A 208,412-nucleotide genomic window follows, 5' to 3' on the forward strand; every position below is an offset into this window, starting at 1 on the left:
ACATCACTTAACTTCAAAAGTCTCATAAGTGATTTCATTCCCAGCATAAGTTCCCTGAAGACATCAAAACTGGAGTTTCTGTAAATCCATTTTATGTTAATCCATGATAATAACAAAAAGGAATTAAACACAAATGTACATGTATTTACTGTATATGTATTCAGTTGGCAGAAGCTTTTATCCAAACCAACTTAAGTTACAACATAAGTCATTAGTCCTGCAAGGCATCAACGATGTTAGAAGTGCAGCAAGAAGGCTTAAAAGTTTGCCAGAATGGTACCAAGGATTATGTTGGTTAACAGATAAAAAGCTTACGGAAGAGCTGTGTCATCATGCATTTCTTAAAAGAGAAACAGTTATCTTGGAATATAAACTCATATGTTTCATTCTGATCAAATGACATTTAGAATTAAATCAACCTCGACATGAAAAAAAAAAACCTCCCTACTTTAGATCTTATTATGAACTAGTGTACATGGTGTTAATGTCTTTTTGGGCTGTTTAGTTTTACAAGATCCTCTAAACTAGCAAACGTATGCCATACATGCAGTATGCATATGAATTGGAAAAAAAAAAGCTCCACTGTCTGAGAATCTGTTGTAAGGTTAAGTCATGTGAAAGTGTGCAGTGCTTTTGATGCAACCTCTCATCTTCACCTCTCACCTTTATTCAGATCTCTGGGGAAAACTAGATCATATCGGTTAAAATGTGGGTCAGAAGACATGCATGTGCAACATGCAATACTAATAAATAACAGAAGACATTTTATTACTAATAAAAACATACAATTTTCATCTACTCCTGCAAGAAAAAAATAACTAGTATATCTAATAAATATCGATGCAAAACATGTTTCAGAATTTCTATGCAGATGAGTAGTACAGCTCTTGCTCACATGTGGCTTTGCATTGTGATTGTATCTCTGTTTCTAGAAATGCTCCGTGCAGTTTCCTGTATGATCAAAATTCTGTCGGATTTGCTCTTTGTATCATAACCAGACACAACTCATGATTTCAATTTAAGATAAGGTTAAAGAAATTTAAAAATGAGATGAGATCCCAATCAACGATGGTCACTGTTGCCAAAAAGCAATTTCTATTTTTATTTATTTAATTTTTTTTGGCTGATTCCTTTTGATTTTCCCATGATGTCAATCAAAGAGGCACTGAGTTTGAAGGTAGGCCTTAAAATACATCCACAAGTATACCTCCAGTTGACGCCAATTAGCCTATCAGAAGCTAATTGTCTAATTGCCTAAAGGCTTGACATCATTTTCTGGAATTTTCCAAGCTGCTTAAAGGCACAGTTAACTTAGTGAATGTAAACTTCTGACCCACTGGAATTGTGATATAGTCAATTAAAAGTGAAACAATCTGTCTGTAAACAATTGTTGGACAAATTACCCGTGTCATGCACAAAGTAGATGTGCTAAACGACTTGCCAAAACTATAGTTTGCTAATATGAAATCTGTGTAGTGGTTAAAGAAATCGTTTTAATGACATCAGCCTAAGTGTATGTAAACTTGTGACTTCAACTGTATATCACATGTATAAACTTATGTGCTGATTTAGGATCTGTCTGTCATTTTGTACCTTATACATCTGTCCAATAAAGGAGACAAGATTGTTGCTTCCCAATCCATAGCACATTGTTAAAGTGTATAATATACATTATTTAGATGCTTAAAAATGTATGAATGTCATTGCAGATAACAAAATATCAAAGCATTTTATTAAAGACAGACACAAACACACTTTTCAAGCAAAACAAAGTTCACAAAAATATGTTTGTTTGAAATTATAATAAGAATACAAAAAGTTTAAACAACGACAAAAGGTATTTGGACAATTTCTGGTCCTCAAACTTAGTGGAATATGTCCACAGTTAATGTGTTAAACTACTAATTACTCTGTTAAGACACCTGTGTGAAATTGAGGACAACTGACTTCATACGTACATACATTCAAATGACATCGGCACCAGTTGGTTATAAGCACTTAGTTAAATTCTCTAAGAAAAGTTAATGACGCTCATACATTTAAAAGTGTCCAGTACTTTTAAGTCAAATACATATGATAAACTGGGGATAAATTGGCAGTTAGTTTTCTTGACTACACAGTGCTCTCTGGTGGAACCCTCGAGGTGGTGCTGTGCTCATTGTAGCTTCAGTTAGCCTAGTGCTTGAGGTACATCAATGCCTGGAAATGCTGTCAGACTGTGCTGCAATTGGCTAAACTGCTATAAGCACAAATACCTGACTGGTTCATCTAAGTAGCCTACTCGAGCAAAAACCTTCTAGCAAGAGACCTTATGAACAGCCGTTGGATCTAAATCCTCCCATCTAAATTCACTGAACTACTACATTTGCCAAAATATGTAGTATAAAACAGAGCACACTACACAGGCTACTATTTCCCTCAATGTGATGTGCTCGATCTGACCTTCCATTTCCAGTGTGACGAGTGAACCACAACTAATACCAGCCACGAAAAATAACAATTCTATTTGGACTTATTTGATCTGACTGAATTTAAATTTGCAATTGAATTTAATAATTTAAGCTCTGAAGGTGTTTTTAAAGATTTCCTGTTTCAGTGGCATGCTCAAAATTAAAGGCTTATGACTCTACAAAAAACCAAAGAGGGTCAATTGTTTGGTATATAAAAATAAATAAATAAATAAATAAATAAATAAATAAATAAAATAGATTGATAAATTCTGAGACTCTCAGCCTAAGAAACTGCTGAAAATGTAAAAACAATTACTTTTTTTCTGATTTTTCTGATTTGACGTATCACGGTGTAAATTAGGTAGCTCCTAAGAAATGCTTTTGTTTTGTTCCCAGTCATGCCAACTGTAACTGAGGAAAACATTTTGTCGAAACTTCACATCAATCAAAAGTTATAGCATTACAAAAAATAATTTATCCTTGTGTCAAAAAACGTCTCCAAACAAATAAAACTTAATAATTGAACATAAGAACTAATTACACGTGCAAATACAACAATGACTAAAGGTATGCTCTCTCTCCAAAGCATGCAGGCATGAGTGATGAGATCTCATTCAGTTCCATTCTGTGTCATTTGAGTCTGTCATGTACTCGGTACCATCTCCTGTTGGCCATATATAATTAATGAATGATCCTCTCTGCCTATATTTGGATGACTTGCACCTCTGATTGCAGCAATCTGAATCCTAAGATGATTGGTTTAGCGTTCCATGACACTGGACAACGTACTACATAATTTCCGATAAAAATGTTTTTAGCCAGATAGCACATTATGTGCTGTGTTCACATTGTGCTTAATGTGGATTATCTTGTGATCTATGCATCCGATTACGTTGTGTGTGGGCTCGTTTTAAAGATAGAGGAGGGGGCTAAGTAATGATATGTAATATTTGATGTTCTGTTTATTTTTCATGAAGTCACAGCTTATAAGCAACACCTGTTAACATGTAACATGGATGTCAAAGATATGTACTTAGCTATCACTCACTACATTTTTGTTTGTGAGTAAAACAAATGGGCTGGATGTATTCTATTCTTTGAGAACTTTCCAATGACATTTGACACATGGCTATTTCATCAGTTTGATGTTTTTACCGATTACAATAATATGTACAGTGAAAATATTTTATCAAAACGGAACACTTCTAATTTGTCTGCAAATTTAAAAGCACTTGTTCAGTTTTGGTCATATATTCCTACATGTATTGTAAAGTAGAGCTTCTAAGCTTTAAAACAATGCCTATTTTGTGTTGGTCAAGACTGTAGTTATTAATATTTTGATAATTATTTTTTCTCTATGGGCTTGGCGGAGGGGGTTAAAAGGCAAAAATAACCATATGTGTTTCCAAGATAACAACTGAATGCCACTCACATGCAACATGACATTGTACTTAATACTAAAGTATAGTAGTAGGCAGTATGAAGTCTATCAGAAAGTAGTAAGGTAGTATTCCATTCTGAACATTGCCAAAGTTCTCTCCCGACCTCTGCAGTATGGGAGAGAGTGACACCAAAGTGTCTTTCAAGGCAAGTCAGTCCACTCAGTGCCCATCTTGGGAATGCTCCTGGGCAGCAACAGTATTTTCTATGGATGCAAGCAGCATGAAAGTACAGCTCCTATCTACTTGAATGGGAAATGGTTGGTCAATTTACAATCAAAGAACATATTTCAAATCAGCAGTAAAATCTGACAACAATGCTATCATAAATTGTGCTTTTTAAAGGTCAGATGATGCTAAAAAAAAAATTTTTTTTTGCAAGCTGATCCAGCAAATGTACATGTACATTCTCGAGTTGACTGACAGGCAATTTCAGTATCTAAAAGGTGACATGTAAGGCAGGACTTCCTTTTCTACATCCACCATATTCAGCCTTCTACTTTGTCCCATCTCGGGCTAAATAAATAGTCTATGGTGGCACCTGGTAGAACCAACACAATGAGGTAATTTTCCAGAACTCATTCTAGGTGGTGAAAAATGACCTTTTAAACTCCACCTGATTAATGTCATCAGTCACAAATTACATAAGACTAGATCATAACCGTCTACAAATACATACTCATTCCTGAAATGGAAAATTACTTTCCATCTTTTTGAAACGTTGTATTTCAGCACTTTTAACATTATTATCTCAATTGAAACGACTAATTAAATTGCTTGTGTTGTACTATTCCTCACTTGTAACTCATTTTGATTGAAGGCTTCTAATGAAAGGGAAAATGTATTATTTTTTTGCATTTCCAAAAGCTAATGCCGTCAGTGCCAAGGTTCAAACATAATTTAAATTTATGTCTAACAATAAGCTGATGCGTGCAATTTTTGATGTTAAAATACTTTCTCCTATCCCAGTTTAATAGCAGAGACAATTATAAGTTGATTATAGGTTGGTTTCCAAGAAGTCTAAACACTATGGCTCTGTGGCACAACCAAAACATTTTTTCTGTTTGTTTGAGCATCCCAACCAGACCAACATTGGCTCAACTAATGGTGTGAGTTTGGAGCAGGACTTTATGCTTGTCTGACAAGTGGCAAAACAAACAGAACTGTTTCAGTTGGCCTACTTTTAAGATTTAGGATTTTAGAAGATTACAGTATAATTTTGCACAGTTTTAAAAATAGCATGGGAGAGGTTCCTTAACATTTCTATGTTCTGAAATACGTAAGATTCACTGTCTTAAACAACTAAAATGAGAACAATATGTTTGCTGATCTGTCAGGGCTTCAAGGGGCTTTTGTTAATCTCTGGCGTTATAGTTTTTTATAAGTTTATTTTTCACAAATAATAATACTAACAATTATGTTAATTATAAAAAATAAAAAAAAAACATGTAAAAAGGACCGAGTATGCTGGAATGTCCATGGTTTTTATACAATGTCATGGCCTTGAACCGCAGCTATCATCTTTATAGGTATTTCATATTTTAACAGCTATCACCTGGTGGGCGTTTTTGTGTGCCAAAGGAGAGCAGGCACACCAAATAAAGACTACCAAAAGACTGTAAATTAGAAAAGTAAAGATTTTAAATTTTCACGAGTGATTTTAGTTTTCGTGTAAAGGGCCTCTCATGGTAAGCTGTTTTTCTCCCTGGTGTGACAACCCCAATGCAGAGGAGCGCAGTGGTTGAAATTTCCTCCATTTCACATATCAACACACCATCTCTGTATTGCATGCAGAAATATGTACCCCCCTCCCATTCAGAAACAACCACATACTACAGCAACTGGGGAGAATCACGCTTACACTGCCCGCAAAGTCTACATGTAAACTGGAGAAAATGCAGCTGGGGATTTTCATCTGGCATGGATGAGTGCAGTTATTCCTTTTTAAATGGAAGGATGAAATGGCATGGATTTCAAAGACAAAATGACCAAATTACTATAAAAAAGTGTCATAAAGGTCACTGACTTCATCGAATCTCCATGACGGATATGGATGCTTAATGGTTTCGACAAAATCATACACGTGTGAGATTAATGCACTGAATGATGTTAGCCTGACAAAAAAATCAAGTAACACACTATAACTGTGAGTGTCCTATAAGTCGCATTGGTGAGGAAGCATCTGCCAAGCACAAACATGTAAATCCTTACATTCTATTGCAGCATCATATGTATGGACATAAAATTCAAAGCCATAAAAAAACATAGGGTAAATTCCACCGTATAGAGACTGTGGGCTGATAACAGTTATACCTCTTTTTTTAAATTGATGGTGTCAAGACAAGATGTGATAGAAATGTAGAGTCATCGCACTGATCACATGAAATGAGTCAGTGCTCTTTCCTTTTTTCATTTGAGGCACATGAATGTGCAGCTTTGCAACATAAACAAAAATATGCCCGTTTATGTGACATTTTTATCTTAAAACATAAATGTGTATTAAGCAAGTCCCTATTAAACAACTATTTAAGTCATAATGTACAGTCAGCCAGTCATATAAATTTTAACTTAAATTCTTGATGCTTATAAAAAAAAAAAAAAAAAAAAAAAGTCCATGGAACCAAACATGTGTCAAATAGGTGACCTGCAAATGCGTTTCATTTATTTTAGCTGCTGCTCCACTTCTTACACAAAGATTTTTTTGAAAACTTTTTATAATTTCTATTATATTGTCTTTTACAATGCAAATCACTCAAACAACAGGTACAAATAAACAAAAAAGTAAGCATGACTGAAATACTTATTTTTATCACAAAATCTGAGCTATTTTTGAATACTCTCTTCCTCACTTTGCACTTTGTATCTAATAAAGCATAATATTGCAACATACAGTATTTACCGTGTTGATCTGTAGTTTGCCTGTGCACATAAAATAATTATTAATATTCAGAATATATATTTTTGTTACTTCCAACACCTACCCAAGCCATCATTGTAACAGTTCATCAAAATTCCACAGAACAATTGTCATAAATATAAAATAAACAAATATATTATATATATATATATATATATATATATATATATATATATATATATATATATATAATTACATGGCTCTCTGGAATACTCTATTCTGATTGGTCAATGGCACCATCTAGAGGTCTGATATGTCTGAGTAACTATCGCACATCCGGGGATTAAGACATATCACACCGGTTATCCGGGTATTGCGAGTCTTCTTTCCAACTTCTCGGGCCACTCTGCAATTTCTACAAGTCAGCTAATAAAATCATTTCAACTCAAATAAATCTTTCATGTCCATTTATTTATTTATTTCGCAAGTAGTCTTGTAATAAACTGGATAATGAGCAGTTATTTATCAAATAAACACCACCAGAACTCCAATGCAAACCAGAGGTGGAATTCAGCTGTTCAGCAATTACTTTCTTCTCCCATAATAACATAATTTCAACATAAATCAATATTTCATGTCCATTTATTTATTTATTTATTTGGTTAGTAGCCATGTAATAAGCTGGTTCACGTACAGTTAGCCGCTTGTTATCGCAAAATAAACCTTCAGGGTGATACAAGTTGGGGTTTATTTTACGATAACAACTGGCTGACTGTACATTATCCTTTACATATTATCTAATTTAATATAATCTATATATACATAAATCTATTTATTGATTGATTACACTATACACATTCATAAAGAAAAATATGTTTCAAAGGTCAATGATTACACTGTGAGTCATTAATTGAAGGTTCTAAATTTGCATGTGATCATAAATGGCCATTGTTGACATGTCTTGTGAGGGTGGGGCCTGAGTTAATTATTATTACTATATCATCAGTGGATTTCCCTCAGTGGGGATATACTGTAATAGCATACAAGCCTGCCTCTTCCTGATGAGCTATTTTTGAGATGCAGTGTGAAAACACAGAGCTGCTGATAGTTCCTCAAATACACAAGTACATTATTTAGTGTTTCTAGTAGGGATTAATTGGATTCCTTGCCTGCATACAGTACTAAACAAACAGAATCATTGTCAACAGTAGAGCCAGCCAAAGTGAAGCTGAATGTTTTAGGTCAAGATCAGATTAAAATCTGGAAATAAGAGGGTACCCACAAATGATTATATTACAGACTAAGATGATAATTTTCTACCACTGTAAAAAGAAAATAATTCTCAAGGGACCTTTAGGGGTTCCTCCGACACCACATTGGTTAACCTCTCTAGAGACCCTCTAGGCACGATTTCAGTTTCCTGAGAAACTTACTATTAGTTCTTGCATAAACTCTAAAGACTTTCAATGGTTTCTTCAGTAACCCAATCATAAAAGGCTTTGAGGCACTTTAAATATATCTTACATTTCCTTCAGTACATAAACAGGATATTTGAGGCTCCTTTAAAGGGTGTAGGTTCTGCCAGTTTAGCATCTGAGATACCCCAATGGTGTTTCAAGTATCTTTTACATTTTTACAATTAATCATATTAAAGAATTCTCATGACAGTCAACCCTTTGGTGTCCTGTCCCCTATGACCTTTTAAATAATAACATATTATAAAAGATGTCAATATGTCAGTACTACAAAGAAAATGTACAAAAACCACATGAGATGTCTGTTTAGTGAGATAAAATCCCACAAGAATTGTAGAGCCTGCTGATATCCATCGCTTGCTGATAAGCTACAGTTAATAGTGTGATCACAACTTCCATCTGCTGCATATTGTTCAGGGGCATTTTCTACAAGGAGACAAAATATATGAATGAGAAAATGATTGACAGTTCTGAAATAAAGTAAAACAGTTACAAAATATGAGACCAAATAGTTTGTAATACTATTGTAACACTGTCCAACAGCAATGCCGGTGCATAAAGTTAGAGACAGTCTCTTTTGCCTCCCTTGAGCTCATTATGTTGGGTTTGTCAAAGCAAATCTACTGATATTGTACATGGGTTAGGGTTTTTTTTCTAAATCCCTGTCAATCTGTTTGTCCGTCTGTCTGTCAACCACACAGCAATGCCCTAGCAGTAACCCAGAACACAGTAGATAGGCCTGGCACCAGCTCCAAGATCTAAGGTATGCCATAGGTTTGCATTATCAAAAATAACCATGGTAATGCCATGGTATTCTTTAAAGCATCTTGGAGTTCTGTGTAAATATCAAGATACATGAATCATTCAGTAGCTTGACATATACATTTCCAAGTTGGCAACAATATATGTTTGTAAAAGAAAGAAACAATAAAACCTAAATAGTCAAAACAGTCTCTCTATTACTGCTGTTTTGTCCATTATTTACACCAGGGCCTACGAATGGCCCAGAGACACAGTTAAAGCATTGGGGTCTGAGTGATCTTCTACCAAAATATTAAAAGATTTCATTAGAGTTTATCAATCGAATGTACTTTGATATGAATATTAAATGAATATTAACTGTTGGTTTTGAAGCTAAGTCCAGTACTTAGTTTGAATGCATTTAAAGACATTATTCAGACACGTATGTGGGGCAAAGGAGGCCTTGTGGCTGAGGAAAGATATTGTATGGGGCATTCCATTCCCCAAACAAAAATTAGAAAATGTGAATCCGAATGAACCATGTGTTGGATCTACCAACAACAAACAAAATACCAGTTTCACCAAAACAGTACTGCTTGCTATAGTTAAATGGGCTGACTATCAAATAATGAAAATATTTGTTCTCATTATTTATATTTATTTGTGGATTTTTCCCCTTTTTTTCTCCCAATTTGGAATGCCCAATTCCCAATGTGCTTTTAAGCCCTCATGGTCATGTAAAGATTCACCTCAGTCCGGGTGGCAGAGGACGAATCCCAGTTGCCTCCACATCTGAGACCGCCAACCCGCGCTTGTTGAGCGCGTTGCCACGGAGACATAGCGCACATGGAGGCTTCACGCCATCCACCGCAGCATCCATGCTCAACTCACCATGCGCCCCACTGAGAACAAACCACATTATAGTGATCATGAGGAGGTTACCCCACATGACTCTACCCTCCCTAGCAACCGGGCCAATTTGGTTGCTTAGGAGACCTGGCTGGAGTCACTCAGCACGCCCTGGGAATCGAACTAGCGAGCTAGTGAACTCCAGGAGTGGTAGCCAGTGTATTTTACCACTGAGCTACCCAGGCCCCATTTGTTCTCATTATTAACAGCTGACAACTAAAAATGAATATTCCAGGTTCAATACAAGATAATCTCAATTGACAGCATTTGTGGCATAATATTGATACTTATGGAAGTGAATGGGGCCAATTTTTGGAGGGTTTAAAAGGCAGAAATGTATAATTTTATAAAAGCATTTACATTAATTCCTCCATTTAAACTCATGTATTATTTGAGCTGTTGTTTAAATCGTAATTTTTACAGTCATTTTAGGATTTGTTGGCATAATCTTCATGGCAGTGAAATTGTAAAATTGGCTAAAACTTTCCAAAGAAAAGGTAAGTGATTTTATCACACTAAAATCATGTTAACATGCATATTATTTATGTCTTGGGGCCATACTTTTGAAACAGTGAGTATTTTAACATTTACGGATTGGCCCCATTAACTTTCATTGTAAGTGCCTCACTATTACCTCGATTTTTGCTTCTTTTTTTTTTAAGGAGGGGCAAGTCAAACTTAATTAATGGTAATCAATATTATGACACAAATTCATTTGATTGAGTTTAACTTGTATTGAACCCTTTCCTTTAATAACAACAAAAATAATTAAGTGTTTGTTGTCTTTCCATGTCATGCTAGAGATGATGTCATCTGTGAATTAATTTCACAAAATCTAATTAACTTTCCTTTTGTTTATTATAAAAGTATGAGGACATGCTGCCTAACAATGCCAAATTTGCAAGAGAAAAAAACAGAATTATATTAGTCTAAGGTAGCTCTAGCACAACGTTAACTTGTCTTTTCACAAACCTTGTTTTCCTGGCACAGCTGAGTCAGACTGGCAGTCAGACACGTGCAGATAGTTTCACTTTGCTTCACTCTTATTCTCTACAGTGTGTTTTAGCGAAAGATGCCAGTATGCATCTTGCTGTATGTCTCTGCTATGGTCTGTCATTAAAATAACTGCGTCGGCAACTCCCTATTCACATTTAAGGAAGAGAGGCGACTGTAGGGCAGTGAGCAAGAAAGCACAGAAAATTGGGTTCAGTACAAAAGAAAAAAATATTTAAGGGTGTAGAGCCGGGCCTGGGTAGAACCTTCAAGCCAACATCCAAAGTTTTGGCAAAGGGTTGATGAACTTGCCCTTTCTAGTTGCGTTATTGAGTCTTGTGAATATGAGGGGAGAAATACAGATGAAGTCACATGGGACAAGGCAGTGCCTGTTTTGCACTATGGTTGACTGTGGATGGACTACTTACAGAGTTAACAACTCTACTGGAATCCCCACCTTCAGTCACGTCTAATTGAATGGAAATTAACTAAGAGTCACAAAACCTGCTATTTCAGCACAGCTCAGTTTCACCACAATTTTGAAACACAGAGAAAAGTGGGCGTGGTAAGCAGCAGAGTAGGGGAAGGGGGGAAATATCACACCAATGAATTATATATATATATAAAATTAATTCTGAAGTTTAATTTGCTGAAGTTTAAAATCTCAAAACAATTATTTTCACTGGCTGCCGTTCGTTCTCTATTGCACACACACTGGGTTTCTGTATTTCTTGGTAGACCCATGAAATACAGCACCCTGAGATTTTCACCAAACTCCACATTAAAACACCAGATTTAGAAATGAATCATCACATGTTATGCACAGTGGTGTGTGGTGAACTCCAGCAATGAGGTTTGGGTTTGCATGTTCCAGTTTTATCAGATGTTAACAAATTACCCTTACACTATCAACAAGCAACCAATATTATAATGTTTTTTTTATGTTTGTCAAGTCAAGCCATTTTTGTTTGTATATCACTTTTCCCAACACATATCATTTCAAAGCAGCTTTACAGAAAATCATACATTAACAGAAAATGAAACTGTAATATATATATATATATATATATATATATATATATATATATATATATATATACACACACACACACACACACAGTATATATATCCACCAATATATATACACTGTGAAAATCTCAGGAGATCAGCAGTTACAGAAATACTCAAACCAGCCCGTCTGGCACCAACACTCATCCATGCGACTATCTAATTAGCCATTCGTGTGAGAGCAGTGCATAAAATCATGTGGATGCAGGTCAAGAGCTTCAGTTAATGTTCACATCAACTATCAGAATGGGGAAAAAATGTGGACCGTGGCATGATTGTTGGTGCCAGATGGGCCGGTTTGAGTATTTCTGTAATATCCTGGGTTTTCACACACAACAGTCTCTAGAATTTACTCAGAATGGCTTAAAAAACAAAAAACTTCCAGTGAGCGGCAGTTCTCTGGATGGAAACGCCTTGCTGATGAGAGAGGTCAACAGAGAATGGCCAGACTGGTTCGAACTGACAAAGTCTGCGGTAACTCAAATAACCGCTCTGTACAACTGTCATAAGAATAGCATCTCAGAATGCTATTCTGAGATGTGGGTTGGCGCTGTCTTGGCGGCACGAGGGGGGCCTACACAATATTAGGGAGGTGGTTTTAATATTGTGGCTGATCGGTATATATATATAAAATAATGCATTGGCAATGTACACTTAAGTTTATCTTGCCAATGATGCTTGATATGAATTGAATCTGCCCTTTTGATCCTATTATTAAAAAAGTCCAACTAGAAAATGCTAAAAGATTTTACTTTAAATTTAGAACTTTAAATTACAGCATGTCAGCTGATTTTATGGCATCTATAGCCTACATATACTTCTACAAAAGATTTACTACCTGTACAAATATCTATATACTGTAACTGCTTATAATGTTTATGTTAAAATAATTGATGACTAACCAAGTTCTTTGAGACAAAGTATAAAATAAATATATTTTTGATTATATGTAACAATGTATCATGATTAATCATAATTAATCACAGAAAACTGTGCGATTAATTAGTTCGAATTTTTTTTATCGATTCACAGCCCTAATATACACTCACTGAACACTTTATTAGGAACACTATGTGTAACAATTCTCAGTGGAAGGAGGAGGTGAGAAGCAGATTTCCTGGTTCAGGTAGGCGTTTTATTCTCCTTACTGCAGAAAAATGCACTCGCTCAGGGCTCTTACACTGTTCAATGACTAACTCTAAAAATATACAAACTCCTTTTGGCAGTTGATGTACTAATTGCTCCAGTACCACCTGGTCGATGATCCCATCGACGCCGCGGTCCCCCGCTAGCAACCATCTTCGGCAGGCGTCACGGAGCCGTTGGGCGAAGGCAAACGGGCAGTCGGAGTTCTCCAGCTTCAGGCTCCGGAAGAGCTGACAACTTTCTTCCGGACTCCGACCAACCCGTTGCAGGATAGCTTTCTTTAAGTCTCCGTAGGCCAGGAGGCTCGTCGCTGGTAGTTGTTGAGCCGCGAGCTGGGCTTCCCCGGACAGCAGCGGTATGAGTCGGGCCGCCCACTGGCCGAGCGGCCAGCCCCAGATCTCGGCGATACGCTCGAAGAGATCCAGGAACGCTTCTGGGTCATCCGCCGCCCCCATCTTCTGTAACGCAGGCGGGGGTAACGGCGTGTGGGTGTCCGGGGTCACGGCTGGGGATGCCTCCTGGCTGAGGAGGCTCTGGATCACCTGTCGGTCCTCTGCTTGAGCGCACATGAGCTCCACAAACCGGTGGTCTTGATCTTGCTGGAGCTCAAGCAGGGATTGCTGGTGGCTCTGATGCAAGCCAGCGAGGGCTTGGAGGATCTCAGCCAACTGGGAGGACTCTACGGGGCGACTTCCGTCCATCTTCGAACTTTTTCCCGGGTTTCGGCACCAGTGTAACACTTCTCAGTGGAAGGAGGCGGCGAGAAGTAGATTTCCTGGTTCAGGTAAGCATTTTATTCTCCTTACTGCAGCAAATGCACTCGCTCAGGGCTCTTACACTGTTCAATGACTAACTCTAAAAATATACAAACTACTTCACAAAAATAAACTCTTGGCTTCACAATTGGCTCTCTGATGCCCAGGCACTCTCTCCCGTCTACCTGCTGTGTGGCTCTATTTATGCCGCTCTCCCCGTGCTCACTGAAATTAGAGACAGGTGTTAGACATAATTTAACTCAGGTGTAAGCGCCCTTACCGCTTTCTCTCTCTCTGGAGAGATGCTTGACCACGCCCCCGCTGCCACACTATGGTTCTTATAAAGTGCCCGATGTGGTCTTCTGCTGTTGTAGCCCATCTGTCTCGAGGTTCGATGTGTTGTGCATTCTGAGATGCTATTCTGCTCACTACAATTGTACAGAGTGGTTATCTGAGTTACAGTAGCCTTTCTGTCAGCTCGAACCAGTCTGGTCATTCCCCGTTGACCTCTCTCATCAACAAAGAGCTTCCGTCTGCAGAACTGACGCTCACTGGATGTTTTTTGTTTTTGGCACCATTCTGAGGAGACTCTAGAGACTGTTGTGCGTGAAAATCACAGGAGATCAACAGTTACAGAAATACTCAAACCAGCCCTTCCCCATTCTGATGGTTGATGTGAACATTCAGGTCTCCGGTCTGATCTGTTATGTTTTTCCTCTCTCCTCCTAGTTGTCTGTGTGTTCCCTTGCCCTTGTGTGTTTTTATTTTGATTCTCAGATGTTACGCTATCTCCCTGGTGATTTGCTCTGTCTTAACTATCGTGGCCGCTCATTTGTCTCCACAAATTTATTTAATTTGTTTGCTCTCTATTTAGTCTCCTTGTGTTCTGTCCTGTGCCAGATTGTCTTGTGTTTATCCCTCAGTTCAGTCTAGCCTATTTCGAGTCTGACTGTTACCATTGTTCTCTGTCTGTCTGTCTGTCCAGTTCAGAGCTTCGGTGTTTTGCCCATCACATCTACAGTTTATCTGTCTCACAAGCTGTCCTCACCTGGCCCTCTGCCTATCTGGTTTCAATCCCTGCCTGTGTTTACAGACTATGATTTCTGTCTCACCCCTTCTGGAGTGGTTACCTATCTGCCCTACACTCTCGCTGCCCGACCTCACTCGGGCACCACCTCTACTCTTCTCTGGATTCCCTTCAGCACTCCAGCATCTGCTCTCTATTTCATAGACTACTGGATTATTGAACTTTCAATAAATAACAGTTTTTTTATTTTATTTTTTTTCTAACCTGCATTTCGGTCCTTTTTCAGTAATCCTGACAGCCTTAGTAAGCATAAACTGGATAAGCTAATTATAACAATTGCCAACATTTAGTTTTATGTTTGTATTTGCATACTATATGTTATAACAGCTTTAATGTCAATGATAACTGCTCTTCTTTTAATTTCAATTTGCATTTCATCTTATTGTCTTAATATCTTGACTGTCTCCAGCTTTAGAAAACAATTATTCAAACAGAAGAAGGGCATTAACAGGACAGCATGAAAATAAAACTTGGGCATCTTTACAATTAACGAGGTAATAATGCATGTTTCCCACACAATTCAGGTATGTTTCTTTCCTCGTGGGAGGCAACATGCTTAACAAAACCCCAATATTTTCCCCTTTAAACAACATTTTAAGTGAAACTTACATCATGGTGAGACTGTGTGAATGTGGTAAAAGCTTCCTGCTTAAAGACCTATATAAAGTCTAGAGTGCAAAATGAGATCATTATCTCTAGAAAGCATCCCTCTGAAAATCAACATGAGAGTCTTAATTTTTCTCGTCACGCTGCTAACTCCAAGTGCTGCAGATGGGAACATCTTCAATGAAATTTTACCAAATCTTCAAGATTACAATCCACATAATCTTACTGTAGGTACATTTGCACAAAATGTTATATTTATTATACTTTCTTTAGTCTTTAAAGATAGTTAAACATCAAACCTAAAGGGAAGAATGTTTGTAGTTTTCAACTTAAGGGAAAATATACATGAATTGGATTAGTATCATTTCTTTTTGGTGGTGTTTCCACACATTCACTGATATCAATTGATTTTGTATCAATTTGTAGACATCCAGTCATCATCTAGAATTTCAGTCAGCAACTCGAACGATGGTGACCCATCCAGTGAGTATTTTGTGCTATTCCCTCCATTGAAACAATTAATTAAAACTGAATAATAATTTGATTAAATGTTTTCTTTTTGACAATGTTTCAACCACAGTGTGAGTGTGAGGTGACATTTGTAAAATGCCTGAAAGAAGCTCTAAAGACAGTTAGCAAGGCATCCGACAATTCCAATTTGAACAACATTCTGGACATTTTGGACGATCTTAAACTGCCTAACAATACGGTAAGACCTTTGCCTCCAAATATTATACTTACATTTATAATATTATACAAATATTATATTAGACTTTTTTTTTTAAGCATATCATTCCTTTAAGTGATTTAGACAAACTTGGGATTTTTAATGTTTAATCCCAAATCGCATTTTAAAGAGTTTAGGACAATTAAAAGGCCTAAAGACACACTTCTCTGTGAATTAAAGAAAAATTCTGGGCCTGAAACAATGCATTGCAGACTACAGTTTAGAAAAATGGGCCAAGCAGTGCTTTATAATTAGGTTGGTTTTACTTTCAATAACGCATATGAATTTTTTCTTTTTACGTTTCTAGAATGAGCCCAAAAGCAAATGTATTTTGAAATCTCATAATACAAAAAGAATCAACATAAAACACAAAATCAGCCAGACCTTGATTCAGCCCAGCATTGATTTCATCAGAGCATGGAACAGAAAGAACTGCAAAAAGAGTAGCCAAATTAAAATGCATGATGCATAGTGATGCAATGGTCATCTTCTTATGGAGATGTTATGTGAATGGCATGTATTTATTTAAATGAGATAACAGTTGTTTTGTACTTTATTTATATATTTATTTTACATGACCAGTGTGTGTTGGCTGTTGTGTTGTTTGCCATGCTCTCTATTCCTGCACTTATTTGTGCAATGTAACGGAAGCGAGCATGTACTAAGTTAATGTTATTATCATCACTGGAAGAAACATTATCAATGCTACTTTATTTTAAAGGTTTTGACTTGTATTGTAACAGTACAAACACCATGTTACATTTTATATGGTCCATAGTTTTTGTACGCTAAATTTGAATGTGAATAAATAATGTATTTTGAAGACAATGTTTTATCTGCTTCATTTTGACTTGCTTGGCATCTGATTCTGGCTAAATGGAGTTCATACCATTCCGTGCATGGCAGTTATACGTAAAACACACATACCGCAAAAATAACCAAAAACTCACCTGTACCTGACACAGCTGTGTGTTATTGCTTATCTTCACTTGGTTGTACTGATGAGGTGTGGTGCATCTTGAAGGAGGTTGTGTATACAATATAAATTAAGTCTGATGAATAGAAACAGACAGACTCCCAGCTGTTGGCAGTGTCCTGATGAGATGGAACACTCCTAACAACACAAGAACAGAATATTCAGCCGTCAGGAAAGCAGACAATGACTTTGAACATCAAGTCTCCAAAAGTGTGCTGCAAGAGCACTATGGCACAGATTGTGCTTCCTCAGTCTTATAAAATATTAAATTTATGAAATACCATTCATAAATTGAATAACTTATAATTAGGAGAGACAGGGGCTAGTTGTCACAGGGACTATATCTCTGTTGTCAAAAGTCCAATTACACAAATGTGAGTTTTCTCTAGCAATGGTTTTGTAACTTGGTTTCAAACATCTTGTTGTCTTAAATTAGAATAATTTTATTAATTCTATCCTCCAAACTAAACTTTCAATATGATCATATACACCGATCAGCCACAACATTAAAGTCACCTGCCTAATATTGTGTAGGTCCCCGCTCGTGTGCCAACTCGCATCTCAGAAAAGCATTTTGAGATGTTATACTTCTCACCACATTTGTACAGAGCGGTTATCTGAGTTGCTGTAGACTTTGTCAGTTCGAACCAGTCTGGCCATTCTCTGTTGACCTCTCTCATCAACAAGGCATTTCCGTCCACAGAACTGCCTCACTGGATGTTTTTTGTTTTTGGCACCATTTGGAGTAAATTCTAGAGGCTGTGTGCGTGAGATTAGCAGTTACAGAAATACCCAAACCAGCCATCTGGCACCAACAAACATGCCACGGTTCAAATCACTGAGATCACATTTTTCCCCATTCTGATGGTTGATGGGAACATTAACTGAAGCTCCTGACCTGTATCTGCATGATTTTATGCACTGCTGCCACACGACTGAAAGATGGTGCCGGTGTCTGTGGCATGCCGTCTGCGGTCCTCCCTGTTTACAACTACCAAGCGCAAATAAATACTTTGTAACTAAAAAGATTTGACTATCTTACACAAGCAACAAAATTGGCCAAAAAAGTTATTGATATTTAGCTAAAAATGTACATAGTATTGCTAACTAATGTTTATTTAGCAAGTTTCACAGAAATCTGCTTAAAAATAGAGGCAAGCTGCCTGTCCGATGAACGCCGATGGTCACGTCATTTTTTCCAGAAATAACTAGCGTTACTCCTACAAATAAATGCTTCGTAACTAAAACGTTTTGACTTTCAATAGACAATACTGAAAACACATGTTAAATAACTTGTCTTACCTCTACAGATTGCCTCAGTTTTCAATTTGAAGCAGTAAGTCCAACACTGGAGGTAATCTCCTGTCGTATACCCTCTGGCTCCGCTCAGGCAAATGAAGGATGATGCTTATGACGATACATTTATTATTAACGCCCAGTAACCCCTTAACCAATCATATGTGCTTTTAGCTTATATTGTCATGAGTATCTGGCAGTTTTCAGAAATAAAATCGGTGATTGGACGGCGAAGATACTGAGACAGGAACCATGGGAATAATTGTTCCCAAATTTGAACGCTCCGGCTGGTAAGGGTTAAACAACATTTTATGTGAAACTTACATCATGGTGAGACTGTGTGAATGTGGTAAAAGCTTCCTGCTTAAAGACCTATATAAAGTCTAGAGTGCAAAATGAGATCATTATCTCTTGAAAGCATCCCTCTGAAAATCAACATGAGAGTCTTAATTTTTCTCGTCACGCTGCTAACTCCAAGTGCTGCAGATGGGAACATCTTCAATGAAATTTTACCAAATCTTCAAGATTACAATCCACATAATCTTACTGTAGGTACATTTGCACAAAATGTTATATTTATTATACTTTCTTTAGTCTTTAAAGATAGTTAAACATCAAACCTAAAGGGAAGAATGTTTGTAGTTTTCAACTTAAGGGAAAATATACATGAATTGGATTAGTATCATTTCTTTTTGGTGGTGTTTCCACACATTCACTGATATCAATTGATTTTGAATCAATTTGTAGACATCCAGTCATCATCTAGAATTTCAGTCAGCAACTCGAACGATGGTGACCCATCCAGTGAGTATTTTGTGCTATTCCCTCCATTGAAACAATTAATTAAAACTGAATAATAATTTGATTAAATGTTTTCTTTTTGACAATGTTTCAACCACAGTGTGAGTGTGAGGTGACATTTGTAAAATGCCTGAAAGAAGCTCTAAAGACAGTTAGCAAGGCATCCGACAATTCCAATTTGAACAACATTCTGGACATTTTGGACGATCTTAAACTGCCTAACAATACGGTAAGACCTTTGCCTCCAAATATTATACTTACATTTATAATATTATACAAATATTATATTAGACTTTTTTTTTTTAAGCATATCATTCCTTTAAGTGATTTAGACAAACTTGGGATTTTTAATGTTTAATCCCAAATCGCATTTTAAAGAGTTTAGGACAATTAAAAGGCCTAAAGACACACTTCTCTGTGAATTAAAGAAAAATTCTGGGCCTGAAACAATGCATTGCAGACTACAGTTTAGAAAAATGGGCCAAGCAGTGCTTTATAATTAGGTTGGTTTTACTTTCAATAACGCATATGAATTTTTTTCTTTTTACGTTTCTAGAATGAGCCCAAAAGCAAATGTATTTTGAAATCTCATAATACAAAAAGAATCAACATAAAACACAAAATCAGCCAGACCTTGATTCAGCCCAGCATTGATTTCATCAGAGCATGGAACAGAAAGAACTGCAAAAAGAGTAGCCAAATTAAAATGCATGATGCATAGTGATGCAATGGTCATCTTATTATGGAGATGTTATGTGAATGGCATGTATTTATTTAAATGAGATAACAGTTGTTTTGTACTTTATTTATATATTTATATATTTATTTTACATGACCAGTGTGTGTTGGCTGTTGTGTTGTTTGCCATGCTCTCTATTCCTGCACTTATTTGTGCAATGTAACGGAAGCGAGCATGTACTAAGTTAATGTTATTATCATCACTGGAAGAAAAATTATCAATGCTACTTTATTTTAAAGGTTTTGACTTGTATTGTAACAATACAAACATGTTACATTTTATATGGTCCATAGTTTTTGTACGCTAAATTTGAATGTGAATAAATAATATATTTTGAAGATGTTTTATCTGCTTCATTTTGACTTGCTTGGCATCTGATTCTGGCTAAATGGAGTTCATACCATTCCGTGCATGGCAGTTATACGTAAAACACACATACCGCAAAAATAACCAAAAACTCACCTGTACCTGACACAGCTGTGTGTTATTGCTTATCTTCACTTGGTTGTACTGATGAGGAGTGGTGCATCTCAAAGGAGGTTGTGTATACAATATAAATTAAGTCTGATGAATAGAAACAGACAGACTCCCAGCTGTTGGCAGTGTCCTGATGAGATGGAACACTCCTAACAACACAAGAACAGAATATTCAGCCGTCAGGAAAGCAGACAATGACTTTGAACATCAAGTCTCCAAAAGTATGCTGCAAGAGCACTATGGCACAGATTGTGCTTCCTCAGTCTTATAAAATATTAAATTTATGAAATACCGTTCATAAATTGAATACCTTATAATTAGGAGAGACAGGGGCTAGTTGTCACAGGGACTATATCTCTGTTGTCAAAAGTCCAATTACACAAATGTGTTTTCTCTAGCAATGGTTTTGTAACTTGGTTTCAAACATCTTGTTGTCTTAAATTAGAATAATTTTATTAATTCTATCCTCCAAACTAAACTTTCAATATGATCATATACACCGATCAGCCACAACATTAAAGTCACCTGCCTAATATTGTGTAGGTCCCCCCTCATGTGCCAACTCGCATCTCAGAAAAACATTTTGAGATGTTATACTTCTCACCACATTTGTACAGAGCGGTCATCTGAGTTGCTGTAGACTTTGTCAGTTCGAACCAGTCTGGCCATTCTCTGTTGACCTCTCTCATCAACAAGGCATTTCCGTCCACAGAACTGCCTCACTGGATGTTTTTTGTTTTTGGCACCATTTGGAGTAAATTCTAGAGGCTGTGTGCGTGAGATTAGCAGTTACAGAAATACCCAAACCAGCCATCTGGCACCAACAAACATGCCACGGTTCAAATCACTGAGATCACATTTTTTCCCCATTCTGATGGTTGATGTGAACATTAACTGAAGCTCCTGACCCGTATCTGCATGATTTTATGCACTGCTGCCACACGACTGAAAGATGGTGCCGGTGTCTGTGGCATGCCGTCTGCGGTCCTCCCTGTTTCTGCCTTTGGCATTTGCTATGTTTTTTTTATTGTCTTTCTAAACCTCAAATTGCAACTCTACATTGGTTTACGACTGCCTAACACTACTCAACATTCGTAGTGTGGTCGTTTCCCTGCCCAGGCATGATGTTTGCGGACCGTGTTTTTGCTCTCCACCATTTTCCTCTTATCCCCCTGCATACCTGTGTTGGCCTCCCGTGGATGTGTCTCGGCAAAGATGCCAGAGGAGGCGCAGAAAGCGTGGGGGTATTGCTGTGTGGCTCAGATCGGCTTTGATGCAGGACTGTGGCGCGCAGCTTCCTTCCTTCTCGCATGGATCTGGGTTCGTCCATTGACTCAGTGCTGGTCGGCATCCTCGGGATGGTTTACATCGATGGCTGCGCCCTATTATACCTGGATTCTTTTCTGCACTTCCATGTTGGATTTCTCCACGTCCTCGCCGTGGAGGAGTGAATTTTCATTACCTTCATCCAGTGTGTCATCAAACACAGTCTGTGAAAATTTCATCGCAGTTGAAGATGGCTCTTATTAATGCCTGGTCTCTGGTTAAAAAAACGTTTATTACAAATTACTTTTTTACCTCACATGCGCTGGATTTTTTATGTGTTACTGAAACTTGGATTAAGCAGGTGAGCTATCCTTTTTTGGAATTGGTGCCTCATGGCTGTAATTTCTTATACTCCCCATGTTTGTCTGGATGTGGAGGGGGTCTTGTGACTGTTTTTAAAGACACTTTTCATTGTCGACCTGTCCTACAGGCACATATCACAGTTTTGAGGTGCAAATCTTCCAATTAGTCTTAGCAAACCCCATTGTAACCCTTCTAATATATCGTCCACCTCACCAAAGCAGGGACTTTCTAAGCGAGTTTGCTGTATTTATAGGGGATTTAGTTATATTGCTGTTGGTTGATTTCAACATTCATGTATGTTGTGCCTCCAAACCATAGTCTACTGACTTTCTTAATCTAATTGAGTCATTTGACTTTGCTCAATGGGTATCTGGTCCCACACACTCACAAGGTCACACATTAGATTTAATTTTAACCCATTGTTTTTCAATCTCTGAAACAGAAATCAGCTGTGAAACATTCTCTGACCACAGGCCTGTACTTTTCTCTGTTCCCCTTGCTGGCCGGACCCCAAAAAATCCATCACTGGCACGTCTATCACGCTCTCTCACTCCACGCTCCAGAGAGGAGTTTTCAACTACATATCAGGAAGTATGCAAATCTCTGGAAATGGACTCTACTCTGCATAATATGGATACAGATGAATATTTTAATCTATTTAATTCCACCTGTGCCGATATCATGAACTCCATTGCGCCTTTAAGGTTTAAAAATCATAAGTCTGTGCCAGTGCCCTGGCATAATGATACTACATGCTCGCTCAGACAGGACTGCAGACGTGCTGTACATAAATGGAAAAAGGACAGGCTGCAGGTTTCATATGAAATCTTGAGTAACTCCTACATTATGTTTCAGAAAGCTGCAAAGGCTGCTAAATGTATATATTTTTCTGAACATATCACAAACAATTGCCATAGACCAAAAATTATTTTCTCTACCATTAACCATCCTTTTGTGCATCCTTTTCTGAGCCTTCTGTCTTTCTCTCTATGAAAAGTTTGGAAAGTTTTTTTTATAGAGAAGATTACAACTTTATGATCTCAGATGTCTCACTCGGATTATACTTTGCCCGATGTTTCACTATGCTCTGTCACTTGGTCTGAGTTTAAGACTATTGACTTGGGGTTATGTAGGGAAATTGTAGGTCACATAAAGCCAACAATATGTCCCCAGGATGTTATTCTGCCTACTTTCCTTAAACAGATTATTGACACTGTTGGTCCTGCCCTGTTGCTGGTCATTAACAAATGTCTAGCTACTGGTTCTTTCCCAAACTGCCTTAAATATGCTGTGGTGTCACCATATCTAAAAAAAAAACAAACCTTGATCCCTCCACTTTGTCTAATTTCCACCCAATTTCTAATCTACCTTTTATCTCGAAAATTCTAGAGAAAGTGCTATTGATTCAATTACAATCATATGTGACTGTTAACTCTATACATGAAATCTTTCAGTCCGGTTTTAAACCCTTACACAGTACCGAACTGGCTCTTTTAAGAGTTCAAATGATATTTTCACCGAGACTGATTCAGGGAAATCCATGGCTTTAGTCTTGTTAGACCTGAGTGCTGCGTTCGATCTGGTTGACCATGAGATCTTGTTGACTCACTTGGAGATTGCAGTGGGCATTTGTGGTACTGTACTACAGTGGTTCCGCTCCTATTTGACAAATAGGTGGTTCAGTGTTCGCATTGGCCATCACTCCTCCTCTAACATACCTCTCAAATGTGGAGTTCCTCAGGGATCAATCCTTGGTCCGGTGTTGTTCTCGCTGTATATGCTCCCTCTCGCTTTTATTTTTAATAAATACAGAGTTGCTTTTCATTTATATGCTGACAACACTCGGATCTATCTTCCACTAAAACATAACGATAAATCAGCCTTAAAACCCTTGTTGGACTGTCTACAAGAGTTTAAGTTATGGCATGCAAATAACTTCCTGAACCTAAATGAAGATAAAACAGAAATTATTTTATTTGGGCCTAAGGAAAATTGTGGTGCTGACCTCAACTTAGGTTCTCTTGCCCCATATAAAACACAATGCACCAGAAACCTGGGTGTACAATTTGATAAAATTTAAAATTCAATAAACAAATTAGTACGGTTGTAAAGTCAGGCTTTTTTCATCTTTGCCTTCTCACCAAAGTAAAACCTTTTTTATCCATGTGCAACTTTCAAACTGTCATTCATGCTTTGGTAACATCTCATTTAGATTATTGTAATTCACTTTACTATGGTATCTCTCAGTCTTCCCTCTCTCGTCTACAGCTGGTACAAAATGCAGCTGCCAGACTTATCATGGGGACACGCAAGTATGAGTCAGTTACACCAATTCTGTTTGCTTTGCACTGGCTTCCTGTCAAGCACAGAATTTACTATAAAATTGTACTGTTTGTTTACAAAGCACTACATAATTTGGCCCCTAAATATCTGTCAGACTTGCTTGAGCCATATACTCTGTCTAGAACTCTGAGATCTTCAGATTTTGGTTTACTCTCTCTGCCTAGTTCTAGACTAAAAAAACGTGGTGATCAAGCATTTGTAGTCGCTGGACCGAAACTATGGAATAGTCTACCTCTACATATTAGATTAGCTCCCTCAATTTCAACCTTCCAAGTCTGCTCTAAAGACATATTTATTCTCTTTGGCTTTCAATACTCTTTAATTATTGTGACCTGTTTTATCTTCTTATTATTGTATTTTTATCTACTTTGTTTTATTTTTCCTGCAATAACTATTTTACCTTGTTCAGCACTTTGGTCAACCATGGTTGTTTTTAAATGTGCTTTATAAATAAATATTGATTGATTGATTGACTAGCTGATTAGATAATTGCATGCATGGCTGTTGGTGCTAGATGGGCTGGTTTGAGTATTTCTGTAACTGCTGATCTCCTGGGATTTTCACACACAACAGTCTCTAGAATTTACACAGAATGGTGCCAGAAACAAAAAATATCCACTGAGCAGCAGTACTGTGGATAGAAACACCTTGTTGATGAGAGAGGTCAACAGAGAATGGCCAGACTGGTTTGAACTGACAAAGTCTACAGTAACTCAGATAACCACTCTGTACAATTGTGGTGAGACGAATAACATCTCAGAATGCAATTCTGAGATGCGAGTTGGCACACGAGGGGGGACCTACACAATATTAGGCAGGTGGTTTCAATGTTGTGGCAGATCAGTGTATTTGTTATAGCTGCTGAATAAAAAAAGTGAACACAATAAAACCACAATAACATAAGGCAAGTCTCAACTAAATAATGAAGGTAGATTTTAACTGAAACATTGAGCTGTGTTCTCAGGCCAAGGGCATTTTCATAAATGTCAGGTCAGGGCAAGATGTCGCTTTTTTAAGGGTTAAAAAATTACAGCATAATTTTCATAAAAATGTCATACAAATGTATACATTTTATAATGGTTATTTCCTGGCAGGCTCAATTGTGACACCTTACCCCATAGCTGATCACATGCCCAGTATATCAACAACATGTGTTCACTGAACTGTATCTTTCTTAGTTGTGGGAATTTCAATAGCTTTTTTTTTGTAGCCAGGGAATGCTTATATAGAAATTGACTTTCAAAAACAAACCTCCCATGAAAAATTTATTTTTATATAAAGTTTTATATGTATAGGCTAATTCTAGGTCGAGTTAAAAATACAATCACCTTACCTGGACCCATTCCTTTGCCACAGGTGGAGCCATCATCTGAACTGCAATTATTTTATTTATAATCTCCATCTGGTTAGTACTGGGATATTTTAAACAAAATGTGTTTTATTTTTTTTATATTGTTTAAACTAGTGATCAGTGTATAGGTTTTTCTCTGTATCCTCAATATCACTTTGAATCCTGTTAGTCTTCTGCAATATCCCTTTAACTAACAAAAGCCAGTGCCATAATTAGTGGTTGACCAACACATCACCGAGGCCCATAAATCAGCCGATATTTTGAATTTTTTAATTATCGATAAAATTAATTATTTTATATTAATTATTGATACATTTTACCGTTTGGCTGATTTTTTTCTTAAGGGCGCCGAAAATCCCCTGCTTGCATTGAGGTGTCTGAGACATGTAAATGACCAGTCACGGTTTGCTTTGTTGTTACATGCTGTAATGACTTGAGAACGACTGTTACAAACTTTACGGCAGTTTTTACGGAGTAACTTTTGCAGTACTTCAACACAGCATCAAACATACATCGGCTGCGTCTCGTTTGGAAGGCTGCATGCTAGGTAGGATGCATCGTTTGAAGGCTGCAGTATACCGAGCGTCCTCCTTTAAACATGCCTCATTTAAACGAGACAGTCTTCGCAGGACAAATGGAAATGGAACGTAACATGATTGCTATGACAGCATGCCACTCTTTAACAAGCGCGAGCGCTTCGAGTGAGAAGGGAACAAAGTCCCTTTAGAAGGGAATGTATGATGTACATTTTAGGAGAGTTATAATGATGTAAAGAGAAAAGTAAATAGATTTTACAGGTGTACTTTTAGTCTAATACTTTATTTAATTATATATTCATATAATTATACATATTATATACTCTGCACCCATCTACTGAAGTACTTCAACTTGGGAATTAACATTCCTTGCGTTTGAACATCATATTTTTACGGGCAAATTGGCGTCTTTTTTTTTTAGACATTTCAGCTGAAGCAAAGAAATGTGGGTTGTGAGTGCCCACGAAGGATACACCTCATGCATCCTCCGAATTCCCGTGAAAGAAGGTCGCATTTGAAGGCTGCGATTGAACAGGATCTCCACCCCTAAAACTGCGTATCTTAGTTTGGTGGACGTGATGATGTTTCTGCTTCTATTGTTGTTCCTTGACCTTACGTGTCATGTCAGGATGTATGAAATCCAAGGTACATCTCATTTTATGTCCAAGTGGCATCTCAGCTGGAGATAATCCCGTAGTAGTCTGTAGCTGAATAAAACTCGAGCCACTTTAGTTGTTATTGTGCCTTCCGCACACTTTTTCATCATTCCTATGAATGTTTGTACTGCTTGTTCTGCTAACCCATTACTGGAAGTGTGGTATTGTGCAGATATCACATGCTGTACTCCATTCTTACTCAGGAACTCAAATTCAGAACTGACAAAACAAGTACCATTATTTGACACAATCAGTTGAAACCATGATTACTAAAAATGGTGCAAAGACACTCAATGGTTTAAGTGAAAGTTGCAGAATTTACTGGGTACACATCCATCCATTTTGAATGAGCATCAGTTATATTGAGAAACATTTTCCCCATGAACGGTCCAGCATTATCTACATGTAATCTCTGCCGTGGTTTTGTAGGCCAATCCCAAGGATGAAGTGGTGCTACTGGAGGAGCATTTCTATTCTCTTGACAGGTTTGACAAGATTTAACCACATTTCTACATCCTGATCCAACTTAGGCCACCATACATAACTTCTGGCCAACCCTTTCATTCGAGACACCCCTGGATAATTTTGATGTAGTTGTTTCAATACTGCTTGTCTACCGGGCAGAGTTGGGTAGTCAAACTGTACTCAAGTAAAAGTACAATTACTTTAAAAAAAATAATTGCTCAAGTAGAAGTAAAATTACTAACACAAATAATTACTTTCTTACTCTTACTCAAGTATCCAATTAAAAGAGTACTCAAGTAGTGAGTAACTCGTTACTTTCACAAATGACATAATAGACGTTGACTCCCCTATATTCCATTACATAATACACATTTAACATGTATTACAGAATTATTATTAATGGAATTCTGTCATCATTCACCATCATGTTGTTCCAAACCCGTATGACTTTCTTCCATGCAACACAATAAGGAGATATTAGACAGAATGTTTGCCTGAGACACTATTTACTTTCAGTGATTGTTTTTATTCTCCATATTTTGAAAGTGAGTGGTGTCCGAGACTGTCAGTCCCTAACATTCTGTCTAACATACTGTGTTCCACATAATACAAAGGGTCATACGGGTTTGGAACAACATGAGGGTAGGGAAATGATTAAAATTAAAATTCTCTCATCATTTACTCACCCTCATGCCATCCCAGATATGGATGACTACCTTTCTTCAGCAGAACACAAATTATGATTTTTAAAAAATATTTCAGCTCAGTAGGTCCATACAATGCAAGTGAATGGGTGCCAAAATTTTGATGCTTCAAAAAGCACATAAAGGCAGCATAAAAGTAATCCATATGACTCCAGAAGTTAAATCCATATCTTCAGAAGTGATATGAGAGGTGAGGGTGAGAAACAGATCAATATTTGTCATTTTTTGCTAGACATTCTTCTCCCTGCCTAGCAGGGGGCGATATGCAAATCACCAAATGTGAATCACCAAAAACACAAGAAGAATGTGAAAGTGATCTGTTTTTTTGTTTCTCAATCGTTACTTGTTTAAAATAACATAATAACATAAAGAGAAGCAAAACATACAGATTTTAAAATGTACTCTTTATTTGATAAAATATGTTTACTCTTTAAAGTAGCACACAGTATATATTAAAAATGACAAACAGAATGAAGATTTATTGCATTAATACATTATTTAATAAGAATAACAAGTAAGGCCCAGGTATTGTAAAAGTTCATAGGTGACGTTGTTTCTGCGACAGCCCCAGAGCTCCGACACTCGGTGTATACGTCAGTGTCCGAATTCACTCACTCATTTCGTTTACTCACTGCTGAGATATAGTTCACTAACTGCCATTCACTAAATAGAAATTAGTGAATGAGTGAACGATTTCGGACACAGCCACTCTCTTCGCAATACGTTCGCCTCGCGTCTGCACATCTCTCACACTCATGCCTGCCACCCCTCACTGTGCACACGCAGAAATGCTGTCTGTTCGCGCTCCAGTTGTCAATCATGCAAATGGCAGAGCAAAAGGAATTTACACTTAACTTGGATGTTTACATGGATTTCTACAGTTAATCCGCCCGAAGTAGCTGCAATAGTTTCCAGTAAATGCGTAAATACTGCGTAAGTCATGACATGCGGGACGTGGGACAAAGTGCACTGATATATTGCTTCACTGATTTAAAAATGTACACTTAAAAACAGATGTCATAAGAGCCCAGTTAAATTATCACCCTGAAAATTACCATCACATTACACAGAAAAGCCCACATTAGCATTAGAGCCAAAACTTACCTTGATATGCTGCCTTAAGTTTAAGCTGCAATTTTAATCTTAAAATATTAGCTTGAATTAGTGTTAAATGAAGGCATTGCATGACGAAACTATTCTTTTTTTCACTGTGCAGAGCAAAGAAAGTGTTTCACTTTGAAGAGTTTGATGCTGCAGCAGATATAGCAGAGAACTTCCGCTCTCGTAAAAGTCCCTTTCAATAATCTCTCAATAAATTACACATTAACTACAATTAAACCCAGTATTGTCACGACAGGAACGCCGGCCATTGTAAAGTGAGAGTAAAAAGTACCCAAAGTAATTTTTTTTCCAAAAAGTTACTCAAGTAAATGTAATGAAGTAAATGTAGCCAGTTGAGAGCCCAGTTCTATCCACCTCTGCTACTGGGCCTGGGAACTATAACTCTTGCTCCCCAAAGCACACAGCTATTCAGAATACTCAATTAATATTTTCTAAATGTAAATGGTACAAACTCTGCTCCAATTAATTCCTTAGACTATCCTCTCTGCACCATCTCTCTCACTCTAGAGAGTACACGATCTTTTTGAGTCCACGCTCTCACCTGTTCTGCTGTGACCAGAGTTACATCAGCATTCTCCAACATCAGCACATCAGCTTTTTTTTGCTGACAATGGTAAATGACTCAGGACATCAGTATTCCCATTATATTTTCCTTCTTTGTGGATGATGTTGTGCTCATATGCTCGAAGTGTCACAGCCCTTCGTTGAATTCTAGGAGAGGATATTTGTGGAACAGCTTCAATTTAATTAAACAAGGACAATAATGGTTTATGATCTGTTGCAATAGTGAAATTTCGTCCATACAGGTTGCACTCCAAACATTACTACCAGCCCCTCCTTGTCTAATTAAGAGTAATTTCTTACTGTGGAACACAGTGTACGGGACATGACCCAATGGGTCTTTCACTGCCATCTAACATCTTGTGTGACAACACTGCCCCTAACCCGTATGGTGAGGCATCGCACGATAAAATCAAATCCTTCTGGGGATCATAATGGACTAACACTTTGGCAGATTGAATAATCTCTTTAGACTGTTCAAATGCAGCTTCTTGATCAACTTCCTATTTCCAGTTAGTCTCTTTCCACACTAGCTTATGCATAGGATCCAGTACCGTGGACAAATTTGGCAGGAACTTATTATAATAATTCAAAAGCCCTAAATGGGCCTTTAATTCTGTAACACTGGAAGGAGTAGGTGCGTTCTGAATTGCTTTTACCTTCTCACGCAATGGATGTACACCCTCTGCATCAACTTTATATCCTAAATACATGACATCTGTTTTCATTAATGTACACATCGTTTCAGTCATAGCCCTGCCTTCTGCAGTCATTGTGCAGCAACTAGAGTCTGGAGGTGCTCCTGATCATTGCAACCAGTTACCAAAATATCATCCAGGAAAATCACCACATGTGGGATGCCTTGGAGAACCCCCTACATTGTTCTCTGCAAAATCGCAGGACTTGAAGAGACTCCAAAAAGTCAAATGCAATAAGTGAAAAGTCCCTTATGAGTGTTCACAGTCACTTATCTTTTTGACTCCTCATCTAAGGCAATCTGATGATAAGCATGACTCGTGTCCAATTTTGTGAACTTTTTCCCTTCTGTAAGGCTCGCAAACAGATCCTCTATTTGTGGAATAGGGTATTGCTCTAGCTTGGACACTTTATTAACTGTCAGCTTGTAGTCACCACAAAGTCTCACAGAGTTAAAACAGGCACTATGGGTGCTGCCCATTCTGAATGTTTTACTGGTTTAATGATCTTCTTACTCAACAGCCGTTCAAGCTCAGCCTCCACTTTGGCCATCATTGCATATGGCACTGGTCTGGGCTTAAAGAATCTTGGCACTGCTTCCTTATCTACATATATTTTTGCAGGTGGGTCATTCAGTCTGCCTAACTCTTCTTTAAACAGTTCCTCATACTGGCTTAATACAGCAGGTAAGGTAACACTCCCAAACCCCTGAATTTGATTAGCTGCCCCCCAATGTATTCCTAATTCTTTTATCCAGCCCCGACCTAGCAAATTTGGTCCTGATCCTGGCACAACCACAGCTGGTAAGGTTTTCACTTTTACCTGAGCTGATCCTACCACTGCTAATTCTTGGCCAGTGTAGGTTTTCAATTTCAATGAACAGGGTTCTAATACAGGAACTTTATCTTTGTCCCATAACTTAGAATAATTACATCTATTCATTACAGTAACACCACAGCCTGTGTCAACTTCAAACTGGGTCTCTGAGTCATTAATAGACAATGTTATAGACATAGGAGCTAATTTTGGGATCACAGTTTCTTCTAAACTATGTATAGTGAACATCAATTTATCTATATCAGAGTCATGTTTTTCTTCTGCACTCACGTGGTGCGCTCTTCGCACTTTTTTCTGCATCTCCCCCTTTAACCCTTGCAGTTTCCCTAGTTGAACTCTGTACTCTACATTCCTTTCTGATATGTCCTTTCTTCCCACACTTATGACAATTTTCATCAATAAACCTACACTCATTTGCCAAATGCTGAAAATTACCACATCTGTAACATGCTCTGTTGTACTTCCCACCTTGCTTTTGACTACCTGCCTGCCATACTGGCATTTTGTGCATCCTCACTGAACTTGAGACCTCAATACGCTTATCTTGCAAATCTCTCACATCTTTGTTAGCTGTCTCCATTGCTTGAGCCACTTTGAGAGCCTTTTCAAAAGTTAATTCGGTTTCTGCCAATAATCTGCGTTGAATGCGATCATCGTTTACTCCATAGACCAACCTGTCTCTGAGCATTTCTGTTCATTTTTCTCCATAATTGCAGTCTTGTGCTAATTTCCTGAGCATGCCGGGGGCTCACCGGCCTGAAAGAACGAGGGAGGAATGTGGCAGGGTGGAGGGCGGGGCCGGGTCGTGATTCCGCACATCCGGCCCCCAATAAGGCTGATTAAGCCCAAGAGGGATAAGGCCGACCAGAGACGGCAGTGCATCAGAGAGAGAGAGTTACAGACAGCTGTCCGACACCTGTGTGTGTTTGTCTTTTTGGTTGAGTTCATTATTAAAACATTATTTATATCATCAAGCCGGTTCTCAACTCCTCCTTTCCATTGAACTGTGTTACAGAGGTAAATGCAGAATTTGAGAAAAATCAGGCGTTTGAGCTCATGCAGAATGTTAAAGTGCTCACCTGTTTCATTCTCTCTCTCTCTCCACAACAGTTCCCTGTAACATTTAACTGTCTTGTCTAATGATAAAAAGGCAAATATCAATAAAACTAATATCATAAACGTCTGCAAATATGCACATATCTCAGTTAAACAGATGTAATAAACCAACCTCACAACTTGAGCAGATCCAGCATTCTGTGGAACTCTCAAAAATCTTCCTCTGAAGCACGCAAGTACGCAAATGCAGACGCGAGCACTTGGCCAACACATGGCCAACGCGTGGTCCTGTTGTACATACATTACGTGTGCTCTTGCATTGCTCTGGTGGTTACAAAACTCAGACCACAAGAGGGCAATAGATTTTTAGGCATGACCATGAAACTGGTGCTGCGTCCAAAACCAATATTTTATAGATCCATGTCGAAACCAGGAAAATGCTGCCTTCGGAGGCAGGATGAAAATAAGGTGCTTTTCAAGACCAGTTCCTTAGAGTTCCATTCATTCAAAACAGCTGTCAGTTAAGCCATTAACTGATTAGGCAGCAAGTCAGCTGCCTACATTTTCGGATGCAGCCCAGATGTGGTAGATCAGTCAATAGTTGAGGAGTGGGTAGAGACACAAAGAAAAAACAAGATCGTTTGAATTGACTGGGGACAAAAAGTTGTATATATTTTTCGAAAAGTTTCAACTCAAATTGCTGCCCGAGTCTGCCATGACAGTTGTTGATTGAAAGAAGAAAATCCGTTCTAGCACCCCTTGTGGCAACACTGAGAATGCAGCGCGTACTTGCGTTGTGTTATGAATTGAGCGCTGACACATTTCACAACGCAACGACGCGTGAAATCGAGCTTGCGTAGCAAGATGCATCTGCGTTCACGTAATTGTGTAGAGTATGTGTGGGCCTTAACTGTCTCTCCTCATCAGTTCCCTGTAAATTTTCTAATGATAAAAGTCAATGGCAAATATCAATAAAACTTCTATTATATACCATCTGCAAATATGCAGATATCTTGTTTAAAAAGATGTCATTCACGAACCTCACAAAAATCCAGTGTTTTCTTCCCGTTGAGCGCTCATCTAATATCTTTCTCATAAGTGCGTATTCCATCAGCCAGAATCAAAACTTCAGAATCAGGACCAAAAGTTCCTCTCATTCACAAATCATGACAGTCCATCCGTGACAATCCAAGTAGGCGATCCAGGCCGTTTAAACTGTCAGGAGATGGACCCGCATGAGCGCATGAGTGCAACATCAAGGCTGCGTCCGAAACCAGGAAAAAGCTGCCTCCGGAGGCTGTAAACGGAGGTACAATGAAAATAAGGTGCTTTTCAAACTGTTCGGAGACCAATTTCCTTAAGAGTTCCATTCATTCAAAACAGATGTCAGTTCAGCCATTAACTGATTAGGCAGCAAGGTAGCAAGTCAGCTGCCTACGTTTTATGTCTTATTCACTATGCACTGTATGTACAATTGGTTTGATTCGATCTATTTTGAGTAAATGCAATTGCTAACGTGGACATGCCATCCATGGTTCCTCGACTACTGTGTGTACTGTTATTTCCTTCTTCCTAATATAATAACAATTTTTTAATGTGCAAATAAATTACTAAAATTTTATGACTAAACAGAAATCTGAAGAAACTGCTATCTTCCATTTAAAATACAATATTATTTTTTTGTTTTGTGTGAAATTGAGTAAATATAAATTAAATAAAGTTACACTAAAGTTACACATTTCAAAAGGTACTGCATAACAGTCAGGAACGAACCAATACTGTACTTTCAAATGTGCTTGAAATAAACTTTAAGGCACAAATGGCCAGATACTGGCATTTTGAAAGAAATTGTCCAAAAATAAAAGGGTGGCTGCAGATTGGTTGTGTAAGCTCTTATCTGAGGCTTTAGTCTTTTTTGAAGCTATGATTTATGTTCTGCTGGTGTCCACACCTAAACTCACCGATCGCTGTTTCTGATAATTTTAAAGGTGCCCACATGCATTACTTCAGCCTAAGAAATCGGTAGCCATGTCTGCATTGATCTGGCTCAGATCTCAAAACAAACTGACTGACCTTAATCAGAAAAGGACCATAGAAGGAAATGATACAATTTAGAAAGCCTTATATGGTCAGTAGAAAACTCCTGAAAGGTCCATTTGCATAAGAGCAATCAGCATTTATATTCTGCATTCAGAAAGCAGATAATAAGATAAAATTAATTAAGACAATTCTCATTTGCTAGAAAAGTTTTCATTGGCTCACCTGATCATAGTCCTAAAGCATTCAATGATGGTGCAAACCATTTAACAACAAATGGATTTAATAGTTAAAGGGGCACTCAGTAATTTTTCCCTCATTAAAAAGTTTAACTCCTAAAGACATGAATTGTAATTTTGCAATATATGTAGGAAATCATGACCACTCACATTAAAATAAAGGCTCCAGTCATATCAGTAACATTATAAAAGCTGTTTTATTCTACATGGAGAGGGTCCGCAATGTTAGAATAATACGACCTGCTGAATCCTACTTGCTTAATCTCAGTAACCATCCTGTTATCTGACACTTTCACTCATTGATTAAAGTAATCATGGCTGACTGTGAATACAATGGCATCTGAAACTGAAAACTATTGCTGCTAGGTGTCAGTGTAAGTCCAAGATGACACAAAGACAAAAGTTACTGAATGCAACTTTAAGGCTTAATAGTAAAATTGTTCATTAATGTGCATAAATGCTTATAAAACTTTCTCGACTCTCAACTGTGCACATACAATTAAAAAGTGCTGTTACTTTTTAAAGGAGAGAATGGGATATTTATTGAAATGTACTGATTTTTCAATGCATTGCTGGCTATCAAACTCACTTTCAAAGCACTGCAATATGCAAATTGTTGAATACTAAGAGATTAGACACTTTAGCCTATTCTAGCTCTAATAGATGTCTTTACTTTCAATGACTTTGAATAATCAAGCAATATTCATCTGTTATATAAGGTGTTGATGACTTCAGCAATCAGTTCAATCTAATGTTTGCTCATTTAAAACTGTGCTGCATCACACACACACCAAAACTAGTGGAGGGAATGACTTGCCCAATGTGTTGTCTTCATTATCCCCACAGTTTCACTAAATTACAGGTTTGAGCATTTCAAGAGGAGAGCTAATTCAAGGTTTTTTTTTTTTTTTTTTTTTATTTATCCTAAGGCTTCCATTGAGTACTTTCCACATAAAACATTTGACACAACTGGATATCAAATGAAGACTGTAAAAAAAAAAAAAAAAAAAAAAAAATTAAATATATATATATATATATATATATATATATATATATATATATATATATATATATATATATATATATATATATATATAAATTTTTTTTTTTACATTTCAGTATCAAGACTCCCCATTAGGTGGCCTCATCGACTTGATTTACAGTAGGCTAGTGTCTGACAATTCAAAATATGTGTGTTATTTGACATATCTCCTTCTTAAAATACATTATACTATACACTACGTGGTTACGTGTATATTGTTAGTGAGAATCCTACCTGCGTTCAGGTTAATGAATTGTGAATTTACATTGTAACCTAGCTACACTGAAGAGAAAGCAACATAGAATTAGCATGATGGCAATAATTCGGCAGATTATCACATTTAATCGTGTAATTAATAGCCTTACCATTCAAAATAAATCATGAAAAAACGGATCATTCAGATAGTTCAGTTTTGAGCACATCACGCACGTGCAATGATTGAGCACTCCAGACTGACCCCGAGTTGGTGTTTTTTTTTTTTTTTTTTTTTTTTTTTTTTTTACTTTTTTCTTTTTTTCCAGCATCGATTCTAAGATTGAATGACTCGCTGCTGGTGTAATTTTTCGCGAAAACCCCTCATATCTATTTGAGGTTTGTCATGTCACCTGGTGTGGATCTCTTCAAACTAGCCCCGCGCGCGCAGCCAGCAAACGATGCGCATTCGTCGCGTGGAGTTCTTGCTGCGATCATATCAACACTCGTGCATCCTGAAGGAATAACTCCGTATAACCGACAAGCCGAAGAAGATTCATTCACGTGCAAATAACCCGAGGAGGGCACTAAACAAAACTGTATATGGATTGATTCATTAAGTTTTTCTTTGTTCTTTTAATGAATCGTTTCGCGTTTTTTCCATGGGACGGGATGGCACAAATTTCCAATTGAGCAATATTTTTGTATTGCTAGTAGTATTTAGTATTTTTTGTAGTAGTTATATAGTAGTATCTAACATTTGTTAGGTGATGTCAACAACTGTTTATTTACAGTGTTCACAGCGAGGTAAAAACGTCTTTGTTATAGCAGTTCCGTGTATTTATTCTCTTAGCATTAGATTTGTCCCTTGTTTTTAAGACAAAAATGCAGAAACAGGTTTAGGGGTGCTTGAATCCACGACCCTCTTATTGCATAAGGACATCACCCGAAATTATAAGGGAATGCTAATTGGGTGAGTAAAAACTGTAGTTATGCAAAGTGACTGTAGTTATGCACTGACCTTATTTGTATTGTTTTGACAGATGCCAGGATCACTAACAATGTCATCATGACTATTTTTATGTTTCTATGATAGTATTATGTCTCAAACCTCGACCGGTAGCCAGTGTAACTGAACTGAACTAAAGGACTTTGATCCTTTATAAAACATGAATTGAGGGTATTTTGTTTTGCAATTGAACCACTAACTCGAAGCATGAAACCATGATCTACAGAGGTACCTGTGGTAAGAAGAAACCATGATCTACATGACCTGAGGTCTGACGGACTCTAGATTCACTAGATGGGGTGTTCAACCAGTGACAACACCTCCAAAGCATTTTTTCTTTCTTAGTGGACATCCATTTCTCATGACGCTCATTTGACCCACAAAATGGCAGTAGTGAATTTGAACTTGACAACCGTTATTGACAGTGGTTTGATAGAAAGTGACCAATCAACACGAGTTCTCACCGGTTGCTTTCTTTCCATCCTAATTCTGTCCACCTTACTGGGGAACACATTGGTTTGTGCAGCTGTCACAAAGTTCCGACACCTGCGCTCGAAAGTCACCAACTTTTTTGTCATCTCGCTGGCGGTGTCAGACCTGCTAGTGGCCATTCTGGTCATGCCCTGGAAGGCTGTGACAGAGGTAGCTGGCTTCTGGCCCTTTGGTTCATTCTGTGACATTTGGGTAGCTTTTGACATCATGTGCTCCACAGCTTCCATCCTGAACCTCTGCATTATCAGCGTGGACCGATACTGGGCCATTTCCAGCCCTTTTCGCTATGAGAGAAAAATGACTCCCAGGGTGGCCTTTGTGATGATTAGTGTGGCTTGGACATTGTCTGTGCTCATCTCCTTCATCCCAGTGCAGCTGAAATGGCACAAGGCTCAGCCAATGAGCTTCCCCGAGGTCAACACTTCACACGGCACCCTGCTGATGGATAACTGTGACTCTAGCCTCAACAGAACATATGCCATTTCCTCCTCTCTCATCAGCTTCTACATTCCCGTTGCCATCATGATTGTGACATACACTCAGATTTACAGAATCGCCCGCAAACAGATCAGAAGGATCTCAGCTCTGGAAAGAGCCGCAGAGAGTGCGAAGATTCGCCATGACAGCATGGGCAGCAGCTCCAACATGGATTCTGAGAGCTCCTTCAAACTGTCATTCAAAAGGGAAACGAAAGTTCTAAAAACTCTGTCTGTTATAATGGGGGTATTTGTTTGCTGCTGGTTGCCCTTTTTTATCCTGAACTGCATGGTGCCATTTTGTAAGCACAGTCTGGCCAATGGTGACACCCATCTCACCTGCATCAGTCCAAAAACATTTGATATTTTTGTCTGGTTTGGATGGGCAAATTCTTCTCTTAACCCAATCATATATGCATTTAATGCAGACTTTCGCAGAGCTTTTGCTATCCTACTGGGGTGCCAAAGACTCTGCCCAGGAAGCAATAGCATTGAGACACTTAGCCTAAACAAAAACTGAAGAACATTGTACTTCTCTACGTTAGATCAAACCTAAGCCTTAGGGAACTCTCAATGTGTGGACAGATTGGCTACAGTACGTGAGCCTGTGTCACACCAATCCTTTGCAAAGGAAGGCTGGTAGAAATCATGAGGAAAAAGATTTGGAATTAAGGTCTCTGGGAAGAAAGCCCTCTTGCTGTGCTGGAGAGCAAGGACAGCGGCTCTGATGTTCCTAAAGCAAGGCTAATCTCAATAAAAGCTATACTTCCCCAAAGAATGAGGCAGTGGTGACATGCATGTTCCCAGTGGCCTGCAGGCTTTCAGTTATTGAAGCCACAAGTGACTTGCATTAATTAGGCAAGCAATTATTTTATGTCCTTAGAAAAGAAATGTGAAGCAAAGAATGATTATTTAATATACAGATGTTTGAAGAAACTGTAAAATAATGATGTATGTGAAGCTGATCTTCTGGGCAAAACTGCAATTCAATGGAACAAATGTTGTCTGTTATTACTGTAAATGACAGAGTGGAGAATGTGTTTTTAGAGGAATATTCTGGGTTTAATACAAGTTAAGCTCAATTGACAGCATTTGTGTCATAATGTTGATTATCAGAAAAAATCATTCAGATAAAAAAAAAAATTAAAAAAAAGCAATTACAATAGAAGTAAATGGGTCAATTTTCTGGAGGGTTTAAAGGCAGAAATGTGAAGCTTATCATTTTATTAAAGCACATACATTAAATATTCTGTTAAAACTGTATTGTTTGAGCTGTAAAGTTGTTTAAATCTACATTTAGGGTTTACGGCGTTACGTTGTTGTAAAATTGAATATAACTTTACACAGAAAAGGTTAGTAAGCGATTTAATCACACTAAAATCATGTTAACATGCATATTTGTTTCGTCTTGTGGCTATAACTTTGTAACAGTGAGTATTTTACCGTTTACAGATTGGCCCCATTCACTTCCATTGTAAGTGCCTCACTGGAACACAGATTTGTGCTTTTTTTAAAGGAGGGACAAGTCGAAATTACTTAATCAACATTATGCCACAAATGCTGTCGATTGATGTCAACTTGTACTGAACCCTGAATATTCCTTTAATGTATTCTAATTCCATCAATATTTTAAATATTACTGAATTATGGACAATTTCAGCCATTTTCAGTCAAATTCAGTGTAATCAGAATCTAGTACACCACTGTTTAAAAAACATCTATCCTCATCCTCTCCACTCACATTACATTTCCTTTACATCTTGCCTTATTCATGAGACTTTGCTATTTATTAATTTTTTTTCCAAAACAGGAGGGCAGATGGTCAGTCATGAGATGGCCATCCCATTATTGGCATAGTGAACATGCATATTGTTTTCTGGTACTTATTCTCTTCAGAGCCTCTGATCCATTATTAAACTGTGAAAGCTAAACACTAAGACTAAGAGAACAGATGGTCATAGAATAAAAATGCAGATGTGGCAGTGAGCAATGAAGTCTCAGTTACAGTTAACGAGTAATAGTTCTGTTGTTGTTGAGATTGTAATTATGTTCTAAATCAGTCTGGGATCCTCAGCGGCAGTACAAATAACACTGGATTGATACTGTGTTAGTGGATGTGATGCAATGTGGTAATGTGGAAAATTATACATTGCACACAAGAGCAACATGGATGAGAACCGCAGAAAGTCTGCAGCAAATTGAATGTAATTAATTATGATGAGTCTGTAAAGTCTAATTATGTTATGATCAGTTTATGGTATTTCTTTGGCAGAGATTTGTCATGATTTCACAACACTACTTGGTGCAGTTGCTTGTATTTACACCGTACATACTGTTGTGGTGTTTAGAAAGACTAAATATGTGGTTTACCAATTCAGTGTTGAAGTAGAATTCATAATCATATCATAATCATATTTAAAGCTGAAGTGTGTAATTTTTTCAAGGTTAAAATGCTATACCAGCTTAATATGCAGAGAGCACTATAAACAAGTAATTTGCCCAAAAAGCATAAACACTGGCTCTGTGGTTCAACTTTGGTTCAAACAATGGTGCAAGTTTGGGGCGGGAGTATCTGTTTGACCAACAAATGGCAGATGGGACGAGTGTTCAGAAAACCTGTTAGAAAACTGTCATTATTTTTGCAATTCCATTTGGTGATTCAAGTGGCACAAAAATTACACATTCTCCTTTAACTAAAAATGTACATCTTATGAGAAAGTGAGTATGTGCAAACATCAGGATTCAAAGTGTTAAAGTTCATTCTATTGGCTTTTAGTGAATTAAAATGTGTGTTCATTTTCTCCTTGTGATCATTATATGTGTTTGGCTCTCAGCTTCAACCTACAGAAAGCGGGATTTCTCTATCAGTGTCAGAGCTTTCTGTCTTGACAATTCATACAAATATCTCTGGATTCATAATTCCCCGGGACTCATGCACATATTCTTCCAATGATAAAACTTGAAAAGGAAACAATAACGGGCAGGAGGAATTGCCTCTCAACCTCTTAAAGTTGTATTTGTTACCGTCAAGCTGTCTTGACACAGTACAAAGTTGGCATAAATAGAGATAATAAGCTCAAGCCCGGCTCAGAGCAACCGGGCAATCAAATTGTTTTTGTTTGACAGCCTCTACGAATGTGTAAGAGCCAACCTCTCTCAGCAGGGCCCTCAAAGCTGACATTATCACTCAGTGTCACACAGCCTCAAATTCCAAATTCTCAGATAAGACACAATAGGAAGCATATTGGATGAGTTATTAAACAGGAGACGCTGTGCTTAAGATCCAGAAACAGCAGTGCATGAGTCATCACTGTCATTTGATGCAATACTCTATGTTGTGTTCGGTCCATGTCAGCAGACAGGAAACAGTGGGGACACTGTGTAATTAGTCTAATGAAGAGCATTAATACATGCATGTGCAGATGTAATGGACAGATACCAGTGGAAATTAGATTTACCAAACCATCTCAAAATAATGTCAGATGTCAAACTATCAAAGCAAACTTTGTTTCTCTTCTACAACCATGTAATGTTCAGTTAAACTGTGGCCCCAAAAAGTACTTGGACAGAAAAATGTAATGTCATTGCATTGTGAACAAAATATCAAATCAAGTGGTATCTGCAAACAAATTATTCCAGATCTTTTGTCAGAACTAATTTTACTTTTCTAAGCCATATTTTAACCAAGTTGTACCAATTACATTTAAGGGGATGTATGAAGTCAGTTCTCCTCCAGTTCACATGTGTGTCCTAGCAGAGTAACCACAAGTGTAGTTCCTTAGATTGGCTATGGATATGTTCCACTAATGGTTGACAACCAGAAAATGTCTAAATACTTTTTGTCTTAATTTTGAACAGTATACATTTTGTTTTAGAATTGAAACCTAACAAAGTTATTTTTGTAAATTGTTTTGCTATCTTTAAAATAAAAGCCATTTGGTTTGATATTTTGTTATCTAAATGCCATGACATTCATAATTTTTTAAGTGTGGCTTAAGTGTCCAAATAATCATTTTGGACACTGTAGTAGTCTTTAAAGGGATAGTTCACCCAAAAAAGAAAATTCTCTCATCATTCACTCAACCTCATGCCATCCCAGATGTGTTTGACTTTGCAATATGATAGATGTGGGTGAGAAACAGCTCAATATTTAAGTCCTTTTTTACTATAAAACGCCACTTTCACATTCTTGTGAAATTCACATTCATTCACATTTTGAAAGTGAAAGTGGAGATTTATGGTAAAAAAGGACTTAAATATTAATCTGTTTCTTGCCCACACCTATCATATTGCTTCTAAAGATATGGATTTAACCACTGGAGCTGTATAGATTACTTTTATGTGGCCTTTATGTGAGTTTTGGTGCTTCAAATATCTGGTCACTTGCATTATAAGGACCAATAGAGCTGAAATATTCTTCTAAAAATCTTGGTTTGTGTTCTGCAAAAGAAAGAAAGCCATAGATGGCATGATGTTGCTCAAATGATGAGAGAAGTTTCATTTTTGGGTGAACTATCCCTTTAAAAGTAATTGGCTAATAGTGACCACAGAGAGACAGGAAGGGTCCCCTTTAAGAAAGACTTGCATAACTGATCTATTACAGCAATTTTACAATGTCGGTTTTGGGCAAAATGCAGCAGAGCCATATTTGTGCTTCACTATGCCATCGGGGACTGCCCCAGAGCTGGCATATACCATTGAAAAAAATTTAAGAAATTAGAATGTCCACATTCTCTGCTGCATGCAAAGCCCGGGCATGAAAGGAAAATGATGGAAGTGCAATCAACCCTTTTAGATTAATTCTTTTTCCTTCTCATTTAAAATGTATAGGCTAAATCTCAACTGAAATTGAAACGTATTTCCAGAACTAATGCATTTCTAATAGTTCGCATACAGCTGCTGTTATAGATTAGTAATAAAGGGTCAGGAACTGCGAGGGACGCAGTGGTTATGCATAACCAGATCCTCATGTCGACCGACAGCGCTGCACGTTCGATGTGATAGGGTACGGTGACTGCTGTACATGCCGATGTCTTAATGTTACTGCACGAGTGAGCGATGTCTTTCTTTTTGCATAGCCGTTTAACTTGTTTGTGATGCTGTCACTCAACCTTCAGAGAGTTCCCTCGGCTTTTTTACTGTACATGAGCTAGGGCTGCACAATTATGACAAAAAAAATCCTATTTGATGATAATTTCCCTTGATATTTTAATTGTGATTAATTTCAATTAATACAATTTATAATAAAATACTCATTTGAACTGCATGCCATATTCTTTATGTAGGCTACACATTCAAAATTACCAGAGAACTTTGTTCTTGAATTACAACATAGGTAGACCTACATAGATTGCTATAATTGACAATTTTCATTAGTTAATTCTGGCAGCTGCAATTGTAATCTCAATTGTAAAATTGAATATTTAATAGATTTAAGGAATAAAAACATCTCAGCTCTGTAGAACCATACAATGCAGGGGAATGGTGACCAGAACTTTGAAGCTCCATAAATCACATAAAGGCAGCATTAAAGTAATCCATATTACTCCAGTGGTTAAATCCATGTCTTCAGAAGTGATATGATAGGTTTGAGTGAGAAACAGATCACTTTTAAGTCCTTTTTTTTACTATTAATTCTCCTCCCTGCCCAGTAGGTGGCGATATGCATGAAGAATGTGAATCACCAAAAACAAAAGAAGAACTCTTAGGAGAGAACATTTATAGTAAAAAATGACTTTAATATTGATCTGTTTCGCACCCACACCTATCTTATCACTTCTGAACATATGGATTTAACCAGTGGAGTCATATGGACTATTTTTATGCTGCCTTTATGTTCTTTTTGGAGCTTCAAAGTTCTGGTCATCATTAACTTGTATTGAATGTACCAATAGTGCTGGGACATTTTTCTAAAAATCTTTGTTTGTGTTCAGTAGAAGAAAGAAAGTCATACACATCTGGGATGGCATGAGAGTGAGTAAATGGTGAGAGAATTTAATTTTTAGGTGAACTATCCCTTTATTTGTGAAGCCCTATAAGGAGTGTTGAATTTGTAAGTCGGAAAAAGGGATCTACCAGCGCCTGGCATTACCCAACCTTTTTTCAGCATAAAGATGGGTGGGTGCAGCATTTTGAGAGCAAAAACGCATTGTACCACTAAAATAAATCTCTTTCTATTAATCCATTCTAATCCTTGCAGTCCAATCACATGTCAGGCCCAAATGCTGCACCTACTTTGCCAAAAGAAGCCCGTTAGGGGTGGGGCTTTGTAGCGATGATCATTCTTCTCCAAAATAAAAACATGTTTGATTTGCGTTTGCAGGATTATGCAAAATCGATTGACAAAAGACAACAGATGTATAAACTGTAGTGACAATGATTGAAAAAGGGCCAGTGAGCCTAGAAAAAAAAAAAACTCCACTTCAGGGTACACATGCTGTCACAGGTCTGATTGTATTACATGGCTTATTAGTAACAGCTATCTTTCCACATAATGGTGGGGAATTTGATTTATAGTAATTTTTATTTCATTCACTGATTCGTTCAGTGACCATTTCTGGAGATTGCATATTTACACCAGTAGGTGGCAACAAAGGAGTGTCTTTTAGATCACAAGTGAGTCATTCAATCATTAACTCAACTAATTCGTTAAAGAAATAGAATCGTTCAATGGAAGTAAATGAAAATGATTTGTTCACTTCAAAGATTCACCACTAGTTTAAAACAGAGTATTGAAAGCAGTACAGAGATCAGTTATGTGTTAATTGTTGCTCGGCTAATGAAAATAATTCTAAATGAAGCCAAAGAAGGATCAACCGTTTTATGTTGCCAAGCATTTACACAGACAGACAGCTTTTCAGAAATGTCATGAACACAGACAAGCATAGTGATACAAACAGTGAAACATCCCAGTGCTGTTATATGATAAATCAGCACTCTTGAAATGCTGCTTATCTAACCAAAACTAATAGTAGATTTCTTAAATTAATTAACAGTATCCCTTGTTGAGCTGTGACCAATATGATACAGTTTCTGCCAGCAACATGTTAGAGAGAAATGTAAAATAAAGCCTTTCAAAAATAGGAATCGTGTTCCCATTGAAGGACAGAGTCAGGGGAAGCTGTGTCATGTTTGAATGGATGCAATGCTAATGCATTGCCCTGTAGGCCTGTTTTTGAAGTGAGGCCTGTCCAATCTGACTAATCTCATCACATCACTGCCATTCGCAGACAGATGCCCTCTATCAACAAAACAGGACACTCGGCTCGCACTGAGAGGATGAGAGACTGAAGGACTTAGGTAGATAAAAGTGAGGGAGAACATTTGTTTTCTTAGCATTCCCTCCTGAAAAACATGAATGCCTTGGCAAGAAATTGAAACTGAAGGTGCTAAATCCCAGATTGTAAAAGACAACATTACCTCTGGTGCCATTTGGATGGCATTCAAAAGAGGGGAGCACAATCAAGCATAACTGAGATACATGCTTTCTGCCAACATTTAGATTTCCAACAAGGGCATCCAGCTCTCAAATGATGATGAAGCACTTCCGTTGCATTGGGTTCACCTTAGCGGACACCTGAAATCCTGCTGCATGAGTCATACACACCACAAGACTGATTCAAATAACAAAGGAATACAAGAAAGCTGAAAACCATGGCAACTCAAGAAAAGATTTTACATGGTTATAGAGTTAAACGATCCCAAAGGACAGTAATATTAGCCACAGAAACAAGCTGTGCAAATATTTCAGCATCCAAAAACCCAGACTTGAATAATATTGTACTGGTGCCCTTGTGTAAGTACCTCTCTACATAACCCAGATTTACAATGGAAGCAGCAAATAGCAGGCTAAATATGGCCCTGTTGGGAAAATGCTTGTGTCAGATGGGTTCCTGGGAGCAAGCCGACCCCCTCTGAATAGTCAAATAAACCGCAGCTGTGTAGGGTCCAAGTTGCTCTTTTTGCATCCTGAATATTTCATATGCAATGTATTTCAGAAAATATGGCTGCAATGGCATCATGAACAAGAGCTTTTAATCTCTCAGTTTGGCAAACAGAACAGTTTGCCCTGAATGCCATGCCAGGGTTATTTGAGTAAACCTAGTCAATAAAAATGCACTATTTACACACTGAATGCATTTGTGACCTTCTCGGATGTGGTGTTGAATGTATGCTGTGGTACAGAATAATGAATGCAGGACTTTTTGTACTGTGCTAAGAAGCATTTTAAGAATTTACAGCATGAAATACTGCAAAAACAAAGTTTTAGGTTAAAATGTATATGAATCTATCAGGAAAAGTATATTTATTTACAGTAAATGTTCACCATTTCAACCAAATTTTTTAACCAATTTTAAATACCCTTTTTTTTTCAATTCGCATAGACAGTCCTACAGTGCTACAAACGAAGATATAAAAGTACATTTATTCTATAGTCTCTCAATTCATATGAGGTCTTAAACTAGATGTATTATACTGTAATTGTACAAGGATTATGGTGCGTTCAGTGTTCAGCGTTTAGTGCCATGATTCTTAAATTGACACACCCTCAACTCAGAAAGTCTGGGCTTAAAGAAAATCCAGAGTTTCCCACTCGTAATTATGACTTTGTAGTGGCGTTCACGTGCACTTAACTTGTAAATATGATCATTCCAACATGACTTGAACCAAGGGTGTAGATTTGGCTTGAACATTGGGGTTTGCAGCGTGAAGCATTTACCCATGTTTCCATTGGTATAAATATTAGCTTGCTTGTTTTGATTATACCCCCCCCAGAATCTATGCCCCTGATTTGAATGCACCATTAGAAACATGGTTTAAATGAGTTAAAGATTAAGTATAGCATGTCACACAATGTCAACTGACATTTGCTGATTATTTGGAGCATTACTTTATGCAAGTGCACTTAAAATTTAATTGGCAATAGCAATGTTATTCCAAAATTAACACTAACCTAAATTTTATCATCTTCTCTGTTCTGATATTATGTACAGAGGCCTAACCTTATTTAAAAGAGCTGTTGAAGCCATTAGGACTTGTAACATTGATGAAGTATTCTGCAAACTACTGCTTCCAACATTGTGGCCCTCAGAGACACTTTGGAACCATTTTGCAAGCTAAGAAACACAATTTTTGTGAAAGCCCGTGTTTGATGAATAGGATGGGGAGTTGCTGTCTCTTAACATGTCACATGTGCCCCACAGTTCAATGTAAAAATTGATGACTCTCTAAAAATAAGAAGCAACCACAACAGCTTCCAGAAAAAGAAAGAGGAAAAAATCTCTAAAAAGAAAACTGAAAATGGCTTCATGAATTCCCCCCACACCGAATGTGAGAGTAAAGCAACCTTTCAGGACATACAATTTAACCCTCACGCACTGTTCATCATTAAATCACGTTCCAGTAAAATAAAGAAAAATGTATTTAAAAAAATATAAACCAGATGAAATTACAAGTATAAACACTAAATGGGTGCAGAGAGCTACTTATTCATCCCTGGTTGAAAAGAAGATGATTTCTAGATTTTGCCACAATGTTTGCATGTAGATATATACATTTGCAATTGAAATTATTCAACCCCCCCCCCCCAAGACAGTAAGGATTTACAAAAGTAAGCTTTTCTAATGATCCAGAATTTTTTAACTTTACATCTATATCAGTTGAGTGACACATTCAAAGTCATAGTGTGAATATATAACCTAATATTTGTAAATAGCAGGATTTTTTAAAATACAGCCATGTCATAATTATTCAACCCCTATTGCATGGAGCTGTTTCTTAAATATGTATGGCTACACAAGTAATTGTTTTAAAACAAAATTAAGTCATCAATCTGCAGTGGCACTTATTTAAGTTTTAACATTTAAGTTTAGTGTTGTAAGAAAAATTTTATTTCTATGCAAAAAATACAATTAAGAATAAGATGTCTCAAAAGCTAATAGAGGAGATTATTTCATTACACAAGAAAGGTCATGGCTAAAAGTACATTTCCAAGGCACTTCAATTTCCAATAGACAAAGTTAACAGCACCATTCATGCATTTTTTAAATATGGTACAACAGCAACCTTCTTGGGGTGTGGAAGAAAGCAAAACTTCACCAAGGGAAATGTTGACTTGAATATTCAAGTAGTAATTAGAAAAGACCTGTGGTTTCCTGGAAGAAGGTTTTATAGATGTATGACACTAAACTGAAAATGAGTTTTAGCAGTACATCTGGAGTAAGATGACAAGGTGATGACAAGAACGACACCATCCCCACAGTCAAGCATGGAGGTGGGTCAGTCCTGTTATGGGGGTGTTTTGCGGCTGCCTGAAATGGCTATCCTGACTATGTGACTGACACCATGGATTCTTTCAGGTATCAGGCCATTTTGGCATGAAAAATTTGATAAATTGAAATTGTAAATTGAAGCTCGGTGATCACTAGACTTTCCAGCAAGACAATAACACCAAGGATACATCCAAGTTGTCCAAAATCTGGTTCGGGGATAGGTCGTGGAATGTCCTTAAATGGCCCTTTTTTATTTTTTAAATTTTTTTATTTTATTTAAATAGCAAGTTAGATTATTATGTTATAGCTTATTAACTTATTTTCAATAATTGAAGTAATCTTGAGACCACTTGGAAGTTTTCTGAGGCCCCCTAGTGGGCCCTGACCCCTGGTTGAGAACCACTGGGCTAATATACAGAAATATACTGAATGAATCTATTTGGTGAATGAATTCAAAAGACCCAGAATCTTGTGCCCCCCTCAACAGGAGTTGAAACCCCTGCTATAACACATTTTATTTGTTTTTAATGGTAGTGATTTAGAATAGCATTTACAGAAATGGCCACACGATTCTCCAAATATACATTTGATCAATCCCGTTTTATCCCACCAGAATTCAACCCTGATACACACATTCAAATCAAGGCGAGCAGAGGCTGTTCCCACAGTCATCATATTCAAAGTGCTGTACAAACACTGCCTCACAGAGAGGGGAAAAAAGCACTTTGTTATTCTGACCTTAAAACATACACAGCACACAGCCTTTGGGGCTGTATATTGTATACATTCCATCTCTTCTAAAAATAGTCCCAACCCAAAAGCTTTATCTCGAATTAAGGCAACAAAATGTTTCATTTATATAGATGACTTGCTCCTGGAGTGCTGAGGTATATTAAGGTACAACATTCACGGTTCACAGTCTAGGTTATTTCAAACTGTAATATTTTTAGTTCACTGACTTTTTTTCTTTTAGCACTTTTGCATTGCCAGTGAAATATTTATAATGGTCCCAACCTCCGAGCTAAGACCTTGCAACCTTGCACATACAAAGAAAGTCGCAGTACATGAGAATGCTTCCAGCCCAGAGATCAAAGTCAATGAAGCGCAAGCTCTCGTTCAGCACAACAATGTCCACACCATTGGTATCAGAAGACCATAACTGGGTTGTTCTACATCCTGTGATGGAGAATTGCAGGGATGCAGATATAACATTCTCAGACGGAAATAGCCATGGGGGAGAGCTGTTATCCAAAGTGTTGGACAGGGGGAGGTAGTCCTCACTCTATGTGATTGTCTTCAAATCTGCCTGACACATTTCTACCTAAGGGATACAAAAATCTTTCCCAACCTGAAGCATTTATATGAGTATTATTTAATGATCATTGCAATTGTGTTAAAATTGTTTAAAATGCAAATAGTCATTCCTTGCTTTTAACAAACATCAACATCACTTGTGTAACTAGACTGCTTTTAGACAAGCCTCATTCCCCAGCCGTTAAGAGCCTGAATAAAGTGACTGTTTCATAAAACACACCTGCTCAATGGCTTTGAAGGCAAGATAAAGGGACTTCCCATAATGACACCATCTGAAATAAAAACACTGAGTGTTTCATTCCAACCTCTGGAGTACTGGAGTCACCATCCGTTCAAACATGACTTCTTTTGTGTTGTGTTTCGACTGATACATGGATTACCTTGTTGTAAACATGACCTCCTCCACACACCTTTTTTTTTTTTTTCATCATATTGAGACAAACTGAACTGTGTGGTCTCTTTACATTGATGTAAATAAAGAGAGAAAACACCAGTACTGTAAATGAACTATAAATGTGCATATGCATTGTTCAAGAGACCTGGAGAATATAGAAACCTATTGCTGGAATATTGTCACTATATATCCTGTTCTTGTTCATTTATTAAGCTTAAAGGGCCTGAAAACATTTCATCATTCAATGTAACCCTCATCCAAATTCATACAGCCTCTCATTTTGAGCAAACATGTTTCTTCAAAGCTTAGTGAAGAGGAAAACACAAAGTCTGGAGTTTCTTTACATGCTCTACTAAGCAGAGAGATGCCTGAGCCACTGGTCATGTTGGCAGGTGTGTGGAGCTCAGCACAGGCATTAGTTGGCTTCTTTTGCTCCCCATCAGAGCCATTGTGCTCTTTGTCAATCATTTGCACACACCTTCGAACAATTACAGTGGTTTATTCCACCCCAGATGCACCTCACATATTCTCAGTAAACATCACAGGCAAACTGTTTGTTCCTCTGAAGATGGAAGTCGTATCTGTGTGTCAATAAATCAATGAGAGGTAGGAGAATTGTTCACAGACACAACCTTGAGGTATAAAAGCATTTTACAAGATTTAATTGCACGACATAAAATATACCCAGGAGTCGATCAGAAGTGGTACTATAGTATGTCTTTTCATTCATATTTCTTTAAGTGTCAGAAACAGTAATTACTTGTGCAAGTGGACAAAAGGGCTTTTTTCACTACCATAGTTAATGTTTTAAAAAGTTGCAAAAATATTTTACTGCAAGCTTACAAAAAATTATTTCATGTAGTTGGATTTTTTTGTTTTGTTATTTCATGTGCATTATAAATGTACTTCTGTCCCATTATTTTCTCAAAGAAAGTGCTACATCTAGTGGACATGGTAAAAACCAGAACTTGGCACCGCTGGATAATATCAGCATTATGTAGCCCTAAAATGTAATGTGCTTTTATGACACCAGATAGACAAAGACATATCTACCAATTAGATAAATAAAATAAATCTGTAAATGGCAGCAGTTACCCAGATAGCAACAAAGAGTGGGCCAAATCTGGCTTACTTTTGGTACTTCTGGTTTGGGTGGAATTGTAACACCTTTGTATGAAAAAACATTTGGCTGAAGTCTGCTGTGAGTCCCGGTCAACCAATAGAAACAAAGCAAAGGTAGGCATTTATTTGGCTAAACACTGGCTTGAGTCTGGTCAACCAAAATTGGCTGAGTCTGGTTTGCCCAATGAAGAAAAAGACAATGTTGGGAGATGATATTTGGAAGCCAGTTTCAAAGTTATTCAAATGCTGGACTTTGAAAAACAAGGACAAAATGTTACTTTATCACTATTTAGACACAGATTTTTTACTTGATATCAGCACAGTGTTTGTTGGTACCATGGCCTAAAATGGACTTCAAACCAGCTTTTTTTAGGAGCATCTGGGTACTTTTATTGTAAAACAAAATATCAAAGATGTTAGTAGTTTAAATAAATCGGCTGCATGTATGTTAAAAGAGTAATTGGGTCAGTTGGAGGCTTTTTTTTCACTAAATGGTTCCTTTTTTTAGCTGAAAATTTCCTTTGAGATTGGATCAGTTCTTTAAAAGTCTGGAGTGCCACATTTGGATTAATAAAAACAATAAAAAAATAATCAAACCACCTTCGTGGACCTCCCTGGTCGTCATCACTAAAGATCAAAGCCTTACACTAAGTGGACTTGAACAGTCAGAAAAGCCTGGCATGAAGATCTTTGAGTTTCAAAAAAAGTACATTTTCAAAAGTAAATGTTGTGCCACAGAAAGATCTGTTATCATACTAATGTTGCAGCTTGTTTTAAAAACAAAGCAAGAGAAATGGACTGTGAAATAACTGTTAATTGTAACATAGAGGAACCAGAAACAGCTAGTCGGTGCCAGTCAATGCCACAGTTAAGCGAGCAAAAGAAAGGGAATCCAATCATGTAATGTTTTTTGAGTTCTTAGCATACACCATTTCACACTGGAGAAGTTAGACTGGAAGGCTTAGGGCAATTATGAAAGGATCTGGTTGATGTAGAGCTCGGCATTCACAATCAGTTAGGGCACTGAGTCAAAATCACAACACAAAGGCAAGGATATTTTCATAAGGGTGGACCAAACAGAGTCAACTTTTCTGTTCATCGGTTTCATGAGACATGCTAAGACATGGCCATTGTCAAAGGAGAATAAGCACTTGTGTTCAATTCACTCTTGTGAAAGTGCTGTGAAAGTGCTAACATTTTTAAATAGCCCACTACATAATTAAAGTTATGAAAAATATAATTAGACCAATAGAAGATTATAAATTATTTAATGGAAAGCCAGCCATACAACAAAGGCAACAAATCCATTATGAATGATACATAAAGGAGATTAAAGTCATTGTAGAAATGTGATAGGTCAACACATTCCACTGTTGCAGCACACAGGGAGATTTACGAACTAAAATACCTACATGGCTGACCAAGTGTTTTAGCGTGCCATGTAATGACACCGTTTAATTAACTTTCCTGGGACCACCAGCATGAAGAAAGCTGCACAGGTCATTTCCACTGATTATAGGTGCTTAAAAGCCTCTTTTCAGCATCTCAATTTAAAAAGAATTAGCAATCCTGAGGCTTTAAGGATGGGTTGATCTGTTTCTGTAAAACAATCACACCTCACAAATCTGAGCAAAATGTTTTTAATCTTAATAATTTATACTTTGAAATTTGAAAGGATATTTAGGATATATATTGTTTTATATTTTTAAAATTACACTAATTTACATTAACAGAGGCAATGCATAATAGCTGTAAAACATATATTATGCTACATTTGTTTCAGATAAACATTTCAGTTTTGAACCACTATATAAATATATTTTATTCTAAGGTTATATGGGTAAAATAATAACCAATTTATTTAGATTGTTTTTCTTTTGTGGGAATCAAAAATAACACCCTAAATCACACTGAGCTCAACTGACTAGTTTAATACAAAATATTGATCAGCATTTTATGCTAATATGATTTGAATGTTTTACAAATTGCTAATACATTTAGTCTTACTGTAAAATCAGAAAACAAACTTCTAACCACTTATTCATGGTTTCTTCCAATGTATGTGGCTTTTGCATTTACAACATAAAAACTAAATTATTCTTAAGCTTATATAAAATCATGCATCATTACCACCTTTCAACATTTAAGCAATGTCAGCATCTCACACACATAAATCAGAGGTGCTTTCATGACAGAAGAATTAATGCTGATGCAATAGTTTAGATAAGATCCTCTAGACTGACTCTACAGAATATCTTTAGATAGAGGACACACATTGTAGCCCATTGGGGTTGAGTATATTCCAACAGGTGGAATGGGCAGCATATGTCTGTGGAAGGGAAAAGACTGTGCGCAGATTAGTGCTGCTGTCTGGGGTTGGGTACAGAGTGGAAATGACACAGCGAGGCCATGTAAAATAGGTTTGGTGGTAATTTTGAGCCTCTCCAGCTCTGCCTCCTGAAGTCGTTTGGCCTTCGCTCTCCGGTTCTGGAACCAGATCTTCACCTGTGTCTCAGTCAGGCTGAGAGAGCTGGAAAACTCAGCCCGTTCTGCGATAGACAGGTATTGTTTCTGTCTGAACTTTCGCTCGAGGGCCAAGAGCTGAGTAGTGGTAAAAGGGGTTCGAGGTTTACGGTTGGTCTTGTGTTTTCTGAGAGCGCATGTAGAGGGACTCTGTGGTCCTGTAAAATAAGGTCAGAAATGAGTTCTTTAACTAAACATTCAGTAATAAACGACTAGGAAAAATTACTTTAATTTGTTTTTACATAGTCCACTGTGAAAAATGTTTGTTCAGGTAACCAAAGAAATTTATTCATGTGGTTACATCTGAATTAGCAGGTTCAAAAAATATGAATTTGACTGAATTCAAATTTTAAGTGTCAGATGAGAGACAAATAGCTCTTTAACTGCACAGTTTAACTTTTTACAGCGTAGGACAGACTGATTAAATACATGCATGTATACTTCCTGGCACAGCAAAATACTCACTAGGTGCTAAATAGGGTTTATTCACCATATGATGGCTAATGGCTAACTTTAAAGCTTGTAATTAAATAATAAATATGCAATTATAAGTTGTTGTTTTTTTATGCATTTAAAATGGCATGATAAATGTAAAATACTTAAATAATAAGGAATAGGCTATATAAGGAGTAAAAAAGGAATATGCAATAATTTGGAAACTTACGTGGTAGTGTTGATGACCTGGGTTTATTGATTAAGGATGAAGAGTCTTTATTGACAGATAAACAATCTTTGGGGAAATCCATTGAATCTGGCGCTTCTGAATATCGGGCTAACACGGATCGATTATCCCGATTTATTATGCATGGCATCCGAATCGGCTCGGGGGAAGTTGATTCACTTTTTGTTCGGTTCTTTGACATGAGAGCCTCAACGCTGAATGAGAGAATTGGCGCCCGGACTGAACGCTCCGTCGGAGATGACCGTGATCCATCATCATCGTCGTCGAAGGAGACTTCACCTTTATGATGAGCTGAAATCATTCCCGGGGGAAAAAAAACAGCTATATTCCACATATAACATTAAAGATACCGGTGACTGGGAGAAGAGTCATTTAACTGGACGTGTGCGCGCGCTTCGCGGTTTAACTTTTACAGTGACTAACAATAACTTGCCTAAAAAGTTGCAAGACCATCTATAGTTCGAACCAATCAGTTTTCAGACAGAGGCTGTGTCTCGAAACCTAGTGGGCTGCCTACTTTGACTTATTTTTTTTAGCCTCGTGTGATAGTGCGAAAACTGGGCGTTATCAGGCACGTGTACAGTTTTTGGGCGCGTTCCGAGTCACCTGAGCTGGACTTAAGATGAAATGAATGAATCCCACAAATGCTATCTAGGTAGGCAGCTCACTAGGTTTTAAGACACAGCCAGAGTGTTTAGGGAGGTGAACGTGTGTTTGCCTCATTAAGAGATCTGCTGTTTGAGTTCCTGAGCTGTTAAATTATACTCTTAACGGATGAAGGATAAACGGAAATTATATTTAGACCATAATCGGCTCGTCCCTCCTTTTCTTTAAAAAAAGCAAGATGGAAATGTGAAGTTTATAATTTTGTAAAAGCGCTTACATTAATTCTTCTATTAAAACTCATGTATTATTTGAGCTGTAAAGTTGTTTAAATCGTCCGTTTAATAGTAATTTTAGGGTTTTAGGGTTTGTTGACATCGTCATGGCAACAAAGTTGTAAAATTGGCTATAACTTTGCACAGAAAAGGTTTATAAGAGATTTTATCACACTAAAATCATGTTAACACGCATATTGTTTATGTCTTGGGGTCTTACCTTTGAAACAGTGAGTATTTTAACATCTACAGATTGATCCCCATTCACTTTCATTGTAAGTGCCTCACTGTAACCTCGATTTTTGCTCTTTTATTTTTATTTATTTTTATTTTATTTTTTTAAGAAAAGGAGGGGAAAATCAAAATGAATCTTTGTGGTAATCAATATTATGCCGCAAAACAATGAATCCATAATATTCCTTTAAGTGTTTCTTCAAATTTGTACAATAGACTTCCAATTTCATACTTTCACTTCGATAATTTGTATTTTTTTAGAGTAGCCTACAGATTAATCTCAAAGTACAATTAATCTCAATTAAACAATTAAAAAATGTGATAGAATCCCAAAGATTAGCCTACCCTTTGTAATGATTTTGTAAAAAATAAATAAAAATAATTTATATATATATATATATATATATATATATATATATATATATATATATATATACATACATACATACATGCATATATATACATATATATTCTTCATTCAAATATTTTACTGGCTGAGAACAAACTGACTCACTAACGGTGCCTAGTAATCTTAATTTTTTTAAGTATAACAATTTATTACATAATTACCACAAAAAACATGTAATACTCTGTATGACTGATAAAGGTAGAGTGCATGATGTGCTCTTTACAAACTGAACATGACATAAACTTGGAAGGGAATGAAGGTTTCAGGCTAGCATGTAAATTACAGTAATTATATTGTTACTATTAACACCTTGTAATTAGGCCCTTGGAATCTGGTTCTTTTTACCAGGATTTAACTGTAATACTGGAAAATTGCTACCCTCTAAAGGTGTATGGCGCCCACTCATATCAGCCTGAGACTGTCAATTTAAAGGTTATGAACTCTGCTCTGTTTTGTCATGTCGGTTTCACAGTTCACAAGTTCTGACAGTTGCATGCTGTCAAGTGCAATGCCACAGAATGCATTGAAATGACAGTATAAGTAAAAATGATTTGTTACTCCTACTCCTGTAGGAGTTGAATGATGGAGAAGGTTTTTGGAACACTTTGTGAATAGGGATTGTTGATGCATAACTTGTCCACAAATGTTTTATGTTAAATGTTGTATATGAATTTACAGTATGAGGGGAAGTGTATATTAATGTACATACATTTGTAAATAAAAATGCATACATAGAAGGAGAATGTTGTTTTAAATAGTTTAAGATCACTCCACAGGACATGTTAACTCCCCAGAACTATTTAAAGTCAACTACCGACATTTAAAGTTAGGATCCTTGCACACTTGCAGGCTCTTCTGTTTATCAAAGAAATGTAAACAAATGCAATACAAAACAAACCTAACGTGCAACTCCCTTTTCCCTATTGCAGGATTTGCATCACACTGTGGTAATTGTTTGATTCCTAGAAAATGCAGCACTACAAGTCAGTCCTGTTAAAACTAACACTTAAGCGTCTCCACCAAGTCTGGGCTCCTGCACCATTATTACAGCTCTCAGGGAAGTCATGCTCTGTAATCGTGACAGGTTTAATTCTGTGGCAAAAGGCCTTGGCTTATTGAGCTTTATGAATCACTGTGTTTGCATCACTTGTATTTTTTGCTTAAATTATTGGCATCCACCTTTACATATTCCCCTCTGTAATAGCAGCGATTAGTGGGCAATCTTGGGGTTAAGAATCAGGGTAATTTATGTTCTGTGGCTTCTTTAAAGTTATTTAGACTGTTAAACAAGAGATTATAAGTGGATTTAAAAAAATGTCATTAAGACAAGAGAGTACAGCGCCTAGTGCTAATTAGTGGTCAAGAAGAAAATGCAGATTGGCACAATTCTCTTCAGAACAATCAATACTGTCACATAATATGCAACACAAACTATCTTCAGGATCAACGCTGGAAGGAAGTTTTACCAAATAATCTTGACATGGATGCTGTGGCCCATGGGCACTGTAGACAGTGGACAACTTTGCAACAGAGAGCATAAGAGAGTAGGCCAGGTGGATTGTTATAGAGTGTGCATGAGAATAATCTATTCAGATAATGGTGATTAGTCATGATTAAAGTGGCAGAATTGATTAGGCCAAGTCACGCTTTTTATGTAGAAAATAAATAGATCACAACAGGCAGTTAGAGCTTGGTAAGTCACGAATGTTTACATGAACTAGCCTTGCTACAGCTTTTTAATTTGAAAGTAATGCTCCCCAAAGCATCACACACCACACAATTTGCCCTTTTTAAATGTTGCATATAAACATGACATAAAGACCAAAGCATGACATAAACAAAGCCACAACTATGCCAAATTAAAATTTGCAGAAGTGAAGAGTAACAAAGCATAAGAGAATGCACAGGATAATGGAGCATACTATAAACATCTTACACATTACGTTGATTATTTGCATCAACAATGTGCAAGTGACACTGGGCCAGTAGTGGAGAGAAAGATACAATTTGAACTGTAATCATTTCATTTTACGTATGTTAAGTACTTGAGGTGGATTTTTAAAAGAAGCCTTCATGCTAATGCTACAATGAAGTTCTGACATTTTAAAATAATACATCTTTAAATGGTAAAAAAACACAAAATTAGCTCTTGTAGTCTGTAATTATTAAAGCAATTAAGTGTAAATTTGTACAATACTGCTTTATTAAAATGGTATGGGAACATAATTTTGTACATTAACAGTTATCGTTATTTGCATTTATTATTCAACCACCACAGTTTAAAACACAAATTCCTATAAATATATGTTAAAATTGATCAAATATTTACATTTATATTTTTGAATAATTTAATCATTGAATTCAATAGTTACAAATGTAACTCTTCTATTAAAGGAATATTCCGGGTTCAATACAAGTTAAGCTCTATCGACAGCATTTGTGGCATAATGTTGACTACTGCAAAAAATAACTGAATCGAATCGTCCATGCTTTTATTTAAATAAAGCAAAAATCAAAGTTACAGTAAGGCACTTACAATGTAAGTGAATGGGGCCGATTTTTAGGGAGTTTAAAGGCAGAATTGTGAAGCTTATAATTTTATAAAAGCAATAACATGAATTCATCTGTTAAACTTGTGTATTATTTGAGTAATCTCAGGAGATCAGCAGTTACAGAACTACTCAAACCAGCCCGTCTGGTACCAGCAATCATGCCGTGGTGCAAATCACTGAGATCAAATTTTTTTCCCCCCATTCTGATGGTTGATGTGAACATTAACTGAAGCTCCTGACCCATATCTGCATGATTTTATGCACTGCACTGCTGCCACACGTTTGGCTGATTAGACAATCGCATGTATGATTGTTGATGCCAGACGGGCTGGTTTGGGTATTTCTGTAACTGCTGATCTCCTGGGATTTTCACGCCCAACAGTCTCTAGAATTTACTGAGAATGGTGCCAAAAACAAAAAACATCCAGTGAGCGGCAGTTCTGCGGATGAAAACACCTTGTTTATGAGAGAGGTCAACAGAGAATGGCCAGACTGGTTTGAACTGACAAAGTCTACGGTAACTCAGATAAATGCTCTGTACAATTGTGATGAGAAGAATATAATCTCAGAATGCAATTCTGAGATGCGGGTTGGCTGTTTTGGCAGCACGAGGGGGACCTACACAATATTAGGGAGGTGGTTTTAATGTTGTGGCTGATCGGTGTATGTCACAAATGCTGTCGATTGAGCTTATCTTCTATTGAACACGGAATATTCCTTAAATTCTTCAAATAAACAGAATTAAATATTTGATTGTGATGCATATCTGCTAAATGAAATTTGAAGCTCATAACAATTTCACTCTCCAGTGCCCTAAAACAGTTCATTTCTCTTCGTTAAGCCACACTGAAATGTAAGCAGGCCATTATGTACAATCCAGGTCCCCAGTGATGGAGCATTTGATGCAACAGACAACCCCACTTTTAGGGTTGAATTGCACTTTGGGAACATTCTGCTCATAAAATGTAACACAGAATCAAATTTGACCCCATTTGTCTGATTATGGGAAAAACAACAGACCAACAGATGAGGCCCTTTCAAACAATATAACAGTCTTATTCTACACATGGCTACCAAGGATGACATTTAGAATTGCATGCTGACAGCATTTGCTTGATAGCTTTTTCGTTAGACTCCATATGGTGAAATACGCAGTGCCAGTCAGGAAGGGAGCCACTATACTGTGACTGAACTTGACTTGGAACTGTTGTTGTGACCATTTGAGTGTGAGTTCATAGACAATTAGAAAAGTGGGACAAGCCTAATGTTTCTGACACAGCTGGACTGCCTGTCTGTGTCCCTCCTGGCTATATGGATCCAGGTTCTTATTATACCCTCATCAGCTCTTGCACAATGCAAAGCGCTAGAAGGCTTCCCCTGATACCATTCCATTTCCACACAGCAATATGCAATTATCCCTGTATGCTGACAGTTAAGATGACAAAACCATTTCTGCGAAAAGTCAGGTGTGATGATGATGATGATGCTGATTTCCCGAAGATTCATTATGGTTTGGCTTCTGAGTGTCACATTTTGAGGAATGCTTGATAGATTCCTGGTATCGACCATCCTACTTTTTCTTCTCACATTTTACACAGGCAACTGCACCTTGGGTGCTTCAACCAAGGACTTTTTTTTTTTTTTTTTTTTTTTTTTACAATATGCTTTATAATTCAAGAGGTAGATACAATTTTATGGCTCTCTGTCACATGGTGAATTGAAGCCCATAAAGCATTGTTTGATTAAAATGCCATCAGCCAGAGTCAGTGGTTCACATCTATTAAATAAAGCCTTACTGTCTCAGTTCAGTCTTAACTTATAGTTGCATATCATTCACAATCAGGAACTTTATCATATTGGGCTTTTTTTTCTTAAGCTGAATGTCCTGCTTTTTTCCTGTGGCGCTTTCCATGAGTCCATGCAATGTATTTAAAGGCTCAATCTGTAACAGTTGCAGAAGGCCATTATTACATGTGGTATGCTGTTCTAGCAACAATTAAAAAGCGCCTAAATGCTTTCATAATAACTCCTCAGATGTGCCTCAAATATAAAGCTTTTTAGTCACAGGACTAACTCCAACTGTTCAAGGGCTGCTGTTTCATTGATTATGGATATTGTTGTTAAAAGGAAATAAGCTTTGCTGGAAAGAAGTTTGAGTTGCAGTGTAAAAGTGTTGTCATTGTCTTTCTGTTGCTCTGTGTGAATCCAACACTGCACAAAATCATTTTCTTGCGTATTTTTGTCTTGTTTTCAAGTCAAAATATCCAAATATTCTTAAAGCAAGATATATTTACTTATCAAGCAAAATGGCATAATGTATTATGTCTTGTTTTCAGAGGAATCTGACGAAATGTAATAAACTTTATGTTTAAAACAAGAAAAAAATCTGCCAATGGGGGTAAAACAATAAACTTGTTTTCCCTTTGAATTAAGTTTATTTTCATATCCCACTGGCAAAATTATTTTTCTTCTTATTCTAAGCATAAACCTTACTATAATAGGGAGTCATTGGTCCCTATCCCTAAAGCCCATCCCTAACTAATATGGTGTCTAGGGCTGCAACTAGCTATTATTTTGATAATTGACTAATCTAACGATTATTGGACTATTCATCGATTATTGCAACGATTAATCATTAGCTCTTAACCGACTATTCATCTTGTGCCTCGACTTAAAAGGTTGTATTAAATGTGAATACAACAATAAAGAGGACAAAATCATCTTTTAAAAATACCTCTAAATGACATTCACTGAATTACAAGGAAAAAAATACTTGGATTGTTATTCAATTTAATTAATAAAATCAATTCACTGCAAAAAATCCTATCGTTATCAAATGTTTTTGTCTTGTTTTCATTTAAAATGATCTAAAAATCATATAAGATGTTATAGAAGCATAAGATATTTAGACTTGCTTTCAGAGAATGTATCTTGAGCATAAGTGTATTTTTTCACTTGTTCATATTTCTGCCTGTGCAGTAAAGACAAAATATACTTGTATTCAATATATATTCTCTGAAAGCAAGTCTAAATATCTTATATGTTGCTTCTCAGTTAAATATATCTTGTTTTAAGGATTTTTTGATATTTTAAAATATTAAATATATATTAAATATTATATTCAACATTCTCTGACATTTTTTCTTCTTCTGCAGTATAGCTCCTAAAGTAAATAGGTAAGGAGTTTTAGATATTTATATGGAAAACAAACCAAAAAAGACAAATCAATAACCATAATACTGGTTTTAATGTTGTGACTGATCGGTGTAATATTGATCACCACAAAAATTTGTTTGAACTTGTCCTTCCCTTTTCTTTAAAAAAAAAAAGAATAATTTTTTTTTTTTTTTTTTGCATTGTATATGGGGCTAAGTCTACACTCTCTCACCTTTTTGTTCACTTCAATCCAGCTTTAACTCACAAAAAAAAAAAAAAAAAAAACTCTCTCTTCATAACAGAGCTGCATATTGTCGATTTTTGTTCACTATAAGATACACACTGTGACACATATATTATGATTCACTACATCGTGAGCCATCACGCTATAATCTAGCTGCAACAAACACGTACGAGTGTCTCCGCATGACAGGGTTTATCAGCCAGGAAAAGTTTGAAACTCTATCGCTCTGTTTTTCACACGACTCATATAAGTGGCTCTGACCACACAGAGAAATGCCAGTTTCGGAGTTTGTGATTATTTACACAACCTGCTTCCTTATTATTTTAACTTTAATAAAGGATGCATTAAACATATAACGCTGGGCTGTTTCATTTTTAGATGCTCAGACAGGCAAGATTTGCTCAAGCGGAATGCCAAATCTGGCTTTGATTTATTTCCCGTCAGGACGACACTTCATCTGTATTTACATATTTTGTATTTTTGTTGTATAATTCACTCATATTTTGCAATCTACATCACTGTATGCTGTTTGTAAAGTTTAGAGTGTCTGGACTGTGAGCTGTGTTTTCTTCCTCTCCATAACCATACCTGGGTGTCAGAAATCAGCAAGAGACTGGAACCCTCGGAAAAAAAAAACATGCTGACATCCTGCATGATCATGTTCTTTTAGTGACTACTCCCCTTACACTGCTCTCTTCCAAACTTACCCCTGCTTTATATACTCTTTGTAGCTTCAAAGAACTTAAATTCAATACAATGCAGCTTTTCAACAGAGGTTGGCTAAGTCTTCTGTTCTCATGCCTAGTCTGGCAGATAACCATAAATCTATTAATACGTTTTTTAACTTCTTTGACATTCAGATTCAATATTTTGTGTTTAATGACACATAACGTTATAATGAGCTCCAGTGGACAGATAAAATCTCTTTGCTTCTATGTCTTTGGCTCTTACCTTTGCACAGATTTGATGTGGTTCACTGCAAAAACACATTTTCTTAATGAATATTTTTGGCTTGTTTTCTAGTAATCTAAACATTCTTTAAACAAGATAAATTTACTTGACAAGAAAAAATCACATAAGATAGTTTTTCTTGTTTTCAGAGAAATCTAACTAAATTTAGTTTAGAGGGTGTAGAGGTGGGTTTAAGTGATAAGGACCAATCAGGTAGTGGGGAGTTAGAATCTGGCTGGGAGTCAGATTTGGCCCAAGACCAATACTCTAGGATCGGCCACATTATGCCGACTCACCAACATGCGCGATCACCTACCTACAATTTTGAATCAGCTCCAATGTGTTGGCATGACCAGAAGTATGTTGCAACAGCAGCATGGGAGACCTGGGTTTGAATCCCACGTTAATGGAGTAATCGAGTATGTATTATCAGTGATGAGCGCAATTTGGAGGTTGCATTTTTCTCTCTAACATTAATTTTTTACTCAACTGATGGTTAGTTTAGGTTTGGGTTGTGGGGTACAGTGTATAAAATATGCGTTCCTCTTCACTGTATTAGAGCTTGTGCAGCTGAAAACAGCTCGCTTCACAATTAGCTTTTGGCAACCCTCTGTGGACATTACACACACAAAATGGAGGTCACACGTGCCCATAAGCCCATCAACACTTACCGATTTGGCCACTGGGGGTAGTGTTTCGCATTTTGGTACTCACATAACGATTTTACGGAAAGAAAAGTAAATCTACTGTTTCCGATTTCACTGACTAAAAGTAGTGACGCTACTCACTTAACTAAATTGTTCAGTAACGCAACAGTAGTTAAGCTATTTTCACAGTAGTGTTGCTTTTCCAGTAACAAGCTAAATTTTTCAATAAGTAGCGATGTTGTGTCCCAAAATGCTACATTTGTCACATTGTATTGAGAACGCAGCAATGGATTTGACGACTCAGCAACGGTTATTTCAGACAGTTCATTGATTCACTTGAGCCCCACGCAGTGGACTTTGCTTTTGTGTATTGCTGCTGATTATTACTATATTTTGATCCAGTTATATAAAAAAGGGTGTTTTCTTGGTTATTAGTGCATATTAAGTATACATTTATGTTCAGGTAACAGTTGTCAGCCTTTATGTTTAAACCTACAAAAAATAACCATGGTTTTACCATTGTAATTGTAGTAACCATGACTGTAGTAACCATGTTTTTTGTTTTGCCGAAAACTGTGGTTTTATTATAGGAATACTGTAGTATCCATATACAGTAGTAATCATGGTTTTACTACAAATACCATGGTTACACAACAGTTACTGTTGTAAAACAATGGTTAATTTAAATTAATTACAACTATCAGGTGATATTATTGAATTTTGCCATTAGAAATAATTACAGAATTAAATAGCCTAATATCATCCGATTATTATATCTAAAAATGTTTTCTTCTATAAAAATCTTCAATGTTGTTAGTTTTTTTTTTTTTTTAATAGACTGCAGTGTAGCAAACTACTTTAAAAAAATAAAAAAGTTTTTTAAAAGGTGATAATAAATAATTTGGGTCATATTAGGACGGCTCATTAAAAAGACTGAAGTACAACTACAAAGTTCCAGCCATTTCCCTCATTCTGCTTAAAGGCCAAATTAATTAGATGTTCAAAGCTAAATTGATCTGCAAAATATTTGAATTTGTCCAATATGATTTCATGAGAATTTGTTTTTATTCTTACGTAAAGTGTGGTGTTGTCAAATATTACCATCATATTCCCTGAGAGACTTGTTTTCTCAATTTATTCACACACCATTATGAAAATAACATTAAGCAATGCCTGCTTGTGGCAAATGAGTCATAAGGCTGCTAAAGGAAAGGTGTGGTTCTACTTGCTTTGCATGTTTCAACAAATGAACATAAATGATTCTAGTGGTGAAAATAATTACAGCTTAATTCAGCGGTAGAATCCATATCAAATGTACATGGCCTCAATGTCACGCATTCACAGAGAACTGAAGTGCATTGTTCTGGGCTTGCTGCTTGAGTTTTGTTGAAGCTTTAAGGCTGTTAAGTTCACATTTAACATACTCCTGTCGATTAACTGGGTAATTTTGCATGACTATAGTCATGACAAGACTATATAATCTATTGTGAAATATGTTTAGCAGGTTGTTTTATCAGAGATCAAAACAACCCAGAGCAGCTGTGCCTATTTTAGTTATATCATTTGTCCTATCAACAACAAACATGTTGCATTTAACCTGCATTTAATCTGGGTGAGATCTACCCACTGACATTTAGCTGATGCACAAGGAAAACATAATCATCACAGGCGCCCAGGGTAGGGGCCTAAACTACAGTATAAGCATTATTGTCTGTAATCAAGCCTTGGGTTTATTGCTCCATTACAAAGACTTGACTTGACAACATGATTAATAAGTCTCATTTAAATGTCTGTGAGGTTATTTTCTTGACAATAACTTCTTTATTTGATTACTTTTACCACAAACCCACCACCAGCACAAGCAAGAAAACATTTTCTTCGTTAGATAGTAATGTAGTTTCATTTTGGGTAGAGTGACTGCCATTTTGAATGAATTTGCCTTAACTTTTATGTCATATTTTTGTAATCATGTTGACATAAATGTACAATATACTGGATTGCTTAACATTATAACTGAAAGGACTCGCAACAAAGACGACTAAGGGCAATCTACTCATGGACCGACTTGCTGTTTCAAGGAAAGCCCAAGACCACAAAACTAAGCTGTTTAAGAGTAGATAAAACTTCCTGATTATAAAAATTGGGAGACCATATGGGATTATTGCTGACTGATTCAAACAACCAAACAAACAAAACTGATAACAGACTTTGTAATGTCACTTTAACAAGCTGAGAAGGCATCAAAGTGAGAGGAGGAACAGCCTTTTGGTGATGACCTAAACAGTGATTTATAGTTAATTTAATAATGGTATGCAAAATTATTAACATGAATGAACAGCCTTTGCTCTCTATTTAAAAACTTAAAGTCATACAAAAAACATACATTTAGAGAAAGAAATATAATTAAACTTTAAAAATGAAAATATAATTGAAAAATAAAAATACAGTGGACGCTCCATTAATTTTTTTTTTTTTTTTTTTTAATAACAAATGAGCGTTCCTCAATATGTATCTGCTCTTAATTATGACAATATCACCATCTAGTGGTCATTTGTAACTCCCTGTATTCCAAAACTTTGTTTTACCCAGAAAGAGAGTATGACTTATATATGACCTTTTGACTTATAATGGGTATGGAACTCAATGATTAGCATATTATCAACTATTTATAAACAATCATATTGAATCATATGCATAAATGTAAGATCTGCCCAATGCCCTTAAGTCTATAACTGTGAAATACATTCGAAATTCCTATACCTTATGAATGACTTATGACATACCGCCTTAAATAGGACTATTCCATGTGAAGAGCATTTTGATTGTCTGCCTGTGGCACCACCTGAAATTAAAGTTGAAAAGTAAGGCAAAATGAAAATCAGTTTCCTTTGCTGAATACTATAACCTTTATTATGAACCTGGGACCATTTTACAGAAACATCTTAACTCTAGAACGTTATCTAATCTATTTAGTAACCATGGCAAAAATCCTAACTTGAATTTGTCAGATCTTAAATCAAGTTCCCTTTGCAGTAAACCCAGAAATTCTACCTCTCAACGGATCTTTTCAACCTCATCCTATTTCTTCTTTCTTTCCAACTAATCTACCCCTTTTCCCATCCCTTACCTATCCTAACCCCTCCCCTTCCTAATACCCTCACATCCTGCCAATAAACAGTAGCCCATATACCCTGGCTACAGCAGCACCACCTCCACGCCCAGCTTCATTAATTCATCGGCCCTCCCCCATTTCTTCATCCTTACGTCTGCAAATCCTATCAGGTAACTACACCGACCTAGCCCAACTTCTTCAGCCATCCTTCTTAAATATCAGCCAGCCCAGAGAGCTGCAAACAAGCCAAGCCCTAATGCAGCTCAGCCACACAATAAATTCCCGCTCTAAAGACCTCACCCCTACCGAATTCACTTTAGCCTTCTCGGTTCTCTGCGAAATAATTTGCTCTGTCTATCCAGATCGAAGGACCGATTACCTATCAATCATTCTAGACATGGCCGTACATTTTGGAGGGACAGGCTTCTACAACTACCATGCTCTTTTTGCCACTCAAGCAGCAGGTCGGTTACAGCAGTTCAGCCAAGGAATATACTGGGGCACCTTCGATGCTGAACTCTACTGCCACATTTTCGTAGCCCGTACTTCATTCTCCTGCAAGCTATGCGGATCCCCGTCACATCCAGCCTCAGTGTGCACTGTCATCACACCCTTTCACTCTCAACCCTCCTCCTCACGCAAAAACTCAGTACTCAACCGATTATCTACAACAGCCCCACCTCCTTCTATTATTCCAAAACCCCTCAACATACGCCCCACAGTCAACGTTCCCATACCCAAAAGCATCGACAAAAGAGGATGACCAATCCTCTACCAAGGAGGCAGAATGGTCTGCAACAACTTCAACCATCTCGGCTTCTCCCTTTCCAACTGCAGACTCCTTCACACCTGCTCCTTCTGCGGCAGTGCCCATGCAAGGAACTCTTGCCCCCACAACCCAACCACTCTACCAGACTGACTACTTGTCTCGGCACACCAGTTAAGGTAAAAGCCCTAGCCACCGCTTTACTAGATCACCCTGACAGAAAGTTCATCAACTTCCTTATCAATGGGTTCAAAAACGGTTTCCATCCAGGTATAGAAATAAATCCTGACACTTTTTGTATCCCCCATAACCTCCAGTCCGCCCTCTCTGAATCAGACACCGTTGACACACTAATAGCCAAAGAAGTCCAGCAAGGTTTCATGATAGGCCCATTCAAAGAGCCTCCATTTTCTCCATTCTGCATTAGCCCCATTGGCATTGCCACTAGGAAGTATTCCGGAACAAAGAGATTAATCATCGATCTCTCTTCCCCACATGGCACTAATGTTCCTAGCATCAATAGAATCATTCCAGCCCCCGACTTCTCTATGCAATACGCAACCATCGACCACACCATCACTCTCATCCACAAGGCTGGCCACAGAGCATGGCTCTCCAGAGCAGACATCACCAATGCTTTCAAAGTCATGCTCTTTCACCCAGAATTCTGGCATTTCTTTGGAATATTCTGGAAAGGAGCTTATTATTTCGCAGTGCGCCTCACCTTTGGCTGTAGAAGCAGTCCCATGATCTTCGACTCCCTCTCAGAGGCCTTATGCTGGATTCTCATCAATAACTACAAGCTTCCCTACATCCTCCACCTTCTCAATGACTTCCTCATCGTCACACCTCCATCCGCGCCTCCTCACTCAGGGCTTTCCACCCTCATCAAATCTTTTCCGAGCTAGGTGTTCCCGTTTCAAAAGAAAAAACCTCAGGGCCATTCACTTCTATCAAGTTTCTAGGTATCACCTTAGTCTCTGTCTCCTTCCAAGCATCTCTGCCTCCCACAAAAAAAAAAAAAATACACAGCATATCACTGCTCTTATCAAATTCTCTTCAAGCAGTCAGGCACACAAAGCAACAACTGTTAGCCCCCCTCGGTCACCTTAACTATGCAGAATAATCAGAATAATTCCCCAAGGAAAATCTTTCCTTTCCAACCTCCTATCAAAAGCAGCAACAATCCTCTCCCTCCATGACAAAGTCACTCTGGACGAAGCTTGTAAAATGGAAATGCACCTCTGGGAACAATTCCTGTCTTCATGGAACGGTATATCCTTCTTTTATAATGACTACATCACACAACCTGAAGACATTCAGCTGTACACAGATGCAGTGCCTTCTACTGGCTTCGGGGGATACTACAGCGGCCGTTGGTTCGCTTCCGAATGGCCGCCTGAGTTCAGCCACTTCATCCAACAATCAGACATTCCCTCATCCGCACTCTACGAAATGTATCCCGTCATCATAGCAGCTATCCTTTGGGGGCACGAATGGTCCAGACACTCCATACTCATTCACTCAGATAACTCAGCAGTAGTCGAAATCATAAATAAAGGCTGATCTCGTTCCCCAGCCATCATGCCATTCGTTCGCAGACTAACACTAATATGCACCCAACACAAGTATCTCATTCAAGCAGCTCACATTCTTGGCTACCACAATACCATAGCTTACTCTTTGTATCATTTTTCCTTCCAGAAGTTCAGAACCTGGGCTCCAGAATCAGACATCCACCCCATGCCAGTTCCACCGTTTTCAGCCTCCATCTTCAACTAAATCCACAGTTGGAAGATCTTTCAAATGCTTCATGAGAAGCTATCCTCGATGGCCTCGCCCAGAGTACCCTTTCCACTTACCTGACCAGTTGGAACTGTTTCAAGGCATACCACACCTTTTACCGACTCCCTTTTCCTCTAACAGACGTTTGTTCCATTTGCAACTTCATCGCTCATGTCCATTCCAATCAAAAAATCTGTGCGTCCTGCATTCAGACCAACCTATCCAGAATCAACTTTATCCACAAACTTGCTACCGGCAACCAATGACACTCCATTTCTCATTCTCACGAGTCAATGATCATTAAAGGTCTATGGAAACACGAACCAGTCCCCATCACTAAATGCTTGCCATTAACTTCCAACCATCTTAGCCAATGCATCCTCACGTTACGCTCAGGCTACTTGAGTCCTTTGGTCGACAAAACACTAGAGTCTATGTTCCTTCTCGCATTCTTTGGCTTCCTGAGGTGCTCGGAATTCGCCCCATCTACTCCCCCCCCCCCCCCCCCCACACACACACACAAACACTTTTCCTCCAATCTCTATACATCCCCCCTCTACTCCACAGTCTGCATCTGGAGGGGTTTTCAAGTCACCTGGCTTGCTACCTACTGAGACGAAGCCCCCACTCTGAGTCTCCCTGGCCAAGACTCCCCGATCAGCCGGATCGAGGACCTCAACATCCTTTCCCTCCCTATTTCATCCAAACCCGACCATTTCAATAAAATCCTTTATCTTCATTGTTGTGGCGTGGTCCTTGTTAGTGAAACATATGTATGTACTGCATTGAGTAGTTCAGCATATTTGATCGGAAAAACTCATATTCCATGGAATTGCTCACAACATTGTAGTACAAACTGAATTATGGATTACTAGTATTACTAGCTCAATCTGTGTGGTGGCGGCCCATTAAACTGATGAGTTAATGAGATTCCCATCATGCTCCATGGTCACTGCTGTCCCTGAGTATGACACTCCAGATGCTGTCCCAGCATTTGTAAATTGCTTTACACACATTGTGTTTCTCGAATAAAAAGGGCACATATATCTAATGTACATTTAGCTTTACATTTTCAGAGGATACACTGAAAAAAATTATTTTGTGGCAAAGTAAATAAAGTAGAAAAGATTAAGTACTTTCTACATTGAATAAGTTAAAGCGTGAACTTGAAAATATTAAGTAAATTCTACATTCAAACATCTAAAAATTAATACTCTAGCTTATAAGTAAATATTACTTATGATTGTTTCTTATTTCAATGTGTCATCATGTATTAATCCTAAAGTAGAAAATCTAGTCATATTTATTTGCTAATTTGAATAAATTTCACTGGTAAATAAAATAAGTAAAATTTGCTTAACTTTTAGAAGCTGGTGTTCCCAGCATGCACTGAGCTTGAATAATTAATGAGCTTGCATGGTTTCACTGTTTGCAAGTGTATTTACACCGATTTTATTGTTAATTTTGTTGTTACGTTTGGTAACTTCTAGTTTTTTCCAGTCTTCAGTTTATTTTCAACTACAAATATCAAAAACAAAACATCAAAACATATTTTTAAGTAAAAGTTACTGGATTTATAATGTTTAAGTGAAATTTACTCAAACACTTTAATCAATATTATGTCATAAAGTAGATTTTACTTAGTTTTTATTATTAAGATTTACTTTGGTAAAACTGCAAAAAGTTGCAAAAAGTAAATCTTACTAGTCATTTTTTTCAGTGTACAAACACGTTACAACAAACAAACAAACATATAAATTATATATTTTAAAACTTGCCTTATTTAAATGCTAAATTCATGGCAAATTTGGAAAATGTTTAATGCCATAAGTAAATGAGTCTTTAATTTAGATTATAACCGCGCACTACCGAGACAAAGAGGAACCGATTACATAGTATAAAATCAGTATCTCAAATTTATTTGAACTTTACAGAAACATGCACACTTGTACATTACATCAAGTGGAATTCGTATTTGCATTTGAAGTCAGAAGTTTACATACACTTAGGTTGAATCATTAAAACTCATTTTTTAACCACACTGATTTCTTAGCAAACTATAGTTTTGGCAAGTCGTTTAGGACATCTACTTTGTGCATGACATGAGCCATGTTTCCAATAATTGTTTACAGACAGATTGTTTCACTTTTAATTGACTATATCACAATTCCAGTCGGTCAGAAGTTTACATACACTAAGTTAACTGTGCCTTTAAGTAGCTTGGAAAATTCCAGAAAATGATGTCAAGCCTTTAGGCAATTAGCCAGTTAGCTTCTGATAGGCTAATTGGAGTCAATTGGAGATGTACCTGTGGATGTATTTTAAGGCCAACCTTCAAACTCAGTGCCTCTTTGCTTGATATCATGGGAAAATCAGCCAGTTCCTCCTTGGGAGCAATTTCCAAATATCTGAAGGTACCACGTTCATCTGTACAAACAATAGTACGCAAGCATAAACACCATGGGACCATGCAGCCATCATGCCACTCAGGATTAGACACATTCTGTCTCCTAGAGATGAACGCAGTTTTGTGCGAAAAGTGCAAATCAATCCCAAAACAATAGCAAAGGACTTTGTGAAGATGCTGGAGGAAACAGGTAGACAAGTATCTATATCCACAGTAAAATGAGTCCTATATTGACATAACCTGAAAGGCTGCTCAGCAAGGAAGAAGCCACTGCTCCGAAACCACCATAAAAAAGTCAGACTGCAGTTTGCAAGTGCACATGGGGACAAAGATCTTACTTTTTGAAGAAATGTCCTCTGGTCTGATGAAACAAAAATTGAACTGTTTGGCCATAATGACCATGGTTATGTTTGGAGGAAAAAGGGTAATGCTTGCAAGCCAAAGAACACCATCCAAACCGTGAAGCATGGGGGTGGCTGCATCATGTTGTGGGGGTGCTTTGCTGCAGGAGGGACTGGTGCACTCCACAAAATAGATGGCATCATGAGGAAGGAAAATTATGTGGATATATTGAAGCACCATCTCAAGACATCAGCCAGGATGTTAAAGCTCGGTCACAAATGGGTCTTCCAAATGGACAATGACCCCAAGCATACCTCCAAAGTTGTGGCAAAATGACTTAAGGACAACAAAGTCAAGGTATTGCAGTGGCCATATCAAAGCCCTGACCTCAATCCGAAGGCTACCCAAAATGTTTGCCCCAATTAGAACAATTTAAAGTCAATGCTACTAAATACTAACAAACTGTATGTAAACTTCTGACCCACTGGAAATGTGATGAAAGAAATAAAAGCTGAAATAAATCATTCTCTCAAGTATTATTTTGACATTTCACATTCTTAAAATAAAGTAGTGATCCTAACTGACCTAAGACAGGGAATACTTTCTACAATTAAATGTGTGGAATTGTGAAAAACTAAGTTAAAATTTATTTGGCTAAGGTGTATGTAAACTTCTGACTTCAACAATATGTTTACTTTGAACGATCAAGTACCAACAGAGGGTGCTGTGTGCCTCTGCAGGGATCACGAGGAGATGGCCTATAAATCAGCACTCACACTACATTAAAACTTTTGACTTAAAACAACTGATACATCACCTGGGATGATTTATACTGTAGATAATTTATGCATTGCAGTGTGACGTGCTCTAAGTAACAAAAATTTAGGTTATAAACAGAACAGACACATTGGATTTCCTTTCGAGTTTGAAGTGTGAAGTAAAAAGAGTAGCAGCAATCAAATTCAATATTCTCAGAATTATCAAGTCACAATGATGCCCTGCTTAATCATAAAACCTTTTAGGCAGCATGCACTGTATCAGACAGGCTAAAAATAGATTTGACCTCATTATTAGTCAGTACCAGAAGCCTGCTGCATTTCATTTTGTGCTCTATTATAAGAGGATGCGTAACACTCTGTTATTATATATGTTTATTTAAATCAAATGTGCAACATCCATCACAGATACAAATTCCTATTCAAGTTCTCATTGTGATGATTGACATTCCGTTTAGATAGGAAAAGACCTACTGAACTTTCTGCAATCAAGTTAATTCATTCAACATTTCACATTACATATACTTTCAAATTAAGCATTCTGTTATAAATATTTAACTGCAAATAATTAAGACTCAGCTACCAAAGCACATGTATGACTAACCCAACTTTTAAATGATATTTTCCTTTACATAACTCCATATGGATTTAAAATATAAAAATTAAAATGTATAAATGACATAGCAAAAAAACAAAACAAACAAACAAATAAACAAAAAAACATTCCTCTTATAAAAATCTATTGATAAATACACCTTCCCATACACGGTTATAAACTATGTAAAATTTAAATAACCAGTTACATAGAGAATATTCTAATATTTTTCTTCTGTAGACATGAAGCACAATATAGTGATTATTAAAACTATAAAATCTAATAAGTGTACTGATTTACTGATCAAAACTAGAATCAAAATGACAAGTATTACATTCCAATTAAAAAAATATCAGTAAATGATTAAAACATTATTCACTTAATATTTACATTGTAATCACAGTAGCATGAAATCAAGTAAGAAAATATGTGAATACATAAAAGTATAAACACCTGCAATTTCAGTGGTATAGTTTACTATCAGAGAACGTTAAAGGTTATAATCGCTAACGGTGATTTTATGAGGTGAGACAGGTTGGAATTAATTGATTTGCACATACAGTATGTGGTTATATTAGAAGTATACTAAATATCTCTGGAAAAAAAAAAAAGTATTGCACTGATCTCTCTGAGTCTTTCCATCAGCATTCATGTATGCTTAATTTTCTTGGCGAACTAGTACACAGTAAATGACTATGCACAGCTTGTGCATGGGTAAGGTACATAAAATATGTTCTATAGACCACCGTCTGGGCTGAAACAAAACTATTATTAAAATGAAAAATATAAACACCCTTACCAAATTTAGCTCATGCATACCTAAAAACTAAATAAACCGTGTTGCTTCTCAGGATTATACATAATAATAATAAACATTGATATTTCAACATTGTGGTACAAGGTGCATCCTAAAATTACCCTAATTTACATTGTTCTTTATTTGCTAGAGCCAATAATAAGGGAAGGATCATCATTCTCATAAGTGATAGCAGGTAGGTACTTGATTTCTACATGTACCACACATTTTAAGGATTTTTTTTTTTTTTTTTTGTCATGCTAGTTTCAATTTTTACTTTGTCCATTAAGACAGAAAAGAACATATTAGATATTTGTTTCAACAAGTCACCTAAATATGTGACGATTTAGGTTTTCAGCACATGAATACATAAAATCTTCAACCAAAAAAAATTACATTAGCTTTTCCTTCTTTTCCTCATAATCAGATCTCTTAGTAACAAAAAGGTACAAAATCTATATCCAACAAGTAAAAAAACAAAACAAAAACAAAAGTTATCACAACCATTTGTGGAAAAAAAAAAAAATTACTTGAAAAACAATATTTAGAAAAGTAGTGCATAATGTTTTCTTATGCCATGACAAAATAATTAGCTATAAAACACAGTACAAAAATCAGCAGACCATGTATAAAATAATATTTTTCAAATTCTTTTAAATGTGCTCAGCTACTGCAATGCTCAGTTAGAACACCAACAAACCCATGGCAAAACCCATGCATTAAAACACTATCAATGCAACACATGGTCATTTCTTATTAGTAAATACTACAATGTTGAGTTTTTAGCACAATATCCCTGACAAATGAGCCAAAGTTACTGCCAAAACCATTACAAGAATTCATTTATTTTCTGGTCTACCAAACCACATACATGTATTCTCCATGATATCATAGACATCAGGATCTCAAAAGCTCATCTTTGGTTTGCATTACTAAACCTGTGTAACAAGGAAAGACACATAATCACAAACCATATCACTGTGTCTCTACACTTCTTAGTTGTTGTCCTTCAGCCTGCCTCTGATCTTGTGGTGACTGCTTGATTTGATCAAAGTTAACTATTTCTTTGTTTGATTTTTGAAATCGATGCCTTCTTTCTAAACATATGAACATTAGCCTCACATGTTAGAACCATGTTAATCATCCAGCAAAAACCAACAATAGGTTGTGGTCTCCTGTAAGAAGTCATGTTGTTGTGTATTTTCTTGAAAGTAGTAACTATGATTCCACATTTGCCATGCAACCATTTAAGATAAGTCACTGAAATAGTAAACATTGACATTAGTCACACAATGGACATATAAGCCTTTTCATTTCCTGCCTCCTCTTTGTGCATGGCCTTCTAAGTGAAAATGTGACCCATTACAAACAGAAGATGAGGCCCCAGAAGAATAAAGATAAAACAGTAATCCATAGTGAAGTCAGGCTATACATCTATATTTTTTAAATCTAATGCATTCAAGTCTTCATGCGCACCAATGTAGCTTTTTAACAAAAATCAGGATTACATCATTTTCTTTTAGCATTCTCTTCTGCAATTTTTTTTAAAACTTAAGAATAAATAAAAATTTTAGACTTAAAAATAACTCTAAATAAAAAGGACATAGCAAAATGAAAAGTGCATTTATATGAATAGCACAGCCTTGACCTCCAGGATCAGTTCCAGCGGAAGGAGATGTGGCGAGGCCGGTCCCCTCCCTCCTTCACTAGAGGCTTGTGGAACTCCCGACCAGCACGTGAGTGAATGGCTGCCCAGCAGTATTCACAGTAGTACTGGAGACAGGTGACGTTAGCACAGAAGAAAGGTGCAAACTTGCCCCCACAACGTGTGCCCTGACACTCATCACACAGCTGGTCATCCAGTACATATGGCTTCACTTCCACCTGGAAAAGGTAGAGACTTATTTTAGCATCCCTAATGTCAGACTGACCTTGACCATGAAACGCAAAAGAATTAGGGCCAATTATGCATGGCCTTCAACCACAGATGAGGCAAAAATGGGCAGACAGTATTGTAGTGTTCAGTAGATGGTTCTGATATTTGATACATGGAAGAGCCAAAGAACCCCAAATGGGCTTGACTTAATGAGTTTGCAGAAACCACATTACTCAAAACCTCCTTCCCCCCACTCTCACCCGTTTATCGATCTCCCCATGTTGCAGTTGTACGAAGCGAGCACTGATAGCAGCAATGTAGCTCTGCTGATTGGAAAAGGCCACCCGTCCAGCCCCTTTAGGATATTTCAGCTCGGGGTCAGTGTCAATGCCAGCATAGCACACCCCACCATAGAGTCTGTCCATAATCATTGCGAGCTCCACTGCCATGGGATAACACATACATTTTAGAAAAAGATAAAACAGTACAGCACTAGAAAGAGAGACTACTAGTCCAGGGGTATGTTGATTGCTCTCAAAAGGAATATTCCGGTTTCAACTAAAGTTGCTGTAAGCAATTATTGCTGTTCTTCCACGAGACTGAGCCGTTGGATTAGCCATGCCCCCTCTTTCCAAAACCCAGAATATTCCTTTAATAAAGCTCATACTAATATATATATATATAAAAAAAAAGAAACAAATTATACTGCAACATGCCTCTGCTGTAGCATCCATGTCCAAGTGTACTTTTACAATAGAAGTTTTGGTGAGCACCCAAGTCCATTAGACACCAGAGAAGAATAGTCAAGCTGTTGTTACTTAGCTACAGTGGTAAACACAAGTTTCCCATGGTCATGGAAAACCTAGAAATATCAGGAACGTAATTTTGCTTGTTTTTTCCATGACTGTGAAAGTAATGGAAATTCCTATCATGAATATATATATATTTCTAGTTTTTTTTTTACTTCTTTACAAGAGTAATACCTAACTCTAAACATTTCATGAGTAAAACTTGCTCGCAAGCCATAGTGATGTCCAAATTGTGAGCAATTTTTTTTTTTTTTTTTAAGGCAGTTCTTGTCAATTAATTAGTTGAAATGGTCTTAATGATTTACAAAATGTCTGAATCAAAAGGATTTTTTAAAACCTCTATCCAATATCAAAAATGCCTGGAAAGTTCATGAAAAGGTCATGTAAATTCACTGATCAAAAAGGGTAGGAACCCTGTATACATCTGCCACTAGTACTCACGTTGATAATGCAAACATACTGCATTTCAGACCAAGAAATGTAGAGGAAAGAGACCAGCAGGAGCAGGTAGAACCAACAATAAATTAAACCAAACCAGTTATAAAATCAAACCAAGCAATAAATCAGATCACGTGTGAAAACAGCCTAGAGAGACACATTGCAAATAAAACCTAACTGTATTTACTGTATCGACAGCTTTTAAAAAAAAATGATTTTAAGATTTTTTTTTACTCCATAGTAATATGGAATACCCAAACCAACCAGCTCGTAGAGGTCGTGGAACTCCACCAACAAAGATGGTCTTCCTGGGGTCAAGGGGCTGAGAGCCGTCCATCACAAAGTCACTGTCATTTAGATTCCAGGGTCGTATCTGGACCTAGAGATACATGAAATACTGGTTTGTCATTTCCTATAAACAGCAAATATCACATTGTGTTTCTACGAAATTCGACTAGTTGAGGTAGACTGATGTAGCAGTAGGTTACAGCTTTCATGATTCTATTAAACAGCACCTTTTCAAATGCTCTACTGCTCTTATTATTTGCATAGGAGGTTAAAAATAAATCAGTCAGGTACAGCAGTCTAGAAATATCTTACTGGTTTGTCTTTGATTGTAGGACTAGAGACACAAAGATAAAGCTTCCCGTCCTCTTCCATACAGGCATCAATCAGGGCCTGGACAGAGCTCTCATCTTGGAACAGAAGAAACGCATACCCTGGAACAGAAAAGGTTTGTTGATGGCATGTATGCAAAAAGCAACCAGCACTTTCATTAACCTTGACCTATAGCCTTTATTCAGACCCACTGTTTAAAGCAACGTGTCAAGTCATCTATGCACCAACTTGATACAGAAAAAGCAAAGATAAAAGAACATTACTCAGCATCTGTAATGAGAGAAGCTGACATCTGCATGATTCTTAAACATCGCAGAGTTCTTGCAAATGGCTCTGAGACTCACCTTTTGGTGGAAAGTAGGATTTGCTTTCTGCTTTGTGTGGCCAGTCCACAAACAGATGTCCGAAGCGTCGGAAACTTGCAGTGATCTCATCTGAAATTGTATACATGATACAATGTTTGTTGGGATTGCTGCATATTCAAAAAAATCTGACAATGAAATTGCAGATGAGAAGAGCAACACCCATTAACTGATCACCTAGTACCTTCATCTATATCTGGAGGTAGACCACCAACAAAGACCTTGCGAGAATAGCGCTCGATGCGTTCACCATTCTGGTGAGGGAAACTATGTGGGGATCCCAGACCACTCAGGCTCTGATCAGATCGCTCATCCTCTCCAAAATTCCGCTCATCCTCCATGGGAAACAAGGATGAGTGACCTGTCACAAGATAGCACCAAAGACAATTCAGTGAATGATGCTGTAGTCACCATTTCATGTACTGCACCTGCTACTAAAATGAAGCCTTAAGACTATATGTATAGATTAGCTGCTTTCATTTTGTAAAGTAGCAATTAATATCCTTCTTCATTCGAATACAATGATGGCAACATCTCAACAAAACTGTTGCCTGGCAACCAACACAATTTAAAGGCATGCTGTAACTTGGAATTACACGAACCAAAGTATAAACCCACTTCCAAGATCTTTACCTCGTTGCCTTCCATAATTCCTTGCTGCATGTGAAATAAGACAAAACACTTGAGCAATAATCAGAACAGAAATTATCATCTAGACTATTCAAACACTTATGGTATAAATAATATTTGTATTAAATGCAGCCATGCGCAATATCGCATAACATATGGTTAGCAGATAAGTCCAAGTATCAGAAAGTATAAAAGCAAACTACACCACCCAAATATATAATGTCTTGACAAGCAAACAGTGAAAGACCATTGGAGGTTTACCAGGTCAGTGCCGTTTAAAATCTATCGTTTATTAAATGCTACATTATTTTTATTATGCATCTCCTTGATAAGATTAAAAGGTATCATACATTATACAACTATAACTAGGCCCATGTAGAAATCACATCAAACTCAATCACAGTTTTTCGGCCTAGATTAGCCTTCAAATCCTGAAGGGAGCTTAGGCGATTTAATAGTGGCTATCGGGCCAAATGAGGGCATGATAGTGCGTGCCGGGGCCAGTTGCGTTCCCATTGTCACTTCCGGGGATTCATCGTGCCTCCACTGGGCCAACTGCCAATGGCCCGCTGATTACCTTGGCCAACTGAGGTTTGAGGCAGGGTCAGTTTCCCAATTTTTCATATCTAGATGCTAGCTTACCTTAACAGATCAACAGTGAATGGGGAATTTTCAGTACTGGTCAGTAGATGAAATCAGGGCTCTTCTAAATATTTGGGGTGATGTAAATGTGCAGATCGACGCCGTCAGCCAAAAAGACGACGTGATTAAGTATAGTCGCCGAACTTGCCTTGTTGTCCATCAAGCACACAACGGTACAGGTTCGCAGGCACAGAACAAATCAGTGTTCATTTCAAGGGCTAGCTTGTATCAAGAGTCTGATACTTCAGCTTGAGCTTCCCTTTTGCTTATGAATTGGGCGGGGTGTGTAACATTGGCACCAGGGCAGCATATTAAGGGCATCGCTGCGGGGCCAAAAGCTCAGTGGTGGGAATGCAGATACATTTTGGTCTCGTGGCTCAAGGTCAGATGCTATTGGCCCCAGCTGACCAGTTGATAGCCCTGGCTCGCACTGTCCCGATAGTGGAAAAGAGACTACTGAGAGAGCATCTCAATTCTCTTTATCTCAAATTGAAATCAAATGATTGATTGTCATCGAATGACATCAATAAAGCACAAAGCTATAACAGATTTCAGAAGTTTAATCTGAATGCAGCAAAAGGTTAGAATGAGGGATAGTTGTAAAGTGTCAGTTGTTTCATCGAAAATGTAAAAATGAAACCAGTCACACCTACCATAACATGTAGGCCTAATCATCTGCAATAACTGAATACAAATACTGAAGTCTGATCTATATTTTTTCCCTACTTGTGAACAAAACCAGACTTTGACAACCCCCTCCCCAAATAATAAATAAATATTTGAGTCCCCAACCAAAGCAGCACTGGACAACAGATGTAATACAAAAACTGTATATTGCAAACCTGATGCAACATATCATTATGAAGCAACCCAACATGGCAAATTTTACATCTGTGTGTTTAAAATGAGATTACAACATACTGGTCAGCGGGTCCAGGGTCTGATAATAAATAAATTCAACAGAGCTCACAATATCAAAGGACTTCAAAAGACCATGCAACAAAACTTAATATGTATCAAGCTTGTGTATGCTACACAATGAATCAAAGCCAAGCAAACCAAGTCTATATTTGGTTATTATGGGAAGGAAATGCATGGCCACATACATACATGCATACATACACACACACACACACACACACATATATATATATATATATATATATATATATTATAGCAATATCACATGAGCAAGAGTACGATATGGCCCTACATCAGCAGCCAAATCACAAGTTATTGGAGGTGTGTGTGAGAGAGAGAGAGAGAGAGAGAGAGAGAGAGAGATCACCTGTTGTTGATGGTGTAATCGGTTAGTCAGCTTTCTGAAGACAATGTAATTTGTGAAATGTATCCTATTTTCTCAGCGGAAAAATAGCCATCAAAGCAGGGGTATTCCTCCCTATTTCGCAGTAGCTGGTGCGCAAGAGTCATTCACTATAGAAACCGCAATGTCCTCTGCCATTTTGAACAGTATTTCAGTAAGAGGTAAGCGCCTTGAGTTAGTGTAATTAATCAGTCTGTTGTGTCTCTCAGCTGTGATGAGCCTTAATGCTGAAGTTGTTTGTTTAAAGCTATTTTCTAGCTTTAGTAGTAATATGAGTGATCACATTGTGCTGTTGAATGTTAACACTGACTGACGCTGACTAGGGTTGCAACGGTATGAGATTTTCATGGTACGATAACAGTCTCAGAATATATCACAGTTTCACGGTATCACAATTATTATTATCAGTTACAATGACCCTTAAAGGAGTGAAAACAGAAGGTTTTTTTTTTTTTTTTGGTTGAACAAATGCTTTATTATAATTGAAACCTTTTTTTTTTTTTTTTTAAATGGAAGTATGTGTAAAAAAGTATCCCTTTTTAAAATAAATAGAATAAGAAAGCTAACAGAATTATAATAAACCAAATTATAAACATGATAAAAAAAAATAGCATGTAACTATAACATGTTATATAACTAAAGCATGTTAAGTCTAAAATTAGTCTTAATAATAGTAATAATAACAAATTATAGTATTTATGAAAAAATAAATACTAACTGAACACATCTTGAAACTTTAACTACAACTGCCACTGTTGATATAAAATGAGGTCTAATAGATTCTACCTTTGGATTATTTCATATGAAACTATAACTTTGTCAAAATATAACAGTTACTTTTACTCGTAAAATAGAGAAACAATTTTGTAAAGGTGATGATGTATAATGAACTTGACTTCCTCCGTAATGCTTTAAACTAGAAAAGTCTCACTAGAATTGAAATTGGTCACATCAGTTTTGAGGTCTGCGCTCCACAATATCGAGGGAAGTTGCACGCGCGTGCCAGAGAGAAGAGCAGATCATGATCGCGAGCTGGTTCCGTTACACTTGTGCGAAAGTGCAGATGAGAAGCCTTAAGCTGATTGCAAGATTATCATTACATCTGCCTCAGCAATCCTAAATAGGCCATCACTTGGGTGGCCACCGAAATATCTTCAATGGGAGAACCATGGCATTGTTCTTTCCCTGCTGTCTGCGACCCAGTCCAAACAGACCTGCAACCCACTCTGGGTCGTGACCCACCAGTTGAGAAAACTGCTTTAACTCACACACACAGTCACTTATGTCAGATGCCCTCGCCTCTCTCTGACATTTTCTCTGCTGCATGTTTGTGTGTGGCGCAAGTTGACGAGTCTGACAGGCAGTCGAGGAGGAAAGGAGATGGGCACGCGCAGGTGAGATTCTCCGTCCGGTTGCATTTTTTTTCTCAATAATGTAGATAAGCAAATGTACATGGTATGAAAACGGTCAATTTTCATACCGTGAAACTTATTTTTCCTCCACCTGCTGGCTAAAATATGTAATGTCACAATACTAAATGTAAAGAGACAGATGGCTCTTAACACATATGCACTGCTCTTACACTTTAGTTTAGAACGGCACAAACACAAGCGGAGTGATACACACAGTGAAGTGTCCGTGTGCTGATGGTGTGAGACCATCAGTACTCATGGAACCTCTCGTCCAATCAGATTAGAGGACCGGAACTAACTGTTGTAATATCTCACACACACACACACACACACACGACACACAGACACAGACACAGACACAGACACAGACACACACACACACACACACACACAGACACAGACACACACAGCACACACACACACACACACACACACACACACACACACACACACACACACACACACACACTTGTCTGACATAACAGAAAGTCACACTTTAGTACAGACAGGTAAATAAAATTGACAGTTTAATTTTGTGCGTTTTCCCCAAGTCGTACAAATTCTAAAATGTTTGTGGTTATTTCAGACTTATATATGGAGTGGGATCTGTAAGGATGGCAGCGAGTAATGTACCTTTCAAGGAATCCTGCTCAGCTCTCATGATGTCAATTAGTGAGTTCTCAAGAGAGTGCATGCTGAAGCCATCAAAGGACCTACTGCGATCCTGCAAAAACGACAGGCAAGACCCATGATTAGACCCTGTCATTTTGTCCAAGTAATAAATGGATTTGGTAAATGATAGCGACACTATTATCTTTAAGCTGTATTACAGTTTCTGGAACCCTGCATGCTTTTACAAGTTTGTCTTTTGAAATTGAATAACAGTACCAGTAAAAAAAAAAAAAAAAAAAAAAAAAAAAAAAAAAAAAAAGGCATATTATATTTGCCATCCCCTCACCTCCAAACTTGTGACTAGCGCAAAAATAACATAGGGAGACTGACATAGTTGCCACTTGTTAAGTACACCAAGTGTCATTTGATATTTAAAATAATAAATCAATCAAGTCTCCTAAAAGATAAAGATTCAAGGAAAAAGGATCATTATCTGTGTAACGAATCAATTTACTTGCCAAGTGAACCATGCCTCTCAATTCAGAAATGAACACCAAGAATCTGTTGTCTCCTGATTTAGGATGCCTTAATTTCCTGAACCGAACCAAAGACTTTGTTTTTGATGAAATGCACTATTTCCCTTGGCTTTTTCAGCACAACAGGCTTGTGATTAACGAGAAAAGCCTTCCATACACAATACAAGGTTTGTTCTTGGTATTAAGCTACAAACTGAACAGGGACGGACATGGTTTCACTAGTTACCAGTTTTTTAAACAAGAACACAACCTCTCCATATATCAGAATATATAATACAGTTACAACTCACTGGTAACAGGTAAATCATACAATTACCCACAAATAATTGTGGGTAATTGTCAGACATTACATTTTAAGAGAAATAAAACATTGTAAACTAGTTTAATGCAAATTATCTTTTGTTCTTTCAGTGTTATGACCTGTAAGCATGCATGATAGATAAGAAATGATTAAAGAATAGTCTCTTTGACTGGATTTGGAAAAGTTACTGGTATTTATGGATGTCACAATCTGGAATAACTGTTGATCAACTGAATTTCAGACTTTCCAGTTCCTCCTGTTGCCTGTACTGTGTGCCATCCCCTGATTTTGACTCATTTATCCATGTCTTTTTATATCGGTGACATTCACAGCTTGCAGAAATGGAGCGACAGCACCGCATTACTCATCTGAGCTTTGATCCAACACATTTATCTAACAAACAGGCCACGTGAGCACTTTGTCACTATCAGATTAGGTTAGGCCAAAGGGAGAAAACACAGAGAGAGAAAAAAAAAAAAAATACTCATGCAACAGATTTGTTTTCATCTCATCTCCACCCCCAAATTCAATTTTTTTTTTTTTGCAACAAAACATTCTCTTTGAACAATATATTCCTCTTTCAAAATCATAGAAAGCCAATAATCAAGACATTAAGATATTTAGTTATTGTTACCTGAAATGGAAAGAGGCTATCATTGCGGTTAATGGCATCCTCCATCCAAGGTTTAGTGTTGAAACTGGAGTTGTTGCGGGGATACTTCTGCGTGGAGGTCTGGTTATTTGGGAAAGACTTCTTTAAAGGCGAGATAGAGTTGAGGGGATTCACCCCTCCATTCAGCCCCCTGCGATACTCCCGGCCCTGAGAGCCTCCCCAGCCTCCATACCCTCCACCTGGGCTCCAAGAAGCTGAAGAAGGGGTTGAGGAGGGGCTCTGATAGCTTCCCCAAGGGGAAGGAGGCTTGCTGAAGTTATTCCCCAAATGGGGAAGCTGGTTGAAAGCAGCACTGCGGTGGGAGAAGGGCGGTGGATGGGGGCTGGCCGAGGACCTGCGGTGCTGATTATGAGGGTGCTGGAAGTGAGGATGAGATGGATGGTGCTGAGATAGTGGCCCCATCTGGTGGGAGAAATTACCCCCAAAACCTGTACTGGTGTGGTGAGAGAAACTTTGAAATAGCAGCGGTGAAGGAGCATTGTTAGTAGTAGTAGCCTGATTGAAAAAGCCAACCTCTTCAATCAAGTTGGAGGCATTGGGGGGGATAGCAGTGGACCAGCTGCTGAAGCCAGTAAGAGACGATGAGGAAGAGCTACTGGACTGGGTTAAAGTACCAATGCCAGATGTCTCCTGATAGTCAAACCCTGATAACGCTGGAGATTCAAGCCGCAGACCCTCCTTTCCATTACTGTTCTCCATGGTCCCTTTTTCCAGCTGATTCTCCTCTGGCATGGTGTTGTCAAACTCGGATATGTTTCCTGGTGTTTCTTGGTTACCTGATGGAGAGAGTGCCTGCTTGTCTTGTCCTTCATGACTCTCTTGCTGCTGTTGTTCAGCCTTGGACGTCTCAGACTCCAAAATATCATCTTGCATGGTAGAAAGGGTCGTCACAGCCGGGAAGAGCCAAGTGGACCCGATGCTTCCACCATTGGTAGTGTTGTTGTTGCTGATGAAAGCTGGGGGGCTTGGAGGAGCTGTCTGGTGGTGGACCGTATGCTGCAGGTGTGGATGAATTCTTACTGGGAAAACTGATTTGTTTGCAGCGTTGTTTTTAACCAGGACTCCAAAGCCGTAATCCCCCATTTATGTAGTCTAATCTAGTAAATCTTGATGTGTGTGTGTGTAACTCACTCAGTTTCTCTTAATACCCTTGTAAAGAGAGAGAGAGGAAAAATACTTAAGATTTTAGGTAACACTGTACAATAAGGTTCTATTTGTTAACATTAGTTAAAAAAAAACTAACAATTAGAGGTCGACCGATAGTGGATTTTGCCGATACCGATAAATATGGTGGTGGAAAACGTCGATAACTGATTAATTGACCGATAGTTTTTACAAATCTATTTATAGAATGTTAAAATATTCTATAAATTCTATGACGGACACAGAGGCTACAAGTGTCCAATATGATTAAAGGCCCAGGTGCAGCTTACAGTTCAACCAAAATCCCAACAATAATCGGACAAAAACAAAGATTTGGTGCATAATGCTGGATTTTTAACTATAAACAAGCACTAAATACACCGGGGAATCTCATTTTGAAATGTCGGAGACTTGGCCCCATTACAATGCTCTATATTTAAGTATTTAACAAATCAACCTTTTTATAGCCCATATATTCACTAGATGAAGGGTATAAAAATATGGATGAATATTGTCAATGGTTTTTTATTTCACCTCAAGACTGCTGGCATACTGTAAATGCTTGCAACGCCAAGGTCATGGGCTTGATTCCCAGGGAACATACAAACTGATAAAATGTATACCTTGAATGCTTGAAGTCACTTTGGATAAAAGTGTCTGCCAAATGCATAAATGTAAATGTAATATAAATGTAGAACCAAGCCGTTCTAAATGTAGAATCCTCCAGCGCCAGCCACAGATGAACATGGAGGAAATTGTAAAAAAAATAATAATAATCAAATAAATATTGGCATAGTTTTTAGCCAATAACTGATAGTTCCAAAAAGCAACTATCGTAAAACCGATACATTAGTCTACCACTACAAACAATGAACAATACATTTACAGTATTTGTTAATCTTGTTTAATTTTAGTTTCAACACGTAACACATTTTTAAAAAAGTTGAATTTGTTAACATTAATGCAATATGAACTAACAGTGAACAACTGTATTTTTATTAACGAACATTAACAAATTATTGAATGCAGTAAATATATTGTTAATTGTTTGTTCATGAAACCTAATGCATTTTCTAATGTCAACGAATGGAACCTTATTGTAAAGTGTTACCAGGTTTTAAAATACTAAAACAGTTAATGAACCAATCTATCCAGCCAACATGTTTTTCTATTATTCCATTCATTCATATATTCATTTCTCTATTAGTTTTGCAATTAAATCTGTGTCCATAACTCACAGTCACACACACAATCATTAATTTCCTCTTTAATGAAATCATGAGGGGAAACTCTGCAACGACAAACGCCATGATAACCAAAGGGAACTGCAACGTTTTGAACGACAATATCAACGACAATATTTCTCAAAAGCAAAACTGGGTTTTCTTTTAACACATCACGACAAGTCATCAAGACACAGGCCACCTTATCTAATAATAATCCAGCACGCCAGCTGATGGAGAATTTTCACGCACGCATTTTCAAAGCGCACAAAGGTTTTCAAAGAAAATGTAATTGACCTACCGGCGTTCTTCCTTATTTCAGCAATGACCTCCTCTCTCGACCATTTAAATACAGGAAAATGCTGATGACGTTTCAGTCTATGTGCGATAGGGGTAGTGTCCCCCCTCGATCCAAACAGCTTGCAAGTCTTCGGGGCTGTTCACGCCCGAACGCGTTTTCGCATCCGTCCAATTGTTTTCAATATATAAACATTCGCTAGACGGGCGTTTTCGAGTGCAGGAGCGCTGCGTTTTTAGACGACGTGTCAAGTAAAAAGAACTTCAACTGTTTAAAACGCGTCTCGAGACCGCTGCGCCTGAGCACTAGACGAGTTCGTTGTGAACGGCCCCTTATTCTATTTTATTTCTTATAAATTCTCAAATGTACATTGATGTGCCGATAAAATCCTACGTTTCAGAGTCCAAATGCTACTCGACGAATTTCCGATACATTTGCCTTTTATCCAACGATGGAATATTTCCGATTTCTTGTGTTAAAAGCCACATTGATACGGAAAACGACAGCGTTCGTGTTCTGGTTGTTTAATGACACAGTGCATCACATTCGGCGCTATAACCAAGACAGCTGTTGCGAAGGATTACGCGTCATCGACGGACAGTAATTTACCCCCGTAGCACATTTTAGTTGTCGCTACTATATATTTATCAAACTCTAAACTGAGACTTGAATCTGGTTTTCTTACGTTTCCAAGTTGCAAGGACAGACTGCGGTTGACCATGGTTTGTGAGTGTTGCAACCGTCCAACCAATCCAGTTAAACTTCCGTCTTTAACCCCGCCCTTGTATAGTAGAATCTCCGCCCAGACTTGAGGATACCCGGCATTTGATTAGACTTTGATTAGATTCCAAACCACACCCTTTTCTCAACCAGTTATATCACCGAAAAGAGTGAACTGTACCTGCCCAGAATGTAATCTTATATGACCGGTTTTGAAATGTTTAAATATTTACAATCTAGTAGGCTACTGTCTAGCGTTATTTATTATGGACAATTTTGATCCACATTGGTTAAATTCCTCTGAATAATAAAAATATATTATAATAATAAATAATAACGTATAAAATATAAAGACATTTTAAAGGAATATTTCGGATTAGCATTTTTGGCATAAAGTTGATTACCACAAACAATAATTTTGTCTCATCCCTCCTTTTCTTTAAAAAAAAGCAGAAATAGAGGTTACAGTGAGGCACTTACAATGGAAGTGAATGGGGCCAATTTTTGGAGGGTTTAAAGGCAAAAATGTGAAGCTTATAATTGTATAAAAGCATTTAAATGAATTCTTCTGTTAAAACTGATGTATTATTTGAGCTCTAAAGTTGTTTAATCATTGTTTTTACAGTCGTTTTAGGGTTTTCATCATAGCATTGAAGTTGTAAAAACTGGCTATAAGGTTAGTAAGTGATTTTATCACACAAGAATCATGTTAACACGCATATTGTTTATGTATTGTGGCTATACTTTTGGAACAGTGAATATTTTAACATTTGCGGATTGACTTCCTTTGTAAGTACCTCACTGAAACCCAGATTTTTGCTTTTTTTTTTTTTTTTTTAAGAAAAGGAGGGGCAAGTCAAAAGTAATTTTTGTGGTAATCAATATTATGCCACAAATGCTGTCGACTGAGCTTAACTTGTATTGAACCCAAAATATTCCTTTAAAACATACCTTAGTGCCTACAGCCTGTAATCAACCTACATGTGCTCATTTGATTTAGTAACTTAAAAAGCAGCATACTTTTTATAATGACAGATTGTCACATTGGTAGGTCTATACAACATGTTGAGAGAGAAATGTTAGATGGATGTATCAATACCTTTTCTTGGTCTATAAATACATGCTTCACAGCCTCCCTTGACAGGATGAGAAACATTTTCTATAAAGTTTCAAAGAGAAATAGTTGATGATGGAACACAGATTCCTGCCTTGTTTTTTGTTCACATTCATTCAGTCTGCTGAGAGCAGTCTGCAACTTTTTAATGATGGGTTTAGAGGCTCAGTGATGCCTTCAGTAGGCCAGTTCTATTGCTCACTGCAGCCTGCAATCCCATTAAAGTAAGCTGCTACTATTTTCAGCCTGTAATCGAGCTTTAACGCTTGATTATTCACGCCTGGACCAGAACAAAATCAATAAATTTCTCTGCAGCCCTGGATTAAAATGTGTGCGTCATCCATCGGCTGAATCCAACCAAGTATCGTGTTGTTTGTGTATATGGCAAGTTGAGTGTTCTTCAGTTTACATTGTTATACAATGACTAATATTTTATGTGAAGTTCAGAAATCAATGTGAAATTACTTTTTAGAAGGAGTGATGTGATTCTGTCAACTGAAATGGGATGTATGGGTCAATCAATCTTTTACTACAGTATACTGTTGAAAGAAGGCCCAAAATTAACAACGTCTGTGCAAGGTTAGCTACCTTTTTGGGCCAGCAAATTTTATTTAAAAAAAACAAAACATACTTGATGCATCCAGCAGATATCCGGATGATTGTTTCTAGAATGTATATGGTAATTTGTGTAGATATGCTATATAAAAGGCCTTATTTACATTTGAAGCTTTCACCTTTTTATTTTTTTAATTAAAGAAAAGTATAGTAGAACACGTACAGATTAGAATAGTTTACGTTGCATGGAACATATAAATGGATATTTCCTCCACAAATTGTGCACAAAGGTCACAACAAGTCTCACAATATATTATGATTCCTCTTGCATGCAAGGCTTCAGGCTTTCATGCCATGTATTAAAAAATAAAAGATGCAAATCTTTGCAGCCATAAACAACCACATATGAATCAGCCAGTGTTATGCATCCATCACTGACATCACTCACTCGCTGTTTCCCAGAAACCAGGCAGAGTCAGGACCTGAATAATCATATGTGGTCTTTGCTTTGATCAGTCTGTCTGTGGGTCTGTCACAAGATCCTAAGCGCAAGGTCATCCTGCAGAAGGACGAGTACAGCGAGGGGGTTGCTATGAGGATTAAAAAGACAGCCGTTTTCATTTGTAGTGTACAATATCTTTCTGTCTGACACATCCGTGTTGTGGTTGGTAGCTAGATAGATCGCCTTGATAGATTTGCGATAAATCTTGTTATTTTATGCGTCTATCAGTGATTTTGGAAGAGGATTGCTTTAATTTAATCTTTTACCAGATGATTTGCCAGCTTTAAGGGATAGTTCTTCTAAAAATGAAAATTCTCTCATCATTTGCTCACCCTCATGGCATCCCAGATGTGTATGTCTGTCTTTCTTCTGCAGGACACAAACAAAGATTTTTAGAAGAATATCTCAGCTCTGTAGGTCTATACAATGCAAGTGAATGGGTACCAACATTTTGAAGCTCCAAAAGCACATACAGGCAGCATAAAAGTAATCCATACGACTTCAGTGGCTAAATTCACATCTTCAGAAGCATTATGATGAGTTTGGGTGAGAAACAGATCAATATTTAAGTCCTTTTTTACTATCATCTCCACTTTCACATTCTTCTTCTTTTGTTTTTGGCAATTCAAATTTTTCGTGCATATCGCCACCTACTGGGCAGAGAGGAGAATTTATAGCAAAAAAAGGATTTATATATTGATCTGTTTCTCACCCACACCAATCAAATTGCTTCTGAAAATATATATTTAAACACTAGAGTCTTATGGATTACTTTTATGCTGCCTTTATGTGCTTTTTGGAGCTTCAAAATTCTGGTCACCATTTACTTGCTTTGAAAGTACCTACAGAGCTGAGATATTTTTCTAAAAATGGGATGGCATGAGGGTGAGTAAATGAGAGAATTTTCATTTTTGGATGAACTATCCCTTGACACAAACTTCAATTGTTATTGTTATATTGTCTCAATGTTTGCTAGTATAGATGCTTCTGAAATAAAGCCATTCATATCTCATCTCTCCATGGCAACAGTATGGCTAACACTGCTGTTGGTTTAAAGTGAAGGCTGCAGATAATAGCACGCTATTTACAGTAGCCCTCAAGGGTAAAGATTTGAAGGACATGATTTCATGAATCATTTAAAACAAGAATACTTTTTATTAGAATGTAAATGAAGCCCAGAAAAATGTAAATGGTCTATGGTTGGTCCAACATAGTCTCATGAAAACTCATAATAATTCGTATGAGATGGAGAAATCGTATGGCTCGGACGAAAAGATATGACTTTTATTCACATAGACACCAACCAAATAACAAACAAATTTTCAAATTTATACAATAAAGGCATCCAATTTTAGCTAGCTTAGTGGCCTCCTTTCCATCACTTTATTTAGGTTCAGTGTTTGGGTAAGGAGTTGCACTATATGGCTATGTTTAGGAACTGAGGAAAAATCTTAATAACCTTGTTCGTGGGTTCGTTTATTTTTTTATATGGAAATAAAAGTCATATGTTTTTGAAAGAGCTAACTTGTATGATTTCTTACAATTTCGCCATCTGATACTATTATTACGACTTCAGATGAGACCGGCTTGGTTGGTCACATGTCAAAGGAAATAAGATGCATCTTTAGGGTAGCCTAACAAAAGCATACTGTATACAGTCTTCAGAAGCTCTTCTAAGTTCCATTTGACCCTCAGCAGATCATTGCCAATTTTAGGCCCTGCCTTATATATGACTGATGGGTGAATCGTGTGCAGTATTAGAAGAGGGATTGGGCTACACTTACTGCAGAGTCATAAACTATGTGCAAACACTGCAACAGCTGTGAAAGGACCCCTCCCTCCTGCTCCTCCTCTCAACACAACACACACACCCTCTTCCTCTCTCCCTTTCTCGATGTGGTGCTTAAAGCTAAGCTGATGTCACTGTATGTATGGGGACAGCTGGGAAGATGACCATGCAATTCATCAGCCAATGTGACTGGGAGGTTCTGCCCTCTTTCTCTCTCCTCCTTTGACCGTCCTCAGTTTCTCACATCGATTCCCCTGCAGTCCTTTTTCAGGTTCTCAGTTTCAATTAAAATCTTGAAGCTCTAGGATTCAGGTGCCTTTCTTTCTCTCCTAGTCTTTTTTAAACAGTCCTTTATCTGTGTTAAAGGGAAGAAGGTTTAGTGTTGGTGTGCTTTGACTGCTAGTGCTACAGTATGTGGCACATGCCCAGGCCATGTGACTAAAGGCTTTGGCCATGTGAAAACTTCTGCTTTGGCCTGGCAGCATAGACTAGAGTCACGGCGCAAGAGGATGAACAATCACACACACACACAGTGGCGCACCTGCCTATACGCAGAGTACACACACTGCGCACCCTGATATTGCCAGCATTTCAATATGAATTCTCTGTTACATAATTCCTAAATGAAAGGTGATTTGTGTAATTTTATGTTAAAATGCAATGGGAAAAATAGCCGCACACTAAAATAACAAAATTATATTACACACAAATTAAAATACATCAGAAAAAAATAAAAACTGAATAAAAGGCGGTCAGACGTTTTAAACCAATAGCAAAACTGTAATTATTTTTGAAAGAATGTGATTGGCAGGATGCTCTACATATTTGGTTGTTAATCTGGAGTTGACAAGGAGAATGTAATAGTAATAACGTTTCATGACAGCCTCTTGTTTAACAATAATGAACATTCACAAAGACTTTGGAATAAACAGAGCGATTACTGAATGAATTTGACACATCAGGGACCAGGAGGTTGAACTTTTCACTGTAAGGTAGGCATTGGTTTCTTACTTTAGTCAGAAATGTAAGACTATTGCTTTGTTAGTAATGTAATCATTATAGTGATGGCAGGACAATTGACAGATCTTTCGCATACAAATTATTGTGCAAATTAACTGTCAGTTTAAGAGGTTTAAATACAAGTTTATCATAAAATAATTTAAATTAGTATTAAATTAAAATATTTAAATTAAAGTTAAATTAAATTGTTTTAATTAAGAAAGCATAATGTAAACAAATAACTGCTGGGGTTCAAATACGAGTAATGATTACGTTTTTTTTTTTGTCTTCTGCGTACCACGGATCAGAATCCTGCGTGCGTCCCTGCACACACACAATGAGTGCAATGCAGCAAGACACACACATAGTACAGGAAAACAATGACAGTTTTGTTCTTTAACAGAATATCCACTTCATAAGTCATGAACAAAGCTTTCTTACTAAAACATCGAAACAACTTAGCTTAGTACTACATGTGCACAAAATTGTTTGAATGTGTTGAAATAAATTCTGAATAGGTTTTATTTATTTGAATTGATCTGCCAAGTTCCCTGTAACAATAGCATCGGATTTTCTGTAATGTTGAACTCATAAGATGCACATCAGGCAGTTCTGCAAGACAGCAATCATATCATTTATGAGACTTGTGGCCATAGAATATTAATTTGGAACATTAGGTCAGTCAATACCTGTAAAAGGAGGTCAGCATAGTATAGATTGACCACTGATTCACTCAGTGTGCCTTGTTCAAATAAACAGCATACAGCTATTGTGTGTTGTGTGTCCTATTGAACACGTTTTAGTCCATGTCTGTTAGCTTTAAGGCCATCTATATGCTAGTGTATTCTTAAAAATTAACAAAATAAACTTTGAACTGATATACTGTATGCATTTAAATTTACAGTCTCTCTCTTCTGTGAAAATGTCCCCAAATTTTTGATGATTCATACTGTGTCCACTGCTGAAAAGACCAGCTTAACCAGCATGCAGTTCTCATGCTGGTCTAGGCTGGTTATGCTGGTCTAGCTGGTGGACCAGCATAGCCATGCTTTTCATCAGCTAAACCTTGCTGGTGAAATATGTTGACCAACATGGTCTTTCTGATGAAGCTGGTTAAGCTAGTTTATAAGTCTAGAGGGGACACCAGCATTCCATGCTAAGGAACCAGAACCCAAAACACAACTTTTGAGCAGGGTCTAAATTAGTCCAATAAATAATCTGTATAATAAAAACATCCCCTTTTCCCCTTTTTAGCAATAGCGAGTAGCAAATTACAGCTTTGACAATTTTAAAGCTAAAGGCTTTTGGCTATTCAACTTCCTGTTTCCCATACAGAAATCTGATATATGGCTATATATGAACATATACGTATATAAAATCATAGTTTATATATTTGAGCATATACGAATGTACATATTCAAATTCCACAAGTATTTGGGAAAATATACAGTATGTTACATATAATCAGGGTTGGGAGGGTTACTTTTTAAATGTATTCCACTACAGATTACAGAATACATGCTGTAAAATGTAATTTGAAACATATTCCGATTACTCAAGGTCAGTAACGTATTCTAAATACTTTGGATTACTTCTTCAGCACTGGTAGATTTTTCACTTGTTTTGACTATAAAAACTCTGCCAGTGCAGTAAGACAAAATACACATGTTAAAAATACATTCTCTGAAAAACCTAAATATCTTATGCAGTGTTGTTTCTAAAACAAGATAAATCAAACTGATCTTGTTTTAAGGATTTTTAGATATTTTTACAGGAAAACAATACAAAATTTATTATCAAGAATATGATTTTTGCCCAAATATCAAAGGTCAAAGAAATGATGATCCAACGTGAATTTACTTGATAAAAAAATATGATTGTGCCTGGTAACATGTGCATGTAAAATGGCTTGAAATAGCATTTTAGCTTAGTGTAAAACTGACAATTTACACAAGGTTTATTTCTATTTCTTCTGCTCCAAACTTACTTCAAACTTATTTCTCTGTCTGCTCGTATGAATGTAACACATCATAAGAAAGTGTTTCACCGCTGTTCAAATGCACTTTGGATCGCATCATTTATATGTATAAATGTTTTCCATCTGAAAGGACTAAATATTAAATGAAACAAATGACAATAAAATGCAAAGTAATCTCTTCAGTAATCTAAATACTTTTTGAATGTAACTATTCTAATTACCAATGATTTAAATTGTAACTGTAGTGGAATACAGTTACTTATATTTTGTATTTTAAATACGTAATCCCATTACATGTACTCTGTTACTCCCCAACCCTGCATATAATGTTTTAGTATTTTGAAATATATGCTGCATAAATGTATAAGTATGTGACTTTTTTATATTACTGAAAACCATATATAAACATATTCCAATATATCAGATCCAACTTTTTTTGAATGCTGATGTGTTCCATGATTCATAAGAGTAGCCTGTTTTCGTTTTCCGGTCTCCAGTGTTTACATTCACGTAATATGTTTTTATCGAATAATATGATGTTTAGCGTACTAAATTTGTTTAAAATTGCCAAATAAAAAAGATGTCTATAGTGCCAATACTTTACACAGTCACAATGACCATCTTTTGACAGCCCTGCTACAAAGACCAACTTAACCAGCATGCAATTCCCATGTTGGTCTAGGCTGGTTTATGCTGGTTAGTGCTGGTTTGGTGTTGGTCTAACTGGTGGACCAGCACAGCCATACTTTTAACCAGCAAAATCTAGCTGGTGAAGCTGGTTGACTAGCATGGCCTTTCTTTTGAAGCTGGTTTAAAAGCGTGATACAAGGGTCATCAGCATCCCTGGCTGGCAGACCAACACCCAAAACACAACAAAAACTGGTGACCAGCAATGCTGGTCTTTTCAGTAAAGAGTGCCTCACCCGTCAAAATTTAAAGACCGGGTAAATTACTTTGTTTAGAGTAGATGGCATGAAGCAATGGTTAGTTACTGTATGTTAGTTATGTTGATATCATTAACTTTTAGCTTAGATAAACTTTTAGCAACTGCACAAGTTGAGCTTGATTTTTACAACAACGAACACTTAAAATGGTTGTTGTTCTCCATTTTGTTCACTCTTTATAGTAGTTTCATTTTACATTGCTTCTTATGGAGACTGAAACCAGAAAACAGTCCAGTGGCAATCAGAATCATCATGGCACCGACCAATGGTTGGTCAGGAAAACTGTTGATAGGTATGTCAGCAGAGGAAATAAAGCTGCACTCGTAAAGCCATTTCATGGGGTCTTAGAAATCTCTGATTAACATCATTCCTCTTAGTTACAATAATTACTCACATAAATGGTTAACAATTATTACAGGCAACACAAATAAACTGTTGTAGTTGCAGAGGCTAATCAACCTTGACAGACCTGGAAGGTCTTATTATCCTTCCGAATGTTCTCTTGAATGTGGGCACACATTGCAACTAGCTGCAGGTCTAATCAGTGGAGACAGGCCATTTTCCCATTCTTTACACCTGAGTGGCTTTCCCACTCACACCAGCCTGGAAGCAAACACATGCAGTATTGTACATCCATTAGTCCATTTTGACTCAGGCCATGATATTAGCAATATACTACACCCTGCAGAGGGAGAAAATTTAGTCAGAGAGTAAGATGAGACAGCAAACTGAAAAAGAATATAATACATCTCTCTGTTAGTGAGTTTATGTGAATGTGTAAGGAAGTGGCAACGAAAGTGAGAGAGCTGTTGTACTGTTTCAGCTTGCCTCAGAAAGTGCTGATATTGTCTAATTTCATTCAAGTAGAATGCAGTGATTTCTCTGAGTGTTCTCTTAGCCACACCACTAAGCCTGAGGCTCCCAAACTGGCATACGTTCATATGGTGTTCCAGTCTTGCTAATACTAGAGTGTGCTTGTGGCCTCCTTCACTGTTTGTATGAAATAGTGCACAGAGAGGATGGGAATGAGAGCACATTCAGCACATTTTGGATTGAGATGTGAAATTCACAAGATAAAATGCTGAATGAGAAGAGCTATGAAAAATCTGAATGAAGATGGCTTGCCATTTACACCAAAATTAAAATATTTGGCTTCAGACAATCTACAGTGCATTTAAGATGCATTTTATCAGTATGTGTGTTCCATGACCAAACCCAGGAATCAAACCCATGACCTTGGTATTGCTAGTGCCAGTTGTTCTACAGTAAGCAAAGGCCATTCACACCGCACACATATTTGTGTCCGTATGCACTGTTTCAGTTGTCTTTCTATGAGTTAGACGGACATCTCTGACTAGTACGCTGTACCTTGCTCGTGAGCGTCTTGTTTTTTAGACACAATTTGTCATTTTATGTAGACCAATTGTAGAATTATTTAAAATTATTATTATTTTTCATATACCTCAGCTAATGGTGGAAAACATGCACAAAGACACCTGGTTTTCTTGGCCGACAACATGCAAACTGAGGGAGCATAAGCCAGACAGTGTGTCCTGTATTATCAGGGTTGGGTGCATGAACAGAACAGAAATAGCTCAACGGATGCACAGCTCTCTGCTTTGGTTGGCAGATTACACCTGCAGGAGCACTTGTACTGTGTGAGAACTGATTACGCGCACACACACACACACACTAATGGACTTTATATATTGCAGAAGTATGGCAGATTTATGGCAACATAGATTAATGACTGTGCAAACAAAAAACTAAGTTTCAAGTCCAATTAAGATCCTATATAAACCTGGATAAAGTCTGGATTTTCAAATTTAGATTTTATTCTGTGCATATGAAATTGGAAACAACAACTCCTTTTATTTCTTTTGTTTATCTCCTCTTTTTTGAGTGAGTGTTGATGCATAATCTGCTGTGTTAAAGTGGCTGCCTTGGTCAAAGTTCTTATTCTTGATGTTATCAGAAACTGGTTTTGAATTGTCTAGGCCTGGAATCTATAAGGCTTTAAGGTAGTGAAAACACACACACACACACACACACACACACACACATCATGTATCCTATAAATTGAGGTTAAAAGGGTTGCAAATTATGAAACTTTGACTCTCAGTTCTATAAAAAAACAAGCAAAAAATAAAACAAAAATTAAAAAAAAATTAAAAAAAAAAAACAGTGGGATTTCAGCTGTGGCCTCTTTTATCTTTGAACCAACTTCATTATTCATCAGATCTTCAGAATCACTTATTCATGTCCCACGTAGATCCTGGGAGCTTTAGTTTCTCTCTTTAGCCCCTTTCCAGCCTACAGCCCTGGTACTTTTTCCTTAGTAACTATCTAGATGAGAACTCTTAAGAGGAAAGGGACACCTGATGAGAGTTTTCCCCTTTTGCATTCGCACTCATAAAAGTAACCCCCCTAGTGACATCTATTATTGACCATTTTTCTTGTGAAATTTTTTGCACGCACAATTCAATAACAAAAACAACAACAAAACGACACCAACGGAGGATCCGAGCTACATTTTTGTTAGGGCTGTTTTACACAAATTTTGGCTGCATCCAAAAACGTAGGCAGCTGCCTTGCTGCCTAATCAGTTAATGGTTTAAACCAGGGGTTTTCAAACTTTTTGATGACAATCACCACCAAATTTGATGATCCCCTTTGAGGGACCCCCTGTGTGAAAAACAGGGGCGTTGATCTTGGGGGGGGGGGGGGGGGGTGAAGTAAAGTGAATTACAACCCTTATTTCTTAAAAGATTTGTTATTCATAATAAATGAAATTTTATGCAATTTATTTTTATTTCTTACTATGGCTGTCAGTATAATAAAATAATCATAACTAATCAATGGTAATGGTTATAATGTCAAATAGTGTCAACATTTTTAAAAAAAATTTATTCTCTGAAATATTGTGCAGATCCTCTAGCACCCCCCAGTGGCCCCCAGGGGTCCCCAGACCCCAGTTTGAAAACCCATGGTTTAAATGACAGCGTTTTTGGATGAATGTAAATCTTAAGGAAACTGGTCTCAGAACAGTTTAAAAAGCACCTTATTTCATCCTACCTCCTTATACAGCCTCCAAAGGCAGCACATTCCATGTAACAGAAATTCAGTTTTGCTGTGTCAGTATGATTCTGTTTACAGTAAATGGTTGCGTGGAGGTGCCTGCCTCTCAAAAATATTGTCATGGCCATACTAAAATATCACTAAATGCAGTTAATGAATTTTACTTTCAATTAGTGAAATAGTATGATGAGTATAATTTTGATGAATATGGTAAGCATTCAGTGCTATGGCATATATCAAAGTACCATGGTATTACCATCTTCCATCACTCTGCCATGGTACCACCACAGTGTACCCACAAATTTATAGATTAAAAATCCTCGAATGAGAAAGACTGAGAGAAAAAAGCAAAAGAGAGCCTTGTCTAGCACAGGATGAAACTGTTTCCTTGGAAACCATGTTTATTATTGTGATCCTGGTCTGCTACCTTTAAGCTCAGTCACATCTTAATTAGGAGAATAATGTAATATATTGTGTTATGAATGACATAGATGCCTAGTTTGTAGCATAAATGAAGGGATATTTTGAGCAAACCAGGGCAAGTAGTAACCTCATAATTCTCTTGCAGGGAACATCTGGCCTGTACCATGAAGCCGGTTTCAGTTGCTAGCCAGGTAAGTTTTAGTTTAGTTTGCCTCAACTCCAGGTTTTAGGTACCATGGAAGTTGGTCGGCTTCTAGTGGTATTTATCGCCATAGCAATTTATGCTCTGTAGCAGGTTTTGTTCTGGATTACAGATCAATAACAGATGCTGAACCAATCAGCTGTGAGTAAAATGACATATCTGATGCAATCAAGTCATTACCCTGTGTCTCTTAAAACACAATTTACAAATTAAATCTGAGAAATCCACATAATCAACTCTTCATGATAAATTATTTATTTGAGAATCTAAAAGTAGATTTTCAGCAGATAGAGTGTTGTATTTTATTTACAATTTAAATGCTTTCCATTTACCCTCTTTAGCCATAGCAAAAAACATCTTTGAAAATATAGGCTAAACATAATATATTCGGCTATCTATAAAACAGCCAGTAAGATGGATTAATATGATACCTGCAAAAAATAATAGTTTTTAAAATATTAAAAGCTCAGTATTGCTATGGAGAAGGGTGAATGCCACCCAAACCCCTTCTTTCTTTCATGGACTTGAGGTGAACATACAGCATTTAACTTGAAGTTATAATAATATAAGCAATAAGCAATATAAGCAGTACGCAAAATATGTCTATTATAAAAAGAACAAATACGTCTTATTATTGCATACCAATTTTTTTGCATACAGTATTCCAAGTGCTCACTTTTTAATTAATCAATAGTAGCCTTTTTTAACGTTTTTTATTTTACTAAAGACAATGTACAAATTGTACATCAAGAAAGACAAATAAAAAACACGGTGTTATTTTGAATAACCATATCAAATAACCATTCACAACATATTCTATAAATAACGTGTAATTCATTCATTTACATGTTATATTTTATTTCAAATAAAGTGGAAAGAAACTTAAGGCATCACCTCCTTTAAAAAACATACCTCATATTTTAACTAATTTTGCTCAAAAATCAAGAATCAGAAGGAAACAATCTATCTAAATTAATTTATAATATTTTTAAGCAAATCCCATTTATGTTCACATTCCAGACTTTTATTATTAATTTTAAATGTTACTTTCTCCATTTGGTAAATTTCCGAAATCGTTTATCTCCATCTTTGAAAGTATGGAAGTTCTGGTTTAAGACAATTTTTTGTAATCTGTTTCAAATCTGCTATTCTGATTACCCTAAATATATTTTAATAAGTGCTTTTGCTACAAATACCACATTCAAACTAAGATTACTGTGATAAAACCATGGTAAATGTTAAGGATACAGTGCTTTTACTTCAAATACCACATTCAAACTAAGATTAGTGTGGTAAAACCTTTGCAAATATTTAGGATACAGTGCTTTTACTTCAAATACCACATTCAAACTAAAATTACTGTGGTAAAACCATGGTAAATATTGAGGATACAGTGCTTTTACTACAAATACCACATTCAAACTAAGATTAGTGTGGTAAAACTATGGTAAACATTGAGGATACCATGCTTTTACGTCAAATACCACATTCAAACTAAAATTACTGTGGTAAAACCATGGTAAATATTGAGGATACAGTGCTTTTACTTCAAATACCACATTCAAACTAAGATTAGTGTGGTAAAACCATGGTAAATATTGAGGATACAGTGCTTTTACTTCAAATACCACATTCAAACTAAGATTAGTGTGGTAAAACCATGGTAAATGTTGAGGATACAGTGCTTTTACTTCAAATACCACATTCAAACTAAGATTAGTGTGGTAAAACCTTTGCAAATATTTAGGATACAGTGCTTTTACTTCAAATACCACATTCAAACTAAAATTACTGTGGTAAAACCATGGTAAATATTGAGGATACAGTGCTTTTACTACAAATACCACATTCAAACTAAGATTAGTGTGGTAAAACTATGGTAAACATTGAGGATACCATGCTTTTACGTCAAATACCACATTCAAACTAAAATTACTGTGGTAAAACCATGGTAAATATTGAGGATACAGTGCTTTTACTTCAAATACCACATTCAAACTAAGATTAGTGTGGTAAAACCATGGTAAATGTTGAGGATACAGTGCTTTTACTTCAAATACCACATTCAAACTAAGATTAGTGTGGTAAAACCTTTGCAAATATTTAGGATACAGTGCTTTTACTTCAAATACCACATTCAAACTAAAATTACTGTGGTAAAACCATGGTAAATATTGAGGATACAGTGCTTTTACTACAAATACCACATTCAAACTAAGATTAGTGTGGTAAAACTATGGTAAACATTGAGGATACCATGCTTTTACGTCAAATACCACATTCAAACTAAAATTACTGTGGTAAAACCATGGTAAATATTGAGGATACAGTGCTTTTACTTCAAATACCACATTCAAACTAAGATTAGTGTGGTAAAACCATGGTAAATGTTGAGGAGACAGTGCTTTTACATCAAATACCACATTCAAACAAAGATTAGTGCGGTAAAACCATGGCAAATATTTAGGATACAGTGCTTTTACTTCAAATACCACATTCAAACTAAGATTAGTGTGGTAAAACCATGGTAAATATTGAGGATACAGTGCTTTTACTTCAAATACCACATTCAAACTAAGATTAGTTTGGTAAAACCATGGTAAATGTTGAGGATACAGTGCTTTTACATCAAATACCACATTCAAACTAAGATTAGTGTGGTAAAACCATGGCAAATATTTAGGATACAGTGCTTTTACTTCAAATACCACATTCAAACTAAGATTAGTGTGGTAAAACCATGGTAAATACTGAGGATACCATGCTTTTACTTCAAATACCACATTCAAACAAAGATTAGTGCGGTAAAACCATGGTAAATACTGAGGATACAGTGCTTTTACTACAACAGTAATTACTAAACACTTGTCTATTATCACTAACTTATGAATATGATAAACTCGTGGATCTCACCTGTATACACCACGTGCGAGCGTCACGTCAAAAGCAAAATACATTATGATCAATGAAACTGTCTACTTCGGATGCAAAGAGTCAAATTAAAATAAATTAAAAAAAAATCATAATAAATGAAATTGTCTCCACTAAATGCGTCACGTCAACGTGAGAGCTGTGTAATCACAAGTAATCTCCCTCGCTTTTCAATAGCTAGCCAGATGTGTTAAAAGATTAGGAATACAAAGATAGCCTATGTACAGCATACAGATATAATGCAGTGCAGGAATGTGAAGGTGTCAATTTGATTTATAAAGAACACAGAATTAGTTTTTTTTAATTGAACATCAGGACATGGGGCTGATTACTCATGGAGAGGAAGCACAGGTGAACTGCGATTAAATTCTGTGCAAGAATGTCATTCGTACTCGTACAAGCCAACTCACACAATATCATACGATTTAGCCAACTGGTTACCTCGTACATACTGTTACGATTTCGACATGAGACTGCGTTGGATATATAATAGGGTCCCCCATCTGATACATTTCCATCTTCCTCCATTTCACTTTAGATTCTTCGTTCATCCAAATCAATATAGGTTGAATTTGGGCAGCTTTATAATAATGTATTACATTTGGGAATTCTAGTCCTCCAAGCCTTTTTGACAACTTAAGAATTTTAAGACTAATTCTGGGTTTCCTATTATCCCGTATATATTTACAAAGTAGTTTATTCCATTGTCTAAAAACACTTTTTTGTTATACTAACTGGTAGATTTTGAAAAAGGAAAATATTTATCATTATAGTCTCTGTTCTTTTTGTAATCAGTAGTAGCCTATATTTATTTGTAATAATTCTGAATGATATATAAAGTTTTCAATTCAAATAAATATACAAGCTTTTGTAAGATTCAGGAATCCTTGTAATTAATGACACATGTGGCCATTAAGTGAACTGCAGCCAGCTACCTGTTGCTCGTGCTCGCGCTCGTGCACACACTCCATAGGGACACGAGCGAGCATCCAAAACAATGACGTAACGTACAATGAGACTGAACGTGATTCACTGGCATCATGCTGACACATGAGGTTGCATAATTGAAATTTCACAGTTATGATTGTTTTACTACAAACTTTGAGACTAAACTAAAACTACTTATCAGCTAACATAGTATACTGATATCATAGTATACATACAGCTACAAACTACTGAACTATACCAGACAGTTTACTGTTGCACTGCACTGTTATGTTGCACTATTGTATGTTTTGTATGTCATATGTTTTACTACAATCAAGAAACCAGCGTATTTGCTTAAATTTATCCAGTATACCTGACTTTTGGTATAAAGAGAAGATCGTTGAAATTATTTGAAAGTTACGAAGCAAGATAGCTTGAAATTCGTTAGTGTTAGCAGGCAAGATCAAGTTAGCTAAAATTACACAGATCAGTCCTTATGGCACTATATTTCACATGCTTTGCAGTTATGTAAGCTTACCTGTCCAAAAAGAAGAACGCCAATTCAGGGTCGGTTTTGATCCCCAAAACTGGTTTTGATCCCCAAAACTGAACAAATGTCCCTCCAGGAATTAAATGCCCTCCCTATGTTCACTCTAGTTTTCGCAGATTCAGTAGATACATTTTTGTATTTATTTTTTTGGCTTACTCAGAGTTTGTGTAGGAGTCGGTGTTGTGGACTCAAGATGGCGCCGAGTATGGCTGCTGCGTTGCGAGCTCCGACACAACATGGTAGTGTTTTGTTTGTTTTGTTTACAATTCTTATGTTTTTTCTTGGATGTTGTCTGCCTTATTGTCTACGACAGACAAACATTTTGGACATTGGTTCAGCAATTACACACCGTAAACCGGACTTCAAATTCCTCAATGCCGACCCGCTGTTTACAAACACGCAAGCGGAGCCCTTTGTCTGGGCTGCACGGCCGCGGAAACGCAGGAGGAAAAGGGGAAACAGAGCTGGCATTCTCATCAGAGTAAGACGCCATGCAAATTGACCCCCGCTACCCAGTATTCTACTGGCAAATGTTCAGTCTCTGGATAACAAGCTCTGCGAGCTGAAAGCGCGGATCTCTTTCCAACGAGAGATGAGGGACTGCTGCATTATCTGCCTTACAGAAACTTGGATGTCTGCAGAGATTCCAGACTCAGCCATTGAACCCGCGGGGTTCTCCGTGCACCGAGCGGACAGAGCGAAAGACCTCTCAGGTAAAAGCAGAGGTGGTGGTGTATGTTTTATGATCAACAAATCCTGGTGTGATCAGAGGAACGTTCATTCTGTCAAGTCTTTCTGCTCTCCTGATCTGGAATTTCTCATGCTTCTGTGTCGACCATTCTGGCTACTGAGGGAATTCACAGTGGTCATTATCACTGCTGTGTACATCCCCCCACAAGCCGACACAGACCGGGCACTCAAGGAACTGTATGGGATTATAAGCAAACAGGAAACCGCACACTCTGAGGCCGCGTTCATTGTGACCGGGGACTTTAATAAAGCCAGTTTCAAATAAGTTGCACCAAAATACCACCAGCACATTAGTTTCAAAACATGAGGGGACTGGGTTTTGGACCATTGCTACTCTCCCTTCCGGGATGGCTACAAATCCCTCCCCCGCCCACCATTTGGCAAATCGGACCACTCTTCCATTCTGCTTCTGCCCGCTTACAGGCAGAAACTGAAACAGGAAACACCCACTCTCAGAACGATCCAGTGCTGGTCGGACCAATCAGACTCTACACTACAGGACTGTTTTGATCACACGGACTGGGAGATGTCCCGGTCCGCCTCTGATGACGACATCGAGCTTTACGCTGATAGCGTAATGTGTTTCATCAGAAAGTGCGTAGAGGACGTTTTTCTGACCAGAACAACATGGATCTATCCGAACCAGAAGTCATGGATTAATAGCGAAGTTCGTGCGGCACTCAATGTGTGGACCTCCTCTTTTAATTCCGGGAATGCGGAGGAGCATAAACAAGCCAGTTATGCCTTCCGAAAAGAACAGCAAAACACCAGTACAGGAACAAGATTGAAGGACAGTTTAACACCACCAACTCTAGAAGCATGTGGCAGGGAATTAACATCATCACGGACTTTAAAGTCCACCATGAACACCGCTGCCTCTCTCCCGGATGAGCTAAATACTTTTTATGCTCGTTTTGAGGGAAATAACACCACCCTCATGGAGAGAGCTCTCGCGGCCGAAGCTATAGAGGTTAGTTCACTCTCCGTCTCTGTAGCGAATGTAACCCGAACCTTCCGACGGGTGAATATCCGCAAAGCCACGGGCCCAGACGGCATTCCGGGCCGCGTTATCAGAGCGTGCGTGAACCAGCTGGCTGGTGTTTTTACGGACATTTTCAACCTTTCCCTCTCTTTGTCTGTAGTCCCCACATGCTTTAAAACATCCACCATTGTGCCTGTTCCAAAGCAATCAAAAATCACTTGCTTAAATGACTGGCGTCCTGTTGCTCTGACCCCCATCATCAGCAAATGCTTTGAGAGACTTATCAGAGATTACATCTGCTCTGTGCTGCCTCTCTCTCTAGACCCATTGCAGTTTGCTTACCACAACAACCGCTCCACTGATGATGCCATTGCATCTACAATACACATTGCTCTCTCCCACCTGGAAAAAAGAACACTTATGTGAGAATGTTGTCTGTAGACTACAGCTCAGCATTCAACACCATAGTGCCCTCCATGCTAGATGAGAAACTCCGGGCTCTGGGCTTAAACAGCTCGCTGTGCAGCTGGATCCTGGACTTCCTGTCAAGCAGACGCCAGGTGGTTAGAATAGGCAACAACATCTCCTCATCACTGACCCTCAACACTGGAGCCCCACAGGGCTGTGTTCTCAGCCCACTCTTGTTTCCTTGTACACATATGACTGTGTGGCAACACATAGCTCCAATGCCATCATTAAGTTTGCTGATGACATGACGGTGGTAGGTCTGATCACTGACAATGATGAAACAGCCTACAGAGAGGAGGTGCACACTCTGACACACTGGTGTCAGGAGCACATCCTCTCCCTCAGCGTCAGTAAGACAAAAGAGCTTGTGGTGGACTTCAGAAGAAAAAACAGAGAACACAGTCCCATCACCATCAATGGAGCACCAGTGGAGTGAGTCAGCAGCTTCAAGTTCCTGGGTGTCCACATCACTGAGGAACTCACATGGTCCATCCACACTGAAGTCGTTGTGAAGAAGGCTCATCAGCGCCTCTTCTTCCTGAGACGGCTGAGGAAGTTTGGAATGAACCGCCACATCCTCACACGGTTCTACACCTGCACTGTAGAGAGCATCCTGACTGGCTGCATCTCCGCCTGGTATGGCAATATCACAGCCCACAACCGCAAAGCACTGCAAAGGGTGATGCGAACTGCCAGACACATCATCGGAGGTGAGCTTCCCTCCCTCCAGGACATATATACCAGGCAGTGTGTGAAAAAAGCTCAGAGGATCATCAGAGACTCCAGCCACCCGAGCCATGGGCTGTTCTCACTGCTACCATCAGGCAGGCGGTATCGCAGCATCAGGACCCGCACCAGCCGACTCCATGATAGCTTCTTTCCCCAAGCAATCAGACTGTTGAACTCTTGATCTCCCACGATCAAAACACATCAGCACTGCACTTTATTACTCTTACTCTTATATCTCACACCGGACTGTCATAAATTATATTATTATATTATATTCTCTCTTAACAACTTACTATCAGCTGACAGCCTGACTGTCAATACAGTACAATACAACCTACTGTACATTCTATATATACTATATATACTTTTTTATTGAATAATGTGTATCTATATTGTGTGTATTGTATACTGTACAGTGTATGTTATTATTTGTATATTGTGTTGTGTGTAATTAAGTGTATATTAGACTTTAAATTGTGTTGTATTAATTTGATGTTATTGTAAATTGGTATATGTCTCATCACTGTCACGACTGCTATGTTGATCGGAACTGCACCCAAGAATTTCACACACCATTGCACTTGTGTATATCGCTGTATGACAATAAAAGTGATTTGATTTGATTTGATTTGCGCTGGGAGCCAGACATTTGCTGGATTCCATCTCTAAGATGATGTTACCTAGTGTTGCAGTTTGTTGTCGCTGTTGAATAGCGGAAGAGAAGCACTGAGGCAAGGCTCTCGGGAGCGTGCATAAACGTCAAATCCTTTGGATTTTCCTGGCAAAACCGACCTGCTCCCTTCACATGAAAATCAGTCTACCGGCTTTAATAGGCAACCTAGGAAGTCCGGGAAGGACTCATTTTTTAAGTTGCGTTACAAGCCGTTCACACACAAAAAAAGGCGAATATTACATGAAAATTGTTACATATTGCACCTTTAAGATTTTAAAATGAATAAGCCTGTGTGTTCTTGTTGTGGGCCTATATTAATTCACTTACGCATATACCTGTTTTATGTTTTTTTTTTATCACATTAAGAATTTGTTTGGAGCAGTCCTCTTGAGCTCTCGTAGCAACCGCTGTTTCTTCTTGTTGTGTAAATGTCTTTAATTGCTTCATAATTTTACAGATATCCCTTCTACTGTGTAAATCATGTGTTTTAAGTCTTCATGATTTCATGCTGAAATCTTGAGCAGTGTAAATGCATTTTAATTTTTTTATATTTTTAAAACAATGCCTTGTGCACAGTTTAGATGAATTTACCTCAGCTTTCAGCAGAGAGTCTCTAGCGAGGAGTGAATTGCGTTCTCTCACATGATTGGTTGTGCGCTGCAAACGTCACTCATTCATGTGCACGAGCACGTAATCTAATCTTAAAGTCAGAACTGAAGCCTGAGATGACAAAGAAAGTTGCATCATGGTACCAGTTAAGCCTGACTGGATTGGTTTGAATTTGTCAACCTGAAACCAGTCCTGAAACCCTGAGTTCATTCAGCGACCTTCATGGTACAGGCCTCTGTACTCTAAAATAGATTCCCCTGTGTACTGCTTTTTACAGACGTACACAAGGGAGGGGGAGCTATTAGGGGTGCTTGAAAAAGCGTATTTAAATTCACAACTGCTGAAAGCACATTTGCTGTGAAGAAATTGGGTTGACTGAGCTGTAACAGATGAGATTGACCCCTATTACTTCAGTTATTTGAGAAGAAAACAAATGACAACAAATATAGCAATTACAACAACAAACCTGGCAACAAATAACTACGGAAGCCCTGAACCGCAAGGTGGAAAAAAAAAATAACAGTGAAAAAAAAAAAAGTATATATATATATATATATATATATAGTGTCTCAGTTCCTTCCTGAGCCTAAGTCTTAATTTTTTTTTTCTCTTCCTAATTTTTTTCTCTCTTCAAAATTTTTTTTTCTCTCTTCAGAAAAATGCATACGGTACAAACCTTGGCCATCAGGTGCCACTATCAGTAAACATGTAATCTTATGCTTTTAATGCTTTCTCTGTTGCTATATAGTTGAATAATACATTTATTATTTATTTAAGGGTTTGCAAACCTTAATCAAGACAAAATTAGGTTACATATGTTTGATATGGCATCCGTTGTCGTGTAACAACTGGAGTTATTTTTTTGTTTGAAATTGTTGGTCTTTCTAAACCATCTATGCCGTTTGCTCAGTGTTACATAGTGGAAGCGAAGGAATGTATTGAGGAAAACGGGAAACATGGGGAAATTATTATTATGTCTGTCCTTTTGAAGTGTTAGGGGTACATCTGGTAATGTTAAGGCTGCGGGTGTCGTGACCATTTATATGTCTATGGTCGTGACATTGTACAAAAGAAGTCCGATTTCATTGGCTAGGCACCAACCTATAAAAGGACTCCTTTGCGCCTTCCCCCTGCCCCACTTTTCTCTTTCGCCAACACTGAGTTTACAAGTGCACAAGTTAGTTATGCATCAGATATATCGCGAAAATAGTTGCAAAAGTCAAGGCGTGAAGATTTGAAATTGCAGTGACAGATTTGAGAAGTTGCATGTGCCTAATTGAGGCTGTACTGCGAATGTGAATGTAAGAATAAGTGCAATATGTAAAATATCCATGAGGTAATTAAAGATGAGTGGAATCTTTTGTAATGAAAAATACTGTAAGGCAAAAGCTGGATGGCTACCATAAGTAAAATATTTTTCAATTGTGTAAATTAAAACAGAACGCTAACCTGAAATAAGTTTAAAATGCGATAACGCTCACTTCTGGCCGGAGATGCTGTGATGTATGGTTCCGCGGCTCGGCAGATGGAACCCCCCGAGTGCAGGGGCTCACCAACAGGTCCTCCACTGGACAATAATATTTATTTGGGTATCAATTAACCAAGGAAAACACTCAAGTACACAACTCAATATACTTATAAGTTTCATTTTTATTCAATAATTTAAGTTTATTCGGTTTATAGAGCACATTTAAAAACAGCGAGCGGGCTAACCAAAGTGCTGTACAGAAATAAAAATAAAAAGTATTTTAAGTATTAAAGAATTTAAGTATTAAAACCCCAGGGGGGGAGCTGCAGTTTGATCCCATTAATACAAGTATAATTATTCTGGCAAATATTTGATATTGCTAACAATCCACAGTAGATTGACTTTGGGACATTTAGAGCATCAACAAACGAGTCTATATGCATTAGGGGAATTTAAAAATTATTGTACAATACACTAAATTAATTCATATGACCACAATATACACAAACTCCTTACACAGCAAATCTCTAAAACACATAAATATCCACAGAATACATAATTAAATACCACACATCATAAATTCACACCATCAATGATTAGTCAATACATGCCATTAATACCACTCAAGCTAAATACATAGCCGTCGTCAATTACATTACAGAATGCATATGGAGAGATAAACAACCTGCCCTCATACCCCCACTCACACACACACGCTCATGATAATAAACGCCGGGGGATGAATAAATAACATTACACATAACATTCAATGAGGCCTCCCCGGAGAAAAGAAACCCACAAGCATGTAAAACAAATAACCCAACAACAAAATGTACTGCTGGCTTCCTAACCCGCTACTGGACGTGGGATACAGCATTCGTAGAACACATCAACAGCGGCCGCCTTAACCTCGAGTTCAAGATTACCCCAAAGTAGCAAATAACCCCTCCCAATTTACTCACGCCGTTTTCGCAATAACAGCCAGCCCACGTCCCAGCACGGCATCTCCGGCAAAAACAAATTAGCAGTACCCCCCCCCAACAACAGAAATAATTCTACTTTTATAGCTTCACACCAATACTGCTAATACAAAACAGGTGTGTGTAGCCTACTATTCTTCCCCACAGCGGAACCCGGGGAGCGATACTACAGGTGATTCCTCACCCCTCACCAATTTGTTTGGGATCAGCATTTTACATCTGCGTAACTGTCTAGCTCATGTTTAGACAGACCAACAATATTTGGATATTTATTTGACATTCTTCATCTGGAACTCTTCACTTCTGCAGTAGACAGTGTGTTTCAAATGCACAGGCAACTTGTTATATTAAAATATATTATTATAATTCAATTCCACCATGAAAGTCTGCACATGACATCCCCGTTCAGTCGCGAGGATTTAATTTATAAATGATCTTTTCGTTTAGAAATTAGATTACTTACAACAATAACTCCAGTTGTTACACGACAGTGGATGCCAAATCAAACTTATGTAACCTGATTTTGTCTTGATTAAGGTTTGCAAACCCTTAAATAAATAATAAATGTATTATTCAACTATATAGCAACAGAGAAAGCATTAAAAGCATAAGATTACATGTTTACTGATTGTGGCACCTGGTGGCCAAGGTTGGTACCGCATGCATTTTTCTGAAGAGAGAAAAAAAAAATATTGAAGAGAAAAAAAAATGTTTAGGAAGAGAAAAAAAAAATTAAGACTTAGGCTCAGGAAGGAGCTGAGACACTATTTTTATTTTTATTTCTTTCACCTTGCGGTTCAGGGCTTCCGTAAATAATAATGCAGTTAATATAGCTCATTTTACCAAGCTGTCTCTCCGAAATTCATCACATCTGTAAACTGATATCTGACATACTGTATATGAGCATGTTATATTCTTTTGTAGACATTTAAAATAACTTGGTTCATTACATGTGTCCACTATGTGGTGCTAAAAACTAGTTTAAATGTTCTCCCAAACTGATGTTGTTTTTTAAAGGTGCACTCAGTAACTTTTGCATTTGTGTCATCTTGGACCTAAAGTGACACCTAGCGGAGTGGATGCAGCATCATTCAAAATCAATAGTTTTTAGTTATAGATGCCATTGTAGAAATGTACTATACACAGTCAGCCATGATTCATTTAATCCAAGAGTAAACGTGTCCAATATCAAGGCAGTTATTGAGACTAAGCCAGCAGTATTTGGCTAGTCATGGTTAATGCTCTATCATGTTTTAAATCTATAAAACCTACCTCCTTGCCCTAAACCTTCAACCTAAACCTAACCGAAAGTGCCATAAAAGGAAATGTGAGATGAAAAATGAAATTGCTAAAGCAACCGCGTTGGCTCATGTTTCAACTCGCGTGCACTTCAGGACTTGTACTACAGTTCTTTGCACTGCAAGCGCAACACTATCAGTTGAGCTACCGCACAATATAGGCAAAGCAAGTTTATTTATATAGCGCATTTCATACACAATGGCAATTCAAAGTGCTTTACTTATACATCTGAAAGAAAATACAAGATACATAAAAAAATAAAAACCGATTTAGAACATGAAATGAGAATAAAAAGTAATACAAACACTGAGAAAATGTATATAAAAGAATAAAATAAAATAAAATAATTAAAATGAATGAAAGACAAAGGCAAAATGATTCAGTGACATCAATAAGTGCAGCACAATGCTCAGTCAGAAAATGCACAGCTAAACAGAAGTGTTTTCAGTCTGGATTTAAATGTGGCTACTGTTGGGGCACATCTAACCTCTTCTGGAAGCTGTTTCCAGCTGCGGGTGGCATAATAGCTAAACACTGTCTCACCTTGTTTTGAGTGAACCCTCTGTATGTCTAACTGACTTGATCCTAATGATCTGAGAGGTCTGTTAGGTTTATATTCAACAAGCATATCTGAAATGTATTTAGATCCTAGGCTACTGAGCGATTTATAAACGAGTAATAGTACTTTAAAATCAATTCTAAATGTAACTGGAAGCCAGTGTAAAGACCTGAGGACTGGAATAATATGCTCAGATTTTTTGGTTCAGGTGAGAATCCTGGCAGCGGCATTCTGAATGAGCTGCAGGTGTCTAATGGTCTTTTTGGGAAGGCCAGTTAGGAGTCCATATATATATATATATATATATATGTGTGTGTGTGTGTGTGTGTGTGTGTGTGTGTGTGTGTGTGTGTGTGTGTATGTAAGTATGTATAATTCGAATACGCTTGTAAATGCAGTTGGTTATGTAATGCAAACATTAAATGCATTGTTGAAATGTTTCCAAGTCATGCACTATAGTAAGTGTTTTTTATTTCACCAGGAAACTGCTGTGATACATACAACGGGCCACATACAAATCATTTTGCAAAAAATAGTAAAGTAACGTGATTCTATGAGACCAGGTTTTTGCAGAATATTTGCAGGAAAATGTATGTGAACCCTTGGATTTAGACTATTTTTTGTCATAAAATTTGATCTGATTTTCAACTACGTCACAAGAAAACACAGTCTGCTTTAACAAATAACACACAAGCAATGATACATATTCCTGTCTTTACTGAACAAACCAAATGTATGGCCAATTTCAAGAGTTCACATCCTTTTTTGCAACTGTAATATATGAGCCTCTGACATTCACTCCACCATTAATAAATCACAACCACATTTCATTTCAGAATTTGCTACTAACTCACACATTTTTATAACCTGTATCAGAACTGTGAATCTCTCATGCCTGATGGGACCATGGCTGCCATAGCAACAGTGTCCCATCTTATCCAGAATGGCAGCTGGAGACCAAAGCTGATAAGCAGCCAGGCAGCTGCCAGCCCATGCACCACGCAACCCTTCACTGCAGCCTCAGCGTTGGCATGCAGCTGCTGTCACTTTCTGCTGTTCGAGGCACACAGGATCAGCCCTGTCCACCCCACGCAGGCCGACACAGTAATGTTACAACACAAGAATACTAAAAAGACATTAGACCAAGTATCTGTTAATGCACAACTTTTATATGGAAACACTTCGGGGAAATCCCCCTGGCTTACTTGAAATTGTTTCTGCATATTAAGCTGGGATAGTAGAAAGTAATTTAACATAAAATAAATTACACACATCAGCTTTAAGTAATATTATAAAATCTAACATAAAATTAGGTGTGTATGTGTGCACATGGATTAAATAAAAATGTTCTTTGTCGTGTTTTTTTGTCTGTTAACCAAAATGATGCATATTGTGTGCATGTAAATTCATGAATCACTCTGTTGAAAATGCGGGGGTGGATGTTGGTGGATTGCGAGGCGCGGGGCGAGCGCGAGGCGATAGTCTTGTTCCGCTACTGCTATGCTATCGGGTCCTTGAATAACTTTTAACGTGCGAGTAAGGGCAGCCGGTGGAGTTTCTGGAGCCCCCCTAAGGTAAGATGGTGCGTAATATGCGTATAGGGAGCGGCGGTCTTGCTTACTGAAGTGTAGAATCGATTATGAATAGACTAGACTTTTAAAAAGTAAGATACTGCCCTCTAGTGGTAAATGAGATTACTACACTTTAAGATTATTGAAACCATTTATTTCCATGTTTTTCGAGCTGGTCAATGTAGCATGTGATATTATTTAAAATAAAACATTACATGAATGCTAGGAATATTTTCAAAGATGAATAATAAGGCAGTAGACAGACAGACAGACAGATGATAGATGATAGATAGACAGACAGACAGATGAATATAAATAGATGATTGATAGAAAGATGATAGATAGACAGACAGACAAATATTGATAGATAGATTGATAGATGATAGATAGACAGACAGACGAATATAGATAGATGATAGATAGATAGATGATAGATAGAAAGATAACAGACAGACAGACAGATAGATCGATAGATAGATAGATGATAGATAGACAGACAGACGAATATAGATAGATGATAGATAGAAAGATAACAGACAGACAGACAGACAGATAGATAGATAGATAGATAGATAGATAGATTGATAGATGATAGATAGACAGACAGACAGACGAATATAGATAGATGATAGATAGACAGAGAGACAGACAGACAGACAGATAGATAGATTGATAGATGATGGATAGACAGACAGACAGACGAATATAGATAGATGATAGATAGACAGACAGACAGACAGACAGACAGATAGATAGATAGATAGACAGACAGACAAATATTGATAGATAGATTGATAGATGATAGATAAACAGACAGACAGACGAATATAGATAGATGATAGATAGATAGATGATAGAAAGATAACAGACAGACAGACAGACAGATAGATCGATAGATAGATAGATGATAGATAGACAGACAGACGAATATAGATAGATGATAGATAGAAAGATAACAGACAGACAGACAGACAGACAGACAGATAGATAGATAGATAGATAGATAGATAGATAGATAGATTGATAGATGATAGATAGACAGACAGACAGACGAATATAGATAGATGATAGATAGACAGAGAGACAGACAGACAGACAGATAGATAGATTGATAGATGATGGATAGACAGACAGACAGACGAATATAGATAAATGATAGATAGACAGACAGACAGACAGACAGACAGATAGATAGATAGATAGACAGACAGACAAATATTGATAGATAGATTGATAGATGATAGATAAACAGACAGACAGACGAATATAGATAGATGATAGATAGATAGATGATAGATAGAAAGATAACAGACAGACAGACAGACAGATAGATCGATAGATAGATAGATGATAGATAGACAGACAGACGAATGTAGATAGATGATAGATAGAAAGATGACAGACAGACAGACAGACAGACGGATAGATAGATAGATAGATAGATAGATAGATAGATAGATTGATAGATTGATAGATGATAGATAGACAGACAGACAGACGAATATAGATAGATGATAGACAGACAGACAGACAGACAGACAGATAGATAGATAGATAGATAGATAGATAGACAGACAGACAAATATTGATAGATAGATTGATAGATGATAGATGATAGATAGACAGACAGACGAATATAGATAGATGATAGATAGAAAGATGACAGACAGACAGACAGACAGATAGATAGATAGATAGATAGATAGTTAGACAGACAGACAAATATTGATAGATAGATTGATAGATGATAGATAGACAGACAGATGAATATAGATAGATGATAGATAGAAAGATGACAGACAGACAGACAGACAGACAGATAGATAGATAGATAGATAGATGATAGATAAACAGACAGACAGACAAATTTAGATAGATGACAGATAGAAAGATGATAGGTAGATAGATGATAGATAGACAGACAGACAGACAGACAGACAGATAGATAGATAGATAGATAGATAGATATACAGACAGACAAATATTGATAGATAGATTGATAGATGATAGATAAACAGACAGACAGACGAATATAGATAGATGATAGATAGAAAGATGACAGACAGACAGACAGACAGACAGATAGATAGATAGATAGATAGACAGACAAATATTGATAGATAGATTGATAGATGATAGATAAACAGACAGACAGACAAATTTAGATAGATGACAGATAGAAAGATGATAGGTAGATAGATAGACAGACAGACAGACAGACAGACAGACAGACAGACGGATGGACGGATGGATGTCCGTCTGTCTATCTATCTGTTTTTGTCTGTCTGTCTGTCTGTTTGTCAGTCTACATTTGTCTGAATGCCTGGCTGTCTGTCTATCTATCTATCTAGACAGACAGACAGACAGACTGACAAATATAGACAGACAAAAATAAATAAATAGATAGACATACTTTATCTCAGAATCAGAATGAGCTTTATTGCCAAGTATGCTTCCACATACAAGGAATTTTTCTTGGTGACAGGAGCTTCCAGTACACAAACAATACAACAACAAGAAATAGAATAAAAATATCTGTAGTGACATTTAAACTAAATGGTTTATTTGTGGGTTTGGTATACGAACCAGCAAGAAGGCAGCTGGAAAAACACGCTGGCACATCACACATTTTTATGGCCTTTCAAATACAGTAGGCAGTAAACCACGCAGTAAACCGCTCTAAATGCAGATTGATTGATTGTATGTGTTCTTCTGTCTTTGTGTGTGTGCGCAGTTGTGTGTGATGTCTGCGTAAGCTGTAGTAATTGTGTGTGAATGTAGAGGATTGTGTTGCTGTTTATGTCATATCCAATAAATATGGGTTTGCATAATAATGACCTCATCATCTTCTGTTTATGCTTCTCAGTGCCACACAGACCACGCAGGAGGCATACAATGGCAAAGTCCACCTATCCAACAGTAATTGCCCCCGTCATAATGGACTGCTGTAGATCTAGTCCAGACTGCTGGCAGGCCATTTACTATGCTGACTTGTTTCCATGCAATTTAAGTTAACCAAGAAATGAGGTAACGGCATTGCTAATGGGGGCAAATGATGAGCATTGTAACTAGGCTTGCCTAGAAGGTCTGATTACCACATTTGACTAGATTATTCATAAGTAGACAAAAGAAGGCTTGGAGAGAGCACTGGACTTTGAGCACGTCTCTGTTTTGGGTCCCTAACTGCCCGGCAGTGCCACACAGGGCATTGTTAACCACAACCCTCTCTGTTTGTGTAAACGTTAAGTCCTTGGCACTTTTATTTGAGTTCCTGTCCAAAGTTCTAGCGCTGTGTGTGATGCCAGCCTTGTCACACGGGTATTCGGAGTTGCTCATTTACCTTCTCTGTGAAAAATTGTACAGGATTTGTAATACCCTGCTTTGTGAACAACATCAAGGCAAGGCTATGCTGTTATGCTGCCTGTTAAAATAAGTTTCTTCCATATTGAAGGAAATACTTATAAAATTCTAAATTTGGGTATAGAACAACAGATTGTCATCTTTGGTGAAAATAAGAACCAAAACAATGTCCAAAACATCATAATAATACAGTCATTGTTACTACACAAAAATCAAACCTCTAAAATTGAAAACGCAAGTGTAAATTGCTGCCCACAAGTTGTAAAGGAATAGTTCACCCAAGAATGACAATTATGTCATCATTTAATCACCTTTATGTTGTGCCAAACCCTTATGAATTTCTTTCTTCCATGCAAAAATAATAATAATAATAATAATAAAGATTAGGCAGTGTTAGTCTCTTTAGAAAAAAAGATGCAATGAAAGTGAATGGTGACTGCAGTTAGCATTCTGCCTAACTTCTGACCACTTTGATTTATTTAATGATGAAGCAAATTAAGTTAAAATGACAGACATTTTGTGACAAGTGAAATGGATGAAAAGATAGACGTTATAAAGATCATTTTTTACAGTGTACAATAAAAGTGTGTACACTATTAGCCATCACTTATTTCTGTGAGAAATAAGAAAGACAGACATACAATTATTTTTAAAGCTAAGATGACAGAATGTAAGAACGTGGTGACTGAATGTGCCAAAAACATTTAGCCAAGCTAAAGCAGGCAAAATTAATTTGGCTACTGAGGCTAAGAGTAGCCGTTGTGTTCGGAGAGTGCCGTGGAGTCACCAGGGTGTTTTGGGATAGCATGTCCTGTACAGTAAAGTGTTGCACTCACAGGAATCCACAGGGGAGCTAATGTCCCTGAACCCAGCACTTCTCCCTAATGCAGCCTGACAGCATGAGAGCAGGGCTTGTGCTCCCTGTGCCCAACTTTCTAATTGCCACTGTGACAGAAGGAGCAGCACAGAGTGCGTCTGTGTTCCCAGCAGGTCAGGCATGCTGGAGACGCTCTGTTGAAGACAGATTCATCACTCAGGTGGTGGCAGGCCGGGCCTAGGCCACATTCAACGGCCCCACATAGAGCACAGCATTCATCAGCTTTTGGCTTCTGAGGAGGAGGAGAAAGAGGAGGAGACCAAATGTGATGCAGAAAGAGGACACGCCAGAAAACACCAAACAGAATTTTGAGTGTCCTGAGGTTGCCCAAGAGCATGCATGTCTGCTGTAGCACCCCTGAAAACACAATGTACTGAATACCGATGTTTGCTATAAAATAAATTAATATAATATAAAATATATGATATGATATGAATACATAATTAACTGAAAAGGAAGATTTGAATATATAATATTACAATCAAATTCATTCAAAAGTAAAACGTTATCAGTGATACCACATAGCTCGTTGGTAAAGAAGTGTGATTGTCAGTAATGGGCAGGGCTTAACATTAACTTTTTGGCTAACCGACCACTGTGGTAGTGGTACTTTAAAGTCACTAGCCACTCAGTATTTCCACTGACCAAAATCCCCCATCCCACAAAAAGTGATGAAACTAACTGGAGACTGTAACTGCATGCATTTGTTTTGGACATTTTATTTGAACAAGAACAAGAAATATGAGTTAAGCAGGACACAAGCCTAATGATTTAAGTCAACTCTTAGAATGCCTTTAGATATTCTAAGAGATTACTTAAATCATTAGGCTTGAGTCCTGCTTAACTCATATAATACTTGTTAAAATAATGACAGATTAACTGGAGTAGGACAGAACAAGAGGAAAACATTTTCAATATGTCCATTGGTCTATGGAAGTCCAGATTTTAACCCCTTTTAACCATTCTAAAATGTACTTGCCTTACCATTGTGTTTTTTTAACAGTGACATTTGTAATGATAAAGCCATTGCCACAGGTAAGACCATGGATGGTTCCACATTACTGTGGTTAGGTGAATACAGATAGTCTACCTAAAAAACCAACAATAGTATTTGTTATGAATAACTAAGAGCCTAAACATGTTTAGAAACCTTTAACTACAACTTTCACAGTAAATAATTCCATGGAGTACAAAATGTATAATAAAATTAGCTCTTTGGTGGATGAAACTCAATCACAATTTACTTTCATTGCATCATTTTCCTACATGTTTTAACTGATTATTTAAATCATCCACAGAATTATAATTTCCACTGTGTGCAGTCTCCTGAGTTCAAATAATATCACCTCAGTGAATTATTTAGAAAATAAAGAATTCTTGGTCACGTGACGCTATGTGTGGATCGGACGTGTGAACGGCAAGCTCTGTGCACTTTGCTAGTTTTAACACTTTTAATGACATAAACAGATGAGATTCGATACACTCTGTTCCATAACTGTTCAAGGAGGACAATATGTCAAATAATTCTAAATCCTCGGGCTCTGGAGACATTAAAAGACACTAACGTGCTCAAGCTGACACCCCTGAGCAGGCCGCGAGCCTGGGAGTCTATTTAGTCGGAGAAGTGTGGGAAATGCAGCGAGAGATCCTGAACATGTCGGCAAAGCTGACAAAGGTCGCTGCTGACTTGGAGGATCTTGCTGTGATACGTTGATCGATCATTGCCATGGAGGCGAAATTCACTGAGGTGGTTACAAGAGTGGGGGATGTCGAGAAACGGATTGATTATCTGGAGTCTTAGGAGAGGGAATTATCTGATAATCCGCTAGGGACCAAGGTGGATTTGGAGCGTGTCTGGGAGAAGTTGGAGGACATGGAGAACCGTAGCCAGCGGAATAACATCCGTATTGTTGGAATCCCTGAGGGAACAGAGGGACAGGATATGGTGAAAGGCCTGGATGGGCTCTTTCCAAATCTGCTCGACATAGCTGGCCATAAGCTGGAAATCGAGTGAGTTCACAGGGTTCCTGCTCGTCGATCCACAGAGGGAGACAGGCCCCAATCAATTCTGGCCAAATTTCTGAGATCGAGGCGAGGAGTAAAGGAAGGCTTTCTTGGAAGATCCACAGCATTTTCTTGTTCCCAGACTTTGCGAATTCGACAAGAGAGAAACGTGATCGATTCAAGGAATGCAAGACACTTTTACACCAATGGAAGGTCACTTTTGCACTGATATTCTTAGCTAAATTGAGAATAGATGCTAAGGATGGCCGTAAAACATTCACATGCCACAGCAAGCGATGTCCTTCATAAAGTCAATGGAGTTGTACTCACGTTGCAGCCGAGTGGACTGGCTCATTGAACATTTGCTTGACTGTTTGAAGATTCTGCTGATTTTTTTTTGTTTTTTTGTGCTGGTTCCACCTAGCGGCTGGAGTTTATTTTGTAGAGCATCACACCTTTGGGACAGTTTTGTGAATGAATCTACATGCTCTTTGTGCTTATTTCTCCTGTTGGCTGGGGTTTGTTTTGTGGAGTATTTCTTGCAAAGACATTGGAGTGATTAAGTCATTTGTTTGCACTCATGTTGCAGCCGAGTGGACCGGCTCACTGAACATTCACTTGAATGTTGGAAGAATCTGCACGCTCTTTTTGTGCTGGTTCCGCCTAGCGGCTGGAGTTTATTTTGTAGACTGTCACACCTTCAGGACAGTTTTATGGATGAAGCTGCATGCTCTTTGTGTTTATTCTGCCTATTGGCTGGAGTTTGTTTTATAGATTATCTTTTGCAGTGTAATTCTGTCTCATAAAATTTGTATAGAAACACAGAACTTCGACCGGCTCTACTAGGCGTACATGGACTGTTTGAGTTTGGAGGGATGGACGCCAGTTGGCGCTGTCGTGCACGGGGTTAATGCGCACATTTTTCTTTTTTCTGTTTGTTTTGTTCTGGGGGAAGTTCAGGCTTTGATTGTTGCACTAATGTTGGAATGTGGTCTTTATAATCTTGTTTTTGACACACAATTTATTTTTTCTTATATGTCCAAATGTCAAATGTTAATATGAATGGATTGTCTCTCTCCACATGGAATGTGAATGGGTTGAGGCACCCCATAAAAAGAAGGAAGGTTATTTCTCTTCTTAAGTGTAAGAAATATGATATAGTGTTTCTTCAAGAAATACATCTTTCTCCGCAGGAAGCTGAAAAATTTGTAAAGATATGGGGTGGGCATTTTTTTATAGTGATGGCTCGAGTAAGAGCCATGGTAAGAAAGGAGGATAATTTTCCAGGGGTGATGGCGGGAGGTGTGGCGCATAAGCTTTTGCTTTACGCAGATGATATTTTATTATTCATCTCCGACCCCGCTAGATCAATGCCTTGCCTCCACAGAATTATTAAATCCTTTCCTAAGTTCTCAGAATACAGAGTTAATTGGTCTAAATCCAAAGCTTTGTCTCTGACAGCGTACTGCCCGGTAACGGCTTTTCAGCCAGGCGCCTTCCAGTGGCCCAAACATGGGCATTAATATTTGGGTATTTTATTCCCAGCAAATTTGTGTGATTTAGTTAGAGTTAATTTGACCCTTTAATAAAAAGGTTTTCGAGCGATGTGGGCAGGTGGGCTTCATTACATGTATCTATGATTGGTATTTAATGAATTGTATTCCAAAATTCAACTACCTGCTACAATCTCTCCCTATATATGTCCCCCTCTCTTATTTCAAGCAATTTGATAGCATAGCAAAGTCCTTCATTTGGAATGGTAAACGTCTCAGATTACATTTCAGTAAGTTGCATAGGCTGATTGAAAAAGGTGAACAGGAAGTTCTTGCCCCTATTTCACCATTGCAAAGCCTTTCTATCAAACTAACCGGAGAAGTTAAGTTACACCCTGTTATCTCGCATTGCACTCGGAATGGACAAAAGTGTCCAGAGTGTTAAATTCTGACATTTATTTAAATGTAGCCTCAAGCATATGGCTGAACGCAAAATTGTGTATTAATTAGTCCCCTTTCTGCTGGTCAGAGTGGATTGAGAGGGAGGTTAATACACTTGGTGACCTATATGAGAGTGGAGTGCTGAGATCCTTTGAAAATATGGTTCAACATTTTGTGATTCCCAGATCTCAGTTCTTTAGGTATTTACAGCTGCGCCACCTGCTCTGTACTATTTTTGGGAGTAGCATACAACCCCCTTAAGCGGCATATACTCTGGGAGTGGTGATTACTGCTTTTGGAAAAGGTCATGAGGCATCAGTGTATTACTCCCTGTTAATTCAGAGTCTGGCGGACGGAGCTTCGGCTTCCCTCAAGAGATTACGGGAGAAAGATCTAAACTTGGTGTTGAAGGAGGGAGTGTGGGCTAGGATTCTAAAAAATGTCATCTACATGCAAGGGTGCAACTTATGCAATTTAAGATTTTACATTGATTCTATTGGACTCCTTCTAGATTGTATAGGCTTGGTCTTAAAGACACATCCACCTGCTGGCAATGCCAATCAGAAGATGTGTACACAGCCCATGTTTTTTGGTGGTGTATTAAGATCCAAGAATTTTGGTTGAGGGTTCAGAGTTTTATATGTGACATATTGGGCACTCAAATTTAATTTTGCCCCAGACTCTGTATTTTGGGCGATGGGGCAGTCATTAATGTAGGGGATAAATACATAAAAAATTGGGTCCTAGCTAGTGTTATGATCAGCAGACAGATTGTTCTTAGGGGAAGTCGGCTAGAGCGCCCTCATTTCAAGAGTGATGCTTAGATATGGGGAGGGTGGCGTTGGCTAGGCATAGATTAGATAGAAGGCTTAGAATAATTTAATAAAAAATGGAGTGATGGCTGCTGGAAATGGGGCCTGTCTAGATTTGATCAAAAATTACTTTTTCGTGGGCCTGGGTAGCTCAGCGAGTAAAGACGCTGACTACCACACCTGGAGTCGCAAGTTTGAATCCAGGACGTGCTGAGTGACTCTAGTCAGGCTTCCTAAGCAACCAATTGGCCCAGTTGCTAGGGTGGGTAGATTCACGTTGGGCTAACCTCCTCGTGGTCACTATAATGTGGTTCTCGCTCTCGGTGGGGCACGTGGTGAGTTGTGCGTGGATGCCACGGAGAATAGCATGAAGCCTCCACACACGCTACGTCTCCCCGGTAATGTGCTCAACAAGCCACGTGATAAGATACGTGGATTGACGGTCTCAGACGTGGAGGCAACTGAGATTCGTCCTCCTCCACCCGGATTTAGGTGAGTCAGTATGCCACCACGAGGACTTAGAGTGCATTGGGAATTGGGCATTCCAAATTGGGGAGAAAAGGAGAGAAAAAAAATACTTTTTTCAAATAGTGATGGTGCTTTTTTTACATCAGTAATGTCCTGACTATACTTTGTGATCAGTTGAATGTCACTTTGGTGAATTAAAGTACCAATTTCCTTCCGAAACAGCAAAATCTGTAAATTACACTTTTGGCCACCAGTGTATATCCTCGTGTGACACCACCGTACACATGTGGAAGTTGTATTTTGGCTTTGCTATATGCAACACATAATTTAAATTAATTTAAACCAACTGATCTCAGTTCAGGAGACTCTGTGCTGTCAGTAAAGTGTTACATTTTCAACACACTGAGTCATCTGACAAAACAACATGGTGCAGACCACAGAAGAGTTTGTCTTTGGGAGAAATGCGAACAAAACTACATCTGGTAAGAAACCTGATTAAGTTTTTACATTCAAACCAGTTTGAGTCTCTAGTTTCATCTGATATGCCATTTTTAAAATTTGAGCAATTTATCACCAAACGCCACACTGCTGAACAAAATGTACACTAATGTGTACTTTAGCGCATTTTTCTTAGAAATATTTTATTTACTGTGCCATCACATTGAGAATCGATGGGTTCATCCAAAAGCTGAAAAGGCTTGCTTTTAGAAGCTTTATATGGAGTTAGGATGAAAATAAGGTGCATGTCTAACTGTTCTGAGACCAGTGCAGACAGACAGCACACTAGAAGTAATTCTTTAAACAGGGAGCAAGGGAGCATCCTATTCATAGTTTTCACGTGACGTCACACCCTTATAGGAACACCCACCTGGAGGACAAAACAAGGCTTTCTTCCGCTGACCGGCAGTTATTTTTACCAGGTTTGTTTAGTCAATCGGATGCACTAACCGACGAGGAGACAAGCCTGGGTTGTGCTTCTACAGAATCCCGTCCGAGAAAGAAAACCTAGAGAGGGGATTGTGGATTTGTGCTATCAGAAGTGCTTGGCAAAGAATGGCAACCATCAAAGTACACACATCTTTGCATCGAACATTTCATCAAAGGAAAGGTCAAGTAAACACTGAGTATTTTAATTGTTGTTTTTTAACGTTCAGACATGGTTCGTTTTCGTGGAGCGACTAAACCAACTTCAGTGGCCTTGACTAGTTACGCTAGATAAATAATAAGTTATCTAGTTAAAGGGAAGGTTAATTTTCAGTCTGAAGAGTTAACAGCGGTTGCTGGAAGGGAGAGAGGGTTTTACCCGTCTGCAGGAATGATATCACAAACGTTAACTAATTAGCACTCACCTTTGCTCTGACAATAATGAATTTCTTGTCCTTCACGTCCCAAACGGCAGCATTACTGACGCATCCAGATCGAAAATACATATAACTGTCTGTACTTTTGTACGCTTTCATCCTGGCGGCAGTGTAAGGGGAGGGATTCTCCACAAGATATATGTAAACATCGCCAAAGTGGAGCTCTGGCAGGGACTTTGCTGTTTTTAGTGATTGAAATACTGCGTCGGGTGCTGTATATGGATCGCAAGTATGTTCTCTCAAACTTGCAGTTTGTTCACATATCTTTGTTTTTCTTCTTTTGAGAGGTGATCTAAATATTCGTGGCTTGAAACAGATGGAAAATTGACAGGCCTGTGCTGCAGTTCTATGGTGTGTCCAGTGTTGGCTGCCATGTTGGTAGGATGTTTTGCCCTCCAGGTCTCCGCGCCAGTCACGTGACTGAAAATTATGAATAGCTCTCTATGCAGCTAAGTGCATTCGCTCCTAAAATTCAAGCAAAAGTTCAGTTTCAGGCTGCAGATGATGTTTAAACATGTTTGGCAGACATGGGACAATGGCAATTAGTACATAGATTCAGAACTGATAATGTATAATTTACTTTTAACAAGGTTGGCAGTGATTGGATGATGCTGGCCATTACTTTTATCAGAATTAATTATGCTAATTTCTGATGTAATATGTAACATCTGAAAAACATTAATAACCAACACTCATGTAAACATAATAAATAATTTGACTTTCAATAGATTTGTATTATTTAAAATTTCACAGCTTAGTCCACACATGCTGCCATCAACTTTTAGGAATACTATTTGCTCTAGAATCTTTTTTTCTTTGCATGTTTATTAGGCGTTACTAGTTACAAATCAAAAAGAGCAATGGAAAATGCACACAGCAGTCACACTACTTATCATTAAACCTGTTAACTTTCTCTTGTGCAGTGCAGATTCACGTGTGAATTACGCCATCTTTGCTCTTGGACACTCAGTTCTGGACATGGAAGATTTTGAGCCAGTTTGAGTCAATCAAATTGAACTATAAATACCAAGGAATTAATCTCTCTGAATCAACAGAAAAGCTACATCATGACAAAAGAGAATGGCTGAACTCTGCACACAAGTGGCCATAAGTACGTGAAGAGTCATAGCATCTATCCTGAGCTATAACATGAAAGGCAGCAGACATGGAAAATATCCATTTCAATAGTTCATTTCAGGCTTTTAAGAGCCCTCCAAAACATCAATGGCAAACATCTACTATAATATAATAAAATATTTGTGGTTTATATGTTGCTTGCAAAAAAATACAGCAGCTATTTTTTAATGGCTGTCAGTGGAGATGCTTTTTGCCAGCAGAATGGTGTAGTTACAGCATTAACCAGCAGGGGCTAATTGGGCCATGCAAACTAGCCAAACCCTAACCCCTTGGTCTCCCAGAGAACGCTGCTGCCCTTGGCGACTGATGCCAGGATCCGCCACTGCATTTGTGTATGTGACACTTCCTTCACTCTATAGGTTGTGAGAGTGTTGTTCTTGTGGGGTCAGAGCGTGGCTGTGCATGTGTGTTTTTTTTTTTGTTTTGTTTTTTTGCATAATGATCCTTATGTTTCAGTGCAGAATGGAACAGAGCACTGGGCCCATGGCAAAAGGTGTGCATTATAAAATCAACAAAGTCTCCAGGTTATGACATCGTCAGCTACTGCCAAAGTGTAAAAATTCTCTTGTTGACAGATGGATAACGCATTCCTCTGGCTTGAGCTGTGCACCACCCCAGTGTTTGGAGGAGAGGCTTGCGTTTTTGCACATATATGCCTCATTTCTGTGAGTGGCCACTGAACACGTACACCTACTTAAGAGCTTTTTTTTTTTTTTTTTGCTCCCAAAGGCAGAGTGTAGACTTTTCTGCAACGAGCAAAGAATTGGGCTCAACTATGTGAAATATGCCCAGGAGGGACAAGGATTGATTGCTCCAGGCTGAAGGGTGTTGGATCCTCACCTTACTGCCATACACAAAATTCTCTGCAGCCAGGCGAGTGAAATACCAGCACTGTGCTTGACAGAGCTGATCCTGTGCTTGCCCCAGAGTGACCAGTTGTTCATACGCTAACTAGGTCAAATACACAAACACACACACATAGTGTAAATTGCACTGGCGGAGCTCTGATTTATGACACAGTGTGCACTGGGGAAATGTTCAGTTGAAACGGCAATCATTAGAGAGCTTTGGGAAAACTGTCCCTCCAAGCATGGAAGAAAATGTCTTAGAACATTTAAATGTATACAGAGTTGCATGAAGATGTTTACATGTACATCCGTCTCTTCCGAAAGTCACCTAACTTTAGTTAGTGGTACTTGCTAAGTCAAGCATCACTACTACTATTAATAGTATTACTATTTATAGTTCAAACATAACTATGAACCTAAATACTACATGTAATTTGTCCCATGCTGTTTGTGCTACGGCCATTCCTCAAATTGTTAGATTTTTGAGGAGAGGTATGCGATTACATTTCTAAGCAATCAAGACATGCGTTTTTAACATGGCAGTCCATAAAACAGGTAAAAAAAAAAAAAAAAAGAATCCCATTGACTTATACCTATAAATAATTGAAGAACTTGCTTACAATTTAGCAACCACTCAGAACACTTTTGCAACACCAAAGCAATCACTAACATCCACTCACAAGCACCACTCACATTAGGCGCTTTCACACACACAGCCTTATTGACGCCGTTTTCTAGTTTCCCAGAATGAGAAATTGTAACGTTACCGGAAAAGTTAGGTTTTGATGCTATGTGTGAACAAAGCCATAAGATTTTAGGTTTGAGCACGTAAGAGGTCAGAACATGCTGACGTAAGAAGCCTGCTTTGGGCCAATCAAAAAGTTCTGACATAGATGATGGACTCCGAACCATTTAAAGGAATATTCCAGATTCAGTACAAGTTAAGCTCAGTCAACAGCATTTGTGGCATGCTGATTACCACAAAAGAAAATAAATTTGAACTCGCAAGTTTGAATCCAGGGCGTGCTGAGTGAATCCAGTCAGGCTTCCTAAGCAACCAATTGGCCCGGTTGCTAGGGTGGGTAGAGTCATGTTGGGTTAACCTCCTCGTGGTCGCTATAATGTGGTTCTCGCTCTCAGTGGGGCGTGTGGTGAGTTGTGCATGGATGCCACGGAGAATAGCATGAAGTCTCCACATGCACTAGGTCTCCGCGGTAACACGCTCAACAAACCACGTGATAAGATGTGTGGATTGACAGTCTCAGACACGGAGGCAACTGAGATTCGTCCTCCACCACCCGGATTGAGGCGAATCACTATGCCACCACGAAGACCTAGAGCGCATTGGGAACTGGGCATGCCAAATGGGGAGAAACCCCCCCAAAAAAGCACAAATCTGATTTACATTTATGAATTTGGCAGACACTTTTATCCAAAGCAACTTACAGTGTACTTATTACAGGGACAATACCCCCAGAGCAATCTGAAGTTAAGTGCCTTGCTCAAGGACACAATGGCAGTGGCTGTGGGGATTGAACCAGCAACCTTCTGATTACCAGTTATGTGCTTTAGCCCACTACGCCACCACCACTTACAGTGAGATACTTACAATAGAAGTGAATGGGGCCAATCTGTAAACCTTTTCTGTGTAAAGTTATAGCCAATTTTACAACTTAATCCTGTAAACCCTAAAACGACCATAAAAACAATGATTTAAACAACTTTACAGCTCAAATAATACACAAGTTCTAACAGAAGAATTCATGCAAGTGCTTTTATAAAATTCTTAGCTTCACATTTTCGCCTTTAAACCCTCCAAAAATTCTCCCCATTCACTTTCATTGTAAGTGCCTCACTGTAAACTCGACTTTTGCTAAAGAAAATAACTTTTTGTGGTTATCAGCTTTATGCCACAAATCCTGTAGGTATAGCTTAACTTGTATTGAACCCAGAATATTCTTTTAACCTCTGTGACTCCGGACTCAAAAAATGGACTCGTTCAAAAATGAGGTATACACAGAGACAAATGACTTTCAGCAAATCACATCACAGAGTTTTACGGAATTATGGTGCTGATGTGTCAATGGTAGCAAAACGGATAAAGACAGAAAGCCACTGCATGTGTGAATAGCAGATGTGGTACATGCACCAGAAAAGGCAGTCTTGCAGTTTTACTGCAATTTCAAGGGTTTTATGTGTGAAAGTGGAAATTTTCTTCAGGAAATGTAAAAATCTAGTTTTATATCTGAATTTGTTTCGCCCTTTTTGCAGCATAAAACCTTCATTTCACCATGAGAATACAACAGACGTTTTCTTTGGATTCTTTAGATTGGCAGGCACAGGCAGTCTTTCCTATACTCTCGGGGGGTCTCTGTGGTGTGTGGTTTTCTGGCTGATTGAGTACTCATCCATGATTCTATGATGCTGCAATTAAGAAGGTCAGAGGTCGCGACCGCACTGACAGAGAGGTCCTTGTGTGTGAGGAGCAAGCGCTAATTAGTTGCTCTCTGCTCTGTGTGTGAGATCATGCCATTTTATGTGAAAACATGGTTCACGCACAATAGATATAATTAGGGGACAATGAGGCAGAGAGCAGTATACGCACATACTGTCCGCCTTGGGCCTAGCACATAATCATTGTACAGAAGAGTCTAGAAAAAAGAAAGCAAGCAAAAAGATGACAATAGACAAACGTACAGGCAAAAAAGGAACCTAAGACATTGTGTCCTCATTTGATAATGATTTCCCATGTTTAAAAACCTTGGGCTTGAGAATGGGGGTGTTGTGCAATGGCACAAAGCAAGCACATGAACCGATGGAGGAAGTTTGGAAAGGAGAAAGCGTGAGTTGTGGTAAACCTCACTGTTTGGTGTGAGAGAGCATGGGAAATGCGTGGGACCAAACACGGTCACTGTAAGTGGTTCTGGCCTGTCACTTTGGGGCTCGTCCAAATCTGCCTGTGTGAGTGACACAGAATGGGAACTAAGGTCCAGTACATTGCTCTCCTGTACATTAGCCTATACAGCCACTTTTCTTTTCAACTTGCCTAAAGCAAGGAACACCTGATAATCTCAAGTCCTTGACTTTTATGGCTTCTCAAAAAATCGTCCCATAATTCATAGGCATTAATATTTCCAAAAATGGCAGACTGCCGCATGGCTTCCTGTACACCATCTGACTAACACCACCCATCACTGTAGACAATAAAAAGTCTTCCCTTAGGCTGAAGAAGCAGTCATGCCATAATGATCGCCTGCCACACTAACCTACAGCTCAACTGAGGAAGACTTGACAAAGGTCATCTTTTAGATATATTTGCCATTTGATGTTCAAAGTTTCAGACTTCTTAGATATTTCCTACATAAAATGTCAAGAGCGATTAACCTTTTCCCTCAAAAATGAGCAAGACTGGCACTGAGACACACCTGGAAAACTTCATTACTATATGTCTACTGCAAACTAATCACTTTTATTTTGAAGTGGTGAATCTTTAGCTGAAACATTGATCAAGTGTAACATCTTGAATTTGAAATAAGCTGTATTAGTTTGAATATGTATTATCATAACATCACTTTTGATTAATTATCTCTCATAACTGTAATTGTTCTTGAGAGAATGCATGCCTGAGAATAAGACAGAAAGAAGGCTTTAAAGGAAGTGTGTTTGAATGAGGGAAATTATTTAAATGTTGCCACCAGGGGGAAATTTTTTATTTCAGATACACTTCACTACTAATTTTTGTCCCTCCTTAAAGGAATAATTCACCCCAAAAATAAAACTTCTGTAATTATTAAGCATACTCACCTTCATGTTCCAAACCCATAAGAAAAAGACTTATTTTCTTCTGTATAAGACAAATGTAAATGTTTGACAGAATCTGTCACCATTCACTTTAATTGTATGGGGGAAAAGATGCATTTAAAGGGAATGGTGACTGAGGCTGTCATTCTGCCTGGCATCTCCTTTTGTGTTTTATGGAAGAACGAAAGTCATGTGGTGTTGGAATAACATGAGGGTGAGTAAATGATGACGGAATTAACATTTGTTTTTGTGAACTACCCCTTTAAATACCACAAAACACCAGTCTAACTGCAGCTAGCCAGGCCTCAAAACTCAAATAGTTGGCGAGTTGTTGTCTTGAACCTGCACAGACATTATCTGACTACTTATTCAATAATTTATTAGATTATTAGTTTTGTTTTGTTTTGTTTTTTCATTCATCAATTCAGTTATAGGCTAATATTTTTGTTTCAATTGCTCTGTGTCTTCTCACCCCTGAAAGTATTTTGTTATCACATGTGATAACGACATTGAAAATAACTGACAGAGGAGCCAAACCATTCAAAATCAAACAAGCTGAAAAGCTAGTACCAATGAGTTATGGCAAGTAATTAACAAAACACAGAATGCTTTTTGGAGGAGATGAACAAAGTATAAATAGATCTCTCTCAGAGCACAACAAGCAAATGCTTCATCAGAAATGTTTGGCATTACATCACTGCCTGTGTGTAAGAGACTCTGGAGTTACCCGACGTTCTCCGAGCCAGCTATTATGGTTTGTACTAATGTTCTGGTTTTAAAATCCAAACATTCTCAAAGCTGTTATTTGCTCTCCCTTTTTCCTTTTGGTCAGAAATTCTGTCTCTTTTTCAGCAAAGTGCCTCTGTCTATGTAGAAGAGAGACCGATTTCACAAAGCCTGCTACTGTGTTTCAGGCTTACAGTATGTGAAAGTTTTGTGGCAGAAATTAATTAATTTAAGTGTATGTGGCTGCACACATGTGTTTATTTGCACACACATACTGTGACTGTAAATATGTCAATACAGAGTGATCTGTATATCACATCTTGTCTGGGTTTTGTAGGATGCAATGTTGAGTGGACATGGATTTAAAAGATCTTAAATTCAACACCAGCTCCTTTCCATTCTTTAGCCATTATGACACATTTTGGGCTTGATTCTTTTCAGCTGTACGATATGGATTTGCTTGAGGTAAAAAAAGCATTTAAATCTATTAAGCCTAACAAACATAACAGCTTGGGCAATTCTTGTAACAAAGACAGAAAGTGTTGCATACCACCAAGAATTAATATACAGATGTGATTGTCAACACTAGCTGCAGGCACATCGGCACATCTGACGACCATAGCAAAAAACAGACCCTCTGATTAAGCTTTAAATAATGCTTTGATCCTAGTGCTAGCACTGAAGTGCCCGGACTTCAAATGGAGTGAGTGTTTCTTGTGCATGGTATTGACATATATTAAAGCTGAGATGTTATGTCCACATTATCTCACACATGTGTAAACAGTTCTATAATATCTACTATCACTGCATCACATGTGAACTCTTTAACTCAGTTAATGCAGATTAATTACATGATCCTTACATTTTCACTGTAAATAAGCTTCAGATATATTTACTTTCCTATCTATCTATCTGTCTATCTATCCATCCATCCATCCATCCATCCATCCATTATTAAAACTAAATAAAGAAAAAAAAGAAATTATTGCATGAAAACATTTATTTTATGGGAATGAGTGAACAACGGCAAATGTTTAATATTAAACCAATTGTAAGCGTCAAAGTATTCAATAAGTATAAATGTCCATTCGGAAATAAAAATTTAATTAAATTAAATAAAAAAAACATTAAATTAAATTGCTATTTTTTTCTCTTTGCAACCGTAATTTAAGATTTACAAAGTGTTGCAGTTTATTCTTATTGGGGCAGCTCAAGTGATGATTTAATGCAGCTTGAGAGGACATTGTAAGATTTTGGATTTTTAACCTTTATTAAGCTTTCTCGCCTATACCTTGGTGCAAGATATGTTTTACTTGTGAAAGATATTTTTGACATTATATTTTTATTTCACATGCGAGTATGTGTGTATTAACTTTATATAGTAATAGTAAGTACATTAATATTCATGACACTTATATCCATATCTATTTCTAGATATTTACATTATGACCCAAATTATGACCATCAAAATACTGACTATTTTACCATAAAAAACGTCACTATTATAAACTCAGCAAAAAAAGAAACATCCTCTCACTTTCAACTGCTTTTATTTTCAGAAAATTTAACATGTGTAAATATTTGTATGAACATAAAAAAATTCAACAACTAAGACATAAATTGAACAAGTTTCACAGACATGTGACAAACAGAAATGGAATAATGTGTTCCTGAACAAAGGGGGGGTCAAAATCAAAAGTCAGTCAGTATCTTGTGTGGCCACCAGCTGCATTAAGTACTGCAGTGCATCTCCTCCTCATGGACTGCACCAGATTTGCCAGTTCTTGCTGTGAGATGTTACCCCACACTTCCACCAAGGCACTTGCAAGTTCCCGGACATTTCTGGGGGGAATGGCCCTAGCCCTCACCCTGCGATCCAACAGGTCCCAGACATGATCAATGGGATTGAGATCCGGGCTCTTCTCTGGACATGGCAGAACACTGAAATTCCTGTCTTGCAGGAAATCACTCACAGAACGAGCAATATGGCTGGAGGAATTGTCATGCTGGAGGGTCATGTCAGGATGAGCCAGCAGGAAGGGTACCACATTAGGAAGCAGAATGTCTTCCCTGTAACACACAGCGTTGAAATTGCCTGCAATGACAACAAGTTCAGTCCGATGATGCTGTGACACACTGCCCCAGACCATGACGGACCCTCCACCTCCAAATCAATCCCGCTCCAGAGTACAGGCCTCGGTGTAACGCTCATTCCTTCAACGATAAACACGAGTCCCCTGGAGATACAAAACCGTGACTCGTCAGTGAAGAGCACTTTTTGCCAGTCCTATCTTGTTCAGCGAAGGTGGGTTTGTGCCCATAGGCGACGTTGTTGCCGGTGATGTCTGGTAAGGACCTGCCTTACAACAGGCCTACAAGCCCTCAGTCCAGCCTCTCTCAGCCTATTGCGGACAGTCTGAGCACTGATGGAGGGATTGTGCATTCCTGGTGTAACTCGGGCAGTTGTTGTTGCCATCCTGTACCTGTCCTGCAGGGGTGATATTCAGATGTAATGATCTTGTGCAGGTGTTGTTACATGTGGTCTGCCACTGCGAGGACGATCAGCTGTCCTTCCTGTCTCCCTGTAGCGCTGTCTTAGGCGTCTCGTAGTACGGACATTGCAATTTATTGCCCTGGCCACATCTGCAGTCCTCATGCCGCCACGCAGCATGCCTAAGGCACGTTCACGCAGATGAGCAGGGACCCTGGGCATCTTTCTTTTGGTGTTTTTCAGAGTCAGTAGAAAGGTCTCTTTAGTGTCCTAACTTTTTATAACTGTGACCTTAATTGCCTACCGTCTGTAAGCTGTTAGTGTCTTAACGACCGTTCCACAGGTGCATGTTCATTAATTGTTTATGGTTCATTGAACAAGCATGGAAAACATTGTTTAAACCCTTTACAATAAAGATCTGTAAAGTTATTTGGATTTTTACAAAATTATCTTTAAAATACAGTGTCCTGAAAAAGGGACATTTCTTTTTTGCTGAGTTTATATATAGTAACTGAAAGTATATGGAAATGGGTCTTCCAAATGGACAATGACCCCAAGCATACCTCCAAAGTTGTGGCAAAATGGCTTAAGAACAACAAAGTCAAGGTATTGGAGTGGCCATCACAAAGCCCTGACCTCAATCCGATAGAAAATTTGTGGGCAGAACTGAAAATGCGTGTGTGAGCAAAGAGGCCTACAAACCTGACTCAGTTACACCAGTTCTGTCTGGAGGAATGGACCACAATTCCAGCAACTTATTGTGAGAAGCTTGTGGAAAGCTACCCAAAACATTTCACCCAAGTTAAACAATTTAAAGGCAAAGTTACCAAATACTAACAAAGTGTATGTAAACTTCTGACCCACTGGGAATGTGATGAAAGAAATAAAAGCTTAAATAAATCATTCTCTCTACTATTATTCTGACATTTCACATTCTTAAAATAAAGTAGTGATCCTAACTGACCTAAGACAGGGAATGTTTTCTACGATTTAATGTCAGGAATTGTGAAAAACTTCAACTGAACTTTTGACTTCAACTGTATTTATATATATATATATATATATATATATATATATATATATATATATATATATATATATATATATATATATATATAGTAGGTATATCTTATGTCCATATCTATTTCTAGCTATTTACATTATGACCATAATGTATGGCATCTGAGAAGTAACGTTGTACCATCCTGAAACGTGTTAAATAGCCCAAGCAAAATGTGACAAGTGATTTCAATTCCTAGGTCATCTTAATTCTGCACGGCTATTTTTAGGGCCGGTTAAATATATACTGGAATTCGCCTTCTTAATTCACATGGCGAGCCAACCACATGCATGTGGGGGAGAGAGGGGGAGAGAGACAGAGAGAGAGAGAGAGAGAGAGAGAGAGAGAGAGAGAGAGAGAGAGAGAGAGAGAGAGAGAGAGAGAGAGAGAGAGAGAGAGAGAGAGAATATTTGAGCTGTCATTCCACGCGGGAGGTAAGGAGCGCCTGGCATCGTTGGCACACGCTGCCTGTTGAATGCCAGTCATTTCTAAAGCTCTCGGCGGGTGTTTATGCACGGGTGACTGTGGAACCGGCAAACGTCCCGGTTCGCTTCTCTTACCGCGCGAGCCAAAACCATCGCCTGTGCACATCTGCCTCTGTGTTGCCGCTTAAAGCGTTCAGCCTGCATCTAATTACGTCGTTTGGACTCGATATATCACATCTAATTACGGCCGACGAGTCTTAAGCAGAAGAAGCCCCGATGAGAGACAGAGCTTTTCGTGATCCGAGAGCTGCAGTCCTGCACGACAGGTCCAGACCTCAGTCCGTCCCCCCTTCAGCACGAGTGGGTTGCGTGGGACTAGCAGCAGTTGTTTATGGTTCACTCTGCTCTCCTCAAAGCACATGTGTCACGCTCCATGGAAAACAGCAGATTCTATAGACACAAACAGATGACTAGACACTGGCTTTGACCAAATATAGCTATATTGGGACCCCAGAAAGCAAAGGCATGTAGTTTATAGAAGAGTGTTTATTGGTTTATTTTTGTGTTACTAATTGCCATCTCCATTTACAACTATGTTAAAAAAGTTAGTGCATATTAAAATGACAATTCTGCCATCATTTACTCACCCTTGAGCAGTTTCAAACCTGTATGACTGTGGGACACAACATGAGTTACAGCACAGTTGCTCTTTTCCGCACAATGAAAGTGGCATAATAATCTGGCAGCAAATAATCATAAATGCTTATGGAAATTCTAATACATGCATGATCTTATGCTGATTATGCTTGTATTACGAGAACATGTAATGTCATGTAAATGCCTTAAACGGCTTTTCTTAATCAGGGTCAGGTCATAAACTGTTTAAGCAAAAACTGATTGGCACACATAGATCTTTGCCCATTACCCTGATTTCATGCAGAGTGTATTTAGTAGAGACGGGCCACTTCTATTAAAATTACAGGGAAAAATTGGAATGCCTAACAGTCAACGGATGTAGTAAGGAAGTCCCACCTTACAGGTAAAAGAGCCAATCACCTTTTTGATACAGACATTGACTGTCAATCCACTCTTGAACGCGCATGCGCATTATCTAAATAAGCCAGGGAAATTTTGTTTTTTAGCGAAATCGGAGGTAAAGAAGCACAATTTATCATTCCAATGTTCACAGATTTTACTGCTGATTTGAAATGTGTTCTTTGATCGTAATCTTGACCAACCATTTTGTAGATTTCAGTCTTTCCCCATTCAAGTAGATAGGAGCTGCTCTTGTTTGTTACTTGTTTACATAGAAAAATCGCTCGTTCCAAAGATGGCCGCCAGTGGAGTGACTTGCTAGAAAGATTTTGTTTCATTTGTTCTTAGCGGTTTATCCAATGTGTGCTGTTTTCTTGTGTTGTCAGATGTATTGGATAAACTTATTTTTAGTTATCAGCATATTGGTGTGCATGTAAGCACACAAGTCAAATAAAAATTGTAATAAAATCAGCTTATTAAAAAAATCATACAAAGCAAGAAAACAATCCATCAATCCGAAAGAGGCATGCATACAACAGTTCATTGGATAAGCTGGAAGAACGCCGGTAACGGTGTTTACATGCAACTCGAATTCGGGGTAATGGGTGAAAATCTACCCTTGTCGATCGGTTTATTCTTTAGCGGTTTGTGACCTTACACCAATAAAAGGATGCCGTTTAATGCGTTTACATGACCACACACGTTGTTGGCTTATTAAGCCTAATCGGTGTAAGAATGTGCATGTTAAACTGCTCAATGTCACAATATATAAAACAGGTTGCAAACTTTGACCGTTTGTCTTTTTACCCAGTCAATCTCACCTTCAAGTTCTTATATGATCACAAATGTAGATAGCATTCTATTTAAAAAATGTTTAACGGAAGCATATCATTCAAAAGGACTTAAATGTGCACTTAGTAATATCAGAACCCTTATACATAGTGGAGCCTACAAGCTTAGCATAACTAGCAAAACGTGGCAGACCCATAGATATTCTATGGGCGGAACACTGGCGAGGAGACAAGATGGCGTTTTTATAATGGATGTCTATGGTGGAGATGCTTCAATTTGCTGATTAAACTGCTGAGGAAACAGCTCATCACTTAATGAATCTTCAACATGTTATACACTAAACAAACCTTTTGGAATTAACTATATGTGGAGTTTACTATGATAAAATTGCTGTTTAATAAGAGAAGTCACTTACACCTTTGTGGCAGGTAGATGTCAGTTTACGGCTCTCCCCATTCATTTATACGGTATTCGTAAACAGTGACTTACCGTCATAACACACTAGTTGACCATTACACTCTCTATTGTTATAAAAGCACCAAGGTTGTTATCTCAGTAATTAATAGAATCTCTGGTAGGCTAATATTTTTTTGTTTGGCTGGCAGATACTGTGGTCTTACAGTGGATTATACTGCCCCCTATCTGTGTGGTGGGAAGTTTTTTAGTTACCAATGCCATTGTAGAAGTACCCTATTTGTGTTTTTGTGATCCACAACCAGAAATGTTTAAACAGCTTTTGCTAGGTCACTAATATAATTGGAGTCTTCATCTCATATGAGTGTACATAATTTTAAACTCATTTTCAAAAGTAATCTTTTTTCACAGTAGAAAAACTTTAAGAAATATTAAAATCCAGATACTAAGATGTGATTTGAGTCCACAGCAGACTAACACAGCATCATAACCTTTAATTCATAACTGTTTAATAGTAAAACTAAGCAGGAGTGTAAAAAGCCTTTATGTTTTAATGGTGATATCAAAAGTTTTTCATCTCCATTATAGTTTGCTGCTGTGGGGACTAATACACTATTAAAACTTCTTACCCCTGGATAACTTAGAAGCAGAAATCACTCTTATTCTCTGCTGCTAAAGCACTTCTCTAAGTGTGACAAAAAACAAAAGTTCAACAACCAAAGTTGTACTCTTTAAAGAACACATGGAGTGTACACCTATTAACATGAATCTGAGTTATGATATGCCAAGACACGCTGCTCTTTCTCTCTGCCTCTTTTTCTCTAGACTGTCTACCTTAAAATTGCATGATCACACAGACTTGAGGAGGATCAGTTTAAAATAATAAGTCATCCGACAGTCAATGCACTAGTCAGATATTCAGATTATTGCATGGTCAGAATTAAATTCTATCAGATGGCATTGGCTTGTCATTCTCAGTTTGCTTCTGATGTGCAAAAATGCAATACCTTCACTTAAACATCTAAACAGAACTATGCAATGTGGAAACATTGTCATTTCAATTTGCTGGTCCAAATCATTACACAAAATGTAGGTATTTTAGGTAACCTGTTTTATTATTTTTAACATACTAATTGCAAGGCAAATTTCCTTAATTGTAACCCCAGACTCTGAAATAAACAATGCTGAAAAATGTAACCCACAATTATGGTTTTCAAAGTCCTGATATGGTATTTGTGAATCTTTTGCCAAGTCTGTTTTCATGTTAGTCTCAAGTTACTGCCCAACATAGCCTCACTGAATCATTCATCAACACACAGCCCTTAATGAAAATGGGTCTAAAATGCTCAGTGAGTTGTGTTCAGAGATATATGCATTGAATTTGGCCTCCACAATTCATCCCATCCTCAATGGAATGTTCCAAATATAATGCTGCTGTCCTTAATAAATCAACCACTGTTGAATTATCCCTAAAAATAACTGGTCTATGCTATCACCATTTGTTCCCTTCCAAGCATTACTGGGCAAGCGCTTTCATTTTGAAGTTATCTCAGGTCACGTACTGAAATGCCCTCTATACGTTTCCCTGAAATGTGCCAAACAACACAGAGCTCACTGATAGAAAAGTACACCGAAACCTCAAGTGTACCCTTCAACGTTTTGCTGACACACAACACTGATCTCAGTCATCCTGGCAGAGCTGCTGGTCTACGTATGCGGATACAGGGTTGGGAGGGTTACTTTTGAAATGTATTCCACTACAGATTACATGCTGTAAAATGTAATTTGCAACGTATTTCTTTAGATTACTCAAGGTCAGTAAATTATTCTAAATACTTTGGATTACTTCTTCAGCACTGGTAGATTTTTTTCACTCGTTTTGACTATAAAAACTCTGCCAGTACAGTAAGACAAAATACACATGTTAAAAATACATTCCCTGAAAAACCTAAATATCTTATGCAGTGTTGTTTCTAAAACAAGATCAATCTAATTGATATTGTTTTAAGGATTTTATAAGGATTTTTAGATATTTTTACAGGAAAACAATACAAAAATTATTATCAAGAATATGATTTTTGCCCTAATATCAAAGGTCTTACTAGATAAAGAAATTATGATCCAACGTGAATTTTCTTGATAAAAAAAATTATCGTGCCTGGTAACGTGCATGTAAAACTGCTAGAAATAGCATTTTAGCTTAGCGTAAAGCTGACAATTTACACAAGGTTTATTTCTATTTCTTCTGCTCCAAACTTACTTCAAACTTACTTCTCTGTCTGCTCGTAAGAATGTAACACATCATAAGAAAGTGTTTCACTGCTGTTCAAATGCACTTTGGATCGCATCATTTATATGTATAAATGTTTTCCATCTGAAAGGACTAAATATTAAATGAAACAAATAACAATAAAATGCAAAGTAATCTCTTCAGTAATCAAAATACTTTTTGAATGTAACTGTATTCTAAATACCAATGATTTCAGTTGTAACTGTAGTGGAATACATTTACACACAATACACATACAGCAAAGGAAAATGAGTTACACAACATAATATATTGCATGCAGCACTAAGATTAGCTTGTTGCTAAAAATACCATGAACAAGAGACTGAAGTCTGCTGTGATATTAAGCAAAAACAGGCCAAAACCTAACTGCGTCCAAAATAAATGTGAAATTACACAGGCCATTTTCCTCAAAGGTCAGAATTTTGAAGAAAAACAAGGCTTTTCACGGCCAGTATTCATCATGACATTGGTGTGTGTTCAGTAGCATAACTGTAGCTGCTTTTTTTAGTATTGATGCTGATATTTGCTGGTCAAGACATATACCACACAACAATATACAGACAGTATATCTATAAAGCACACTCATCAGGTTCATATTGCTTATGTTACTAATTAGGTTATGCCTATATACGTAACTACAGTAATATGATGTCAAAAGGTAAACTGGTAACTGATTAAGTAATTGAGTGCAACAGTGCCCACCCACCTTTTCTCTTTCATCCATTTTGGTTCCGGACATACATTTTTGTTTTCATATGTATTTCATAAAATTTATCATAAAAGAGTTCTAAGCCATGAACCAAACCAACCAGCACTGAGGTGAATCACACCATTACAAACTTTGATTTGAAATAAAAAATTATTTTAAAATTGGACAAAAAGACAAAGGTAAAAGACTGTTTACTTACCGTCTTTAATGAGGGAATGAGCTACAATCCCATTAAGCATTGCAGATGATGTAATTGCATTAAAAACTATGGAAAAACATACAAATATTGATTTTAAAGTTGTTGAATATAAGTATAGAGATAATATACTGAAATTTTATTGAAAAATATTTGCAAATATAGAAGTAGTTTGAGAGAGTAGGAAGACAGACTCAATTGCGTCATTCACAGTGTGTCATGCGAGTGGGCGTTTGCTACAGAGCATGTTTGGCACACTTTGTTTGCCTCGATTCTCTGATTGGTGGAGCTTTTCTCATTTGGATCATGGGTAGTGTAGTTCTTCACCATAAATTCCACTATTAAAGATGATTTCTAAAAAATAAAGTTTAAATAACTCGAACTGATGGCTTCAACAGAAGCATTGATTAAGTACTGATTAACAACCTCAGAGTTTATGGAAGGTCTGTCTTTACAGGTTTATTAGTTATCTTTAAAAATGTATTCGCCTTTGGAAACATTATGGGATTTTTACTTCCGGAGCCCGACTGTTGCGCTCTATAAAAGTTAGTTCTGCTCCACAGATCTAATTTGACAAGCAGAATCTTCTTGTTTATGCAACTGTTATTGCTTAAATAACCCTTGATGGGTGAGCATTATCGCTATTTCTGTCCTCAGTTCAGTTTTGCCAAATTGTATTTATCTTTGACAAAATAATTCTGCATCATGAGATGTCTTATTCTATAGACTCCTGCATGAGTTTCAGCATATAATACTGTCTGGTTTATAGTGCCCATGGGTTTGAAGTACCTGCAATCTTTCCCAATGTGCCTGCAAGGCCAGGTTTCTTGACGATCGCCAAGGCTGCTCTAGATGTGGGCTTGTGCCAGAACAGCAAACGGGGCAGGCATGGTGCCAGTGTTGTGTTTGGCCAGATGCACTGAATGCTCTTGGGTTAGCAGAACACCCTCTTTTTTGAAGAGTGCTGGCAAGCATCTGGCAGGGTTGTCACACTGAGGGGTAATGATTTAGGGGCCCAAATGAGGCTTTACACTGTGCTTCATTTGTTCCTCAGTGTTTATAGATCATTTGCAACCACCATTCCCACTTCTGCAGGGTCTCCGCACCTCCCTAACAGACCAACAACCTTCCTAGTCCAGCTCAGTGAAAAAACAGAGCAGTGCTGTAGATTACCTTACACATGGAATCCGTGGGAGGTACATTAGGAAATAAACTGTGCTGAGGGTCTTGTACCTAAAGGCTGAGTCTAGATTATATCTGTGTTTAATGATCCTCAAAGATGGCTCACTTCTGTTGTATTTGACTGACACTTAATGTCAGTTCTGGATCAAAGAAAATAGTCTACCTGAACTGCTGGCCAACTGATAGATTGGTAAACAACCATGAATCTAGAGTCATCAAGAAACATCAAGAGTACGTTAACTACATCAAGAGTAATATTAATTATACTTAACTCATTAGATGCATTAAAACGAAATATTAAAATACACAATAATGTACAGTATTACACAGTTTAAATGAGCTCAAGCTTGAGGAACATTATACAACAGTTAGCGGTTCTCTAATCTGAGTAGACAAGTGGCATTCAGGGCCCATTTGCAAGTTAAGCAACCCTTAGTTGTAATTGTAAGTATATTGTCACTTAGGGCTTTCTTAACTTTCTTTTGATATTTATTATCACTGTTTGTATCACTCCATGCTGTCAGTCTGTGCTTTGTTTATTTGAAACTATTTTCTTTAGCAGAGCAAAAATAGACAAAATAACTGGCCATATTGTGTCTAAATTGTAAGTAATCCATATTTAAAGGCTCAGTCACATTTGCCTTTGCACAGTTAAATCCTGTGAGTGAAATACATTTATCTCCATGGGAATTTGTGCGATTAGGAATTTAGCCTGATGGTAGTTCTGGTGGCGAAGAAATGTCCCTTTGCAAATTACGCGTGGGGTTCAAGTTTGGTGAACTCTGACATGCAAATTTGCAGGCTTGACCAAAAGGAAGTTGCTTTGTTTGACAGTGATGTTACACACTCGCTTAACATCTGCCTACGCATTCTTCGCCTGCATAATTTTGCTGTGCAAAGGTAAACGTAACTGAGTCTTAACTTCTTGCTTATTACATGTTCAAACGTGCTCATGTGATATTTATTAATTAACTCAAAAGATGCATTAAAACTGTACAAAATATAAAAAATATGGTACACAAAAAAAGAGTCGCTTTTAATAAGCATTAAATTCACAGAGCGAAACATCCTCACTCTTTCCTAACTAATCTAATACTTCTCTTTAACATTTAAAAAAGATTTGGGATTAATGTTCTGTAATAGTACATTCTGTATTTCTAAAGTAACAACAACTTTACTCCAGAAGCTACCAGGCCTCCTGTAAAATTCTTACCAAAAGTCAAAGTGAGGGATACGTTTCTTGAGCTGATCCACCTCAGCTGGCGTTACCTCAGGTAACCCCTCTCGTGTCTCTCTCTCTCTCTCTATCTCTCTCCCATTCAAATGTTAAACTGAAAACTGACATAAAAGCCTGAGTCAGCCTCAAATTTCCTCCTCAGCACTGGACAAAGTTCATTTTAGGGAAGATATTTTAATGAGTTCGAACTCATCTACATAAGCCTGAGGGATCGGCTCTCCGCAGGGTTCCCGAGTTCCAGCAAACGTTTCTCAATCTCCACTTGAGGCAAATCATTAGATATTAATCGAATCCTCAGTACTCTCAGCTCTTTTAAAATTCTAATGAAAATGAAACTTTGTAGCATGGTGCACTTGCTGTGTTGGTTGTGTAATATGAGATAAGGAGATGGTTGTGAAATGAGCATGCAAAAATGAGAAAGCTATTAAACCCTGTGCGTATAATACTTGACATTGAATACTAACATTGTTAATAGTTAAGTATTATAATGAAAAAAGTAACAACAGAAGTTGTGATAGCATTCTATCTGCATTGCACATCTTTTACAATTGTGCTATGTAGATATCTGTATAGTTTTATAGCATTTATTTTATTAAAGGTAGCAACAGTTGTAGAGTAGGTTGTTATAGCACTATAGCACAGGAAGGGATAAAACTAGCAGTAGTGAAAATAAACATAATGGCGGTTATAATAGTAGTATTAGTAATGGTAGTAAAAGTAGTAGGAGTAGTATCAAAAGCAGTAGTTGTAGCAGTATAAACAGCAGCAGTGGTTGTCGTGGTTATGGTGCTAGTGGTCATAGGCTAAGGCCAATGGTACCAGACCAGTGTGGTGAGCTGAAACACAGTACCAAAATTTGAGGCTCAAATGGGCGAGACACTGAAAAAAAAAAAAGATATATTTTGAAACTGTTCTTGGCTACCTTTATGTCCACCATTGAATTATTATTTTTTTCCATAACAACCAGGTTTACCAGACATCAACTGAAGAGTGGTGCAACAACTCAAGAGCTCTAAGTTAGATCACATAAAACCGAGTCAGTGGATAAGGATGTTCTTTTTACAAAAGTCTTTATTTTCCCTACAAATTCTACATAATCTCAGTAATTCCTTCATTCAGTTTCATGCTCTCCTTACCTCTGATCCTTCAATACGGGTTGGTTTGGATACTGAATACTACCCAGAAAATGCCTACTCTCTTCTCCACTAATCCACTCAGTCAAATGCTTACATCTTGGCCGGCATTTGCAGACAGTGTGCAGAGTTGGGTTCCTCTTTGCCACTATCTCCTGGCTCCTAACTCCACCATGACTGAATGGGAGCCATTGGAGCCTCTACTTTGCTTCACACAAGCTGATTTTTGGAGCCTTGGGCCAGTCTTGTGGTTGGCAAAAGAAAGCCATTAATATCAACTTTGGTCTCAGAGTGAAAAATGTAGTCTGTCTATGTATGCAAAAACCTGATGGATTGAAAAGACTGACCACGAAAGGATTACACTTGGCCTAACATCCTTAAATGTCATTCATGCAAAAACATTTTGACAGCAAAAACCAAATTCCACAAAGATTTGGTTTCTACTCCTCTCCAATGTCATTCTCCGGTTTTTAAACACTCTTTCATTACTCCGTAGTCCAGCCTCGGTAGAACTGCAGAAGAAGCAACTGAAAGAGGGCAAAAAAAAAAAAGTGATATATAGCAATAGTGATACAAACCTGATATATAGCAATATGTACTGCAACTTTACAGTAGCCCCAAAAGCTATTTGGACACTTAAAGGAATTGTTCAAATCATTTACTCACCCTCATGCTATCCTAGATGTGTATGACTTTCTTTCTTCTGCTGAACACAAATGAAGATTTTTAGAAGAATATCTCAGCTCTGTTAGTCCTCACAATGCATGTGAATGGGTACCAAAACTTTGAAGGTCCAAAAAGCACAAAAAGGCAGCACAAAAATAATCCATATGACTCCAGTGGTTAAATCCATGTCTTCATAAGCAATGTGATAAGTGTGGGTGAGAAACAGATCAATATTTGAGTAATTTTTTACTATCAACCTCCACTTTCAAATTTTTCTTCTTTTTTGGTGAATTGAATTCTTTGTGCACATCGCTTCCTACTGGGCAGGAAGGAGAATTTATAGTAAAAAAAATACTTAAATAATGACCTGTTTCTCTCCCCTGTTCTTTGCATCCCAAATGTTACGCTCTATTAGTTGAGCTACCTTATTGAAAAGTAAGTGTTTATGACCTCATAATAGGATGTTTTACTGGTGATTTAATAATGTGAATACATGAGAATGGTTTGTCAATTTCACACAGGTGTCATGGCAGAGTAACCACGTGTAATTCATCACATTAGCTATGGACATGTTTCAGTCAGTTTGATAACCAAAAGTGTCTAAATACTGTTGGTACTTTCATACTTTTTGTGTTAACAGTTGCTTTATCATTTAAAAGCTAACAAACTTAGTTTTGTGCAATGTTCTTCCTGAAAAGTATGCTAGTGCTAACTTTCCTTAAAATAAATGGCAGTTGCTTTGAAATTTTATTATCTAATGCAATGACATTCATATATGTTTAAGTGTGGCTTTAATGTCCAAATACTTTTTGGGGCCACTGTATGTAATACTAGGATTTTCTACTGTGTATCTTGTCCTTTTTGCTTTCAAAACGAAACCCTTCCATCAATAGAGAGTTCTAAATTCCAAATTATTTCCCATTATAAGTTATTGTATTATGAAGATGAATTGGAATTCTCACATATTTGACAGGTGATGACAGTACAACACCCAGAATTTACAAGTGTCATCAATCAGCTGGAAGCACAGCATAAGAGAGCCACAAAAACAATCTCCAGATTGTAAAAAAAATAAAAATACACTCTTTTGGTGAGGAGACAGATGGATGAGACAGTTAAATCGGGATTTATTGACCACTCGGTTGAGTTTGTTGAGTTTATTTTTATTTGTGTTTTCATTTTGCCAATTTTAATAAAGCACAGATTTTCCTTCCAATAATATCTCAAAATTGAGCTTAATCCTGACTCAACACATACCCAAGAGTCAGTTGCTCAAAAAACAGGCATTCTTCCTTTAATTTGATTATGGCTTTGTGGTGAAGGCACTCTGACTTAGAAGAGCAGAAGATATTTAACATCTCAACAGATGGAGATTGCAACGGGAAGGTGATGCAGGGTGTCATGTCCTGGCACAAGAGATTGGCAACCAATAATCAGCAGCTATGACACACACAACACTTCAATGACCCTGAGATGTAAGCGTGACTAAAAATACTGCAAGGAAAAAAGGAACTATTAATAACTTAGCCGTGAGAGGAAGGAGTGGATTACTGCAACAATGAGCCACGAGTCACACACATGCACACTTGGACCTTGAAGTGACTGGGGTACAAAATTGGTACCAGCTGTCCAGCCAGCAAATATGTTGCTGCGGAAAGGCAAAAATTTCCAAATGTGAGGAATTAATCATTTACTCATAAAATCTGGCCACTTAAGTAACCTCAGGCACTCTATGTATTTGCTTCCATTTATGTGTGGTGATTCTGGCTCTTCCCCCACTCTTTTTGCCTCAGCTTTGGAGTCCTGTTCTGCATGGGAATGCTGAGCCGAGGTGGAGATGTGAGATCCGTACCATCTACATTCCAGGTGGTTTAGCAGCAAGTGACACAGGCAGCTTAACACAGTTTAAACCCATATCTGCCGCTGGAGGAAGATATCTTTCAGAGTTCACTGGGCAAAATTCTTTACACTGAAACAAATGTTAACCTAAAAATTTGCTTCAAATGGTAAGATCTAAATTAACTGGTTTGATTAAAATCAAAAACATTAATAATCATCTCTGAATCAACATGAATGCATTAGGTTAAGCCAATAAAACTAATTTTAAAGGTTAGGTCAGGTAAAAATATTTCCTTACAGTAACAATTTCAGGTTACAACTTTTTAGTGTAACAAGGTTCTGAGTAATATTAAAATGGAGACGCCACATATAAATAAATGTTTTATTGATTTCCTTACAAATATTTACCATGGTAACCATAGTTTCAGCCAAACTGAGTTGCTACCAGTGTTGCTACCCAGTGTTAGGGAAGCTAATTTTAAACTAATTAAACTACAGTCAAGCTACTCTTTAAAAAAAGTTAGCTACACTACAAAATATTAACAAGTAGCAAACTGCATTGAAGCTATTTAAAAAATATTATCTGATAACAATCAGATAATATTATTTAATTCAATTCAGTTGTAGAATTCAATAAAATTAGGGTGAACATTTATGAATATTACCATGGTTTTACTACAGTAACCATAATTTAACCATGGTAATTGTAGTAAAACCATAACCAAAAAATGAACCATGGTTACTATAGTCATGGTTACTACAATAGTACTATGGTAAAACCATAGTTACTATATGGATGCTACACTATTACTATAGTAAAACCATGGTTAATTTGATCAAAACCATTGCATTAGCCCAAAAACCGTGGTTACATACTATGGTCATACTACAGTAAACTATACTATAGTAAAACCATGGTTAATTGTACATAATAGGGTGACAACATTAAATTGAATTTTTATACTGACTATACACTACTAAACTAGAAAACACCCTATTTTATATAATTGAATTGAAATATAGTGGTAAACAGCAGCAATTCACTAAATATTTCACTTAAAAAGAGGGCAAAGTCCCTTTAAGGCTGCATGGGGCTCAAGGGGATCAGTGAATCATTTATGTGAACCAAAAGAACCGACTCGCTGAAACACCAAAATACATATAAGAGAGAGAGAGAGGTAGAGGGGTTTAGGTAAGTGTGATTGATTTCTCCCTCGGCTACATTTGCAATATAATGTGACGCTACACTGCTAATTGTAGGAAAATATAGCTCGTTACTGTAATTAATTTTTTTTTCTTGCCAAATTTTATATTCACAATTGTAAATTCTGAAAGAAAAATCAAGCTTTCTTTAAGAAATTTGTTGAAGAATTATACTTAAATTCTTTAAAATAATAATAATAACAATAATAATCTGATAGCAAGTAATACTCTTCTGGTGTACTATTAATAAGATTTTTTATAAGGGTTTTGTTATAACCCTTTTTGAATGTTTTTTGTTGTTGTTATTTGTTATTAATTCCTCAAATGTTTTGTGTTATTCAGTAAATCATAAAAAGAACTACACTATTGTGAAAATAACTGAACGGCTGTCACACTATTGAAAAATGTTGTTAAGCTAGTAGCATCGCTACTTTTATAGGCTAATAGCTTCCCTAACACTGGTTACTACAGTAATTGTTTCTATAATAAAATATAGATATGATTTATTATTACTATTTATTATTTATTATTATTACTATTCAAAGAGTTAAACGTGTGCCTTAGTACAGTGCTAGTCTGAACTATATCAAGGCTCTGTGACTCAGTGGATTCCTGTCAGGCTCAACGAATGACTCAGAAACCATAAAAATAAGGGCTTTACTCCTGTGTTATATCTAGAGTTGACCAAAGCCTTTCATTTCAAGCCACTAGCTTGGCATACTTTTCATATCATAACATTTTACTCACACTGACAAAGTATAGAAATTCTACATACACAATTAAGCCAGAACTGCAACTGATTACACAGTATATTATAAATAATTCTGAGTAGATCTAATTGGGTCAGAGGTAAGTAGTTACGTTTGGCTTACTGATGCTTCGGTATTCAATGAGAATCTGAGAATCTGGCAGAATTTCATCATATCTATGACTTACTCCCAAACATTCCTGGAAAACGCAGGCCTGATTCCAAAGAAGAATGTGTCACATGTCTCTATTTACAGTGGAACAGTGGAAGGTGACATTATCTCAGCACTTACTTTGGTGCTTTCCCTGAAAAAAAATAATAATCACTCTCACATTCAAACATTTGGCTGACACTTTTATCCAAAGCAACTTACAGTGCCCTTATTACAGGGACAATCCCCCTGGAGCAACCTTGAGTTAAGTGCCTTGCTCAAGGACACAATGGTGGTGACTGTGGGGATTGAACCAACAACCTTCCACTTACCAGTTCAATGCTTTAGTCCACTACACTGTAGCGCATATGTGCTTCTGGTTTATGGGTCTAGATTGCTCTGCATCCTGTATAACTCAGAGAGGACTCTGTTGACACTACTATTATTCAATAAAATATCATTCAGAATCACTGGGCTCTTGTATAACTTGAAAAGACACATCTGTTGACCATTGATCTCTCACATGAGGCCATGGGGAATAGGTTCAAATACTACTTGCTGCAGACCCCCATAACTTGAATATCTCAGAAATCTGCTCTTTCTAATGAAACCCTCTGTTAGGTAAACACAGTTATGGTTTGAATGAAGCACTGCAAAACTTACAGGTTTAGGTTCGGGGTTTAGTGACCTGCAAAGAAAAATGATACATTCACTACTCCATATGTTTTTTCAATACTTTTGTAAACGACTTCTAATATTGATCATATTCAGTTGCATTGATCTGAGTCGTAACCACCATAGACACTGAGGGGGATATATCCCCCTATATGTTCAGATAAGTGATTGATAGATATTGGTTTGTAATGACAATTAGCAATATTAGCTGTTCTACTTCCACGAGACTGACCCATTGGATTAGCCACACCCGCTCTTTCCAAAACCCTACACTCCAAAGATACAAAATTTGCTTTATTGAGACCAACATTGTGCAGAAATGGTTGTTAAAAACAACAGGAGCAAAATAGCGCCCTCAGTTGACAACTGTTATGAACAAAATGTCTTAAAAATGGCAGAAAGTCTCAATAATACGCTGCAACCTGAGAATGCGCAAAATGATTGACAGGTCGAAACATTTTTGTTTGCTGAGCTAGAGCTGTCACAGAGACAGGTAAAATATCTTAAAACATTTATTTCAGTAATATCTATCAGGGAATAGGAATTTTTTGTATGTACCTTTGCATGAAAAAATTGTTTAACAGCAACTTTAATCTCTGTAACCACCCTGTTATTGAACACTTTTTTATTAAATGATTAAATTAATCATGGCGACCTGTGAACAGTGAATTTCTACGATAGCATCCCTAGGTGTCCGTATAAGTCCAAGATGACATATTCCAAAATTAGTGAGTGAACCTTTAAACTTTTACAACTTCCCTCAAGCTTGAATATTTGTGAACGTCCATTCATATGGTCTTCTAACAAATGTTTCACATTAAAAGCTGTATATGACCAATGTTAGATTGGATAGATAGGAAAAACATGCAAGCTACAAAGCAAAAATACAGAGGGAGGGACACAATCATTCACAGTCACAGTCAACTGAGGTTAGTCTGTTCACCATCACACTCAACGCCCCCACAGCCCTACACACCACCACCATCGGCCAGGGTAGAGATGCTGTTGGCCACACCACCATCCTCCAGGAACCAAAATGCAACAGCCTTGAACCTCAACAACTGCTCTGTCTTTCCCAGATTCACAGCACTAAGAATGTGATAGCAGCAAATAGCTGGAGAGGAAGAGATGACAGATGGCCATTCTTAAGATAATAATTACCACATAATTCTCACTGCTATGCATGTCTCCACAGCACCAGGACTCCCACAGAGAAAGAGAGAAGACGGGAAGAAATAAACAGATAGAGAGGGACAGATAGACTGATGGAAACAGGAACAGTAAAAAACAAAACAACAACAACAAAAAAAACAAGGAAACAAACAAGGAAAATGCTGTAAAATTACTAATATAGGGTTGATTGAAATAGTGATTATTACGGTTTATGTTTAAATTTGTGTACATGAGTACAACATAGACTTTGCACATACTACTGTGTTTATGAACACAAAATAAATAAATAAATAAATAAAAAATTTAAGCTATAAAATTTACAACATGATCAAAGTCGACATGTTGCTACCGAATGTTCCAGTACCCTGACATCGCCAAGTTACTAACAAGTACCATCTCCCATCAGACATTTTTGCATCAGTTCAAATGTATTTACCTTTTCCTAAAGTGCAACTGATAGCGTTGCTTAAGCAACCTCAGAGATATGGGTTCTTATCCCATGTTGAAACCAGGAAGTAAATGCTTTCACGTTATCAGTGACAAGCGTGTTTAGGTTGCATTTTTCCCTCTATGATTACATTTTTACTCCACTGACGGTTAAAGGTGCTGTAAGCGATTTTGCGTTCTGAAGATTTCACGTGACTGAGTCGTTGAATTAGCCATGCCCCCTCATTCCAGAACCCCACCCTCCAGCAATAATATGGAGACCAAAACCAAGCAAAAGAGCAGCATTTTTTGTTCCCGTGGCTGTCAAATTCAACAGTGGCACAATAGCATCCTAAACTGACAAACATTATGAATCATAGCCTCAGTCATCCGCTTCAAATACAACACTATGGTAACGTGCAAAATGATTGACAGGTGAAAAGTATGTCCGCCATCCGCGGACACATTTTTGTTTGCTGTTTACAATGTCTACAGCTGTTACAGATATATCTCAGGACACACAGTATTTCATTCATATCTTTATGGGAGTAGGACAATGTTTTTGCATACATTTCCATGAAAAAATCACTTACAGCACTTTTAAGTTTAGGGTTGATGTTTGGGGATAGAGTTAAAAAAATATGCATTCCTCCTCACTGTATAACATAATTTAACAAAGTGTAACACAGTGGTTCAAATTTCGGTAAGCACAGACCGATTTCAGCTGAAGAATTTTCAACTTAGTGTTGCCAAATTCACTGTTAGATCAGTCTGAAAATGTGCTGCATATAGTAACATCTTATTTACAGCTTTGATTCAAGTCAAAAAAATATTATTTATCACTGAGTCAACCGGAGTACATTAGGTTACACCAACAAAGCTAATTTTAAGGATTAGATCTGGTCGAAATACTTGCTTAAGGTGACAGAAAACCACTTTTTAGAGTCTAGAAGGACTGAGCATGTATGGCATATGCTGTAAATATTTGCACATTAAAAAAACTTCCACTATCACAGACTACCGTGCTACTTCACTACCTGTCTATAAAAAATATGAAGATATACATATATTTAGATTGCCTTTTCTTCTAACTCAGATGTAAATTTAAAAATTATCTAAATACATTTCTATTTGCTATTTATTTCTCTTTTCTCTATGTAACACTGTTCTTAATGTAACTTTAGCCTAGAAATGCATTGCCTAGTGTAACCTGTTACTCTGGCACATGTCAATAAAGAACTTGATTTGACCTCTCAAAACCTTTAAAAATAAAAAGGATGACTGTTAAGGGTTCTAAGATTTGTGGGAGGAAGGTTTCAAAGAGTTATCGCTGATCTCTAACAGAGTGGAAGCCTGAGATGATAAGCCCTATACGTCTGTATTGTTTCACACGACTACATCATAGTGAGCTATGGGAAGTCCGTTGGTCCACTCCTGCCAGGAAACAACCTTCATTGTAAGCTTTCCACTGGAAGCAATGATAGATGATGAACTTTCACCCCTAGGTCAGGAAGCCAAGTGACTCTGACATGTCAGTACTTGCTCTGCTTGATTCATGTGGCATCTGATATCAGAGTTCTCCTTTATCAAGACTTCTCTTTCAAAGCTGTGTCATGCACTTAGTAGTGGGTGAAAAAATGCTAGAAACCACTGCATACCGCCTGACCAATAACCCCCATTGCAAAAAAGTGTCAATCTTGATCTGTTTATAACTACCATGTATAAACCTCACTTACTGGAAAGTTATTAAACAATGACCCCATCATTTTCCCTTTTCAATATAACTAATATAACGTTAACCTTGTCCTGACAACCATGTCACTCATGTCTGTTTGCTGTTAGCCAGCTATAGTTTGTCAGTGCAGTCAGTAATGTAGCAGATTGAAAGGTAAACATCAGAGCATCTTTTGGCAGCTCAGCAGACAATGGTGCGGTGGTGGATTGTGTCTGTTGAGTGTTGATTTCTCACTACGATGTTACCTAGTTGGTGAGACGCAATGCTGGTCCATCTTTTACTCTCCGTGATAACGAGCTATAGCTAACCAGCTAATCACGTAGCTACTTTCATTGCTTTTCAGCTGAGTGGAAGCTAAAGTGTAAACATGTATTCACCAAACTGTTTTGTTCAGGATTCACAGTTTAGTACTCCCTTCAACCGAACAATTCCATTCGTTGCATTTATAAAATTTTATATTTAAAAGTCTGGTTTTCCACCGTCGAAAGTTTCCCCTGATCTTGTATAGCAGAATATGGTATAACACCACTGTTGCCATTTATCTCATGTCTCGGCAGGTGTAAATGCTGTTTGTTTTATAACCTGCCAATAATTGACCAGCAGTATTAATATAGTCAGCATTTGACTTATACTAAACAGTACTACTGATGTTTATTTTGCTATTTATTTTATTTTTATTTATTCTTTATTTAAATGGTCAGCAACTGACTGATACTGAACATACAGTACTGATGTTTTTTAAGCTATTTATTGTATTTTTATTTATTCTTTATTTTCTCAGTGTTCATTTCTAGAATTTGTTGACCATGTATAATAATAATGTTAAATTCTAAAAATATTTGTTTAAGAAATAGCCTTCTGAGCAATCCACATAGAAAATCTGTTTTCATTCCAGCTCATAAATGAACTATATCGGCCACCATATCGGTAATCTGTGAATTTTCCCCCTCTAAAATCAGTATCGGTTTCAAAAATCCCATATCGGTCGGGCTCTTATAGGAAGGTTGCTCCTTTATATGCTGACACCACAAATTAGAAAATTGCTTTTGCCCTTTGTCCTGCTGGCATCTATCGGACCCTACTGGACATGGCGGTACAATGTGGTAGCTTGAGGAGACAGTGTCAAGAGCACCTCAGATGTCATAATTATGAGGTATCATTCCCAGAATTCCTCTGGAGGTTTGCCTCTCTAGGATCTTTTTATCTATCTCGATGTCCAAGATTGCTGCCTTTGGAAAAATACGACATTTGCCAACAGACAAAGGGGAAAAATAGATAAACAAAGGTCTGGGAGATCAAGATTACAGAGTCAATTTCCTTGAGCCTTGGTAGAACACTCTGTTAACAACATTACTACCATTATTGCAAGGATGCTAAACTTTTTATTGAGCTTTTATGTCATTAGGGTGTCTTAAAATGCATTTCAGAATTAGGTTGATATGACTGACCTATCATTATACAGAGCCTGTCTGGACTCTTATCAGGATTTTTTTGCCCATCATGAATTGGCATACGTTTGATTTCCATCCATTATGGAATTACAACTCTGCACTGAAAACATTCTTGAAAACCTTCTGCTCTGAGCTGATGTAAAATTTAGTATTTGTGCCAGCATAGCTGCAGAACATTTCTCTCTTATTATAAAGCTAAAGTATGTAACTTTTTCAATGTTAAAATACTTTCTTCCTCCTAAATATGCAGGGACAACTATAAGTGAGCCTAATATTTAACCTACTAAAAAATGTGTAGGTTCATTTTTCTCGAAAACTGAAAACAGTGTTCCTGTGGCGCTATAAAAATATTGCTTTTTTGTTTGCGCAGCCTTAGCCCTGCACAGTAATTACACACTTCCAACATGATCACATCGGAAGTCAACATGTTGCTTCCAAATGTTCCGGTACTCCGACAACGGCTGTCAAGTGCCGATTTTTACATCAGTTCAAGTTCAAGTGTGTTTACCTTTTTTCTGTGGTGCAACTGAGAGCGCTTTGCATCAACAGCCTCAAAGGCACAGACCCCACATTGAAACCAAGAAGTAATCACATCCACATAATCAATGACAAGCGTGATTAAGAGGTTGCATTTTCCCTCTCAGTTTGCATTTTTACTCCACTGACAGTTAGGTTTAGGGTTGGGGTTTGGGTGTACGGTTAATAAGATATGCATTTTTTCCCCGTATTACATCCCTTACGACTAAATACTAAATACTTTACAACTCGTTTTTAATGCCCATACATTCAAAAACACTTTCCGCTTCGGCTGGGTGCAGTGGTTTGAATTTCGGTTAGCACAGACTAAGTTTAGCTGAAAAAATTTAGAACTACTGTCGCCGAATTCACAGTGGGATCAGTCTGACACTTTAGCTTTAAGTTTCTGTATACGAAAGACTTTATTAAACCTGTGTGTTAAATCTTCATTTGAAAATTTTGAGGACATGATGGGATGGGTTTAAAATTGGTTTAAAATTTCAAAAAGTCGTTTTCTTTGGTAGCAGGCCTGGTTGTAACACAGTTTTCAAATGATAAAGCCAGTTCTAGTGAGGCACATGCAAAAAAAATTTTTTTTTTTTTTTTTTAAAGGAGGCAAACAAGGGTATGTTTGTTCTTAATGTGAAGTCAGGTTTTGAATTTCTGGGCTCAAGAGCAAATTACAAAATGTTGTTTCAGAGGGACAAAAATAGAACTGAATGGTCTACACCCACCTTGATTAGAAATAAATGTTAAAATTATAGAAGCTATTATTAAATACCAATAACTGCATACGAGTTTTAATGACCTGACTATAAGGTCAGTGTCAACAATTAAAGGGATAGTTCACCCAAAAACCCACAATTTGACTGAGGCTAACATTCTGCCTTACATCTCCTGTTGTTTTCCACTGAAGAAAGTCATATGGATTTGGTACAACATGAGGGAAAGTGAAATATGACATGCTTTTCATTTTTTGGTGAACTATCTCTTTAACAATTTGGTTTCACATACACTTGCTAGTCACTTTTCAGTCATTAATTGATCAAAAAGTTCAATAAAATAGAGGACTACATATTTTTAAATAATTTTGCTGCGTTTAACAGTAATTTACCTGGTGGTGACGTACAACCGAGCCATGTTTACTCAAGGTGCACTACATTAGGCCACATCCACATTAATACGTTTTCGTTTGAAAATGCATATTCTTCTCTATGTTTTGGCTTTCAGCCCACATTGAGACAGCATTTTTGACAGCAAAAACACTCTCCCAAGTACATATATTTGAAACCGGCATCTCCGCATTGTAGTGTGGACAGGGAAAACTGAAATATCTGAAAACTATGATGTATTTGTTGTCATGTGACACAGTCATGTGATCCATTCAATCCAAAACAATCAAGATGCCGTCCTATGTTGTAGCGGCATTGTTGTGCCTGCTATTCACTTTGATAGCATTGTTAAAGATAAATGTTACTTTGTACAACCTTCACATTGCATTCCTTGAAAGGTGAAGTGAAGTTTACTCAGAATTGCTGTCAGGCGACGGACCACGAGAACAATTGTGTTTCAGACCACACATTGGACGCTGCTTTTTTGCATGTGCAGTAAGGGTATTTAAGAGTTTTCATATGTTCCAGTGTGGACGAGCAACTTTTGGAAAACGCTTGAAAACTGCAGTGTAGACGGAGAGCGTTTTTAAAATGAAAACACCATTTTCAAATGTATCGGATTAATGTGTACATAGCCTTAGATTAAACAATCATGACACGGTTGATTGACTTTAACATAAACCTCCAATCAGAGGTTGCATATCATTCATTGGTGTTTAGAAAAGAGTTGTGAGCGGGGGAAGGTGCGGGAGAAAGGATCAACCAACCTGCTGCTTCACAAAAGGCCTGTAAATTGATTCAGCCCCCTGTTAAGCCTCCTCTTTAAGGATCCAGGCGGGTGGCAGAGTAAAGTGGGTGTCTGCTAATTCCCTTCCTGTTCCACAGGCAGGATCAGAGCCCCCCCCAGTCACAAAGGCAGTGGAGGCAGTTGAGGATGCATCCATGTTGCATTGCCAGCTTGCATATGTCTGCTTAATTTATAGCTATAAAACACACACAGACATAAATGAGCATCATCAAATGCTTGAACTGCATCCTTGTCACAAAAATAAAGGGATTAGGGTGTAATAATTTCTTCAAGCAATCTCTAAAAGTCTCTGCAAAGATTCTGCAAAAGTTGTTCATGTTACCAATGTAGCTGTCATGAACATTGTAAATCCTGTTTAAACAAGTTTGGTGAGAAACAAAAATCCCAGTGACCAACAATACAGCATTTGTTCACCTGTGCATACACTGGATTTTTGCAAAATGAGTGGAAAATGACAGTGTTACTCGACAGTTGTGTTCATTCCTATTTGGATTCATATAACTCTGTCAGCAGGGTAAATATGAAAGAAGCAGAAGCCCTTTTCTCAAAAAAGACTCTTCAATCTTACTCAAAATGCTCTTTTCTGAGTTTTGTCAATTACTACCCCATTCGGTGGCTACACATCATCGAATATGGGTCACGAGTCACACAATCTTCTCTTGATTGACAAAGAGTAAATACAGCCTTCAGGGAAAAGGTTTTAATGATCCTCTGCGATCTCAGACCCACCACAATATGCTATTCATCTCTAATGAGAAGTACTGCAAGTGTGTCACAGTCCGTTGGCTTGTTGTCTTTCGCCTTCCACAGTGATACATTTAGCATCCTTTGGGTGCACTGCTATGGGATCAAATGAAAAAAAGTAGAATCCAGTAAAGGCATCAGTTGCCTCTCTGAAATGCAAATCTTTCTTTACATAAAAAAAGCTTTCCCCTAATTCATAACACTGACCCAAATCGCTCCCTCTTGTTTGCCCTCCAGTTCTGCAGGTTCTGTGCTCGTTATGGGCGCCCATTGTGTCGCATCATTGTCCCGCCTCCCACATCGAGAGTGTGTCAATCCCAAAGCATTCCAAAACCGAATGACATCAACCCCTCTCCTGATTGATAGAGCAACCAAGGTAAAGGGTCACATGGCAGCATCAGCAGACCTCATTTACTTCTCACTGAGTCTATTGTGCTGCAGTAGGAAAGCCACACGGACTGTAATGAGCTGGAGGGTTAGCTGTAATCTGCCAACACTGCTGCGATATTAATCACAGCATAAAAAAACACTCTATAATAGCACATTGTTCGAAGCCAGTAAAAGCTTGGGTCCAAGGCACTTTTTTCACACATTTGGAATGAAAGTGCATTTTTGCCGCATTGTGCTCAGCCTGTAAAAATGCTCTTTTCACGATTCAGGTGAGTTTACACACCAGAGCTTTCATGTTTCAAAGACAGTGTCTCTTTCCAGCATATAGGGAGTGCTTTATGACTTGCTGACACACACATGCTGATACGTTGTGAACATACGCACACACATGTTATTTTCTCCGCAGTCACTGTTCCTGGAAGAACCCCTGATATTCCAGGTGTCCTTTGCTTCGAGCACCCTACTATGCGTCCCTCTCACTCCATCTCACTGAGCTTCCCATACCTTCTCCATTTCACTCAGGATCATTCTGAGCCCCCTGAAATGTGGGATTAATGGCCCTGCACATAGTGCAGGCAGTTTGGGATATGTAAAATGACTCGTACTCCCCAGCTCCGCACAGCACATGTTCCTTTATCAATAACACCAAATCAGCATGGTGTCAGGGGCACATAAGGAATTAAGATGATAGAAATCAATGAATATAAACTCATTTTGTAGAGGGACTAGAGATAGCATCAGTGGGGGATCCTGGCACATCCCAATAGGATTAGTAATGCAAGCAAAACAGAAATTGATGCAGTTCAATATGATGTGTCACATTTTTACAGGTACATAACTGTGCCAAGAAGGAATTAATAAGCACTCTTGGTGTCAACCCTCGTGCAATCTGTGAGCAAGGCTGGCATTTTCAAACAACACCATGAAAGCAAGGCATACATTGCACATTCTTGCATGATTAAAGACCCTGGTAACACTTTACAATAAGGTTGTATCCGTTAACATTTAACTACATTATTTAACAAGACCTAACAATGAACCATACTGTTACAGCTTTTATTTATCAGGATTCTTATTAATTTCAACATCTACTAAATCATTTTTTAAATCAAAGTTACATCACATTAACATTGGTTAATGCATTATATAGTAACATTCAATGAACAATTGTATTTTCATAAATTAACATTAACCAATATTAATAAATGCTGTAATAAAATATTGCTCTGTAATAAACTAATGCGTAAACCAATGTTAAAATGTATGCATGGTTTGGGGTATAATCCCGTAAAATCCCCATATGTGTTTATATGTTTGCCTTTGATAAGCAAGATTACTCTTTTCTTTTAAATTATGATGTAGACGTCACGTTGTAATAGCATGGAAATACGTATTTAATTTTCTCTAATAATAGTACATTTTGGGCGGCCGAGACACGCTTTTACGCCTCTCAAAAGTACAAAACATAAGGTAAATCCTCACCAGCACTCTTTTCGGCGCGCTCCAGTCGTCTGTGTGTGGTGACGCGTCATTAAGAGGTTGCGGTCTGTGAACGCGCGCTGATTGGTGGAGAATGAGGGTGTGCGCGCATCATGGGCTGGCTTTCCTACAGACCCAGATTCAGTTGTAGAGTATTAAGTCCACGCAGTGAGGTAGGCACAACTTAAACTGCCACGTAAACATTGCTCATGGCTTCAACCGAGAACACACTCTCCTAATATATCATATATTCTCAATAGAGCGGATTATAGACCTTATTATGACTAGCGCTTTAGATTGTTGACAGGAACGGCTGTGAGGGCTTACAGTTTCTTCAATGGCATGCACTGTATAAAGCTCCTAGATCACTAATTTAACAACTTATGTTTTCTGCAGTTTTTTGTGTACAGAAATTGTATTTTCAATGTTTTATCTGCTAAACGATCAGCACCAAATTTAAATAACAGTACAACAACCCATTGAAGAGACTGCAAACAATCCCCCACAGCCTCGTTTTCATTCCTGTCAAAAATCAATATGGCGCTACTCTAAATAAGGTCTATTGGTCGATTGAGTGCCTCTTGAAGCCATGAAATAATTTCTTCGAAGTGACATTTCCTGAAAAGCAAGGCTTAGAGAGCTAAATTACCAGATTGTTTTATCTATAGGTTTTCTGGTGTGAATAATTACACCAATAGCATTTGAAGTGCTTAAAGCCTCTAAAGCTTTTGACAGTTTTATGTTCCCTTCAGCACGAGAGCATGTTGACCAAATATTTGTCTCCAGCTTCAACAATGTTCATCTATTTTTCTTTCACCTACGGGTGGCTGCGTAAAAAAACAATTTCAATTCTCAGTTTCTCGGTAATCTCAGATCCTTGACGGATGGTCTGCATCTCATTTCAGCCATCGTGCAATGGATTCGCACGACTTGAAGTCAGTAAATCAAGCTGGATATGTTCTGTGTAATTCTCACAAAATGTCATAATTAGAATGGGTGTTTAGTGAAATCTGACCACAGTTATGGGACAAATTTGCTACATGGATTTAATTGGAAAAGTCATTGGAAACAATACGAAACAAGACTTTACAGAAAGTCTGAAACAGGTTGCAAAGAAACCAGAGAGACAGATGACACATCAGCTGGATGCCAGGCGACAGTTTCACATGGATGCCATGTTTAAACTTCAACCCTCTCAACACACTATAAAAGTTAACCTCTCCTGTAACCATATGTACACTTTTTTTAAAGGACCCCACATTCTAGCCCCTTGGTTTGTATATTTAAGAGTCAGATGTGCACACTTCTTGTCTATGTGTCCATGCCTTTTGTGCTGCTTTGTCTGAATATGGCAGCTGCCTAGAGGGAGTGGTTTAAATGATGCAATCCCTGCCATCCATTAGCAAATTTTTCCTGTTTTATACACTGTATGACAGTGGCACTTTACAATTAGCTCTGCTGACTGTTGAATTTTCAAAAATCACATTATCAATAGGTTTTCATATTCATCTGCTGCAGTCACCAATATTCAGACAACAAGCAGAACATCGTCCATGACATATTTATTTTTTAGAATTGGGAATCTTGATGCAAGATCACTTTATTTATAAATGTATAAATAATCATAAATATTAGGGATGCGCCGATGTATTGACTGCTGTTATTTGTCAGCCAATTATTGACCAAATTAAAACCATCTGCATATCGGTTATAAGCATTAAAACGCTGTTATGAAAAACTGATGGTTTATTTATAATATAATAGTGTGAAACTTTGTAAAAACTATGTGAATTCAAATGCACAATCCAGAAATAATAATAGCCACACTATGTAAAAGGGTTGGCACTCTTAAGAACATGCAATATAAAAATTGTATTCTTTCTCATTTTAACGATAATGCGGAAACAACGACATAAATGGACAGTGACAGTTGTGAAAGCGGCACTTACCTATAGACTACATGATGAGGGAAACCATCCAAAACACTTTGAAACCAGCAGACTTTGACTTTTGAGGTATCGCTATGATCCATAAATGCTGCATGATTGACTGAATTAAGATTGAAATTGCAATGTGGCTTTGTGTGATTACTAAACTTTAAAAGACTGCGTTTGAAACTGCAAAAATAGAAGTACAAAAAGGTTTTAGAAGTACAAAATAACCTTTTTTCATATTTTGTAATTTTTTTAAATCTTTTTTTATCTTTCACTGTGGTTCTCTATAAAATTTTGGCATGTCATGTGTTCAACAGATCCAATATTCAATGAAAATTATTTATTGTTAGGATAGTGAAAAAGCTTTTGTACCTCTTTGTAATTTTTAAGCATTCTTTTTTTTGGGGGGGGGGGGGGTTCCCCTTTTTCACCCAATTTGGAATGCTCAATTCCCAGTGCACTTTTAAGTCCTCATGGTCGCGTAGTGACTCGCCTCAATCCAGGACCATCAACACATGCATCTTATCATGTGGCTTGTTGAGCGTGTTGCCACGGAGACATAGCGTGTGTGGAGGCTTCACGCCATCCACTGTGGCATCCGTGCTCAACTCACCACACGCCCCACCGAGAACAAACCACATTATGGTGACCACGAGGAGGTTACCCCATGTGACTCTACCCTCCCTAGCAACCAGGCCAATTTGGTTGCTTAGGAGACCTGGCTGGAGTCACTCAGCACACCCTGGGATTCGAACTAGCGAACTAGCGAACTCCAGGGGTGGTAGCCAGCATCTTTTACCACTGAGTTACCCAGGCCTCCAATTTTTAAGCATTCTTAAGTAAAACAGGGATCTGATGACAAAATAAGGTAAGTTGCAAAGTATCGGTATTTAGTTTTTTGTTAAAATCGGTATCGGCCAAACATTTTCATATTGGTGCGTCCCTAAAAAAATATGTTGATGTTGTTATTAACTGTTATAAAAACAATTAATAAACAACAGGTAGATCTTGCAATCTATTTAATGCTCATACTGTTATGCAGCACAGTAATACATTATTCTTAGGGCTCAATATTACATCTGAAACTGCAGTCTGCTGTACAGCCAAACCAAAAGCAAAACATAGTTATATTTATTATTTATGAAAAAAGAACAGTATTAATATTGAACACCAAAGGAGACATGTGAGTCCTCTATCTGACTCAATTTCCAGAAATGCATATATTGTGAATGCTCAAAAGCATTTCATTTTAATTTGAATAAAAATTATACACTGATGAAAAATCTCCTATTTATTTACTCAATGCAGTGTTAATATAAAGGTATAACGACATGCTGAAGACTCTTATCTTCACTCACATGCTGTTGATCTTAGATCAGAGACAGTCTGATGCCTCATACTAAGCACTTGTAGAGTAAATACCCACCCACCTTTACACATTTTTCAAGCTTAGTTTATGGCAAGTAGAGACAACTTTCGCCAGACACACCCCTAAAACTTGGACGTGGTTGTCTGCGTCTCTGATTGGTCGGAAAGCACGACTGACAACACCTGCTTAACTCCTTCATTCAAATTGACACCCGGACTCTGGGAAATATATCCAGCATCCATCCCGTTGCCATTCTCACTCTTTCTCTCTGAATCACCTCGATCAGAATCCACATCAGATCCTGGGCTGGCAGATGACTATTGATTATTTATCGAGACAAATGACTGTTACATCAAGTCTAATAATGTTGATCAAAATCGTAGTAGTCTTGCTGCTTGTCTCGGTTTTGGGGGAAGTAGTAGGAACAGATGTTGATGTGCACGAGAGTCACCCTGAGAAACCGGCGAATCAAAAAGGACGTCTTTCCTTGCAGAATACAGGTAAGAGAATTGACATGCAGAGCGCGGTTATCACACTTAAGGGGTCGTTCAGACTGAACGTGTTTTTGCGCTTTAAAAAAAAAGCTAGGATGAATAAAACAGAACGCAGGTGTCTCAAAACGCGCTTTTAAAAGTTGAAGTTCTTTTTAACGGCGTTTAAAAATCGCGGCGCGCTTGCACGCGATGCTTAAAAAATAGCGAAACGCTGCGCAAGACGTCAGTCTAGCGCGTATTTACCCTAGGAAAACAATTTAAAAACGGCGCATACGGACGCAAAATACGGACGTGTTCTGTGTGAACGGCCCCTAAGACGCATTGAGAAGCCCGTACTGAGTGCTGTGCTTGTGTATGTATGTGTGTGTGGGGGCACGTGCTCAGCATTTCAGACCTGACCGCGCGCAGAACCGGCCAATTCACATCGTATTATGCGCTGCGCTACGTTTTTTGATTACGAAGGAAGGCGATATCTCGTAAATACGAAGCACAAGGAGAGAAATCCAATACCTTCGTAAACTATTAATAGCATGGCATAAGGTAGGTAAAGATAGGTAATGTATACGGTGACATTTCAGGTTCATGTGCGCGTGCGTGCGTGTATATCTTATTTGCGAGCACAGAGTGGATTTGTGTACGACATCCTCAGCGAGTATTCTCATATTAAGTGGAGTTAACTGCCCAGCATAGTGGTTGCACGTTCAATATACAGAGCATCCATATGCAACTTTTGAGCGGAAACATTGTGACCAGCAAGTTAAACCTGTAATGTGGATTTTTTTTGAGTGATGCAATGGCTCTACGTGTTGCACTAGAGCTGGCTCAAACTTAAAGGAATATTCCGGTTTCAGTACAAGTTAAGCTCAGTTGACAACATTTGTGCCATAATATTGATTTCCACAAAAAAATATTTTAGACTTGTCTGTCCTTTTCTTAAAAAAAAAAATTAGCAAAAACCGAGGTTACAGTGAGACCCTTACAATGGAAGTTAATGGGGTCAGTTGTTCGGAAGGTTTAAAGTTTAAAGGCACAAATGTGAAGCTAATTATTTTCTAAAAGCATTAACATTAATTTCTCTGTTTAAACTCATGTATTATTTGAGCTGTAAAGTTGTCTAAATCGTAATTTTTACAGTAGTTGTAGGGTTTAGGGTTTGTTTATATTATATCGTAATGGCAACAAAGTTGTAAAATTGGCTATATACTTTAAGTGATTTTATCACACTAAAATCATGTTAACACACATTGTTTACGTCTTGTAGCTATACTTTTGAAACAGTATTTTAACGTTTACGGATTGGCCCCATTCACTTCCATTGTAAGTGCCTCACTGGAACCCAGATTTTAGCTTTTTTTCTTTTCTTTTTTTTAAGAAAAGGAGGGACAAGTCAAAGTTAATTTACGGTAATCAATATTATGCCACAAATGCTGTCGATTGAGCTTAACTTGTATTGAACCTGGAATATTTCTGTAACCTTTCTCACGAGAGTGAGGTTATTCAATGGCATTGCTGATGTATAAAATATCTAAATGTTTAGAAGGCAGATTATCCATATAATTGGATTTAGGCTGGCGTTATGTTACCCTTCATAACTGACAGCTTCTTTAAGGCAGTGACTGACCCAGAGTGGGTTTGCATAGTAGCATGGCTCAGTGGGTCACACAACTGTGTAATTCCATGCATGATCCAAGTCCATTCCCGCACAAATGCCAACACAAGCACTGCAGGCAGCACCTCCATTGATTTACTTTGTTAGAATCTTTGGGAATATTCCGAATTTGAATATTTAATAATATTATATAAATTAGAATCTATAGGAATGCTATTAGAGTTAGAATCCTTAGGAACACTCTATGAACTGGAATCTTTCTCTGAAATGAATGTGAACTCATCACTTTATCATGGTTTACCTTCACATTTGTCCTATTTGACACAAACTCCGTTTTATTCATGTTTTTCACAGTAAGATTGGCACACAGAATATTGTGTTAGAGAAGGACCACAATTAGGCTGCATTTCATTTTTATAAGCAAAGCCCTTCATAATAGTACCACAATTAAAAAGAGCATACTGACTGAAGTAAAACTGGAGTAACCATCGCAAGACCCTAGAAATAAGATATGTTTTAAAACGGTGTAATTTGTAATGCAATAGCTCAGAAAGCATTTTAAATTTTCACAAGCCGTTTTAGTGATATACTGTAATGGGATTTAAATTTCACAGTGCATTTTATTAACCATTTGTCATGCGTTAGAATAAATGCGATAAGAAATGTTGACTATTTTACTTTTTCCAGCTCATTTTGAAATGCTTTGGTCCTTTTAAAATAAACATCCTTACGCAAAATGTTTTTATTTACCCTCTGATTACAGTTGGGTTGAAACTAAAAGGTTTTATTAATGCAGTTCAAATCAAGACTCACCTTGGACAAGCAGGTAACCTTTATCTCACTTTTGTCCTGACACAGGGCATTACTAAAAGACACATGTCAAGCTATTTTGTGATGTCTCCTGAACTGGTAATAATTTTCTTGAAAAATACAACTAGGTGTTAACCAAGCATTTGTGCATATGAATGTCATAATGTCTGATCCAGTCCTGAATGCATGTGTCCTTATTAATTTATGTAATGCATCTAAAAGTCTCAAGTCTTCAGAGCACTCTCTTAATTGGTGAAACTACATAGAAAAGTGCTCCTCTGCAGTTTAGCAAATTAGTTATCATTAATCATTGAACTGATAAATAAGGAGTGCATTTAAAAGAGGATACACTTGAATATTGCATTTACATATCTCTTCGTTACAAGTGAAAAAAGACCTAAAATGCAGCCCTCTATATACTAATAAGAAGAAAGTTACAGTTGAATTGCAGATACATTTTCAGAAACATTTGTGGGAGGATGACATTTACACTCATGTTGTCATCTCCTACTCATCAGTTTAAGCTCTATGGCACTTGTTATGCTCAAATTCATTTCTAATCTCTACAGCAAGGTAAAAGCAATCTCATCCTGCTATATATAGTGTTAACCTTGCTTTTCCACATCTAAGGCAGTCACTGCAATCCTGTTCCTGTTGCTGACGGCACGCTGCATGAGTGTTTGTAGCTTGCTAGCCTGCTTAGCATTGCTTGTTCTTATTCTTATACTTTCATCGTTTTATCTTTTGCCATTTTACCACGTGCTTTGGGTTTTTCCACTTTTCTACTGTTTCATCTTTATGTATATACCGCATGCACCCGTTTCTCTTGTTTTTTTTTCTTGCTTTTTTCTGCTTGTCTACATCTCGCATCTCGACTGTGTGCATTCGTTTTTCTCTACTGTGCTTTACGTGGATTATTGCATCAATCTCAAACATCTGCTGATTAGGAACCACATCGATCTCAAACCCTCGCCACTCAAGAACAACCATAACAACAACAACAACAAACGATTGCGGTAAGTCATGGCATCCGCTCATGATATTGCTTCCTGCATTACATGTTTACTATAGCTTCTTCTGTCAGCAGTGAGGGATTTACATGTGATAAATGTAAGGAATTAGTCAGGCTGACGTAGAAGATTAATGAGTTAGAGACACGCATCCGAATGCTAGTGGAGGTCAGTGAGAAAAAGAAGCCAGTAGATACTGTTTCGGATGTGGGTAGTACAGCAGCCAACACACACACTTTGGTTTCCGGCTGATGAGCCCCCGCAGCAGGGCGATTGGGTGACGTCTCGGTGACATACTCGGTCAGCAATGCGACATCACTCTCCTGTTCCTGTTAGGGTTTCCAATCGATTCTCCCCACTCAGTGATGAACCCACTGAGAATCATGTTGAAAGAGCCCTAATAATTGGTGATTCTATTATAAGGAATGTGGCAATGGAGACTCCAGCCAACATTGTTAAATGCATTTCGGTGGCTCGGGCATCTGACATCAGATCAAATTTATAAGTGCTGGCTAATGCTAAACGTAGATTTTCTCAAATTGTTATTCATGTCAGCACTAATGATGTCTGGCTTCGCCAGTTGGAGATCACTAGAGATAATGTTAAAGAGGTGTGTGAACTTGCAAAAATGATGTCAGACACTGTAATATGCTCTGGCCCTCTCCCTGCTCGTCACAGTGATGAGGTTTATAATAGATTAGTGTCACTGAATGGCTGGATGTCTGAGTGATGTCTGGAGAATAGCATAGGATTTATAGACAATTGGAAGAGTTTTTGGGGTAGACCTGACCTGCTAAAGAGAGACGGACTCCATCCCTCTGGGAAGGTGTCGCTCTCCTCTGTAGTAATTTTGCTCATAGACTTAATAATGATAGTGTTTGTGACTCCAGCCAAGTGTGCTAAGCAACCAAATTGGCCCGGTTGCTAGGGTCACATGGGGTAACCTCCTCGTGGTCATGATTAGTGGTTCTCGCTCTCAGTAGGGCGCGTGGTAAGTTGTGCGTGGATCGCGGAGAGTAGCATGAGCCTCCACATGCGAAGCCTCCGCAGTGTTATGCACAACGAGCCACATGTTGAGATGTGCGGATTGACTGTCTCAGAAGCGGAGGCAACTGAGACTTGTCCTCTGCCACCCGGATTGAGGTGAGTAACCCTGCCACCACGAGGCCCTACGAAGTAGTGGGAATTGGGCATTCCAAACTGGGAGAAAAGGGGATACAAATAAATAAATAAATAATAGTGATAGTATTTGACTAACTGGGGCCCAGGTCAGGAAGCAAACAAACTGGTTAATCCAAACGTCTGCTAGCTGCCTTGAGACGTCACATAGGTCACATAAACTACAACACATAGAGACTGTATCACCTAGATATCACATAGAGACTGTGTCTGTTCCCCAAACTACCGAACACAAAACTCGAACTAAGTCATTTAGAAATAAATTTGATTAAGGTTGAACTTGAAAAAACAAAAAAAAATTAAGATAAACATCATATAAAGGTAGGGCTACTAAAAATAAGATCTCTTTCTACCAAAGCACTAATTGTAAATTAAATTATTACAGATCATAGTTTGGATGCACTCTGTTTGAATGAAACCTAGCTTAAACCAGATGAATATATTAGATTAAATGAGTCTACTCCCCCAGGTTATTGTTATAAACATGAACCTCATCTGAAGGGTCGAGGAGGTTTTGCTACAATTTAAAGTTAAGTTTTTGGTGTTACTCAGAGGACAGGGTATAAGTCTTTTGAACTAATAATGCTTAATATGACACAGTCAGATATAAATAAAAAACCTCTGTCAGCAAGGGCAAAAGATGACAGTATATAGATCACCTGGGCCTTACTATGGTTTCCTTGGTGAATTTGCACATTTTTTTATCAGATCTTGTAGTTAATGTAGATAGAGCTTTAATTGTTAGTGACTTCAACATTCACATAGATAATGAAAATGACACATTGGGATAAGCATTTATCAATATTCTCAACTCTCTTGGAGTCAGGCAAAATGTGACAGGACCAACTCATCACCATAATCATACACTAGATTTGGAGTCATATGGAGTTGATGTTGATACTATAGAAATTCTACCGCAGAGTGATGACATCTCAGATCATTACCTCATCTCTTGTTTTTTGCGATCAGCTAATTTCACTCAATCTACACCATGCTATCGTTCAGGTAGAACTATTCTTTCGACCACTAAAGATAGCTTCACTAATAATCTTCGAGAATTGTCTCATACTCAGTAAGCCAAAAAGTCTAGAAGAACTTAAAAATAACAGAAAATATAAGTACAGACTTTTCTAGCACTCTTGATAGTGTCGCCCCCTTTCGATTAAAGAAAATTAAAGAAAAAAGCCTTGCACCATGGTACAGTGATCACACTCATGCTCTCAAGAGAGCAGCTCAGAAAATGGAGCGCAAATGGAAGAATACAAAATGAGAGGTATTTCATGGTGCATTGAAGGTACTAAAAGCTGCCAGGTCAGCATATTTTAGCAAACTCACAGAAAATAACCACAACTATCCTAGGTGTCGCAGCACAAAAGAAATGACTTCATGAATTTCTTTACTGATAAATTGAAATAATCAGAAATAAAATTGGAACTTTGCAATCAACTGTCACAGCACCTCAGAAAACAGTGTCTCATAATTTTGCTCATGAGCAACTTCAATACTTCACTGTCTTCGTTCATGAAGAGCTAACAAAACTTATCAAAAAATCAAAAGCCATGATAAAATGGCAGTTATCAGGGGGCCTGTGTAGCTCAGCAAGTAAAGACGCTGACTACCACCCCTGGAGTCGCGAATTCGAATCCGGGGCGTGCTGAGTGACTCCAGCCAGGTCTCCTAAGCAACCAAATTGGCCCGGTTGCTAGGGAGGGTCACATGGGGTAACCTCCTCATGGTCGCTATAATGCGGTTCGCTCTCGGTGGGGCGTGTGGCGAGTTGTGTGCGTGGATGCTGCGGAGAATAGCGTTAAGCTTCCACACGCGCTATGTCTCCACGGTAATGCGCTCAACAAGCCACGTGATAAGATGTGCGGATTGACGTCTCAGATGCGGAGGCAACTGAGATTCGTCCTCCGCCACCCGGATTGAGGCAAGTCACTACGCCACACAAGGACTTGGAGCGCATTGGGCATTCCAAATTGGGGAGAAAATAAAATGGCAGTTATCAAACCACTTATTAAGAAGCCACAAGTTGATCGTAGAGAATTGGCTATTTACAGACCGATTTCGAATCTTCCATTTATGTCGAAAATACTAGAAAAGGTAGTGTCCTCCCAACTATGTTCATTTCTACAGAGAAATGGAATATATTAACAATTTCAGTCAGGATTTAGTCCCCATCACAGTACAGAGACTGCACTTATCAGAGTTACAAAAGACTTGCTCTTATCATCTGAGTGCGGCTGCATTTCTCTTCTAGTGCTTTTCGATCTTAGTGCTGCTTTCGACAGGATAGATCACGACATTCTCTTGAATAGGCTGGAGAATTATGTTGGCATTAGTGGACTTGCATGGTTTAGGTCCTATTTATCAGACCACTACCACTTTGTATGTGTAAACGAGGAATTGTCAAATCAAACAAAAGTTAAGTATGGAGTGCTACAGGGATCAGTTTTAGGACCTCTGCTTTTCTCCTTGTATATGCTTCCCCTGGGAGATATTATCAGGAATCATGAAATAAGTTTCCACTGTTATGCTGACAATAACCAACTTTATATTTCTTCTCAACCCAATGAAAATTCACGATTCTCCAAATTAGCAGAGTGTATCAATGAAATTGGATGACCAGAAATTTGCTTCTACTCAATTCCAACAAAACAGAGGTACTAATGTTTGGACCAAAAACCTCTTAAAAAAAAAAAAAAAAAAAAAAAAGCTATATAATAATATAATTTGACTCTTGATGGATGTACTATTACATCGTCTTCTTCAGCAAAGAACTTAGGTGTTATACCAGTCTGTCCTTTGAAAATCAAATTTCCAATGTTTTTAGAACAGCATTTTTCCACCTGAGAAATATTGCTAAATTACGACACATGCTTTCTGTTGCGGATACCGAAAAATTAATTCATGCATCCATGACCTCAAGACTAGATTATTGTAATGCATTACTTGGAGGATGTACAAGTTCAATAAATAAACTTCATTTGGTTCAAAATGCAGCTGCCAGAGTGCTGAATATGATCATATTAGCCCCATTCTATCGTCATTACATTGGCTACCTGTTAAATTTCGTATACATTTAAAAATTCTGTTAACTACATATAAAGCTTTGAATGGTCTTGCTCCATAGTACTTAAGTGACATTTTGACATGCTATATTCTGTCACGTTCATTAAGATCACAAAATTCTGGCTTGTTAATAATTCCAAGAATATCAAAATCCACAGGAGGAGGTAGATCCTTTTCATACATGGCTCCTAAACTATGGAATAGTTTTCCTAACACTGTTTGGGATGCAGACACACTCACTCAGTTTAAGTCTAGACTAAAGACTCATCTATTTAGCCAGGCATACACCTAATTTATCCTTCTACCCACAATTAGGCTGCTTTAGTTAGGTCTGCCGGAACCAGAAACATCCATCATGTTCTATAGAACTGTGCATAAAACTGAATGGCATCTACGCTAGTATTATTCTATTTGTTTCCATGTCTCAACCTCGGGATTCATATCCTGAGGTTACCAGAGCCTGCCAGGTCCAGCTCCGTTCCTGCTTGGTGTCGGACTCCACTCCTTCGTGTCACTGAGAGATGACGACAAACTACAGCCGGTGCTAACCAGACATCACTTCAGTCTTTTGACTTAAGAGGATGAACTGATGCCAACTACAACTGTAAGACATCGAATACTTCATATGCTACTGCCTGAACCTTGGATTTAGGATGGACCCCACCGAACCTCACCGAAATGACCTGCAGGTTGAACTGCGTTTCAACTCATTAATCTCTGCCTGCATCACCTTTGTCTATTGATGAACTATACTTTTGAAATGGAATACATAGACTATCATTTAATTGCCAACAAAAGCCTTCATCAGCCAACTAACAAAGGACAATGCATCTATGTAAACTTCTGCAGTTAATCCAGGATGGACTTCAAAGACATTGTAGTCATTAATTTTAAAGTTAATAAAAAATCTTTTATTTTTATTTTTAAAACACTGGACCTTAACACTTACTTAATTTACACATTTAAAACCATGACTTGCACTGCACACAAATAACTAATATTGGCATTATATTCATGTTGTTTAGCCAGAGGGGAACTGGCCCCCACATTGAGCCTGGTCTCTTCCAAGGTTATTTTTCTCCATTAACCAACATCTTGTGAAGTTTTGTGTTCCTTGCCACAGTCTTCAGCTTGCTCACAGGGGTTCTAAATACAATTATTATTTTATTTCTATACACATTTTACAGTCATATTTAATCAAACTACACAATGATCACTGTAAGACATTATAGATATTACAGTTTCATTTTTTGTTTTGTTTTTGTTAATGCATGATTTCCTGTAAAACTGCCTTGAAATAATGTGTGTTGTGAAAAGCGCTATACAAATAAAGATGACTTGACTTGACTTCAAGATGCCTCCCAGTTTTATGGACTTTAATAGCATACCTTTATTACCACAGTGCTCTCTCTGCTAAATTTGTCCCCTAAATACTGTTCTTAGGGAGAAAGAAAGCTGAAAAATAGGTCTCTGCATTCATGTGTGTGCATGATGTAAAAGGTTGTGCCGTCAGTATATTTCTAAACCACACTTCAAGCTTTGACAACGGTAATCATATGTAAGAATAGGCCTATTTTGATTAGGAAAGGATACTAAAATCAAGTTCTAATCAGGGTCTGTATTTCAAGAAGCATTGCAATCCCTAATTATGTGCATTCTCTTTCTCTATCTGTGGCAACAGCTGAGATCCAGCACTGTCTTGTGAGTGCGGGAGATGTGGGCTGTGGTGTGTTCGAGTGTTTTGAGAACAACTCTTGTGAAATCCGGGGATTGCAGGAGATTTGCATGACCTTCCTGCACAATGCTGGCAAGTTCGATTCACAGGTAAGCACTGCGCCACACATGGCTGCCCCAGTCTCCCACGGGGTTTATGTCCCTTTGATGCAGCCTGAGGATGACCCTGCAGGCTGCTAAGCCAGCTGGCACTGCCTCCAATGCAGCTACTGTTTCACGAGGTGCAGGTGGATTTGGAGAAGAGGGTTTTAAGCTTGTAATGCAGTCTCAAGATGTGGATGTCTACAGAGTCAGTCTTAAGGGGTTTGTTCAGCCAAAAATGAAAAATCTCTTATTATTAACTCACCCTTATGTCACTCCTAACCCATATTACTTTTTTCTTATATGGAACACAGGAGGACAAAAATAAAAAATCTTCACAGGGCTTTTTTTTTCTTCTTTTTTTCTTCAGATAATTAAACTGAATAGTGACTCTGGGCTGTCAAGCTCCAAAAAGGATAAAGTAACAAATAAATAAAAATAAAAAAACACCATTAAACCACTGTAACAAATAACTGATAGTCTTCTGAAGCCATACCATCACTTAGTGTGATGGACAGACATAAATTTGTTATTCACTCTCAAATCAAATCATTGATCAACTCCCAACGGCAGCGCATATGCAGGTATGACATCATGACGTTTGGTCACAAGACATGGAAGAACCAATGACGTTTGTTGTCATCGACGTCCAATGTGCTTTGATTTGGGCACTGCCGAAAATGTATATAATGACTTGCAGTATGTTGCGCAGACCTTGCTGGTTCATGTTATCTCAACAGAGCAGAAAAACTGTTTGCAAAGGTTTATGGCTGCAGATCTAACAAGACCATCTTAAATGCTTGCAGGGCAAGTCCTTCATCAAGGATGCTTTCAAGTGCATGGCGCATGGTTTAAGGCACAAGTTCAGCTGCATCAGTCGAAAATGCCTGGCCATAAAGGAGATGGTCTTCCAGCTTCAACGGGAATGCTACATGAAACACAACCTCTGCTCAGCTGCTAAAGACAACGTCAATGTCATGGTGGAGATGATACACTTCCAAGACTTATTTCCTAAAGGGTAGGTACAAGCTTTCTGTATCCGTCTCCCCGCTCTTGTTTGCACATACCACTTCAGATGCTATACTGTTTCCAGCTTGTGTACTTCAGCATTGTTGGAAGTTTTGCAAGTTAGGGGACTGAATAAACAGAGAGTTTGAGTAGCTTTTTAAATACATTCAAGTGAACCCATTGTCTTGTTTTTCGGATAGCTGCATGTTTTCTGAGCAGTTTTTCCATTCTTAAGTTAAGTTCCCACAAATGCACACTGTTATTGTTTGGTGGCAATTATTTATCCAGCCACAAGGATTAAGCAATGTTCAGGAGTAGTCTGAGGGCCGTTAGGAGCAGCTGTAAACATGTCTTTGTACAGTCTCGTGAAAGATCGGTGTGTCACACTGTCACGGTACAGTGACAGGGTTCCCACTCTTTTCAAGAGACAATTATCCAGGACATTTTATGCCCTTTGGGTGTACCTTGTGCTCGGGTTTGAGTCTCGAGCTCTCCATTATGGACAGCGAGCCACATGTTTAACTTCTCTTCATTTAAAGGTTACATGAACATGTGAACTCATGAAGTGGCCCAATATGATTATTAAACCCAAAAAGCTGTGACACTAATATTCATGTGAAGATAAATGACTGCTATTTCTAAAACTCCAACACACCACAGAATTTTTATAAAATCTATATAAAATCTATATTTAATAATCACTATAAGACATATCGCAATTTTAATTTGATTAATTGTGCATTCAAACATTAATTTTCATCCCAATTAGGTAAAATACCATTTTTATGTCTTGATTCAGTGATTCCATTCACATTTTCCACATTGCTGAAATCATAGGGCCCTACATGTGGTAACCGTAGGATACGCAGACTCCCATCCGATCGTTGAATTATTGAAAATTAACTCGCATGTGTAAAGGCTACATCACCATGCTACCATCATTGGGTGTGAATTCATTTTCCAAAAAATCAGCGTTCTGACCGTCGTCATTGTCTAAAGTTTATAACTCAAATGTTTTTTTAGTTAACAAAACAGCAATGTTGGAATAAAAAAATATATATATATTTTGGACTATATCAATACTTAAGTTTACTTCAGATGAGTAGAGAATGTATGTAACATGGCTTGATTCATCATGACATTTCACAATGCGCAGATGCCAGCAGTGACAAAGCGTTACGAATTTGTATATTTGACACCTATCCCGAGTCCCAGTGGTTACCATGCTTTTGTATGTGTAAAACCTTGTAAGTGTTTATTATACTAAAATATTTTCCAGGACATTTAGGTATTTTTTACATTTTCTATGATTGGAAAATTGCATTGCAAGATTCTAGGTTTTCCAGAACACATGGGAACCCTGAGTGACATAACCTTTCATTGCAGTTGCTTACACCTCTCTTTTCATTTGGCACAGCACTGGCCTATGATGCAGCACATGTCAGCAATAAATGCTTTTTGGCCAGTGAAACAGGACAACAGGGAATGGAATTAAAGTCTGTAAACAGTCAGCGTTTGTAAGTAGAGCAGCAGAGGTCCCTGCTTTAGCTAGGGCCATATGAAATCCGTACCATTCCAAATTCCATGTTTCCCGTTTAAATTTTTCTGCATTCTGTTTTTTGATGGACAAATCCAACTTTAGCATCAGAAAAGACTGTCTAATCAAATAAATTGATAAAAGTGAACAGTTTAATAACAATTAAATGGAAATATGGCAGAACTTGCAGGACAGTTGATGTCCTGATTCATAGAAATCCTTCTGCTCTGATTTAGTGCTGAGTTTAAGTTTTTTCACGAACGTTAAGAGAACGTAGACAAATAGCTACCATGAACCTCGTTAAAAAACATAACTCTCCAATCAAAAATGGGGAAATGTTTCTTTGCTCGTCATTGTATATGACAAGCAGAGAACTGCCATTTATAATTATGGCATATAATGGCTTCTGATTCATTCACACAAACTCACGTCTTTTACAGTTAATTATATTTTTATGATTGCATGACTCTATCCGTGTTTTCTGCATTACCCAAATCATTGGGCTCTACGCACCATGGCTAAAGATTGGAATCATGAACAAATGAACGATTCGGATTCCTCTTAATGATTCCGGTTCCGTTTACGATTTGTTTTAGTACTTTTGAGGAAGAGGTATTAGGAAATAAGAAATGCAATTCTTATTAAATTGACTGCCCTCAGCAATCTGTTACCGATACTGTTTACACAAACTTTTTAATTCAGATATTTTATTAATTCATTGTTATAAAATTCCTCTAATTAGAACAAACTCCCAGTATGATAAAGTGCCCTGATAATATCTCTTTAGTTTAATGCGTATGCTGCACATTGCTGGGCTTCGCCCAAACAGATTATTTCAACACAGATACAATTCCAGTGCATCCACACTTACGAATCTCGCTGGAAATAGTAGGTCATTCAGGTATTTCTCGCTTACTGTTTTATGAAGTCTGAGGATTTGGACATACTACTCCATTAGCATACTGTTTTGGCATACTAATTATAAGGAAGTATGGATATTCAGATGCAGTGCATGTTATTTAATTCCTCTAATTAGAACAAACTCATAATCTTAACTACACATTGTCATATCAACAACCGTTATGTAATGACTCAAATTTCTTGGTTCATTTCAATTCGGACATGATGAATGGTTTGCGGTTCAGAATGTTTTTGTGCTGATAAAATGCATTAGTTCGGTAGGAAGCGCTGTATGTATTGCAGCGTAGATTCAAAAGAATCAAGTCATAAGAGTCATTCATTCGGGAATTGGACTACAATGGTTGTGTTGGGGGTGGGGTTTGTGCTGTTGATTCAGTAGCGGTATTTTAGCACGTTTAGCAACGCATGTTCGAGAACCGGTAACAGAACCAAAAGTCACAATCATTCGGTTCTGGTATTTATTTTTTTAATTATTGAACCGGTTCTGAAAAAGAACCTGTTCTCGGTTCCCAATCCTAACCACGACTGACTGCTTTCATCCCATTTTCTTAGGCCGTATGTAGAGCTGGTGAACATCTTGCTGAGCTGTGGAGAGGAGGTGAAGGAAGCCATTACTCGAAGCGTACGTTTGCAGTGTGAGCAGAACTGGGGCGCTCTGTGCGACAGTCTCAGCTTCTGTTCCTCGATGACCACAGCTCCAGCATCAGGGTCCTCAGGCGGCCTTGAGCGACGTCCAGCAGCTTCCTCTCATTCAGCAGGAGACCACCCCAAAGGTGCTCGACAAGGAGACAAGGACAAACCTGGCAAGGGTGGGTTCAATTCCCACACGAGAAGTCGGAGCCAAGGCTCTCGTCGTGCCAGTTTAGATTCCACTGTTGGTGAGCAGGAAGACACTAAGATCACTGACATTCGGAGGTGAAATAACAGGAATATCTATCTTGACTATGACACCATTACTCCAATCCCCAAATTAACAGACTGAGCAAGATGAGAGCAGACCTCCTAGTTCAACCAATCCACCCCCCACATCTCTACACAACTTTAACAGTCATTCCAGCACTCCCAAACTGTACATTTAGCAGGGTATATGTGGTGTAGCTTTATTGCTACTTCAGATCATAGAACAGATTGTTAATTTTGTAGGATTAAGAGTACACCAGTGCTTATTTTTAGTTCTAATACAGCATCTCTATTTCTCAAATCATATCCTCCTAGATCAATCACTTCTATTATTTATTTTATTCTTTATGCAATGTTTGAATATAAACATGTACATATAAATGTATGTATATCTATATTTATGTAAACATGTCTAAATATAGCCTCCATATTCAGTACTAATATACTATATGTAATATAGTTCCAAGAATGCTTGCTGTTGTATTAATCACATTATTGCACCAATTACGCATATGACTGTAGATATGTAAGATATGTTTGATTACTCGTTTGTTTCAAAGTCAGAAACTTGTGTGTAAATTTTATTTGAAATACTTGATTAAATACAAGCTGTACAGGATTGAAGTCTAGGTCTAGCACATATGATGGTTTGTGCTTGTTAGAAGGGCAAAGAAGTCATTTAACTAAGGAATGTCCAGTAACAAGCGTATTGTGCCTTGAGAATGTAACAGAGGTTTTTCTCCACAATAGACTAACGGACTTGAGCAGATATATTATACTAAAGATGCTTTTCTCCCCAATTTGGAATGCCCAATTCCCAATGCGCTCTAAGTCCTCGTGGTGGCGTAGTGACTCGGAGGATGAATCTCAGTTGCCTCACGTGGCTTGTTGAGCGTGTTACCTCGGAGACCTAACGCGTGTGGAGGCTTCACGCTATTCTCCGCAGTGCCTCACCGAGAGTGAGAACCACATTATGGTGACCATGAGGAGGTTAACCCAATGTGACTCTACCCACCCAATTGGTTGCTTAGGAAGCCTGACTGGAGTCACTCAGCATGCCCTGGATTCGAACTTGCGACTCCAGGTGTGGTATTCAGTGTCTTTACTTGCTGAACTACCCAGGCCCCCTATACTAAAGATGCTTAAACATACCAGCCGACCCCAGGGAACTATATATTGTTACATTAGGCATTATATTCAGATCTGTGCTTAGAAACAGGCTGAAATATAAACATAAGATGTCATATGTCCCAGTATGATAAAGTGCCCTGATAATATCTCTTGAGTTTAATGCGTATGCTGCACATTGCTGGGCTTCGCCCAAACAGATTATTTCAACACAGATACAATTTTAGCTCACAATGTCTCATGGAAAGCAGGCCTGCCTGTGTACTGGCCAAGTCCACAGACAGCCACTAAAGTTTCCAAGTAAAAAATAGAAGTTTTCTCCTGGAGCCACTGAGAAGAGCCAGAAGTTGGAGCCATGGTCCAATGGCCTTAGAACCAGGCACAGGGGTTAAGTCTACACAAGAAGCTCAGGGTATTACTGACAATAATAATGATTTTTTGGGGGGTCCTTGCCACATGATTGGTTAATTAATGCAATAGTTGGAGCTGACTGTCGGTTTGAGAATAAGCAATGACCTGTATAGTTCTGCTATTCATTAGCCTAAAGATCACAGTAGTTTCTTTGACCAATCATATTATTTTAAGTCACTCAGGTATTACAGTAAACATGTGGGCAAAATGTGATCAGCTTTGGGTTCAATCCTGAAAAAATAAATAAAATAAATATAATTTTTTGGAATTGTCACAAGAATGGAAGGAAATGTGGGTAAAATTGTTTTAAATGAGTGATGGATTCCATCTCCATACAGATAGCATGTGTTCCAATTCTTTAAAAAAAATAAATACTAAGTTCATTTCTTACTCAGATGTGTCATTTTGGATTGTTTTTCACATATAATTTGACTTCATTAAGACATGCCATTAATGAGAAATTTATTTTGAAATATAACGTTTGTATTTTCAATAAAAAATATTTCTTATATAAACAAATTTAGTTAGAATGTAAAAATGTAAGGCAATAATGTATATCTTCACTATTGCAGTGGTTTAGGTTATTAAATCCTGTTACTAAATACTATATCTACTCCTAATTTCTATTTTTTGAATGGGTTATATTAGGCCTACATATCAAATTACTTTCTAAAGCTCAATTCGAATTTACGTAGAGTATGTACTGTTTTTAAATGAAGTATGTTTTTGATGAGTAGGTATGCATGCGAGTAGCATAAATAGATTCCAGACATACTTCGAGAATGTGGACATTGTCCCATGACTAGAAATCACAACAGCCATGGAAATGATCTACTCTGGTTTTGTTAAACAAGCACTATTTAAGCACAAGGAACAACTTTCATGGTATATATACGTAGCACTTACAGTTGAAAAGAGGCGTCCAACTCGATGTTCACCGCCGTTTGTTTAAATCCAGCACTTGAACGTGACATCTCCTCAGCTCCCGAGGGATTATGGGATCGTAATGTGTCCAGTGCATCCACACTTACGAATCTCGCTGGAAATAGTAGGTCATTAAGGTATTTCTCGCTTACTGTTTTATGAAGACTGAGGATTTGGACATACTACTCCATTAGCATACTGTTTTGGCATACTAATTATAAGGAAGTATGGATATTCAGATGCAGTGCATGTTATTTAGTTATGCAGGTGAGTAGTGTGAATCCATTCCCTGACATACGTACATCATAAGGGAACGTGACCATTGTCCCGTAACCCGAATATGTAAAATAGTAACAACTGCGAAAATAATTTACTCTGTTCAGTACAAGTTCAGTTTCATCACAAGGTACAACTTTTTTGGAATATATACCACTTACAGTTAAAAAGAGACGCCCGACTTGTGGTTAATTTTTTTTCATTAAGCATTTTAAATATGATGTGTTCTCAGCTCCTGTGGGATTATGGGATAGCATAGTGTCCAGTGGATGCACACTTCAGAAAAACTCGCTGGATGTAGTAGGTCATCTGGGTATTTTTCGCCTACTGATTTATGAATACTGAGGATTCAGACACCCTACTCCATTGGCATACTGTTTTTGGCAGTATATAATAGGGAAGTATACAGTACAATAAATATAGTACATAGTATAATAAAGCAAAACTGCTTTTTGCATACTATATTGCAGGGAAGTATGCATATATTTAAAATGAAGGAAGTATTATTATTTATTACGTTGCATGAGTTGATTTATATACATTTAGCTTTATTTATACTGAGCTGTAATTAACAACCAAGAAATAGTCTAGACACTATCCTCACAAACAAGAACTTCTGCTTCTTGATTTACACAGTGAAGGTGATGAGTTTCCATAATGCTACACAGACATTAATCACAGTAAAACTCAATCCAAATAGCCCTGAATTTCTAAGAAACTGATTTCTCTCAAATAAATTGTTGGTTAGTTCCACATTGTCTAGAGCCAGCTCTGATGATATGAAGAGTGTTCCACTTGACGGGCACATAAAGCTGTCAGGGCGTGTGGCATGGGGCTGGCGCCAGGCTGAGCTGCAGCTGCAGCGGGCACCTCCACCAGCCTCCTGCAGAAGCACTCAGCTCATCACAGCAGTGGGAAAAACACTCTCTCACTCTCGCCAAAGCTGAATGAGACCACCGCACCATAAACAAGCTCCCCTACACTCTGGCTCGGGCTCTCCTGTCATAGGGCTGAAGATCTATAAACAAGTTTTATGAGGCCCTGGTGGCTGTGGGCAAGCAGCAGGCAAACTGGTTCTCAGGCTGGGGCACTACACCTAATATATGACAGCCCAACACCACAACAAACTGGCCATTCTGAATGCTGATGCATTTACTGAGCTGAAGGTGTGGATGATCTGGTCAAGCAGTAGTCAGGCTTTCAAAGCTCCTGGAGTCCAGTTTCAGAGATGGCTGGAACAGTGAAGTGCTTCCGGTATATTACCGCCATACTGGGTTCACTGTAACCAAGACATCATAAAGGCTCTGTGCTATTTTACAGATGAAGCTGCTGCCAAGCTAACACTACTTTCAGAAAGAAAGAGAGAGAGAAAGAGAAATGCTACCTTGCTCTGGATAGAAGTATATACCTTTAAAGGAAAATTCCAGGTTCAATACAAGTTAAACTCAACCGACAGCATTAAGTTGAATAATGTTGATCACCACAAAAAATAATTTCGACTCGTCCCTCCTTTTCTTATAGCCAATTTTACAACTTCGTTGCCATGACAATGTACTGTCAACAAACCTTAAAATGCCCCTAAAACAATGATTTCAAAAAGTTCACAGCTCAAATAATACATGAGCTTTAACATAAGAATTAATGTAAGTGCTTTTATAAAATTACATTTACAAGCTTCACATTTCTGGCTTTAAACCCTCCAAAAATAGACCCCATTCACTTCTATTATAAGTGCCTCAATGTAAAAAATGTTTTAACAAAAGGACAGACGAGTCAAAATTATTTTTTGTGGTATTCATCATTATGATATATATATTATATAATATAAAACATATATTAGTCGATTGAGCTTAACTTGTATTGAAGAAAGAATATTCCTTTAACACTTTTTTTCCCTCCCCTGAAAGTCTTTGGCTCATTTTTAATGCAAAAATACCTCATCATGAAAAAAAAATGAAAAAAAAAATAGCTTGCAGACTTCAGTTGCTCAATCATTACAACAACTGTATGGGAATTAAAATCAAGAAACAGTCAGTATTAGTAGAATATGATCATCCCCAAATTCTACGTTTTGTTTTAATGTGCTTGGATCAATGCAAAAATCACTGTCAGGATGCGCACTGCCATTATCCTTACAGTAAAGCATTGCGTTACTGCCCTCTAGCGGACATTTATTATAACTGGCTATGAAAAATATTCGCCTACTAATTTTGTTACACTGCCTTGCCAAAAAATAAATAAAAAACAAAAAAGTCGCTGTTTGGATTTAAATAATTAGATACTTAAGAGACTATGATTGGATCATTACTGCAGTGATTAATATGTTTCAGCTGGCAACAATTCTTTTAACCCTAACCGATGCAGTGTGTAACTTCTCATTTCTTAACCATGTCGGAAGACGTATCTCATGGTCGTGGAAAAGATGTTACTGTGTTTCAGAAGGGGCAAATTATTGGCCTGCATCAAGCAAAGAAAATAGCAAAGGAGATTGCTGAAATCACTGGAATTGGGTTAAGAACTGTCCAATGCATTATTAAAACATGGAAGGATAGTGGTAAACCATCAGCTTTGTGGAAGAAATATGATCGGAGATCTCTAAAAGGCTTGGTGAAATCACATTGTAAAAAATCAACACTATAACTCACGGCTATGTTTAATAGTGAAAGTAAGAGCATTTCCACATGCACAATGCGACGAGAACTTACAGGATTGGGACTGAACATCTGTGTGGCCACAAGAAAGCCACTTGTTAGTGAGGCTAATTGGAAAAAACAACTTCAATTTTCTAGGGAGCATAAAGATTGGACTGTGGAGCAATGGAAAAAGGTCATGCGGTCTGATGAGTCCAGATTTACCCTATTCCAAAGTGATGGGCACGTCAGGGTAAGAAGGGAAGTACATGAAGCGATGGACCCATCATGCATAGTCCCCACTGTAAAAGCCTCTGTTATGATCTGGGGTTGCTTCAGTTGGTCAGGTCTAGGCTCAGTAATGTTATGCGGCAAAAAATTAAGTCCGCTGACTACCTGAATGTACTGAATGACCAGGTTATCTCATCAATGGATTTTTTTTTTCTTCCCTGATGGCACGGACATATTCCAGGATGACAATGCCAAGATTCATCGGGCTCAAATTGTGAAAGAGTGGTTCAGAGAGCATGAGGAATCATTTTCACACATGAATTGGCCACCACAGAGTCTTGACCTTAACCCCACTGAAAGTCTTTGGGATGTGCAAGAGAAGACTTTATGGAGTGATTCTACTCTCCCGTCATCAATACAAGATCTCGGCCAAAAATTAATGCAACTCTGGACAGAAATAAATGCTGTGACATTGCATAATGTTGTCTAAACAATGCCACAACAAATACACGCCATAATCAAAGCTAAGGCGGTCCAATTAAATATTAGAGAATGCAACTTTCTTTCTGGCTAGGCAGTGTATCTACTTCATATTGAACGCAAACGTACTAAATAAACCGAATAAATAGTTTGTGCCGGGCAATTCTAGTTAGCCTATGTCTCATGTCGCATATTTGGCATATTAGTTGTGTAGTTTCTTCTTTTATTTCAGTTGACATGTTAGTTTGACAATTCCTCGAGGCTCATTCTGACGTTTAGTGAAAACAAATGAAAAATAAAAAGGTACTAAAAAAATTTATTAGGAGCAAACACTAAACGACAATAGATTTATGGAAATAATATTTTCTGCACTTTGGTTTTTACTCTTCAAAAAAGTAATAGCGTCTATATATTCTCCTAAGCATGTTTAAAAGAACAGTACGTAATATATAGCCTATATCTGCTATAAAATCTTAAATGAAAATCCAAAATGTATCATTATTCTTTATTAAAGGCTGAGAAACTTTCTTACCATATCTACTCTGTTGTAATACAACGACACAGTACCAGCAGTAGCGTGCAATCAGCCACCAGGGGGCGCCTACAAATTCAGAAAAAATACAAAATAGAAAAACGACTATTAAGTCTAAGATGTAGGACAAGTCTCATTTAACAGGTGAAATCAACTTTTTGGTATTCCCAGGGAAGATTCTGGAAGTTATCTAAATGTATAAGTAAAGCAGCATGCAGATGATCCTTAACTTAAAGGGATAGTTCACCCAAAAATGAAAATTCTCATCATTTACTCACCCTCATGCCATTCCAGATGTGTGTGACTTTCTTTCTTCTTCTGAACACAAATAAAGATTTTTTTGAAAAATATTTCAGCTTTGTAGGTCCTCACAAATTTTAAGGCCCAAAAAGCACATAAAGGCAGCATTAAAGTAATCCATAAGACTCCAGTGGTTAAATCCATATCTTCAGAAGCGAGATGATAAGTGTGGGTGTGAAACAGATCAATATTTAAAAGTGCACTCAGTAATTCTAATCCAATACACTTTTTGTCAAATTCTGCAAATTTCTCCTCACAGTCTGCTAGCTGTCCGTTCTGTGGATGGGCTGAAAAAAAATCTAGTATTTGTACACAGCCCTGGCTCTGTAAATAGGACAAAAACAAAGGGGAACACAACACTACTCCAGTCAGTCAGCAACAGGGGGTGGTTCTTGCGCGTGCACAGGATGGAGGGTGGGGGCAGAGCAAGAGGTAAATTAATTAGAAGAGTGACGGCAAATCTGGCTGATGCAAACTTTCTAAACTCCAAGGAGAACAAATGGCTGAGAAAAAGATCAGACGAATATAAACTAAAAAAAAAAGGCTTATGATAAGTCGAGGGCTACATTGGCGAGGCTTTTCAGCGTGAATGTATTTGGGCGCGGTGCTTCCAAAGGAGCACTGAAGGGACGGGTGTGTTTGTTTTGGCAGTTGAGTTTGAATATCAACAGTGTTTCTCAGGAATCGCTGAGTGCACCTTTAAGTCCTTTTTAACTGTCAATCTCCACTTTCACTTTCACATTCTTCTTATTTTGTTTTTGGCGATTCACATTCTTCGTGCACATTGCCACCTACTGGGCAAGGAGGAGAATTTAATTTAAATAAATAGGATTTATTTTTAAAAAAGTCTTAAATATTGATTTGTTTCTCATCCACTTCTATGAGGGTAAGAGAATGATGAGGGAATTTTCAGTTTTGGGTGAACTTTCCCTTTAAGTCTGTATAATAGGCCTAGTTATTTTGTTTTCTTTATATCATGCAGGAATTGTTTGATCCACTTGATTTACCAAGAAAACTTTCCAGTTCTCAAGGTTACATTATGAAAAAAATGCATGTGGTCTCCATTTCCCGACTAGGGATGGTCCTTGAAAATCTGACAGTCACTTGTTCAAGAGACTTCCTCCACAGTCAGCGGAATTTCGTGAGCACAACTGCAGGATGGCCCTCTTTAATTATGATTAATATATATGGTGACAAACCCTTTTTGAAATGTGAGCATATGAACATCGTTTCAGTGTGAGCAAGTAGTCAAAACTATTCTGAGGCATCCATAAGAGAACAGGTCATCTGGCTCCCACAGGGAGCAATCATGTTACTCTTTGCCCCCGACTAATCCACTGCCAAATCTCTGAACATAGGTTGACAAAGAAAATTTTTATTCCCTTAGAAATGGATGCCAAATTATGTGATGACAAAAGGCACTGGTTTAAAATCGCCCTAATTGTGATTTCCCTTCTCCCTCGTGCAATGTTTTACAGATGATCTGATACTAATTTGTAGTTTACACTCCACATATAGGCTATAGGCTTATGAAAATTATGAAAGAATTATTTTAAACTTATGTAATTGATAATGCTCAGAAGAGAGATGTTATTTAATAATTTGTAGTCTTGATACGCCACATTATACGCCACATATTTCTTATAGAATTATTAAATTAATTTAATCTGACTTCCAAGTCGAATTTCAGTGATTCAGTATAACCACAAAATGAGCACGAGACATCACAGCAACCAAAATAAATGCAAAGACAACTCAGTAATGCACTCTTCTTTGAAATATCCCTCTGAAAACCTTTCCTTTTTAGCACAGGTGAGTAACTCCTACATGTAACCTAAATTAACAGGAAAAAGTAAATGAATACAAACGGGGCTAAAGGCACACCTTAAGGATAATTAGCTTTTTTTCTGTTCACAAAGCGTCTCAATATTTAAGAAATACGTTTATTTTTATTGAATATTGTTGGGGCAACATATTTTGAGTGAAAATGAAAAACAACAGAAATTAAAAAAAAGAAATTGTATACAATTTGTTTTTTAAAAAAGGTGGCAAGGAACATGGGCCACACCTGGGGTAAAAGCCTCTCTCACTTAGGGTAAAAGGCCCCTTGAACAAATTGAAAATGACAAATAAGTATTTTGTCTCAAAATAAATGTGATAATTTCCAGGATATTCATTAGCTACATACATTTACAACATTTAAAAAAAATATTAAATGTTAGATCAGACTGCCTCAAAATCAACCTTTAGACATTACACGCAATGATATCATGGAATAGGACAAATTTGCAGTTCATAGTGACAAACAGGTGTTTAGGACTGTACTGAGGTAGTTTTTGATGCTATTTAGTGTTTTGGGAGAAAATAAAATCAAAGGAGCCTTTTACCCCGCTGAGCCTTTTGCCCTGTTGTACCCTAACTGTAAATACAATGTCTATGAATAAACATCAGTTTTTAACCCTAAAAAAGTTTTTTGTATCCTGGGGGATACATACAGTTGAGGGGCAGGGGAGAGGAGTAATGAGTGAGTTGGCCAGTTTTCTGAGAAAATTATTGAAAAAGGGGTACCTGCAAATACTGAGGTCATGTGACTTTATATAAAAACTCTGGACTTACAACTCACAATCTTTATCTAAAAGAAACATGGGAGCATTTTTGAGAAGGGAGCTGACCTCGACGCAAATGTTCCTAACTTTCAATGTTATTTTCATGAGTAGCCTATACCAGCTGTAATATTGAAAATAAAAGCAATATTTTGAAGAAAAACATGAAGATTTATCAAATGGGCCCTTATGCTGGAAAATACCAATGAATTAATTCTTTGAAGTATATTTAGCTTATTGCCCTTTCAAAGGGATAGTTCACCCAAAAATGTAAATTCTCTCATTATTTACTCACCCTCATGCCATCCCAGATGTGTATGACTTAAATCTTAAAAAGATTTTAGAAGAATATTTCATCTCTCTTGGTCATCACAATGCAAGTGAATGGGTACCAAAATTGTAATAAAAGTGCCATTAAAGTAATCAATACTACTCCATTGATTAAATCAGTATCTTCAGAAGCAATATGATAGGTGTGGGTAAGAAACAGATCAATATTTAAGACCTTTTTCACTATAAATTTTCCTCTCTGCCAAGTAGGTGGCAATATGCATGAAGAATGTGAATCGCCAAAAACAAAAGAAAAAGAATGTGAAAGTGAAAGTGGAAATTGATAGTAAAAAAAGGACTTAAATGTTGAACTGTTTCTCGCCCATACTTACCGTATTGCTTCTGAAAATATGGATTTAACCACTGGAGTCGTATGGATTACTTTTATGGTGCCTTTATGTGATATTGGCTCTTCAAACTTTTGGTACTCATTCACATGCATTGTGAGGACCTACAGAGCTGAGATATTCTTCTAAAAATCTTTGTTTGTGTTCAACAGAAGAAAGAAAGTCATACACATCTGGGATGGCATGAGGGTGAGTAGATGATGAGAGTATTTTCATTTTTCCTTTAAGGGATAGTCTATATTAGGTAGGACCAATAAGAAATTATTATCAACATGATCAACTATGTCACCAATACTGCTAAAAATCAATGAATGGAAAACATGACCATGACCTTCTCAAAGTGTGATGATCACATAAAAAACATTTGAAGTTATTGCAACTGAAAACATTACAGCAAGAAGTGTTCAAAGATAGTGCTGTTGATTCTCCTGTGTTTTGTCATTTTTAACTGGCATATAGGGCCTACTTTGCTATAACAGTGTGAACAGTGTGCATTTTAATGTTTATGCACTGTCCCCATTCACTTCCATTTTCTTAGGCCCAGGGACGTCGCAAGGTCTTCTGGAACTCTTGACTGTGTATTGCTCTGGGCCCCTTTCCTATTAACAAATACAGTTTAGAATTTGTTATGGAGCCCCCCTGGACCTGAGGGCCCCTATATCATTACCATTTTCACCCCACTTGCTATGGCCCTACTTTGGCTTTTCTTTTTTTTCTTTTTTTTTAAATTAGCCAGGAAGGGTTTGGAATTATTTATGTATTTTGGTGGTAATTAACATAATTCCATTGCTGTTGATTGACAGATATTCCTTTAAGGAGGTATTTCTACCTGACCTAACCCTTAAAATCTGGGTTTTGTTGGTGTAACCAAATATAGTCAAGTTGATTCGGACATGCTAAATAATACTTATTTTTATTATTATTAAATTTTTTATTGTTTTGCTTGGCAATAAAGGCTACTGTGCATATTTAAGATTTTCCAATGGTAAAGTCAAAGAATTATCGTTATGCTAAATAATTAGAAAACACATTTTTAGTAGGTAGGGTACAACGGGCCTAAAGGCACACCTTAAGGAAAATGTGCTTTTCTGGTCACAAAGTGTATCAAGAATGGAAAAAATAAATATATTTTTATTTAATATAATTTACCCCACACCTTGGGGTAAAAGGCCCCCAGGGGATTTATAGTCGTAGATATAATAATAGTTAAAGTGCAAAATTTGTCATACTTTTGAGACAGCAAGATGCTTTGTTGAGTAACAAATTAAGATAATACTTACTTCAGAAAATGGTTAAACATTTCCTGTTAATTTCAATCACATTTGGCATTTCTTAACATCTCCAGTATTCTATATAGAAATTAATCTCCACTGTGATTTGATCAGTCCAGTTGAGCCCAATTTGAATTTTTTCATAACAAATCTATCCACCCCACTTAAAAAATAAAACGATGTGTTTTATAGAGGCCTTTAAATCAGGGGGCTTTTTAGACTACCTCAAATACAATCCTTTCACTATTGGACAGTTATTAAAAAAACATTTGATTAAATCACCTTGAACAAAACTGAAAATGACAAATACGTATATAAGCTCAAAATAAATGTGATAATTTCAGGGATTTTCATTAGCTAAATACATTTTCAAGATCTTTAAAATGATAACATATTCTGTCAAATTGCCTAAAACTTCAGACATTGCATGCAATGATCTCATGGATCCGGAATATTTTTCAGTGTATTTTAACAAACAGGTGTAAAGGAAAATGCTGTGGTAGTTTTTGTTGCTATTGCCTTTAGCCCTGTTCTATCCTGCACTTGAAACTTAAACATTCGTGAACGTTTAAAAAAAGAACAAGAACTTAATTATCTTGATATTTAGAAGACTATGATGAAGAAGAAGAAAAAACAGAAAGAGAAGAATACAGCATTGTTGAAGGGTACGGCCAATTGAAAAATGAAAATGTAGCCATGTCTCAAATAAAGTGAACCAAATAAATCACAACTGCCTCTGTGTTCAAAATGTGTTAAATAGTGACTATTACAAATTCCTAGATCCCCGGCATGGGATTCCATCAGGGAGGTGTTAAACTTGGAAGTGATTGACATGGATGACGAGTGGCAGAAAGACCCGTCCTGTTTTCAGTATGTGTGCTGGTGTGCTCTCATCACTGGAGCAGGAACGAAGGCAGACTCATTTAGATAACACACATCTCACCCCTCTGCCCCACCATTTCCTTAACAGGCCAGCCTACAGGAAGTTTTCAAGAACGCTTATCCGACTCTTTATCTGCTCCAAATGCACTGTTGAAAGACAAAACTTCAGATGCAGTTGGGATAGTTTTGTGACATCTTCTTCTCTAGACTTGGAGCCTGTCATAATATTTATTTCAGAAATGCATCAAACAAGACGAATTATTCTAAACGGGTTCAAGCAACAGAAAACGTGCATGTGTATGTAGTAAACTCTCTGAAACATTTGAAAGTTTTCAGCTCGAGGATTGTCACTAACTGCAGTGGTGCTCAGAGCAAGAGATGGTTAATAAATCATCTTGATAAAAAGCAGTTTCCATAAACTGTGCAGCCAGTTTACTTTATTTCACCAATTATTGCAACGATGGACAAGGGAGTGTTGATTCGATCATAGAGAAAAGTGCTTGCGTCCATTTATCAGAAAAGCCTATCTTGAGACGCAGGCATCCAGATTTTCTCCAAAACTATAAACATGAAGCTCTAAAGCAGACACGGGCACCATTTACTCTGCAGCATTGAATGTTCAAGATAAAACAAATGATAATGTCTGTCTCCTCTGCAAAAGCACAGCTGATGACTAATACCAGCCCTCTTTTCTATTCAGATGAAGGGTACCAGTCATTTCCTTCTTTACCCCATTTTTTTGCCAAATAAATAAAATAAAATAAAAAACTGGACCACACTTTACATAGCAAACAGTATAAATTGACTCTGTAATGTGTTTCTTATATCCTGTCACAGTAAAAAGTCAAATTCAAGTCATTCAAGTAAAAAATTAACATGTCTTAATCAACCCTATACATTAGGTAACAAAACATGCTCCAGGTCCAATACGAGTGGCATAATGTTGATTAGGGCCTACCACAAAAAATACTTTGGTCTAGTCCCCGTTTATTTATGTGTGTGTGTGTATATATATATACATACAGGGGCGTAGATTTCGGGAGGGATGGGGGGAGGTAATATATATATATATATATATACAGTACTGTGCAAACGTTTTAGGCACTTGTGAAAAATGTTGCATAGTGAGGATGTCTTCAAAAATAATGACATAAATAGTTTTCATTTATCACTTAATGTCATACAAAGTCCAGTAAACATAAAAAAATAAAAAAAAATAAAAATAAATAAGCTAAATCAATATTCGGTGTGACCACCTTTGCCTTTAAAACAGCACCAATTCTCCTAGGTACACTGTAAAAAATGTCTGTCATTTTAACAGTAGAAGACTGTAAAAATGCTACAGAAATAAAATGTTAATTGACTGATGAATATTAACTGTAAAATATACAGTCAAAAATGTTAATATATTTTAAAAGACAATACAGTAGTTTTTTCAATAAAATGTTGTAAAAATGACATTTTTTAGATGTAAAAAGTATGATTTTCCTGTATAATTAATGGTAAAAATGTACATTATGTTTAACAAGAGAATACATGTACTTTTTACAGTAAATTATTGTTAAATTTACAGTAAAAAACTGTAATCGGGCATTCCCAGAATTCCCTGCATGACCCATTACATTTCATTATATTTTATGGGAATAGTTATGTTTCTTCTTATTTTTAATATCAGTTACATACATTGGAGTGTTCTGTTTTATATTTAATGTAGTTTAGTTAACGTTTACTGTATTATTTAAATTTCACATGTGTTACCCTGATGGTGTTTAGTGTTTGTGTGAGTGCAACACTGTTTCTACATGTTTATTGGTCATTGCTCCTGGAAGAGCTACTATTAATTAACTTTATGTCATCATGTGCCCTTCTGTAATTTTTAAGGTGATTAACAATACCTTATAAAGTAAAAAACATATTTTTACAGTTTCAGAAGGCTAATATCAAGTTTATGATGCTTATTTTACTGTAAATTTAACAGATTTTTTTTTTTTTTTTTTTACAGTGCCATCATGGTCATGTAAATTACAACAGTTTTAAACTGTAAAATTTACAGGTTGTTCAAAAAGTTGTTTACATTTTTACTGTATTTTTTATATAATTATTCTGGCAACCACAGCTGCCAGTTTTTTGTTTTTTTTAAACAACAGGATTTTTTTTTTTTTTTTTTTTTTTTTTACAGTGTACACCTGGACACAGTGTTTCTTGGTTGTTGGCAGATAGGTTGTTCCAAGCTTCTTGGAGAATTTGCCACAGTTCTTCTATCTATTTCGGCTGTCTCAATTGCTTGTCTCTTTATGTAATCTCAGACTGACACGATGTTCAGTGGGGGGCTTTGTGGGGGTCATTACTTCTGTTGCAGTGCTCCCTGTTCTTCTATTCTAATCTTTTCTATTTGCAAAAGTAATGTTTGGGAGTCTAACATTTATGTGTCCTAATGACACACTAAAGCCATCTTAAGACAAATGCTTTTGTGAAACATCTTGTGTTACCTGCGTTACGTCATCATGGCAACGAAGTTGTAAAATTGGCTATAACTTTACACAGAAAAGATTAGTAAGCGATTTTATCACACTAAAATCATGTTAACATAACTATTGTTTACGTCATGTTGCTATACCTTTGAAACAGTAGGCTGGGTATTTAACGTTTACAGATTGGCCCCATTTTCTTCCATTGTAAGTGCCTCACTCTAACCCAGATTTTTGCTTATTTATTTATTTTTTAAGAAACGGAGGGACAAGTCGAAATGAATGTGTGTGGTAATCATAATGCCACAAATGCTGTCGATTTAGCTTAACTTGTATTGAACCCGGAACATTCCTTTAAAAATTATATACAGTAAATGGATGAGGAGAGGAAATTCTTTTTATGGTCAAATGCTGTCAATTGAATTGAATTTGTATTAAGGTAAAAGTTGCTCCCACTTTTTACAGAGTGATAGCTAAAGTGCATATCTAGGCTATATGCCTACTTTTAAATGCACATGTTCTGATAATTGCTGGGGCTGTTTTCTTTTTTAATGTCTATATTTTAGAAGAATTACCATTTGTTCCTCTTCTGGTGCGGCTGTTCGGCGTGGGTGGGTTTCTGGTTTGTTGTCATCTGTTATCACATCTTGATAACAAACCCAGTGGCACCAGCATCTTTCAGTGGTAGACAGTTGGGTTTGTCGTTGCAGGTTTCAGGTTGCAGCAGTGGCACTGTCTAATCCCTTAGAGAAAACTCTTCTTTGGCCTGTAGCTTCCCCTTGGATTAAGCAATTAAGAGGAAAGCAAACAAACTGAGTGCACAAATTTGCTCTCCGTAATATCCAAAAGGGCCATTTACAGCCTCTTATAATGAAGAGTGGTGATTCAAATCAAATTTCAGAGCTGACAGACAGAAGAAGCTTTTATCTGGATCGCTAATGCAAGCACTAAAACTTTGCAAACACACACACAATAATAATAATAATAATAATAATAATAATAATAATAATAATAATATTAATAATAATAATAATAATAATAAATACTAGAAATTAGAAATGTCCTTTTGTATGGACATGTAACATTTGAAAAATAATTTGACGCGTAATTTGCTTGTGTTCGTAAAGTTGCTTTAATTGGTGGATGTTTTTATGCACTGACTTGTATGGAGGTCTTACGAGTAATTTTAATATTAGGCTATGTGTAGTTGGAACTTGTCTGGCCAATGGAAAGCTCTTAAATGTTTTAAGCGGAGCTAACCCCGCCTTTCTGCCTCCCAACGTCGTTACTTCGACCTACCATAGACCCCGAAAGTGTGTATTGAGGGGTCTATTAGAAAGATGAAAGTGGTTATATGCCTCCAAACACAACAGATGATCCCCATTCATTAAACGACAAGACACCCTGATAAATGCCAACTGGATTGCACGAAGGTGAGAGGCTAAAGAGGATTCTCATAGTCCATGGCAATGTTTTACAGTCAGATGACTTCCACTCCTTTCTCAGTGCGGGACATATTGAACCTGGAGCAGAATCAAGAGGACATGGTCTCTCTGGACATGTCTCAGCGGCTGGACAGTGCCCTTAATACGACCTCATCCTGCATGATGTCCACTTTTAAACAAGAGCAGTTCATGGACATGCCATCCGCAGCCACTCTTTTCGGCGAAGACCTTCAGGAGGACAAAGCCAACAAAAACAGCCCACTGAACTTCGGGTCTGCTGCCTTTTATGGGAAGAATTTCTTAGAAATGGACTATGTTAAAGACGCAAAGACGGATGACACATTTGAGGAAAAGGAGACAAAAGGTGATAAATCGAGCCTATGCAATAGCTAGACTTTTTTTCAGGTAACATAAAAATGTGCTTTAAGTGGTAATATCTTAATGAACTGGTCTTTGTTCAAGTCAAAAATGTTATTTAATCTCACTGAATCAATTTGATAAATTAGGTGACCCCAACAACAGTCATTTTTATGGGTAATTTCAAGTAGAGATAGACCCTTAAGGTAACAACTGCAGGTTAACGCTTTTTCTGTGTAGTTGGAAATGTATTGAAAAATAAACGTCAATACATGTCAATACAATTTGCGTATTTTCTAAAGATTTTGCGCTTCTCCGCAATTTCTAACTTAAGAGGCCTTTTATTTATTATGAATTATTATGTCAATTGTACATGCGTCATTTCATTTTTGTCAATTTAATGATTTCTTGGCTTTGTTCTAAGTAAATATTATATATATATATTTATATATATACACACACACACACACACACACACTACCAGTCAAAAGTTTTGAAACACTTGACTGAAATGTTTCTCATGATCCTAAAAGTCTTTTTATCTGTAGGCATATGCTTAAATGTTTGAAATTTGTTTTGTAGACAAAAATATAATTGTGCCACCATATTAATTTATTTCATTATAAAATTAAAATTTAATAAAAAAACGTTTTTTGAAATTGATGACTTGGACTAAATAATAAAGAAAAACAGCCAATAAGTGCCCAACACAGATGGGAACTCCTTCAATACTGTTTAAAAAGCATCCCAGGGTGATACCTCAAGAAGTTGGTTGAGAAAATGTCAAGAGTATATGTCTGCAAATTCTAGGCAAAGGGTGACTACTATGAAGATGCTAAAATATAACAGTTTTGATTTATTTTGGATTTTGTTTAGTCAAAACAAAATTCCCATATTTCCATTTATGTTATTCCATAGTTTTGATGACTTTACTATTATTCTAAAATGTGAAAAAAAAAAAAAAAAAAAAAAAAAAAATATATATATATATATATATATATATATATATATATATATATATATATATATATATATATATAAATATATAATAAAGAATGAGTGTTTCAAAACTTTTGACCGGTAGTGTGTGTATATATATATATATATATATATATAGTTGGTTGTGATTAAACAAGTAGCCTAGCCTATATTGTTTTAGGTACACTAAAAAAACGAACCTACAAATGTTCTTCGTGTGGTAACATCTAAATTAACTGGTTTTATTCAAGTCAAGAATATTATTTAACAACACTGAATCACCCTACATACATTAGATTACAACGACAAAACTTTAATTTTAAGGGCTAAACCAGGTAGCGATCTTTAAGGTAAAATGTGCAGGATACCACCTTTTACATCTATTTCCAATTAGTCCCAATGCATTTTAACAGTTTAACCTGGGTTTTTTTAGACATTAGCTGTTGTCAAGAGGAGCCAAGTGAAGATCTAAAGCTGGATGATCCTGATCGCCCCAAACAGAGGAGAAGGAGGAAGCCTCGCGTACTTTTCTCTCAAGCACAGGTGTACGAGCTGGAGCGACGCTTCAAACAGCAGAAATACCTTTCTGCACCAGAGAGAGATCATCTAGCCAGCGTTCTTAAACTCACATCTACGCAGGTGAAAATCTGGTTCCAGAACAGACGCTATAAGTGCAAGAGGCAGCGTCAGGATCAGACCCTGGAGATGGTCGGCATCGCGCCTCCGAGACGCATCTCGGTGCCGGTTTTGGTTCGCGATGGGAAACCCTGCCTGGTAGACACGTCGACTTACAACACTTCTTACAATGTGGGGATCAATCATTTCACCTATAACACTTACCCTGCCTTTAGTAATTTCCCGAGTCCGGGCAACACGAACTACTCCTGCAACTACCCATCGAGCATGTCTGCCATCCAGTCCTCACAGTCAAACAATAATTACATGAACTTTGGAGTTGGGGATCTAAATAATGTCCAGGCGTCATTTCAGTCCAGCAGCGGAGTATCCTCACTACATGGCATCCGAGCTTGGTGAAAAGTCTCTAAAAGACGAACATTACCGCATGAATGACTTCAAATGACATTTTCGTAATTGGTGACTGTAATTCGCTGAAGATCACAGAATCAAGGCTGGGATGGGTTTAGATCTGCTTGTGAAACGGTATATCAGATGCAAATTCGTTCATTTTCACGCTTTAGTAACTTGAATTTAGTATGAATAATTTTCTTGCACTTGAGTTGAATTATGAGAGATTGACAGCACGTGAAATATAAAACATGTAGCTTATTTATGATTTTTCACTTGATATGTTATGAGGCCTCTGACTGTAGCCTTTCTTTCTTTCTTGCAATTCAATATCAATCATTCTATCTTTCTTTCTTTCAAATGTAGATCAGTCTAATTTTGTGTGTCCATCTGACTTAGGTATAGACTGAAACTATAAAAAGATAGGGGAAATGTGTTACAACATTACTGCCATTAACGCAATTATTGTCTTTGTGTAAATAACCATAAAGCATGTAGATATCGCAAAAATAATACGGCAAAAGTTTTGTTATTCAATTGTTTGTCTAGGTTTGATATGTGAACTTTTCGAAAAAATAAAAGGATTTGCAGAACTGTATGCAATCATCATTTGTTTGGTATAACACAATATCGGTTAAATAATAATTAATAAAGTATAATAGCAATAATAATAATAATAGTAATAATAATTATTATTATTATTATTATTATTATTATTATTTTTGTTATTAATATTATTTTAAAAGTACATTTGTAAAACTGCATTTATTATTATATTTAGGCCCTATTATTATTATTCACTAGCCAAATAAATTAAGGCTTTAAGTATCTCAAAATTATAGACAACGTTTTTTTTTATATAATAATTATTATTTTTTTAGAGAAAACAAAAAACTTTTTAATAGGAGGATTTTAAACGACAACGACAACAAAAACAACAAAAATACTAATTTTAACTGAGTTTATTCTCGTCGTGGCTTACAAAATGTTTTGTAAACACATTTACGCATGCTTAACCAAAGGTGATTTTGGGTTTATGTGTTATAATTTTCTACGATTTATTTCCACACACAAAAAAATAAATAAAATAAAATAAAAAATAATATAATGTCATTATTCAACATAAAACAATTAAATAGAATAGTTCTGAAGTATAGTTCTGAAATAACAATATTTAATAGCCCCGTGTTTATATATATATATATATATATATATATATATATATATATATATATATATATATATATATATATATATATACTTTATGGCCAAAAGTTTGTGGACATCCCCTTCTAATTAAAGAATTTGGTTACTCCATTAAATCCAGTAAAGAAAAATCCTAATGTTTCTTTATGTAATGGCTTGGGCTTTGTGTGCTTCCAAATTTGTAGCAACTGTTTGGGGATAGCCCTTTTCTGTTCCAGAATGACAATGCCCCTGTGAACAAAGTGAGGTCAATAAAGAAATGGTTTACTGTGTCTGGCGTGGAAGAAATTGACTGGCTTGCACAAAGCCCAGACCTGAAACCCACTGATCACTTTTGGGGTGAACTGGAACAGCAACTGTAAGTCAAGCCCCATTGACCAACATCAGTTCCAGACCTCACTGATAGCCTTGTGTCTGAATGAGAGCAAATCCCTGCTGCCATGTTACTACATACAGTATAGTGGAAAGCCTTCCCAAAAGAGTGGAAGCTATTATTAGAGCAAAGGGGGAAATTGATGCCCATTGAATAATTGATGCAAAGGTTTTGAAATCAAATGTTCATCAAGCACATTTATGGTACATATGGTGTCCACAAACTTTTGGTCATATAGTGTAAATATATATATATATATATATATATATATATATATATATATATATATATATATATATATATATATATATATATATATATAGTGGAGTAATAGGCTATTTAACATTTTACTTGGATAGGTAAATATTTGCGCTACAAACGTCAATAATTAAATAACTGATTTAATAACCATTTGAAGTTATAAAAATATATCAGCTGAACTAATTGACCGATCTTGTGAATTGATTTGACGGGTTTTCAGAGTTGACCCATAAATTAGCATGCTTCTGGTGGGACGTTTGTCGTCATTGTGATGACTGATTATCCAATTACGTGCAGTTTTTAAGATACAGGCCTATATTAAAATTTAATTTCACATCCACTATTCGGGAACTTCTCGTTTACTTTGTTTATAGCCATACATCCTCACAATACCATTTTATAGATATCTAAATGACTTTTGTACCCACAAGAGTTTGTCACCCTTGATTGACAACACAAAAGGGCTGTGCTAAGTGTGTTGAATTGCACAATTTGCTTGACATAGAGAGAGACTTGTATGGAAGAGGGAAGGAGATCTAGATTTGCTTTCTTAAAATAAGTAATAGTTTGTCCTTGGGCATCTCTCTGGCCTCTCCACACATATCAGTAAACATCTACCACTGAGCTAGCTTACAGATAAAATATATGCATTGCATTAACACAATAGAGTGATTAGTTACTGTGGAAATGAATATAATTTCACGGGACCCTGAGAGGGAGAAAGGTCACACAGTTACAATAGTGGTCCACTCTTCAGAGGCGTTGAAAAGAACAAGTCAGATAACATGGATGCACATCTCTAAAAATAACAGACCTTGTCCTCCAGCCACAATGGAAGGCGAAAAACAGAGAGAGGGAGAGAGGGAGAGAAAGAGACCAGGGATGGAATAATCAGCTTTTCCGGGTCTTATCTGAGGAAAGACAGGGTTGCATGCCTCTTTATCAGTAGTGCTCTGATTATGGCCATAGCTTTTCTGAGCTTTTCCCTCTGTGATACTCCAGTTCTCTCCTGCCCAGCTAAACAGCTGCTGGTTCATCGCTCCTCAGGATGTGACTTTAACTCACCTAAATTGCCTGTCATACAGTAGGTGTCCATGTGACAGCATCCAGTGTCTAGCCTGGGTTCAGCTAGAGGCAATTGGGAACTGGTAAATTGGCAGACTACTTTAGCAGCAACAGCAAGGGTTATATACTCAGACCTGAATTAAACCTTAAAATCTTAATTTAAATGTAAAGACTTTTTTGATGTCACTATTTACTTTACTTACCATTTAACAAAACCAAATCTACAAACAACAGCATTCTGATCCAGAAGAACCATGTTTTATAATTGGATCCTGCCTTTATCACTAATTAAAAGCATAAAACTTAAAAGTTACAATGTTGGTCAAACAGGCTTTTTCAGTCTTTTGAGGAGAAATAAACATCTGTTTACACTTAGAAACATTTAGAGATTTTATTGATAGTTAGGGTTAGGTTACTACTACAGTATTTTTAATATGTCTGCTGGAATAAAATAGACTTGTGTTTTGATTCTTTATAATTTAACACATTTTACTTATGCAATAATGTTATCATAAATATCTGAAATGTTAGTGAATTGAAAAAAGATAAAAATAACTCAAGTAATGTCAGAATGATAACACATGTCTGCAGAAGTATCTCAAAACAGAAACTTCTGAACAGAAATGCCACCAAGTGCATGCTGACTTATATTCTTTTCTATTAATTGTAGAAGAATCAACAGTCTCATAAAAAGAAGATGTTATAAGGTGCAGTTCTCTTCTATATTGAACAATGTTGACATTTATCTGTCATTACTGTCAGATGAAATTTGTTCAAAATCCTATTTTCCTATATATTCTATACTCAAAAGAAAAGGAAGAGTCTTTTCTTCACAATGTACAAAATTGTATAGCCAGGAAGAGAGCAAGAGCCAGAAAAATAACAACTTTTGGGCCGGTTTCTAATTTAATAATTACTAACCTATTGGGTCATTGTTAAATACTTCCATACAATAGATGAACATTTCAAACATCTTCTCTATTCTTTATAACCCAATAAACTAATTGAGTAGAATTCAGTCTATATTCATAGTATTACTATTATGACATGCCTTCAATGAAAAATATAGGTGTCTTTATATGTATATATTCATAGGCCTGCACAGTATAATTCATTGAATAAGTTTTCCTTTCAGATGAATCTCTTTGACTGGGATTCTGTTATTTGATTTGCCTGTCATTGTTTAGTTATTCAATTATTCAACTAAAATGTGAAAATAAACAATTATATATAATATTTGGTTGTATATTTTACTTTAAATTTCAAAAATACATGACTAAGAATGATATCAGATGTATTTTATACATTCTGGATGACACCTTGGATACGTTTACCCTAGGGGGGCTTCTTGCCCCAGGTGGGGGGTCATCTTGCCCCAGTGGTGGTCATAATTTTTTATTTTGTGCTATGTCAACAAAATTATCAAATGTTTTTATTTATTTCCCTTGATAATATGTTGGATGATGCATCATCATCCTGTACATGCTAAACGTTTATCTATATATGTTACAATTTAAAAGTAAATGAACATTGTTCTTAAGGGGGGCATCTTACCCCATCTTACCCTATATATATATATATATATATATATATATATATATATATATATATATAGTTTATAATACAATAATGTATAACAATTATAATACGTTATCATTATAATTGCGCCTATTACACATACACATGGTTCAAGCCAAACTAAGGATACAATTAGTTCCTTTTATTTATGTGATTACAAATGTTATTTAACCCTTGTATTCACTTCGTTTATGCTTTACCTTAAAGTATTGGGGGTCAACAGACTAAAAGTGTGACTGTGGGGGGGGGGGGGTTATTTACCTTATTTACCTCAAAATTAGTAAACAATGCCATTAATTTGCATATAAAATAAGGAATTTTTATGTTAAATTCTCTTCAGTGAAGATCTACAATCCTCAGTTATATTTTTGGAGACTATGCCATGTGTTAGGGGCAGATTTCTGCCATCTCCTGGTAAGAAAAAAACATTTTTTTAAGTAAAATTAAGTTAAATAACAATATATAACCAGCAGGTGGCTGCAGAGGTCCATTCATATGTCTGGTTGTGGTAAACTGATTTGTTTTTAGTTCTTAAACAAGTTATGCATTTGGATATATATTTAGACATTATAAAAGACATTAAAGATAGTATGTTTGTCAAATTTTAGCTTTTTATTTATTTTATTTAGGTGTTTTGAAGTGTCTGTTTTCCAATGATGCCCCATAAATGATTACATACTATGGTACTACAAAGACAAGACTTAGAGTAAGATTTTAGTCACCTGTTATTTATTTCAAACATCCCAGTTGAATAATTTATCAAGTTAATAAGAAGAAATAAATAAAACATGTCAAGCCAAGAGCAATAAACAGAAATGAACAGAAATGAATTGTGGTGGATTTATTGATAATATATATATTGATTTTATATATATATATATATATATATATATATATATATATATATATATATATATATATATATATATATATATATATATATATATACATGTGTGTGTGTGTGTGTGTGTGTGTGTCGTCTTTCCCATTCATTTCCAATGTTGTGGAAAACACAATGCAAGGTACTTTTTTTTTTTTCACTCCACCACACCAACAGAATCCAGCCCAGTATTTTGTGTGAGTGTATAGATAGGTAATGTCAGCAAAGTCACGAAATCTCATGCCACTGATGAAGGAAACCATGTTTTTTTAAAGAAGCAAAGTTCAAAAGGGGTCATTTTTGACCCCAATACCATACAAGCGTTAAGTAAAGATTTATATATTAATACAAGTTTATATAAGTACTATTTTTCATATTAATTCCAAACTGTAAATTTGTAAATATCAATCAAAATCATATTCATAAAATCATATTAATTACATAATCATTACTCATATTAATGATAGAAGAGAAACATGTGATGTTCTGTTGTCCTGGTATAAAATAAACATTTTGTTTGTTTTTATGTGTATTGCTTCTGTCTTAAGGATGATAACAACGATATCTGAGGCAGCGTCATGTTTTACCGAGATTATTTTAATATCTATGCTTTCTGTCACATTGTATTTGGACTCAGGATCATTAAAGCAGTTGTCTCAATCGGGAGCATCTGCTGTTATTATGTTCTGTTTGTGTTTCATGAAGTTACAAGTGAAACGCATGTAAACTTTAAAGCTTTTTTCTCAGGGTTTTTACTTGATATTAATTTGATATGTGAGTGAAACAATATGTGTTGAATTCTAGCAAACTCTCCGATGAGCACAATGATGTGTCTGTATGTTTGACAGTATGGTGTACAGTAAATAATCATATTTCATAAGTTATGGAAATGGAACACTTCTAATTTGTTAGCAAATTAAAAAGCACCTGATAAGAGTTGGTTATATTGTCAGTTTGCATTGTAAAGGAAACAATACATTTATATTGTGTAAATCAGTGTTCTTCAACCATTTTCAGGCCAAGGACCCCTTGGTTGAGAGATGGAGCCGAGACCCCTGTTACTTATTGTATAAAATTGAGTGTTGCATTTTATGCCTATAAAAACGTGTGTGGTAGGCTAACATATTATTGAATGTACAGTACATACTTCATGATGTTTACATTGCAAAGACATAAAAATAATCAATTAATGCTGCCCTGCTGAAAAGACCAGCTAAAACCAGCATAAGCTGGTTGGCTGGTTTTAGCTGGTTGCCCAGCCTGGTCATAGCTGGTAATGCTGGTCAGGCTGGATTTGGAGGAGTTTTGAACACTTTTTTTTTTAGCTGGTCAGGCTTGTCTTAGCTGACCTTAAAACTACAGTGCTTTAACACTGTGTCAACCAACCCCACAAGCTGTGCCATTTGACCATTAATTGACAAAAGTCAGTAAATATTTGCTGACATTGAATATGTGTTTTTTTTTGTTGTTGTTTTTTTTACCTCAGAACTTAAGTTTTTATTTGCACCTACTTGGGACATCTTAACGTTTGTGCCACCAGAGAAATTCAACAAAGTGTGAAAAGTGTGCCAACCAACCCCGGACTCCCCTACTGCCTAATATCTCCTTCTGTGTTCCACGGAAGAAAGTAAGCCATACAGATTAGGAACTAAATAAAGGTGAGTAAATGATGACTGAATTTTCATTTTTGGGTGAACTATTCCTCTGCACATATCACTCTAATTTCATAGGTGTTGACGGTTTGAAGTGTAAAGTGCTTATGGCCAAATTTCATATTAAACTTTTTATCGCAGTCTTAAAATGCTTGCATATCCTAAAATATTAATGAGAATGTGTATGTCTGGAAAGATACAAAATCGGATACATTCTGGAAGGGATTTGGGAACTTTGTTTTGAAAGTTAGGAGTGGCAGTAGTTGTCCAGCTTCAGAGTTAATCTTTGTATTGTTCAGGATATGAACATTTCCTGCACTATAGGTGTGGTGGGGAGTTCAGAGACACTTGAAAAGCAATACTGAGATGATTAAACAATTCTAGGTAAGCATTCATTTTATAAGGCATTTTGTGGAGCTATGTATTACAGAAATGTGCTGTATAAATACAATCCCTGAAATTTAGAAAGGACTTGCTTAATTTTATTTTTGATTAAATGAGGGTTGGTTGGCTTGATATGAATTGCCATCAAAATTGCCAATTTTGTTACCCTAGATGTAATCTGTATTTCAGTTGCTGATTTAATGGCAATGACAAACCATTTTGTTCTTGAGACAATGACACGATGTATTTCCTCTTTTGCTAAATTAATAAGAGATGCACATCTTTATATTCATGTTTTTACCTTGGACTAGACTGAATTGTGGAATGAAGGACTATTAATTGATAAATGTTAACAATTATCAATTGTTGCAATAAGTTACCTGTTTATTGAGTGGCTTTGAAAAGTTTAAAATGTATTAATCAGAATTATCTTCTAGCGCATAATCGGGCTTACATTTTCTTTAATTTATACGAAACTGGTGATACTTGACTGGTGGCTTCTAAGTCCACATTTACAGAATTTGGAAAATAATTAGTGAAATAATTCTGGAAGTTATATATTAATAGTAATCAATATAATAATAATAAATTATTGAATTTTGAGAAACAGTGTAGGCACAGGATGGGCTACTTTGACTTTCAGCACTACTTGTTTTGTTGACCTCTACATAATTCTTTGAATGATGATTTTTCGTAATTTTCGGCAAACTATGTGTTTACTCATAGTATTTCTCAGTACTTACTTGTACTCAAGTGAATTATTTCTTCAGTAGCAGTACTTTTACTTAAGTAAAAAAAAAAAAAAAATCAGTACTCTTTCCACCACTGGGTATACCTGCACATAATCTTCGGTTATAACCACCACCATCCCATTAAAAATAATGACTGTTGTAATTATATTTCCATATAAACTTACAAATGTATATCAGGGTAAGTTTCTTGCTGGCATGGTGTACAGTACACTACTAAGAACTATGGTATGGTAACTTGATGTTAAATATGTATTTAAAATAATAGGTGTCATTAATGCTCCTTTTATTAGGCTACTAGGAAAATTGTTAATACTTTATTATTACTCTAATGAACTCATTCATAATATGCAATAAACTTAAGCATTTTATAGCTCATAAGAGTGTAGTAAGGTTCACAACACGTTAAATCAAATCACTTTTATTGTCACACAACCATATACACAAGTGCAATAGTGGGTGAAAGTCTTGGGTGCAGTTCCGAGCAACATAGCAGTCATGACAGTGATGAGACATATACCAATTTACAATAAACAGATTTACACATCACAATTTACATATCTATTATACACAAAATTACACACAATACGATATACAAATAATAACATACAATATACAGTATACAATACACACAATATAGAACACACATACACAATATAGAATACACATTATACAATAAAAATAGTATATATAGTATATATAAAATATACAGTAGGTTGTATTGTACTGTACTGACATTCAGGCTGTCGGTTGATAGTCAGTTGCCAGTGTGTTGTTAAGAGAGAATATAATTTAAGACAGTCCAGTGTGAGATATTAAGATTAATAAAGTGCAGTGCTGATGTATATTGATCATGAGAGATCAAGAGTTCAAAAGTCTGATTGCTTGGAGGAAGAAGCTGTCATGAAGTCGGCTAGTGCGGGTCCTGATGCTGCGATACCGTCTGCCTGATGGTAGCAGTGAGAACAGCCCATGGCTCGGGTGGCTGCAGTCTCTGATGAACCTTGGAGCTTTTTGCACACACCGCCTGGTATATATGTCCTGGAGGGAGGGAAGCTCACCTCCGATGATGTGTCGGCAGTTCGCACCACCCTTTGCAGTGCTTTGCGGTTGTGGGCGGTGCTATTGCCGTACCAGGCAGTGATGCAGCCAGTTAGGATGCTCTCTACAGTGCAGGTGTAGAACCGTGTGAGGATGTGGCGGTTCATTCCAAACTTCCTCAGCCGTCTCAGGAAGAAGAGGCGCTGATGAGCCTTCTTCACAACGGCCTCAGTGTGGACGGACAATGTGAGTTCCTCAGTGATGTGGACACCCAGGAACTTGAAGCTGCTGACTCTCTCCACCGGTGCTCCATTGATGGTGATTGGACTGTGTTCTTTATCTCTTCTCCTGAAGCCCACCACAAGCTCCTTTGTCTTACTGACGTTGAGGGAGAGGTTGTGCTCTTGACACCAGCGTGTCAGAGTGTGCACCTCCTCGTTATCTTGTATTACCATGTATAGCCTACATAAAAATTAATGGTTATTTGTTTTATTTGTGTACTATTATGTGCTTTTCTGTGTATAGCGGAACTGTTTTCCTACTTAGAAATATAAATTGAAATTAATTGATATCATGAGAAAAAGGCACCACTGACAGTAGTAAAAGGCAAAAAAAAAAAAAAAAAAAAAGCATCAAAAACTAGCAGGGGTGAAATAACACAGTATTTTCACAAAGTTTAATTGCATTAGTTAAACTGAAATGTATATACTGTATATAGATAGATAGATAGATAGATAGATATAGATATATAGATATAGATATATAGATATATATACATACACACACACACACACACACACACACAATTCACTCAACGGTGCTGTGGCATCGCGTTAGTAGACTGAAAATGTTCCAGGTCAAAAGCCTACTCATTGTTCTGGCCATATGTAGCATCACTTATTTCAGGTGGGCTTACGCAAAATCCTAAGAAAGATAGGTGGGCATATGGCATATGCCTGCGTATGCCCTAGACTAGGCTACACTACTGGTTATAACTATACAAAGTATGAATCAAAGGCATGTATTAACCGAAATGTCTTATTTGCCTACAGAGATGAATCAAACATCAAGAATCCTCAAAAATTGCAAATCCTATGTCCGGCTTTATAAGGACAAAGATAATCTCACTTTTTCTGCAGTCTTCAGTTCATGATGAACATCTCACTCACTCTGAACCTCTCCAGCTCAACAAATGGGACAGATGTGCTTTTTTCTGGTCCTATCACTTGGAAAGTAGCCATGATCACTCTTGCAACTGTCCCACTCTCCCTCATCACCATTATAAGCAACATCTTGGTCATCATCTCTTTCCAGATCAACCCACACCTTAGGAGAGTGAGTAACTACTTCCTCTTGAGCCTGGCCGTTTGGACGCCATTTCAATGAACCTCTACACTACATACATCCTGATTGTCCGATAGACTTTAGGTAACCTAGCCTGTGACATCTGGTTGGCTGTGGACTATGTGGCCAGCAATGCCTCTGTTATGAACATGCTGGCCATCAGCGTTGACTGCTACCTCTCTGTCATGCGACCTCTGACCTAACCGGCCACTAGAACCCACAGAAGGGCAGCAGTACTGATTGCCCTGGCACGGGGCATCTCGTTTGATGTGCTACCAGCAGTAAAAACAGTGATATGTAAAGTTAAAACATGGATAGCACATGTAGGGAGGCACAGGAAAACCTGTCGGTATGTACTACAACAGCATGAAATGTGTTTAAAACCTAGGTAGCACATCTTGTCAGGCAGATAATACCTATCAGGATGTGCTACCAGCATAACTATGAGATAGTGTGATATGGTGTGAGGCTGTACTAAGCCCTAACCCTACCCCAAACCCCAACCCCAAAAACTATACAAATATAGCATTGGTAGCACATCCTGATAGGTAGCATATATTTTCAGGACACAGGCTATTTTGTTCTGGCAGTACATAGTGGGTGAAAGAACTGTTCCAGAAGGTCAGTGCTCAGTACAGTTCCTATCTGAGCTTGTGATCACATTTGGAACAGATATTGCTGCATTTTATGATGTCACTGCCTTAAATGTCAGAAAGATAAAACCAATATTATTGAAGGGAGATACGTCACAGCACAACAAGGTTGAGCAGAAAGTGCAAGAACAAAGACAAATTCTGCATTCTCTCAGACAATGCAAACAAAAAAACAAAAAAAAAAGTACATGGACATTTTAAATTCAATAAACAATTTACATTTATTTATTCTATAAAACCCATTAAAATGTAATGGTGATAAAAGGGGACATGCACATTACTGATAATCTGATGGAAAAACACATTTATGTTTTACTTTGCATTACACACTAAAGACAGTTAAATCTATCAAATAAGGTGTCCAAGTTTAATATCCTATTTAAGGGATAGTTCACCCAAAAAAGAAAATTCTCTCATCATTTACTAACCTTTATGCCATTCCAGACTTTCTTTCTTCTGCTGAACACAAATGAAGCTTTTTAGAAAATGATTTCAGCTCTGTAGGTCCATTCAATGCAAGTGAATGGTGGCCAGAACTTTGAAGTTCCAAAAAGCATATAAAGGCAGCATAAAAGTAATCCACACAACTCCAGTGGTTAAATCCATATAGTCAGAAGTGATACGATAGGTGTGGGAGAGAAACAGTTCAATATTCAAGTAATGTTATACTATACATTTTCCTCCCCATCCAGTATTTGGCAATATGTGCAAAAAATGTGAATCGCCAAAAACTTTCTTTCAAAAAAAAGAAAGTGAAAGTGGAGATTTATAGTAAAAAATACTTAAATATTGATCTGTTTCTAACCCAAACTTATCATATCGCTTCTGAAGATATGGATTTAACCACTGGAGTCATATGGATTACTTTTATGCTGCCTTTATGTGCTTTTTGGACCTTTAAAGTTCTGGCCTCCATTCAGATGCATTTTATGGACCTATAGAGCTGAGATATTTTTCTAAAAATCTTTGTTTTCAGCTGAATAAAGAAAGTCATAAACATCTGGGATGGCATGAGGTAAGTAAATGATGAGAGAATTTATAGTTTTGGGTGAACTGTCCTTTTAATTATATCAGTTAGTCATAGGGACACACATAGCACACACATGGCATTGTTTCGTGAGAATGACCCTAAAATCATTTTAAATGAAGTGAACTGCTAATAGTAATAAAACAAAAACACAAATTTTTATTTTGATCAAATAAGCAATATTTTGGTTTGTAATGAGATTCCTGTCTCTCAGAGTTCTTGTCGTAGCAATTCTAGCAGTGTTGAAGATGTCAGACTACAGACAGAGCAGAACCCACAGAGGCAGAAGAGACTGAGGAAAATCTGTCCCGATGACCCACTGAACAGCGTCGTGGTGGAAGAAACAAAGGAAGAGGGACAAGACACCCAGCTCACATACTACGTACAGCCCTCCACAAATGGACGCAGACCACAGTTCTCAAAGAACAGATAAGGGCAACAAGTACATTCCACTTGTTCGAATGGATAAGATTTCAGTCATTAACCTTCATGTTGACCCTGATGCCACCATGAGGAACTCACAATTAGGCAGCCAACATTCACTTAACCTGCCTATTATTCCTTTAACTACACAACCCATTGCACGGAAAACCCGAATGATGTGCCTAATCAGGGAGAAGAAAGCAGCCCGGACCCTCAGTGCCATTCTTCTGACTTTCATTGTAACATGGACACCCTACAACATCATGGTCCTGGTGTCCACTTTCTTTGAGCACTGTGTATTCTTTGATACTGGCTCTGTTATGTGAACAGCACAGTCAACCCTGTCTGCTATGCTCTTTGCAACAAGCACTTCCGGGTTACATTCAAGGCACTGCTGCTCTATAGGTGGAAAGATCAAAGAAGGGGATCAGATGGACCCCAGCAGGAAGTGGC

General features: G+C 37.4%; 5 protein-coding genes and 2 pseudogenes across 8 annotated transcripts; 5 read left to right on the top strand and 2 right to left on the bottom strand.

Annotated features, from left to right (window-relative positions):
* Positions 1 to 36,367: 36,367 nt before the first annotated feature.
* On the top strand, positions 36,368 to 40,749 carry LOC127412945 (D(1) dopamine receptor). The gene is made up of 2 exons (XM_051649678.1): positions 36,368 to 36,981; positions 37,244 to 40,749. The coding sequence occupies exon 2, from the start codon at positions 37,402 to 37,404 to the stop codon at positions 38,503 to 38,505; it is 1,104 nt and encodes a 367-aa protein (XP_051505638.1). The 5' UTR covers positions 36,368 to 36,981; positions 37,244 to 37,401; the 3' UTR covers positions 38,506 to 40,749.
* Positions 40,750 to 52,345: 11,596 nt separating this feature from the next.
* On the bottom strand, positions 52,346 to 54,777 carry LOC127412999 (homeobox protein MSX-2-like). Its single transcript, XM_051649767.1, has 2 exons — positions 54,274 to 54,777; positions 52,346 to 53,767 (listed from the first exon to the last, which is right to left on the bottom strand). The coding sequence occupies exons 1-2, from the start codon at positions 54,623 to 54,625 to the stop codon at positions 53,331 to 53,333; spliced, it is 789 nt and encodes a 262-aa protein (XP_051505727.1). The 5' UTR covers positions 54,626 to 54,777; the 3' UTR covers positions 52,346 to 53,330.
* Positions 54,778 to 67,233: 12,456 nt separating this feature from the next.
* On the top strand, positions 67,234 to 69,022 carry LOC127413176 (uncharacterized; annotated as a pseudogene).
* A 1,980-nt stretch (positions 69,023 to 71,002) lies between these two features.
* Positions 71,003 to 183,931, bottom strand: LOC127412889 (cytoplasmic polyadenylation element-binding protein 4-like). Of its 4 annotated transcripts, XM_051649588.1 has the most exons (11): positions 183,595 to 183,931; positions 183,317 to 183,385; positions 84,136 to 85,323; positions 82,686 to 82,776; positions 78,678 to 78,701; positions 78,229 to 78,405; positions 78,027 to 78,116; positions 77,665 to 77,783; positions 77,329 to 77,443; positions 76,078 to 76,259; positions 71,003 to 75,825 (listed from the first exon to the last, which is right to left on the bottom strand). In XM_051649588.1, the coding sequence occupies exons 3-11, from the start codon at positions 85,255 to 85,257 to the stop codon at positions 75,598 to 75,600; spliced, it is 2,148 nt and encodes a 715-aa protein (XP_051505548.1). In that variant the 5' UTR covers positions 85,258 to 85,323; positions 183,317 to 183,385; positions 183,595 to 183,931; the 3' UTR covers positions 71,003 to 75,597. The 4 variants fall into 4 exon arrangements, with proteins under 4 accessions (XP_051505548.1, XP_051505547.1, XP_051505546.1 ...); XM_051649587.1 differs by lacking the exons at positions 183,317 to 183,385; positions 183,595 to 183,931 and adding an exon at positions 87,524 to 87,578; XM_051649586.1 differs by lacking the exons at positions 183,317 to 183,385; positions 183,595 to 183,931 and adding an exon at positions 86,842 to 87,515.
* Positions 162,554 to 178,633, top strand: LOC127412890 (stanniocalcin-2-like). Its single transcript, XM_051649590.1, has 4 exons — positions 162,554 to 162,849; positions 172,205 to 172,347; positions 173,145 to 173,356; positions 176,357 to 178,633. Exons 1-4 carry the CDS (start codon positions 162,663 to 162,665, stop codon positions 176,721 to 176,723), a joined length of 909 nt encoding a protein of 302 aa, XP_051505550.1. The 5' UTR covers positions 162,554 to 162,662; the 3' UTR covers positions 176,724 to 178,633.
* Positions 183,932 to 192,811: 8,880 nt separating the features above from the next.
* On the top strand, positions 192,812 to 195,916 carry LOC127412951 (homeobox protein Nkx-2.5-like). Its single transcript, XM_051649685.1, has 2 exons — positions 192,812 to 193,326; positions 194,731 to 195,916. The coding sequence occupies exons 1-2, from the start codon at positions 192,981 to 192,983 to the stop codon at positions 195,330 to 195,332; spliced, it is 948 nt and encodes a 315-aa protein (XP_051505645.1). The 5' UTR covers positions 192,812 to 192,980; the 3' UTR covers positions 195,333 to 195,916.
* A 9,748-nt stretch (positions 195,917 to 205,664) lies between these two features.
* On the top strand, positions 205,665 to 207,969 carry LOC127413177 (muscarinic acetylcholine receptor M3-like; annotated as a pseudogene).
* The last annotated feature ends 443 nt before the right edge of the window (positions 207,970 to 208,412 follow it).

Source organism: Myxocyprinus asiaticus, chromosome 22 (assembly GCF_019703515.2).
Source record: "Myxocyprinus asiaticus isolate MX2 ecotype Aquarium Trade chromosome 22, UBuf_Myxa_2, whole genome shotgun sequence".
NCBI classification, from domain to species: Eukaryota; Metazoa; Chordata; class Actinopteri; order Cypriniformes; family Catostomidae; genus Myxocyprinus; species Myxocyprinus asiaticus.

Excerpts from the sequence above, each read along its gene's own strand:
- LOC127412945 (XM_051649678.1), top strand. The coding sequence starts at position 37,402 with ATGGCAGTAGTGAATTTGAACTTGACAACCGTTATTGACAGTGGTTTG.
- LOC127412999 (XM_051649767.1), bottom strand. The coding sequence starts at position 54,625 with ATGTGGAATATAGCTGTTTTTTTTCCCCCGGGAATGATTTCAGCTCAT. Across the intron at positions 53,768-54,273 it reads CAGGTCATCAACACTACCAC|GACCACAGAGTCCCTCTACA; the intron begins GTAAGTTTCCAA and ends CTTATTTTACAG.
- LOC127412889 (XM_051649588.1), bottom strand. The coding sequence starts at position 85,257 with ATGGGGGATTACGGCTTTGGAGTCCTGGTTAAAAACAACGCTGCAAAC. Across the intron at positions 78,702-82,685 it reads TGAGCAGGATTCCTTGAAAG|CAAGGAATTATGGAAGGCAA; the intron begins GTACATTACTCG and ends TTTCACATGCAG. Across the intron at positions 78,117-78,228 it reads ACCTCCAGATATAGATGAAG|ATGAGATCACTGCAAGTTTC; the intron begins GTACTAGGTGAT and ends ATACAATTTCAG.
- LOC127412890 (XM_051649590.1), top strand. The coding sequence starts at position 162,663 with ATGACTATTGATTATTTATCGAGACAAATGACTGTTACATCAAGTCTA. Across the intron at positions 162,850-172,204 it reads TCTTTCCTTGCAGAATACAG|CTGAGATCCAGCACTGTCTT; the intron begins GTAAGAGAATTG and ends CTGTGGCAACAG. Across the intron at positions 173,357-176,356 it reads CAAGACTTATTTCCTAAAGG|GCCGTATGTAGAGCTGGTGA; the intron begins GTAGGTACAAGC and ends CCATTTTCTTAG.
- LOC127412951 (XM_051649685.1), top strand. The coding sequence starts at position 192,981 with ATGGCAATGTTTTACAGTCAGATGACTTCCACTCCTTTCTCAGTGCGG. Across the intron at positions 193,327-194,730 it reads TGAGGAAAAGGAGACAAAAG|ACATTAGCTGTTGTCAAGAG; the intron begins GTGATAAATCGA and ends GGGTTTTTTTAG.